Here is a 288,358-nt window from a genome sequence, read left to right as displayed (position 1 = left end):
AAAAAAAAGATGAGTCCTATAGCTGGGTTACACCTCTTTCCTTCAGGCCACAAAGACAAGTGGGAGCAAGTATATAAACGCTTTACTTCCCTAAGAAACGATCTGAGAGAACACTTATTTTTCCTTCATGGAAAAAATATTGAAGAATGGTCATGCAAAGATACCTCCAAACCTCAAAGACTTAGAGGAATGTTGGTACTTATCTATATTTGGAGTCTATCACCCAAAGAAGCCAGGGCAGATCGAAGTAGTGTTTGACTCTAGTCCCAAGCATGAGGGTGTCTCCCTAAGTGTTGTCCTTCTTACTGGCCCTGACCTCAAAGCGGTGTTCCACCCAAAAGTGGAACTTCTTCTGCTTAATCCACTCCTCGCCCCCTTACATGCCACATTTGGCATGTAATTTTTTTTTGGGGGGGGGGGTGGTGGCTTCAGGAGGAGTGGGACTTCCTGTCCCCCTTCTGCCGAGGGGCTGCTAAGGCGAATAGTCTAATCGCCTTTCTGCAGCCCCTCCCTGTAGGCGATCGCCTGGGACACGTGATAGGTCCCAGGCGATCGCCTGTCCAATTGGATAGCACGGTGCCGCTCGCGCATGCGCAACCTTCCTTCTAATATGCGTATCTCAAATGTATTCCATGTATTCCATGTCTCCTAAAACCTTTGGTCTGCAACCGTTTTACCACCTTGGTGCCACGTTCTCACCCAGTACAGTTTGAGAACCATAAGGAGTATGAAGTACAGTCCATTGTTGACTCCCGTAGGTTCCATGGGCGCTTACAGTACCTGGTGCATTGGAAAGGGTATGGTCTGGAGAAACGCTCTTGGGTCTCATCCTCGGACGTAGATGCCCCTGTCCTCCTCTGTGCTTCCCATACAGGTTTTCCCCTCAAACCTGGTGGTCCTCTGAGGGGGAGGGGTCATTAAGGAGGGGTACTGTCAGGGCTGGGCTCAGCCCTTCCTTCTCAGAGCAGGCCGCTCAGCTGTTGGTTAATTGCCAGCTCCAATCTTTTCCACAGTGACTCACCTAATGATGATATTAGTTAGTCAGTCCTGCTGATTACTTAAGCGTTTCTCTCTTGACAGCTGTTACCTGTTGAAGATTTGCTTGGCTGATGTCCCTTCTGGTTCCTGATCCTGCTTGCTGTTCCACTGTGCTGATTATCCAGTTTCCTGATTTCCTGGCCTGTCCTTAAGTACACTAATCTCTGGCTCCTTGACGTCTTGGCTTGTCTGACTATCCATTCCAGTTACCAAACTCTGGCTATGATTTGACTATATTGCTCTGTTTACCTCTTACTATTATTATTATTATTATTATTATTATTAAACAACTGTGATTTTTAACTGCAATCTCGGTCTGATTCATGGTTTCTGACACTCTTGGAGGGAATGATAAGGGACTTTATATACAATATTTTAGTAATGACAACGGTATCAGCAGTAATCAGCATGGATTCATGAAGAATCGTTCTTGCCAAACCAATCTATTAATCTTCTATGAGCTGGTGAGCTGCCACCTAAAAAGGAAGGCCCATAGACGTGGTATATCTGGATTTTGCAAAAGCATTTGATACAGTTCCCCATAAACTTTACATACACTATCCCCCCTTCAGTCCATAATGAATGCTGCTGCAAGACTCATCCACCTTGCCAACCGTTCAGTGTCCTCCAAGCCCAGACTGGCCATAGGGCATACCGGGCATATGTCCGGAGGGCCGCCGCAGGCCGCTGGACCACATGTCACATCTCCCCCCAGTGCACTCTCAGCTGCGGCAAACTCTGCGGCAAAAGCCGCATTTCTTTCTGCCAGCCAGGGTCCCTACTCTGAAGGCAGCGAGCTGAGCTGCTCCTTTTGCCGGCATCGCTCACCACAGCCGTGGCCAGCCCTCTGAATCTGTTAAGCTCAATAGAAAATGAAGAGGACAGGTCAGGTGACCGTGAAGGGGGAGGAGCTGGAGGAGACCTCCTCTGCCTGATGTCGTAAAAGGTGCTGGACTGCTGGAAAGGTAAGGGACACTTTGCTAGCCGGCCAATGTTTTTTTTTGTATCGCAATCGGTCCTGTTCGCTTTATTAGTTAGTCATAGAATACACTTTAACCACTTCCTTACTGGGCACTTAAACCCCCTTCCTGCCCAGAGGACTTTTTGCGATTCGGCACTGCGTCGCTTTAACTGACAATTGCGCGGTCGTGCGACGTGGCTCCCAAACAAAATTGACATCCTTTTTTTCCCACAAATAGAGCTTTCTTTTGGTGGTATTTGATCACCTCTGCGGTTATTATTTTTTGCGCTATAAACAAAAATAGAGCGACAATTTTGAAAAAAAATTAAAAAAATGTACTTGTTGCTATAATAAATAGCTAAAAAAAAATTTAATTGTTTTTTTATCCTCAGTCTAGGCCGATACGTATTCTACATATTTTTTGTAAAAAAATAAAAAAATCGCAATAAGCGACTGGTTTGCGCAAAAGTTATAGCGCCTACAAAATAAGGGACAGAATTATTTTTTTTATTATTTTTTTTTTACTAGTAATGGCGGCGATCTGCAATTTTTATTGCGACTGCGACATTATGGCGGACACATCTGACACTTTTGACACATTTTTGGCACCATTCACATTTATACTGCAATCAGTGCTATAAATATGCACTAATTACTGTATAAATGTGACTGGCAGGGAAGGGGTTAACACTAGGGGGTGAGGAAGGGGTTAAATGTATTCCCTATATAGTGTTCTAACTGTGGGCGAAGGGGGGTGACTGGGGGGGGGAGTGACCGATCTGTGTCTCTATGTACAAGAGACACAGATCCGTCTCCTCTCTCCCTGACAGCACCGCTGTCTGCGAGAGCCGGCAATGAGAAATGATCTCATATGTAAACATATGAGATCATCTCTCATTGGCCGCACAGATCGCCTAGGAAACGGCCACTCCGATTGGCCGTTCACGGCGATCTGTGATTGGCTGTGTCCAAGGGACACGGCCAGCACAGCAGTTCCCCGCTGCGCGCTCGGGAGCGCGTGCGGGGAACGAGCAAAGGGGCGGACGTCAATTGACGTCGCCTCAGAGAATTAGAACCACCCTGCGGCCGTCAATAGTCATACTTTTCATCGTTACCCTTGCGTAAATTTACTAAGCAAAAAAATAAATAAACAAAGATACTACTCAATTCTTTGGTGTGGTTGAGCTGCTTCTTGCAGTGGCTGGCGTGGTCCCATCCCTCAAGCTTATTTACAACGACCCAGTCACCTGGTTGGAAAGAATGAAAACTGATTACCGTGTCAGGGTCCAGGAGGGACTCCTGAAATCTATGAAGTTCATGTTACAGTAATCGCACCCATCAACTGAGAATATAAGTGACAGCTGATGAGGAAAGTACGACCCTGGTTTTGGTTGACCTCCAAACAAACCTCATATGAGAATAACTCAGACATCGGGACTGTGGTCACTGCATAACCTGTGCATGGTTTACCATCGCCTGTATTTGCTTACCATCACCTGTAATACCAGGAACACTTGAAAGGTTCTGGGATGGGAACCTACTTCACCAGACTGCTGCTTGCTGATTGAAATTCTATCAAAGAAAGACAGTCTTGGCACAAACTTGGTTATAATTTGAAAGAAAAGCCCGGAGCCAAAGAAAAAAGAATGCCATAGGCGGAGGGCGGGCATGACAGGGGTTAAACTGGGAAGGAAAGAGAGACGGCAGGGGACTGGCCGGGATAACAGGGGAGGGGCAGGGAGGGCGATATAAATAGAAAGAGCCCGCCCATTGCTGTAACACTTCCCCTAGTGATTTTGTCCCGCATCCAGGAGCTGCTAGAAGAGCTCAGGGCCGAAGCCTCTTCCAGGGGGCGAGACTGGGTTCAGGAGAACCTGGGGCCTATTATGGATCCACCTGCCGTGGGTCCGCAGACGAGGGGGAGAGAGTCAGCGCGAGCTAGGCGGTCCAAGCCGCCTGAGCGCTTTTCACCTGACCTCTCCCCAAGAGCCACGCGTCCAGGGAATCCCGCTACTCGGGCCCCCCCGCCAAGCGTCGCAACGCTCACGCTGGGGGGGTTACCGGACGGAATCCCCAGCATCCGCGTGGCTCCACGGGCGGCCGCTCCAGGAGCTCTGGGTCGGCCGATTCGCCCGTTCGCCGTTTGGATCCGGAGCGCGCGGGCCCCTCTCACCATGCGGCCTGTCGCGGGGAGGGGCCTCGGCAGGATGTATCCAGGGCCGCGGACCGCGGGCCTATCACCTCGGCGGCCGGGTCTCCCAGCCGGATGGAGGGGACTTCCAGAGGATCGACGTCCAGGAGTGAGGTCAGCAGGGCTGGAGGAAGCCCCCCCCGAGCGGGAAAGTCGGCGGTGAAATCGTTCGGCGGGTCTGCCGCGAGGAGGAGGGGCCAGGATGCGGCAGGACCTTACCCCTCCAGGGATCCTTCCCCTGGGGGGTTTTCATCTGTGGAGGTCGATCCGGGGGCTGACAGGTCGGAAGGGGAACTTTCCGGATCTGAGGAGGAAGGTTTCAACGCGGCGATCGCAGCGGCGGTGGAGTCTGGACGTTCGGCTGGGGCGCCACCCCCCAGGCAACCCGGTAAGTCTTCTTTCATTTCCCATGCTACTGCTGTGGTCAGGGAAGGGGGGGTCAGTGGTAGCCAGACAGCGACAGGACAGGGCAGCAGGGGGGAGGAGGCTGGATTTAAGGGCTTTCTGGAGGGGATCAAGGAGCTGGTGTCCCGGTTTGAACAGGGGGGGGGTGAAGTTAACCCCGTAGGTGCATGGGGGGCCCCGCAGACTGGTGGTAGTTCGGCTGGCACGGGGATGGCGGACACTGGGGGGGTTCAGCTCGCGGCGTCCGTAGTATCACCCCCCGCCCCCGCGGCCGCGGCGGCGGAGGGGGAAAAGAAGAAGGGGGAAGAGGCCGACAAGGCCCCGGTTGAAAGGCAGGACTTGGTCAGGCTGGACGACGCGGCCAAGTGCGAAATGTACATATGTTTTGAGGGGCCGCTGGGGACACATTTGAAGGCGGAGGTGCGCGAGAAAATAGGGAAGGGTGAGTATGTGGAGATTTTTTCTCTGTTGCCCCTGGAGAAGTTTAACCTGGACAGGGTGAAACCGGACGACTACAAGAAAGGGGACGAAGAGAAACGTAGGTATCGTCTCATTCCGCGTACTTTCTCAAATTGGCTGCAGGCTTTCGGCATTCTAGCTAGTGTGATTAGCACTAAGAAGCCGGAATGCGGGGCGGCGCTTTTTGGGTACCAGGACTCTATTGGGGAGGCCTACAGGGTTTATGGGGGCACAGCTTGGCTGCGCTATGATGAACAATTTAGGCAGAGGATGGCGATGCGGCCGGATTTAAGGTGGGACCACAAGGACATTAACTTGTGGGTCCGCCTTATGACGGCTGCGCGGGCGCCGAATCAGTTTTTTCGAGACGGGGCCGGCGGGTCGTCTTCCTCTGGACAGCCGGCCAGCAAAACGAAAGGGGTTTGTTGGCAATACAACGCCGGCAACTGCAAGTTTGGATCTTCCTGCAGGTTCAAACACGAATGTTCGGGCTGCGGTGGATCCCACACCCAGGCGAGATGCTTTAAACAAGGAAAAGGGCGATCAGGTGAGTTTGGCAGTAAGAGGGACGACGCCGGTGAAGGTGGAAAAGATGCGGCCGTTTCTAAGTAGGTATCCGGATAGACAGGCCGCCCGCTTGCTGGAGGAGGGTTTTGGGGAGGGATTTAGAATTCCATGCTCGTTGCGGGACATTCCGCCGGTTCCTCGGAACTTGAGGTCGGCTTTGCGCCATCCCGACGTGGTTTCGGAGAAACTCCGGAAGGAAGTGGCGCTAGGGCGCATGGCGGGCCCGTTCGCGGAGTCTCCCTTGCCCGAGTTGGTGGTGTCGCCGTTGGGGGTAGTTCCAAAAAAGGAGCCTAACAAATTTCGGTTGATTCACCACCTCTCTTTTCCCAAAGGGGGGTCGGTGAATGATGCCATAGACCCTGACACCTGTGCAGTTAAGTATACTTCTTTTGATGCGGCGGTGGCTTGGGTGCGGCATTACGGTCAGGGGGCACTGTTGGCTAAGGCCGACGTGGAGGCTGCCTTTCGGCTGCTACCAGTGCACCCAGACAGCTTCCGCCTGTTGGGGTGCACTTGGAAAGACGAGTTCTTCATTGACCGTTGCCTGCCCATGGGATGTTCGATATCCTGTGCTTTCTTCGAGCAGTTTAGTTCATTTCTGGAATGGGTGGTCAGGGAAGTTTCAGGGGTGAGTTCCATAATTCACTACCTAGATGACTTCCTGTGCGTCGGACCGACCGGAACCAGGACGTGTGCGGTACTGTTAGGGACATTGGAGCACATGGCGGATTGCTTTGGGGTCCCGTTGGCCCCGGACAAGACAGAGGGGCCGAGGACTGTGATTACCTTTTTGGGGATCACGATTGACTCGGTTGCCATAGAGTGCCGGCTGCCGGATGGCAAAGTGGAAGCGCTGCAGGACGAAGTCAGGGGTATGTTGGCGTCTCAGAAAGTGACATTGCGAGCTCTCCAATCATTGCTGGGCAAGCTCAATTTTGCCTGTCGCATTATACCCATGGGTAGGGCCTTTTGTCGACGGCTGTCGGCCAGCACGGCAGGGGTGCGTTCACCGCACCATTTTATACGTTTGGGCAGAACGCACAGGCAGGATTTACGGGTGTGGCTTAGCTTTCTGGAGTCTTTTAACGGTAGGGCCATGTGGATGGCGGGGCCGGTTAGCAATTATGACATGGAGTTATTTACCGATGCAGCGGGTTCCACGGGATTCGGATCCTTTTTCCAAGGACAATGGTGTGCGGGCGCTTGGCCACAGAGTTGGGTACAGGCAGGTTTCACGAAAAACCTGGTGCTACTGGAATTGTTTCCGGTGGTGCTGGCGGTGGAACTGTGGGGGGAGTCCTTTCGGGATCGAAAGGTTCATTTCCACGTAGACAACATGGGGGTGGTCCAGGTGCTTAATAAAATGTCTGCGTCATCCCCGCCGGTGGTGAGGATGCTCCAAAGGTTGACTTTACGTTGCATGCAATTGAATATATTCATTTATGCAGTGCACATCCCGGGGTTGAAAACGTCATCGCTGATGCGTTGTCTCGTTTTCAGTGGGACAGGTTTCGGGAGTTGGCGCCGGAAGCGGAGAAAGAAGGACTCACCTGTCCCGACGGTCTGTGGAAAATTGCCTTGGAGTAGCGCAGGGGTGGATTCGCAGGTCGGTGAGTGAGACGACGTGGGCCGCCTACAGCAAGGTTTGGCAGGAGTAGGAGGATGTTGTCCGCGATACTGGGGTCGAAGTTAAGGGTCCGGATGGTAGGTTACTGGTGTTGTACTTTGTGACAAGGTTAATGGAGGGAGGGGTCTCAGTTTCAGGGCTGAACAAGAAAGTGGCGGCATTGGCTTTTCTATTGAAATGGCAAGGCCTACCGGATCTCACAAAAGAATTTTGGGTGAGACAGGCATTAAAAGGCTATAGACGGGGAAAACCCAACAGAGATGCCAGACGGCCAGTGTCGTTTGGGGTGCTGAAGGGTTTATTCGAATGTTTGCCGGAGGTCTGCGCCTCGGCTTATGAAGTCGCATTATTCCGTGCGGCATTTGCGTTAGCCTTCTTTGGAGCTTTTCGGATAGGGGAATTGGTTAGCCCTTCCAAGAAGATACAAGGGGGGATTTGGAAGACCGAGGTAAGTTGCGAGACGGATAGAGTGACACTTTGGCTGAGAAAGTCCAAGACAGACCAAATGGGAAAAGGTAAAAGGGTCGTGGTCTTTGGTGTGCCTGGGTCGCCGGTTTGTCCGGTGGGGGTGATACGTAGTTTTATGGACAATCGCCCAGAGGTTGGGCAGTCCTTTCTGATACACGCGGATGGGTCCCCTTTATCCAAGTTTCAATTCACGGCGGTATTTCGCTCTGGTTTGAGGGTCTTGGGCCTGGCTGACAAAGAATATTCAGCCCACTCGTTCAGGATCGGAGCAGCTACAGAGGCAGCTAGGAACGGTTTAGATGACGAGTCAGTGAAAAAGATAGGGAGATGGGAGTCTAATAGGTTTCGTATCTATGTTCGCCCTCATTTGTTAGTCTAATTGGGAGAGGAAGGGTAACTATGGGGGAGGCGGGAATAGATAACTGTGTGGTTGCGAGGCCTATTAGTGGGGCGGCTAGGTTACGCTGGAGAATTTCTTTTGTTTTACAGGTTCGGAGCCGGCATTGATATGGATCATGGGTCACTCCTACGTCTATTGGGGGGCAAAGAGGGCGGAGGCCAGACCTGGTGGTAGACAGCTGGGTTTTCCTAGGGAGGAGGCTAGGATTCGTTGGATAGGGGTTCGGGGGATGCTTTAGAGCAGGCTCGTGCCCGAGGTGCATAAATATGCGCGGTTGGACAGACTGCCCGACGTCTTAGTTTTGCACGTGGGCGGGAACGACCTCGGCCTGAAGTCCATGTTAGACCTGACTAAGGACATAAAGTTTGATGTCCTCAGGCTGCGCATGGCTTTTCCAGAGATGGTAGTTGTATGGTCTGACATGGTGTCTCGCACGTCGTGGCGCCTTGCCAGATCATGGGGGGGCATCAACAGGGCCAGGAGAAAGGTGAATAGGGACATTGGGAGGTTCATGGAGAGGAATGGGGGGTTGGTCGTTCGTCATCTGGAGCTAGAGGAGGGGACGTGGCGGTACCTGCGCAGGGATGGGGTACATTTGACAGACGTAGGAATAGATATGTGGGTGCTAGGACTGCAGGATGGGATTCAGAGGGCCCTTAGGGTGTGGAGGGTCGCCCAACTGTAAAGGTGTTTACAGTGGGGCGCTGTGGCGGGTGTCGGTCGGGTTGAGGAGGAGGAAATACCAGGAAAACATGGTCAGGACTTGTCGTTGGTATGGGTCCTGAGGTTTGGGAATTACAGCAAGCGGAGGCTTAGCTGAAAGTAATGGAAATGGGGCACTGCGGTCAAGTTGTCTTTGAGTCAGGAAGTCGGCTTGAGGCCTGTTACCGGAAGAAGAAGGCCGTAGTGCAGGAATGGTACACAAGTTCTATTAAAGTTTTCCTCCATCATTGATCACACCCTGGGTTAGGAAATCCGGTTTTTTAAGTTATGTTAAAAGGTTTATATTTTTAATAAAGGAGGCTGCTACGGCCATGTTTACTCCACACCCTTGGTCTGGTCTAAGTTACTTGTTAAGGTATAGCAACGTGGGTAAGGGTATAGATCTGAGATGACATAGATTATACAACAGTCAAGAAAAGCCCGGAGCCAAAGAAAAAAGAATGCCATAGGCGGAGGGCGGGCATGACAGGGGTTAAACTGGGAAGGAAAGAGAGACGGCAGGGGACTGGCCGGGATAACAGGGGAGGGGCAGGGAGGGCGATATAAATAGAAAGAGCCCGCCCATTGCTGTAACACTTCCCCTAGTGATTTTCCCACCCACCCGTCCCTAAGTTGGATATAAGTTGGTCTTGTTGTTTTGGGGGTGTCTGTTTTTGTGTCTTCCCTTTCTATGTAGATTATGACGTTTGCCTGAGTCGTGGCAGTGGCGGGTGTCGGTCGGGTTGAGGAGGAGGAAATACCAGGAAAACATGGTCAGGACTTGTCGTTGGTATGGGTCCTGAGGTTTGGGAATTACAGCAAGCGGAGGCTTAGCTGAAAGTAATGGAAATGGGGCACTGCGGTCAAGTTGTCTTTGAGTCAGGAAGTCGGCTTGAGGCCTGTTACCGGAAGAAGAAGGCCGTAGTGCAGGAATGGTACACAAGTTCTATTAAAGTTTTCCTCCATCATTGATCACACCCTGGGTTAGGAAATCCGGTTTTTTAAGTTATGTTAAAAGGTTTATATTTTTAATAAAGGAGGCTGCTACGGCCATGTTTACTCCACACCCTTGGTCTGGTCTAAGTTACTTGTTAAGGTATAGCAACGTGGGTAAGGGTATAGATCTGAGATGACATAGATTATACAACAGTCAAGGTTAGTGTTATTAGTTTGAAAAACTGTCATTCTTACATTTATTTATCCCCCCATTTTCTTCCTCATTACAGACTGAAGGAAGAAATGCGTGGTGCAGGAAAAAAAGAAACAATTAAATAGCCTATGATACTTGTACCCCCTTAGACTTGTGTATTTATCCATGTGTACAGCTGTCTACATACACCTGCTCTCTATGCAAAAACACTTTCAGAAACTCCTTGGACATGAAAAATACTTCTAAGCAAAAATTATTACTCTATCCTTCATATTTAACCTGCAAAGAATGGCAAACAAAAATGACATTCCTGTACATTGGTAAATTGTCAATGACATTCTTTCAAAACCGATTCAAACAAAAACCTATGTAACCCTTACTTTTCCCGTTCCTACAAAAATACAACAGCCGCGATGCATCAGAGGATCGCCGCAGTAAGTTCGAACATATTCATGTTACTACATACAAACATTCATATACAAATGTGGGGGAGAGACTTCATAGTTTCCAAAACCAAAAATGAAAAAACAAAACAGACAGAATTCTACTTTCACTCTTTCAGCAATAGAAACAAATACAATGGGAAAAAGCCAATGGGATCAGCCATACAAAGTTCAAACAGACGGTCATGAGAATTTTAACCATAGTTCCTCCTCTGAGAATCACAAAAACGTGTATTACAACTCCATCAACACACATCCATACATCCACTCTAGAGGGATACCCAAATAGTATCCTTGGACCACTCATGTCAATCTTTTAAGGGGTCTAAAGGCCTTTGCCCCCAAAACTAGGCTTCGTGCACTGTGTAGCCGTCTGACTGTGGGAAGCCTCTATTCCTTCCCTTGAGTAGACCTCCTTGTGTCCATGGCGATTTGAATCGGCTTATTGTCTTAACCCTGCGTCCAGGGGAACCATTGCACCTATTTCGGAGAGCACATCAAGGTGCCTTCTTCTTTGGTGGATTGATGGACTACAACCACTATACCTGGTCCAGTGCCCAACTAGAAACCCTAACCGAGGTGTTATCACCCCCCGAATTAGGCCTCTACCCCTCACAGTGTATGCATACACAATCGTTTTCCGCTATACACCCATACAATGCGTCGCCAGACTAAATTACACAGAACACTTACGCCCGTTTACCACCTGCAGATGTGGCTTCTCTCTGCATCTAGATGTTACAACAATAATGGTGATGCCTTCCTGTACTAATCTCTAACCAAAACTGTATTTACAGTATAAAACTTCACAAAAACAACTGAAATTAAACTTTAAAACACTCTTTCAAACGCCAAAGTGTTTCCATTGTCCTTTCAAGCACAAATCTCATTGCTCACCTTTCAGAAGACCACAAGCTCCTCCCACCAACTTCCTGTTGATACATAAATGCGGAAAATAACTTCCTGTTTCATGCTCAGCTCTTAAATACCCCAAACTGGTTTATTTACATATCACTGTACAGGAAGAGGGAGGGGGGAATCCTAGCCCCATCACCTTGTCTATATACAAATCAAAAAAATCCATGGCTAAACTTCATATATATTTCAACAATTTCCCCTGGAAAGTCAAGCCACAAGTTTTGAGACCTAAATATTACACAGCAGTAAACAAAGAGCCAAAACTGAATGTCCTGCATTTGTTTCCTGTTAAAAAACAAACAAAACACCTTTAGTTCAGGAAAGGGAAAAATAACCCCCCCCCCCCCCCCACACTGCAAAATGGGAGTTGATCCCCCTGACCCAAACATCCCCTGGAAGTCCAACCACAAGTTTCAAAACCAATACAAAACTCCTGCAAAAAGATGGCTCAAGTAGTTCAACCAAACCCCCCCTCCCCTTTCGCAGGCCACACAACACAAGATCCAAAAACAATGAATTGCCCTCTGGGAGACTCCCAAACATTCAAACACAAAAACAACACACACTACTGTGCACAAAAACGCAGTCAAAGTTAGTCTTACAATCTATCAAAATTCAGTACAAAGCAGAGTCTTTCACCCAAAAACGTAATTCAATACAAAAATCTAGACTCTTACACTGCAAAATCAGCCAACCCACAACATCCCACACTCTCACAAATGAGAACAGAGACATCCTGACACCATCTGCCTGGAGCCGGCACGTTCTCCCTGAGCATGCGCCAGTTTCCTCTGGGTACACCGGTTTCCTCCCACACCCCAAAGACATACTGGTAGGTTAGCCAGATCCTTTCTATAAATTGGCCCTAGCATGTGCATGTGTCCGCAAGCATGTCTGGACCCTCCGGGGAAAGACCGCGCTATATCAAAATACCGCTCTACACAACTCAAAAGGCAATGCTTAGAAAAACAATTTAAACCAGCGAATTTAACATTAAATAAAACAGTTTCTCAGTATGTCATCCCGGTGTCTCACCACTCTGGGACGACAGGCCAAACAGTAAACATCAACCAAGAACTGCACCTCCAAATCACCTTTTTAAAACCGGACAGACCGTACCACACACGCACACAAAGGAAAACAAAAATAGCATCCACCAGATTCCAACACAGAAAAGACCGCACTATTTAATTTGCACCAAACATTGAAATCTGCCTCAAAGACTGCGAAATTCCACCAGCAAGATAGCCGACGAATACCACACCCAAAGAAAAGGTGGCTGCACCTTCCCCTATAGCAGTGGTCATCAACCCTGTCCTGCAGGGCCCACTAACAGGCCAGATTTGCAAGATAACTGGAATACAGCACAGCTGATATCATTTGCTCCTCAGTGATTGCAGTATTCTAGACTCCATCTCCCCAAGGTAATACATAAAACCTGGCCTGTCAGTGGGCCCTGCAGGACAGGGTTGATGACCACTGCCCTATAGGATGACCCACAGGCCAAACAGTATAAAGCAAAAATCCCTCAAAATGTGGGGTTCTCCCGGATAAAAATGTTAAGAACTGCGCCTCTCAAGATGGCCGACAAGCCAGGCCATAACAAAATGGTGGATGAAATCTGCATCATCGCAAGATGGCCGACAAGCCGCATGGACAACAACAAAAGGCAGGCCGCAGCAATATGGCGCCATTAACGCATGCAATTGTTCCCCCCAAAACCAGCACAAACTTCCCTACTAGCCAAAATACCTCCACAAAAACTGACAAACATGGGACATCACATGAATTGAACATTTAAAAACATTTTAAGAACAATCTTCACACACTTTAGGCTACTTCAACTCAGACCGTTTGGGCAACTAAACAGCACATTCAAAAAATTTTAGTTATATGAAACACAACTTAAAACATACACTCCTGTCCCTACCCAAGTTCATATGAGCTTTAAACAGTGATCCTAGAAACCTGAGACCATCCAATCTACAGTGATGCTTGCATGATCTTTCCATCTCCAAACAAAAAGAACTCCTCCATGCCACTGTTTACAGAAAGCAACGAACTTTCATCATTGCAAATAATGGGGCAGCAGTGCTGGCTGCCCATCCCCCACTAAAGTACATGGCACACCAAACAATACATTGAGAAATACAAACTGCTCAGCCAAACACACACATTTCAGGCTGAATTCATCCACAATATACAGTTTTCATATGCCTCATAGCTGGCTGCCCCTCTCCAATTCAAGCCACATGGGAGTGGCCATCTTACACAAAGGTAAAAAAAAATCCAAGCAGCTTCAATCTCACTCATGGGGACACGTGTCCTGCATCAGACAAACAATCCAAATCCAAATCCTGTACTGGTGACCGCACAATAGGGATAAAACTCGGCGAAAGGGAATTTAATAAGACATGCGGCCATTCACTAAAATTAGAAGAAAGGAGGTTTAACCTTAAACTACGTAGAGGGTTCTTTACTGCAGGAGCGGCGAGGATATGGAATTCCCTTCAACAGGTGGTGGTCTCAGCGGGAAGCATCAATAGAAAAATAAGCACCTGAACGACCACAACATACAGGGATCTACAATGTAATACTGACATAAAATCACACACATAGGTTGGACTTGTGTCTATTTCAGGGGCGGACTGACCATTCGGTCATTCGGTCATTGCCCGAGGGCCCGTGGTGGGGGGGGCCCGGGCTGGCTCAGTCCGTCCCTGGAGGTGCCCGCAGCAGCGTCAGCTTCTACACAATTAAAAAAACGAGTCTGCACTCTGTACCCCCGAGATGCCTTGTATAAGAGGCTCGCTCGGGAGTTATGAGCTTCCCAGGATGGATGGCTCATCAGAGCCGTGAGTCGTGCGTGCGGGGATGTACAGTGACACTGTGACAGGCGCTCCGGCCACCTCTCTCCCCTGTGGAATTCAGCTGAGGGGGCGGGGCCATAAGTCACTGCCTCGGAGGACTGCATGTGAAGGAGCTGCTGCTGCTGGACTGGAGAGGCAGAGCTGACTGAATTGCACAGACACAGGAACGAATGGCATTCACAATGACCTGTCTTGTGTTGTGTGCAGATTAGCAGGTCAGTGTCATAAATAATGAAAGCCCCGTGATTGCAGTTACCGTGACAGTGTCTAATCTGTGTTATAAGAGCCATGCCCATGCTGATTGTTTCTTTACCTTCTTGCCCTGTGCTGTGTCTGTGCTTATTTACCAGGTAGCAGGTCATGTCAGGGGCTATTCACTAGTGCAGTGTTTTTCAACTCCAGTCCTCAAGGCGCACCAACAGGTCATGTTTTCAGGCTTTCCACTATTTTGCACAGATGATTTGATCTGCCTTAGTAATCACCACAGCCGTTTCATCTAAAGGAAATCCTGAAAACATGACCTGTTGGGGCGCCTTGAGGACTGGAGTTGAGAAACACTGCACTAGTGCACACGATGAGCCATCCATCCCGTTTTCTTGTCAAGATGGTTCCCCTATCGGATAGGTTCCCACCTCGACTGCGCAGGCGCTGCACTTGCGCAGTCGGAGGCTACGAAAATCTCCAAGCCCGAAGAGCTGCTTGTTAGCTGTAAACAGAGCATATGCAATGAACACTGCGCTCGCTCCCGACTCAATGCTTGGTGCTGGTTACACACACCCCCAGTTTGTTGATATTCTCAATATGACATCCACCCCTTTGACAAAAGCACTGGCCATCGAGTGGAGGAGCCGTGTATAACCAGCCCCAAGCATCGGGTCGGGAGCGAGCGCATTGCGCATGCTCCATTTACAGCGGACAAACAGCTGTTCAGCCTCGGAGATTTCCGTAGACTCTGACTGAGCATGCACAGTTGAGGTCGAAAACTATCAGATAGAGGAACCATATCGTCAGGACACCGGCCAGCTCATACCTCCCGACCCCCTCATATACAACAGCCACATCAACCTAGCTAGTGGGATTTAATGGTTCAAGGCACTGCTTTCTCGGGGGTACAGACTCAGTTTTTTTTATTGTGTATGATAAGCTGCCACTGCTGCGGGCACCTCCAGTGGCGGACTGAGCCGGCCTGGGCCCTGCCACCACGGTGCCGACTGACTGGTCAATCCGCCCCTGCACACTGATATCTGGTACACTGAATGCCACTCAGTGTATAGATATCAGTGTTATATATAGGGAATAGCACTTAGACCTGGTTCACATTGAAGCAATTTACCATGCGATTTGACATGTCAAATCGCATGGCAATGGCACTAACCGAATCGGTGCGATGCCCCATTCGTGGCGCCGATTCCCAAAAGTAGTTTCTGTACAACTTTTGGCGACTTCTTGGTGCAATTTCCATAGACATCTGTGCAGCAACCCTCACAGATGTCTCTGAAATCACCCGCCAAATTCGCACTGATATGCGGGTATGAAATCATGCGAGTTTAGCTGAACTGTCTCGCACAATTTCATTCCCGCTGTCAGTGCGAACCTGGACTAAAGCGGATTCACACCTATGGCATTTTTTGTGCATTTTGCAGATTTGCACAACAATCCATTTAACATGGTTTCCTATGGAACACGTTCTGTAGTGCAAATCTGCAAAATGCAAAAAGCACTAAAAATGCATAGGTGTGAATCCAGCCTAAGTGAGTGTTATTCCCTATATATATTCCTTACATTGGTGATCAGTGAGAAGAATGCCCCTTACATTGGTGATCAGTGGGAAGAATGTCCCTTACATTGGTGATCAGTGGGAAGAATGTCCCTTACATTGGTGATCAGTGAGAAGAATGTTCCTTACATTGGTGATCAGTGAGAAGAATGTTCCTTACATTGGTGATCAGTGGGAAGAATGTTCCTTACATTGGTGATCAGTGGGAAGAATGTTCCTTACATTGGTGATCAGTGAGAAGAATGCTCCTTACATTGGTGATCAGTGGGAAGAATGTTCCTTACATTGGTGATCAGTGGGAAGAATGTCCCTTACATTGGTGATCAGTGAGAAGAATGTTCCTTACATTGGTGATCAGTGGGAAGAATGTCCCTTACATTGGTGATCAGTGGGAAGAATGTTCCTTACATTGGTGATCAGTGGGAAGAATGTCCCTTACATTGGTGATCAGTGAGAAGAATGTTCCTTACATTGGTGATCAGTGAGAAGAATGTCCCTTACATTGGTGATCAGTGGGAAGAATGTCCCTTACATTGGTGATCAGTGGGAAGAATGTTCCTTACATTGGTGATCAGTGGGAAGAATGCCCCTTACATTGGTGATCAGTGAGAAGAATGTTCCTTACATTGGTGATCAGTGGGAAGAATGTTCCTTACATTGGTGATCAGTGAGAAGAATGTTCCTTACATTGGTGATCATCAGTGGGAAGAATGTTCCTTACATTGGTGGTCAGTGGGAAGAATGTTCCTTACATTGGTGGTCAGTGAGAAGAATGTTCCTTACATTGGTGATCAGTGGGAAGAATGTTCCTTACATTGGTGATCAGTGGGAAGAATGTTCCTTACATTGGTGATCAGTGGGAAGAATGTCCCTTACATTGGTGATCAGTGGGAAATATGATCCTTACATTGGTGATCAGTGAGAAGAATGTCCCTTACATTGGTGATCAGTGGGAAGAATGTCCCTTACATTGGTGATCAGTGGGAAGAATGCCCCTTACATTGGTGATCAGTGAGAAGAATGCTTCTTACATTGGTGATCAGTGAGAAGAATGTCCCTTACATTGGTGATCAGTGGGAAATATGATCCTTACATTGGTGATCAGTGAGAAGAATGTTCCTTACATTGGTGATCAGTGGGAAGAATGCTCCTTACATTGGTGATCAGTGGGAAGAATGTCCCTTACATTGGTGATCAGTGAGAAGAATGTCCCTTACATTGGTGATCAGTGAGAAGAATGTTCCTTACATTGATGGTCAGTGAGAAGTATGTCCTTCCTTTATATTGGTGATCAGTGGGAAGAATGTTCCTTACATTGGTGATCAGTGGGAAGTATGTCCCTTACATTGGTGATCAGTGAGAAGAATGTCCCTTACATTGGTGATCAGTGGGAAGAATGTTCCTTACATTGGTGATCAGTGGGAAGAATGTCCCTTACATTGGTGATCAGTGAGAAGAATGTTCCTTACATTGGTGATCAGTGGGAAGAATGTCCCTTACATTGGTGATCAGTGGGAAGAATGTCCCTTACATTGGTGATCAGTGGGAAGAATGTTCCTTACATTGGTGGTCAGTGGGAAGAATGTTCCTTACATTGGTGATCAGTGAGAAGAATGTTCCTTACATTGGTGATCAGTGAGAAGAATGTCCCTTACATTGGTGATCAGTGGGAAGAATGTCCCTTACATTGGTGATCAGTGGGAAGAATGTCCCTTACATTGGTGATCAGTGAGAAGAATGTCCCTTACATTGGTGATCAGTGAGAAGAATGTTCCTTACATTGGTGATCAGTGGGAAATATGATCCTTACATTGGTGATCAGTGAGAAGAATGTCCCTTACATTGGTGATCAGTGGGAAATATGATCCTTACATTGGTGATCAGTGGGAAGAATGTTCCTTACATTGGTGATCAGTGGGAAGAATGTTCCTTACATTGGTGATCAGTGAGAAGAATGTCCCTTACATTGGTGATCAGTGGGAAGAATGTCCCTTACATTGGTGGTCAGTGGGAAGAATGCTCCTTACATTGGTGATCAGTGAGAAGAATGTTCCTTACATTGGTGATCAGTGGGAAGAATGTCCCTTACATTGGTGATCAGTGAAAAGAATGTTTTAATTCCTATAATAAACATTTATTTTGAACAGTGTGTAGAGAAATTCTTTGAACGCCTGCAATGTGGGCAGTGCAATATGTAGGTGGGACTTTGTGTGAATGTAGCTTTAACGTGGGCAGGGACACATGGGCGGAGACACAGGGGGCCCCATGATCTCCTTTTGCCCGGGGGCCCCATGAACTGTCAGTCCGCCCCTGGTCTATTTTCAACCTTGCCTACTATGTCACTGTAACTAAGAGTTCCCCCCACTCTGGATGAAGGAGCACGGGGTCACCTTTGGACAGTAGCATTGTCAGTCTTGAGGGAGGGTAGTGTTATGCCGCGTACACACGATCATTTTTCGGCTTGTAAAAAAACTAAGTTTTTCAGCCTCTAGAAAAAGTTTTTTTTTCAAACTTCATCATTAAAACGACGTTGCCCACACACGATCGTTAAAAAAAAATGCTCTAGCAAAGCGCGGTGACGTACAACACGTACGACTGCACTATAAAGGGGAAGTTCCGTCTAATAACTTGCTTCTGAGCATGCGCTGGTTTTTCACATCGTTTAAGCCCACACACGACCATTTTTTACAACCCGAAAAACGACATAGTTTAAAACGTCATTAAAAAATGGAGCATGTTGGAAATTTTTCTTTGACGTTTTTCAGAACCCGAAAAATTATGTGAAGCCCACACACGATCGTTTTAAATTACATTTTTTTAAAACGTCGTTTTTTTACAAGCTGAAAAATTATCGTGTGTATGCGGCATAAGAATTGGTAGGCAAAAGGAAAACAATGATGTCATGTGCATTTTTATTCTGCGCAGAAATATGCAATATGCAATAGAGAAAAAAAAATAACGACACCAACATTGTGGTGTGAACAGAGCACATAGAAAACAATTGCTTTCCTTTTGCCTTTGCAGTGACCTTTATGTTGCATATTTGGGCAAATTCACACTTCTGCAAAGAGCTGAATTTTTATGCAAATGAAAATGCAGCTCTCTAAAGGGCACTTTTTGTCCCTTTTTTTTTTAACAGAAAAAAAACCTCACATGACACCAGCACTGTGATGTGAATACGGCATGTAGAAAATAATTTGCTTTGTGGCCTTAAGCCCTGTACACACTCGGATATCTGATGGAATCTAATCCGATGGATTTTTTCAACGTGTCTTGCCTACACCCCATCAGTTAAAAATCCGATCGTGTCCAACGCATTGACGTAAAACACTACAACGTGCTGAGAAAAATGAAATTCAATGCTTCGACTTGATTCTGAGCATGCATGGATTTTTGACCAATGGATTTCCCCACAGATGATCGTTTTTTTTAACCATAAGAAACATTTAAAACAGGTTCTATTTTTTTTCACCGATGGGGCCCACACACGATCGGTTCGTCCGATGAAACCGGTCCATCGGTCCGTTTTCATCAGACGAAACGATCGTGTGTACAGGGCTTTACAGGGACCTTTGTGCTCCATCTTTTGGCAAATTGATACTTGTGCGCAGAGCTTAATTTTCATGTGAAAGAAAAACTCCGTTTTATCTGTGTGCTGTGCAGCAGAATGGTGAAAAAAACTGCAACATGTCTGCATTTTTCTGTACGGCTCCACAGTTCTCCATCACACCATTTTTTCCCCCTCCCCCCAAATATTTTATTGCACCCTCCATTTTCATGCAGTGCAGCTGAGCCAGAAATTAACTGAATGTCACTTTTATTTTTTTAAAGGGGGGAAACCGTGCCTTGCATTGTAAAAAAATAAATAAAAAATGCACCATCCCCCAAAAGCCTGTCAACCACGGGCACTACCCAGTGAAAAACAGATAATTTCCCTCTGCTGAGTGTGAGAACCCAGGCTTTCTCCATTAAAAAAAAAAACATGCGTTTTGGTGTGAACAGGGCACTGGTGTTGGATCATAGAGCATGCAGGGAAAGCACCAGAGAAGAGGTGAGTATTGCAGCCATGGCTATCTTTTTTTTTTATTGTACTTCCGAGGACGGTAGTTGTTGTTTTATTGTTGTTCTCGGCTATAGTTTTCTGCTCTGTTTTATTGTATTTGCTTAACTGTAATGTTTTATTGTTACTGTGTTTTATCGTGTTTGCTTATGTCCTACTGTTATACTGTAATGTTACTGTGTTTTATTGTTATCATTGTTTGCTTTGCAGGTACACCATTCAGCTGCAGCACTGATTTATTTTGACAGCAACAGAGTTTGCTCTCACGATACGTAAAATCAGCGACTCCAGCGATGTAGGACGTGATTTCACCACCACAGTTTTTAAAAAAAGAAAAAGAAGCGGCATATATATGCCAAAGCAAAAAGGGACAGGGGTGGACATTAGGGGCGGATTGCCCCTATGCTTCGGCATATATTTTTATTTACTTTTCTTGGCAGATGTGAATGGAGGAATCTGTTAGGTTCTTTTTTTTTTTCGTTCAGCCCAAGGGGGAAAAACAGTGCATGTATGCCCATTCTTGGCAGAGATTTCTTCATCCACATCGATCAATGTGAATGGAAGAATCTGGGAAACTGTTAGGCCCCATACACACGATAGAATCCATCCGCTGAAAAATCCCAGCGAATGGGTTTCAGCGGATAGATCCTATGGTGTGTACACTCCAGCGGATCTGTTTCCGCGGATATTTATCCCCTGGGATGGATTTCCAGCAGATAAATATTTGCTGACATGCTATCAAATCTATCCGCTGGAATCCATCCCAACGGATGGATCCGCTGGTCTGTACAGACTCACCGGATCCATCCGTCCGAAGGGATCCCCCGCATGCGTCGTAATGATTCGACGCATGCGTGGAATTCCTTATATGACAGCGTCGCGCACGTCGCCGCGCCATAATCGCGGCGACGGCGCGACACGTCATCGCCAGAGGATTTCGGCACGGATTTCAATGCGATGGTGAGTACACTCCATCGCATGGAAATCCGCGCAAATCCTCGAGAGGATTTATCCGCGGAAACGGTCCGCTGGACCGTATTCGCGGATAAATCCTCTCGTGTGTATGGGGCCTTAGGCTGAAGGAAAAAAGAGAGAGAGAGAAAGACCACTGCATGTATGTATGCCCATCATTAGAAGTGGGTGAATGTAGGGCGGTATTCTAATGGTGGGTATATCACCGATCGACGTGAACAGAGGAATCTCTTTTTTCACTAAACCCACAGGGTGCATGAAGGAGGTTTAGGTATCATCTTGGTATCGTTTTTTTAGCAGGCGGTCAGCTTTCATGTAAAAGCAATCCAAGCAGCTAATTAGCCACTAGACTTTTACAAGCAGTGGGCGGGAACATTTGGTATCTATGTACTCGGGCCAAGGATCATAATTTTACGAAACATTTGGCCAATATAGTGTGTTTTTGTGCATTCAAATAAAAAAAATGTTCCCCAATAATTGCATTTGAATTTTTTTTTGTGAAAAAACAAATTGCAACACCCACTATTTTAATCTGTAGGGCCTCTGCTTTAAAATATATATATATATATATATATATATATATATATATATATATATATATATATATATATATATATATATATATATATATTAAAAAATATATATATATATATATATAATATTTGGGGATTCAAAATAATTTTCTAGCCAAAAATCTTTTAAATGTTTTGTTCATGTAGACAAAGTGTCTGAACTGACTTGGTGGGTCGGGTGGTTAGAAGAGTGGGTGCTTCAAAGATACTGAGGCTCTGGAGAGCAAGGGAGCTTCTCCAGTTCACAGTGCAACAATTTTGCCCACTCAGTAAGAGTCTGTGACACCAGGACCAAGGCCAATACCGGTCGCAATGCTGACCCTAGCATGGTGAACATGGACCGGGCCAGCGCTTTGGACCTCCTGTCAGTAGGGTCTTTAAAAGCAGGGGTCCCTTCCACCGGAATTGTGGTGAACTTGTTCAACCTAGACACCAGGGGGTCCACAACCGGGGGGAATGACCATTTTTTCAAAAGGCATTCCTCAAAAGGGTAACGGACCACCATTCGGTTTGGGACCACAAAAGGTCCACTGCGGCTGTTCCCATTCTTTGTCTATAAATTTATCAAAAATAAGACAGATAAGGAAAAACCTTAGCAGTGCGGGTCGACTTGCGGGACCCAAAACAGACCTGCACCTCAGTAGATGCCCCAGACGCATCCTCCAATTTGAGGGTTTCTCCTCACTGTCCGAAAGATCACGGTCTGCATCCTCTGACACCCGAGTCTGAATCAGAGCTGTCCCCAGATGATGGTGGGGGGAGGGGCCGCTATTTACCCCTCTTACGCCCGCACACCGCTTCCACCCTGGCAACAAATTATTCCAGGACCGCTGACAAAGCATCTACCTGTACTTGCAGGTGCTGGGGAACCAGTTGCTATCACTGGCATTTCTGGGGAAGAAGCGACAGCCTCTGGCGCCATACCGCTCACCTGACAGCCACACAGGGATGGTTACACAGACCTGGTTACTGTTAGCGCTGTGGTCCGCCACTAACACTCAGCACAGTGTGTCCCTGAGGAGTCTCTGAGGTGATCTGTAGTTCATGCCGTACAGAAATAGCCATCTGAGCGCTGTTAAGACCACAACAAAATGGCCATCGCTCGCCTCATGAAAAAAAAGAGCGCAAGCTACAAGAAAATGGCCACCAGCTGCATTGAAATAAATACAGTGCGGCCCCAAGAAAATGGCGTTGTGCCAATCTGAGGTATAACAAGGCCACAAACACCGAGCAGAGGCCCCCCTTAATGGCAGATCACCCCACACAGGCAGCAGACCCCACACACAGCCCCCAGTACAGGACCCGGAGCCCCCCCAGGGACCCCGGAAAACAGCAGGCCCAGCAACGCATGGGAAGGAGGAAAGGATGGGGGGAGAGGAAAGGGAGGGCGAGAGACCCCCTTAACGACCACCCCAGGAATGCCCAGCTGCTCCATCCTGCCAGAGCAGGAGGAACCTACTTACCCGTCCCACGGGGACTGCTGGAAGCATTCCAGACAAACCCACCGCCGTACTAGTATGAGGTGGCTGTCGGCCACAGCCCACGTGACACCGACTGCAGTAGCCTGATCATAAGTGAGCCCCGTAGCATGTAGCTCACCGGCCACCCCTGGAGCAATGGGGTGTGTCGTGGCCGACCCCGCACGCAGCTAAAGGTCTGCTCATGCTCGATGGCCAGACTGGGGAGACTACAAGGAAACAAGGAAAAGTAGATCTCAGGATTAGGGATGAGCCAAACATACCCGCGTTCGGTTTGCACCAGAACTTATGAACGGACCGAACGTTCGCGCGAACATTTAGAACCCCATTGAAGTCTATGGGACTCGAACGTTCGAATTCAAAAGTGCTCATTTTAAAGCCCAATATGCAAGTTATTGTTGGAAAACGTCTTTGAGAACCCGGGTCTTGCCCCAGGGAACATGTATCAATGGAAAAAAAAGTTTTAAAAACTGTAGTTTTTTTCTGGAGCAGCAATTTTAATGATGCTTAAAATGAAATGGGTGTCTATAGTAGTGGCACGTGTTTAGAAATGTCACTGCACAACATGAGATTACTATAAGAAAAAAAAAATGTAATACTGCTTGCGGCTTTAATGTAATGTTTGGTCCCTGCAATATGGATAAAAATCATTGAAAAAAATAGCATTAGTTTCCCCGCCACCACTCCCCCCAGGTCATTACAAGACCCAGTGCCGATCCTGACCTCCCTAGGACCCTAAGCAAAATGACCTGGCACATTAAAAATGAGAAGCGGAGGGCGCTGACGACAGTGACATGTCACATTAAAGAAAGTTGAGAAGCGGGGGGAGGGGGTGTTCTGCTGTCGGAAATTACTCAGCCAGCGAGTTTAGAAGCTGGGTAAGGGGGCGAAAATTACTTCTCACCAGGCGGGGCCTCTAGTAATTTGGGGGGCCCTTCACAGCTTTGCGGGGCCCTAAGCGGTTTGCATAGTGAGCCTATAGGGAGGATCGGCCCTGACAAGACCCTTTGGCCCTATATACTTTGAACAGCAGTATACAGGCGGTGCAAACAAGATAAGGACTGTAGGTTTGTTAAGTAGAATCTGAACCATGTCAGACTTTGCTGCTGCATATTGCACAATTTTCTAAAGAGACCCTCAACAAACTACATGACACTTGTGCCTGATGAGGCCACTGATGTTCCAGTGGTGGTGGCCCGTGAGACTGTCCATGCAGGCTTGGCCCCCCAAAGCGCACTTGCTGTGTGGCAACAATATGTCGATTATTTTAGGGTTGGGGGGGCCATTACAATGCCAAATTCTAGAAAAAAGGGGGGTTGCCATCCGGGGCCCCCTTTGAACAAATTTGGTGAAGAACTCCTGTTCTCTGAAGGCCTCCATTATTTCTGCAAGTCAAAATTAAGAAAAAAAAGCTAATGTCAGTCAAGCCTTAGCTTTCTCCCCATATCTAACCCACAAACTCATCCACTGATCATAAAGTCCAAAATCAAGTTTTGTATCGTCGTACTGCACAATCGTTTTTCCGACATTTTCTACCGACTGTGAATGACGTTCTCACTCACGCAATATCGCTTTATACACTGCGCATGTGAGAAGCTCCGCACGTTTCCCCGCACACAGGCAATACAACACGTTAGAGCACTGCAGCTAGCACAATCTACTGCCTGCCAAATAGGAATAGCTGATCTAGCTAAGCTATACAGTGTATAAATATATGTAAAACTCCTAGGATGTATATATATCCTTTACACACTGTAAATTTAACTAAACTGACTAGCCTGCCTGCTCTATCTATCTATCTATCTGGTAGAAAAGACACTGTGTCTCTCTCTCTCTCTCTCTCTAACTGACTGACTGTCTGATCTGTTCTTTAACAACGCCGCAACACACTACACGCCGCCGACTTGCAGGCGGCCTTATATAGTGTGGGGCGTGTACTAAACCCCCTGAGCCATAATTAGCCAAAGCCACCCTGGCTTTGGCCAATTATTTCTCTCCGTTTTTTGCGCGCTGTGATTGGCCAAGCATGCAGGGTCATAGTGCATGCTTGACCAATCATCAGCGTGCAATGCCGCAGTGAATTATGGGCCGTTGCGCGTCACCCTCGAATTTGACGCGAACGACCCATTTTGTTTGAATTTCGTCGAACGTACGAACAGACGATGTTCGAGTCGAACATACGTTCGAGTCGAACACAAAGCTCATCCCTACTCAGGATCAAAAAAATAAAAATAAAAGTTCTCTTAGGACCAATGGGACCCCAGGAAGCCAGGTCCTTCTCCTTTGCTAGGCAGAAAAAAAACTGAGCTGGTGACTGAAGAGTGAGGGGTTATGACCAGACCCTTCAGGTCTGGTGTGGATTTTAAGGGGAACTCCACCCCAAATTTAAAAAAAAAATGGCGTGGAGTTCCCCCCAAAATCCACACCAGACAATTATCCGAGCACGTTAACCTGGCCGGCCGCAGAAAAGAGGGGGGGACAGAGTGAGGCCCCCCCTCTCCTGAACCGTACCAGGCCACATGCCCTCAACATGGGGAGGATGTCCACGTGTTGATGGGGACAAGGGCCTCATCCCCACAACCCTTGCCCGGTGGTTGTGGGGGTCTGCGGGCGGGGGGCTTATCAGAATCTGGAAGACCCCTTTAACAAAGGGGACCCCCAGATCCTGGCCCCCCCTATGTGAATTGGTAATGGGGTACACTGTACCCCTACCATTTCACGAAGGAAGTGTAAATTATTGTAAAAAAAACACAGACACCGTAGAAAAAAGTCCTTTATTAATAAAAAAATAAATAAAAAAATCCACTCTCGATCCGGCTCCCTTTCGAAATTTCGATTCTAAAATTTTTCAATTCTCGAAATTTCGAAATATGAAAATTCGGAAATGCTATCGTATTTCGAAAATTCGAAATTAAAAAATTAAAAAATTCGAAAACTGAAAAATTCGAAATTCGAAATTTCGAAAAATTCGAAATATCGAAAATTGAAAAATTCGAAATTCGAAATATCGAAAAATTCGAAATATCTAAAATTGAAAAATTCGAAATTCGAAAATTGGAAATTTCGTAAATTTCCGAATTTCTGAAAAAAAAAATATTTTTTTTTCGTTTCATTCGTTTTTTTCGAAATACGAAAATTCTGAAATACGAAAATATTCTGAAATACGAAAATTCGGAAATAAGAAAATTCCGAAAAAAATCGAAGTTCGAAATTCGAAAATTGAAATATTCGAAAATCGAAATTTCGAAAATTGAAAAATTCGAAAATCGAAATTTCGAGAATTGAAAAATTCGAAAATCGAAAAATTCGAATTTTAGAATTTTTCAAATTTCGAATTTTTCTATTTTCGAATTTTCTAATTTTCTAATTTTCGTATTGAAAAATTTAGAATTTTTCAATTTTCGAATTTCTCAATTCGAAAATAGAAAAATTCGAAAATGGAAAAATTCGAATTTTCGTATTTCCGAATATTTTCGTATTTCCGAATTTTCGTATTTCGAAATTTCGAAGATTGAAAAATTCGAAATTCGAAAATTTAAAAAATCAAAGTTCGATGTTCGAATTTCGAATTTTTCAACTTTCGAATTTTTCCATTTTGAATTTTCGAAATTCGTAAATTTGAAAATTCGAAATTTGAAAATTCGAAATTTTTTTCAATCTTCGACAATTATCCGAGCACGTTAACCTGGCCGGCCGCAGAAAAGAGGGGGGGACAGAGTGAGGCCCCCCCTCTCCTGAACCGTACCAGGCCACATGCCCTCAACATGGGGAGGATGTCCACATGTTGATGGGGACAAGGGCCTCATCCCCACAACCCTTGCCCGGTGGTTGTGGGGGTCTGCGGGTGGGGGGCTTATCAGAATCTGGAAGACCCCTTTAACAAAGGGGACCCCCAGATCCTGGCCCCCCCTATGTGAATTGGTAATGGGGTACACTGTACCCCTACCATTTCACGAAGGAAGTGTAAATTATTGTAAAAAAAACACAGACACCGTAGAAAAAAGTCCTTTATTAATAAAAAAATAAATAAAAAAATCCACTCTCGATCCGGCTCCCTTTCGAAATTTCGATTCTAAAATTTTTCAATTCTCGAAATTTCGAAATATGAAAATTCGGAAATGCTATCGTATTTCGAAAATTCGAAATTAAAAAATTAAAAAATTCGAAAACTGAAAAATTCGAAATTCGAAATTTCGAAAAATTCGAAATATCGAAAATTGAAAAATTCGAAATATCGAAAAATTCGAAATATCGAAAATTAAAAAATTCGAAATTCGAAAATTGGAAATTTCGTAAATTTCCGAATTTCTGAAAAAAAAAATATTTTTTTTTCGTTTCATTCGTTTTTTTCGAAATACGAAAATTCTGAAATACGAAAATATTCTGAAATACGAAAATTCGGAAATAAGAAAATTCCGAAAAAAATCGAAGTTCGAAATTCGAAAATTGAAATATTCGAAAATCGAAATTTCGAAAATTGAAAAATTCGAAAATCGAAATTTCGAGAATTGAAAAATTCGAAAATCGAAAAATTCGAATTTTAGAATTTTTCAAATTTCGAATTTTTCTATTTTCGAATTTTCTAATTTTCTAATTTTCGTATTGAAAAATTTAGAATTTTTCAATTTTCGAATTTTTCAATTCGAAAATAGAAAAATTCGAAAATGGAAAAATTCGAATTTTCGTATTTCCGAATATTTTCGTATTTCCGAATTTTCGTATTTCGAAATTTCGAAGATTGAAAAATTCGAAATTCGAAAATTTAAAAAATCAAAGTTCGATGTTCGAATTTCGAATTTTTCAACTTTCGAATTTTTCCATTTTGAATTTTCGAAATTCGTAAATTTGAAAATTCGAAATTTGAAAATTCGAAATTTGAAAATTCGAAATTTGAAAATTGAAATATTCGAAAATCGAAATTTCGAAAATTGAAAAATTCGAAAATCGAAATTTCGAGAATTGAAAAATTCGAAAATCGAAAAATTTGAATTTTAGAATTTTTCAAATTTCGAATTTTTCTATTTTCGAATTTTCTAATTTTCGTATTGAAAAATTTAGAATTTTTCAATTTTCGAATTTTTCAATTCGAAAATAGAAAAATTCGAAAATGGAAAAATTCGAATTTTCGTATTTCCGAATATTTTCGTATTTCCGAATTTTCGTATTTCGAAATTTCGAAGATTGAAAAATTCGAAATTCGAAAATTTAAAAAATCAAAGTTCGATGTTCGAATTTTGAATTTTTCAACTTTTGAATTTTTCCATTTTGAATTTTCGAAATTCGTAAATTTGAAAATTCGAAATTTGAAAATTCGAAATTTGAAAATTCGAAATTTGAAAATTCGAAATTTGAAAATTCGAAATTTGAAAATTCGAAATTTGAAAATTCGAAATTCGAAAAGTGAAAAATTCGAAAAATCAAAAATTCGAAATTTGAAAATTAAAAAATTCGAAATTCGAAAATTGAAAAATTCGAAAATTCGGGAAAAAAACGGAAATACGAAAATTCGGGAAAAAAAACGGAAATACGAAAATTCGGGGGAAAAAACGGAAATACGAAAATTCGGGGAAAAAAACGGAAATACGAAAATTCGGGGAAAAAAACGGAAATACGAAAATTCGTAAATTCGAATTTTCGGAAATACGAAAATTCGTAAATTCAAAATTTTCGGAAATACGAAAATTCGTAAATAAAAAATTCGCAAATACGAAAATTCTTAATTAACGAATTTCCGAATTTCCGTAAAAAAACAAATTAGAAACAAAACGAATTGCACATGTCTAACCCAGACTCTAACTGTCATTTTGGCAGCTTTGCATTGAATTATTTATTCAATTCTCCCCAACCAACTACAAAATTGTGGGTGTTCTTTGCAGGTGCCTGCTCCTCCACCGCCGAGAGGGCGTCCACGCTTTGGCTCCTTGCAAGCCCTTTTGGACGGACATTTTGCTCCGATTGTATTTTGGGGGGGTGGGGGCAGCCATAACCCCTCCCGGACTGTCCAGCGGCTCCCATTATCCCGGATTCCTTGTTTTAGCGGTAAATATATCACCACGCTATGTGATGTATGTTGACATGTTCTCTTTTTCTAATTTAAAATTTTCTAATTGATGTTTTAGAACCCTTGTCCCCCTGAAGAGACCGAACAAACGGTCGTCGGGGACCTACATTGGGGATCTACATTGTACAATAACCCATAGTACTTTGAGATGTACCGTATTTATCGCGGTTTAATGCGCTCCCGCTTATACCGCGCACCCCTAAAGTTGCGCCCCGAAATTCCTGTAAAAAAAAATGTTATATGATTTTATTACTTACAGTTTTGGTGTCTTCTCAGCGTCCATCGTCCGGTCCGGCGTCCATCTGCGGCCTGGATGGTGTCCTCCCGGCTTCTCCAGCACGCGCCTCAAGTCGAGTCCTCGCTTCCCGCGCTCAGTTTGAACGCCTCCGCCGACATATACCGAGTGCAGTACACTCGGGTACATTCGGCAAGGCTCGGCTTCGCTCGCGCTCACGCTCTGTGACGTTTATGCGTGAGCACGAGCGAAGCCGAGCCTAGCCGAATGTACCCGAGTGTACTGCACTCGGTATATGTTGGCGCAGGATTTCAAACTGAGCGCGGGAAGCGGCTATCGGCGTATATCGCGCACCCACGATTTTCCCCTTATTTTAAGGGGAAAATAGTGCGCGATATACGCCGATAAATACGGTATATGTATTCATGTCTACTGCAACCAGGATTGTGATATTTACTTTTGTACTCTTCTTGTTTATTTGTATATTTTCCACCATTATTCACTGTGACATCTGATATCATCGGCAAATAAATATCATTTTTTACTGAAACTATTTAATTTACTTTTTGATCCCTCTGCCTAAAAGCCCTACTGGGGAACCCCTTTCTCTCACGTTCCCCTCCCATCAGGGAAGTACCTTAGTTTTTTCACCAGTGTCTAAGGTGTTGGACTCGAGGAAAAAGATGTGCTGAAGATAGTTCTGCCTAAGAAGCCCTATGAGGGTAGAGAGCTACACTGTGGGTCCATCCAAGACGCTTAATTATATTACGCCAAAACTGGATGGTATCTAGGAGAATAAGGGGGGATATGATCCACATGTACAAATATATAAGGGGTCCATATAGTAAACTTGGTGTTGAGTTATTTACTTTACGGTCAACACTGAGGACAAGGGGGCACTCTGTATGTCTAGAGGAAAAGTGCTTTCATCTCCAAATACGGAAAGGTTTCTTCACAGTAAGAGCTGTGAAAATGTGGAACAGACTCCCTCCAGAGGTGGTTCTGGCCAGCTCAGGCCGCGTACACACGGTCGTTCCAAACCGATGACAATGGTCCGACGGGCCATTTCCATCGGTTCACCGCTGAAGTGGCCTGATGTGTGTACACACCATCGTTCCAAAAACCGATCGGGTCAGAACGCGGTGACGTCAAACACACAACGTGCTGAATAAAACGAAGTTCAATGCTTCCAAGCATGCGTCGACTTGATTCTGAGAATGCGCGGGTTTTGAACCAATGCTTTTCTGTACTAACCATCGGTTTGGGCCGATCGGGCAGCGGTCCATCGGTTCGGTTTTGAAGCATGTTTTAAAATTTTGGACCGAAGGAAAACAGACCGATGGCCTATACACACGGGTCGGTTTGGACCGATGAAACTGAACCTCGCTCCATTCTCATCGGTTTTGTCCGACCGTGTGTACGGGGCCTCAGTAGATTGCTTTAAGAAAGGCCTGGATATTTTCCTAAATGTACATAATATAACTGAGTACTAAGATTAAAGTTGTAAAGTTGTATCCAGGGTAAATTCGATTGCCTCTCGGTAGAATATTGGATCATGCTCTGCTGTTTTTTTTTGCCTTCCTCTGGATCAACTGTCGGTATGGAGTTGGGTGTATGGGATTGTGCTACGTTTTCTATTTTGTTTATTTTTTTGTGGTTGAACTGGATGGACTTGTGTCTTTTTTTTCAACCCGACTATGTATGCGGACCTCATGGACGAGGTGTCGCATGCTCAGAATCACGTCGCAAATACTACCTAAGATACATCGGCTCAATGCTTTCGACGTGAACGTAACCTACGCCCAGCCCCATTCACGTACGACTTACGCAAACGACGTAAAATACGACGCTTTTCCGACGTCCATACCTTAACATGACTTACCCCTGCTTTATGAGGGGGTAAACTTACGCTGGACGTACGCCTTACGTAAACGGCGTAGCTTAATGCGACGGGCGCAAGTACGTTCGTGAATTGGCGTATCTAGGTCATTTGCATATTCGACGCGTAAATCTACGGAAGCGCCCCTTGCGGCCAGCGTAAATATGCACCCAAGATACGACGGCGTAGGAGACTTACGTCGGTCATATCTTGGCAAATTTCAGGTGTATCTAGTTTCAAGAATACGCGTATAGATACAATGGCGCACATTTGGACTTACGACGGCGTATCTGGAGATACGTCGTAAGTCCTTTCTGAATCCCGGCCTAGGACTTTTCCTATTTAGAGTGGGTATAATTATTTAAGCCGCCACTGGAGGGAGTAAAGAGCTGAGTTTTCACTCACCGAGTTCCAAAGCAGTGTCAGTCCTAACGACAAGCACACTCCTTTCACTGCAAGCTCTGCAAGCCCCCGTCCTAGGATGCCCCTAGGATGGGGGCGCGCTTTATGACAATCTCAGTGGGGGGCGGGCCTAAATAGGCACGGGGACGGGCACGCTTTTATGACGGTCAGACAGGAAGGAACAAACCTCACATGTCTGGAGCTTCCCTGCAAGGGTCACAGCAGCGTTTAAGGGCACGTAAGATCTCAATGTGGTTGGCTGAGCACTCCCCAAGGATAAGACACCCACTCTGTCATGAAACTGTGTGTTATTAGTTGCATACGTATATGCTAAACTAGCACAGTAGTATATACATTTGTTGGTACCTTGGCTTTGCTTAGCATTATATCTTCCCAAAGAAGAGGCTCTGGGAGAAGCAAAAAAGCATTCCCGTCAGAGACAGGAGGTTCTAGCCGTGCCTGCGTGGTACCCTCATGTTCCTGTAATACCTGAAGTATTTATACAGGATGAGCCATTACCTCTATCAGGAGTTGCAGCCTCTCCTGTTGTGCCTGTGCCTGCATATGTCACTGAAGACACTTTGACAACAACCCTAAGCAATTTAGAAGGGAGAATCACTACGTTAATCACAAAGTTAACTGAATCACCGGTCTCCTCTCTGGGCTTGTTAAAATCCCCCACAGGCTGCCTGTGCTTTTCCGATTCTTCCTTTATTAGAGAATCTGATTTACGCAGACTGGAAAAACCCAGATAAGTGTTTTGCTCCTCCTAGGAAGTTTGAAGTGCTTTATCCTATGGAGGAGAAGTTTATCAATAAGTGGAGTCTGCCTTCTGTGGATGCAGCGATTTCTTCTGTAAACAAAAGCCTAACTTGTCCGGTGGACAATACCCAGGTATTTAAAGATCCTTCTAAAAAAAAGGTTGGAATCTTTACTAAAGTCATCCTTCCTCCTGGCAGGCGCAGTAACCCAACCTGCTGTGGCAGCGGTGGATATGTGTTGGGTCTTAAAGGACCAGGTAAAACAGGGGATAAAAGATCTGACTGCGGAACAGATGACATTTTGGGAGAATATGCCTAAGGCCTTATGTTTTACAGTGGATGCCATTGGAGATTCTATCCAACAGGCATCCCGCCTAACGCTGCAGCTGAATTATTGGCTTAAGCATTAGTCAGCAGACGTTCCATGCAAGAAGCTTTTGGCCAGCTTCCCCTTTCATGGCAAACACCTCTTTGGGGAAGATTTGGAGAAATATATCCAAAAGATATTGAGCGGTAAAACTATCCTTTTACCAGAGAAGAAGAAAAACAAGCGTCCTTGTTTTAAGCGTTCTCTCTCCCTGGCTACTGGTAGATCTATCTACAGCCAGTGGCAACGGCATTTTCAGCCAGCCACAAAAGCTAAGGAAGACCAAACCCAGAAAAACAAGAAGCAGTGGGGTTCAAAGGCTAACAAGCAAAACCCCAAAGCCTCTTCATGAAGAGGCGCCCCCGCTCGGCCGAGTGGGGGGGACGACTTTGGCAGTTTTCAGCGGCATGGCAGACAGAAATTCAGGACAAGCGAGTAGTATTCACAGTAGCCCTAGGATACAAACTGAACTTTTGAGTAATCCCATCTTCTCAATTCCGAAGCTCAAGACTCTACAAGGATTCACTAAAAAGAGTATCCTTTTTCAAAGGATTGGATCACTTGCTGTCCCAAGGGGTAATCACAGAAGTACCCCTGAAGGAGCAAGGTTCAGGTTTTTATTCAAACCTCTTTGTTATTCCAAAACCAAACAGAGACGTCAGACCCATCCTGGACCTAAGATCTCTAAATCAGTTTCTGAACATTTGCCATTTCCGAATGGAAACTATTCGATCAGCGGTCGCCTCCCTACAAGGCGGAGAATTCATGGCGTCGATAGACATCAAGGACGCATATTTACATGTGCCTATCCATCCCGCGCACCAAAGATTTTTAAAGGTTTGCGGTAGAACATCGCCACTTCCATTTGGGGGTGGCTGCCGCCCCCCGGGTATTTACAAAGGTACTAGCCCCTCTGTTGGCAAATCTGAGGGTACAGGGCATAGCAGTAATGGCCTATCTAGACGATCTACTTGTGATAGATCAGTCAGTGGCAGGATTAGATCACGCTGTGCTCACCACAATAAAATACCTGGTACAGTTGGGATGGATTGTAAATCTACAAAAATCCTCTCTACAAGCCCAAAAAAGGGTAGAGTATATGGGCATGATCATAGACACAGCCTAAGGCAGGGTATTCCTTCCAGAACCAAAGATCAAGTCGCTAAAGGACTTGATCCACAAGGTCAAGGCAAAGAAAAAGCCGTCTATTGGCCTCCTTCGAGGCTGTCCCTTACGCCCAGTTTCATTCGAGACTACTTCAAGGCAGTATCTTAGCCGCCTGGAACAGGAAGATCCAAGCTCTGGATCTACCCATGCGCCTGTCTCCAAAAGTGCGCCAAAGCTTCAGTTGGTGGTTAGAAACCAAGAACTTGCGGAAAGGAAGATCCTTTCTCCCAGTCACCTGGAAGGTGGTGTCTATGGATGCCAGCCTAAAGGGCTGGGGGAGCGGCGTTAGAAGAAGTTTCAGCCCAGGGCACCTGGGCCAAGACCGAAAGGAACCTGACCATCAACATACTGGAGTTGCGGGCAGTATACTTAGCCCTCAGAACCTGGACACACAGGTTACAGGGCCACCCGGTGCGGATTCAATCTGACAATGCTACTGCAGTAGCTTACATCAATCACCAGGGAGGCACCCACAGTCAGGGCGCCCAGAAAGAGGTGTATTGGATTTTGGCAGGGGCAGAAGAACATGTTCCTTGTCTCTCTGCAATTTTCATTCCAGGGGTAGAAAACTGGCAAGCGGACTATCTGAGTCGCCAGCAACTACTACCAGGAGAGTAGTCTCTCCATCCCGATACAAAATTAAATGTTACATTTCTCTAATAATTGTAGAGCTATAAATTATTCTGATAGGTCAAAACCATTAAGATGGATGAATGCTATCAGAATAATTTATAGCTCTACAATTATTAGAGAAATGTAACATTTAATTTTGTTTATAGATTTTATACAATCCTCCTCCAGTGTCCTGGGTGTATGCGATCCTGGTTTGTTCCATGGCCATCCGTGCGCTGACCTGCTCTATGCCTGCCCATGAGGCTTTGGTTTTTTTAACCCCTCTTTTCCGGATCATAATTTTTCTACACATGCCCGTTAAGTTTTGTTTTTTCGGACACTCTGCTGCAAGCTTTTATGCATGTTTGTCTATGTAAGTATACTGCCGCCATACTACTATATTTGCCCTGTATAAGATCCATCTGTTTGCCACTTGGATGTTTCAAATGTTTGACTAAGTGAATGCTGTAAGTTCATGAATTGTTTTTTGTATTTTAGATTACAATATTAAACATATAGTGGATTTTCCCTGAAGAAGGAGTTTTGTCTCTGTAACGTGTAGGATCCTTTCTATATGTATGATTTCCACACGAGTGTATTCTTTTTTTTTTAAATCAAAACAACGTTTATTGAGCATAAAGGTAAAGAATTACAGACATATGAATAATCGGTGCAACATGCACCACAAGCAAGGATACAATGCAATGTCAAGTACACAGACATAACAGACACATTGAGGGAAGAGCGGGTTACATATGTAGAGCAACATGTGGGGAAAAAGCAAAGTTGTGGACCTGTAGTCGGGAGCATCTGAAGGGCACCATGAGGGACCTTATTCATCAGGGTAGGGGAAGGGTAGGGTTGCATTGACAGCTCTGATCCATTGCTGCAGTGTAGGGGGGGTCCCCTCATCCAAGTTCTAGCTATCTGAAGCCTAGCAAGGAATAGTGTCTCTTGCAAAAAGGTATTAAGATATTTCTCGGGTTCAGACAGTGAGAGGAGCCCAAGCAAGCATTGGCGGGGGCTCAAGGACAGTGGTGATCCCATGCGGTCGTGAAGGAACCGGACCACCTGAGTCCAGAAACCTTGCACACAGGGGCATTCCCAGATGAGGTGGTAAAAGGAGGCATTAGAATGGTCACAGCCCGGGCAGTTGGGGTTGCTACCTGGCTTAAACTTTGAGATGCGGTGTGGTGTCAGGTATGACCGATGCAGGATATATAGTTGAGTAAGGCGGTCTGAAAGTTTGGGAGAGACTAATCTGCAATTAATAAGGGCCTCGTCCCAGTCCTCCGTCGACACCACCCCCAGATCAGGCTCCGACCGGGACTTTACCTGCTGGAGAGTGGTAGTCGCCGAAGGCGCCAGTAGGTAAGAATAAAATTGGGAAATCAGTCTCTTGGGGTCCGAGCCCTGAACGATGTCAACAGGCAGCGGAATCTCGAGCGTGGGGATGTTAGCACTAAACTGTGTGGTGAGTGCATGTCGGAGTTGGAGGTAACGGAAGAACATGTGGTTAGCCAAGGTGTGGGCTTCCTTGAGGGACTGGAAGGTCCTAACCGATCCGTGGGCAACGACCTGTGTTAGGTATATAACTCCACTCCTGATCCAAATACCGTGGTCGGGGACCGTAGCAAGTTCGGGTAAGCGAGGGTTGTCCCAGAGAGGTGTATGTGAGTGTGGAAATGGCGCCTCGCCGACAGACATGGCAATTTGCCATATTTTACGATGGTGAAAAAGAAATTGGTGTCTATCATCCGCCCGCCGGGAGACGCGAGGCTCGCAAAACAGAATCTGGAAGGGGTGCGAGACCAAGCCAGGGGCCTTAGAGCACACCATGGCCAGGTAGCGTTTCCTGTCTGAGTGATGAAAATAATAAAAGTGGGAGAGTTGGGATGCGACGTAATAAAGGAAAAGGTCCGGAACCGACGTGCCGCCCTGGCTGGTTGGGCATTTTAGCACCCGCCACAATAGTTTGTGCTGTGAGGGACCCCAGATGAATGAGTTAATGATAGACTCCATGGCTTTAAAAATGCGGGGGGGGGGGGGGGATGTACAGCGGGGCATGCCAAAAGGCGTAAAGCAGCTTCGGGAGGAGAATCATCTTAACAAGGCTTATGCGGCCCATAACTCCTAGGGGTAGACGGGACCATGTTTGCATCTTGGTCTTAAGGATATTAAACACGGGTTCAATGTTAAGGTGTATGTAGTCTAGGGGAGATCTAGTGACGTGAACACCCAGATATTTAATGACATCCGTTCTCACCAAGGGGAGAGCCGCCTGCGCGGCGGTGGGGGGGCCTAGATCTAAGGGAAGGATATGGGACTTGGTCCAATTTATCTGTAAGCCCGAGAATTTCCCAAATTGCATTATGACTTAAAGGGCTGCCTGAAGTGAGGGACCCGCATCCGAGAGATAGAGGAGCATGTCGTCGGCGTAAAGGCTGAGTAGCTCAGTAACCTGACCGCAGCGCAACCCGTTAATCCCGGGATGATGTCGCAGACCTATGCAGAGAGGTTCTACTGCAAGAGCATAGAGCATGGGCGAAACCAGGCAACCCTGGCGAGTGCCACGAGACAGGGAGAAGGGGGAGGAGGTCCTACCATTAACTCTAATACGCGCCGTGGGGGCATGGTAGAGGAGTTGGAGCCACTTAATGAAGTGGGGACCGAAACCAAACCTACCAAGGCACTCCCACAGATATTTCCATTCAACCGAGTCGAAGGCCTTGGCGGCGTCGAGGCTAACTACCACTCTGGAACCCACCTCCATATGTTGGGCCTGAAGGTTCATGTGTAATCTTAGGAGGTTAAAGGCTGTGTTTTTATTAGGCATGAACCCAGTCTGGTCGGGGTGTACTAGGCTAGTGATGACTTTATTAAGGCGCAGGGCGAGGATCTTAGCAAGGATTTTCACATCCAGTTGGAGAAGTGAGATGGGTCGGTAGGATTCAGGAAGCAAGGGATCCTTGCCAGGCTTCGGTATCAGGACAATAAGAAAAGGTGTATATATAATAATGCGCAAACCAAATGCTTAGTGTAGATCAGGCTGCCAACATACCATATGGATGTAAGGTGAAAAATGTGGAAAAGAAAATGTAGCGCCCAAAAGTATAAAAAAAAACCTAAAAAGGGTGAAATTGATGTGTACCCTGAAGGTAGATGACTTAATGTCTAAGCCTAGTACCTCTTAATACACAATGGTGAAATTGTGGAATTGTGAAGTGGGCATTGGGAGCTGTGATGTGAAAAATGCTCCTATATAGCAAAATTACATACAGATCCGTGCTATAAAAAAATCAACAAGCAAATATACATATGTGAAATAACTATGGTGTGATCACCATACATGTGTAGAAAAAATTATATACAACAAAGTGATATATAAAACTAAACTAGATGTTTAGTAATAAAAAGAAAAAGAGTCAGTGGTAAAGACAGTCCTCCAAGGCCAACATTCCACTGTTGATCAGGTGTGCCTCAATATTAAAGGCGTAAACCCAATCCTGCAAATATCAAAAAGTCTGCTGGGGAATGTGGAGTCTAAAATGCACATATAAACTTCCAATGTTGGGTGGAGCAGATATCTTCAATACCAAAAATCTTCAGTGCTGGACAAGTAAATAAATAAATGGGTGGGTACCCTTACCAGAACTGGTGGACCCTCTCAACCACCATACGGTGGGAGGGTCGTCAGGGCTTGTATAGACCGATTGTCTGGGTCCAGGGGTCCTCACTCCGCGTGTCCAATCCAGAAATGGTTACTGAAGCACTTGTTCTTCCAAGATAGATAACCAAGGTTGGTTGATCGATAGTAGCTCAAAACACCCAAAGTGGTAAAAAGAAAAAATATAGAGGTGCTCCTCATAGTGTAAAAACATTTAATAAAAAAGCATTGCAAATACACACACGTGGCAAAGAATGCAGTAAAAATATAAGAAACTTCAAATAGCCACACATGAAAAAGGTCACTCTGCTAGCAATCAAACGAAAAAATAGCAAAAGTAAAAGTAAAATTACAGCAGCAAACTCCCACCTTGGATAAAGGTGTGGGGAGTGTTCCAACAAAGTTGAGAGTGCAATGGGGATGCAGTGGAGTAATCACCCGACCGGTTTCGTCGCTAACGGACTTCAACTGGGGTATCTGGTCCTCCTCTGCTCCCCCCATTGCATTAAATACCTTACATCCAGGTCCCTGATTGCTGCCATCTGTTCATCCATGTCTAACCGGCGTGCGTTCCATAACAAGGAACTGGAAACATCGTCTGCGTTCCAAAGGCCGGAAGTAGTAGGGCGGGGCTTAGCGTCAGGACGCCCAGCGTCAAGACGTGCTTATCGTCAGGACATCCAGGATGACTCAGTCACTCCCCCTCTCCTCCTCCGTGATAGGCAGGAGGTGTGGTAGTCAGCCGACCAATGGGCATTAATCAGCAGCCCTTCCACAGCGTCATGACGTCAGCGCCGTCACGCCGCGTTCCACGATGCGCTTCAGGCATGTCACAGGCAGACGTCAGTATCAACACACAGACGCTCCAGGACACACAGCGTCATGTATCAGCCCAAAGGTGGCAAAGAACCCACCGGGGTTATCAGAGGTCACCCTAAGTCACCCCAATCCAGTTGGACTTTACAAAAGACAGATATAGTCAGTATATAAATACTCTATATGGATCAGATGGAAGCAAGCAATCATGGAGGTGGACTCAAGGACCCACTAGAAATGTATACAACAAGTAATAATTAAAGAGACATACACACATAAATCTCCATCTTCAGAACCTCAAAAAAACGTATTTAATTATTTCTTCTGGACCTCAAAAAAATTGACGAATCAGAAGAAACAATATTATGTGTGACAAAACAGGCAATCCTAAGAATCGATCAAAATATAAAATTAGGACTGATTAATGAACGCATTCACGTCCCATTCGACGTTGAGTCCAAATGGGGCGTAACTTTTAAGGGTGTAAATCCAATATACTTCTAACTTCGAGACCCCTCTGGTACTCGGTTCACCCCTCCAGTGTGGAACAAATTTGTCGATAATCAAAAAGGAGGTGCCTGTCAATGATTTATTGTGAACCTGTAAATAGTGTCTGGGCACTGTGTGTTTATCGTTGCCTTTCTTGATTTTTGCAACATGTTCACCTACCCTTGTGGAAAAACTGCGGATAGTACGACCCACGTATTGTTTCCCACAAGGGTAGGTGATCAAATAAACTATATATGTGGAAGCACAGGTGGAAAATTGCTTCATGGGATAGTCCATCTGAGTGACACTAGACCGGAAAGAAATGCTTTTCTTTCTCCCATGTATATTCTCAAGGCATACCTTGCATTTCCTGCATGGGTGAAAGCCTTTGGATAAGGGAAAAAAAGTTGTTTTTTTAGGCGGGTCAATAACATTGGGGGCAACTTGATTCTTTAAGGAAGAAGCACCCCTATAGATAACTGTGGCATTGCTTGGCAGGGAGGGTCCCAACACTTGATCTTCTTTGAGGATCCCCCAATGTTTACAAATGATATTCTTAATTTGCTTATGTTGACTCGAGAACGTAGTAAAAAATGCGTTCCTAAATTTGGGATCTGGTAACGCTCTAGTCCTTTCAAGTGTGAGTGTTGTACGGTCAACCCTTCCAATGTGTTGAATTTCTTCCTCAATTCCCTCTCTCGAATATCCCTTATCTAAGAACCTCTGTTTCAAGACCTCTGCTTGTAAGTAAAAGTCTTTAGTATCAGAACAATTGCGTCGTATACGCAACAGCTGACTCTTAGGGATGGACTTCAGCCAGGCAGGATGATGACAGCTATCCGTAGGGATATAGCTGTTACGGTCGGTGTTTTTAAAATATGTTCTAGTTACCAAACGATCATTCTTGGCTTCGATGACGAGGTCAAGGAAATGGATGTTGGAGAAACTTGCCTCGTATGTAAGAACAATCCCTACCTCATTATTGTTTAATGTGGCCATAAATGAAGCTAAAGAGTCCTGGTCACCTCTCCATAGGAGGAGGATGTCGTCAATGTACCGAGCCCAGAGGACAATTTCTGGTCGGTTTAAAGCATAGACGACATCCTCCTCCCATTTGGCCATAAAAATATTGGCGAGACTGGGGGCAAACTTAGCCCCCATTGCCACTCCTCTTTGTTGTAGGAAAAAGTCACCATTATACCAGAAATAGTTATTGGTAGTCGCAAACCTCAGCAAGTCCATAATAAAATATTTCTGTACAACAGGGATGTTATCATTTCGACGAAGGAAACATTCCACCGCCTGGAACCCCAAATGATGGGCGATGCTCGTGTAGAGAGAGGACACGTCTGCCGTTACCAGCATGATGTCCCCACTGTACACAACGTCATTAAGGCGAGCAATAGTATGTCTGGTATCCTTTAAATATGACGGAGCATCTTTGACCATAGGTTGCAAGTGAAAATCAATATATCTCCCTATTCGGGAGGTGATGGAATTGATCCCACTAATGATGGGTCTTCCAGGGGGGTTAGCAACATCCTTGTGTATTTTTGGCAAAAAATACATAGTGGGGATACGAGGAACTTTAGGCATGAGGTATGCTCGCTCCTTTTTGTCCAGTATCCCTTTTTGTGTTCCTGCAGTAAGTAATTTACACAATGAGGCTTTAATCTTAGAAGTGGGGTTTGAGGGCAATTTAACATAGGTGTTAGTGTCACCCAAAATCCGAAGCATTTCTGCATGGTAGGCGGATTTGTCCAACACAACAATGCCACCCCCTTTGTCCGCAGGGCGGATCACCAAATCCTTGTGTTCACAAAGACTTTTCAAACCAGTCCTAATACTAGGGTCTGTGAAAGTTTTCTTCAGAGGTAATTCCTCAAGGTCCTTAAGGACCATATCCCTGAACACCCTCACATTTGGAGCCATGGGGCAGGAGGGGTTAAAAAGGGAAGGATTAGAGAATCCTGTGTGAACAATTTGGGAGGAGGTATCTGGAAGGTTGGGTCTACAAGGATTACTAATAAAGTATCGTTGTATGTTTAATTTCCTTATATATTTTTGCACGTCAATAAACGTAGCAAATTTATTCAACGTTTTGGGTGGAACGTATTTGAGTCCCTTATCCAGTACTGCTTTCTCTGTATTTGACAATAGGACTTTACTGAGATTAAAAATCCCTGTCCCCTTTAAACTTTTCTTTTTTTGCGTCCGGGCTCGTCGCCCCCCTCTCGAGCCCCTTTTGGTTCTCTTCCCCTGGGATGGTCTTCCTGGTCCCGATGAAAATCCCCCTGGTATTCCAACCTGGGTTGATCTTGATTGTATGTATATGGGGACCTGACCTGACGGTAGTCCTCTCTTTCCATATAGCCATATGTGTGGTTAGACTGTTTATAGGGGTTGGGTGGAGGGGGTCTCCATCCTCCATATCCAGGGGTAGACTGTGGATATCTGGTGGAATGTTCATAATGGTTATGACCACCATAAGGGGATGAATCATAGGGACGGGGATCCTGGGGGGTATCCCTTCGGTTCTTGGATCTCCCTCTAGGTCCTTTGCCCTTGCCTCTGTTAGACTGTCCTCTTTGTTGAGGATTGGGGGTTCTTGGGCCTGTTCCTCTATTGGTAGAGCCATCATTTCTACCTAAGGGGCCTGATGATGGACCGGGTTGGGAAAAGGCCAAAACTTTACCCTCACTCAGATGGACTATCCCATGAAGCAATTTTCCACCTGTGCTTCCACATATATAGTTTATTTGATCACCTTCCCTTGTGGGAAACAATACGTGGGTCGTACTATCCGCAGTTTTTCCACAAGGGTAGGTGAACATGTTGCAAAAATCAAGAAAGGCAACGATAAACACACAGTGCCCAGACACTATTTACAGGTTCACAATAAATCATTGACAGGCACCTCCTTTTTGATTATCGACAAATTTGTTCCACACTGGAGGGGTGAACCGAGTACCAGAGGGGTCTCGAAGTTAGAAGTATATTGGATTTACACCCTTAAAAGTTACGCCCCATTTGGACTCAACGTCGAATGGGACGTGAATGCGTTCATTAATCAGTCCTAATTTTATATTTTGATCGATTCTTAGGATTGCCTGTTTTGTCACACATAATATTGTTTCTTCTGATTCGTCAATTTTTTTGAGGTCCAGAAGAAATAATTAAATACGTTTTTTTGAGGTTCTGAAGATGGAGATTTATGTGTGTATGTCTCTTTAATTATTACTTGTTGTATACATTTCTAGTGGGTCCTTGAGTCCACCTCCATGATTGCTTGCTTCCATCTGATCCATATAGAGTATTTATATACTGACTATATCTGTCTTTTGTAAAGTCCAACTGGATTGGGGTGACTTAGGGTGACCTCTGATAACCCCGGTGGGTTCTTTGCCACCTTTGGGCTGATACATGATGCTGTGTGTCCTGGAGCGTCTGTGTGTTGATACTGACGTCTGCCTGTGACATGCCTGAAGCGCATCGTGGAACGCGGCGTGACGGCGCTGACGTCATGACGCTGTGGAAGGGCTGCTGATTAATGCCCATTGGTCGGCTGACTACCACACCTCCTGCCTATCACGGAGGAGGAGAGGGGGAGTGACTGAGTCATCCTGGATGTCCTGACGATAAGCACGTCTTGACGCTGGGCGTCCTGACGCTAAGCCCCGCCCTACTACTTCCGGCCTTTGGAACGCAGACGATGTTTCCAGTTCCTTGTTATGGAACGCACGCCAGTTAGACATGGACGAACAGATGCCAGCAATCAGGGACCTGGATGTAAGGTATTTAATGCAATGGGGGGAGCAGAGGAGGACCAGATACCCCAGTTGAAGTCCGTTAGCGACGAAACCGGTCGGGTGATTACTCCACTGCATCCCCATTGCACTCTCAACTTTGTTGGAACACTCCCCACACCTTTATCCAAGGTGGGAGTTTGCTGCTGTAATTTTACTTTTACTTTTGCTATTTTTTCGTTTGATTGCTAGCAGAGTGACCTTTTTCATGTGTGGCTATTTGAAGTTTTTTATATTTTTACTGCATTCTTTGCCACGTGTGTGTATTTGCAATGCTTTTTTATTAAATGTTTTTACACTACGAGGAGCACCTCTATATTTTTTCTTTTTACCACTTTGGGTGTTTTGAGCTACTATCGATCAACCAACCTTGGTTATCTATCTTGGAAGAACAAGTGCTTCAGTAACCATTTCTGGATTGGACACGCGGAGTGAGGACCCCTGGACCCAGACAATCGGTCTATACAAGCCCTGACGACCCTCCCACCGTATGGTGGTTGAGAGGGTCCACCAGTTCTGGTAAGGGTACCCACCCATTTATTTATTTACTTGTCCAGCACTGAAGATTTTTGGTATTGAAGATATCTGCTCCACCCAACATTGGAAGTTTATATGTGCATTTTAGACTCCACATTCCCCAGCAGACTTTTTGATATTTGCAGGATTGGGTTTACGCCTTTAATATTGAGGCACACCTGATCAACAGTGGAATGTTGGCCTTGGAGGACTGTCTTTACCACTGACTCTTTTTCTTTTTATTACTAAACATCTAGTTTAGTTTTATATATCACTTTGTTGTATATAATTTTTTCTACACATGTATGGTGATCACACCATAGTTATTTCACATATGTATATTTGCTTGTTGATTTTTTTATAGCACGGATCTGTATGTAATTTTGCTATATAGGAGCATTTTTCACATCACAGCTCCCAATGCCCACTTCACAATTCCACAATTTCACCATTGTGTATTAAGAGGTACTAGGCTTAGACATTAAGTCATCTACCTTCAGGGTACACATCAATTTCACCCTTTTTAGGGTTTTTTTTATACTTTTGGGCGCTACATTTTCTTTTCCACTTCAGGACAATAAGAGCCTCGCTCATGGAGGAGGGAAGAGTGCCTGTATCAAAAACATGGTTGTAAAGTGCACAAAGCCTGGGAACAAGGGCCCCCTGAAACTGTTTGTAGAATTCGAGGGGAATCCCGTCAGAACCCGGGGTTTTAGAAGTGGGGAGGCTTGCTAGAGCCCCCTCCACACACACGGTGGTGATGGGGGCCTCCAACAGGGAAACCTGATCCGGGGATAGCGTGGGAAAAGTGACATCCCGTAGAAGAGCAGTAAGCTCCTCCGCGGAGTGTTGTGCAGTTGAAGCGTAAAGTTCCGAGTAAAAGGACCTGAACTCTTCTGCCACCCGGTCGGGGTCCGAGAGCAGGGCCCCGGACGCCGCCCAGAGGGCCACAATCACTGGGGGTTTATGATCAAGGTGAGCCATATAGGCAAGAAGTCGCCTGGCCCGCTCACCATGCTCATATGTGCGCTGCTTGCTGAAGAAGATACCCCGGCGCGCTTTTTCAAGGTGCAGTTGGTCCGTCAGCCTGGTCTGTAAACGCAGCTGAGAGGCATTGGTTTCTGACGGGTCAGCCTGGAAGGTTCGCTCAAGGGCATTGAGCTGCTCCTCCGCCTGGCGGATTAGCAGTTTAGATGAGGCCTTGTGCCTGTTGATACGGGAGGACAGAATCATACGAACGTGAAGCTTAAATGTCTCCCATACAGGACCCACCGAAGCGGAGCCGTCGTTTGTAATAAAGAAGCGGTCCCACTCAGACCCGATAGAGTCCAGGTCAGGGAGAACGCTCACCAGAATGGGTTCAGGCGCCAAGTCTGGACCGCAGGGGGTGACGGGAGCCTGAGCTTGACCCAGTACGGGGAGTGGTCAGAGAGTGTCCTAGTGTCAAAGCCTACATCGAGAATGTGTGGGAGAAGAGAGGGCGCTACCAAAATAAGATCTATGCGGGACATTACTGCACGGGAAGGGGTAAAGCAGGAGAATTTTAGCAGTGACGGATGCTTGTGCCGCCAGGTGTCAGTTAGGGCAAAGTCAGTTAGGAACCTACCAAACCTGGTAATCCCCGGTAGGGAGCCCACTGGGGTGCACAAGCCCAGTCTATCCAGGGATGGGGAGATAACCATATTGAAATCGCCCGCCCATATAGCGGGTACAGACGGGTGTAGAGCCATGAAGGCCACCCCCCGCTGCAGCACCTTGAATTGAAAGGGGGGGGGGACATAATAGGCAAGGAGAAGTACTTCGAGGCCTCCGATGGTGGCATGCAAAAATAAATAACGACCTTGGGGGTCAGATTGCAACGTATGGAGTTGAAATTGTTGTGACCTTGCCACAAGCACCACGACTCCGAGAGTTAGAAGTGTGAGGGGCCTGGTAAAACCAACCTACCCAGGCTTTTTTAAGGCACAGCTGTTTTTGACCCGCTAAGTGCGTCTCCACTAGAACAGAAACGTCGGCATGCTGGGACTAAGTGGGAAAGGACTGCCGACCGTTTAGCACGGTCGCCCAGTCCACGGACGTTCCAGGTTACAATCTTAAGGGTTGCCAAGGGTGGATGTAGTAATGGAAGGAGCAGATCCGCCCCCCCAAAGATGGAGGGTCGGCACCCAGTCCCGGGCACACCTGCGTGAAATGACCAGGGGGTGTAAGGTGGGAGTCACATGTCCTCGGGGGGCCCAATCGGAGCCCAACCCGAGGAGATGGGAGAACCACCCAGCACAGAGAGGCCCGCATACTTCCAACAGTAGCACAGTAGAACACTCAATAAATGTTGTACGGTACTTTGACATTAATATAGAAAAAAAAATAAAAATAAATAAAAAACTTCTGAAAAAAAACAACACTGTGGTTAACATAAAAAAACATGTCCTGCATGAACACTGGACCGACATAGCAGGCATAACACCCCACCTCCCACCAAATGTCTGAGGGTAGGGGCCGGCCAGGGAAACTTTAGCTTTGCGGTGGTTACCAGGGGCGATGGCATTGCCCAAAGTTCAGGGGGAACCAGCGCGGTTGGGGGGACGACCAAACTGCAGAGCACGCACCGGTGCAAGGAGGGTATCCGTTCAAGTGGGACACCGGTGTGGGCGAGTCGCCCGTGACACACAACAGGATAGCAATGTTTGGGGGGATTCAAAGAAAATGAAAAAAAAGGGGGGGGGCCCAGTCCAGACAGGGGGGATAGACAAGGACCAAAGAAGAAGGGAAGGCCCAAGGGCAGCGCATCCAACTCACAGTTAGATTCTTCACATCGTAGGCAGCGGTACCAAGTAGGGATGCGTGGGTTGTCGGCGAGTCAAGCCAGGGTCACAAAGTCAAGTACGAGACGGGCCGGCTCCATCGCGCCGCTCCAGCCAAGAGAGGACAGCCTGAGGATCTTCAAAGAATTTCGCTTTGCCGTCGCATACGACTCTGAGCCGTGCAGGAAAAAGCATTGCGTAGGGCAGATGGTGCACTCGGAGCTGCCGCTTGGCTTCCGTGAAGCGCGCCCGTTCTTTCTGCACCTCCGAGGAAAAGTCCGGGTACACTGCAACCGTCACGTTGCCGAGGGGTATGTTCCCTTTTTCGCGGGTGAGCCTGAGGACGGCGTCCCGGTAGTTGAGCAGCTTGGCTATGAAAGTCCTCGGGGGTGCACCTTCAGGAGGGGGTTTCGCAGCAAGACGATGGGCGCGCTCCACAACAAAGGTGGAGAAGGCCTCCCTACCGAAAGTCTTGACCAGCAGGTTCTCCAGGTAAGTGGGGGGGTCCACTCCTTCCGACCGTTCAGGGAGCCCCACGAAGCGCAGATTACACCTACGAAGGCGGTTCTCCATGTCGTCCTGCTTGGAGAGAACCGCTTGTAACTGGTGCTGTAGGTGCTCCACCGTGACTTGGAGCGGATGTAGGCCATCCTCCACGTGCTCGAGCCGGCGCTCCATCTCCGGCACACGCTCCCGCAATTTGTGCATATCATGTCGGATATGCGATATATCGACCTTCACCTCCTCAATCCTGGAGGTGAGGGATGTTTGGCAGGCAGCGATGGCTTCCAGGACCCGAGCAGTGTCTCCAGAGGGACGGTCCTCACCATCAGGGAGCGCGGCGACGCCATCTTCCTCCCCCAGGTCTCGATCACCATGGTGGCTTTTGTCGAGTTTAGCGAGGGCTCCGGACTTTTTTGGGGGCGACATCGCGTTCCCAGGTAGTTGAGGCAGGGGTAGGTGAGCCTGTGGCCAGGTTGCAGGGAGGATTCCAACAGGATTCAGCTAAAAGGATCGGTCACGAGCGGAGCTCTCACCCAGCACTTCTTACTCCATGCAGCTCCAGACCACGCCCCCACATGAGTGTATTCTTAATATATGTATGTTTCATCCATGCATTTTTGTACGCTCTATATGATGATCTATTTTCTTACATGAATTTTTATTTTTGTCCAATTTTGTACAATAAATATTTAATGAATTTTACCCTTTGTGGTTATACTATCTGTGCCTACAAAGTCTGGCCCTTGAGGGGAAAGTCTTGTTCCATACAAAGACAACTTTGGAGGATCAAGAAGGAAAGAATTCCTGTAATCATAGTGGCCCCAAATTGGCCCAGAAGATCCTGGCATGCCAAAATCATAAAGATGGCAGTAGGAAAACCTTGGAAGCTTCCGCGTCGTCACGACCTGCTGTTGAAGGGCAAGTGTTCCATCCTTCCTTACAAGAGCTAAATTTGACGGCTTGGCGACTGAGACCCACATTCTGAAGAAATGAGAGATCTCGGGTCCAGTGCTTCTACACTTATTAATGCCAGAAAGCCCGCTTCCAGGCTTATCTACTATGGACAATCAAAGCAACAATCAGCACACAAATAATACAGTTAAACTAAAAATATTGCAAGCTGAACACAAAAAAAGGTAATCATGACCTCAAATGTAGCAAATGAAAAAATATGCAAGTGCAGCGCAATGAAAGTCCATATAAAAGTAACTGAAGATGACACCCAGTGATACAGTGAAAACTCTTCAAACGAAAGTGATGTTATCTCCACCAACAAGAGAAATGCTTCCTTTCCAGATGGGATGGACCATTTGCGTTAACAACTGGTCAAAACAGCTTGGTCTCACCATAGGAGAGAAGATGCGGATGGATCCAGCAGAGTGGCAAGTAATCCGATCAGATATGGAAAAAAAACAACAGAAAACACGATCTCAGTGTAGACTGTTTGTATTTTATTCCAAGGGTAAAAAAGTTCACTATACAGCAAAAATCCTGGACTGGACAATAGGCACAGGGAAATCCACTGGAGGACTACTGTCTGGTATAGCGAATGAGATTAAAACCATAAAAAAGCATGTCATGTAGCCGTAGTGTACAGCCGCAAACGGCAATGGAAAGGACGCGGGTGACGTCACAAAACTCCTCCTCCTCTGCTGGATCCATCCGCATCTTTTCTCCTATGCTGAGACCAAGCTGTTTTGACCAGTTGGTAATGCTAATGGCCCATCCCATCTGATCGGATTACTTACCACTCCGCTGGATCCATCCGCATCTTCTCTCCTATGCTGAGACCAAGCTGTTTTGACCAGTTGTTAACGCAAATGGTCCATCCCATCTGGTAAGGAAGCATTTCTCTTGTTGGTGGAGGTTACATCAGTTTCGTTTGAAGAGTTTTCGCTGTATCACTGGGTGTCATCTTCAGTTACTTTTATATGGACTTCCATTGCGCTGCACTTACATATTTTTTTCATTATCTACTATAGAGTCTGGAAGGCATATGTTTCATGGTGTGAAACTAACAAATGGAATCCTCAAAGATATGGCATAACGTAGGATTCTCGCCTTTTGCCAGCTAAAGGTGGATATTAAATTAGCCCTTAGTACCATTAAGGGTCAAATATCGGCTCTATCAGTCTTTTTTCAAAGACCACTGGCATCTCATTCCCTAGTACGGGCTTTCATTCAGGGGGTACTGTGCATCAATCCGCCAGTCAAGTCTCCCTTGTGCCCATGGGATCTGAATTTGGTATCGTCAGTGTAGCAGAAGCAACCTTTTGAACCTATTCGCCATATTCCGCTGATTCTTTTAAGCGGGAAATTGGCCTTTTTGATTGCCATCTCTTCGGCTAGAAGAGGAGTATCTGAATTAGCAGCGTTCTTGTAAAAAGCCTAATTTAATTTGTCACAAGGACAAGATTGTTCTACGAACCCATCCAACCTTTTTACCAAAAGGTGTCGTCGTCATTTCATTTGAATGAAGATATTATCTTGCCTTCCCTTTTTCCGGATCCGCAGATAGCGGAGGAAAAGTTATTGCACTCTCTAGATGTAGTGAGAGCAGTAAAGGCGTATCTGTAGGCAACTGCTCAGATACGTAAAACTGATGTTTTGTTTATTTTTCCAGATGGTTCCAAAAGGGACAAGCGGCATCAAAATCAACCATTGCGCGGTGGATTCGACAAGTAATTATTCAAGCTTATGGTTTAAGGAACAGGATTCTTCCTTCCTCTGTTAAGGCGCACTAGACCAGAGGTATGAGTGCTTTATGGGCAGTGCATCACCAGGCTTCGATAGCTCAGCTCTGTAAAGCTGCAACTTGGTCTTCAGTCCATACATTCACCAAATTCTATCAACTGGATGTAAGAAGACATAAGGATTCTGCCTTTGGGCGTAGTGTACTGCAGGCAGCAGACTAGGGCTTCTTGTCCGTTTACGGCCGGCTCGGATCTGGGTCTCCCCCTTTATATTGAGCATTGCTCTGGGACATCCCACAATGTAATGATTTAAGGCTCTGTGTCCCGTGGTATGCGATAAAGAAAATAAGATTTGTATAACCGCTTACCTGTAAAATCCCTTTCTTGGATTACACCACGGGACACAGAGGTCCCCCCCTTCTTATGGGAACCTTATTGCTTGCTACAAAACTAAGGTACTTCCCTGATGGGTGGGGTTATATGGAGGGGGAACTGTCTTTGATTGGTTGTGCCAGTGTCCAATCACCTCTGGTGACAATTAAAACCCACTATGTAATGATTTAAGGCTCTGTGTCCCATGGTGTACTCCAAGAAAAGGATTTTACTGGTAAGCGGTTATAAAAAATCCTATTTTCTACCAATACACGCAAAACAGAGCAAGTGCAGAGTGCCTCCAAGGCTCAGTGCTATCAGCAGATGGATTGTGACAGTAAAAGAAGGGCAGGATCAAACCATCTTTTTATACAATTCACAGGATTAACCCTTTAGGTTCCACAGTGAGTATAACAAGCATGCTTTACTGTACATTCACACAGATTTTACTGTTGTGGGTTCAGTAACAACTTTAACTACAAACAAGGAATATCAGTCGTTTAACTTTTAAACACAAAAAATACCTGAAAACAGTAAAAAGATAAGTGAGTAATGAATGCTTTTTAACAACTTTTAACCTGATGTGTACTGTAAATGCACAGCATTGCACAATTCAAGTGGTATACCTCTGCTCCTTACTTTTTTTTATGTTTTTTTAAGTTATTTAGTTACATACACTGTATATATGTATGTATATTATACAGCTTTAGTTACATCCTGAAACATTTATTTTATTTCAAATACAGTTTAATGAGGGGTTAAGACTGGTCCCTGAAAAAGAGTGGGTGGTAAGTATAATAAAATGTTAATAAAAACACCCTAGCAGCAATTAATAAATGGTACATTTCACAATTTTTTGCATATTTCATATTCGTGGTGGATTGGTTGTACGTTGTACTACCTGTCATAAGGTTTTAAAGCAATTCATATAGTATTTTATTATGTAGAACACCACTATGGGTGGAAATCTTTACAGTCAACCTGGCTTAATCAAGACAAGACACATTCTACATAAAAAAAAGGCTTTAATTAGGGTTATCAGGTTCTGGGGACTGCAGAAATTCATAAGGGTCTGGAATGTCCTGTTGCTCTCCAACGCTCAGACGAGAGGGGCTACCTATAATTAAAAAAAATATATATAGTTATTTACGTTGAAATTATATGTTTACTTATTTAAAATTAAAAACGGATATATTTAAAAGGATTGTAAAGTCTTGTTTTTCTAAAAGTTAAAAATAACATACATGTTATACTTACCTGCCCTGTGCAGTGGATTTGCATAGAGCAGCCCAGATCCTGTTCTTGGGTCCCTCTTAGTTTCTCCTGGCCCTTCCCTCCTGTTAAGTGCCCCCACAGCAAGCAGCTTGCTATGGGGGTACCTGAGCCAAGCCGCAGCTCCGTGTTTATTCAGACACAGAGCTGCGGACCCGGCCCATCCCCTTTCTCACCTCACTGGAGGACAGCAGCAGGAGCCAATGGCGCTGTGTTGCTGTCTTAGCCAATGAGGAGGGGAACCCTGGGCAGCCGAGGCAATCCTACAACATCTCAGGCTAGAGATGGGGCTCAGTTAAGTATTAGGGGGGCTGCTGCACACAGAAGACTTTTTATCTTAAAGCATAGAATACATTAAGAAGAAAAACCTTCTGCCTTTACAATCACTTTAAGGCTAAAAGCGGTTGTAAACCCCCCCCCAAAAAAAAACCTGCACGACAAAGGCATAATGAGCTAGTATGACTAGCATACTAGCTCATTATGAATTACTTAGCTTAGATCAAAGCCCCCAAAGCCGTCCTCGTCTCCCCCTCTGGCCGCAGACATCTCTCCGGGTTACTTCCGGGTATTGCCGCTCCAGCGCTGTGATTGGCCGGAGCTGCGAAGACGTCACTCCGTGCATGTGCGAGGGAGCCGGCATTAGCCATTGAGAAAACCGGCAGTCTCAGTGCACCATAGACAACGGTGTATTCCTTTTGGGAAATATCTCCTAAACTGTGTAGGTTTAGGAGATATTGCAAACACCTACAGGTAAGCCTTAATCTAGGCTTACCTGTAGGTGTAACTTGCCACAGAGTGTTTACAACCACTTTAACATTAAAGTTAAAGTTAAATAACAAATGTATTTCTTTTGTTTACACCCATTATAAAGCTTTATCAGCAGCTCTTCTATTGACACACAAAAGACAGTAGTGTTTCTAAAGCAAGGCTAAAACGTGTAAACAGGATTGCATGGAGACATTTACATGTAAGTTTAATAAAGTAAAGTTATTGGAGCTCATTGGCATGTGCTGGTCTAGCTAGGTTTTAATTACTAAACAGAACCATGGTAGAATTATTATTTTTTTTAATGGAGGGACACAGGATTTAGAGACAATTGGGTTATACAGCTGCCTACAGAAGATTTGAACATTGGCAAACAAAAATAAAACTGTGGCCACATATAACCCCCGCCACCTCCCCCCCAGCATGTCTCAAATTTCTGCTATTGTTCCAAGATGGACATTTTTCCGCTACCGAGAAAAGTTTTTACCTTTTACTAAACATTTTTCTTCAAATTTTTGTCTTCAAAACAAAGCTTAATCCACAACTTGCTTGAGTTAATCTCTTTATACATCAATTCAGATCACCATATCATCAGCAATAGGCCTGGGGCCATACCCAGATCTTGGTGGATTAGACAATTGTGGAGTCTCCTGTCAGTGTGTTGCGTTTCAGATATATTATACATATATATTAAATTAATTATTTTTCTCAATCAGTTTTCACAGAAACAGAAATCAGGTTTTCCGTTTAAGGCCGTTTCTCAAACTAAATGATTGTTTTGGTAACGAATGCATAGGCTGTCCTAAACAATGGGAACTAAATGACAGTTTCAATAGTCCATTGTCTCTATAGCTACAGTAAACAGGTAGAGAAGGTCTCTCAAACTGAAAAGAATGACTGTTAATCAGTTCTTATGGAAACAAGTTGTCAACAAACTTGTACATAAACGGAGGGAGAGGGGGCTCATTAATGTTTTAAAGTGGAGGTTCACCCAAAGGTGAACCTCCGCTTTTCGGAACCCTCCCCCCCTCCGGTGTCAAATTTGGCACCTTTCAGGGAGGAGGGGGTGCAGATACCTGTATAATACAGGTATTTGCACCACTTCCAGGTATAGACTCCCACCCCTTCACGTCAACCCCCCCCCCCCCCCTGTTGTGTTCTGGGAAACACACAGCTCCCAGAACACAACGGGGACCAGTGAGGATGGCGCAGCGCGACTCGCGCATGCGCAATACCAATAAGGAAACGGGCAGTGAAGCCGCATCGCTTCACTTCCCGATTCCCTCACCGAGGATGGCGGTGGGGGAAGCAGAGAGCAGATCGGTAGCTCAGCTTCGTCTGCCGACGTCGCGGGCGACCTGGACAGGCAAGTGTTCATTTTTTAAAAGTCAGCAGCTGCAGTATTTGTAGCTGCTAGCTTTAAAAAAAAAAATAATAATAATTCTGGTGAACCTCCGCTTTAAGATCAGAAGCTACTCATCATACAAGGAGGTGCCTGTTCTCCAGGAGCAATGGAGATCATGAACATACAGTAACCAAAAGTTAAGTATAAGTAATTTTTAAGTGTATTTGTACTGTCAGACCATAGGCTGTTCATTTGCTAGGCATTTTGCATGTTATAGAGATCTGTCAGTCTTGTATTGTATTCCTAATATTGTAATCGTTTTGTATGTACAGCATCTTGCATAGTAAAAGCACATTTACACACTACAGAAGTCTCAGCTTCCTTGCTTATACCACAAAGTAACCTTGCTAGATAGATGCAAGCAAAACACTTAGGCACTGGACTCTTGTGGTGCTTTACAGACCTCTGTGTACTGTGTTAGCCACAGGTTCACAGCTAAGGCACAGCTTCTGGTGTAACCCAGACTTTGAAGACTCTGATGAGTAGGCTATGTTGGCTGAGCATCAGGAGCTACTTTGTTTATAAAATCAGCTTGTAGCCACAATTATCCCCTACAGGGTAAGGGATAAAACATAAATTAATTGAATGCTGTGTCACTAGGTGGTTAGTCATGCATGCACACACTGTTCTTTTGCTGCCATTTAGCATGAGGTAGCACATTCCCAACACTGCTTCCAATTGAAAGAGAAACATGGATCCACCTTGGTTAGTCCTTGCTGCCACCTACAGTGAACTGATCGACTAACCTTTTGAACCTCTCCCGTTTCCAGCACTTGGTTCAAAGTTTAGTCAAAGTTTTACTGTATATTACAGATACAATTGTTCTTGTTTGCAGTGCATTGGACTCCAAACACAAGAGGAGCAGCCCTGTTGTCGGGCTCTGGCAACAATCTGTGCAGATGATGTGCCGGTATTTAACGATCTCATAGTTTAGTGACTCGTTCTAAAGCCTTGTTTTCGCTAGCAAATACTGCACTGCAACCTGCCATTACATTAGGGGAATAGATGAAACCTTTGAAAAGGAATCCAGCTATACTCCATGTCAATCCTTTATTTGTAGAGTGATTAGAGTTCATGCTGACAGTTCTGCACTCTCAGCATGCATTCTACTGCACATATGGGTTATTGGATCTCTCTTATTTCCCATCAGTTAACATTTTCTATTCCAACAGAAGAAGCCTAGGCCACAGGCTGAAGAAAAAAAAAAAAAAAAATCACCCCATCCCCCACTATGAGACCAAGAAGAGCTCATTTCCTTATTCCCAGGCTTCAGTCTATAAGGCAAAACCCAAAGTCAAGAGTCCAGTTTCATTGCAAGCCTGGTCACCAAATCCCTTAAACCTGTGGGCAAGTCCTCCTGGACGTGAAAAGACACCCCACTCTCCAAAGTGGGAGCGAGGTCTGATCCTATGTGGACATTTGGATGGGCAGAATCTCAGATGCCTGGATTTTGGACGTAGTTTAAATTTGCTTCAAATTACAGCTCCACTCCCTACCCCTTCATCTAATGTCCTCCAAACTTCCTATCACTACTTAGATTAAAAGACTTCAATGTAGCCCTTGCAGATACTCTTGAGCAATGGACTTTCACCCCTGTTTCTGTATTATAAAAGGTTTCAGGGATTCTATTCCAAACTTTTCATAGTTCCAAGGATAAATAGTGGATCTCAAGGCTCTCAATGTCTTAATTTGGTTTCAAAAATTCCATATGGAATCTACCCACAGTCTCAATTCATCAGGGAGACTTTCTGGGTTCAGCAGGCATAAAACCTCAGTAGGCATTTTTCCCAGAGCATCAGCAATTTGCTTTGCTGTGGGTCCTTAGCAAATCCAGTTTGTGGCCCTGCCATTTGTTCCATCTTCTGCACCCTGCATAATTACTACGGTTCCAGTTGCTGTGCCCTGTCATTTGTTACCTGAATAGATTATCATTGTGCATCATCTTTGCAAAAAAGGAACGCCCAGTGTCTCCTTGAAGCACTTATCCAAAGAGATACCAGGGTAATCGTCCAAAGCGCCTGTTGCACTGTAGTTCAGCTGACAAACATTTAAACCTAAAGGATCTGCATGCAGATGGAGAGAAGACTCATCCTAGAGATCGGATAAACGTATGTTTGCCAAGACTTTCAGGCATTAGCATAAGGTTGTAGTAAAAGGTCAGATTGTGGACAAAGACATCAGTTAGGCACTAGGATCTTGGGCCCTAAGTTTTGTCCGGATGACAATGATCTGGCAGACTGCCATAGAAGCAACCACAGGTTGCATGGTGGTGTCTGCCAAATCAAATAAAAAGTTTTTATAGAATGCTTCTAACCTCTGGTCTACTGGGTCTTTGAACACAGGATCTTGTCAAAACAGGAAGTGGCAGGATCTAGCACAGGAACTGCCTACTTCTATAGGAAACTTTCCTTAATAGCATACAATATTAGGTACTACCAGCAAGTGGACCTGGAATTTTTTAGCTGGCTTAGGAATGATAAGGGAGCCCATGCTAGATAGGAGTCATCCTCAAGTACTACAGGTAATGTGTCTGGTTCAAGGAGCTTCAGGACGGGAGGTCAAAAGAGGAAGGTTGTGACACCGGTCATCTATGGCAGCGATAAGGCAGAAATTCTGCCCATGAAATTAACATTGTTGCAGAATATTCCTCACTGGCTAGGAATAGGGTAGCTGGTGTGAGAGATGGGCCAGCTTAACCGGCCGAGGAAGGCAGGGGGTCAGTTTGGGGGCAACTGTTGCAGTAAAGGGTAATAGGGCCCGAGGTGGATGAACTTCCACCCCTGTTGGAGATAATTACTTAACCTGCATTTAAGCAAGACCCTGTGGTTCTTTTCCCTTTGTGCTTGTGATCTACCATATCATCTGCCATGTTGCGGGTGGTGGCCCCACAACCCGTGAAAAAAAAAGGAAAGGGGGGGTGCTTGATTCTGAAAAAGCCCAAGCATCTCAAAACCTCCTGGAGGGAGGTCTTGGGCAGGAAAGGAGGAACTCTTTTCCCGAGGATGGCGGCAGTTCAGTTCTATAGAGAAGACATGGCATGTAGCCAGTGATGGCAGTCCTTACCCCACCCATAATGCGAAATAAAAAATTAAGAGCGACATACCTTTAAGACAGGACAAGAGGAGAAGGAATATCTCACAAAAGGAGATAAGAGCAGCACCAGGGGAGCAAGTTAACAAGTTTCCAGGATATGTTGTCCATATGTAGCAGAAGAGAAAGGGGGGAACCCAAGGCAGGCAATATATACATATATTGACATATACAAACGTGTCTGTTAATGAGGGCAGAATGTGAATAAGAACATCAGAATTGGATCCAGGTACCCCACGACAAAAGGCAGGGGGGGGGATGAGCCTGTGAATGATGCAGGATCAACCGAAAAGAAGAAGTGGGATCATCAGCATTCAGTCTAATGTTTCAAAAGTTAGCTCAGGAACCTGGTAGTAAAAGGCCTTTACACCCTGGGGTATGAAAATTCAGGGTGCAACAAGGGTCTAATAAAAAAAAGCACCACAGAGTGTAGTGATTTATGTAGCAAAGCAAAGACTACATTGATGTGTAACTAGAATGGGAGAATAATCCATCTCACTTTGCATTGCAAAAGCTAGACAAAATAAATAAATAATTATATATATATATATATCACATGAGAGATACAGTTACAGGTCTATAGGAGACCATGCAGAAGCTAACTATTGCAGTAATTAGGACATAGGTTTTTAAAGGGACTGATTGAACAAGAGGTCCTATGCAAGATTCAGAAAGCCCTTGTTAATTTTCTTAAAGGGGAAGGAGATGACCACCTTTTGTGACTGTAAAGTACCTTTCTAAAGCAGGGTGGGCTGACCAAGCTCTAAGACATAAAATTCTGTGCCTATGCACAGAAAGTAAGGAAATCCTGGAGCTTGGACATTACACATAAAACTATACAGAAGAGTAAGGCAAGAGTTGTAGTCTTGCAGAGAAAATGGAATTGTCTATATCAGGAAAATATTCACTTCAGCAGGTGGTAATGCATGAATAAAGTCCAGGGGAGGAGAGGAAAATGGCATTTACGGCTGTTGGCACCTGCAATTTCCAGAAGTAATGACAGCTTTTGGAACAGGTGAGACATAGCGGCAGAAAATTCGGCTTCGATTAGATTGCGTTTTAGGCATCTGTGAGAGCTTTATTCAGGGGGCTGCAGCCGTGTTGGTACAAGAGCCTGCTCCAGAACAAGGGAACAGCCATCAACTTGAGAGGAACTTTGAGCTTCCTCAGGGCCTGCAGCAGAATTTTCAAAATTTTTCCTATATGTTCCTGCTCCCAAGCGCCTGTAATCTGTCATAACGAAGTGAGGATCTTCCCCTGCGGGATACACCCAGGACAGAGGCGGACAGAGGGGTTGCAGCATGCCTGGTATGAAGGAATCACAGTAACCCAGGCTCTAACAGAGTTCCTGTGGCTGTCACTCTGGAGTTTTAGCTTTGTCAGTGGAAAATAGCAGTTGGAAAGTAGTAGTTGGCCTTATAAGCACTACATCACTAACTAGAGAGCAACACCTGGGTAGCAAGGTGAGTACCCAACACAGAATCCAGTGCCCAAAGCAAACATTCCAGGCCAGTCCCATTGCTGCGGGGGGCCAGGTACAGGAAACAATCTAGAAACTGCTAGTGAACCGTAAAGCAATAAGCTTCCTTTTTTTGACAGAATTGTCAGTCGAAAGAGGAAAGGTAATCTGGGGAAAACAGAAAAAAAATTCTAACAGAAGAAGGGGTCCATCATCTGAGGTAGTGGCATATAACCCATGGTCTAAAAATTAATTCCTGTGTCCGTCACTGTAGAATTAAGATAAGATTTTGGGTTTACAAACATTTTAATGTTGGTTGATGCATTTGGGTGGATACTTTAACTGTTACCTGAAATTACTATTTAACCCTTCTTTGCACTTTATTGTTCACCCCTATTAAAACACATGACTCACCAAGATGATGGTGATCTCTTTCTGAGTTGTTGGATAAAGAACTTATGTTTGAAGATGGACGAGATCCAACTCTGTCATTGTGTACATCATGAAATTCATGCAAAAGCTTAGCTGTATCATCCAAGTTAAGATGTCCATCCTCATGGTCTAGCTCTTTCTTCACTTTTCCTAGTGATTAAAATAAATCTTTTAGAATAAATGAATAGAATATTTTACCTTTATGTAAAGTAATTTTTTAATTGCGTAGGGAGTGGATAAAAACCCCCATCTGTTTTTTTTTTTTTTTGCTGTGTCCCACTGGGGAAATGTTCCTACATTCCTAACAGAAATACAAAAAAAGATTCAAGGGAAATCCCCTTTTAGACACTTGTCACTCAATCAGAAATCCTATTCCTGTGACAACCGTCAAATATTGGATTTAGCCCAGGTTCACACTGGGCTGCGGGAGTGAAGCCGTGCGAGTTCAGTTGAACTCGCACGATTTCACTCCCATCTGCCAGTGCAGATTTCAGCTGCGATTACAGAGACATCTGTGCAGTTTCTGCTGAAATCGCAAAAAGTAGCACAGAAACTACTTTTTTAAATCGGTGCAGCGCCGCAGAAGTGGCGTTGCACTGATTAGGAAGGTGCCATTGCTGGCAATTTCCAGAAAATGCAGCTGATTTGACATGTCAAATCGCACCAGTGCGAACCAGGGCTTAAGCTCACTTCTATCCCCATGACAATGGTCACCAGGACATACGAGGGGGGTGTATCTTCCAGCAAAGACACTGCTGGAAAACAGACAGCTATACAGCAAAAGTAAAGTGCATAATAAGCAGCAAAGTTGTATACTCTTACCAGCAGAATTCTCTAAACTCCCAAGTGCCAATGGAGTCCAGAGAAAATGCTAAGGAAATACTAGATTTTAACATTTTTTTTTTTACCCCATAGACCGCACTAGTGCATTGTAAGACTCGGACATAGCGTGATGCACTGTGAAACTGGTGAGAAGGCTGGTCTTTTCTCCCCAAATACCAGTTTAGAAATCCTGCAGTGCTTAAAGAAAAAAAAAATTGCTGCATGCAAGAACATCTGCCTTAGGCTGGGTTCACACTTGTCCGACAAACGGTCCTACATTGGGAGCTCATGTAGCATGACGTGTGAAAATCAATGTTTCCCTACGAGAGCTGTCTTAACTGGTCCTACACAAGTTGGTCCGACTTTGAAAATGCTCCCTGTACTACTTTGGTCCTACATTGATCCTACTTCAGCCCATTGAATATCATTGAAGTCGGACCAAAGTAGTATCCTGTTCATGAAAGTAGGATGGATGTAGGACCAATGTAGGATAAATGTAGGACCAATGTAGCAGAGCAAAGTAGGATGAAGGTAGTGTAGTAGTGTGAACCCAGCCAGAAGCTGCATACTATACAGCTTCACTTTTACATTTAATGCTTTATCAAAACATATGTATTAATGAATACAGAACTGCATCAATTTGTGTATTTTATATCTGCCCAGAGTTCAGCTATAACCTTCTATGCAAAGACACCTAAACATATCAGTTACCAACTCTGCATTTAAAACACACATAATGCTTAAACTGGTCAACCGTATCAAAGTGACCCCTTTCTGGACGGTCCTACTGGCAAATATAAAATGTCAAGTTATACTTTTAAATGGACATGTAATATATAAAAAAAGGGCAGGTTCAGCAAGTGTCTTGCTTCCTGCCATTACATATTTAAAAAGAAAAGTATGGGCATTTTATTTTTTAAGATTGATACTGACCTAGGTGTCCCTCACTGGCTCAAACACTGAGAATTGAGCGATCGAACACTGCAGATTGCTCAGTTCTCACAGCTCCATGAGCAGAGAGCCGCTGACTGTCAGTCAGCAGCTCTCTGCTCCCTCCTCACTCACTGGAGCACAGGGCTGTGGTGGGAACAGGAGCAGCCGGGCTCAGACTCTCAGCCATTCTTGGAGGCTGAGCCTGGTGCCGGTCCAGGGATCTGATCAGACTGGCGTCCGCAGAGAGTGGACTTTAGCCAACACTTTGCTGTAAGGGTCACAGGAGTGCACAACAAACTGCACTCCTGTGATCCACATGAGAAGTACAGCCAAAGAAGCTTTGGCTGTACTCCTTTAAAGTATACAAAATTTACAAAATGGTGACCATGTACTGAAATAAGTGTCAATAAAGAATCATTGTTTTTAATCCAGAGTTAATAATGTACAGAGGATTGTGAAAACTATGTAAAACCAAAGACTTCAAAGACTGAGTCACCAATCCAAAACAAGTTTGTAAATTAGAGGTTAGGATTTTCCTCTGACTTTACTTTGCTATGCTTGTTCAAGATAAATAGAGCATCGAGGTCAGAGAAAGCCAGGCACTAGCACTTTCATAAGCTTTTAAGTTTCTCACATAAAAGGATCTCTTAATATTTAAAAAAACTCTGGTAAAAAATGTTTTAAAAAAAAATTAAGACCTATTAGTAAACATACCTAAAGAATTAAGAATTGACATTTCGAGAGATACATCAGAATAGGATTTCATTGACAAAAAATCAAGAACAGAATTGCTCCCATCAGAGTCTCCAATCTGAAAAACAAAAAACAAACAGTGAATATAGAACTCCATAGGTCAGCAGCTTCACCATTCTACTGATAACATGTATGCATAGAAGAAATGGTTTGGAATCACTACCCAGGAGGTTTATGAACTACAGAAAAATAGGATTTATGACTTAAAATACATTTCTAGGATCACAATAAGGGATACAAGCTGTGACAGTATTAGAATGATATCCCCGTCAAACATTCCCTTCTTCCATAAAGGACATCACCCAATATTCCACGAGGAGGAACATTCCTGGAATCGCCCCAATAAGCCACACATGAGCCAAGCTTACTGCTGGAACAAGACAGTTTAATGGCAGCTTGCTGCTGGGTATATATGCAGTTACAAGCTAAATCCTCAATCAAGGAACAATGAAATCTCCACCCCCTTTCCACACTCAGTGGGGGCTCTCATACAGATTATAGGCAGACACTTCGGAGTCGACCCTGAAAACATTTCTTTAGATAATGACATCAGTGAAGGTAATTACTACAATGAAGCAATCAGAATAATTAACATGAGCCACTTCTAATCACAGTAAACAGTAAACACAGGTCTCCTTCACACAACACAATAGATCAATAAACCTTTCAACAGAGGAATGAGTCACACCTGAAATCACCTGTTACCTCTAACACACACACACACAATTACTAGCAGGGAGAATTACACTGAAGCATATGCTTCACACAAGCCCTTTAGTCTTTACCAGTGAAAGAACTTCTTTTGGCATTTCAGAAGCCACCCCTTAAAACCTTTTAGGAATATTTTCTTATATAACCTCACTTGTAAGGTGGCCTTTCTTGTTGCGATTACCCTGCAGAGGGTCTCCAAGTCAGCTGCATAATCCTTTATACAACATAAAATTTTGTTTAATCCTTTAGTGTTACACAAATACAATATTGTCCTAAAGCAGGGGTCCAAGGGGCCACATAAAAAGCTTGGACTCTTGCGGAAGGCCAAACCCATTGCAAACAGATTGTGTTGGATGCCTGCTGTAATGGGGAGGAGGATCAGGTAGATGACTGACACCTGTGGCAGACTTGGTCACTGCTTCCCTGGAGGAGAAACACACTATGACTGACATGTGGCAGACTTTCATCACATGCTGGTAAGTGGCAGACTTTAGTTGGGTACACATGGATTGAAAATTGGATGGTGCAGCAGAAACCGGCCACACTATACAGCTGCAGGCAGTAGATGTGTGATCCAAGCGCCGACAGGCTCAGTAGGATTACTAGAGAAGCTGCATGTTACCGCACTGGTTCCCCTGCCCTAGGGAGGAGAAACACTATGCAGCTGCAGGAAATTTCTTGGTGATCTGAGCGCTGCCAGTAGGATGGCCAAATAAGCAGATAAAGGCTGGATGTTCCCCCACACCGATTCCCCTGCCCTGGGGTCAAAAACATTCAGGTGCACTGGATGTAGATGTATGATCAAAGTGCTGACAGGAGCAGCACTTCCAGAGTGGCATGCTGACACTGGAGGTACCAAGGACCACACAGGCAGAGGCAAAGGGCTGGATGTGGCCCATGGTATTTGCCCAGGTCTGGCCTTTCCTTCATAAGATCTTTCTTCCAACATAACCAGGACATTGTTCTTGCTTCTTTACATCCTGATCCAAGAGAAAATGTCTACGTTAGGCCATCAGATTCCCTCTTAAGGCAATGCTGCTTCAGGTCTGTCCACATATACACCTAACAAACACTTAAAGCGGGTGGCGGCCCAGTTACCACACCTGTGCATGTAGTAGTCAAAGAAGATCCGGGGGGCTACACTTCCAACTTTGTAATCCATATTTACTGACGATTCACAAATATAGCACCATACACTATAGTGAGCACAGTGGGAGAGAAAAGGTGGCAGGGCTCCTGCAATTATTCTTTTAACCACTTCAATACCAGTCACTTTCAATCCCTTCCCAGGCCAAATTTTTAGCTTTCGGTGCTGTCACTTTCAATGCCAATTATGTGGTCAAGCAACACTGTATCCATATGAATTTTTATATAATTATTTTTTTTAGACCGATAGAGCTTTCTTTTGGTGGTATTTAAGCACCACTGGGCTTTTTAAAAAAAATGTATTTAGAAAAAAATAAAAACACATACGCACAAAAAAAAAAAAAAAAAAAGTTTTTCTTGGTTTTGGTTCTAAAAAGTTGCAAATACCTAATTTTTATCCTTCACTGATGATCAGTGCTCTGATTACGCGTAAATGTCTCACACTTGCCAGTGATGAGACTCCCCATGCAGTTACAGCGCATGAGGAAAGGAATGCCGATAACCGGCAAGTTTGTTTGCATCAGATCAGCGGTAAATGGACACAGCTGATCACATTGTAAAGAGCCGCTGTGATTGGCCTTTTACACTGATCTGTAGTCATCTGCATCTGAATGACACAGCAATCACAGACTATGCCAGATGCGCACCCCGGGGGGGCATGGTTCTGGGAACACGTGCATGGACACCCTCCCAGAACGAGTCAGACTTGCTGTAGCAGTTTTTTGGCTATAACGCGGGCATAAAGTGGTTAATCAATGTCTTATTTATAGACATAAATAATGAAAGAACCCTGTGTTAACCAAGCAGTAAGTGATTTTATACTATATGTTCCGTTTAATGAAAAAATATTGTAGGTTTCTAAGTTTTGAAGGCAAGATTCCTTCAGCCACCTCACCAGTGTGTGGGAATCTGCAACATTTTTCATTCATTCTCTGCCCGAGCAAAAAAAAAAAAAACAAACTTCACACACTTAACGATTTATGTCCAACTTAAAAAGGATAAGTTCACCTTTTTACAAAATATATGAACATGGGTGTAACATGTTATGAAATTTGAACTTATCCTTTAAGAGTCAGTTCATGTCATGAGGTAGACTTGATGGACCACTTGGTCTTTTTTCTGCTGTCACTCTTCTAGGTTAGATTATTATTTAAAGCGGAGGTTCACCCAAAAATCAACTTTCTGCCATTAGATCCAGCATACTGCTGACATCTGCAGTATGCTGTTTTTTTTTTTTGTACTTATCGTTTATCAGACGTTGTTATCCGGCTCCGAGCGGGAATTCCTGTGGAGAATAGGCGTTCCTAAGCCAAGCGGATTTGATTGACGGGCTGCTAAAGCGCGTCACGCCTTCCGAAAATACCTGAAGTCACACTCAGGTGTTTACGGCGCCTGCCGTGTAGAGCTGACTGCGCAGGCGCCATAAACATACGAGTGTCACTTTGAGTATTTTCGGAAGGCGTGACGCGCTTTAGCAGCCCGTTAATCAAATGCGCTTGGCTTAGGAACGCCTATACCCGGAAGGAATCCCCGCTCGGAGCCGGATAACAAAGGCTGATAAAACGATAAGTAAAAAAAAAAAATAGCATGCTGCAGATGTCAGCAGTAGGCTGGATCTAATGGCAGAAAGTTGATTTTTGGGCGAACCCCCGCTTTAAAAGCAGATGCAATCTCAGGCTCCTGCAGACTGTCAGTGTAGTGGTCTACCTGTACCTTGTATGGGCAGGCAGTTACTGAATGACAGGAAACATCAATGAACTACCTAGAGTGCTCATCAGCACCCTGGTAGTTCATTGAGAACTACATACTGTCAGCCGCAATAAATGACGGTAGTTGTAGTTCCCCCATTCACAGAACTCTGAATGAACAATGTGACTGGGTGGGCGGAGCCCTGCACAGCGGGGTTTTTTTTTTTTTATATGTGACAGCGGGTGTGGAGAGAATGTCCCTGGTCCACTGTCACAACGTGGGCTTCGGGGATGGGGTGCAGGGTTTTCTGCATCAGTAACATGTTCCACCCTGGATACAGGCGTAACATGTTATAGAAGGTGAACTTATCCTTTAACTTGTATTTGAATTCATGAGAAGGTTGAGATGCTTGAGGAAGGGTCAAGTAAGCAGGCCTGAAACTGATTAGCTTTGTAAAGTAAAGTCACTACTGAAAAAAAAAAATGAAGTGCTACAACACGGTCTCTGGTTAACTATAAACTTGGGTTTGTAGACTGATTACTGGACTGCACCCATGCTTAGATATTCAGGGAGGGAAAGAGGGAGTTTTTATTTTATCTCACAAGTGTATAGAAGACGCTCTCCATTTTTATTTTGAGGGAAAAAAAAAAAAAACTGTTGAGCCATGCTCTAAAATATTCACCTGTTTTATCTGATAGAGAATTTTGGAATGGTCCCCTTCAGTTATCTGGTCCAGGAGGTCATTAACAATTTTCTTTGCATATCCCCCACAGTCTTTTACAAACTCTTGCAGGCTGTAACAAGAATATAAATATCTATAAGCATATGCTGAAAATACACAGAATATAACTATGAACACTCAGGGCACATTACATCAGGGGTGCCCAACCTTTTGAAGAGCGAGGGCCACTTAAGAGAGACTTATTTACCAGTCATGGGCCACAATGAGCGGAGCGGGTGGATGGCATGTCCGGTTCTGCTCTGCATATGCAGAGCGGACACAGACACAGCCCTCTATACTCTTTTCTTTTTTTTTTGTGGATCAGTTTGGAGGTAGGACACAAGTCGGTTTATGTCTGCCACTACTTAGATGTGAATGGAGGGTCCAATTGGTCAGACTGACCATGTGAAAGGGGCCCATGGCTGTTTTCACACTTATGTGCTGTGGTTTACCCACACCGTGGGTACAACACAGTTACCTTTTGGCTTTCCTGCACTTTGCAATATTATTATATTAGGCAGATTTGGTGCACTTTCAGAAAGCTCACCAAACTTGCAGGTAATAACAGAAGTCTATGGCTCAGTGGAGGTAGCCCGCAGGTAAACTGCTCTGCACCTGCGTATCAGTTTGAAAGCAGCCCAGTAACCACTGCAGAACAGATATGCCCATATATACACTGTGATTTTACGGTCCTTTAAATAGTATTCTTTTTTATTCCATCCCAGAGCAGAAGGTCACGGGCCACATCAGAGGGCTCCGCGGGGCACATGTGGCCCCTAGGCCACTGGTTGGGCACCCCTGCATTACATGTTTTGGGCATGTTCTCAAAAACAAAAATGTACACAAACCTCATGCAGGGGACACGTGTCCACAACCTTTAATACACAGTTATATTATTTGCATAATTTAACGGTACTGGGAAAAAAGAAAATTGAGGTATGTGAAAAATGTAAGGCACTGCCAGGCACACTCATTGACAGAAATCACACCTTCTGAACAATTTCTGTGGCTAGTTAACATACTTTAAGTTTTGAACAACATTTCTCTACCCTTCTGCCACAATGTTTACCTCTGACCAGCAAAGTCCATGTCTTCCCACGGTCTGCATTTTTCCCAGTACAATGGAGGCATGGCTGAAGCTGCCAGTAGTGATCATTGTATTCTGACTGTGGGGAAACCTTCTGCTGTCAGAATACAATGGTGCACCTGCAAGGATTCCCCCATCAACACTGACTGTGCGGATGGGAGAATCAAGAGAGTTTCTTTCCTTCAACCCATGGTTGAAGGGGGGGGGGGGGAAATAAAAAATTATAATCTTTGGTCAGCCTTAGGCCCCATGCACATGGGGGACGTCAAGTCGCAGAGTTGCATTCCAGCATTTTAGTCTGCCTGGGAGGTACAGGTGAAGCATCCAACCATGTTGCCTGCAGCCAGTCGAAGTCTATGGCAGACTCTGGTTGGACGTTGCACCGAGTAATACCTGTGTTTAGGGCCTCTGCATTCTAGGCATTTGCCCATAAAGTAAACTTGAAGAATAATTGCCCTATGGGTTATTGTAGTTTTCACCTACTTTAAAGCAGTATTAAACTCCAAAGCAAACATTATATTAAAGGTTACCAAATCTCTGATCTGATGGCTGCATTTGTTTTATTTATTTTTTAGGCTTTTGGCGGCAAGCCTTTTTTTCAAAAGAACAAGCTCTCCTACAGATGTATTAGTTTACAGGGATGAAACAATTTAACACTGGCAGGGGTGCTTATGATGATCAGTTTTTATTTATTCATGTAAAACCTTTGACCCCAAAAAGGGGAGGGGGGAAACAAAAACAAAAAACTATTGCTGTATCGGATTAGAACGTGCAATCTTAAGTTTGGCTTCAATTTGTTAGTGTATTCAAATCTGCTAGTCCATCCAACACTCCCCTCCCCCCAGGCTCACAAGGCTGCTGTCCAAAGGTGCCCCTGTGCTCCTTCATCCAGAGTGGAGGCACGCCAATACAGGTGGTGTCTTACTGGCCAGATTACTAGGTAAATACAGAGGAGGGTATATAAAAAAAAAAAAAAAACACTGAATGCAGCCACGACATCTAAAATGATTGTTAAGCTGCATTTGGGTTTAATAGCGCTTTAAAGTAAATCTGAATCTTCATTTTATTCTCCCATTTTTTTATTATGTACATTTTTAGTTTATCTTATATTGAAAAATAAGAGACATTAACCTTAGTGCACATTGTATTCCTGTGTCATCACCATAACCAGCATACATTAAATCCATCTCATCAGGCTTAAGGTCAGTGAAGAGTGTGTTGTTTTGTAAGGAAAGAGCTGTGCTTGTACTGTTGAGAAATGTAACTAGAAGGAAAAAAAAAAAAAAAATTATTAAATGTATCCAATTACGTTAAAAATAAAATCACGTATGCAATCAAGGTACGAGCATAAATGAGCAAACACAAATAGCAGATTTATTGATTTTATTTACATACTGTTCTTATATTACACACTATCATTCACATCAGTGTAACTAATAGTAATTAGTCACACTCAACATGATTTTATTTTTATTAAAAAAAAATTAGTAACGTTGAAGCCATTTCACTACTCAATTCAAATGTGTGTCGGAAACAAACCAACTGCTATATAAAAACAAACTGGTGCAACTTACCTTTCCATCCTCACCATTACTGTAGATTAGAACCAGTAAGTAAATGTAATCAACACACAGTTGAACATGAAGATATTTTCTAAATATGTTGCTTTAAGCTAGTGCATTGTTGGTTCACTTACCCTTTCCTTCACTTTCCCTTCTAAAATTTATTTTTTTCTTTGTCTGAATTTCTCACTTCCTGTTCTTCCTCAGTAAACTGTTCTAAATGACTTTCCACCACTCGGATGATGGTGGAAAGCTTACTGCGGAGAAACAGGAAGTGAGAAATTCAAAGAAAAAAAACATTTAGAAGGGAAATCGAAGGAAAAGGTAAGTGAACCAACAATGCACTAGCTTAAAAGGAACCTATTTAGAAAATAAAAGACAAACCTTTAAAACCCCTTTAAAGAGCATCCTAAACCTCATGTACTCGAGCAAGCATGGAACAAACAATAAAATATTATGCTTAGTATGTTTATCAGTTATTTCCTTTTGCACCTTATAAATAGCCTCATGCGAATGGTAAGGCGTCGGTGAAACTGCCAAATTGCCACACAATTTTCACCTGCGCTGATGAGTAAGCTAGTTCTGGCCAAGTAATGCAGGCCAACAAGACCTATGCAGCAGCCTTGCCTGCCCACATGGCTATCCCTCTCACCATGCACAATGCCTAAATCACCTTTCTGGTGACACGCATGCCTATCCAGAGTGTGTTCCAAAAGGCAGACGTACACACCCTCAATAGGCAGACGTACACACCCTCAATAGGCAGACGTACACACCCTCAATAGGCAGACGTACACACCCTCAATAGGCAGACGTACACACCCTCAATAGGCAGACGTACACACCCTCAATAGGCTGGACCTTTAAAGCCCTCGTTTAGACTTACCCCATAACATGTCACGGTCTTATTGTAGAGGGGCTTGTGCCTGGCTTCAGAGAAGTTGCACCTCAGCTGGGTTTTCCCATCCTGGAGGGATAAGGGCCAGCCATGAAACAATAACTGCCACACAACATCCTCTCCCCAGGAAGTGGAAGGCAGCCCACAGCGATGTCACTGCCCGTGAATCTCCGAGGACCAATGGAAGTGACATCTGTCAATTCCCGCCAACAAACTGTAAAGGACCTTGGTAGGAATGCGTGCCGCCTTTACTGCCAGTGTTTGCCAAGGTGCCCCTGCGATAGTACCTCACCTGCCCACTGGAGCTCCCCAGATGCATCTTCTCACCACTGCGCAAGCGCTCATACAGGCAGCCTCAGTGGGAAAGGTATGGAGTAAGGAGAACTGAAGGTTGCAAATCAGGGAGGGAAGATGTAGCCTAAAGCGACCTGCAAACATCCTTCCTTACCCTTTCCCCCTCGCCTGTTAATGCCAGAGGGTCTGGAGCGGAATTCCCAGGTACTTCCTTGGAATGAAAGGGTAAAAACAACAAACAGAAGTTGCTGTGCACGTGCCTGCAGGAGTGCAAAAAACAAGAACTACAGGGCAACAGTGGGTGGGGAGCTTTTAACTTCTCTCTGTGCTTGTGTTTCCTGTAGGAGGAGCCTATCTCATGTGACCATCCTGAGGAATTACTTGAGAAAGTGGTTCTGGTTCTAGAATGTTTGAAAAGGATTATACTCTTGATGTAGAATACCACAAATGGTTTACTTTAGTCCAAAAACACAAATCCCCATAGGAGGTAAACATCAATTGTAAATCATACAGTAGATAGACTCATGAGTAGAATCATGAGTAGAAGAGCTTTTCAACTAGCATACACTGCAGAAAAACTATACATGCATTTATTCTCTTACCTTTATGCCTGCGGTCATCTTTAAATCCCAGTGAAGTAAAGCTAGGTAACAGTTTGCTTGAGAGAGAACTTAAATCCACTGGGTGCGTTTCTTCATCTAAAAAACAAAAATATAGATTACCCCAAAATGTTGTGTATACAAGAAAAGTTTATATCCACATTTCCTTAAAATGGTGTGGGTGTATTTAAAGCAAGATCACTTCTGTCTAAATGCGTTGAGAGATTAATTGTAAACTGGCAGTAACAAAACAAAAAAAAAAATCTAAAAGACTTAGATTACTGTGAAAAAGCTACAATATTCTGCTAGGTGAACACAGAGATTGGATTATGTGCTGCTGGAGTGGGTCAAGTTGACAGCATAGTGTAAAATGGAGCAAGAAAAAAAGAAAAAAGAAAAGACAAAATCATATAAAAAAAGAAAAACCTGTCTACTTTTTCTTTGGGAATCTTGTCAAGGTCTGAACATAGCTAATTACCTAAAAAAGCTCAATAGCCCTATAAAGGCACAATGCTACATGTGATTTTATATCAGCAATAGTCAGCAATAACAGTTTGGACAACAAAATAAAAAACAAAAAACACATAGGGGATTTCTGAAGTCTGCTTCATGATCCAGTAAAATCCTACTACCCAATTATGCTTCCAAAAATTGGTTATCAAACATTTTATAAGAAAACAATATGCTGCAAGGTATATTGTAACAAAAGATACAGAGTTCCATTGTGGTTTCAGTTATGAGGGTTTTAGTGTATTTTAAAATGTTGACTTTAAAGTGAAGAAGATGTGTTTTGTCCACATGGGGGCAAGCATTCGGGTTATTTAACCTAGCTGTATTTGTTCATCTACCCTTTGCTCTCATATACCTTGTCAACCAGGAATGAAAGGGAATACCCGGTACCTTTAGGTATGGAGACCAGAAGACTCACTCCCCTTCCTCCCACGTAACAGCATGGGTGTGTGGTGATTCGCCTCAAACAGGGAAAGGATCCAGAGCCCTTAGGAAGTTTAGGGAGGTTAAAGGGGCTTTCTCACTGAATTTCTGGCAGCAAAAAGGGAGTGGCGGGGAGTAAAAGGCAGGCAAGTATGCGCAGCTGAGGCGGGCTGCAAATAAATGAAACACTTGCTTAGCTCTGCATTGTCAATGCATAGGGTTTACTTTAAATTCCCAATCTCTATTGTGTTTGCTCACTACCACGATAGCTTTAAGAGCAAGGATGAGCTCCGGCGTGTTCGAACATCCCATGTGCAGAGCCCCCCAGGAAGTCGGCACTGCGCTGTGCTAATCACAGGCAGTGAGACATTTCCCGAGCTCTGCAGCCGCGCATCGGGCCAATTTCTCACTGCCTGTGATTAGTGCAGCGCCGACTTCCTGGTGGGCTCTGCACATGGGATGTTCGAACACGCCGGAGCTCATCCTTATCCAAAAGGTTAGGTTGTGGGATAAGTAAATGTGAATTAGGTTTGACCTCAAGCAGACTTTAAATATTTGGACTACATTCACACCTTTTTGTATTAGTAGGGTTGCTTTAAAGAAAACCCCTGCTTACAACATCTTTCGTATCATTTCCAACAAAATGCATTCTTTAAAAGTACACTAAAACTCACACTACTACAAGAATCTAATTCAACACATAGGGCCAGATCCACATAGAAATGGATAGGCGCAGCGTATCAGAGATACGCTACGCCGCCGTAACTTTTCCGGCTTTGGTTCGAATCCTGAAAGATTCCGCACCGAAAGTTACGGCGGCGTAGTGTATTTCTGGCGGCGGAATTCAAATCGGCGATTAGGGGGCGTGATTCATTTAAATTAAGCGCGTCCCCGCGCCGATTGAACTGCGCATGCTCCGTTTCGAAAATTCCCGGCGTGCTTTGCGCGAAATGACGTCGCAACGACGTCATTTTGGAAATTAGACGCGAGTTACGTCCATCCCTATTCACGGATGACTTACGCAAAAAAAAAAAAAAATTCAAATTTCGACGCGGGAACGACAGCCATACTTAACATGGCAAGTCTATGTATACGCCGCAAAATACCAGCTTTAACTATATGCCGGAAAAAGCCGACTACAGACGACGTTAGAAAATGCGGCGGCCGCGAGTACGTTCGTGGATCGTCGTAAATCGCTAATTAGCATACCCGACGCGGAAAACGACGCAAACTCCACCCAGCGGGTGCCGAAGTATTGCACCTACGATCCGAAGGTGTACGCCTGTCGGATCGAACCCCGAAGCCGTCGTATCTTGGTTTGAGGATTTAAACTAAAGACACGACGCGGGAAATTTGAAAGTACGCCGGCGTATCAGTAGATACACCGGCGTACTTGCTCTGTGAATCTGGCCCATACGCTATTGTCCCCTTTGTAACACTATTTACTGTTAGACAAGGTGCACCTTTATCACAGAGAAATGGATATATGGGTAGATGACAGAGAGAAACAGGCACCAACATCCCTGAGAAATAGAGACAAAAGATTTTGAGGGGAGTTTTTTGGGGATGCCGGCAAAGAGAAAATTAATAAATCTGTAATTTATTATGTTTTATAAAAGAGTAAATGCAATGCTTCTAATTATGTTTTGTTCTATGCAGTGCTACATCTTTGTGTCTTTTATTTTTTATTCCCTTAAGGAAGCCCTGGGCGGCGAAATGTCGGGATAGTCACTCTACTACCATGCCGAGTGACCACTTTTTCAATTAAAATTTGAAGACAAAATGAGTCCTTGCACCTGTATATCATAAGCACATTACCATTTTTTAATTCTGTATTGTGTGTACCAATAAAATGTGTCGCAGTGCAATTTTAATCGCATTTATACTACTTACCCTCTGCATCTGGATCAGAGTTGACTACAGTATAAATTAAAGTGCCATCTGTATTCTTCTTAAGGTAACCAATCTGGAAGTAAAAGTCACCATTTTAAAATTAAATGAATGCCCAATAAAAATCTCTGCCTGCTTCTGTGCCACGTTTTTTTGCATTAGGAAAAACATACCTTGCAGTTAGAGAAATCTCTGTTGACTTTGTCTCTTGCTTCATCTGCAGCATGCTCTACCAGAGCCAATACATGTTCTTCTGCTGTGCTGTCTGTTAAACTACATGCATTGCCCTCTGGTTCAAAAATGCAACTGAAAGAGAACACAAACTAAACTAAGGCCGGGTTCACACTGGTACGACATACGTTCCGCACATGTCGCATGACGTGTATAAATCAATGATTCCCTAGGAGAGACATCCTAACTGTTCCGACACAAGTCGGTCTGACTTTGAAAAAGGTTCCTGCACTACTCTGATCCGACTTTGGTCCTACATTAGCCCACTGTCCTAACCATCCAACTTGTGACATCTGACATGGCGATTACAGCAGTAGGAAAGGGAATTTATGTAACACTGGGACTGTTTTGATTGGTTAAAAGGACAAGTCAGACGATCTCAAAGTCAGAGAAAAATCTCATCTTGTTCATTCAAGTCAGATGGAAGTAGGACTGAAGGAGAACCTACGTGGCAGGTCAAAGTAGAACGACATTGGTACAACAGTTGTGTCATACCAGTGAGAACTCGCCCTAAAGGCATAAGGAAGCCTTTCAAATTTCTCTAAAAACAACAACTGCCTGAAAAACAAAAAAGCTAAAGTGTAAAATGAAAATGCTTCTGGTCAAGCTGTACAAAAATGCTCAGAATTTGTTAAACAAAATTTATACATAAACAAATATAGAAACAATAGGGTATAAATAAAACACTACTCATAAAAAATAATTGTTTTGTAGCTATTGATGCAGCCCTTGTTTCTGTTCACTTATTCTCTATGTGGAGTTATCTTCCAATGAGATCCTGGGAAAGCAGAGGACCCCCAGAGAAGACATTGTAGCAGCGTAAGAGCAACCTTTTGTGAGATTTAGGTTGCTAGGAATACCCAAGATCTTGATGGAAGGCTGGTGGCATTATCCTCTCACATAGGCACCATTGATGGAAGCTGGGGGGTAAATAAAGTATCTATTTAAAATTCTCCCTTAAAGTAGTTTTAAAGCCCAAAAGGTTTTTCACCTTAATGCAGTAAGGTGAAAAACGTTGTGCCGCAGTGCCCCTCCAGTACCCCCCCCCCCCCTTTTCCATCGATGTGCACAAGCGCAGTGGCTCCAGGCGCCGTTTCTCTCCTCACTGGACAGATTGATAGCATTGGGAGCCATTGACATGTTTGTTATCTTAATACAAAAAAATAAAAAGGCTTTTAAAAAAGGGTAAGTTCACCTTTAAAGAAAAATCTGTCCGAGCAACTTACAGACAATGGAGGGGCATTTCATTTTGTTAAACCGAAATTAAGAGGCAGAAGAAAGTTGTGCTGGTAAGGCAAGGTAAGTGCTTAGGCAAGAAGGAAGTCCTGGGTCTCAACACTGCCTTGTCTCTTTGCAAAACAAGAAAAAGGTATCTTGCAGGATAAGGCTGCCAATTGAGATACTCACCTGGTGGGTGAGAGTAGATAGAAGGTCCCTAATGGTTTCAAGCTGCAGTTTTTGAAGGACAGGAAGAGACAGATTCAGATGCTATGGGGTCACAGGAGTAGTAGAGATAGTCAGCGCGGAACATGTTCCAGAAGGTAGTAATGGGGGCATTAGTGGTAGGTTGACTAAAGCACATAAACCCAAGGGAAGTATGGTAACAAGTCCTTTTTGCAATCTCTGAACAAATAATGAGGATAGTATGCAACCGGTCTAACCTAGGTGGCATATTCACCAATGCCAGGAGCCTGGCGGACAAGATGGGAGAACTAGAGATACTGTTGTACGAGGAAGATTTAAAATTTTGTGGGAATTTCAGAGACTTGGTTCAACAGCTCTCATGATTGGCTGGCAACCATTCAAGGGTATTCACTTTATCACAAAGATCGAGAGGGTAAAAAAGGTTGAGGGGTATGCCTGATCATCAATAATAGGATACAAGTTAATGTAAGATGACATCACTAATGGAGGAGGTAGAATCCTTATGGGTAGAGCTCCAAAGGGATGAAACGAAGGGGAAAATAATACTGGGAGTATGCTATAGGCCCCCTAACCTGAGGGAGGAGGGGGAGACAGATCTCCTATCACAATTTGGATTAACAGCAAGGATGGGAAGTGTCATTATAATGGGGGGCTTTAATTATGCAGGAACCGTGCACTCGTCTAAGGCTCGCCAGTTCCTAAGTGACTTACAGGACAATTTCATGGGTCAGATGGTAGATGCACCAACTAGAAACAGTAACACGTGGCCACTCACTAAAATAAGAAAAAGAGATTTAACCTTAAAGAAGGGCAGCAGTTTGTCATGTTACCAGGATCACTGGAATAGCAGTGCCTACTAGAGTGATTTCCAACTTCTAAACAGGGTCAGGTCAGGTCACAATTTATTGTGCAAGAGATAGTCAAGGTCTTTAGTAAATCAGGCCTAAAGAGGTTGTAAACCTCAATCTTGTACCTATAGGTAAGCTTTATTATAGGCTTACCTATAGGTACTGTAAATTTCCCCTAAACGTGCACCGTTTAGGGGGTAATAAATATAATGAAATAGATAAGATAGATATTTTATATAGTTAAGCTCACCTCAGCAGGCCACAATCCAGCAATGGATCTTTTTACACAGCATGCTGCCGTGTCTCCCTCTCCAAACACACTGCTCCTGGGACATTTTCAGCTTAGCTGGCAATAAGCAGGTCTGAAGGGGAAGAAGCTGCCCTCTTCAATTAACCCCTTCTTAACCCTGCCCCAGACTGACTCTCCACATATACATCCGCCCGTTCCAGTCCCAGGGCTATACAATTTATACCACAATGGCCATAGGGCTGGGAAAGGGCATCTCCCCCCCCCCCCCCCCAATCCATGCGCCCAGGTCTTTGCCCCCACCCCCTTCCTGCTCTGAATCCACACAATTTCTTGACCAGATTGCTGCTGTAAACCTAGAGGAGTGATTGTACCAACTCAGCCCAGCGGTTTCTGGGCCACCTTTTAAACAATGCCATGTTTTCTAATTCTGCCAGGCATATACAGCCCCCCCAAATCAATATCAGACCCTTATTTTAGCATGCAGCCAAGTTGGGAAAGGGAGGTAACAAATGAGCGAGTGCCCCCCAGCCCAAAGCACCTTGCACCTATGTTGGGGATAAGGGCCTCTTCCTGACAACCCTTGGCTGTCGTCTGGGTCTGCGGGGGGCTTATTGGAATCTGGAAACATCCTTTAACCCCCTCCCCCATGTGATTGGGTATCAGGTACATCATACCCCTACCCATTCAACTGAAAAAGCATTGAAAAAACAAATAAGAGCCGATTTTTGACTTGCCAGGCTGCATGCTCAGATAAGGGTCTGGTATAGATTTTGGGGGAACCCCACGCCATAAAAAAAAGACCTGGGGAGGGACCAATGGTGGTTCCCCCCCGGCAATATTCTCTCTTTTTTTTTTTTACATTCAGCTGTCAGCGAGGTACCCTGCCTCAGGCAATACACAGATGAAACAAATCGTCCTGCACAAGTCGTACTCATTTGCAGACATCTCTTCTGTAGATCATTAAAAATAAAATAAAAAATAAAAAAAAACACAGATCAAAGGATTTTCTCAGCTCTAGTAGCAGGGATCTGACATCATATAAACACACACTAGAGCATGGAGTGCCTTGATATCTGATTGGAGAAAAGCGACACATCCCCTCTACACAGGGTTATAGAAAAATACAGAGCTAAGGTTAGGAGTCACCTGCTGTAGTCCTGGAGGGAGGGAAGGCCGTCTTGCAGGAGGCTGTTGTGTGAGGAAACACAGTCAGAAGTGATTCATGCAGCTACAGAGGAGAGATCAGAGGGAAGCCATGCTCTGTGCTTTGGATACAGGCTAGTACACACTATGGTAGGATATGCCTTTTTTCATGTCTAAAGTTTACTTGAAGGTGGCCATAGAAATTGATTCCTCCATCCACACAAGTGAGATAAATGAAGGAATCCCACCCCCCGCCCCCCCAATGACATTGTGTCCTGACAGCAGGAATCTCCAGTTGCTGATCGACAAAAGTCATAGGAAAACTGCAGTGAAAAGTTCAGTGTGCACAAGGTATTGGAAACAACTAAAGCTAAAGTGTGCTGGTTTATAGAGAAAGGAGTTTTGGTTGCTTAGGTAACATAGCCAGATATAAAACCATAACAAATTTGAAAGCAATAACCACAAACACCCAAAAATAAATAACATACCTCTGATCATCCTCAATCACCCTGCAAAAATTGAGAAAGAAAAGTTTAGATATCTCACACGAATAATGAAGACAATTACTTATGCGTCTTCTATACTACATAAAAAAAACTTTAGAAAAACAGTATAACAAAGGAAATGTATGCTGTAGGCTTGATTTACAAAATCTGGTACAGCTGTGCATGGTAGCCAATCAGCTTCTAAATTCTGCTTGTTCAATTAAAGTGGATGTAAACCCAATTCATGAAATTTGAGCTGGGCACATATCTACAGCGTTTTGTTATCTCTCTTCAAATAGCCAAGTCCCGTAGCTCTCTGCTGACCCATTCCTCTGCCATCAGCCTGATGTCTCCAGACAAATTCTCACACATCAGATAAAAGCAGCCTGACATTTCGGTCAGAGGAGGTTGCCATAAATAGATTATCAGGGAGCTTGTCCTGTTACAAAACACCTCTGAGAGTCAGTCTCTGCCTATGTGGAGAGGTGGGCGTGTGCCTTTCCTCCAATCAGCAGTTTTAGCTATCTTGGCTGTATGCCCAGATATCACACTCCTTTTAAAACAGGAACAGAACATTTCTTAACACCATCTGAGCTTCCTAAACAGTATATAAATGTGAAGACAGCAGCTATGGATGTAAAACTTATGTAGGGAGATTTGTTTCATCCCTGTGCATCATCTGAGACTGTTCACTCCACTGTAAATGTCATTGTTGCTGTAGCAGGTTTCATACATCATAAAATATACATCACTTCACAGGCAGGTTTAGAGCATCTCCAGGCTGGTTATTTAACCACTTCAATACAGGGCACTTTCCCCCCCTTCCAGCCCAGGACAATTTTCAGCTTTCACGCTTTGAATGACAATTGCGCATCATGCAACACTGTACACATGACATTTTTTATCATAATTTTCTTCTCGCAAATAAAAGCTTTCTTTTGGTGGTATTTGATTACCACATGTTTTTTTTTTGTTTAACTAAAAAAGACCAGAATTTTTTAGGAAAAAAAAAAAGAAAAAAGTTTTTTGTTTTGGTTATAAAATGTTGTTTTCTCCTTAATAGACAAGCACTGATGAGGCTGCACTAATGCGCACTGATGAGGAGGCACCGATATATAGCACTGAAAATGGGCAGCGATTGGGATTGTGGTGAGCACCTCTGATGGGTGCTGCGCTGATAATCAATGCGCCAATTATCAGCACACACCCCCTCCGATTACCGGCACTTCATGATTACAGCTGTGATCAGCTGATTACATGGTAAAGAGCCTACATCATAGGCTATTTACCACTATCAGAGATGCGGTGCGTCAGAGTGACACACAGCACCACCGATCGCCGCTCTGCGCACCCCCGGGGGCTTATCCAACTGGACGTCATATGATGTCCAGTCAGGATAACAGAGCCACATTGCGGAAGTCAATGGGGCAGGAGGTGGTTAAAGGAAACGGGGATTTGCCCAGTGCCAAAGCTCATTTCAGAGACATTTAAAAGAATAGGTTGCTGTGCCCATGCAAGCATGGCACGCAGATCAGCTTGGATGTAAACCTAGTCAGAACAAGGAGGAGCGGGCCACTGTGTAGATGCGCGTTTCTTCTTTATAATCTACATTTGAGCCATTAACCTTTTTAATGTTGTATTTCTTACTTCAGATTGAGATCCTTTATATATACATAAACATACGTCCCTGAGGAAGCCCGAATGGGCGAAACGTGTTGGACAGTCTACTGTATATAATATCTCAACAATCAACTATTGGTGAAATTTAATACAATATGTGATTTTATTCTATTTTTGTATGTATATAATATGTAAGATTAAAATATATTTTTTTATCTGTAAAACGGTTTCTGGTGTACGGTTCCTGTGGTCTCAGAACTACCCAAATGCATTCGTACAGTCCCATGCCCCATCCCATACCGGGATAATATATATATTCTTACCTATATATATATTCTTATAATGGCTACCCATTATAATATATTTTTTGTGCACACTCTATGCTTTATCAAAATTTTCTTGCTAGTTTCTTTTCTTTTTTTTTTTTTTTCTTTTTTTTAAAGTGTATTTTGTGCGTGTACTCGAGAGAGGAGCCGGACTGCAGGAGTTGGGAGTAAGCAAGCCTCCCCCAGAGGCAATCTGCCACCTTTCTCCATGCCCCGGGTGGCAATGGCAGGTGTGTGAGGGGGTCCTCCCACACAGCCCGCCCTACCTGCTCCGCTTTGAAGCCCAACGGGGCAGAGGGACTCCCTATAAGGGAGTGAGAGGATCTAGCCCGCTCAACCAGCCCCGTTAGTCCTTCGCCTCTCTTTTTAGAGACCGCGTGGTCAAAGTGCGTGATGTTAACCCAATTTCGAGTGCGTGTAAGTGTGGTGGTTTTTGTGGGAGGGGGGTGGGCGTACTAAGCGCAGGCTTACCTCGCATAGCACACCCACCGGGAGCCGGGCTGAGACCACCAAACTCAATTCACATGTAGCCGAGACCGGGATCCGAACCCCTAGCTGCAGAGGTGAATGGCTTGTCAGCGCAGTGCCAATCGCGTTGAGCCACCGCAGCTCCACAAAATTTTCTTGCTAGTGACAGGAGTTTCATATGAAAATACTGTATACAACCACAATTCCCCAAAAAATTGGGACGCTGTGTAAAATCTACATAAAAACAGAATGCAATGATCTGCAAATCTCATAACATATTTTATTCACAATAGAAAACATATCAAAAGTTTGGAGGATCCCTGGTGTAGGTTAAGGAGATATGTCTTGCACCTACAGGTAAGCCTTAATCTAGGCTTACCTGTAAGTGGAACTGATCAGAGAGGGTTTAACCACTTTAATGTTTTTTTTTTTTTTTATAATATTCTTCCTCAGTTTAGGCCGATATGTATTCTACATAATTTTTTCCCTCCAAAATCGCAATAAAGTGTATATTGATTGGTTTGCGCAAAAGTTATGGGGCCTACAAAACAGGGAATAGATTTATGCCATTTTTATTGCTTTTTTTTTTTTACTAGTAATAGCGACTATCTGAAAATGTTAGCATGACAGACATTGCGGCGGACATATCGGGCACTTTTGACACTTTTTTTTAGATCATTCACCTTTTTATAGAGATTGGTGCTATAAAAATGCACTGATTACTGTGTAAGTGTGACTGGCAAGGAAGGGGTTAACACTAGGGAGCGATCAAGGTGTTAATTGTGTTACCTAGGGAGTGATTCTAACTGTAGGGGGGAGGGGACTCACAAGGGGAGGAGACCGATCGGTGTTCCTCTGTACTGGGAAAACACCATTGGTCTTCTCTCACCTGACAGGACGTGGATCTGTGTGTTCTCTCTCACACACACATCCACGTCCCTGCTGTGTGACAGGCAATTGCGGGTGCCTGGCGGACATCAAAGCCGCCAGGCACACGCGCCGGCTCCAGAGAGGCTCAGGAAGCCAAAGACTTCATATGACGGCGGCCCGGAAGGTTCCTGCAGCCGCTATACCACTATACCTCGGTAGGGAAGTGGTTAAAACTGAGAAAAAGTACCATTTGAAACAGAAAAATAAGGCAATTTTGAAATTCATGGGAGTCACATGTCAGTTGGGACAGAGCCACTTTTACCACGGTGTAGCATTTCCTTTTAAGAGTACTCTGTAATATCGCTGCAACCAACGATTATTTTCATAATCGATTAGTTGGCCGATTATTGTTTCGATTAATCGCATAATATCCTTAAAAAAAAAAAAAGCAGCATTTTTTTATTTTTTTTCGGGCCAATTTGTTGGGCAGATTACAAAACACAAATTGCCGCAAAAACACATTACATGCTTTTCTGCAGCTTCTCCATTGAAGTATATTGAACCAAAAAAAAAATAAAAAAAAAAAATAGTACAGTTTTGCATTAAAAAGTCCTTGCCCTTTCCAAATATGCAGCAGCTGAAAAAAAATCATGGATGTGAACCTGTCCCATAGGAAAACATGTAAATGAACTGTAGTGTGTTTCTGAAAAAAGCACCAACAGAGGTGTGAACCCAGGCCTGAGATGTTTAGTAACATAATGGGGTTAAAAATCAAAGAGAAGTACAAAAAGAGCAGTGGGTGGGACAGTGAAAGTAATATTTACAGTAGCGATTTTTGTGTACTATAGGGCTCATTTTAGTTTTTTATAACCCCATTATGTTACTGGCCGATCGATTATGAAAATTGTAATCTATTCATTTCATAATCGATTAGTTGTTTCGGCCCTACTCTGTAAATTTCTGGGAATGGAGGAGACATGTTGCTGGAGTTTAGAGAGGAATGTTCCATTCTTGCCCAATATGCTTCTAACTGCTCAACAGTCCTGGGTCGTCCATTTTGTTTAAAGATTTGACAAATATATTTTCAGTTGGTGAAAGGTCTGCAGACAGGCCAGTTAAGCACCCAGAACCTTCTACTACCCAGCCATGCCATTATGCTAAAATATGCAAGGACTTAAACATGAAAACGACTGGAACTCCACTTTAACCTAATTTGTTGCAAAATGTTACTCCAGCTCTTCCTTAGTACCACTTACTTTGCTGCTTTTTGTTGCCCCGTTCAAACTTTGAGAATTGTTGCGGCCATCAATTTCAAAATTGTTATTGTTCCTTTCTTAAAATGGTAAATTTTCTCAGTTTAAACATTTGGTATGTTTTCTATTGTGAATAAAATATGGGTTTCATGAGATTTGCAAAACATTACATTCTGTTTTTAGCTAGATTTTACACAGTGTCCCAATTTCTTGGAAAAATTAGGTTGTCTACAGTATGAAACTCCTTCCACTAGCAACATTAAATAGATTAACGGCTCAATGTAAACTAAACTTAATAAAATACAGTTTAGTTTGGCATCCGCACTGCATAAACAAAAAGAGAAAAAATAAAAAAAAAAGGCAACAAAAGCACAATCACTCCTGGCCAGGAAACTGGCAGACCGGACCCACGCCTCTATCCCACACCAAATCAAGAACAGAGGGGGTGACCTGCTGACCCACCAGGATATATCGAACACCTTCGCTGACTTCTACACAGACCTATACAACAAAGCGGAGATACCACACAACCCTCCATAGCCCGACTTAGTCGATCGATTGACTCAGTATGTCGAGCAGGCCGGATTGCCCCGACTTCAACATTCTGACCTAAATGCCCCCATTTCCGCGGAAGAATTGGTGGCAACTATAAAAGCCCTACCAGCCCACAAATCCCCTGGCCCGGATGGGTTGTCATACGGAGTACTATAAAGCCTTCCTTCCCCTCCCGAGTCCACTTATGACCAAACTGTTCAATGCTTTTCTCCAACAGACCCCCATCCCAAGCGATATGCAAGGCTTTCTTATCCCCGATCCCGAATAACGATCCTGCCTCCTGCGCTAGTTATGGGCCCATAGCCCTGCTTAATTCGGACCTAAAAGATATTCACGAAAATTCTTTCGATCTGACTGAACGCAATCCTTCCCGCCTGGATACCTTAGGATCAAGTGGGCTTCGTCCCCCTGTGTCAAGCAGGAGAAAACACTAGAAGTCATAGACCTAATTGATGTAGCTAATAGAGACAACTCAGAATCTTTGATCCCGAGTTTATACACAGAAAAGGCCTTTGACCGTTTAAGCTGGCCTTTCATGATTGCTACGCTGCGCCACATGGGAATTAAGGGACCCTTCGTGCGTGCGGTACAACACCTTTACACCTGTCCCACTTCACAAGCTAAAACCCCCTTCACCACATCACCCACCTTCCCGATTGCTAATGGTACCCACCAGTGCTGCCCGCTCTCTCTCCCTTGACAATTGCCCTATGTGTAGAGACCCTGGCGGCGGCCATTAGCGGTAATCCGGACATTCGGGGTATTCGCAGACGACATCATCCTCACTCTGACCCAACCTAGGCTCTCCCTACCCAACCTCCATGCCGAATTAGATTGTTATGGGGCGCTCTCGGGGTATAAAACAAATGCGTCAAAGTCTATGGCACTTCCAATTAACATCCCGGAGGACGAGGTTAACCACCTGGAGTCACGCTTTTCCTACAAATGAGAACGTACCTCCTTTAAATACCTGGGGGTTCATCTTACCCCGTCTTTCGGCACCCTGTATCAAGCCAATTTCTCTCCTCTGTATCGGTCAATTAGGGAGCTCATTCAAAAATGGAAGACTCCTCATATCTCCCTTTTGGGGCAGATCACATCCATCAAAATGGTTATCCTCCCTAAGCTACTTTACCTATTTTAGACGTTGCCCAACCCAATCCCCTAAGCCCATCTATGCAGACTTCAGAGTGACACACTACGTTATGTCTGGAACTATAAAAAAAAAACATAGGATACCTTGCTCCGTCATGACGGCGTCATGCACGGATGGGGCCTGGCATTTAAGTACTACCAAGCGGCCCAGCTACGTGCGATAGTCTCGTGGTTCCCCCAGGAGGTCCTACAATAAATGGACAGAGATAGAAAAAATGTTGCTAGCTCCTGTACATTCAAACAGCCTCCTCTGAAACATTGATGTGGAGATGGACCCTGGTCGATCATTAGGATTAATGTCCCAGCTTCGTCCGCTCTGGCGCAAGTTGCCCCGTGAAAGCGATCTTAAGTCGGAATGCTCACTGATGAACTCCTTTCTTTGCAATCCCAAAATACCGGATAGCCTAACCTACCAGATGGGCCTGGGCCTCACAGAATTTGTTCCACTAGAGGGGCGCACTCGTAGAGAACTGATCTCAGACATATACCAGATTCTAAACGCATACACAATACCAGTACGAAGAAAACATGTATACATGATACGTTGGGAGAGGAACTCCCAGTGAAAGGCTTGGCAGGCAGTCTGGAGGCAGGATGCCAAGACTTCCCTATGTACCCTCTATAAAGAAAGTGCGTATAAAAGATTCTCTTTTTGGTACCAGACCCCAGCTGTACTCCATAAAATGTACTCCTCCACCTCTAACCGATGCTGGCGCTGCCAGCGAGACAGAGGCTCTCTCCCACAATTATTGGTCTTGTCCTCTCATAGCCCCGTTCTGGCAATCGACACAACTACTAACCCGCCTCTTTGAGGTGCCAATACCCCTGACACCTAAAATGTTTTTTTGTTGGGCCTCTCTCAGCCAAAAAAAGCCAAACCATATAAGAAATTGCTCAGACATATTCTAACAGCAGCTTGATGCCTAATTGCCCTTTACTGGAAGAAAACCTCACCCCCATCTCAAGAGGCCCTGTACTACATGGTCAAGGATGTGTAACTAATGGAGAAGATGACGGCCAGAATGCAGGACAGGCTGGAGAGGTGGCATCGATGGGAGGATTTGCCGTGAGTCTGTACAGGAGTCAACGCGGTAACCTAAAGCCCTTCTCTACTTTCTTCCTTCTTCCTTCTTCTTTCCCCCCCCTTTTCTTGTCTTTTTTTCCTACCTCTCTTTTTTTTTTCGTTTCTGGATATGCAGATTATCTCTGCAAAGTTATATGCGATATCAGTTCTAGGATACGGTCCACTATGTTTTGCTCTACTGGCAATATTGCTAAAGGAGTTGGATTATATTTTGCACTGTTTACGCCAACGGCTCACCCAGCCCTAACACTACTGCGTATATATTGCGCATTGTTATGTTTCTGCATTTGTCTTTTCCGACTCCTTTTTTTATCTGTGTACTGTTGACATCTGTGAGACAATCAAAAAAAAAAAAGCACACATTTTAACCACTTCCCATCCCGCCTATAATAATATAACCGCCACTAGATGGCTCTGCCATCCTGGGTGGCCGTCATATGATGTCCTCGGCCCTCCCGGCCGCTAGGGAGTACACGTGCCTGCCGCATCACTCGGGTGTCGATGCACGTTCCTGGCAGCCGTGATGTCCGCCAGGTAACCGCGATTGGCAGTTACAGAGCCAGGGATAAGGATCTGTGTGTAAACACAGAGATACACATCCTGTCAGGGAGAGAGGAGACCGATGGTGTGTCCCTTGTACATAGGGACACCGATCGGTCACCTCCCCCAGTCAGTCCCCTCCCCCCACAGTTGGAATCACTCCCTAGGGAACGCATTTAAACCCTTGATCTCCCCCTAGTGTTAACCCCTTCCCTGCCAGTCACATTTATACAGTAATCAGTGCATATTCATAGCACTGTTCGCTGTATAAACGTGAATGGTCCCAAAATAGTGTCAAAAGTGTCCGATCTGTCCGCCGCAATAGCGCAGTCGTGATAAAAAAAAAAAAAAACGCAGATAACCGCCAATACTAGTAAAAAAATAAAAAGTCACGAATCTATCCCCGATTTTGTAGGCGCCATAACTTTTGCGCAAACCAATCACTATACTCTTTTTGCGATTTTTTGACCAAAAATATGTAGAAAAATACATATCGGCTTAAACTGAGAAAAAAAAAAAATATATAGACATTTTTTTAAATTGGGATATTTATTATAGCAAAAAGTTAAAAATAGTGTTTTTTTCAAAATTGTCAGTCTTTTTTTGTTTATAGCGCAAAAAATAAAAACCGCAGAGATGATCATAAATTTTGTTTGGGAGCCACGTCGCACGACCGCGTAATTGTCATTTAAAGCATGAAAGTGCTGAAAGGCCTTGGCAGGAAGGGGCTGAAAATGCCCAGTATTGACGGGGTTAATAATTGCTCTATAAGGGCAATCAAGTTATTTTAATATTAACCAGGGAATATTGCAACTGTACTGGCATTTGCTTTCAACATACTAGTTTTACTTTTTGCCTGAAATTGATTTATAATACAATGGCAGCGGATAGCTTTTCAATTTCTCATTCATATGCATTTTATACATATCTCCATAGATCTTACATATCTAACCACCAAAAAGGCTTGCATTTTTACCTAATAACCTCCTTGCTTGGCTTTTTAGATTTCTTTGTCATCTCAACTGGAGCTGGGATTGGGACCTCTGGTGTAGGGTCTTCCACTGTAGTGTCCTCATCTCCCAATATAGCAGCCTGCTGAGAAAAATCCATGTCTTGCATAAACGACATACTGCGCTTCAAAGCTAAAAGCCGTTCCTAGAATCAAGAAGGACAGAGCAGCAGGAACTTTATATTTACTTTCATAGCAAAAAGGTGCTATGATGAATGAATGGGATGGGAACTATATTACCTCAGCCTTACAATTCTAGATTTTAATGCTTATGCAGTAGGGTTGGGCAATTCTTTCCAAAATATAGCCATGCAAAAACAGAAATAAAAAATGTTCAAAATCAGAAAGCAAAGGAAATAAAGTGCACAGCAAAATGATAACATTGAAGTCAAAATATATATACACAGTATATGAAAAATATTTTCAACGCAAAGTTAACGTGACTGGTAATTGTATACATTATAATAATCATACATACTTAGCAAATCATTTTTGCCTAAATTTGTATAACCTTTAGCAAATTATATAATAAGAAAAAAAATTAGAATATAAAAAAAAAAAAAAAAAAAACCCCCAACCACCCCACACGTCAATTATAATTATATTCGTCCCCACTGCTAAAAATATTCCTACAACCAAAGTATATGGCAGATGAAAACACAAAAATGGAGGCATGCACTAGTATTTCCATTTCGATCATACTTTACTCATCATCTTGAAGCCTGTATGAAGTAGCTTCTTTGCCAACTTGTAGTATACAGTCTCTGGTCGGTTGTATGTCATTGCGTTATCACACATAAGTTTGAAGTCTCCCTGTAGAATATACAAAATTTGGATGATTTACTAAGAACACCACATTACCCCAACAACACTCTAAAAGCCCATACACATGGTCAGAAAAGTAGGATTTTTAATAACAGCTTACCTGTAAAATCCTTTTGTTTGAGTACACCACGGGACACAGAGCCTTAATCATTACATAGTGGGTTGTATGGGTCACCAGAGGCGATTGGACACTGGCACAACCAATGAGAACAAGTTCCCCTTTATATAACCCCTCCCATACAGGAAGTACCTTAGTTTTTGTAGCAAAGGAGTAATGCTGCGTACACACGATCATTTCTCGTTTTTTTAAAAAAACATTTAATTTAAAAATGATAGTGTGTGGGCTTCACATAATTTTCCGGGTTCTGAAAAACAACATTTTTTTGAACATGCTGCATTTTTTAACAACGTTTTAAACGATGTCGTTTTTCGAGTTGTAAAAAATTATCTTGTGTGGGCTAAAACGACGTTAAAAACCCACGCATGCTCAGAAGCAAGTTATGAGATGGGAGCGCTCGTTCTGGAAAATCTACCGTTCATAATGGAGTAAGCACATTCATCACGCTGTAACAGACAGAAAAGCGTGAATCGTCTTTTACTAACACGGAATCAGCTAAAGCAGCCCCAAGGGTGGCGTCATTTGCATGGAATTTCCCCTTTATAGTGCCGTTGTACGTCACCGCGCTTTGGTGTGTGGGCAACGTCGTTTTAATGATGAAGTTGGAAAAACTTCGTTTTTTTTCTACAGGCTGAAAAACTGTTTCTTTCATGCCGAAAAATGATCGTGTGTACGAGGCATAAGGGTCCCATAGCAGGGGGGACCTCTGTGTCCCGTGGTGTACTGAAAGAAAAGGATTTTACAGGTAAGCCATTATTAAAAATCCTACTTTCTTTATCGTACACCACGGGACACAGAGCCTTAAATCATTACGTTGTGGATCATCCCAGAGCAATGCTCGATATAATGGGTGGGAGACAGATCAATCAGGCCGCCAACGGACAAGAAGCCCTAGACCGCTGCCTGCAGCACACTACGCCCGAAAGACAGAATTCTCATGTCCTCTTACATTTACTAAATTCTATCAAATAAATGTATGTGCTGAAGACCAAGTTGCAGCTTTACAGATCTGAGCCATCGAAGCCTAGTGATGCACGGCCCATGAAGCACTTATTGCCCTGGTCGAGTGCGCCTTAACAGGAAAAGGAGGAACCTTATTTTTCTTAAACCATAAGCTTGAACAATTACTTGTTAAATTCACCTAGCAATGGTGGATTTTGATGCTGGCTGGCCCTTCTTGGGACCATCTGGCACAACAAATAAAACATATTTTTACGTTGTTTTACATATCTGAGCAGTTGCCTGCAGATAAAATCTTTTACTGCTCTCACTACATCTAGAGTGCAATAACTTTTCCTCCGTTGTCCGCGGTTCAGGAAAAAAGGAAGGCAAAACAATGTCTTAATTTAAATGAAACGCTGACACCACCTTTGGAAGAAAGGTAGGATGAGGGCGTAGAACAATTTTGTCTTTGTGACAAATTAAATAAGGCTCTTTACAAGAAAGAGCAGCCAACTCAGATACTCTTCTAGCAAAAGAGATAGTGATCAAAAAGGCCAATTTCCTGCTCAAAGGAATATGGTGGATAGGTTCAAAAGGTTGCTTTTGCAAGACTGATAATACCAAGTTCAAATCCCAGGGACACAAGAGTGACTTGACTAGCGGATTTATCTACAGTACTCCCTGAATGAATGGCCAGACTAGGGAATGAGACGCCAGCGGTCTCCGAAAAAAGACCGACAGAGCAGATATTTGACCCTCGATGGTACTCAGGGCCAATTTCATATCCACTCCTAATTGGCAAAAGGCGAGAATCCTACTTATAGCATACTTTAGAGCAGGGATATGCAATTAGCGGACCTCCAGCTGTTGCAGAACTACAAATTCCATGAGGCATAGCAAGACTCTGACAGCCACAAGCATGACACTCAGAGCAAGAGGCGTGGTGGGACTTGTAGTTTTGCAACAGCTGGAGGTCCGCTAATTGCATATCCCTGCTTAAGAGAATTCCACCCTCTGGCTTCACACCAGGAAACATACACCTTCCAGACTTTGTAGTAGATTAGCCTGGAGGCTGGCTTTCTAGCATTAATGAGTGTAGAAAGCACTGGGCACGAGAGCCATCGTTTCTTCAAAATGTGTGTCTCAGTAGCAAAATCGTCAAAATTTTAGCTTCTGTAAGCAAGGGTGGAACACTGAACCCTGTGATAGCAGGTCGTGACATAGTGGAAGCACTCAAGGACCTCCTGGGCCAATTTGGGGCCACTAGGAGTACTGGTATTTCCTCCTTCTTGATCTTGTCCAGCAATCTCTGTAAGAGGGATCGGGGGGGAATGCATAAATCAGTGAAAACCGATTCCAAAGAATTCCCAGAGCATCCGTTCCTTAGGCCAGCGGATCTCTCGTCCTGGACACAAAGTTGTCTAACTTTCTGTTGAGCCTGGAAGCTAGCAGGTCTACAGCCGGGGTCCCCCATCTCTGGCATATTGCCTGAAAGACATCGGGGTGGAGAGACTACTCATCTGGTGACCGATAGTCGGCTTGCCAGTTTTCTACCCCTGGAATGAAGATTGCAGAAAGGAACATGTTTTTCTGCCCATGTCAAAATCCGATTCACCTCCTTCTGAGCATTCGGACTCCAGGTGCCTCCTTGGTGATTGATACAAGCTACTGCAGTAGCATTGTCGGATTGAATCCAAACCGGGTGGCCCTGTAACCTGTGTGCCCACGTTCTGAGGGCCAAGTATACTGCCCGAATCTCCAGTATGTTGATGGGCAGATAGGAGCGTGTATCCCGCTTCAGCAGGCCGCAACGCCGCGTTTATAGACGCCAAATACTCCCCGCCTTGTAGGGAGGCGACCACGAACCGATTGGTTTCCATTCAGAAATGGCGAATGTTCAGAAAATGGTTTAGAGCCTTTAGGTCCAGAATGGGTCTGACGTCTCCATTTGGTTTTGGAACCACAAAGAGGTTTGAATAAAACCCTGCACCTTGCTCTTTTAGAGGGGCCTCCTCGATTACCCACCGAGACAGCAAATGATCCAAACTGCGGAAGGATTCTCTCTTTACTGGATCTTTGGAGACCCTTGAACTTCGGAACCGATAAGATAGGGTCTCTCGAAATTCCAGATTGTACCCCAGGGATACAGCAGAAACCACCCACTTGTCCTGAATCTCTGTCTGCCAAGCTGCTGAAAACTGCCGAAGCCGTCTCCCCACTCGGCCGAGCGGGGGCACCCCTTCATGAGGAAGATTTGGGGCTTTGCTTGTTAGCTCTTTGCCCCCACTGCTTCCTGTTTTTGTGGGCTTGGTCTTTAGCCTTTGAGGCTGTCTGAGAATGCCGTCGCCACTGCCTGGGAGGCAGATGTTCCGGGAGCTGGAGAGAGAACGCCTAAAACAAGGACACTTGTTTTTCTTCTTCTCCGGCAATAGAGTAGTCTTGCCGCTTGATATCTTTTAGATATATACTTTTCCAAATCATCCCCAAGTAGGCGTTCGCCATGGAAGGGAAACCTGGTCAAAAGTTTTTTGCATGGGGCTTCCGCTGACCAGTGCTTTAGCCAGCTGGAGCGCAAGGTGAGATGCTTGTTGAATAGAATCTCTAATAGCATCCACTGTGAAACATAAGGCCTTAGGCATATTTTCCCAAAATTTGATCTGCTCCGGAGGCAGGTCTTTCAGCCCGTTTCACCTGATCCTTTAAGACCCGACACATACCCACTGCCGCCACGGCAGCTTGGGTCACTGCGCACGCCAGGAGACAGGAAGACTTTAGTAAAGATTCCAACTTTTTCTCAGAAGGATCTTTAAACACCTGGGCATTGTCCACCAGACAGGTTAAGCTTTTTTTTTTACACAAGAGATAGCCGCATCCACTGAAGGCAGACTCCACTTCTTGGTGAAACTTCTCCATGGGATAAAGAACTTCAACCTTCCTAGGAGGAGAGAAACGCTTAATCAGATTCTCCAACAAAGGATGAACCGGAAAGGAGCATGAAGCCTGTGGGGATTTTAATTAACTCGGGGAGGAGACAGGCGAGTCAGTAAACTCTGAAAAGGGTAACTTGAATGCAGAGTGTAACGTTTCAGTATAATATTGCACCTGCAATTTTAGAACCAGGGAAGCAGAAAAAGGTTCTTCTGAAATCCCAGATCCTTTCGACTCCTCATCCTTATCCTCTGATGGTGCCATGTCCTCCTCATCCTCAGACCTTTCTGAAGGGAGATCTGGAACAACAGAAGGAGCTCTGCTTCGCTTTTTGTCCTTTTGCGAGGACTTTGCGATTAACGTAGCGATTCTTCCTTCTAAATTGTTCAGGGCTACTGTCAAAGTTTCCTCAGTGACATAAGCAGGCCCAGGCACCATAGGAGAGTCTGTTACTCCTGATGGAGACAATGGCTCATCCTGTACAGGTGCATCATACATTACCGGAGAGGAAACTACCAAGTGGGCCCGGCTAGAGGCTCTCGTCTCAGGTGACAATGCTTTTTTGTCTGTTTTAGTCCCTGTATTTTGCCTCTGGAAAGACATATTACTAAGCAAAAAAAAGCCAAGGTACTAGCAACTGCATATACTCCTGTGCTAGTTAAGCAATTTACATACAGTATGCAACAAATCACACACAGTTTCATGCCAAGTGGGTGTCCTTTTTTAGGGGTGCTCAATAACCAACCACATAGAGACCTTACGTGCCCTGTAAGTCGCTGTGTCCCCAATCAGGGGAGAGCTGCATGTTTGAGAGGCTTTATGTGCACTTCTGCCTGCTTGAGTGCCATGGAATAACCGCCTCTTCCTCCTTGCTGTGCCCCATAAAGCGTGCCCCACCTAGGGGAGAATGGCGGCATCATGAGAGGAAGAAAGGTCTTCCTGCATCATGGTAGTGAGGAGGGACATGGTTGCTATCCATTAGAGAGCTCTGCAGCAGAGAGTGTGCTGTCTGTAAAGAACCGACACTGTACTGGAGCTTGGTAAGTAAAATGCAACTCTTTACTCCCTCTAGTGGCAATAATAGAGAAGACACCCACTCAAAAGGAAAAAGTCTTTAAGATATATGCTTAGTACTTTTTTCCTGCTTATCTTATCCCCGCCGCAGAATTGCTGAAAATCAGACAAAATCAATCTTCACCCACCACGCGGGCATGTGTGCCAACCTTCAGGGATATGGGTTCCTACTTAAAGGATGCCTCTTCCCTGGGCCTTGTAAAAGACTCTGCCAGGACTTTTAGCATTTTTAAAAAGTGAAAGTGCTGGACCCTATAGCCCTATAGACCATTCCTCCAAAGAGAGAGATTACAGGCAACACCTCCTGCGCGAGGCCTGGATACCATGCAGTTTTGGCGTAATAACTTAAGCATCTTGGATGGACCCGAAGTATAGCTCTTTTGGCCCAGGGGCCTCTATGGCAGAGCTTCCTTTAGCACATCCTAATCGCATCCAACCTCTTAGACACTGGCGAAAAAAAACCTAAAAAGGTACTTCCTGTATGGGAGGGGAACTTGCTCTCATTGGTTGTGCCAGTGTCCAATCACATCTGGTGACCCATACAATCCACTATGTAACGATTAAGGCTCTGTGTCCCATGGTGTACGATAAAGAAATCTGAAGTTAAATTTCGCACGGATGAACGATCTGCCAATTTTCTGATCGTTGGTATGCTGCTTTTGACAGCCGATTACAAATTTTCATCAGACAAAAACTGGATGTGCAGACGCCAACATTTGTGTCCAAATTTTCTTTTCATTAATATGGTTTTCTGCCCCCCAAAAAAATCTGAAGAGCAAGACTAGGCATGCTCAGAAATGAAAGAACACATACAAAACAATGCAACACATTACGTCACTTCTGATATAGTCAGAAAACATTTCTGATAGCGAGTACCCTCTTCACTTTCGATTTGAGACTTGTGTACAAGGCTTTAGGCTCGGTTCACATCTTCATTACATGCGACTCAGACCGGCTTTCAATGGAGTCTGTTCACATGCCCGGGGCACTGGCAGTCCCATTTGAAAAAGGGTCCTGTGCGATTTTGGGTGCGGTTTAGGTGCAAATTCAAGTAAACATTTGCACCTGAACCAGTGAACAAAAACGCACCAGACACCGGACTGCAAACCACAGCTGGGGCATGTGTGAACCCAGCCTAAAATGGAGGTAATGGATTGCACAAAATCTACCAGATGTAAAGCAGACAGCACCTTAAAATCACCAAATGAAATCACTAATATTTCAGTTATTCAGTTACAAATATATTGATGCAAAAAGAATACATGCTTTTCTAATGCTTTGAGTAATAAATGAATTGCTATACATAAAACATGCAACAAACAAGGTTTCTATGTACAAATTGGGGCTCCTTCACACAGGTTGACTGAACAGGTCAATTTTTTAGGCGAACCAGATTGGACCCTCCAGTCTCCGATTACACCTGTCGATAGCCGATCCTGTCTGCTAAAAACAGACAGATGGGGATCAGATGGCAATTGGGTGTAAAACGGACAAGCGGTCCATTTTAAATCTGACCACCCATAAAGGACAGCAGGCGGTTTCTTTGTCCGCTCTGCATCAGCAGAGAGGACACAGACCAGCCAACCGCCTGCTTAGTAGGGGAGAAAGGGGGGGGGGGGGGTCAGATCCCCCTGCTGAGCAAGCAGACTCCTAGCAGAGCCAACCCATGTGGAAGTGGCCTTATTCAAGTATTTTCCGTGAATATTGCCATTCAGAAACATTTTGCCACCTTTAAACTTCTATTTACTTGCAATTTTTTCATTTTGCATTTAAAAAAGGTGGCCAAATATTTTGAAAAAAAAAACAAAAAAAAAAATATATAAAAAGATCACTTACCCAAGGATAAGTATCATTTGAATATGATTAACTTAAAATAGATCACAGGAAAATTAAACAGACTAGAACACCTCTATAACATGCGACATACCTTAAATTCTGTGATTGATTTGTACTCATTTGCAGAAATTTTGTCCTTCATTGTACTAAAATCCATGGGATGCTTTATTATCACAAAATAACCTGGAGCAATCTGATCCGTCACTGGAAATGCAAAAAATCCATGGGGGTCTTTACTGTAAGGATAAACAAACTACTATTAAAAAATGTAAAATCTTGGTTAAAAGGAAAAAAAATAAAAAAAATACTGCTTTTGCGTTGCCCCTTCTATCCCCTGTAATGTTACTTGGTACCACTGGTACTTAACTCTGGTTCATGGCTCCTTTTTCCTGTATGTCTCCTCATGCTTGCCTTCTCTACCTTTTACGGTCCCTTTAGTGCCCCCCTACCACCATACTTTCATAGGTGAATTTTTACTATTCTCTCACAACAGTCAAAAATTCTGCTCTTTTCCAGTTTTCCATTCTGCCCCATGGCAATATTTTCCCTTCAAAAGGCAGAGCCTGATTACTTTATCAGAGCTAGATTCTTGAGCAGGAGTGATCCATTACCTATGTTATTGCACCTGGATGCTTGCTCGTGTACTTCAACATATGCTGGTACACTGATATGGAATACAGTGTTGCTGTATAATGCTACATTATAGTCAGCATTTACATTGCTGTATGTCCGGAAGAGAGAAGCGACTCAAAGACGTTGTATAATTGCCATTTTCCTATTGCCATTTAATTCCCATGGGACACTATAAAACAGGGATATGCAATTAGCGGACCTCCAGCTGTTGCAGAACTACAATTCCCATGAGGCATAGCAAGACTCTGACAGCCACAAGCATGACACCCAGAGGCAGAGGTATGATGGGAGTTGTAGTTTTGCAACAGCTGGAGGTCCGCTAATTGCATATCCCTGCTATAAAAGCTCATTTACACCAGCAGCATTAACGCAGTAGCAACACACAGGCAAGAAGAATGGATGTATTCCAATGAGCCTAGTTTACTGGTACCACTGCATTGCTTTCATCTACAGTGCACCCGGAAAGTATTCACAGCCGCTTCACTTTTTCCACATTGTGTTATGTTACAGCCTTTTTTCCCAAAATGGATTAAATTCATTATTTTCCTCAAAATTTTACAAACAATACCCCATAATGACAACTTGAAAGAAGTTTGAAATATTTGCAAATTTATAAATAAAAAATAATCACACGTACATAAGTATTGACAGCCTTTGGCATGACTCAAAATTGAGCTCAGGTGCATTCTGTTTCCACTGACCATCCTTGAGATGTTTCTAGAACTTGGAGTCCACCTGTGGTAAATTCCGTTGATTGGACACGATTTGACAAGGCACACACCTGTCTATATAAGGTCCCACAGTTAACAGTGCATGTCGGAGAACAAGCCAAGCCATGAAGTCCAAGGAATTGTCTGTAGACCTCCGAGACAGGATTGTATCGAGGCACAGATCTGGGAAAGGGTACAGAAAAAATGTCTGCAGCATTGAAGGTCCCAATGAGCACAGTGGCCACTATCATTAATAAAGAAGTTTGGCACCACCAGGATTCTTTCTGGAGCAGGCCGTCCAGCCAAACTGAGCAATCGGGGGTAAAGGGGCCTTACACAGAGAGGTGACCAAGAACCTGATGTTCACGCCGACAGAACCTTCCAGAAGAACAACCACCTCTGCAGCACTCCACCAATCAGGCCTGTATCATAGAGTGGTCAGACGGAAGGCACTCCTCAGTAAAAAGGCCCATAACAGCCCGTCTGGAGTTTGCCAAAAGGCACCTGAAGGACTGACAATGAGAAACATTCTCTGGTCTGATGAAACAAAGATTGAACTCTTTGGTCTAAATAGCAAGCTCCATGTCTGGGGGAAACCAGGCATCGCACATCCACTGGTCAATATCCTCCCTACAGTGAAGCATGGTGGTGGCAGCAGCTGTGGGGATGTTTTTGAGCGGCAGGAACTCGGAGACTAGTCAGGATCGAGAGAAAGATGAATGCAGCAATGTACAGAGACATCCTTGATGAAAACCTACTCTGGACCTCAGACTGAAGTGAAGGTTCATCTTCCACCAGGACAAGGACCCTAAGCAGACAGCCAAGATAACAAAAGAAGTGGCTACAGTACAACTCAGACTTGAACCCGATTGAACATCTCTGGAGAGATCTGAAAATGGCTGTGCGCAACGCTCTCCATCAAAGCTGACGGAGCTTGAGAGGTGTTGCAAAAAAAAAAAAAAAGGAGAAACTGCCCAAAAATAGGTGTGCCGAGCTTGCAGCATCATACTCAAAAAGACTTGAAGCTGTGATTGGTGCCAAAGGTGCTTCAACAAAGTATTGAGGCAGTGAATACTTATATACAGGTGATTTTTAATAAAATTTGGCAAAGATTTCAAAACAAACTTCTTTCACATTTTCATTAGTTGTCATCATTGGGAATTGTTTGTAGGATAATAATGAATTTAATCCAATTTTGAATAAGGCTGTAACATAACAAAAATTACAAAAAAGTGAAGCGCTGTTAATACCCTCGTGATGCACGGCACGTTTACAAAAAAAAAAAAAATTACAGTATGCTGCAGTATGGAATGAACTACAAATAAATATAAAACGTGCACAAAATAAAATGAACGTATGTATGTATGTATGTATGTATGTATGTATGTATGTATGTATGTATGTATGTATATATATATATATATATATATATATATATATATATATATATATATATATATATATATATATATTTATTCTGAGCAAATGCATGTAAATGCACTGAAAACACGCACACAAATGTGGATGCAGAAACACAATGAAAGCACAGATTGAGATGTAAACAAGCCCTAAGCATCATTCTAATCTTACCGTTGCAGTTGACGGAGGAAGTATTCCAGAAGTTGTTGTATCGGTGTGCTTTCATTTTCTGCTGCAAAGCCAAAAGCAACAATTAAATAAAATGCCCCACATTAGAAAAGAAAACCAATACAAATGCCACAATAACGGTTTCACCTGGATGTGTTCTACAAGCTCTAACAGGACGGTCTGTTGCAGTTTCAACCTCCACTTTTTTCATTGGCTCAAAAAACTCGGTTTCACCATCAGAGTCACACTGTTCCTTTTCTCGTTTTCGCTTTTTCTCTTCCTATAAAACAAATATCATCATCATCAGATTACATGCCAAAGTTTACAAAAAAAAGTCAACTAGGGCAAATTGTATATTAATGCTTTACAAAAATTACTAATGTTTTTTATTTAGAAGAACTCCAGTAAAGGGCTTGTTTGCACTTCGGCTACCTTCACACTGAGGCACTATAGCTAGCGCCTGTAAAGCGCCTGTCCTCTCACTCCAGTGTGAAAGCCCAAGTGCTTTCACACTGAAGCGGTTTGTTGGTAGGACACAAAAAAAAAAATCCTGCACGCAGCATCTTTGAGGCACTGCAGGTGTGGTGTGTATACACTGCTCTTACAGCTCCCTGCCCATTGAAATCAATGGGCAGTGCCAGCTTTTTTAAACCCTCCTCGGCCCGTTAGCAGTGGTTAAAAGCGCCCCGCTAGTGGCCGAAAAGCACTGCAAAAACTACGGTAAATCGTCCTTAAAAATAGCGGCGCTTTAACGCCAACGCCCGCCCCAGTGTCAAAAGGTCCATGTACACCAGGTGCAGTGGGATTGCGTTGGGAGACTATACCAGCGTAGTCCCAGTACAAAACAAGGCAAAAAATACATAGTCTTTGGTGTCGCTGCTTTGTGGTAGTGTGCAGGCAGTGTGTACTGAAAAATAAATAAATAAATAAAAAACTGCCTTTACAACCACTGTAACCTCCCTGTCGGTATTCCCGAGTGTGGCTTGGGGTTAAATTTCAGTACCATTAGCGGTAACCAAGAGCTACATTGCAGGATCCTGGTGCACCTTGTCCCCAGAATCCTGCAATGTCTCTCCGCCGTGACCTCCACTCGATGCCTCTGTGTGCCAGGCTCCATTCCCTGCAACAAATGGGGGGCAGAGCCCAGCGGCAAATTCAAAAATTACAAAATTCAAAATGCATACAGTACACTGTAATCTTATAGATTACATTACTGTATGAAATTATTTTACCTCCTTTTTGTCCCAAGTGTTTTGTCCAGTGCCCTGCATGCAGTTTTATATTATTTATATTGTTTTTTCTGCCTGGAAACTTGAGATTGTCCATGGCAACCAAAAAGTGTCCCTTTACGTCAAAAGTGGTTTAAAAACAGCTAGAAAACAGCGATAGTAAATAAGAACACTTGCAGAATTGAGCGATAGTAAATAGTGGGGAAATTAATATAATAATTAGAACATTTATGATTTTGTGTTTCAAACTTTATCATACCCGGGATGTCTACTAGACTCTTGTATTTGTTAGTGTGTTATTACTAAGAATTACAGACCTACAATATAAAATGCCAAATTTCTATACAAAACAATTGTTTAAGATGCAAAAATCTGACATAATCCAGGGTTGTTAAAGACCTCTTTCTGAAAATGGCAGATGTTATCTGTGTTATGACTTCAGTACTTTTCTGTTAGACACAAGAAACAGGAGAAGTGATAGGAAGTGTCAAAAAACGTTATCTCTATTTGTTCCTAGGCAGTAGGGATGAGCTTTATGTTTGAGTCAAACATGAGTTCGACTCGAACATTGGTTGTTTGCCCGTTTGGCAAACAGCGAACAATTCGGAGTGTTCGCGGCAAATTCGAAAAACCGTGGAACACCCGTTAAAAGTCTATGGGAGAAGTCAAAGTGCTAATTTTATAGGTTAATATGAAAGTTATTGTCATAAAAAGTGTTTGGGGACCTGGGTCCTGCCCCAGGGGACATGTATCAATGCAAAAAATAAAGTTTTAAAACTGATGTTTTTTTGGGAGCAGTAATTTTAATAATGCTTAAAATGAAACAATAAAAGTGAAATATTCCTTTAACCACTTCCTTACTGGGCACCTAAACCCCCTTCCTGCCCAGACCAATTTTCAGCTTTCAGCGCTGACGCAATTTGAATGACAATTGTGCGGTCATACAACACTGTACCCAAATTATATTTTTATAATTTTTTTCCCCCACAAATAGAGCTTTCTTTTGGTGGTATTTGATCAACTCTGCGGTTTTTATTTGTTGCGCTATAAACAAAAAAAAAAAAACACACAATTTGTTTTACTGTTTGTTATAATAATATCCCAATTTTTTTTTTTGTAACTTTTTTTTCTCAGTTTAGGCCGATACGTATTCTTCTACATATTTGTAAAAAAAAAAAATCGCAATAAGCGTATATTGATTGGTTTGCGCAAAAGTTATAGCGCCTACAAAATACGGGATAGATTTATAAAAAAATATATTTTGATCAGGCCTGCGATATTGCAGCGGACATATCGGACACTTGACACTATTTTGGAACCATTCACATTTATACAGCGAACAGTGCTATAAATATGCACGGATTACTGTATAAATGTGACTGGCAGGGAAGGGGTTAAATGTATTCCCTGGGAGTGATTTTTACTGTGGGGGGAGGGGACTGATCTGTGTCCCTATGTACAAGGGACACAGCATCGGTCTCCTCTCTCCCTGACAGGATGTGGAGCTCTCTTTTTACACACAGAGCGGCGCGCGGGGGGGAATGTAAACAGCAGGACGTCCACCCAGCAGTTGAGAGCCGCGCTGTGGACGTCTTTCGTCTATAGCGCAGTTCTCAAGTGGTTAAATTGCGTACATGGGGGTGTCTATAGTATGCCTGTAAAGTAGCGCATGTTTCCCATGTTTAGAACTGTTCCTGCACAAAATGTAATTTCTAAAAGGGGGAAAAAAAAGTAATTTAAAACTACTTGCGGCTATTCATGAACTGTCGGGTCTCGGCAATACAGATCAAAGTCATTGAAAAAAAACGGCAGGGGTTCCCCTCCATTCCATTACCAGGCCCTTCAGGTCTGGTATGAATATTAAGGGGAACCCAGCACCAAAATGATAAAAAAAAAAAAAAAAAAAAAAAAAAATTGTGTGGGGTTCCCCCCAAAAATCCATACCAGACCCTTATCCGAGCACGCAAACCTGGCAGGCCGCAGAAAAAGAGAGAGGGGGGGGGGGGGAGAGAGAGCACTAAATCCTGCCCAAAATATACTGGAATCGAGAGATCCGGGTCCCAATCGTCAGTACGGGGGGCCCCGAAAAATGTGATGTTGGGAACATGCCTAGCACAAAGGGAGACATGCATATATGCCAGGCCTCGACAAAATCCGGGCGCCCAGTCGCAATTGCGACAAGAAATTGTGACCTGGTGAAGCTTAAGCCTGCAGAATGCCGCAAAGCCACGGCCTCAATTACCGGGCGGCGCGATCGCGGCGGGCCCGCGCCTGCCGGTAATTGAGGCCGCGGCTTTGCGGCCTTCACAGAAGGAAGCCGAGGCCTGCAGAAGGCCGTGGCCTCAATTACCGGACGGAGCGGACCGGCCCGTAATTGAGGCCACGGCTTTGTGGCCTTCTGCTGGCCTCAGCTTCCTTCTGTGATCTGGTGCCATCTTGTGGTGGCCGTTGGCATTACAGGTTACATTACATTACAAGTAGCAAAACAGCAGTTCTAATGTGTTTTTCGCTGCCATCTCCTTCCCTCCAATTAAAACCCCCAAACATTATATACATTTTTTATTCTAACACCCTAGAGAATAAAATGGCGGTCGTTGCAATACTTTCTGTCACACCGTATTTGCGCAGCGGTCTTACAAGCGCACTTTTTTGAAAAAAAAAAAAAAATAAGACAACAGTAAAGTTAGCCCAATTTTTTTTTATATTGTGAAAGATAATGTTACGCCAAGTAAATTGATACCCAACATGTCACGCTTCCAAATTGCGTCTGCTCGTGGAATGGCGACAAACTTTTACCATTTAAAATCTCGGCGACGTTTAAAAAATTCTACAGGTTGCATGTTTTGAGTTACAGAGGAAGTCTAGGGCTAGAATTATTGCGTTCGCTCTACCAATCGTGGTTATACCTCACATGTGTGGTTTGAATACCATTTACATATGCGGGCGCTACTCACGTATGCGCTCGCTTCTGCGCGCAAGCTTGGCGGGACGGGGTGCGTTTTTTGGCTCCTAGATTCCAAGCAAATTTGTCAAACCCTGATATATGCGGTCCCCATGCAAAAAAAGCCCACTTCAATGAGGCCGCATGAAGGGGTTAAAATTGTGTTCACCAGTGAAACTGCGACAAACTTCAGTACCCTATATTTTCCATAGGCGACGCTTTAAGGCTGCTTTCAGACCTATGCAAACTGAGTGCGGCTTAAACCACATCCAATTTGCATAACATTATAAAATACATTGATTTTAATGAGGCTGGTTCACATATGTGCGATGCATTCGCACTGCCCAAAAAACGTGCGCTTTTTCTAGGCATTGCGGTGCGTTTCAGGTGCGAATTCAGGCCCATTATCTTCTTTGGGCACGCATCTGATTCGCAGATGTGTTAACTTCTCATCAGGATTTCTCCCATTCTCCTCAATACACTTCCCCCCTCCCCTCTCCCAGGTCTCCAAATTCGCAGCTACAACGGAGATGATCTGCTGAACAGCTCTCTTATCTCTTTGCAGAGATAACAGAGCTGAAATTTGCACCGCACAAGTGTGAATGCAGCCTCAAAGCCCTTGCAGATTATCAGTTTAGAGTTACCTGTGAATAATGGGTCTAGAATGATTGATCCTGCTTGCGTGGAGATGTGCAACATGTTTAGTGCAGTTGACATTTTTGTGTGCAGGTGCCCCAAATATGTGCATTTACATTTGTTCATGCATTTATGTGGGAGTGGGCTCCGAATTTTAAAAAAAATTTAAGTGCTTGGGTGTAACCCAATTTTTTACACTAAACTTCAAAACGTCCAAAAAAAAAAAAACAATGTCTCACTTGCCCTTCAAAGAATCGACTAGAGTACAGATCAAGCAAGCAAGAGGAATTGACAGGATCACCAGGTATGTAGCAAGGTACTGGTACCAGCAGACAGAGAGGGGAGGATGACACAGGAGACAGATAGAAGGGCTGCAGATGACGGAGGCATGTACTCTGACCATGGTGTCAGGGCTCAGCAGCCCTGATACACCGTGGTCAGTGTGCCGAGAGGAGAGCATAGCCAGGCAGGATCAGACAGGTATTTCAGGTGCTACAGGGGGCCAAATGAAAGGGCACAAGCACTGTGCTCTATAACACGCTTTGAGAGAACATGATCAGTTTTTTTGGGGGGTTAACAAACGCTTTAAAATATTTATAATCAAGGATCTTCTGTTTATACTACAGGTGACATACCTTCCTTCGTCTTCTTTCTTCTTCATCCACATGCTTTTCTTTCTCTTTCTCTGCCTTCTTTTTCTTCTTTTTCTTTTTTTCTTTGTGTCGCTCTCGCTGTTCATAATCTGACCGATCTTCATAATAACTAGAATCATGTCCAGATCCTGACAATTCAGTCACTTCACTACCTCCAACTTTAAGAACCAGTTTTAACGTTTTTTCAGATGGTTTATCTACATAATCTGAACAAAGAGAAATATATTTAATTGTGGTGAATTCAATAATTATCTTATATATTTATAGTTGTAACTACTAGCCGACAGCAAAGGTTTCAAGTATATGAATTGATAGGTATGTACAATAAGGCCCAACAATGAACTTCTCTTATTTGCTTCCTTTTGGTCTGTTAAATATACTATTGAAAAAGTGTTTTATCAGTTTTCATATGTGTAAAACATAGCATATTTTATACTCACCAAGTTCATTGAGGAAAACAGCATTGTAGATAGATCATTGGTTTGTCCCAAAAGAGGTCTAGGCAAGTATACCACACCACAGCCAAAGACTAAAGCCCTGTACACACTGGCCGAATGTCGGGTGGCATCGGCCAGTTCAAAAGAAACAGGCCGACATGTATTGCAGCCAGTCTGACAGAAGCCGGCTGCTATCGAAGACCAGAAAAGGTCTTCCAACTGGCTCCTGATCGGCCAATTGCTGAGAGCGCTGACCAGAGTTTTCTGGTGGAGGGGGGACCGTCCCCCTGTTAGAACACAACAGAAAAGAAGATAACTGTACTAACAGCAAATTGTTAGTACAACAGATCTGACCTGAGCAGTCAAAATGTACATCCCCCCCCTTCATGACCAGGCCATTTTTTGATGTGTGGCACTGCGTTACTTTAAAGCGGAGGTTCAAAAAAAAAAAGTGAACCTCCGCTTTTTGGAACCCTCCCCCCCTCCGGTGTCACATTAGGCACCTTTCAGGGGGAGGGGGGTGCAGATACCTGTATAAAACAGGCATTTGCACCACTTCAGGGTCCCGTCTCTTCACGTCACCCCCCCCCCCCATCTTCTAGGAAACACTGTTCCCAGGAGAGAGTGGGGACCAGTGACGGCGCGCCACGATACTCGCAAATGCACAGTAGGGAACCGGGCAGTGAAGCTGCAAGTTTGTCACTGTAATTTTTTATGAACTCCAATGTTTGGGACTGTATTGTCATTAATAAGGAACATTTTCACTGTTCACTCATGTTTTATGCAGCAGATTGACTATATATTTCAAGATGTATGCCAATTATTATAGATTGATAGATTTATAATCACTAGTATTGTGGCACATGAACAGCGTGCCGCCTATCAGTGTTGCCAACCTACCAGATTGAAATTTACTGACACAACACCCAAAATTTACTGGCAGTTGCAAAATTAGTTTTAAAAGGGGTTGCAAAGGTTCATGTTTTTTCACCTTAATGCATCCTATGCAAACGCGCTCTTTCTTTGCCCAGTCTTCTAGGCTCTTCATTGGATAGATTGATAGCAGAGCAGCCTTTGGCTCACGCTGCTGTCAATCAAATCCAATGATGTGGGCGCCGGGGATAAGTCCTGTACTCTGGGGCAATGGATGCCGACAACAGGAATCGGGAGCATGCCCGCAAGGTTACCCTCTTGGGAGAGCGATTCCCAGAGGGGGGTTATCTGAGGCGGGGAGGAGCCAAGACAGCCGCCGAGGGACCCCAGAAGATGATGTTCAGGGCTACTCTCTGCAAAACGAGCTGCACAGTGGAGGTAAGCAAGACATGTTTGTTATTTAAAAAAAATAATCTGCGAACCTTTAGTGTCACTTTAACTACAAATGTAAGAATTTAGGCTACAATTAGAAACATATTTCTTTTTTATCATAAGTATAGTAAGTAGCTCAGGGACAGGACTCAGGAAGTCAAGAGATTTGAACACACACATGAAATTGGCTCTCACAGTGACCCTGATAGCAGTGTGCAGCAGCACAGTGGATGAAGATGACACCTCACCGACACAACACGTCCCCTCCTGAGTCACAGTGGTAGTCTCTCTCCACACCAGGTGGTCCCTCCACTCCAAACAGCACTGACAGTCCTGCTCCTGGCTTGCCTTGCTCCCATCCCTCAGACGCGCACATGAGTCTGCGGCTGCTCCACTTGGCTCCCTTGTGCCATAGCTTCACACGAAACTCTCATGCACCACATCTACCAGCCCTGCCGGTGACTTGTCCTGAATGTTCCCCTATGGGGGAAGTTCCTCCACTGACTGCGCAGGCGCAAATTTCCCGACGGAAATCCCCGAACCTCGCCCGGCATCCAGGCTCATTCTTTAACATCCCCGTGGATTGGAGGATGTTAAAAAAAGAGCCAGGAGGCCGAGCGAGCGAAGCGAGCCGTCCGAGCGCAGCGAGGACGTGAGGCCGACTGGCCACTTACCTCACTATCCACGTCGCCCTGGATGCCGGCCGCCGTTCGGGGATTTCCGTCAGCAAGTTTGCACCTGCGCAGTGCTTGAAGGAACTTTCCCGATGGCTGGAACCATCTCAGCGCATCAGTTCGCGCATGCGCTGGAACTTCCACGATAGCTGGAACCAGCATGTCAGATCACCGGCACTGACTAGACACACTGTAGCAGGCACTCGGACGTTTCCGGCCACCTCCGGACCAGAACTGCGCATGCGCAGTTCCGAGCTGAGTGTCACAGCCATATTTTTTACTAGCAGGAGTAAAGTGACCATTTTTTACTAGCTGCCAGTAAAAATACTGACGGTTGGCAACACTGCCCCCTATCTCACTACACAGTGTGAACAGGATACATAGAAAACAATCAGTTTCTGGCAATCCTTACGGTGATCTGCGTGGTTCCAGCACGGTTAACGCTGCTCACCGCCGTACGTGAGAACGCAGCCTTATGGATTGGCAAGCTGCAATCCATTTGTATTTTGGTATTAGGTTTGATACAAATTATACACCAAGCATACTGGGTTTGATACAAAGCATACACCAAGAAGTAAACAAATAAAAACCTACAAACATTCCCAGATAAGTCATATAAGCAGAAAAGATTACAATACAAGAGACTTTGGATAAAAAGCAGAATAATAGTAAGCACTTCAATGCACCCCATCCCCCCATCGATACACACACTGAGACTGCTCTCCGGGAGATCCGAGCTCACCGGCGTCGTAGGACCTCCATTCCGACCTATGCTTCTTGTGTTTCTTTCCCATAGTTGTTTACACAACCACTAACAAATGAAAACAACTAAACCCCGGAAGAAATGAATGAGGACTCTTTACTTCCGGGGCACAAACCCCAAAATCCCGAGCGGCATCGTGAGACTTGCTGACTGGCCTAAGGCTGGTTGGCTCATGAAACACTTGTATACGGGTAATTGTGCAAATAATATGCATATAGTTTACAGGGAAAACTGAAAGCGGTCAAATGATGACAAAACAAGGTTTTGTTCCGAATCCTGTGTGGGCAAGAGTTAATAGATTGGTCTTCGGGAAAATGGCGAATGCCTTGGAGTCTCCATACGTGGTGGAGACATTTTTATCTACTCTAGGGGGAGCTGCTTTTCTGTCCCCTCCTCCCAGGGGCGGCTGCGCGGGACATTTGTTTCCTATTCAAAGCCTGGGAACGGTAAGACACTTAGCAGGAAGCTAAACTTCTGTCTGCCTCAGGTGAGGATGTGTGTATACACCGGTCAGCAGCAACTTAGTGACCATTGACGGGTTAAAGGATAAGTTTGTGCGGCTGCAGCATTGGGAACTTGTTCCACCCTAAAAAATTAGTGGAACATGTTCACAAAGGTGAACGTTATCCTTCAGGCTAGGTTCTTACTCATGCTGTGCGAGAACCACAGCAATTCCTGTGCGTGTTCCTGTTCGCAGGCAGTTCACGCTGTCAATATAAAGTTATAGACGTCCCCAAATCGGTTCGCAGGACGCAGTGCAAACTGTACATGGGTTTGAACACCGAAGCGAAACAATAAAAAAAAAAGAGGCCCTGCACCAATTTGGTGTGAATGCAATGCAATCTGGCTGAAAATCGCATTGAAACAGACATCGTATATGGTGTGCACAGGAATGTGGTGTGAATCACTTGCGATGCCTGCAATGGCATCAGTGTGAACCCAGCCTTAACGTGTTAGTAAACCCAGGACCCTGCATTCATTATATCTAGTCTCCCACAGTACACATTGAAATGCAATTATTGTAGTAAATATAAGCTGCTAAATACCTTTTCTCATTAGCAGTATATAGCAGTCTCGTGACTTCTATTAGTGTCTGGTTAAAGCTCGGAGGAGTTCTATCATTCTACCCTGATTGTCCTATGAGGCTGCAGGATCTCTAACCCTCTGTGTGGACAGTGCTGATTGGTCCTGTGCTGATCACATGCACTCTTCCAAGGGGAAAAAAAAAACACCTTTTCTCTTATCGTCCATGGACGGACACAGCTCCTTAAATCTTGACAAGTGGGTTATGTTCCCTGTTTACAGGAGAGGACTAGGCAGAAACATGTTAAATAGTTAAATACATGTTACATTAACAGAGTTGAACAGCCCCGCCCAGGGGGCGGTCCCTCCAGACATAACCCTCCTCACTGCAGCTTGCAGCCTCAGTTTCGTTCTGCCTAGCAAAGGAGAAGGACGTATGGCTCCCTTTGGGCCCAGCGCCCTGAGGAGAAATTTTATTTTATTTTACTTTACTTTTTCTTGAAGAATCTTCTTTCAACTGTTGGCTGAGAGACAGGCTGGATATTATAGATCCTTGTAGTCTACTCAGTCCGACCAGCAAGCGTGGGCACACCTTTGCAAAGAGGCTTGGTCTGCCACGCCATACCTCATGACTCCTGAGGTGGCCGGTGAGCTTTGCTCCGAGGTCCACATATGACTGGGCTGTGGTGTTGTCTCACTCACAGTGGACCGGGCCGACAGCTACCTCCATTTCGGTTGTAGTTCTGTCAGGAATGCATCAGCGAGTCCTCGCTTGGACGGGTAAGTACAGTCCCTCCTGCTTCGGTGGGTTGGTACAGCTGGGCATTCCTGGGGTTCGGGGGTCCCTTCCCCTTACTTCCCTGCTCCTTTCCCTTGCTGCATTGCTAACATTGCCGCTGTCAGGGGGGAGGGGGCCTTCCTGAGGGGACTGTGTTATCTGGCCTGTGTTTTTTCTTTTTTGTATTGGGCTTTCCTGTGAGGTAAAAAGCCCTATGATGAGCACAGATGTTTATGATTGTACTTCAGCAGACGCTGACTGATTGGTGACACCTGTAACGGTTTTGCTTTTTATGCTGTATCTGTGTCTTATCCTTAAATAAAACAGCCCTAGGAGGCTTTTCCTGTTTAAACACAGGTCCCTGCAAAAGTTACCTCACGGTTCTTTTCCTCTCACAGGCAGCGCTGGGCAGTCTCCTCCTGAGGGAGTCCCCTGGTTACCCCTGGTCAGCGCAGCAAGTGGGTGAGAGGCCCTGAATAGGGCTCTAGGAGCTTTTGTCTATTTGTATGGACAGGTGTGCATATTATAATACACACTATATGTAAATATTGGAGTCAGTATCTGGGTCCTTCCCCACATGCTGGTGGTGGCAGCAGGTGTTAGCACCTGTGATTCCCACAGAGTTTTTATTGTTAGTCCTGGACACAGTTTGTGCCAGGGTGGGGGTGGACTGCGGGCGGGCGGTAAAAGAGTGCCCCCTTCCCCCGTTATCCCCTGGGGAATGCTCTGTTATGGAGCCATGGACTAGGTACCTAGTTAAAAAAAAAAAAAAAAAAAGGCAGAATAAGGCATTTATGGGTGCGCTTTTTACTGCTGCAAGGGACTCTCCTAAGCTGCATAGTGCAGCTGGGTTTCCGCCGAGGGCTCGGTCTTTTTTGGATCACACAAATCAGACCGCTGTGTAGGTTTTTTCCTTCTGTGCCCTTCTTTGATAATTTCTGAGATGCGGAATGAGAAAAGCCACTGAGGGCTTTTGTAGTCCCTCACCGCCGGGCGGGAACCCCCGCTTGTATGGATCTGACTGATAGAAGATCCGAAGTACTGACCCGTTCCATGTTTACCATGCTGGGGTCTGGCTTGCGGCCTATTGTGGCCACTACACTGGGGTCTCAGTGGTCGCTGGCGCTATTTTTTGGGAGATTTTTCAATTACATTGAAAACTCCCATTGGCGCCCATTTTGTCGTAGCCACGCTATGGCGCAGCTTACATTGTGCTGGCCATTTTCCTGTGGCCGCGTTCTGAACGCTCGGCGGCCATCTTGGAGTAGTCCTGACCCCTAGTGCTGTATACAACTCACAGAGTGAGCATTTTGCACTAGACAGTGGAGGAGCACCGACTCTCTCCTGAGGGTATTAGCCTAGCGGACCAGCTGGTCCAGGGCCTCATATAGGTCTGTGATGCTTCATTGAATGCTGCGCCCTTGTTATCCAGGGCGTCTGTTTCAGAATGGTTTTATGCACACGGTGGTATAGTGCTTAACTCCATTACTTGGCAGCAAAAGAGTCATTGGTTCGAATCTGCACACTGACGCCAATCTTCACACTGACGCCAATCTGCCTGGAGCTTGCATTGTCGCTCCCTGTGTCTGCGTGGGTTTCCTCCGGGTACTCCGGTTTCCTCCAAAGACATGTGTGCATACACCTACATAATATACATACACACTATGTGTGTGTATTATTTAGGGGCAACCCTCCCAGGCCGTCAAAGGCCCAGCTGGGGGACTAATCTGTCCCTGGGTGCATAAGCCGATCACGCCGGCACCCAAATCCTGCCAATGTATATAGCCTTCCCTCCCTGTCTCTAGGTGGGAGGGGCGGCTTGCAGGTTCACAATTCAGTGAAACCTCCCTGCTCTCCGACTAGTGGGTCTGCGAGGTGGTCTCTTCGGAGTACTAGATAGGGTTTCCTCCTATCCACAGAACAAAGTTCTGTCCTTGTGTCTTCCCCTCCCGGCACGTCGGTCTGCCTTGGGCAGTGTGGGATTTGCTAAGCTGCAAGGTAATTTTACCTTTCCTGCAGGACGAGAGTTTTGGGGTTTTCTATGGGCCTCAGGCCCTAAATACCTTTGTGAACGTCGGGTAGTTCCGCATGGAATCCATTTGTTCGGTGGTAGCTGTGCTTCATCCGGGGGATGTCCTGACGTCCTCGGACATCAGGGACGCATACATGCATGTCCCGTTTTGCACATGTCACAGTGTTTTTTTCTGTGCTTCGTGATGAGAGAAGGGTCTCTGTCAGCCTGTGGCCCTCCCTTTTGATCTGGCATCAGCACCATGGGTTTTCAGCTAGGAGCTCGCACTTATTTGAATTTTGTTGGGACAGCGAGGCTTTGCCTCATTGGCTACTTTGACGACTTTCTTCTGAGAGCAGCTTCTGTCTCCGACCTAGTGGATGGGTTATTCCCATTCAGACCCTCCGAAGATTCGGGTGGATGTTAAACGTTTAGGCCAGAAAGTGTAGCTCAGTGGCAGCAAGCCTGCCCTATATGTGTGCGACCCAGGGTTCAAATTATGGGCATGCTAGGTTCCGACTCAGCGTTGGAGTATCTAGTGTTGATCCAGACTCCTCAGTGGCAAAGGTCCTTCTTCCCCTGGAGAAATTGCAGACTCTTCAGTCTGCGGAGAAGGTATTGGCATCACGCAATCGGTCTTCTCTCCGGGCGCCTGCTGGTTTGGGGTCTGTGGGTAGCCTCCTTCAAGGTGGTACTGTATGCCCAGTTCCACACCCTGGTTTTCCAGTGGAACTACTGTCCAGGTGGTAAAAATCTCTTGTCTCTGAAATCATTGGATTCCTGTGCGCCACCTAGTCAGTCTCTCTGAGTTGGTGACAGAGATTCCCGACTCTTCGGTCCGGGAAGTTGTTCCTTCCTTCCAGTGGTCGGTGTTTACGACGAATGCCAGCTCACGGGTTGTGAACCTGGAGGTTCACAAAACTGGGGGGTCCAGTCGGCCCTGAGTCGCTGGACTTGCGTGGACCTATGACCACACCTCCTTGAATGTGTCTGGTCTCGGTAGCTACCCAGGGTCGGGCCTGGCTAGTGCCTGGTGGAAGACCGCCTGGGAATACCAGGTGCTGTCTACTGTTCATTGTCCTACTATTTTAGGCGATCAGGCTATGCTTCTCCTTGTGGTCGACCGATCTGGTTTCAGCCGGACAACGCCACGGCCGTGGCTTCAGTCTACCATCAGGTATGCCGGCAGGCAGACTACTGGAGTCGCCAGATGCTGGACCAGGGCGACTGGTCTTTGTGCTTGTGGTGTTTCGGCTCCCTTGCAGGAGGTGAGCCTCACATGGCATGGATCTCCTGGCAGCTTGTCTCCGCCGCAAGGGTGTCAGTTAGTGGCCAGGTCTAGTGATCTTGTACAGACGCGTCAGTCGCGCTGGTGGCCCTGTGTTGTCTGTATCGGTGATTTTTTGCCATTCCTCCATGGTAGTTGCTTCCTCGGCCGCTCCACAGAGTGGATGCTGAGGAGATCCCGATGATTCTAATCGCTCCAGATTAATCTCGGCGTCCTTGGTACGCTGATATCGGGCGCCTGGTAGCGGAGGCACCCTGGCGATTGCCAGGGCAGGAGGTTCCTGTCTCAAGGTCCCATACTTCCTCCTGTTGTACAGTCACTGACTTGCTTAACATGGTTATTGGAAGCCAGACTTTAGGTGACCAGGGTCTGTCTGACTCGGTCATCTCAACAGGGCACCGTAGTCTTCTTCCGGAGGATCTACCGTCGCACCTCTCTTGGTGCGAAGGGATGGAGTGACGTCCACGGGCGTACTTTCGGTGTCCAGGGTCCTGCTGTTTTTAAAGCTTGGATTGGATCTAAAAATTGCTTAAAGCACCGTTTGGGGGCAGATTTCAGCCTTGGCTGTGTTCTTTTAGTGGCCTTTTTGCGGCCCGTTCCCTGGTGGGTCCCCTTTTTTTGTGTGCAAGGGGTTTGTCATATACTTTCCCCTCTTGGCCCATCTCTTCCCCCATGAGTTTTGACTCTGGTGCTCTCGGTTCTTCAGGAACCTTCCTTTTGGAAACATCAGAGATTTTCTCTTGACACTATCTCAGAAGGTGGCCCCTTTAGTGGCCTTTACCTCTGTTAGAGGGGTTTCTGAGTTGGCGGTCTTGTCTTGCAAGCCGCCATGCTTGATCCACCATAAGGATTAGGTGATGGTGCGCCCGCGACCTTCCCTTCTTCCGAAGGAGGTTTCGGCCTTTCATACTTTAGGCGTGGTACGCGCTTTGCGGGTATACCAGCCTACTACGGCTCCATTTCGGAGCTTCTGACTCTCTTTTGTGTCGGTGTCTGGTCCACAAAAGGGCCTGGCGGTCTCGTCGACCACCATTTCTCGGTGGATCGGGCAGGCCGTCATACAGGCCTATGCTCCTAAGGGCGGGCCCCCCTTTCCGGTCACAGCACTTTCGACCAGGGCAATTGGTGCTTCCTGGGTTTTTTTTTTTTTTTTTTTTTCCTGACATCATGCGTCGGTCTCACAGGTGTGCGAGGCGGCGATTTGCTCGTCCGTTCACGCTTTTTCCAGAATTTACATGGTTGCTGTGAGTGCATCTTATGATGTTTTTTTCAGCCGCTAGTTTTTGCCGGCGGCTGTTTAAAGTTGCACCTCCTCCGTTGAGGAGCTCTGCTTGTTTTGGGGTGAAGTTAAAATTGTTTTTACTGATATATTTCCCACCCCTCGTTTTTTGACACTGCTTGGGGACGTCCCACTTGTCAAGATTTAAGGAGCTGTGTCCGTCCATGGACGATAAGAGAAAATAGGATTTTTTGTACTCACCGTAAAATCCTTTTCTCTGAAGTCCATGGACGGACACAGCTCCCACCCCTCCTTTTTAGGTTTGTACTGCTTGTTACGAACTGAGGCTGCAAGCTGCAGTGAGGAGGGTTATGTCTGGAGGGACCGCCCCCTGGGCGGGGCTGTTCAACTCTGTTAATGTAACATGTATTTAACTATTTAACATGTTTCTGCCTAGTCCTCTCCTGTAAACAGGGAACATAACCCACTTGTCAAGATTTAAGGAGCTGTGTCCGTCCATGGACTTCAGAGAAAAGGATTTTACGGTGAGTACAAAAAATCCTATTTTTAGTAATACTCACTAAACTGAGCATGTGCAGGGTGCACTGCACATGCCAAGGCTCTGTTCTATGAGGAGATGGATTGGGGACAGTGAGTGGAAAAAGGGGAGGATCAGAGAAGACAGGTTAAAACAGCCTTTTTACACAATGCAGAGGATTAACACTTTCGATTCCACAGTGAGTATAACAAGTAGGGTTGTCCCGATACCGATACCGATTATTTGCGCTAGTACTTGTACTCGCGCAAATACTCCCGATGCCTGATAGAATACTTTTTTATTTTTTCCCGAGTGCGGGTGGAGAGGGGGTGGGGAGCAGAGCAGTCCTCGTATGGGGGAGAGGAGAGCTGCTGCCGCCTTAGACAAAGCAAAGTCAATCCCCCCCCTCCCCCCGCCGCTGCCGACATCTAGTTACTATGCGCTGGGGGAACACAACAGCTGTCATTTGCATTTGAATAGCTGTGTGTTTCCCCGCCGCGCCGTCATGTATAGCCCCTCCCCCTTGCCCGGGCACTTTGATACGACAGATGACCTGTCTATCAAACACACAGCTATTCAAATGCAAATGACAGCTGTTGTGTAACCCCAGCGCATAGTAACTAGATGTCGCCAGGGGGGGGGGGGGGGGGATTGACTTGGCTTTGTCTAAGGCATGGGTCTTCAAACTACAGCCCTCCAGTTGTTCAGGAACTACAATTCCCATCATGCCTAGTCGTGTCTGTGAATGTCCGTGTGGTACAATGCCTCATGGGATGTGTAGTTCTACAACAGCTGGAGGGCCGTAGTTTGAGGATCCCTGGTCTAAGGGGACACATGGCTGAATTTAGGGACACAAGGCTGCATTAGGGACATGGCTGAATTTAGGGACACAAGGCTGAATTGAGGGACATGGCTGAATCGAGGGACATGGCTGAATTGAGGGACACAAGGCTGAATTGAGGGACACAAGGCTGAATTGAGGGACACAAGGCTGAATTGAGGGACATGGCTGAATCGAGGGACATGGCTGAATCGAGGGACATGGCTGAATCGAGGGACATGGCTGAATCGAGGGACATGGCTGAATCGAGGGACATGGCTGAATCGAGGGACAAGGCTGCATTTGGGGACATGTGGCTGCATTTAAAAAAAAGTATCGGTATTCGGTATCGGAGAGTACACGAAAAAAAGTATCGGCACTTGTACTTGGTCCTAAAAAAGTGGTATCGGGACAACCCTAATAACAAGCATGCTTTACTGCATATACAGACTGATTTTTACTGTTGTTGGTTTAGTAATATTTTAAAGCAATATAAAAACCAACATTTTATAATTTTTTTTAGGCTTTATTTCCTTTATTTTCATTTGGTGATCTGGCCAGTAAATCTATTGTTTTTCAGAAGCATAAGCTCTAGAGCTGCACGATTCTGGCCAAAATGAGAATCACGATTTTTTTGCTTAGAATGAAGATCACGATTCTCATGGCGTAAAATCTTTTACATTTATACAAAAAAAAAATGGGCTAACTTTACTGGCTAGTTTTTTTTTAAATTCATTAAAGTAATTTTTTCCAAAAAAATTGCATTCAAAAAGACTGCTACGCAAATACAGTGCAACATAAAATATTGCAGCAACCACCATTTTATTCTCTAGGGTCTCTACTAAAAAATTATATAATGTTTGGGGGTAATTTTCTAGCAAAAAAATAATGATTTTAACTTGAAAAGAGCTGTCAGAAAAAGGTTTGGTGTTTAAGTGGTTAAACGTTTCTAATTTACATACAGAAGTTTATTCCTTTGATGTAAGTCAATGTGATTCAATGTTAGGACTTAACTTTCTACTGATAAAAAATGTTTTCAAAACTTGGCAGGCTGCCCAGACTTTGACTTTTGGCTGGGAGCAGACAGGAAATTCTTTGCATACCAAAGTGCAGAGAGAAAATTATTTTCATGTCAAAGATCGTGAAACCTTGTGTCAAGAATCGCAACGGGAAAAAGATTGCGATAACGATTCTTGACGATTAATTGTGCAGCTCTAATAAGCTCCCCTCCAGATGTACCAGTTTACAGGAATGTGTCAAACCATTTAACATTAGCAGGGGTGCTTCCAATGGTCAGCTTTTATTTATTCATGTAAAACCTTTATTCCAAAAGAGAAACAAAGCTACTGTAACTGCTTATAAAGCATAAGCTGGAGTTTTGGCTTCAATTTGTTGGTGTTTTTTAATCTGCTATTGCATCTGACACTTTACCCCCCCCCCCCCTTGACTGACAATGCTGCAGTCCAAGGGTGCCCCCTGTGCTTCTTCATCCAAAGTGGGGGCATTCTAATACAGGAGATGTGTTACTGCCAGGGGCGGACTGACAACTCATGGGGCCCCCGGGCAATAGAAGATTATGGGGCCCCTGAGCTTACAGATGTCTACCACGCCAGGAGGCAGTGCAGAGGCGGGGCAGCTAAATCTCAGGATTTTCACATCAAAAGCATGTCGGTTTCAGACATATCAGGGACAGATGTAAGAAAAACATAGATTTTTACATACTGTCCCTGGTTTTACTGAGCCTAGCAACCCTGATGGGGCCCCCTAGTGGCATGGGGCCCTCGGGGAGTGCCCGAGTGACTCAATGGTCAGTCCGCCCCTGCTTACTGCCCAGATTACCAGGTGAAAACAGAGGGAAAAAGAAAATAAATACAGTCACCATATCTCATGATTGGTGAGCTGCAATTTATGACATTTTTGGTTCTTGGGTTAAAGTGGAGGTTCACCCTAAAAACGTATTTTTAACATTAGACTAAGCATAGTAAGGGCATTTACTTTCGGCAGGTCTTTTTCTTTTTTTCTCTGTACTTACCTTTAGATTCTGATTTGGTCCAGGGCTTCCGCGTTCTGATGACTCGGGGACTGGGCGTTCCTATCCTTCGGTTCGATGATTGACGGCTTGTGAAACAGGTGACCTGTCGCACAACGCGCGTCACCAGATTTCCGGAAATAGCCGAGCTGCGAGTCGGCACTATACGCCGTGTAGAGCTGACTGCGCAGGCGCCGTATAGTGCCTACTCGCAGCTCGGCTATTTCCGGAAATCTGGTGACGCTCGTTGTGCGACAGGTCACCTGTTTCACAAGACGTCAATCATCGAACCGAAGGATAGGAACGCCCAGTCCCGCAGTCATCGGAACCCGGAAGCCCTGGACAAAATCAGAATATAAAGTACGGAGGAAAATAAAAATTACCTGCCGAAAGTAAATGTCCTTAGTATGCTGGCTCTGCTAGATGTAATGTTAAAAATTTTTTTTTGGGTGAACCCCCGCTTTAAATATCACTTTATGTGAATTACAATGATTATCTTGTTACAATGACACCTGATAGTTGGGATATATTAGGCAGAAAGTAAACATGTCGTCCCTGATGTTAATGTGTCGAAAGCAGAACATTTGGGCATCGCAGTCTGTTGTGTATAGGACTACATGTCCACAGACAGACCGCCCACGCTGACCTGAGCCTACAGTGGGCACATGCATATCTGAACTGGAGCAATAGAAGAAGATGGCTTGGTCTGATGAATCACATCATGTGGATGCCGAGGTATGTGCATCACTTACCCGGGTAGGATGTGGCACCAGGGTGCAGTAAGGGAAGAAGGCAAGCTAGTGGAGGTAGTGTGAAGCTTTGAGCAATGTTCTGCTGGAAATCTTTGGTCCTGCCATTCATGTGGATGTTACTTTGACACGTACCACCTACCTAAACATTGTTGCTGACCACCTTCATTGAAACGGTATACCCTGAAGGCAGTGATCCCTTTTAAGAAGAATAATGCAACCTGCCACACTACAAGAATGGTTTGAGGAACACAGTAAAGAATGTGAGGTGTTGCCTTGCCTCCTAATTCTTCAGATCTCAATCCAATCGATCATCTGTGGGATGTGCTAGAAAAACAAGTGCAATCCATGGATGCCCCACATTGCAGCTTACAGGACTTGAAGGATCTGCTACTGACAGCTTGGTGTCAGATACCACAGCATATGCTCAGAGGTCCCTCGGGGACAACATAAAGAATTTCAAGCCTACAAAGTATGTATTGCAGAAAAATATAGTCTCTTCTGCAATAAAACAAACATTTCTGCCCATTTACAATCTTCTTTAGGGCTCCTTTACACCAGATGCAGTCAGGTGCATTCAATTTTACCAGCTGTCCCGAGTTGGTTGTGAGACTGATCTCTCTGCTTTCAGTCTGCTCGGAGTGGAAAGCAATGACTGTCAGTCACTGCTCTCCGATCTGCCCTTGCAGCGCTCCCTGGAGTACCAGGCAGGAGAGAGGGTAGGTGCAGATGGCTTCAACTCTGTCATGCACTGATTGCTGAAGCCAGTTGTCAATCATGCAGCTGGGTGGATCCCGACAATATGGTCAGGATCCTTCCAGAGCCTGGAGCGGCTCCGACGGCTTTGTGAGAACTAAAGCCTGCTTTCTGTCTTTTTTTTTTTTTTTTTTTTTTTTACCAGTTAAAATTAAGTGGCTACCCTTTGAGGCTGGGTTCACCCCTATGCAAATTGGATGTGAGTTTCCCCAAGATGCACAAAATGATAGGTTTCCCTGCATCCAATTCGCATAGGAGAATGTGACCGGCTCTCTTTGTAGCCGGTTCACATTTCTCCCGGGTGTCTGCGGAGCGCCCTGCACAGAAATGCTGTGCGTCTTTAGCTCAGTTTCAGGGCCGAATTCAGGCAAAGATTCCTCCCTGAACCGGAGAATGGGGATGCACAGCGTTCCTGTGCGTACCGCAACCGGTTCCAGTGTGAACCGAGTCTTAAGCCTTATACACACGATCGGATTTTCATCGAACAAAGCGTAGGACTTTTGTCCTGAAGGGCGTTGGCCGTGAACTTGTATTGCATACAAACGGCAAAGAATTGCCGGCCAACAAACATGAAACTACGTGGTTTTTCAGCTCTTTAGCACCACCCTTTGTGCAACTTCTGCTAATGTTGTGTCATTGCTTCTAAGCATGCGTGTTTGTACTGTGGAGTTTTTTCCGAAAGGACTTGTGTGTGCACACGATCGGATAATCCGACAACACATATTTGTTGAAATAAAGACTGCCGCTCCAGGTGAGTGCAATAAGCAATCAATGTTCTCCTCAGAGACCGTGGGTGCTCATGGCAAAAATAAAAGGAAGAAGTATATGGACAGCCGCACACCAAAATCAACCTTGGAAGGTAGCCTTTATTGGTGCAAAAGGATAAAAGCACTACAAAGCACAGCAAGCAGTGGGATATAAAAACGGATGCGTTTCGCACAGAGGTCTAGTGCTTAGTCATAGCTAGACTATGACCAAGCACTAGACCTCTGTGCGAAACGCATCAGTTTTTATATCCCACTGCTTGCTGTGCTGTGCTTTGTAGTGCTTTTATCATTTTGCACCAATAAAGGCTACCTTCCAAGGTTGATTTTGGTGTGCGGCTGTCCATATACTTCTTCCTTTGATTTTTAACACAGCCTGCCGTCACACAATTCCCATTGGATAATCCTATCGTGTGCTTTGTGTGCTTTAGGGTGAACACTTGTGTGGACTATTCTTGGATGCCTTTATCCGAAAGGGGGGGGGGGGGGGGGGTTCTGTCTGAGCGGGTATTCCTTTCTTTTTTTGTGGTCAGTGCCCATTCACCTGAAGGTAGACGTATAAGCCAAGTAGCCATGAATATGAGCCCCTCTGTGATGTACTCAAAGAAAAGGATTTTCCTCCAAATTATTAGTTGCCTTTTAAATTGGTAGTTTTGCAAAAAAAGATTGTATTGCAATAGATTTATGCGGTTCATATGAGTATTGCTGGTTTTCTAAATGTCTTTTTTTTTTTTTTGTTCTGTTTATTTCACAGGCCATTGTTTATATTTTTCTCCATCTTTACATGCAGACTAAGCGATTGAGCAAAAGTAAGTTAGCCACTTCAGCCCCGGACCATTTTGGTGGTCAAAAACCAGGCCACTTTTTGCGATTCGGCTCCCAAACAAAATTGGCGTCCTCCCCCCCCCCCCCCCCCCCCCCCACAAATAGAGCTTTCTTTTGGTGGTATTTGATCACCTCTGCGGTTTTTATTTTGTGCGCTATAAACAAAAAAAAGAGCGACAATTTTGAAAAAAAATCAATATTTTTAAATTTTTGCTATAATAAATATCCCCCAAAAATGTTTTCTACAGTTTAGGCCGACACGAATTCTTCTACATATTTTGGTAAAAAAATTGCAATAAGCATTTGATTGGTTTGCGCAAAAGTTATAGCTTCTACAAAATAGGGGACTGCTTTATGACATTCTTATTAATAATTTTTTTTTTTACTAGTTATGGCAGTGATCAGCGATTTTTATGGCGGACACATCAGACACCATTTTGGGACCATTGTCATTTTTACAGTGATCAGTGCTATAAAAATGCACTGATTACTGTAAAAATGACACTGGCAATGAAGGGGTTAACCGCTAGGTGGCGCTGTAGGTGTTAAGTGTTCCCTAGGGAGTGATTCTTACTGTCAGGGGGTGTGGCTACATGTGACACGTCACTGATGACCATTCGCGATCACGGGGATCCTTAATCAGTGTCACTAGGCAGAATTGGGGAATGCCTTGTTTACAAAGGCATTCCCCTGTTCTGCTCTTGCCAACCGCAATCGTGGGCCTCCCAGGAACATCGAGTTCCCGGGACCCGCGGCCGCACTCGTGCCATGTTGTCGACATACATAGTCGTGCGGCAGTCGGAAAGTGGTTAGAGAGGTTGGGAAAAGCCATAATATAGTTAAGGATGTGTGAGCAGTAACTGTGGTTTTCTTTTTAGATGATATTTAACATTGCAAAATAAAGGTAACTGTTTTCCGCACCCCTGAGTCTTTGGCCCAGAGCCCAAAGTTTCTGACCTGTCGGTGGATGAGAAATTATTACAGGCAGAGGTGTTGATAAGAGAGTAAGATGCTTCTTGCTACAAAGCAGAACAGAGTTAAAGCCAAACTTCAACCAAAGCAGTCAGGTTTTTAGTGCTATCGATTTCCCAATAATGTGGTTGGAAACCCCTACATATACCCACTGAATATTCTCAGGTGATGCACAGAATTGAAACAAAACCTCCTACATAAGTTGTACCTGTTTATCTGAAGCCATCTTCTCTTCTCTGCAGCCTTCTAAAACACACAGATCAAAGGATCTGCTGCTCCAGCAGGGAAAAGACACACCCTCTCTACAGTCTCATAGGGAAAATGCACAGCTGAGACTGTCAATCACCTGCTTTGTGCTGGAGGGGCTGGGATCATCTACCAGGATTTTGTGATAGCAATGACAGATTGAAAGAGGTTATAACTCCACTCTACTGGACATTTTAGTTTTTTTACCTGTCTGTACCCCTGGTGGGGAGATTCAGTCACTTCCTGTTCTGTCTGGTGCCCATGAAATAGGAAGTGATGGGAAGTATCTCGAACAAAGTTGGCAGTGGTTGTAAACCTTCACTGTATTGAAAACAACAAAATTTGAACTGGACTTTGAATGTGTTGCGTCTGAATGTCACACATCCTCCACATATTGAGGCACTCAGTCTAATTTAATTAATTAAAAAACGACACAAATGATGAAGTCTGTCACTAGAATTGACAAAAGCCGTTTTTTTGAATGTCCCCATATCCCAGTTTTATTACGTTTCCTGCCTATAGATCCATTTTTTTCCACTTTCTTAAACATGATGATAATGTTGTTCATTTTGCAGTAAAATTGGCTGTGTTGTCACACTATGAACATGAGGTTGAAAGGACCTAGCTGAAACATATTTATTGCAGTGCGTGTCGACGTGCGTGTTCTTCTGCTCTGTGTTGTGGTCTTATTCCTTGTGAATGGCATCAACACATTATATAGTACAGGCGGTCTCCTAGTTGCAAACATCCGACTTACAAATGACTCCTACTTACAAGCGAAGGGAGAATACAGGAAGTGAGAGGAAATCTACCCCTAGGAAGGGAAATTCACTCCTGCAGGAGACATTATAGGAAAAAGGGTACCTCCACTGATGCTTTATTACACAGGCTTATTTCCACAACAACCCAAATTTTTCAAGATCCCAATTGTCATTGGGACAGAAAGTGAGGTGAAATGTTCTGAACAGGGGCACAGACAGCAAAACAAATGTTACAGGGGTGATAACCCTTCCCTTTGCTATCCAAAAAGCTTAAAAACATTTTTTTGGGCTGGAGCTACACCTAAAAATGTCCATGTTCCGACTTACTAACAGATTCAACTTAAGAACAAACCTACAGACCCTAACCTGTAATTTTTTTGCTGCAATTTTTATTTAAGAGAGCAGGATAAGGAGTGATTTAATGTGATGATCTAATAATGTTTATTGGCGAAAGTTGTCAAGTTGTCTCTTAATAAATTCCCCTCCCTGCCCTTAGTGCAGCCCACTTGCTAAAATGGCTCACCTTTCTGCCCAATCCAGCAAGGTTTCCTCTGACTTGGTCCCACTGGCACGTTGTACGTCTCCATGACCACGTTTATTCCTGTGGGTATCCATACTCGCAGAAGCTTTTTAAGTTAGGGACAGGGTCTACTTAACCATTTAAACTTTCAAAGTTATATATGGACCAGAGCAATTTTACATTTTCATCATGGGCCTGTTTAATTTGTGATCACTCATTCCATAAGCCCTGCTGCAATAAGAAATACTTACCTGCCTGCTTACAGTCTTCTATTGAATGCACATAGATAAAAGGGAGTGTAGCGCTTAAAGCGGAGCTCCACCCTAAAGTGGAACTTCTGCTCCTTGGAACCCTCCCCCCTCCGGTGTCACATTTGACACCTTTCAGGGGGGAGGGGGTGCAGATACCTGTCAAAGACAGGTATTTGCACTCACTTACAGGAGTCCTCACTGCGGGGATTCTGCGGGTAGTGCGTCACTTCCCGCCTGTTGTGTTTTGGGAAACATTCGGCTCCCAGAACACAGCGGGGACCAGTGAGGACGGCGTTGCGTGACTCGCGCATGCGTCGTAGGGAATCGGCAGTGAAGCTGGAGCGCTTCACTTCCTGATTCCCTCACCGAGGATGGCGGTGGGGGCAGCAGATAGACGAGCCATTGCTCGTCTTCTGCTGAAGACGGCGCTGGACTCCAGGACAGGTAAGTGTCCTAATATTAAAAGTCAGCAGCTGCAGTATTTGTAGCTGCTGGCTCTTAATATTTTTTTTACAGCGGAGCTCCGCTTTAAATATTTGATCAGAAATGTGAAAACCCAACTGTAAATATTAAAGCGAAGGTCCATCCTAAAAAAAAAAAAAAAAAAAAAATAGCCAAAAAGGCTACAATTTTTTTTTTTAATACTTACCATAAGTGTCTGTTACTTGGCAGTTCTCCTAATCTGTCTCTTCCTTGTCCGCGGTGGGTCTTCTTTTTTCTCCTTGTTGCACTGTCTCCTGTGAAATTTGGAGCGGTGTCTTCTGGGACCTTGTGTGTGTCCCAGGAGACATCCGCCCATTCACAAAGCGCCACGCAGCTCGCGCATGCGCAGTAGGGAATCGGCCAGTGAAGCCGCAACGCTTCATTTCCTAATTCCCTCAGAGGATGGCGGCGGGGCAGCTGAGACCCGAGCGATTGCTCGACTTCGGCTGCCGACATCCCGGGCACCCTGGACAGGTAAGTGTACTTATTAAAAGTCAGCAGCTACAGTGTTTTTTTTAAAGCCGGACCGCCGCTTTAATAAAGGGGTGTGAACCCCAAAAAGTGATCAACCTCAGTGTGATAGTAAAACGATATAAAAAAAATGCTGTGCAAACGTAAAATCTACACACAGCACATGTAAATGACTTGAATGTCCATATATGATGCAAAAATCAAATAAAACATGAAAAAGTCCACCGTGTATCAACGCGGAAAGTGTGAAGAAGGAACACCAACATCTTTAAAGTATTGTGCAGACTTCTGAATGGTGAACAGGAACTGTTATATATATATATAGTGCACTGACCCTCCACCAATAAAAGTGCAGGCTTGCCGGATGTTTTGAACTCAGGGGAACATGTGTTTCTATGAGTCAAATAAGGTGTGTGTTATCAAAACCGACAGGCTGGAGACTTGAAAATTCTCAGTGGTTAAACCTCATGGCATCCAGACATCCGCGGGGACACAATCCACGTAATCCAGAGATGGATAATCAACAATGGATGGTATCAAAACTCACGCCGTATGATGTGAAGATTGGTAGGGGAATAAGAGAAGAAGTTGGCCACATCGTGTGATTCCATGTAAAAGTGTACAGAATTTATTAACGCTGATAAACTTGCATTTAGCTGAGAATTTCAAGCGATTATATGAAAATATGGCGGCAGTGGAGTATGCACTGGGAGGACTGGAGCATTTTGCAAAACAAGCCTCTTCTCAAAAAACTATTCTGACTCTGTTTGCGAGTGTTGTCTTGCAAGATTCAAGCCTCTGCGTTGTGCAGTACCACATTTGGCCTGAGATGCGGGGTGCCAGTGACACTAGGAGCCGTTCGTAAATACTCCGTTCCTGAATGTTCCCGACTGCATCCGAACAGTCTCTTAGTATTTCCGAGTCTATGGTGCCCCCCACCCACCTCTGGCCACATGCTGTATTGCATGCAATAGAAGTCAATGCGGAACAAATTATCTTAGTTTCCATAGACTTCTATGGGGAAACTTGCTTTAATATGCAAGTGCTTTGGATTACAAGCATTCTGGAACGGAATATGCTTGTAATCCGAGGTTCCATTGTATATACATAAAACCTGGTGTGCCTCACATTTAAATGTATACCGTATGAGCCAACAAAATTGCAATAAACAACCAACATATAGTGCAGCTGTGCATGGTAGCCAATCTGCTTATAATGTCTGCTTGTTCAATTAGGTTTTTGACATAAAAAAACTGGAAGCTGATTGGTTTCTATGCAGAGCATATGCAAGTTTCTATGCACCAGATTTTGCACTCTCCAGTTTTAGTAAATGAACCCCCAACGTCTCAGTAAATATATACTCTCGAACCAATCGTCAAATAAAAATGCATTTATATAAAATAATGTCCCACATACACAAACAAATATATAAATGAAAAAACAGCACAATAGAACCAAAGTCTATCCACAAGTGAAGAAGTGCTGATTGGAAATCACATGTGAACACTCCTGTGCTCCAACACCAAACGTAACCTCGTACCAGAGATATTAGACCGCTTGCTTTTCTCTGCCTAACCATGGAGAAATGCCAGTCATGTGATTTTTGACTGGTCTTTTTTTTTCTGCTCTCATTTACTTTTATTTCTCTCAACTGACCTTGAACACCAAAAGCCAGTGGAGCGCATTGCTCATTTGTAAAGCATAAAAAATTGTGCTAGTTTTTTTTACCAGGAGTATGGCTATAATACAGTCACCTTTTGGTTAAATGGACCCCCTAGTTTAGTGATTCGTTATTTTCTTTTTAACCAGTTCCAGACTGCATCCTGTAGCTTTACTGCTATAGTTCGGCCCTGCCACACTGGATCAGGTGTATTATGTGATTCAGCATTACCTGGTAGGGGGGCGCGTGCGCACCCGTCACCCTGACTGTGCTGTCAATTGCTACAGCACAAGCAGATCAACGGATCCCAGCGAATGACAAACGAGTGCCCTGTATTTTTAAACAACACAGGGCTCTCTATGGAGGGCAGCGATGTGGCTGATTTATGTACTCTCCCTGCAAAAAAAGGGAGTAAAAACGGTCACATCGCTTAGTAAAAGCAGCACACACTTAACACATAAGTTAGACACAGAGTTAACCCTTTGATTGCTTTTTGATGTCAACTGCATCCCAGCCCGTGTCATAAGTACAGTGACAGTGTATAGTATTAGCATTGATCACTGTATTAGTGTCACTGGTGATGTTCGTGTCTTTTAGTCAGTTCCTACCCAATATCGATTAGTGTCAGATTGGCCACCGCTTTATTGCAGTCCCACTGTAGGTCGCTGATCACCGCCATTACTAGTATTAAAAAGAATACAAATTCCAGTATATATACCATAGTTTGTAGATGTTATAACTTTTACGCAAACCAATCAATATACACTTATTGAGATTTTTATTTTTGTTTTATACCAAAGACATGTAGCAAAATAAGTTTATGAAGAAATTAGATTTTCAAAAAAAAAAAAATATTTGGTATGTTTTATAGCGGAAGGTAAAAAAATTGTTTTTTTTTAATTTATTTTTTCAAAATTTACATTTTTTTCCCCCCCATTTATATAATACAACATTTAAAAAACAGTGGAGAACAAATACCACCAAAAGAAAGCTCTATTTGTGAAAAAAATGATATGAATTTTGTTTGGGTACAGCGTACGCGCAATTGGCGGTTTAAAGTAGTGCATTGCTAAGTAGCAAAAAATTGCCTGGTCACGAAGGGGGCAAAATCTTCCAGAGCTTAAGTGGTTAATCACCTGTTTGCATTGTGTATTGTCTAAGACTAATTATTAAAATAACACAACATTTTTGATGATGTAACTTACCGTATTCTTCTCATTTAACATCAAATATGTCTTACATTTTTAGCAAGAAACTTGTTAACATCATGGATGAAGCGGCAATGGAGTTAAAACAAGCTCTTCCTATTGATTTAGAATCTCTTCAAATTTATGTAGAAGTTCATCAAAAATCAAATAGGTAATATTTTCAAGAGGTAAACTCTGATCAATGAATTTAGTAACATACCTGTAGTTGTTTTGTCATTGTCTGATTAAAGCTGGTCTCCATGTTTCCTGTGTTTGTGCCAAGTTGGTCCAAACAAACTACCGTATTTGCTTCACTAAGCACTGCACTGGCTCGTAGCACTGTATGAACTTTATTTATCTTTAGCTACATAAAGTCGACAGTGGTGGGTTCTGGCTGTGAGCCAGAGACTTCACGTCTCGCACTCGGATTAAAAAAAAAGTTAGTCTGTGTGGCGCTCAGCCATTCGAAGGCAGGTTAGTATTTAGTGAATGAATACAAAGTTTCCTCTGATTGTCTGAAGCAGAGAGGCAGGATGATGACGTCGCAATCCCCACCTCAGCCAGTCAGAGGAAGCTTTGTATTCATCCACAAAATACCAAGCTGCCTATGAATGGTCAACTCTTATTTTGTTCCAGGTGTGTGGAAAGTTTTGTCTCACAGCCAGAACTCAGCACTGTGTACTTTTTTTTTTTTTTTTTTCCAATAACAGTTTTATTCAGAAAATTTTTCAATACACGTATACATGTAGGATCAATCTCGATAACAATATCTAGAGGAATGGTCATTAACATACTGGATAATGTCTAATAGTCTACTCAACCAGTTATGTGTCCACTCATGTAGTAGCGAACTTTTCGTACCGAGTTTCAGCTACAAAAGCTAGTTAAGTGCTATGAACTAGGCAAACCTTTCAGTGCAGTGTTATACTAGTGAACATTTTCGTATCACCAGTGGGTTCACAGGAGATGAAAAGAGGAAGAGGAAAAAAAAAACAAAAAGAAGGAAAGATAAGAAACTGTAAAAAGAAGAAGGGGGAGGGGGAGAGGGGAGTGGAGGGTATGGGAATGGGGAGGGAAATCATCCGTGCGGCTCAAGTACCTGATCAGGTTATCTCCTCTCGGCGGTGCCAAAGCTCCCAGACCTTGTCGTGGGCCTCCAGTCTGTCTAGCATTCTGGCCGTCATCTTCTCCATCATTTCCACATCTTTTATTCTGGCATATAGGGCCTCGGGGGGGAGGGGCAGAACGCTTCCAGTGCAAAGCCACCAGACAGCGCGCTGCCGTAAGTACATGCCTGGTCAATTTCTTGTAGGGTACTGGGATGTTTGGTGGGGGGAATCCTAGCAGATAAACCTTCGGAGTCAGGGGGATCGTCCTGTCTAGAAGTCGGTCCAATAATTGCTGGACCGAGTTCCAAAAGGGGACGATCAGTGGGCAACTCCAGTATACATGGATAAGCGTTCCTTTGTCCTGCTGACAGCGCCAGCAGCGATCTGAAGTGTTCGGGTAGATGGCATGGAGAACATCCGGTGTCATGTACCAGAAGTAGAGGATTTTGTATATGTTCTCCTTGTAGAGAGTGCAGATCGAGCTTTTTGCTGCCTGGGACCAAATCGTCCGCCAGTGTTCCATGGATATCTCCTCGCCTAGGGCCTTTTCCCACCGAAGCATATATGCATGTTTGCTCCCAGTGTCCGTCGGCCGAGAGTTCAATATTTTATATATATTTGAGATCAAGCCCCTCTGCGCTGTCCCCGCCAATATCAGCCTTTCAAAAGCCGTTGGGGGGGAGAACTGCAAGTTTGGAGCGAACGTCAGTGCATAGTGGCGTATCTGGAGATATCCATAGAACTCCTGGCGCGGCATGTCATGTTTGGCCTGTATGTCCTCGAATGTGCGTATTTTACGGGTCAGGGGGTCTACTAGGTTCCCATAATGAAAGAGGTTCCTCGTTGTCCATGGGGCTGACATTCTGTGGGTGAGACTATCCGGGATTTCGGGGTTGCCGGCGAAAGAGGTCAAGAGGGAGCTGTCTGAGGCTAGCTTGTGTTGGCGTTTCAATTTTCGCCACGTGCGTCTGAGTTGGGTCATAGGACCTAACATGCGGCCCGGGTCCACCTCCCCCTTCGCATTCCATAACAAGTTATTTGGATGTACCGGGGCTAGCCACAGCTTCTCTATTTGCGTCCATTTATTGTAGGAGCGTAATGTGAACCAGGAGGCTACTGCCTTCAGCTGGGCCGCTTGGTAGTACTTAACTAGGTCTGGATAAGCCAAACCCCCTTCCTACCTCGCCGCCAGCAACACCGACCGGGGGATTCTATGACGCCTATAATTCCAGGTAAACTGGAGCAGGTCCGTTTGGAGTTTTCTCAACTGGGCGTAGGGTACTGGGATGGGCAGGGTTTGGAACAGGTAGAGTATTTTTGGGAGAATCGCCATTTTTACTGCTGCTATTCTCCCCAAAAGGGAGATGTGGTGCTTTCTCCACCGTTGTATAAGGGCCCTAATGTTGCTGAAAAGGGGGGGGAAGTTCTGCTGATAGAGGGTGGTGTAGGAGGGGGTAATGTGGATTCCCAGGTACTTCAACGAGGAGGCTTTCCAGCTATAAGAAAAATTGGATCGTAGATGAGCCACCTCCCCGTCAGGGATGTTAATTGGGAGCGCTTCTGATTTGGACGTGTTTATTTTGTAGCCTGAGAGCGCTCCAAAGCGATCAAGCTCCACATGTAGATTCGGGAGGGAGATTCTAGGTTGGGTGAGCGTGAGGATGATATCGTCTGCAAATAGCGAGATTTTGAACTCTTGGTCTCTAACTAAAATCCCTCTAATATCTGGGTTTTGACGGATGGTTGCGGCCAGGGGTTCCACACAGAGCGGGAACAGCAGGGGGGACAGAGGGCACCCCTGCCTAGTGCCATTAGTTACCGGGAACGCGGATGAGAGGGCAAAGGGGGTCTTGACTTGGGAGGATGGGTCGGAGTAAAGGTGCTGGATGGCCCGCAGGAATGGCCCTCTAAAGCCCACATGGCGGAGCGTAGCGAAGAGAAAGGGCCACCCCAAGCGGTCAAAGGCCTTCTCGGCATCTAGGCCCAATAATATGGACCTTTGACCCTCCCTATTCGCCACCTCTACCAGGTCAATTATTTTCCTAGTATTGTCCCCTGCTTGACGAAGGGGGACAAAACCCACTTGGTCCTTGTGTATAAGGGCGGGTAGGACCGAGTTCAGTCGGATGGATAGCAATTTAGTGAAAATCTTTAAGTCCGAATTTAGGAGAGCGATGGGCCTGTAGTTAGCGCATAAGGAGGGGTCCTTATCCGGCTTTGGAATCACCGTGATGAAGGAGCGTTGCATGTCCCCGGGGACAGATGTGTCCCCAAGAAATGCATTGAACAGTTTACACATGCGAGGTAGTAGCAAGGGGAGGAATGTTTTGTAGTACTCATATGGGAAACCGTCAGGTCCCGGGGCTTTGTGTGAGGGTAATGATTTAATGGTCTGTTCTAGTTCCTCCACTGTGATCGGTTCGTTCAGTGGGGCTAGATCCGAGGGTTTGAGTCTGGAGACTCCACTCTGCTCCAGATAGCGCGCCATACGCTGAGCGAGTTCAGGGGATGGTGGATTACTGGGGATGTCCGGATTATTGTACAGGGTTGTGTAGAATTCCGCAAAAGAGTGGACTACGTCCTTGGGATGGGAAACCAGGTCTCCTGTCCTATTCTTGACCTGATGCGGGGTCGCGGCTTGTGCGCTGTCACGGAGCTTCCTGGCCAAGAGGGAGTGGGCCTTGTTACCCTTATCGTAAAACAATTGTCTAATCCTAAGCAGTGCCTTCTCCACCTTACCCAGCGCTATCTCACCTAGAGTTGCCCTCAGTGTGGAGATCTTTTTTAGAAGCGTTACCGTAGGAGACAGTTGCAACCGTCGCTCCAAGATCTCAAGTTCTGCCTCTGTACGCTGTTTCAGTGCCTGAGCGTTTTTTTTCATGGCTGAGGACAGGCCTATACACTTCCCCCTCAGCACCGCCTTGTGGGCCTCCCACAGTGTGGGTAGGGTTATATCGGGGGTATCGTTTTCCTCGAAGTAATTCCTCAAGGTGGATTCCAGTTCCATTTTAGAAGGGAGGTGCTGAAGGAGAAATGTGTTCAGGCGCCAGGTGCAGGGTCTGGGGGGCCTATTGCCAGAGTTAACAGGACTGGGGCATGGTCCGACCAGGAGATCGGTTGTATCTGCACTGCCTTGACCAGCCGTAGGGTAGAATTGTTTACAAAGAAATAATCGATTCGGGAGTGTGTGTGGTGGGGGGCCGAGTAGAACGTGTACTGACGATCGCCAGGATGGAGAGCTCGCCAGGCATCAAAAAGTGCATAGTGTCTGGAAAGTTGTCGGAACAGCCTCGAGTCCCTGAGTATTCGATCCGAAGGTGCCCTGGGGTTCACCACATGGCGATCTAAAGTGGCCGATTGGATAAGGTTAAAGTCCCCCCCGATCACTAGGATCCCATGCTCTGTGCGGAAGAGGCGCGCATACACCTTGGACAGGAACCCGAGCTGGCGTGCATTTGGGGCGTAGATGGCGCAGAAGGTCACCTCTTGACCCTGCCACGAGCCCTGGAGGATGATGTAATGACCTTGTGGATCACTATAGTGGTGGGAGCTGACAAAGGGTGACCCTTTCTTAATGAGTATGGCCACGCCGGCCTTTTTGTGGGGCCCTGAGGAAAGGTACACCTGTGAGTAGTACCGTGTTGCAAAAGCAAAGGAGCCCCCTTTATCTAGATGTGTTTCCTGGACCATAATTACATCCGCCCCCGACTGCCTAAACTCCCTCAGAGCCAGGTGCCGTTTTCTATTGGAATTCAATCCGTGTACATTTAGGGATAGTACCTTAGCCATGAGGATGTGTGGTGTCTAAGGGAGCTGTACTTATCTGATGTGGATGGAGAAGAATCAGGCGCCAAAGGTCGGGAGCCAGACACCGCAGGAGGAGATCCACGAGTATGCCAGAAGTGCTGAGCAGAGCCACACGGTGATGAGGGATGAGGGGGGGAGAGAGGAGTCTGGAAAAAGGAAGAGAGAGAAAGAGAAAGAAAAACATTAGTGTAAGGCAATGATTACAAACCAATAACTGTAAGTCGCGACCCGTTGGGGCCAACTGGCCCTGGTCTGAACGGCTTCCCGTGGGCCCCTCCAGCCCGGCCCCTAGGGACCGCGCCAGGGGAGCCCACGGGAACCCTGAAGCGGTCACGTCAAACAACAAGACCGCCAAAATTAAAGTCCAAAAAATCTGGAGGCTAACTAAGGACATGTGGGGGAGGAGGGGACATGAGGGGGCTCTCTCTGAAGTCTCGGCCGAGACTTGCCCTTTATGCTAAGCTAAACTAACTGCTAGGGCATGGGGAGTGGGTTTTGCTACTAGATGGGCTTCCAGGGCGGGGGCCTTGGCAGGCGAAACACAGCAGAGTGTCATTCGTGTAGGGGCCCGTGCCAGGAGGGTCGGGTCAGTTCTTCCTGTGCTGTCCGTGTGGGCTCCGCTTGGATCCCTCCGAGGCTCTGGGGCGTTTGGACGATGAGACCTTCTGCCACACTATGGGTGGTGGGGGTGGCGTGGCCACGAGATCCCAATCTGGCAACTGAGGTGTACGAATGTCCAGATCATCACAAAATGCTTGCAGGTCCTCTGGGTATCTCAGGACTGCTGACTTGCCCTTTGTAGTCGCTGTAAGGCTGAACGGGAAGCCCCATCGGTACGGTATATTTTTCTTTATCGTACATCACGGGACACAGAGCAGCATAGCCATTACATATGGGTTATATAGTGTACCTTCAGGTGATGGACACTGGCACTCTCCGACAGGAAGTTCCCTCCCTATATAACCCCCACCCATAGTGGGAGTACCTCAGTTTTTTCGCCAGTGTCTTAGGTGTTGGTGCACGTTGAAGGTTGTGCCTGCAGTTTGTCCTTGGGACCAGGGCCAGCCGACCGGATCCGTCCAAGGTGCTTCATAGCCAAAGTGGACGGTACCCGGGCCCCAATTCGTGGATGGGGTTTTGCCTATAATGCCTCTCCTTGGAGGGCTGGACTCTGGGTTCCAGGACTGGGTTTTTTAACCTATGGATACCTGCTGCCAGTAGTGCTGTATAGGTCCAGGTGTGTGGTGTTCCTGACTTGGACCCCGGTCCCTGAAGGTCTATGACCATACCCACGGTGAAGGGGGAAGATTGGGCCTCTTGCATGAGCAATACCCTGCGGCGTGGAAAGGTAAGCGGGGGGCCTACGGAACTTGGTTTGTCAGTGGGCTCCCCACAGGGGACTCTGGGGAAAAGCCTTTTTTATGCCTCTGTGCATGGGCTAAAGAGAAACCACAAAGTCTGCATGACTGGATGGCTCAAACACCCAGGTATACTGTTCCTCTGGCTGGGCTAATAGACTGCTGCTGCTGCTACAAGGTGTTTTTGCTCCATGAAATGTAAAGGGGAGCATGTCAGGTTTAAATTACTTACTTCCTGATGTCTGTGTGTCTCCAGCAGCTCCCGGGCTCCTCTCCCCACATGGGTCCTGCTTCCTGTAGAGCGGCGTCGGGAGCGCGCGCGCGCGTGCGCGCGCACTGTTATAGGCGCCGACGCTGCGTGGAGGGGGCGGGGGACGCCCAGGGAGTTCCCTCCCCTCTGTACATCAGAGGGAAAACTCTATTTAGCCTGTCAGTTTGCTGAAGGCTGTGAAGGGACACGGAGCAGCGATGCTGAGCTGAGCAGGATAGGTTTGCCTATGTTATGCTGACACAGTGACACCTAGTGGCCGTTTTTTTGTACACACCTTGCTAAAGAGCTGTTTAAGCTCAGATTTTCTCTGAAAAGCCGGTGTACTAAGTAGCAGTCAGAGTACTTAGTATTTGGTACTCTCTTAGCCCAGCATTAAGGGAAGCAATATTAGGATATGATTAAGCCCTTGGGGCTCAATATTGCTATCTCTTGTTAGGTTTTGGGAAGTTTAGTTTTTGTCTAACATTACCCTAGCCTAATTTTCTTCCTCATTTATTTAAATGTGTGTTTTTCTCCAGCTATTACAGTTAGTTGTATATTAGCGGAGTATCTCAGATTTGTTTATTATGGCTCCAAAGGGTGCAGGGAACGCTAAAAATGCTAAAGGTGTTAAAAAGCCAAAGGGTTCCCCATCGGGCTCGGAGGATATTTCCCAGAATCCACCTGCCCCTACCTCCCCGGAGGATCCGGAGGTTGCTGCCCTGGGTGAGCCATCAGGGTTGCTAGGTGCTATGGCGGGCCCTATTCAACCAACTCCTTCCTATGTCACGGAAGAGATGTTAGCCTCCACCTTGGGTGGATTTGAAAAAAGGATGGCCGCTCTTATTACGGCCTCTTTATCCGGGAAGAAGCGGGCTAGGTCCCCGTCTCCCAGGTTTGAATCTCCTGAGGAAGATGTCCTTTCCACTGAGGAATTGGAAGATACAGGAGACCAGGCTGAGGATCACCTGGACCATTTAGGTTCTGAAGATTCTACTATAGAATAACCTTTTTCAGCTTCTCACGCAGAAAAATTGTGGGTTCAGTCCTTAACGGATATGGTGCTGTCAGCTTTTAAAATGCCTTTGCCTCAGCCTCTGGCCTCCGCTGTGTCCTCATTGGGCTCCCTAAAAGCGCCCCAAGCCAACCTGGTGTTCCCGGTCCATCCTTTGTTAAAGGACCTGATATTTCAGGACTGGGTTAAGCCAGACAGGATTTTTTTGCCTCCTAAAAGGTTCGCAATTATGTACCCTTTAGAGGAGGAGTTTTCGAAAAAATGGGCTGTCCCCACTGTTGACGCAGCCATATCATGTGTCAATAAAGCTTTAACGTGTCCAGTGGACAATATTCACATGTTCAAAGATCCTGTGGATAAAAGGCTTGAGACCTTACTGAAGGCATCCTTTGCCACAGCGGGGGCAGTGGTCCAGCCAGCTGTAGCTGCCATTGGCGTCTGCCAGGCTTTAAAGGACCAGGCCAAGCAGGCCCTAAAGGACCTCCCGGCTCAACAGGCTCAGGACTTAGCCGATCTACCTAGAGCTTTATGTTTCGCGGTAGACGCTATCAAGGATTCAATCCAACAGGCGTCCCGCCTATCCCTGTATTTGGTTCACATGAGAAGATTACTTTGGTTAAAGAACTGGTCTGCAGAAACCCCCTGCAAAAAACTCCTTACAGGATTCTCCTTTCAAGGAGAGAGATTGTTTGGAGAAGATCTTGACAAATATATTCAAAAGATCTCTAGTGGTAAGAGCACCCTTTTGGGGTTCCGAGGTCCCTCTTTTAAGCGCCCAACCTCTCCAGTTCCAGGGCACTCATTCTCTAGGCAGTATCGACGGCCTCCTGGACGCGCATCTGCAAACAGGCCACAAGGGCAAGCTGCAGGGAACAAGAGACCGTGGAACCGTAAGCCGGTTAAGGCTGCCCCTAAGGCAGCCTTGTGAAGGGGCGCCCCCACTCTCTCGAGTGGGGGGAAGACTCCGGTTATTCTCGGAGTTGTGGGGGGCCCAAGTTACCGACCAATGGGTTCTGTCCTCAGTGACTCAGGGGTACAAGCTGGAGTTTCGGGAGTTCCCCCCTCCTCACTTTCAAACGTCAAGACTTCCAGGCGACCCTCAAAGACAGGCATCACTTCTGTCCGCCCTAGAGCGACTCCTATCTCAAGGAGTGATTATGGAAGTACCAGCAGGGGAGCAAGGACAAGGGTTTTACTCAAACCTCTTCGTTGTCCCGAAGCCAAACGGCGACGTCAGGCCTATACTGGACCTAAAGTCATTAAACCGCTTTTTAAGAGTCCGGTCCTTTCGAATGGAGTCCATTCGTTCGGTGGTGGCCGCCCTCCAAGGAAAGGAGTTCTTGGCCTCCATCGATATAAAGGACGCATACCTGCACGTTCCGATTTTCCCAGGCCATTACAGGTATCTGCGTTTTGCCCTAAACTATCGGCATTATCAGTTCGTGGCTCTTCCGTTCGGACTAGCCACGGCCCCTCGGGTTTTTACGAAGATCCTGGCCCCCGTATTAGCCATCCTAAGGGAACAGGGCATTCTGATCATGGCCTACCTAGACGATCTTCTGGTAGTCGACCACTCAGCGGCCGGCTTAAATCGGGCAGTGTTGCTAGCAGTAAACTGCCTAGAGTCCCTGGGTTGGGTTCTAAACCGGGACAAATCGGCTTTACAGCCCACAAGAAGGTTGGAGTATCTAGGTCTGATTTTAGATACAAGACAACAACAGATCTTCCTGCCCCAGTCCAGAGTGGACTCGATAAGGGAGTTAATCCACATAGTCCTAAGCAGCACAAGGCCATCTATACGCCTCTGCATGCGCCTGTTGGGAAAGCTAGTGGCCACCTTCGAGGCAGTGCCCTATGCCCAGATCCATTCTCGGAGGCTACAGAGAGCAATTCTCACAGCCTGGGACAAAAGACTCCAGGCCTTGGATCTTCCCATTTCCCTTCCCTATGCGGTAAGGCAGAGTCTGTGTTGGTGGCTAGTCACAAAAAATCTTCTGAAAGGAAGATCGTTCAGTCCCCCCTCATGGAGGATAGTAACCACGGATGCCAGCCTATCAGGCTGGGGTGCAGTCCTAGACGATTTAACCCTACAGGGGAAATGGTCAAGGGCAGAATCAGCCCTACCCATAAATGTCTTAGAGATCCGAGCAGCTCGGTTGGCTCTTTTGGGCTGGACGGAGGTTCTGCAGGGCTCCCCAGTAAGGGTACAATCCGACAATGCCACTGCCGTAGCTTATATAAACCACCAGGGTGGCACCAGGAGTCAGGCAGCCCAAAGGGAGGTAGATCGGATCTTTTCATGGGCAGAAGCCCATGTCCCCTGCATCTCAGCTATCTTTATCCCCGGGGTGGACAATTGGCAAGCGGACTTCCTCAGCCGCCAACAGATGTCCCCAGGGGAGTGGTCCCTCCATCCCGAAGTGTTCCAGGTCATTTGCCGGAAGTGGGGTACTCCGGAGGTGGACGTTATGGCGTCCAGATTCAATGCCAAAGTAGCAAAGTTTGTCTCTCGAACGAGGGATCCATTGGCCTGCGGGACAGATGCCTTGGTGTGCCCTTGGCATCAGTTTGCGCTAATCTATGCCTTCCCTCCAATACGGATGCTACCCCGTCTTCTTCACAGAATTCAAAGGGAACGCAAGCCAGCGATTCTAGTGGCCCCAGCGTGGCCCCGAAGACCTTGGTACTCCTTGATAAAAAGGATGACCGTAGAGGAGCCTTGGGTCCTCCCTCTACGTCCGGACCTCCTCTCACAAGGGCCATTCTACCACCCTGCCTTACAGGCCCTAAATTTAACGGCCTGGCGGCTGAGTCCCTGATTCTCAGAAACAGAGGCCTTTCAGGGCAGGTCGTTTCCACCCTTATAAACGCAAGAAAACCAGTTTCCAGGTTAATATACTATAGGGTGTGGAAGGCCTATATTACCTGGTGTGAAACCAGGAAATGGGATCCCCGCAAATATACCATTGGGAGAATCCTGGAGTTTTTACAGTTGGGAGTGGAAAAAGGTTTGGCGGTCGGCACAATCAAGGGGCAGGTGTCTGCCTTGTCGGTCTTCTTCCAGAGATCTTTGGCTGCCCATTCCTTAATGAAATCCTTTTTACAAGGTGTTATTCGGGTGAATCCCCCGATTAAAGCTCCCCTGTATCCTTGGGATCTAAATTTGGTTCTATCGGCCTTGCAAAGGCAGCCCTTTGAGCCCTTGTCCGCGATCCCTTTGGTCCTTTTGACTAGGAAACTAGTGTTTCTGGTGGCCATGGCATCCGCCAGAAGAGTGTCGGAGTTGGCAGCCTTGTCATGTAAGGCACCTTATTTATTATTGCATAAGGACAGGGTCGTTTTGCGGCCGCTTCCGTCCTTCCTGCCTAAGGTGGTATCAAATTTTCACCTTAATCAAGATGTGATTCTTCCATCATTTTTTCCAAAGCCTTCTTCTAAGGAAGAGAGGTTACTACATTCCTTGGATGTAGTTAGAGCTGTAAAGATTTACTTGGAAGCTACAGCCCAGATTCGTAAGACGGACGTCTTATTCATTCTGCCGGAAGGGCCCAAAAAGGGCCAGGCAGCGTCTAAGGCCACTATTGCTAAGTGGATTAGGCAGACGATTATTCAGGCCTATGGCCTGAAGGGGAAGAGTCCACCCTTATCGGTTAAGGCTCATTCCACTAGAGCTATAAGTGCCTCTTGGGCAGCGTATCACCAGGTCTCTATGGCTCAGGTCTGCAGGGCAGCAACCTGGTCATCTGTCCACACATTTGCAAAATTTTATCAAATGGACGTTAGGAGGAACGCTGATTCAGCCTTTGGGCAGGCGGTACTACGGGCCGCAGTTTAATCTCCTCTTGTCCGGTGGCACCTCCTGTTTGGTTTTTTCTGGTTGTCTCCCTCCCCTCATGGAGCATTGCTTGGGGACATCCCATATGTAATGGCTATGCTGCTCTGTGTCCCGTGATGTACGATAAAGAAAAAGGGATTTTTATTAACAGCTTACCTGTAAAATCCTTTTCTTGTAGTACATCACGGGACACAGAGCTCCCACCCCTCTTATGGGGAATTTTGGGATGCATATTGCTTGCTACAAAACTGAGGTACTCCCACTATGGGTGGGGGTTATATAGGGAGGGAACTTCCTGTCGGAGAGTGGCAGTGTCCATCACCTGAAGGTACACTATATAACCCATATGTAATGGCTATGCTGCTCTGTGTCCCGTGATGTACTACAAGAAAAGGATTTTACAGGTAAGCTGTTAATAAAAATCCCTTTTCTTCCTGCAGGGTGCGTAGTAGTGGCTGTAGTAGTCTGCGCTTCTGTAATGTGATCCACGAAAGGTCGGGGAAAAGCTGTACGGGGACCTCATCCAGGGTCACCCTCCGGGCCAGGCGGGCCTGGCGCATTATTTCCTCCTTCAAGGGATAAGAGCTTAGCCTGCAAATTATGTCTCTTGGTTTGGAGTTGGCCCCCTTGGGGCGTAACGCCCGGTGAGCTCGGTCCATGTCTATGGGCTTGGTCGGGGGCTCCCTGATTAGGTTATTGAATAGGGTGTGTAAGGTGGAGTGGACATCTTCCGGGCCCTCCGTTTCTGGTATCCCCCGAACGCGAATATTGTTCCTGCGCCCCCTGTTGTCCAGGTCTTCTAAATGGCGCTGCATGTCTCTGAGGAGGGTACGATGCTCCGTACTTTGCGTTAGTGTTCTGTGAATTGCCAATTTGGTTTCCTGAATTTCCTCCTCCGCCATTTCCACTCGGTCAGCCAGATGTTTAAGGCCCGATTGGAGGTTTTGGATCTCGGTTCTGCAAGTGGATTTCACATCAAGTATAAGCTGTCGAAAGTCCTCCTTAGTAGGCATTGCTTGCAGGTATACAAGCCATTGTGGTTGGATGGGTTGGTTCGGAGCAGTATCCAGCGGTAGTGGAAGCAGGTGGGGGTGCGGGGGAGGGTGTGCCTGAGCCCGCTGTGATGGCCCCCAGATGGAGCCCTCGGATCTCCAGGCCTCCTGTGTACCCCTGGCCTGGGCTTGCGGGGGCTGGGAGGCCTCCCCCTCCCTGTCCCGAACTGAGGAGGGGACAGGGGGGCATGTCATATGGGCATAAGAGGCAGGTGGCCCTGGATGGGGTGCAGCCTGGATGAGGGGCCCAGGGAGCTGCGTGTGCAGCGGCTCGGTTATCTGGGCAGAGGATGCAGGTGGCCCTGGGTGGGGTGCAGCCTGGATGAGGGGTCCAGGGTGCTGTGGCTCAGTGGTCTGGGCATAGGATGCAGGTGGCCCTGGGTGGGGTGCAGCCCGGATGAGGGGCCCAGGGAACTGCGTGTGCTGCGGCTCAGTTATCTGGGCATAGGATGCAGGTGGCCCTGGGTGGGATGCAGCCCGGATGAGGGGTCCTGGGTGCTGTGTGTGCTGCTGCTCAGGGATGGATGGTGTCCCTGCTGGCTGTTCCCTGGGGCTGTTGTTTCGGCCTGCTCCGGGTGGAGCACATGGATGGGAGCCAGGGTGGATCGGGCTGGGCAGTGCAGGGAAATCCTCCGCTCCCCCTGTAGACTCCGGGGAGCTGTATCCCAGCCCACTGATGGCTGGGTCTGAGGCAGTCCTGAGCAGCTGGGGATAGGCCTCGGAGCACTGTGTGTAATGCTCCGGGTGTCCCAAGATGGCGGCGGCCCTCGAGGCAGGCTGTGAGGCCTCCGTAGTGCGTGGGGGCCAGGCAGGGGGTGTTTGCTCACCCGACCAGCGGCGCCCGCTCCCGATCGTCTGCGGGGTGTCCCTCCGATCTTCGGGTGTCCGGAGCAGCGCCGGGATGGAGTGAGAGAGCCGCTGGGGGGAACGCATGGCGGCCGCGTCTGTGTCCGGCGCCATCTTGGAGTCCCTGGTCTGCTGGGGCCCGGGCTGTGTGAAAAACGCACTGAGATCCGTGGAGGTTCCCGGAGGGGGCTGGGATGATCCCCTGGACGTGGAGGATCTAGTCGCCCTGGAGCGGCCCATATTTGAAGGGTGGAAAGTCCCCAAAAGTGCCTAGATGCTGAGGGCTGGGAGAGAGCTGCAAGGCTAGGCTGGCATCCGAGTCGGCTTCCCAGCACTGTGTACTTTTATGTATTTGAAGCTACATGCAGTACATACACTGCTAGGAGCCAATGCAGCACTTGAAGAAAATAGTTTGCTCGGAACAGCTTGGTTCAAATTATCTATTTAAAGTGACAGAAGACATGTGTATCGGCTTTAATGTATGTTTGAATACATTTCTTTGAATTTTTGGCATTGTGCAATGTTTGATTTTCCAAATCACTTGCCTTTACACACATGCAGACACCGTAAACACAAGTTCTTGTAGCCATACAGGACTACATACTATATGTAATACAGTGCAAAGTGATGCAACGCGGTGTTGTGCCAAGTATAGTAACCCATAGCAGCCAATTGGATTTCAGTTTAGTAGTGTAGTTTCAATAAAATATGCATTAAACACTCAGGGCCAGATCCACAGATAATTAGATGGACGCCGCCGTACCTTACCTGGCGGATCTTCGAATCCTCAAAGAATTTGCGCCTTAAGTTACGGCGGCATAGTGTATTTCTGGCAGGGGAATTCAAATCGACGGGTAGGGGGGCGTGATTCATTTAAATGAAGCGCGTCCCCGCGCCGAATGAACTGCGCATGCGTCGTTCCGAAATTTCCTGCCGTGCATTGCGCTAAATGACGTCGCTAGGACGTCATTTTTTTAACTTCGACGTGAGTTACGTCCATCCCTATTCATGGACGACTTGCGCAAAAAAAAATTCAAATTTCGACGCAGGAACGACGGCCATACTTTAACATGGCAAGTCTATCTATACGTCGCAAAATACCAGCTTTAACTATACGCCGGAAAAAGCAGACTACAGACGACGTTAGAAAATGCGACGGCCGCGCGTACGTTCGTGGATCGTCGTAAATCGCTAATTTGCATACCCGACACGGAAAACGACGCGAACTCCACCCAGCGCGCTCCGAAGTATTGCATCTAAGATCCGAAGGTGCCGTCGTATCTTGGTTTGAGGATTCAAACTAAAGATACGACGCGGGAAATTTGAAAGTACGCCGGCGTATCAGTAGATACGCCAGCGTACTTTCTCTGTGGATCTGCCCCTTAGTGTTACAAAGTACTACACATTGTTTGTTTGGAGGTACGTGAGTGTCCTTGCTAAAGGAAAGAGGACCTAGCTTACTAAGCGCAAAGGGCAAAAAAGTAAAACCTGGGTTCCAAAGGCATCTGGTAACTAGATTTATAGACTTTGTGGCTATTGAGGAATATATTTTTGTTTGCCCAGAGTTCCGCTTTAAATACCCATTACTCCGAGTACCCTTTATTACCAGAAAAATAAACAATTGGTGAGATCTGAATATTAAAGGATCGTTCTAAAGGTAATCATTTGCTTAATAATCAGGATCTGTCCCTCAAAATCTCATACAGTATACAGCAGTACAATGTGAATTAGAATGCTCTCCTAATGTGCTAGAGCCTTAGTGTGAAATAAAACATTTTCACAAGTAAAAAATATTTATTGAGAAATTCAAAGGTACAGTAATTGGTGTAGTACACAGAGTCCAACAAGCACCAACACTTTACAGCGTCAATTACAATCCAGGAGAGTCTGACTTTTCTTTTAAAAGTAGCACTGACTGGCTCAACAGGGTTAGAAACGGGGCCTTGGAGCACCTGGTATCAATGGCACAAGACAGAAAAGAGCATTATAACAACACTTGGGCAACTTGGAATGTATTTGTCCAGTCAGAAGAAGGGAAAAGATTAATGGGAAACATAGTTGTGGAGTAGAGCCGCCGGGGAAAGAGAACTATATGGGAGACCAATACTTGTGGACCTCCATGATGGCAGGGGAGGGGGAGGGAGGTGAGTGTGGGGCGGGGGGAAGATTAAAATATTATATATTCATTTTTTTTTTTGAGGGGGGGTTTAATTGGGGGGGGGGGGGGTTGGGGGACTATAAAAGAGGAAAAAGTAGAAGGCTGTAAGAAATTAAAGATAAGGATATTTAGGAGAAATAGGGGCATAATATTGTGATTTTTTATGTAGGTAGTACATAGAAAAGAACACATGGACAGTAAAGTAACGATAATAGAGAAAGAAGAGGAGGAGATTAAAAAATAGGTCTAAAGAATGTAATGAGACGACAATTGTACCAGGTTTTGAAATATAACTGAATATTTACATATATAAATAAAGAATATAAAAAAATAAAATAAAAGTAGCACTGACATCACTTCACTGTGCTGTACAGAGAGAATCGATGAAGAAAGGACCCAGCAGGCCCCACCCATTACAGGCTTCCTGCAGAGAACTGCAGGAGGGGGTGGAGACAAGACCAGTCATCTAGCAAAAGGAGAGCAACAGTGTCTTTATTACAGGAAGTTCCTTCATAAAGCAAAACTTTCATATTGAATTACTGCACAGATCCGAAAGAAATACACAAACATAAAACAAAAAATGAAAGCGCCACAAAAGTGTTCTTTTTTTTTTTTTTTTTAGTAAAATATCTATATAACAAACACATAATATCAAAAACACCCTTAAAGATACTTCATGTTCACAGAATTATGATCCTCATATAAACGCACATATGCTTAATTGTAAATTATAGCTAAATGTATTTTATTGGGATTTTATTTTATAGACCAACACAAAGTGCCACAATTGTAAAGTGAAAGAAAATATATTTATAAATAAATATCTGAAAAGTGTGGCATGCATTTGTATTTAGCCCCCTTTACTTTGAGACCCCTAACTAAAATCTGGTGTAACCAATAATTAAGAAAAATCATAGCATACAAAAAATGCATATGTGGTATACATGTGCAATAAACTAAGCACAAAGTTCAAATAAAAATGAAAAAAGTCCACATCAATAAAAAAAATGTCCTCCGTTAATGTTGCATACAAGCGCTAAATAACAAACCTGGCCAAATTTAATGTGCTCAGCAATGGAATATTATGCAGGAATGCTCCACCTCTGTGTATCCACCACTTATTACTGCTGCCGATTTTACCTCCACGGCCGACCTACACAATGATGAGGTAAACCAGAGCTGTCCCAGACACCTGGGTGTATATTATTGCAGCAATCCTTCAAAGAGCAGGTGAGAATAAATCCCCAAATAATGCCTTAGGATATGTATAGCCTCGTAAACACGATCAGACTTCCATCGGACTTTTCTGTGGATTTTTGTTTGAAGGCCGTGAACTTATTCTGCATACAGACGGCAGAACAGTTTCAGCCAACATACACCAAACTTTGTGTTTTTTCAGATCTTTACCGCCACCTTTTGGGCAACTTCTGCTATTGTCTGCATTGGTTCGGAGCATGCGTGTTTGTACTTTTAGTCAGATGTGTACAAACGATTGGATGATCCGACGTAACACATTTGAGAGCATGCACAGTCAAAATTTGTTGTCGGAAATTCCAACAACAATTGTCCGATGGAGCATACAGACGGCCAGGTTATCCGAAAAAAACACGTCCGTCGGACAATTGTTGTCGGAATATCCGATTGTGTGTACGGGCCTTATCACTCAGTTACATAACTGAAACAAAAAACATTCCATAGTGTAATACCTTTAGATAAAAAAACATTTATTCAGTAAAAATATGAAATAATACTCAAACAAAGTGCACTATGAGTTCGGTGCACAAGGTTAAAAGCAAAATAGTATTGCATATACATTGCTCCCTTAAACATTGACATCTGGAGAGGATGTGTCAAAATGGTCACTACACAGTTTTTGGGCGTAATGACTTCATGTAGCCCCGCCCTGATGCGTTTCATCACACGATCTGTGACTTCCTTATAGGGAAGGAATGAGGGCATGTGCAATTTTAAAGCTTGACATGTTTGGTATCTATTTACTTGCAAAACTCACCAATGTATACTGTAAAGTTTCTGTTTTTAAAAAATATATAATGTTTGGTCTTTAAGTGTTTAAAGAATGTTTGCTGATCCCAGAGTTTAGCTTAAGGCTGCATTTACACCTGAGCGTTTTCAGCTCATAAAACACCTGAAAAAATGCCTAACAAGCAAAATCCCATTCATTTTAATAGGTGCCATTCAAATGAATGGGATTTTGCTTGTTGGGCATTTTTTCAGTTGTCACCTGAAGCAAAATGCCTTAAGTTCAAAAAATAACATGAGCTTCTTTGGGGCAGATTACAGGCGTTTTTCTGCTTTTTACATTGGTGACCTGTACAAAATCACGGCAAAAACGCCCGACTTTGAAACGTCAGGTGTGAATGCAGCCTTAGAAGTGTACAGTATGTTATCCTCTTCCCGACCAGCCGCCGCAGTTATACTGCGGCAAGGCTGGCACCCCTGTGTGAGCCATTGTAGCTGTACGTCGGCTCTTTATGATGCTGTAGCAGGCGTGCGTGTGCCGCTGCGGTGTGTCCCTGAAGCTGAAGCGCGTGCCTGTCAGACGCGATGACGGCCTGGCACCCCCGATAGCTCGTGACAGACCGAGAACCGGGATCTGTGTGTGCAAACACACAAATCCCGGCTCTGTCAGGGGAGAGAAGAGAGATCATGTGTTCCTACCAAGTAGGAACAGCGATCTCTCTCCTCCTTTAGTCAGCCACATTCCCCCCCACAGTTACAACACACATAGGGAACACTTTTAACACCTTGATCGCCACCTAGTGTTAACCCCTTTCCTGCAAGTGACGTTTATACAGTAATCAGTGGCTATTGGCACTGATTACTGTATAAATGTCACTGGTCCCAAATAAGTGTCAAAAGTGTCCGATTTGTCCGCCGCAATATCTCGGTCCTGAAAAAAACCGCAGATCACCGCCATTAATAGTAAAAAAAAAAAAAAGGGGGGGGTAGGGGTTCCTCTTGAAGACTTAGGCTAGGACACGGGAATTGGAATAGGTACCTCCCCCCAGAGGTCAAAGGTCAGAAGACAAGTTCCCAGGGGTCAACGGTCAGAAGGTGCGGCTGACCCACCCCAACTGAAGTGTACAGCCTACCCCAAGTCGGGGGAAATCGCTCATCACAAAAATATGTAGAAGAATATATTTCGGCAGGGGGGGGGGGGGGTATATTAATTATAGCAAAAAGTACAGAATGTTGTGTTTTTTTTTTTTTTTCAAAATTGTCACTCTTTGTTTAAAGCACAACATATAAAAATCTCAGAGGTGATCAAATACCACCAAAAGAAAACTCTATTTGTGGGGAAAAAAGGATATATATTTTGTTTGGGTACAACGTCGCACAAAGAGCTTCAGTCACTTTCTGTTTGGTAAATCCCTATCAGCAGGACAGAAAGTGAGGATACATTTCTCTTAACAGAGCCCCAGTTATCACTAAAATCTTTTATCGTGCATATATATATATATATATATATATATATATATATATATTTTGTATAATCAGTATTTTAGTATTTTATTTTATAAAGGAACACATAACAGGACGTGTTCAACAGTCAGTGTTGAAAGAAAAAAACACTGACCTCGCAGGGTCGTGTAAATAGAAATGGCACAAATAAACAGGTTGGACAGAGATATACATACAACAAAAAAACGATGTTCACGGGCATTATATGAAAAGGCCAAATGTTTCTACCGGGTAGGGGGATATTAATGGAGCCGGGGGGGTGCAATGTCAAAAATGGCTGTGGGGGTGCGGAGGGCTTGTGTAGCAATTTGGCATGCCCTGGGACAACCCAGTCCCTGGAGATGAGCCAGGGGGGTTGTCCCCGCCTCTATATATTTTAAGGTTTAAATCATGAATAAATACCCTTACATTGTGCACTTTTTTTTATGAGTAGAGTTTTTTGTTGCCTGTTTGGGGATTACGTTTTATAAGTGACTATTACAACGATTTTAAAATCCAAGTATTATCACTTGTTAAAACGTACAAGTACTAAGCCTATGAGACTAGCTGAACGGCTGCTGGGACTAATGACAAAGGTGGAGAATTATTTATGGTTCTGGAGCTGTTGGGTTGGGGACCACGCACCTATCCAAGTAAATATCTTATTTGTTATAATTCTAATGGTTAAACCACATTTTTCTGTTTAATCCTCAGCACTGCAAAGACTGAAGAAATAAGAACTTGTGTTCTACAGCTGTTAAATAGGCACTGCGTTGTGTTTGGTGATTATTCTTGGACAGAGTTTGATGATGTGTTTTTAACAAAGAATGTCAATTCGGTGGCCATTGTAGATACGGAGTTAAAAGTTAAAGACCGACAGGTAAGGCATGTAGATTACATTTGCATTAATGTGTTTTGAAATTTATTACAGATTGCTGTAGTTTAACTTTAAAGTCCAGCTCCGAGTTCCCCTCTTGAGAGCCCCCATTTGTTTTTTAATTTTTACTCTTCCCTATATCCAGATGTCTTCAGACCAGTCACATGACACACTGGGTCCCCTTCCTCCTAGGATCTTTTCCCACTGGTGGACTGTCATCAATGATGCTGAGTGTGGCCTGACATGACCTCAGTCTGACACCCTGCATTCCCAGTATGTCCTTAGTCTTCCAGGTTAAATGAGTCCCAAACTGAGGATTTCTTGTGGTGATAAAAGAAGTACTGTGGGGAAGGGGTGCTTAGGCTGGGCACGCCATGATAAATGGGGAGTATTGCAGAAAAGGCTGCATTACTTTTTTAAAGGTCCTTCAGAACGTTAAAAACAGAAACACAAAGTTGGGCCCTAAATTATGTGATACTGATTTTTGCCATTTGTAGTATCGATGTTTTGGGCAAAGGCACTATCTGTAGCATTTCTGTTTTGGACAAATGCACTTTTCGAAGACTTCTGTTTGTGCAACACAGATATTCAAACATATCGATCATTGCTATTGCCTTTGGAATACCTTTTGGGTACCTCCTTATTTGAATATGACAAATATTTTTTCCAATGTGTAAATGAACTAAGGGATGTTGGCTTAGTAATATTTTGGGAAAGGCTAGTGTCAGTCGTAAAAGTCACTTTTTCTCTCATGATTATTGCCTTAGTCATGTCTGTAGGTGTGGGAGCAGTTTGAAGATTAGATAGCTTTGTCCTGGAATTCCATTTTAGGTTTAGGGTAGAGGAATAAGCTATAATACTTACCTTATTCCTCGATCCAGGCAAGCGTCCAAAATTCACTTCTTCTCCCTGATGCTTGGGGTTGTGGATGGGTCTTTGCTGACCTCACTGCATTGTATGTGATGTTGTTAGAGTGCCTTCATAAAAGAGACCTTGGGGGGGGGGGGGGGGGGACCAGTTACACAGTGCATAGAAAGCCTGTGGGATCAAGGAATAAGGTAAGTGTTACAACTAATTCCTCTACACCAGGGATAAGCAATTAGCGGACCTCCAGATGTTGCAAAACTACAAGTCCCATCATGCCTCTGTCTCTGGGTATCATGCTTGTAGCTGTCAGAGTCTTGCAATGGCTCATGGGATTTGTAGTTCTGCAACAGCTGGAGGTCTGCTAATTGCATAACCCTGCTCTACACCTACACGTAATGAGCTTTTAACCTTTGCAGTGCAGGTAGGCTTTGCATTATCTAGGTACATGCAGAGTTAAAGTGGTTGTAAAGGTAAAAGCTTTTTTACCTTAAAGCAGAGTTCCACCCAATTGTGGAAGCTATCCTTATCTGCATGCACATTTGGCACCTTTCAGGGGAGTGGATACCTGTTAAACAGGTATCCACTCCCACTTCCTTGTAAGGGTGACCTTTTCCTTCCCCCACGCTGCCTTCTGGGAGACACACCCGGGTCCCAGAAGACAGCGGGACCATTCAGAAAGTGATGCACGACTCACACATGCGCAGTAGGAAACAGGCTGTGAAGCTGCAAGGCTTCACTTCCTGTTTGCCTTTGTAAGGATGACGGCGCCTGCAACCAGAGCCGATAGACGGGTCGGCTTCAGATGCCGACATTGTGGGCTACCTGGACAGGTAGGTGTCCCTATATTAAAACTCAGGAGCTACAGTATTTGTAGCTGCTGACTTACAACCCCCCCCCCCCCCAGGCTTTTTTTATTTTTTAATCCGATAAAAAAAAAAAAAAAAAGATTTAATTTTTTATTTTACTTTTTTATCAAATTTATTTTAGTACAATACTTTTGGAGTAAAAATCTATCTAAATTTTTATTTTTTTAATATACATTATAAATTTAGTTTATTCAGCATGAAATGGAGCTTAGGTATGTAGCATGAGGCTGTATATTCTGCAATATCTACATTTTTGGTAAACTCATTCAATGAATCCAAGCTCTGCAAGCTGAGATAACATGCATCCATACAATTTCATACCAACCGTGAGATAAAACAAAGTTCAGGAATATTCCTTTATCCCTTTGTTTTGCAAATCTGTGTCCACTACAAACTAAATGATTGAATCGCTTCTGATGTCGCTGTTTTACTAATCTGACAGCTTATTATTCTAAATAGGAAACCTTAAATTTGTTTGCAAATATTTAAGATTCTAACTACCAGCAAGAAAGAGCTCCTGTCATTTCACATGCATCGTGGCAGCGCCTGTTAGCGGCATCCACTCACCTGCTGCCGCCACGTCCCTCACCTTGTTGTTTCCTTCCTGCAGCATCATTAAAGTGAATGGGACTGTCGGTGAGTAAACAGCGGGTCAGAGGAGGAGCCGCTGCGGGACAAAGATAACAGTTGCTCTTTAAAAATTATGATTTAAATTGAGTTGATTTAAATGAAGCCTTTTTACTAGTGATTTAAATCAAATACTCCCTGTTCCACACTGTCACATTTTGACAATATGTCAGTCATGCAAAATTGTAACCATATGAACTGTATATCATTTTTTTTTTTAAAGACAGAGCTTTCTTCTGGTGATATTTAATCACTACTGACATTTAAATTTTTTTTGCATGCAGAGCATTTCTGGCAAGATCATAGGTATTCTCTGTACTTGCTTAAAATATTTACAAAAAAGTAAAGCAACCACAGGCAGGCTAGGCTGTAGACAAGTATTGGGAGAAAGAAGCCATATGACATCAGTAGCATTAAAATGCAAAAAAAAAAAAAAAAAGAATGAACAAAAATTTGAAAATGTTATTTTATTTAATTTTGAATATCCTCTTTTCTTTTTTGAAGCCTATTGATCTTGGCAAGTGCAGTATATTTGTAAATGTTTTTCATTTAAATGAAGAAGGTCCCAGTTCAGAAAATCTGGAAGAAGATAGTGAGAGCCTTGTGGCAGCTGACAACTGGATTTTGCCTGCTGGTGAGAGAGATGTGTATGAACAATGTACTGTAACTGTAGTTTCTGATGTCCTGGTGCAAGAAAGATTGGTGACCCGAGTACTTATCACAGATGCAATAAGCCGTTTTTAACCACTTTAGCCCCGGACCATATTGCTGGTCAATGACCGGGCCACTTTTTGAGATTCGGCACTGCGTCGCTTTAACTGACAATTGCGCGGTCGTGCAACGTGGTTCCCAATCAAAATTGGCGTCCTTTTTTCCGCACAAATAGAGCTTTCTTTTGGTGGTATTTGATCATCTCTGCGGTTTTTATTTTTTGCGCTATAAACAAAAATAGAGCAACAATTTTGAAAAAAATTAATATTTTTTGCTTTTTTGTACTAAATATCCCCCAAAAATATATATAAAAAACAATTTTTTTCCTCAGTTTAGGCCGATACGTATTATTCTTCTACATATTTTTCGTAAAAAAAAAAATAACAATAAGCGTCTATTGATTGGTTTGCGCAAAAGTTATAGCGTCTACAAAATAGGGCATAGTTTTATGGCATTTTTATTAATATTTTTTTTTTTACTAGTAATGGCGGCGATCAGCGTTTTTTTTTTTTTTTTTTTTATCGGTACTGCGACCTTATGGCTGACACTTCGGACACGTTTGACACATTTTTGGGACCATTGGCATTTTTATAGCGATCGGTGCTATAAAAATGCATTGATTACTATAAAAATGCCACTGGCAGGGAAGGGGTTGACACTAGGGGGCGAGGAAGGGGTTAATTATGTTCCCTGTGTGTGCTAACTGAAGGGGGGGTGGGACTGACTTGGGGAAATTACAGATCGTTGTTCATACATGTGGGGGAAGCGCGGATTGCCCACGCTTCATATATACCGTATTTTCCGGCGTATAAGACGAATTTTTGGATGCAAAAAAATCCATCCAAAGTCGGGGGTCGTCTTATACGCCGGTGACGGTCTCCGTCTGCTGCGGGCGTCCATGATTTGAAAGCTGCGCCGCCTTCTCAGATTGTCCTGTGATAGGCGGAACACAAATTTTCCCAGCAGCGCCTCTGTTCTGTGTTCCTATCACGGATGCCTGTCAGCGGTTGTTCTGGCTACCCCTCAGCTTCCAGAAAGACTAAAAGGAAGGGGGTAGTCTTATATGGCGAGTATATCCCAAAACCAATTTTTTTCCTGGAAAATTAGGGGGTCGTCTTATACGCCGGCAAATACGGTATAAATATTATAGTAGAAGGTTGAATTTTTAGGTGTCTATTCTGAAATGTTTCTTCTTGCATTTTATCCAAAATGTTTTTTTTTGGTGGTAATGTATTATTAATGTTGTTCCAATAGTAGAATGATTCTTTATATTATTATTATTTGAAATCCACTGTTTTAAAATTTCAGCTGAATTTCATGGACTATGGGAGAGTTTAATATATGACAGTGAAATAAAGTCAAATGTAAGTAAATTCAGTTTGACAGTGCCTGTGTGTTTTGTACACAATCAGTGATATGTGGTAGCCTTTTATTTACATTTTGTTTGGCTTGTGAAACGGAAGACTTAATCTGCAGTGTAATTCTGTTATTGCTGACGTGTAGGGGTGGAACACATGAATAATAATTGCCAGATGAAACCGAATACCCACACTTTGCCTATTATACTTCCATGATTGCAACACAGATGCAGAGATGGCCTTTTTACTAAACAAGACAATAAACCGCTTTCCTATAGATCAGTTTTGACATTTTTCACATACATTTTAATATCAGCATTTTTCCCCCAGACGTCTTTCAGGGTAGCCCTTGAGAGATGGATCTCCTCCTCCTCCTCAGGAAGCACATTGTCATTTAATCCTTTTTAAGGTGGACATGTTGCCTTAGGACTGGAGAGGCTGCATCTTCCAAGGGCTGACCCTGGGACAGGTGTCTAGCGTGTGCAGCAGCAGGTGGAGGAATGGGAGTCTCTGAGTGGTGCGGGTCAGTGAGCCTTACCAGAGCCTTGGTGAGGAGGTCGGATTTGCAGCCACGGGCAAGCCTCCTTAGCAGCGGGCAGGAAGTGTCCCGGATTCCGGCTCCTTCTGAGCCCAGGCATGGAGATATGCGGTGTCCTCTCAGCTGGCTCCACAGCCGGAGGCTGTTTGACCGCCGCAACATTTCCAGGGCAGAACAACGACATCCACACGCTGGGGGAGTTAGTCCAGCCAGGTTTCAGCAGGATGATGACCTTTCATCTGCCCAGGCTCCAAGGGACGTGGGACACAGTTAGACACCAGTCCAGTTTGGAAACGGTAAGCTAGATAGTGGTGGTCTCTAGCGGCTCATCGCCATGGGCCCCTGTGTTTTTTGTGTTTTGGCAGGCCAAGCCTCCTACAGAGCCAAAGCCCACTCACAGGAAGCGGTGTGCAAAATGTGCTACCAAGATGCCCTTGGAATTCACAGAATCGTTGTGTCAAGTGTGTATAGAAAAGCTAGTTTAAGTAACAGTCAGATGCAATCTACACAAATTATTTTCGGAGGTAAAACCTCCTATAGCTCCCTCTTTAAGTTCCTCTCCCATAGCCTCACCAAGATCAGTCGCCTCTGGGTCGCAGGAGACATTGAGGGAACGAGCGAATAGGGGCACGGTTATCGAAATGGCCATCGAAAGCTCATATTCGGAGCAGAAAGCTGGGGGAGAAGAAAAAAAGGGCCCCAAGTACAAATTGTCCCTTGAAGATGTAGAGGACTTACTGGGGGCTATATATGAGACTTTGGAAATAGAGGAAGAAAAATAGCTTCCATCAAAACATGACTTAATGTACCAGGGTCTAAGAGAAAAAGTTAAAAGTATTCCTGGTTCACCAGGTGATGTCAGACGTTGTGAGGAATAATGGGCAGACCCAGAAAATAAGCCATTTTTTGCAGCTAGTCATAAGAAGTGGTTCCCTTTCAGTGACGATTCACAGGCGGTGTGGAACAAGAATCCTAAATTGTTTGCCCACTGTCTAAAGTCTCCAAAAATCCTCATTGGCCTCTGAAGACATGGGACATCTAAAGGATTGTATAGACAAGAGGTGTGACATTGTCCTGAAGAGAGTCTGGGAAACGAGTATCGCCAGCCTGAAGCCTGTGCTCGCCACCACTTGCGTGCCGAGAAACCTCGACTTCTGGCTCTCCCAGCTGCAAGACCATATTAAGAATGGTACACCTAGGGAAGAAATTCTGAAAACCCTACCAGTTCTCTCCAAGGCGGTCGGTTACATAGGGGATGCGTCAGTAGAATTTGTGAAACTGGGAGCGAGATCAGGGGGTCTAGCCATGGCAGCCAGGTGGGCTATTTAGATGAAGACTTGGTTAGGGTATTCATTCAAGACTATGTAACCTCCCAATTTTCCGAGATCTTTTATTTGGAACAATCTTGGACGAAGCCCTAGAAAGAACGGCTGACAGAAACCCTTCTCGACTGAGAAGAGCACTTCCTCAAGAAGAAAAAGGTTATCCCAAGAAGCACTGGAGGGGGTTACAAGGGGAAGCCGAAGAGCAACGTCCTCTTTGGCTCTTCTTACCAAACCCCAAAACAGTGACTACGGAACGCCAGTAGGGGGAAGGCTGGCTACCTTTCTACTGTCTACTATTGTCATCCTCCCAGAGAGATTTCTATTAATGAAACTTCCCAAGGATCCTGAAAAGGCAAGGGCTCTCCCACTTTTGCTGGGGAAGATGGAAGACCAGAAGAGAAGGTCCTTACTCCAGTCCCAGAGGAAGAAAATAAAATGGTTTCTACATGCAGGTTTTTGTGATCAATAAACCCTCCAGGAAGTTTCGACTAATAAATCTAAAACCCCTGAATCAAGCGATACATTACAAGAAATTCCACATGGAATCGATACTCATTAATTAACATTCTTCAACTGGGAACCTTCATGGCTACCATGGATCTCAGGGATGCTGATCTCCACATTCCCATACGAGAAAATTCCCAGAGGTACCTGAGGTTGGCAGTGGAGATAGAGGAAAAGGAGTATAATTTCCAAAGCAGGACTCTTCTTTTCTAGCTGTCCTCGTCACTGAGGAAGTCCTAGCAGAAGCCCTGGCTCTTCTGAGGTTGAAGAAAAATTAGCGTAGTGCCTTACCTAGATCACCTGCTCTTTGCGCCATCGTCAGAAAAAGCTGGTAAAAGACCTGGCAGAAGCCCAACTATGGCTGAAGTCATTAGGATGGATTTTAAACATCGAAAAATCAAACCTGTGTCCTACTCAGGACATACGGTTTCTGGGATATCTGCTCAGTTCCATAGAGCAGAAAACGTCCCTACTAAAGGAGAAAATTCAAGGCCTTGCTAAGAGTGAGTTCTATGCAGAACAACCTCCCGATATCTATCAGAGAGCTGATGTCGGTTCTGGGTCTGATGACCTCAACGATACCTGCAGTACAATGGGTCAAGTATCATCTAAGGCCTCTACAAACCTTTCTCCTAAAAGAACAGCAAGAGGATCTGAACAAAACACTCTTCCAACCTCGGTGAAAAGGTCGCTCTGAACCTGAACCAGGGTCTGGCATGGTCTTTCCCAACCTCATGGAAGTTGACCACGGATGCAAGCAGTTGGGGGTGGGAGCCCACCTAGCAGGTCAATCTGCTATGAGGAATTGGTCCCTGGAAGTCCAGACGTCTTCGAACTGGACAATAGCCAAAGCCATAGAACACTTCCAAAACCAGCTAAGAAGTCAACACACTTAAATCTTGTCGGACAACGCCATGGCAGTAGGCCTATATGAACAAGCAGGGGGGCCCTGCTTAAGCCAAATCTACAACTAGATCTGTCGATGGGCAAAAGGAATCTACTGTCACTGGGAGCGGGGGGAAAAAAATCAAGTAGCAGACTTCCTCAGTCGCCAAGAGATCTCCCAAGAGGAATGAGAATTGCACCCAGAGGTGTTCAGGAAAATTACAGCCTGCTGGGGAATGCCAAAAATAGATCTATTTACATCCCGGAAAAACCCCAAGGTGAAACGTTTTCTACTCGCTAAACCTTCGAGACTGGCCTCTGGTGATAGACACACTCTAAAACCCATGGAATTTCAAGATGTGCTATGCCTTCCCCCAGGACACCTGATTCCTGGAGTGATGAAAAAATTCCTACAGGAACAGACAAAACTGATACTGAGAAGCACCATATTAGCCCAAGAGAGTTTGGTTCTCTCAGCTCCTCAGTCTCCCAGCAGACGAGCCTTGGCTACTTCCACGCAGGGATGACCCGATGTGTTGGGGATCCCTAACAGGCCTAAAACAAGCTTCAAATGGGTGGACTGGTTACTGAGGAAGACATCCTGAGATCAAAAGCACTCTCAGATAAAGTGGTGGAGATGCTTCTGAGCGCCAGGAAGTTGAACACCAGGGCCATCTACAGAAAGACCTGGAAAAAAATCTAAGTGCTGGTGCACTGAGAATAACAGCCAAAAGTTGGATATACGACTATCTTAGAATCCCTACAGCAGGGATGCTGATAAAGGTCTAGCGCTCAGTATGCTGAAGGTTCAAATGCTTTTGGTGTATCTAGAACGGAAAAAAAAGTGTAAGATGATGAAACTCTCTAAAGAGTGTCAACAAATTAAAACAGCGCTATCAAATAACTGTGCATATTTGACCATATAAAATACATTACTACAACCCATATGTAATGATATACAGTGATAATAAACAAAATATATCCAGTTTAAGAAATAAACACTAAACTGTGACTGTAATAATGAACACCCGTGATTGACTTAAACGTGAAGTGAACGCACTAAAAGTGCAAGAGACAGTCTTTAAAATAATTTAGAACGTGGCCAAACAAAGCAAAGTTCATGTGTATAAGGATCCTGCGATCTTCAAATATTTCCAAAAACTTCCACCACACCCGACAGTGCTCAGTGACTCCTCCCCCATCAAATGGAAACTCACCGGATAGGTTTGCCTCACACTCTCGTGTTTTGGCACAAAAAACCTTATCAGATGTAGTTGTTCCCGTCAGTATAGATGTAATCCAAATATGACATCCAATCAGTTCCACATATATGTCAGAGAGAGACAAAAGAAGTGCAAATAGTGTGATACCATCAAAGGTTTAATAGCACACCAAAATAAAACTTCAAACAGTGCACTCACAAACAAAATCTTGTAAAACAGCAGAATATCACATCAAGAAACTCCTTCAAACGTCAAAATGGTGAGAAGCGGTCACGGCGGACCCCCGATCAGCGAGAAAAAGTGAAACCAATTCTCCTACTCACGGTGCCATGGACTTCTGTCAGATGCAGCTGCACATCCACTTAAATAAAAAACTTCACACACACTCTGCATCCAAAAACGCAGCATTCACTGGTAAAATTAGACTGTATGGCAATACCCCGACATGTTTCGTTATAAAAACTTATTCATGGGACTAACCACACAGTCACAAATGGTTACCTTATATCTGATGTAGAACGGACACTAAAAGAAGACCCGTTGGTCTTTTTATTTTTGCAGAGCGATGGCTCAAGTACAGACCACCCAAGACACAAAAATGTCCCGCCTGAGATCTGTCGGTGGTACTGAGGGGGATCATGAAAAGCACCCTTGCAGCCCCTACAAGAAACCTCTTTACGCCCATTTACACTCAAAACTGTCTTCCTCGTGGCTATCACTACAGCACGTATGATATGAGAACTTCAGGCTCTGTCTGTCTGAGAGCTTTTTCTCAAAATGCACAATGACAGAATCATTCTTCAAACAGATCCAGTATTTACACCGAAAGTGATGTAAACTTTTCACAAATCACAGGATACAATACTACCTTCATTTTGTAGTTCACTTGGCTAATAGTAAAGAGAAAGAACTAAGCCTTATAGGTGTCAGAATATGCCTACTTTAGTACCTTGAAGTCACAATTTTTTTTTTTAGTAATTTTTTTGCTATAAAATTATTTGCAAGCCCTATTCTGAGCACATGCATCTATCTTTTATCCCAGTTTTCTGAGCACATGCATCCATCCTTGATCCCAGTATTCTGAGCACATGCATCCATCCCTGATCCCAGCATTCTGAGAACATGCAACTAACTCTGATCCCAGTATTCTGATCACATGCATCGATCCCTGATCCCAGTATTCTGAGCACATGCATCGATCCCTGATCCCAGTATTCTGAGCACATGCATCGATCCCTGATCCCAGTATTCTGAGCACATGCATCGATCCCTGATCCCAGTATTCTGATCACATGCATCCATCCCTGATCCCAGTATTCTGAGAGTAACGCACTCCTTTGAAAAAGCACAAAAGTTTTTTTTCTGGGCAGAATTGTACATTTTTGGTCCCTTCTTCTGTACAGAGCGGCTGGTAGGTTTTAATTCCATGTTGGCACTTTGAAATAAATAAGTTTGTTTTGTGTCACTGTTTGGGCACTCGTTCAAAAAGGTTCCCCATCACTGCCATAATGTATGGCAAAATCTAAAACGTGATATTGTGTCAAGTAAAAAGATACCAAACATCAAGATTTAAAATTGCACACACTTGTCAAATGACGACAAATTATGTTACCTAAAATTGTCCTCAGGCAACAGTTTATCAGTTTAAATATGAGCTATGGTGCTAGAATTATTTCTCTCACAGAGAAATTTGCAGGGATAATTTGCATGTGTGGCGCAATCACTGCTTACATATGCGTGCCGGACCGATGTGTGCATTTTTTTTTCTTTTTTATTGCTTTTATTTATTCCCTACTTTTTACATTTTTCTTCATTTAACTAAACAAGACCAATTGTGATAGCTTTAAACAGTGACAGGTTTTCTCTATGGAGAAATCAATGGTTTATTACATCCTTAATGCCTCCATTGCCCTCCAATGCAGCTGATCAAACACAGATGTGTTTGGTCAGCTGCTTCTCTGGCTGTAGGCCAATAAACTGTATTGGAAGTGCCAAAATCCTCCTTACTTCTGTCTTCATCACAGAGGAGATTAGGGAATCTTTATTTCCTCCTGTGGGCAGCCGACCCGACCACTTACAGTGGTCCTGGTTGGAACGGTAGAGCCCAGTTACAACGGTTGAAGGAGAGGGCTCCACAGCTCTGAAAAAGTGGTTAGGTGGCTTTATAGCTGCCCCGATCGCTTTTAGAAGAAAAGCTGATTGCCAGCACTTGCCTTTTTTTTTTTTTTTTTTTTATAGACCATTTAGTGATGACATACTGTCTGGTTGTATTGTACAGTTAAAGACTAACACAACTATTACTATTTGCAATATGCTACATGTTCCACCTGTATTTAGGATGTACTGTAACATGGTGACACTTTCTAATGTCACTCTGTTGATGGAAAGCTTACCAACAATGCAGAGGCGGTAAATGTCACTCGACAAGGACCCTAATTATTAAAGGGTCACTAAAGGAAACATTTTTTTTAGCTAAATAGCTTCCTTTACCTTACTGCAGTACTGGTTTCATGTCCTCATTGCTCGTTTTTGCTTTGAAGTAGCTGTAATTCTGCTGTGATCTCCACACTTCCTGGTTGTCTGGCTCCTTATGACCACAGTACTGGGAGCAAAAAAGGGGGGGGGAGGGGGAATAACATATAAGCACTCACATTGGCCCACATCCGAAATAGTAGTTCAAGAAGAAGGGGGTTGTACTACACTAGGTAGTGACATGGCGGACTTTCAAGGGCAATCACAGGGACATTTAGAGTTCATAAAAAATAAATTTAATTACAAAAATACAAATATACAAATAAATTTCAATATATATTAAGAAAAATACATAAATACATTTAAAGCAATATATTTATCTCGCCGACGCGTTTCGCCTTTCGGCTTCTTCGGGACGAGCTTTGAGATTTTATGACAAGAAGATATTGCTACTTGTATGTCTGAAAAGAAATATACATTTTTAACATACAGACAACATAGAAACATAATCCAATACAAATATTGAGAGCCAACATGCAACGAAAAGATTCAAAAAATACCAAAAGGTTGGTGGCCATCCAGTTCATCACGAGTCATTGGAATCACAGGTAAAAAAAGGGTACCAGGTGATGCGTTGGCAAGCTGTTAAGACAAATATAAATAACCAAAAACATAATCATAAAGTATATATATGTACACAAGTATTATGTGTACATATAGATGCATGCTAATGTGCTGGCTTGGACAGGAAACCTACCCCGATGAGAGGAGAAGAATCTCCTGGTGATGTAAAGGGGTCACAGCGAGGGTAAATAGCTGATTCTAAAATGAGAAGGTAAATATATGGAACCATGGATGATTTAGCAGAGATGGAATATAAGAAAAACCAAATAGATACTAGATATCAAAATTGCAAACTTGCAGAGGCAAATCATTTACCTGGAAATTAAAGCAGAAGAACAAAAACCGGGACCAGCAAGGCAGAGGGCAGGTGTAGAAAGCCTAGGGGGAAAGTAAATTCCTGATATAGGACAACCACGTTGCACTGTCCAAACAAAGGACAAACCGGAAAGTTAGGAGCCTGTGTAAGATATATAATACATAACCATGGTAGCCATTGAGATAGAGTAATGCAATGATAGATAGAGCATAGAATGCTATAAGTAAAGAACGATTATTACCTTGGAATCTAAAAGATGTAGTATGTCCCGGGGGGGTAGCAGCCTGTGCTCCGCGCCGGGTTAAACAGATGAGACTGGCTTTATATAGGCCAGCATTCATAGATGACGCGTCTCACGTCGAGAAGACGCGATGACGTCATCATCAAGGCGCCTGAATCGACGGCGCATAAACAAAAGGAAAGGAAAGTCAGCTGCTGCAGGCCATATTAGCTCAATCCAATGAGCGCCGCAGTGTGGCCAATGACAGCGCGGGCAGTCTGAGGGGGCGGTGTCGATGTGATACAAGTGCCCACCCCGTCCCATCATACATAATGGAATGGGTGTGGCTGTGGGCGTGGCGGCAACGATCGTAACATCGAATCCCGCCAGCCCCCACACTTGAGTATCGGAAAGAAGCCGAAAGCAGTGTCAACAGACATCCGAAAGCAGACACTGTCATGACAGCGGTGCTGGCCCTTTTTAGACCTGTCTGCTTTCGGATGTCTGTTGACACTGCTTTCGGCTTCTTTCCGATACTCAAGTGTGGGGGCTGGCGGGATTCGATGTTACGATCGTTGCTGCCACGCCCACAGCCACACCCATTCCATTATGTATGATGGGACGGGGTGGGCACTTGTATCACATCGACACCGCCCCCTCAGACTGCCCGCGCTGTCATTGGCCACACTGCGGCGCTCATTGGATTGAGCTAATATGGCCTGCAGCAGCTGACTTTCCTTTCCTTTTGTTTATGCGCCGTCGATTCAGGCGCCTTGATGATGACGTCATCGCGTCTTCTCGACGTGAGACGCGTCATCTATGAATGCTGGCCTATATAAAGCCAGTCTCATCTGTTTAACCCGGCGCGGAGCACAGGCTGCTACCCCCCCGGGACATACTACATCTTTTAGATTCCAAGGTAATAATCTTTCTTTACTTATAGCATTCTATGCTCTATCTATCATTGCATTACTCTATCTCAATGGCTACCATGGTTATGTATTATATATCTTACACAGGCTCCTAACTTTCCGGTTTGTCCTTTGTTTGGACAGTGCAACGTGGTTGTCCTATATCAGGAATTTACTTTCCCCCTAGGCTTTCTCCACCTGCCCTCTGCCTTGCTGGTCCCGGTTTTTGTTCTTCTGCTTTAATTTCCAGGTAAATGATTTGCCTCTGCAAGTTTGCAATTTTGATATCTAGTATCTATTTGGTTTTTCTTATATTCCATCTCTGCTAAATCATCCATGGTTCCATATATTTACCTTCTCATTTTAGAATCAGCTATTTACCCTCGCTGTGACCCCTTTACATCACCAGGAGATTCTTCTCCTCTCATCGGGGTAGGTTTCCTGTCCAAGCCAGCACATTAGCATGCATCTATATGTACACATAATACTTGTGTACATATATATACTTTATGATTATGTTTTTGGTTATTTATATTTGTCTTAACAGCTTGCCAACGCATCACCTGGTACCCTTTTTTTACCTGTGATTCCAATGACTCGTGATGAACTGGATGGCCACCAACCTTTTGGTATTTTTTGAATCTTTTCGTTGCATGTTGGCTCTCAATATTTGTATTGGATTATGTTTCTATGTTGTCTGTATGTTAAAAATGTATATTTCTTTTCAGACATACAAGTAGCAATATCTTCTTGTCATAAAATCTCAAAGCTCGTCCCGAAGAAGCCGAAAGGCGAAACGCGTCGGCGAGATAAATATATTGCTTTAAATGTATTTATGTATTTTTCTTAATATATATTGAAATTTATTTGTATATTTGTATTTTTGTAATTAAATTTATTTTTTATGAACTCTAAATGTCCCTGTGATTGCCCTTGAAAGTCCGCCATGTCACTACCTAGTGTAGTACAACCCCCTTCTTCACAGTACTGGGAGCTTTTCACGATGGTCTAAGCTGTCATTACTGTGTGTCTAAAACTTAACAGAATTCATTTTAAAAACAAAACCCTGCCCTGGATTTGTTTTGTTTTTGTTCTGTGGGTCTCTTTACTTCACAGAAACATGAAACCAGTTTAAAAACGAAAGTGAAACTACAGGCACATTATATGATTGAATGTAATCTATTTGTAATCATTTTTAAAAGGAATCGGTTAACTTTTATGTCTCTATACCCTGTAAACAGTCATTTCAGCAAAAAAATGTTTTTCCTTTAGTGATCCTTTAACTAATAAAATTGTGGGCTCTTTATAAAATGTCCTATACTTTTATACACAGGGTTATATGTTGAGGCTGGCTTCACACCTGTGTTTTTTGTCACTACATGCTTTAACACTAACACCTGGTAGCGAACCATAAATGTGTGTGTGTGCGTGTGTGATAAGATATAGCTCACAATCTAATTTATTCTTTTTTTTTTTTTTTTTTTTTTTACTATATCACAAATGATCAAATGATTCGGACCACATTTGGTGCTGTGACCTATCATGATTTCAGCAAAGCATTTGATACAGTTCCACATAATGTCATAAAAAGTTGTACAAGCTAGGACTAGAGAATAGATATGCGACTCCGAGTATGGTTGTAAAGTATTGTCAGATGCTGTATGTAGCCTTTTATATTTTGCTGTTTATGTAAAGTTGTCCTTTTTATTGTTAAGTTTTGTGTGTTTTGGATATATATTTGCATTTTGATTGGGTAAGGTTATGAGTGTATGCTGTCTAAGCAGTCTGCAGTTTTTTATTGTTAAAATTATAACGGATGTATTTTCATAGAATTTTTAACAACATTTTTGTGTATTTTTTAGCTTTTAGATTATGTTACAACCACGCTGCTGTTTTCCGACAAAAATGTTGATAGCAACTTGATTGCCTGGAACAGAGTTGTCCTTTTACATGGTAATTATTTTTGTTTTAACGCACAACAAATATTTAAATATACTTGTTAAAGGCCTAGATTCAGTCATTTGGATAGAATGAGCAAGATACTGTATTTGGCTGTATTGGCTTTTAGGTTTTTGTTGCTGTTTCTCACGTTGGAGACTCCTTTCACGGTTTAGGAGCTATCCACTGGATCAGCATGTGCCGACGTCATCGGCACATGCGCACTGAAGAAACGGCTCATTAATGTCATTGCTTCAGCTGATGTGCCGTGACCAGGAGTGACGTCATTGTGGCTCCGGCCATTTGCAGCACCAGAGCCTGCGAACCCGGAGGTAACATTTCGGAGACATGTCACTGGTCACAGCAGTGTGCGGGGACTGCTGCACCAGCTTCGATCGATGGTACTCCTTTCATAATGAGTTAGTATGTGATTTGCCTGGTCTTCATTGTGCAGCCCCAGTGGTGCATTTTCCAGCCAACAGCAGCTCTTTAGCCCTAATCTCTTCCTACTAGTGTAAAACTCTTGTATTCTCCTGCAAACCTCTCAAATAAAAATACAGTGGAACCTCGGATTACGAGCATAATCCGTTAGAGGAGAATGCTCTTAATCCAAAGTACTTGCATATCAAAGCGAGTTTCCCCAGTGTGGTGCACGTGCCCGGCGGCCGCGATGTCCGCCAGGCGCCCGCAATCATGGCAGGAGTGTGGATCTGTGTGTGTAAAACACACAAATCTACCTCCTGTCAGAGGTGAGAAGACCGATGTGTGTTCCCAGTACAGAGGAACACAGATTGGTCTCCTCCCCTTGTGAGTCCCCCTCCCCCTACAGTTAGAATAACTCAATAGGGAACATATTAACCCCTTCAGCGCCCCCTAGTGTTAACCACTTCCCTGCCAGTCAATGTACACAGTAATCAATGCAGTTTTATAGCACTAATCGCTGTATAAATGTGAATGGTCCCAAAAACATGTCCGCCGCAATGTCAGTCACAATAAAAATCGCAGATCGCTGCCATTACTAGTTAAGAAATAAAAATGCCATAAATCTATCCCCTATTTTGTAGACGCTATAACTTTTGCGCAAACCAATCAATATACGCTTATTGTGTTTTTTTTTTTTTAACCAAAAATATGTAGAAGAATACGTATTGGTCTAAACTGAGGAAATATAATAATTTTCTTTTAAAATTGTGATATTTATTAAATCAAAAAGTAAAAAATATTGTGTTTTTTTTTTTTTTTCAAAATAGTCGCTCTTCTTTTGTTTATAGCACAAAAAATAAAAAACGCAGAGATGATCAAATGCCACCAAATGAAAGCTCCAATTGTGGGGGGGAAAAAACATAAAGATTTCATTTGGGTACAGTGTTGCATGACCGCACAATTGTTATTCAAATTGCAACAGCGCTGAAAAATAAAAATTGGTCTGGGCAGGAAAGGGGGTGAAAATGCCCGGTATGGCATTTTCCATGATCCATCACTCCCAAACAAAATTGACGTCCTTTTTTTCCCACAAATAGAGCTTTCTTTTGGTGGTATTTGATCACCTCTGCGGTTTTTTATTTTTTGCGCTATAAACAAAAATAGAGCGTCAATTTTTTAAAAAAAATATTTTTTACTTGTTGCTAAAAAATAAATAGCTCAATTTTTTTCCCCTCAGTCTAGGCCGATACGTATTTTACATATTTTTGGTAAAAAAAAAAAAAATAAATAATCGCAATAAGCTAATGGTTTGCGCAAAAGTTATAGCGCCTACAAAATAGGGGACAGAATTATTATTATTATTATTATTATTTTTTTTTTACTAGTAATGGCGGCGATCTGCGATTTTTATCGGTACTGCGACATTATGGCGGACACATCGGACACTTTTGACACATTTTTGGCACCATTCACATTTATACTGCGATCAGTGCTATAAATATGCACCAATTACTGTATAAATGTGACTGGCATTGAAGGGGTTAACACTAGGGGGTGAGGGAGGGGTTAAATGTGTACCCTGCATAGTGTTACTAACTGTGGGGGAAGGGGACTGACTGGGGGAGGTGACCGATCTGTGTCCCTATGTACAAGGGACACAGATTGGTCTCCTCTCTCCCTGACAGGACGTGGATCTGTGTGTTTACACACACAGATCCACATCCTTGTCTCTGTAACCGCCGATCGCGGGAGCCTGGCGGACATCGCGGCCGCAAGGCACGCGCATCGGTGGCCAGGAGGAGTGGAGGCCGTATAAAGACGGCCACTCAGAGAAGTAGAACCACCCTGCGGCCGTACAAAGTCGTACGGCCGTCGGGAAGTGGTTAAAAGGAAACATGTTTTGCTTTGTAACATTTGGTAATTTATGTGTTAATACATTTTTTTGTTTAATGTTAGGCCCACCTGGAACAGGAAAAACATCATTGTGTAAAGCACTGGCGCAAAAGCTGACTATCAGACTGTCCTATAGGTAGTAGCTTACTTTGTATATAAAGATTTGCCATTTTGTCATGTTTAAATTTTTATTTTTTTTATTAATATTATTATTCTTCTCTTGCATATTACTCCCTTTTTTTTGATCTAGTGGTGTAATGTTTTGTTTTTTTGAGAAGTGGTTGCAATTTGGGAGCTCTATACTAGCATATACATTCCTGTGTCTTACATTACACATCAAATTGTGTATTTTATTTGAGATTATTTAACTGAACTATCGCATGAATAATTTTTCTTGCCATGACTGACCAAACGGCAGTTTGTAAAATTATGGTGCACAAACATTTTATTCAAATTTCCATTTGGAACAACCTATGATTGATTTATTTTTTATTTTTTTAGGTACAGATATGGTCAACTCGTAGAGATTAACAGTCACAGCCTTTTCTCAAAGTGGTTTTCAGAGGTATTCATTATAAATATCTATGTAAACATGTTCCCTTTGCTAACTTCATGGCGCAAGAATTTTACAGGAGAGGGCTGATCACACATCTTTCTCTCCAATATGTCATTCAGTGCACTTTGAACTATAAACCAATAAATCTGCCTGAATATACAGAACTAAGGGGCAGATTCACGTAGAAATCTGTTACGCTGCTGCGGCGTAACGTATCCCATTTACGTTACACCGTCGCAAGTTTACAGCGTAAGTGCCTGATTCACAAAGCACTTACCTGTAAACTTGCGGCGGCGTAGTGTAAATCCGCTTGGCGCAAGCCTGCCTAATTCAAATGGGGCGGGCACCACGCCGAACGTACTGCGCATGCTCCGTCCTTAAAATTACCCGACGTGCATTGCGCTAAATGACGTCGCAAGGACGTCATTGGTTTTGACGTTAACGTAAATGGCGTCCAGCGCCATTCACGGATGACTTGCGCAAACAACGTGAAATTTAAAATTTAGACGCGGGAACGACGGCCATACTTAACATTGGCTAGGCCACCTAGAGGGCACCCATAGTTTTACGCCGCGTATCTCTAAGGAAACAACGTAAATTTAGAGCGACGGGCAAAGCGGACGTTCGTGAATCGGTGTAACTAGTCATTTGCATATTCTACGCCGACCGCAATGGAATCGCCACCTAGCGGCCGGCCTAGAATTGCAGCCTAAGATCCGACGGTGTAAGTCAATTACACCTGTTGGATCTTAGGGCTATCTATGCGTAACCTGATTCTATGAATCAGGCGCATAGATACGACAATCGTATCTCAGAGATACGACGGCGTATCTCGGAGATACGCCGTCGTATCTCTTTTGTGAATCTGGCCATAAATGTATTACAGACCACCTTGTGCGCAATCACAACTGATAAATCAATGTGAGGGCTATGTGTCAATCTCTCTATGCACAGAACCCTACTAAGCCTTAAAACATAACTTTTATTCATGCGTAGCTAAAAATAATGTATGTTGTCAAAAATGTCTAAATTACGAACCTACTGTTGGCTGCAGGGAATAAATAAAATTTGGTAGGAGTATTCAAATTCAGTTTTCCATGAGGGGAGACATTCCCTTACTTGCGTCCAAGAACCAGTCATAATAATGAGTGCCTTACACACCAGACTATTTTTCAAATTTACCCTGCATCCTCTGATATTATAGAGCACATCAAAAAGTGAGCATCCCAACCCTAAAGCTTAACATGTTTCACCCATAATCACGCTCTATCAGGAGTGAAAAAAACAGCAATTTTATATAAAAAGTGTGCTCAAACACAAAACAACATGTGCAACGATAGCATCTATAAGTCTTATTTATATATTTTATTTATCACTAGGGGGAAAACAGAAAGCCTGTTCAGACAGGAGCGCCATCATCCTAAGACAGCTCCCCCAGTGGTCAAATGGCAAACTACTGTTGATTCGTATGAGCTGTATCATACATATTTAGATTCATACTGCCAATTTTCTTTGATGTTTCTTTCTGTATGCATCCATTTTGGTTATTCCCTAATAATGTGCAGACTACAGCAAGCATAATCAGTTTATTCATATATAAATTGCAAAAATGTAAAACCTTCAGAAAGGCTTTCAATGCACTTTGCCTTGTTTTGCAGGAGCAGGCTATTTTTTGGTTGAGGGGGAATGCATTAAAATCCCCAGTAACTTGCTTTCCTTTCCTTGTTATTAGCAGTGCGGTAAACTTTTAAAATAATATGAAATGAAAGTTATTGTAAAAAATCGCCTTGTAAAACGACCCATTAAGACTCGGTTCACACTGGGTTGACTCGTCAGGCGACACAGCCGCCTGACAAGTCGCATCCCAATGTAGTGAATGGAACCGTTCTAATAGGAGCGACGCAAGTCGCTCCGACTTAGAAAAAGGTTCCTGTACTACTTTGGGGGCGATTCAGGGCGACTTGCATTGACTTCAATACTGAAGTAATTTTGCAAGTTGCCTCTCAAGACGCCTTGAGATCGCCTTGCCGAGTCGCCCCCAAAATCGGGTCGCCTGTGTGTGAACCGGCTCTCAGTTTAAAACTGAAATGAAAGGAAAAACATTTGTGTAGAGAAATAATAATAAAAAATAAAACATTTTAAAAAAGGGATTTTTTTTTTTTTTATATAAGTCATTACATCTTCTCTGTTCTCAGCTGCATATGAGGTGCGGGGAGGAGGAGCAACGGCAACTGAACTCTCCAGTGAATGGCTGTGCAAGGGGTGGGGCATGGCAGTGCAAGATTTTTGGCGCAGAGCAGGCTGAGTTTCTCCTGCTTAGTGTGGTCAGTTTCTAAACGGGAAAGCACAGGTACTAGCAGGAATACAAAGGAATAAAAAATAAGACAACAGTAAAGCTAGCCCAATTTTTTTATATATTGTGAAAGATAATGTTACGCAGAGTAAAATTATACCCAACATGTCATGCTTCAAAATTGCGCCCGCTCGTGGAATGGCGTCAAACTTTTACCCTTAAAAATCTCCATAGGTGACGTTTAAAAAAATTCTATAGGTTGCATCTTTTGAGCTACAGAGAAGGTCTAGGGCTAGAATTATTGCTCTCACTCTAACGATCGCGGTGATTCCTCACTTGTGTGGTTTGAACACCGTTTTCATATGCGGGCGCTACTCACGTATGTGTTCGCTTCTGCGCGCGAGCTCGTCGGGACGGGGCGCTTTTAAAAATGTTTTTTGTTTTTCTTATTTATTTTATAAATGTTTACACTGAAAAAAAATGCATCACTTTAATTCCTATTACAAGGAATGTAAACATCCCTTGTAATAGAAAAAAAGCATGACAGGTCCTCTTAAATATGAGATTTGGGGTCAAAAAGACCTCGGATCTCATAATTTGACTTAAATGCAAAAAAAATAAAACATTTTGTCATTTGAAAAAAATGACAACAAGAAAATATGGCTTTAAGAAGCATGGGCGGAAGTGACGTTTTGACGTTGCTTCCGCCCTGCTATGCTATGGGGACGGGTGGGGGCCATCTTGCCCTCACTTGTATCCCAGCCGAGCAGGGGACAGGACCCGATCGCCTCCGCCGCTACAGACAGGTCCGGTAAGCGGCGAAGGGTGCGGGAGAGCGGCAAGAGGGGGGCCCCCTCTCCCACCGCCCCCGATAACGGTGATCATGTGGAGAATCCGCTGCGGAGGCCACCATTATCGTTTACAGGACCGCTCAAGGAAAAGATGGATATCTTGGTTGTGGCAGCAGCTGCTGCCGTTACCGAGATATCCATCTTTAAAAACAGGCCGTATATAGTCGTGAGCGGGTCCTTAAGTGGTTAAAGACATTATGTCCCAGTATAGCTACCTGAAGAAGTCAATACATTTGATATACAGCAGAACACGGTCACATAGAATGTTGTATATTTCTGTTAGGTCAATGTTTCGCTGATTCAAGGCTTCTTCAGGACCCACAATTCTAATAGTAGGGCGGCAATCACTGTGGTGGATCAAGAGGCGCCCATCAACAATGCCTGAGAGCGGGCACGGGGAGACCAAAAGCCAACCACCGTGAGGAGGGGCCCCACCCAGGACAGTAGGGTAGTGCTGAGACTAGGACTCTAGGACAGCCTTTTTCAACCGGGTGCCTTGGCAAAATGCCTACATTTTCCAAAAATTGTATACAAGCCAGCATGTGGATGTAAAAGATAGAAAATAAATGGAATACCCGCGCTTGGGATAAGAGGTGGGAAATGTAAATAATGTAAATTATAAGACTGCGGCCCCCCCTCTTTTGTATCCCCAAGGGGATACAAATAAAAAAGGAATAAAATTTGGGTGTGGGGGTAATGGCGCTGTCTGTTCAGTAGCCACTGGCTAAAGAAAAAAAAAAGAGGATACACACGGCAATATATATGCAGTAATGCACACTAGTTCCACCAGAGATGGCGTCCACCAGCCTGGAATTATGATATAATGCTAGGCACAGCTGAGTATATCTAAACCAAAATATGAAGCAGCCTCTAAACCAAAGTAATGTAACTATATAGTGAGTCACTAGAGTGGAAAACTATTGCTAGTTAGACCAAACATACTATGTGGATAAAAATAGGCGCATATGTGTGAAATAGATGCAAATAAAAATAAATTGAACTAGAACTCCGCTAGCAAAATATAAATATATGTAAACCTAAAGTGAGATAAAGTCCTGTGATTCCCGTAGCATAATAGTTGAATATAAATATAGTATGTGCACAATTGTGCAAAAAACATCAGCATATATCACCAAAAAGTATTAAATCCTGTGATAACCAGAGTTGGATATATGTACCCAACTGTGTTGGATAATGAAAAGTGTAACACAAAAAGTGAAACCAAAAAGTCATAAGGTCAATCCAAAAGTATGTGTAAAAAATGTCACAAAAATCAGCAGTAAAGTGATGAATCCTCAAACAGTTAATTGAAATTCAAATTCAACTTGAGTGCAGTAATCAACTTGAAACAGTGCTTCTTGCTGTGCTGGGTGATAACACTATGCAGTTTGTGTAAGCGCGGTGGTCCCGGTGCTACCCCACTTGGGTCCCCACTCACCAGAAGCCCTCACCCCTGCAGGGGTAGGGTGCAAAACACACTGCAATGTCTCTCGATCCCAATCCTTCCTTCCCTGAGCTCTCTGGGAACGACTTCCACCAGGTGGCAAAGATCTTCCTAATCGTCCAGACTCCTCCAGAAAAAAAGACAGGCTCCCATAGAGTGATATGTAAAAACCAGGGTAAGCTATATTGCACTGCCAATAAGAGCTTGGCGTGCTAAATAAAATATGAGCGTGTACAAACAGTGTATAGTATTGCCCATAAACTAATCAGGACAAGGATAATTAAAAATAAAATTGAATAAAAAAGTTGAAAAAATAATAAATAAAAGATAAGCTGTCTGCGATAATCGCAGATGTGCAGACACGGCACTATCAGTCCGGTATGTATGTGGTAGCAGCTGCCGGACGCCGTGCGTTCCACTGAGCTAGTTAGCTGTTCCACCCGGAAGTGCGTGTAACCGCTTTACGCGTGTTTCGTAAGGTAACTTCTTCTGAAGCAGGCTTTTTTTTTTTTTCTTTTTCTTTAGCCAGTGGCTACTGAACAGACAGCGCCATTACCCCCACACCCCAATTTTATTCCAGCATGTGGATGTAGGCTGCCTTTTACTTACACAAAGTCACAGGTTTTTATTGTGCACCATTACATCCTTCTAGCTCAGGGGTCTTCAAACTACGGCCCTCCAGTTGTTCAGGAACTACAATTCCCATCATGCCTAGTCATGCGTGTGAATGTCAGATTTTTACAATCCCTCATGGGAAGTGTAGTTCCACCACAGCTGGAGGGCCGTAGTTTGAAGATCCCTGTTCTAGCTGCTGGCGAACTAACGGCCAATAACATCATCATAGCATCCTTGTTTGACCCTTTCCATCAGTGGTGGGGTCGCACTAGCTAAGTGATGGAGAAACATTGGCATACTGGTCAGTACCAGTTAACAAATGTGCATTTGCTTTGGAAGAATAAATCACCTCTAACGTTGTGTGTCCTACTTGGACTTGTGGCTGTTGCTACATTATGTAAAACTATTAGAATAATTTTTACATTTTAAAATAGGGTGTTTCGAGACTGTCCATAATTTTTAAAGGGCCTTGACTGAAATAAGGTTGAGAAACACTTCTTGAGGATATGGGTAGATATTAGGTTGATATCAAAAAGCCAAAACTTAGATTGTAAAAGGTGACTAATTCATGTAGAAGTCCCAGTAATCAGATATTTTTTATCTCTCCTGCTGTTCACCAGGCCACGTTTTCTCAGATATACTTACGGAAGTGAAGGCTGTTTTTTCATTGTATGTACCAAAATATTTGCATATATGCATACGGTAGGCAGGAAGGAGTTAAGCAAACCCCTTTTCCACAAACCGGTTTGTGATTTTTTTTTATTTATTTTTTTTACACCTTTTGTAAAAGAGAAATAAAACATTTGATATTTATCTGTTTTAGCATTCTTTGTCAAAGTTTGTCTTTCACTTTAAAGTTACTGAGAAATTGCATCAGACAATTATATTTTTCAGAGTGGCAAGCTGGTAACGAAGATGTTTCAGAAGATTCAAGAACTGATAAATGAAAAAGATGTTTTAGTTTTCGTATTGATTGATGAGGTATGTCATTGCAACTTATAATTAGTTCTGTAGATGTCTGTTTTGTATGTGAATACAACATAATAATACCCGTTATGTGTCAGGCCCCGTACACACGATAGAATCCATCCGCTGAAAAATCTCAGCGGATCGGTTTCAGCGGATAGATTATATGGTGTGTACATTCCTGCGGATATTTATCCGCGGAAATTTCCCAATTCCAGCAGATAAAAATTTGTAGACATGTCTACAAATCTATCTGCTTGAATTGGCTCCCGCGGATCGATCTGGTGGTCTGTACAGACTCACCGGATCGATCCGTCCGAAGGGATCCCCCGCATGCGTCGTAATGATTCGACGCATGCGTGGAATTCCTTTTATGAAAGCGTCGCGCACGTCGCCGCGTCATCATCGCGGCGACGGCGCGACACGTCATCACGAGGGGATTTCGGCGCGGATTTCGATCCGATGGTGAGTACACTCCATCGGATCCAAATCCGTGGAAATCCTCGAAAGGATTTATCCGCGGATACGGTCCGGTGGACCGTATCCACGGATAAATCCTCTCGTGTGTACTAGGCCTCAGATTTTGAATTTATTATTATTTTATTAAAGTTTCTGAGAATCAATATTTAAACATGGTAGTTTTGAGGTTTGTTGAGGAAAAACGAAGTTCAGTTGCAGCACCACACTACATCTATTCTTGAAGTTCTACGTCAAGACAGTGGGTGGAGATATGTTACCTAAATATACTCAAGTGGGTGTTGCGTTTGTGACAGTAGCTCACCACCATTCTTTGAGCTATTCTAAAAGTAAATATGCTTAGCTTGGCTTTTAGAACAGTATAAGAATCCCATGTGGTTTGAGTAGCTAGCTAGGACACACTGGGGTCACCCGACCCTACAGGGAGATGGGGGTAGGAAGCCCACCCTGCGGGAAGCCTTCACAATGGAAGTATCGGGGGGAAGGGACCCTATCCAGCAGATGATGTACCATCATATCATATCATTCCGTCTAAAACCTTCTAATATACCATCCTGCCATGTGTTATCAGCTGCCAATATGTAAGCATTGACTGTTTGCTTGTCCTGTCTTGAAGAATACATTTCGTACTTTTGAAGGAGATCCGAGTCTTGAATATTGGGAACGAAGCGCCTGGGAAGGAGACACTACTTGACATAACATATGACGCGTGTCAAAAATGTCCCCTCTTTCCCCATTCAACATTATGTTTTGAAAATATCCTTCTGTACAATATAGTAGCCCTTCTCAACCTTTTTTGCTCCCATAAGGATCCTTGAAATACTTTTCAGATCTTGGGTAATGCTGCTTAAAATGTATCTACAACTCATAGTACATTAGTAAGTTGTAGATCTAATAATAAATGCAAGAATAAAGTATGTGGTGTACCTAGAGTAATTCACTCCCAAACATATACAGTGTCTTGAAAAAGTATTCACACCCCTTGAAAGTTTTCACATTTTGTCATGTTACAACCAAAAACGTAAATGTATTTTATTGGGATTTTATGTGATAGACCAACACAAAGTGGCACAATTGTGAATTGGAAGGAAAATTTATAAATGGTTTTCCATTTTTTTTTTTTTACAAATAAATATTTGAAAAGTGTGGAATGCAGTTGTATTCAGCCCCCCTGAATCAATACTTTATAGAACCACGTTTTGCTACAAGTCTTTTTGGGGGTGTCAATACCAGCTTTGCACATCTAGAGAGTGACATTTTTGCCCATTCTTTTTTTTCAAAATTGCTCAAGCTCTGTCAGATTGGATAAAGAGCATCTTTGAACAGTAATTTTCAAGTCTTGCCACAGATTCTCAATTGGATTTAGGTCTGGACTTTGACTGGGCCATTCTGATGCCACGTACACACGACTATTTTTAACGTCATGGAAAAACCAGACGTTTTTCTCGACGTGATTCTTGTCAAGCCTGCCTTGCATACACACGATCGTGAAAAAAAAAAACACTCGAGCAAAGCGCGGTGACGTACAACACGTATGACGGCACTATAAAGGGGAAGTTCCATTTGGATGACGCCACCCTTTGGGCTGCTTTTGCTGATTTCGTGTTAGTAAAAGTTTGGTGAGAGACGATTCGCGCTTTTCAGGCCCCTTTCAGACGTCCGCTCCGCCTGTCCGTTTTTACAAGTCCGTTAACGGACTTGTAATACATCCCTATGGGATCGCGTCCGTTAGCGGATGGAGCATCCGCTAGCGTCCGCGTCTGTCGGGATCCGGTTTTCGGACGGAAGAAAACCCTATTTTTCCCTTCCCGTCTTTCAGGACAGCCCACAATTGAGAGATACTCCTCCTCTTCCTCTAGGAAACACTGCGCCAGCCCATAAATTTCTCACTCCCCCTGCCAGACCTCAGTATTAGTGTTTCCTCCGGTGGGGAGACACTGTGCATGGAACCTATGCCAATTCAGGCAGAGGACTGAGGCCATTCTTTTTACCTTAAAGGAAGCAGAGGCTTTTCAGGTGAATCCTGGTGCGGTGCAGGCCCACCATTAGCCACCCCATCCACGCCGAGCGCGGCTGCTGGTTGCGGGGGACCCCTATCCTGTCCAGTGGGGCGCAGCGAGGGAGACATCAAGGCTCACCCTGTACTACAGGCCGCAAAATTTTTTGAACCGAGCGGGCTGGACGGCGGGTGACGTCATTTCCGGCGTAGAGCGGATGTCTCCCCTTTGAACCGCGACTTCCGGTTCCGGGTCGCGGTGCTGATAGGAGGTCCGGGCGGACGCTGGAGGGAGTCGGATCTCGCACAGGCGAAGAGAAGCTCTCAGCAAGCAGCCACCTGCGGTCATGTCGGCAGCATCTCCAGAGCCAGCCCTGACAACTGACGCTACCTCCAGCGAGCCTAAGGTAAGAGTACCCTGGGGAGGGGCGCTCTCTAGCTTAGGTTTGCCTCTCCATGTAGGGTTCAATGCATGGGGAGGCAAGCCCCCTGGGTGGCCAGGGGAGGGGGAGTCCTTAGTCCCAGGGTTTATAGGGGGCTAGGTGCACTCCCAGGGTTGTAACCAAATTTATGATTTTTTAAAACTGTTGTTTTCTGCCCTTTTCTGTGTTTCAGAAGGCCATTGAAAAAACGGGTGGTGGAAGGCATAGCTCAAAGAGGAAGTGTGCCTCCTGTAGGGATGTCCTTCCAGAATCATGGACTAAGGTCCTGTGTAGGGATTGCATTCAATCCTTAGTCAGGGAAAATGAATTAGAACAGGAGTCAGGACTTGCAGCCTCTGTTAAAGAGCTGTCATCCACTTTCTCCTCATTTAAATCTCTGTTTGAGAGGTTACAGCCTTTGGCTGTCCCCACCCAGGTTACAACCCAGCCACAGGCTCAGGGTCCTGCTCCTGTCATACCCATTGCAGCAGTTATGGCAGACGTTTCCGCAGGCCCTTCCCAAGAGGAACCGGTTCTTCCGGATAGTGCCACCTCTGATTCTCAAGAGGGGTCAGATGGAGAGGACCAGGATGGGGAGTCCAGGAAGCCCTCTAGGTACAAATTGTCGCTGGATGAGGTAGAGGACCTCTTAGGGGCAGTTTACACAACCCTTGGTATCCAAACCGACAAGAAACCTCTTACCCTCCATGATCGAATGTACAGAGGTCTGGAGGAGCAAGAGAAAAGGGTCTTCCCAGTACATGAAATACTGGTAGAGACCATTAAGAAGGAGTGGCAGGATCCTGAAAGGAAACCCTTTTTTTCCAGATCCCTAAAGAGGAGATTCCCCTTCTCAGAGGATCCTTCGTCTGTTTGGAACAAAAGCCCCAAATTAGACGCCGCCTTCTCCCAAGTGTCCAGGAACACGGATTTAGCGTTTGAGGACATGGGGGTTTTGTCCGATGTTATGGACAAAAGAATGGATTCCCTATTAAAGAAATGTTGGGACTCTATTATCGGGAATCTTAAACCAGAACTTGCCGTCACGGTAATGGCCCGCAATCTGGAACATTGGCTCTCTAAGATTCAGGAGCACATTGAAGCCGGTACGGATAAGGAAACTATTTTAGCTTCTTTCCCTACTATCCTGCAAGGAGTCGCTTATATAGCGGATGCCTCAGCGCAGTCAGTCCGCATGTCAGCCAGATCGGCTGCTCTGGCTAACTCGGCCAGAAGGGCCCTCTGGCTCAAGACTTGGACTGGCGACAGCGCCTCTAAGTCCAAGTTGTGTGGTATTCCCTTCACAGGTGACCTGCTTTTTGGCCCAGGCCTTGAAGCAGTACTAGACCGCACGGCGGACAAAAAGAAGGCCTTTCCTCCTAAAAGAAAAGTCGCAGTACAGGCAGGAAGGGGGTTTCGTCCGCAAAAACAGAAAGGGGCCAAACCGGCAGGCCAAAAGAGGGTTTGGACCCCCAAGGGCAGAGGCAGAGGTGGAGCGATTTTTCACCCTCCTGTCCAGCCCCCTAAGAACCCATGACTCACTAGTCAGGGTGGGAGGAAGACTGGGGACCTTTCTCCCACAATGGGAATCAATTTCCCCAAACCAGTTTGTCCTGGCGGTCATAAGAGGGGGATACCGACTGGAATTTTCATCGCCTCCCCCCCAGAGATACCTAGTCACCCATCTACCCAGGGACAAGGAGAAATCCGAAGCCTTGTTGGGAGCTCTAAGGGAGCTAGAGGATCAGAGTGTCATCCTCAGAGTTCCAAGGGCAGAGGAAGGAAGGGGATTTTATTCACATATCTTTGTGGTAAAAAAGCCCTCAGGGAAATACAGGTTAATCCTAAACCTAAAACCTCTGAACAGATCCATTTCATACAGGAAGTTCCGCATGGAATCGATTTACACAGTCAGAGCCCTCCTTCCCCTCAATTATTTCATGGTATCTCTGGACCTCAGAGACGCATACTTGCACGTTCCGATCGCAGAGAGTTCTCAGAAATATCTGCGATTGGCCGTGGACCTAGAGGGAACGATTGTACACCTCCAGTTCCAGGCTCTGCCATTCGGGCTATCCTCCTCGCCCCGGATTTTTACCAAGATCCTGGCAGAACCCATAGCGTTTCTGCGGCTTCAGGGAGTATCCATCATAGCTTATCTGGACGACCTGCTTCTTTTCGCAGCCTCACCAGAACAGCTATCCAGGGACCTGGAAGTGACCAAGAAGGTTCTAACGGACCTAGGGTGGTTGCTGAACCTAGAAAAGTCCAGTTTAAATCCATCACAACGGATCACTTACCTGGGGTACCTGCTGGATTCTACTCTCTCAAGAGTGTTCCTCCCGGTAGAGAAAGTCAAGAAGTTGGACAGAGCAGTGGCTTCCCTCCAAAACAATCAACAGGTGTCACTAAGGTCCCTGATGTCAACGCTAGGTCTGTTGACATCTGCCCTCCCAGCCGTGCAGTGGGCAGGTCTTCACTTTCGCCCACTGCAGGCCTTCCTACTAAGGGTCTGGGATCACAGCCTAGAAGCCCTAGACTCCTTGGTTCAGGTACCACTTCAGGTAAAAAGATCCCTCTGGTGGTGGAGGAAGGCCACCAACGTAACCCAAGGACGTTTGTGGATTATCCCGGTGTCTCGGGTGGTAACCACAGACGCAAGCGGCAAGGGCTGGGGAGCACACCTGGGATCCCTTCCAGCGCAGGGTACCTGGGGTCTCCAGGATCTGAAAAGATCTTCCAATTGGAAGGAGCTGAGGGCAGTGGGCCTAGCCCTCAGGTTCTTTCAGGAAGAACTCCAGGGGCACCACATTCAGGTGAGGTCGGACAATTCATCGGCCATAGCCTACTTAAACAAGCAGGGCAGCACGAGAAGCGAAAGTTTGTCGGCCCTGGCAGCAGAGATTCTGGGCTGGGCCGAGATCCACACCCTCTGCCTATCAGCGGTCTTTCTGAGGGGGGAAAGAAACGTGACAGCAGACTTCCTCAGTCGAAGGCAGCTGAGGGAGGGCGAGTGGACCCTCAACCAGGAGGTCTTTCATCTCCTGAACAAGAGATGGGGAACTCTGGAGGTGGACCTCTTCGCCTCAAGAGAAAATGCGAAGACCCCCTGTTTCTTCTCCCTGAACAGAGGAGAAGGAGCAAGGGGGGTGGATGCCCTGTCCCAAAGCTGGAAGTTCGGAAGATGCTATGCATTCCCACCTCCGGTACTTCTGCCAGCAGTTCTGAGAAAATTCCAATCAGAGCACACCTCTGTAGTCCTGGTAGCTCCTTACTGGCCCAAGAGGGCATGGTTCTCAGTCCTCAAACAGTTAGCGGCAGAACCACCCTTATTTCTACCTCAACGAGAGGATCTTCTATCACAGGGCCCAGTCCTATGCCCACAAGTTCACAGGTGGAGGCTAGCGGCGTGGCTACTGAAGAAGCCATACTAAGATCCAAGGGATTTTCTGAAGGTTTAATTGCCACCCTCCTTAATAGTAGAAAGGAGACCCGCAAAATTTACAAGAAGGTTTGGCTTCGTTTCAACGAATGGTGTGTAAATTGCCCCTGTTCTGTACAGAGCCCCACGGCTGTCTTAGAATTTCTTCAGTGTGGGGCAGATAAGGGTCTTTCAGTTAGCACCCTTAAAGGGCAGGTTTCGGCACTTACGGTGTATTTAGAAAAACCTCTGGCCACCAGTCCCTGGGTAGTCTGGTTCTTTAGAGCACTAACCAGACAGAGACCAGCTCGAGGTCCACCCTTCCCCAGTTGGGACCTGTCTCTGGTGTTGCGTACCCTATCGGGTACTCCCTTTGAGCCCTTAGATAATTGTTCTCTAAGGGATTTAACCTTAAAAACAGCATTTTTGGTTGCAGTGACCACTGCTAGGAGGGTCAGCGAGCTAGAAGCTCTATCGATCAGACCCCCTTTTTGTGTTATTTTCCCGGATAGGGTCGTTTTCAAGACCGATCCAGCCTTTCTTCCTAAAGTGACTTCAAAGTTTCACAGGAGTCAAGATATAGTTTTACCCTCTTTTTGTTCCAACCCTTCGGGGGAAAGGGAACGTCGTTTCAGTACGTTAGATGTTAGGAGAAGTATCCTACATTACTTAGAGGTGACTAAACCGTTTAGAAGGTCAGACTCACTATTTGTTTTATTTTCTGGAACCAGGAAGGGATGCAAAGCATCTAGGCGCACTATTGCCAGGTGGCTAAGACTAAGCATTGGGCAAGCATACACTTTGGCTGGTAGGGAAATCCCTACAGGAATAAAAGCACACTCCACTCGAGCGTTGGCAACCTCTCAGGCAGAAAGAGCTGGAGCAACGCCGGAACAGATTTGCAAAGCAGCAACATGGTCCAGCTACACCACCTTTGTTAAACACTGCAGGATGGACCTGGTTTCGGCAGGTGAGCAAGCCTTTGGGCGAAAGGTTTTGCAAGCCATAGTCCCACCCTAGTTGGTAAGTTCTCGATTATCCTCTCAATTGTGGGCTGTCCTGAAAGACGGGAAGGGAAAAATAGAGTTACGCTTACCGGTAACGTCTTTTCCAGTAGTCTTTCAGGACAGCCCTGGGTACCCACCCGAATAGAGGAAGTCTGATTTCAAGACCAGGACATGATGTTGATATATAATAGTATGTTATTAACATGTTCTTGTGTCTCCCCAGCTGACCGGAGGTGCTCGTATAAAAACTGAGGTCTGGCAGGGGGAGTGAGAAATTTATGGGCTGGCGCAGTGTTTCCTAGAGGAAGAGGAGGAGTATCTCTCAATTGTGGGCTGTCCTGAAAGACGTTACCGGTAAGCGTAACTCTATTTTTTTCTTCCGTCCGGCGGAACGGAACTGATGCAGACGGTCCATCTGCATCCGGTTCCCCATAGGGCAGAGCGGAGCGGAGACAGGGCGGTCCCTGCACTGTGTGCGGGGACCGCCCTATCCGCCGACAGCTCAGCGGGGATCCCCGCTGAGCCGACGGAGACACACGGAGCGGACCCAGAAACGGTCCGCTCCGTGTGAAAGAGCCCTCAGTCTTCTCCTTGCTTTTCAGTCTGTTATAGCTTGACAAATGTGCCATCTTCATTACAAACGCTAGTTTTACCAGAACGAGTGCTCCCGTCTCATAACTTGCTTCTGAGCATGCGTGTTTTTTTCCCATCGTTAAAGTCTACACACGATCGTTTTTCACAACGTGAGAAACGACGAGAAAAATTAGAGTATGTTCTAAATTTTGAATGGCCATTTTTCACGTCGAGAAAAATTCTCTGGAGCCTACACAGGGTCGTTTTTAATGACCAATTAAAATGTTTTAATTTTTCTCGTCATGAAAAACGGTCGTGTGTACATGGCATAACACAAAAAAATGCTTTGATCTAAACCATTTCATTGAAGCTCCTGGCTGTATATTTATGGTCGTTGTCGTGATGGAAGGCGAACCTCCGCCCCAGTCTTTTGCAGACTCTAACAGGTTTTCATCTAAGATTGCCCTGTATTTGGCTCCAATCGTCAACGCTGACCGGCTTCCCTGTCACTGCTGAAGAAAAGCATCCCCCACAACATGATGCTACCACCACCATGTTTCACAGTGGGGACGGCGTGTTCAGGGTGATGTGCAGTGTTCATTTTTCCACCACACGTAGCGTTTTGCTTTCAGGCCAAAAGTAAAATACTCTTCCCATTTTCCGATTGAAGTGCTCCGAGAGATCTTCAAAGCTTGGGATATTTTTGTATAACTTAACCCTGCTTTAAACTTCTTCACAACTTTATCTGTGACCTGTCTGGTGTGTTCCTCTGTGTTTTATGATGCTTTTTGTTCACTAAGGTTATCTAACACACCACTGAGGGCTTCACAGAACAGCTGTATTTATACTGAGATTAAATTACACACAATTTGATGACTTCTGAGGGCAATTGGTTCAACTAGATTTTAGTTATGGGTATCGGAGTAAAGGGGGCTGAATACAAATGCACACCACACTTTTCACATATTTATTTGTAAAAAATGTTGAAAACCATTTATTATTTTCCTTCCAATTCACAATTATGTGCCACTTTGTGCTGGGCTATCACATAAAATCCCAATAAAATACATTTACGGTTTTGGTAACGTGACAAAATGTGAAAAATGTCAAGAGGTATGAATACTTTTTCAAGGCGCTGTGTGTGTGTGTTTGTGTATATATGTAACTTTACACACACACGTATGTATATGTGTGTGTGTGTGTGTGTGTGTGTGTGTGTGTGTAAAATTCTGTGGTCAGGGATCAATGCTATAGACCCACAAAACCACCTCAAAAGGCAACACAATGCTTTCCAGTAGCAAACACAATGAGCCGTTCTTCAGCTCAGTAACATTAATTACAGTGTGCTATTCTAATATTTCTAATAACCCAAAGGATCCCCCCTATCAACAACAGGCTTGTAGGTGTCACTGTCCCAGAGCTGTTAGGAGTGTTTTTCCAAACCCTGAAATACTTTAGCTCTCGCAACTTTTTTTCGTGTTACTTTTCACAGGCACCTTTCACAAACTCCTACAAGTCCATCATATGCTGTTTGTCATTTCCTGCACTGTAAACTCCGCCTGTGGGTTCATTAACCCTCTGAGGGAAGACATACATATCTTGTTCCTGGCATCCTGTTATACTATATATACATGACATGTAGGGTTGTCCAGATACCGATACCAGTTTCGGTATCGGGACCGATACCGAGTATTTGCGGGAGTACTCGTACTCGCGCAAATACCCCCGATACCTAAATAGAATACTTCCCCCCCTTTCCGCCGCTGCATCGAGGGACATGGCTAGAGGGACATTGCTGCATATGTGAGGGACATGGCTAGAGGGACATTGCTGCATATGTGAGGGACATGGCTGCATATGTGAGGGACATGGCTAGAGGGACATTGCTGCATATGTGAGGGACATGGCTAGAGGGACATGGCTGCATATGTGAGGGACATGGCTGCATATGTGAGGGACATGGCTGCATATGTGAGGGACATGGCTAGAGGGACATGGCTGCATATGTGGGGGACATGGCTGCATGTGTGGGGGGACATGGCTGCATTTGGGGACACATTTAAAAAAAGTATCGGTATTCGGTATCGGCGACTACTTGAAAAAAAGTATCGGTACTTGTACTCGGTCCTAAAAAAGTGGTATCGGGACAACCCTAATGACATGTATCGCTTTTTAAAATGTGGTAATCCACACCATTCGGGATTGCTGTCAAGTGGAAGAGAAAAGCAGATGGACTGTCACCAAGGTTTATGTTGGTTAATTTAAAAATTATTGATTTTACTTTGTCCCAGAACCTTTTGTGGGTGTGGACAGTCCCAAAACATATGCAGCAAAGTTGTTTTGTTAATTTCATCTCCAGCATAGATGGGAGCAGTTGGGAAGGATTCATGGGACACCATAGTGTCGGCAATCTGAATCCTGATTCCTGCATTTTGCTGGAATTGGAGAGTTTGTGGGGAAAAAAGGATATTCTCTCCCTCTCCCTCTTCCATAGACTGCAGTGAAACATCAGAGGGTCAAGAAAAAGCTTTTCTACAAAGGCTTCAACAAAATGGTGGATCTTGGACTTTCATTTAACATTCTCATGGTCCAGAAAGCAGTATTTAGCTTCTTTTTTTGAATGTTATACAGAAATGACAGAAGATATGAACCTAGCCTAAGAGATTACATATTTCATTTGTTTCGGAATAACCACTGCTCTTATTTTTGCTAATATTTTCTTGCAAAACCTATTTTCCCAGGGCGTCTTTCAGGACAGCACCTCGAGAGATAGTGGCTCCTCCCTCTCCAACAGGAAACACCTTCTTCACAAACTTTAAAGGGAGGCTCCTCCCAGCACACTTCAGTTTTTGTGTTTCCTCCGACCCGGAGGGAACATCTTCCAGAGGGGAGCTTTTTTTGTAACATCCAGGGGACTGGATTGCTTCCCTCTTACCTTTTTTCAGGCATCCGCCTGTTAGACATCCGCTCCCCGTGCTACCCGTTCGGCGGCGGTAGTAGCCGGGCTCCCCTTCCGTGACTAGCATGCTCAGTGGGGCCACGAATAGCTGGGACGGCGGCCGCGCGCGATTCGCGCCATTTTTTCTTCAGCACGGTCGCTTGTTTTGCGCGTCATTTCCGGCGCTTTCGACTAGAGAAAGGGGCGGGGCGGGAGCTGGTGCCGATTTCCGCTTCCGGTCCGGCGCAGCGGCGCTATAGATCTCCGGGAGCAGGTGTAGGAAGCCAGGAGGTGAAGCGCTGGCGTTCTGCGATGGAGACGGCAGAGAATCCAGCGGTGGGGACAGGCACAGGCACCAGCAAGACCTCGGCGGGAAGCAGCGCAGTGAGTGTCCTTCCTTATGAGTTTCTGCCTCTTTCTTTCAGGTGGAGGGTCGGTCTCAAAACTCTTCCCCCCCCCCCCCAGTGGCTTGGGGGCCTGTCTGGTCACTGGTTGATTTGCTGTCTTTCCTAGTGCACCTTTTTTTAGGGTCCACAAATGGGAACTGGGTTCTCACTAGGGTCCCCCTGCTTTCTTCTGTGTTTTTTTGCAGGCTAAATCTGACACTAAAAGAAAATGCCCATCATGTAGATCAAAGATGAGCGAGAGCTGAAAGAAAGCACTTTGTAAAGCATGTACTGATGCTTTGATTCAGGAGGAATCAGCCGCCATGCGGGATGATCTGATCTCCTCAGCAAAGAAAGAACTGCTGACCACGTTTCAATCTCTGCGTGATTCATTAGTTTCGCCTTCCACCCCTGAAGCCTCCACTTCCCAATCCTCTCAGGATTCAGTGATTATACCAGAACTAGTTATGGTGGATGATTCGGGACCCAGGGCCCAGCAAGGTAGTGAGGACTCAGAGGAGTCAGAGGGGGAAGCGATAGGGCACCCCTCAAAGTTTAAACTATCTCTAGAGGAGGTGGATGGCTTAATCAAGGCCATACATGCAACTTTAGGCCTGAGCGAGGAAAAAAGGGATCTAACCTTGCATGACCGCATGTATGCGGGTCTGGGTGAACCAAAAGGGCGGGTCATTCCGGTCCATTCAGTAATTTCTGAGACCATAGTTAGAGAATGGCAGGATCTAGAGAAGAAGCCTTTTTTCCCTAAGGCACATAAGAGGCGCTTTCCTTTTGAGGAAGATCCAGCAGCAGTTTGTAACAAGGTTCCTAGACTTGATGCGGCTTTTTCTCAGGTGTCCAGGTCGACAGACTTGGCCTTTGAGGACATGGGTGTTCTCAAGGACCCTATGGACAAGCGAATGGATCTTCTCCTAAAGAGGTCATGGCAGTCTATCATGAATGGTTTAAAGCCCGCCATGGCTACAACTTGTGTGGCCCGGAATCTAGAATTCTGGACAAATCAGTTGAAAGCTCATATTGCGGCTGATTCATCGAAAGAAGAGATTCTGGACTCCTTCTCTACTTTAACCACAGCAGTAGCCTACATTGCGGATGCTTCAGTGGAGGCTATTAAAATGTCAGCAAGGTCCGCGGCCCTGGCTTATTCTGCCAGGAGGGCGCTGTGGCTGAAAACCTGGCCAGGGGATGCGGCCTCAAAGAACAAGCTGTGCGGCATCCCTTTTTCAGGAGACCTCCTGTTTGGTCCAGAGTTGGATAGTATCCTAGATAGGACCGCAGATAAGAAAAGGTCTTTCCCAGTTAAGAGAAAGAGGCAACCCCCCAGACGTTTTTTTCGTCAGCAAAGGGTGCAGGACAAAGGCAACAAACCCCAAGGGGATAGGAGAGGTTGAGCAGCACAGAAAGCCAAGGATAAAAGGGGAATCCTTTTCAATCCTCCTGCGCAGCCCCAGAAATCTCAATGACTCGGCGACCCGGGTCGGCGGAAGATTACAGCAGTTTCTTCCGCTGTGGTCCGAGGTAACCACCAATCGTTACATTCTGACCACCCTGTCCCTGGGTTACGAGATAGAATTCTCAGAGACCCCGCCACAAAGATTTCTGGTAACAAATTTCCCAAAGGATCCAGTAAAATCCCTGGCCATGAAATCCTCTTTAAAAGAGCTGATTCAGCAAAGGGTAATAGTACAAGTGCCTCAGGCAGAGCAGGGGCTGGGTTTCTAATCCCATGTGTTTTTGGTGAGAAAACCCACAGGAAAATTCAGGATGATCCTAAACCTGAAACCCTTGAACAAATCAGTCAAATACAGGAGGTTCAAAATGGACTCTATCTTTTCGGTCAGGAATCTATTGACGCCAGGTTGCTTCATGGCGTCAATAGATTTGAGGGATGCCTATCTGCACATCCCGATCTCTCCACAGTCCCAGAGGTATCTCAGACTAGCGGTAAGGAGAGGAGGGGTGGTTCAACACCTACAGTACAGGGCTCTTCCTTTCGGGCTCTCATCCTCACCTCGGATTTTTACCAAGGTGATGGCAGAGGCCTTGGCCCCGCTTCGTCTGCAGGGGGTGGCTGTGATCCCCTATTTAGACGACCTGTTGTTTTTTTCCCCTTCAAGGGAAAGGCTGCTGATAGACTTGTCCAAGGCTCAGGCTCACCTGGAATACCTAGGGTGGATTCTGAATCTTCAGAAATCATCACTAGTACCTACTCAGGAGATTATTTTTCTAGGTTATCAGGTGAACTCTTTGAGCCAGAGAATGTTTCTGCCCCTAGAAAAGAAAACCAAAGTCCAGGAGACCATCTCTCGGCTGCAGTCCAACCAGCCCATAACTATAAGACAAGTGATGTCGGCGTTAGGGGTGTTATCCAGTGGGCGAGACTGCATTTCCGGTGCCTGCAGAGTTTTCTTTTAAGGTCTTGGGATCACAGTCTCAACTCCCTGGACAAGCTAGTAAAAATTCCATCTAGGGTAAAAAGATCCCTATATTGGTGGAAAGGCCAGCAGGTCCTCTCAAAGGGTCTGGAGTGGTCTTTTCCAGTGGGGAAAAGATTAACAACAGAAGCCAGTGCGTGGGGATGGGGAGCCCACTTGGGGAAGGACTTCATTCAGGGCTGCTGGACAAAGGAGGAGTCAGTTCGGTCCTCGAATTGGAGAGAGTTAAGAGCAATCACATTAGCTCTAGAGAGGTTTGCTCCAGATCTTCTAGACCACCACGTCCAGGTGTTGACGGACAATTTTACGGCTGTAGCATATGTAAACAGACAGGGGGGCACCAGAAGCAAACCTCTGCTGATGTTGGCCGAAAGCACCCTGATGTGGGCAGAAAAGAACTTGCGATCCCTTTCAGCAGTGCACCTGAAGGGATCCCTGAACGGAGTGGCAGATTTTTTGAGCAGACATCAGGTGCGGGAATCGGAGTGGTCACTAAATCCCGAGGTCTTTTTGGAGATCTCCAGCAGGTGGGGTCAACCAGAGGTGGACCTGTTTGCCTCGAGAGAAAATTCCCAGGTGCCTCTATTTTTCTCCCTAGACAGACTGGACGGGTCCCTGGGGATAGACGCTCTGGCGCATCCCTGGAGATTTCACCTCTGCTTTGCTTTCCCCCCATTCCAACTGATCCCGTTAGTCCTGAGAAAGATTCAGAAAGAAAGAGTCCCAGTAATTCTGATCGCTCCATACTGGCCCAAGAGACCATGGTTCTCAACAATCCTAGGGATGGCTACAAAACCATGTTGGCATCTTCCTCCCAGGTTAGACCTTCTGAGACAGGGTCCAGTATTTCATCCGGACGTATCCATGCTCTCCCTTTCAGCTTGGTTTCTGAAAGGATAAAGGTTTTTCAGATCGTTTGGTCTCTACCCTGTTAAATAGCAGGAAGAAGGTTGCAAGAGCCATCTACGCTAAGGTTTGGAGAGTGTATACGTCCTGGTGTAATTCTTCAGCTATGGAGCCAAGCAGTCTTAATGCCATTCTAGAGTTTTTACAGGATGGAGCAGATAAGGGGTTAGCGGTCAGCACTCTAAAAGTGCAGATTTCCGCCTTGGCAGTCTTTTTGGAAAGATCTATAGCCTCAGAACCATTGGTATCCAGTTTTTTTTAGAGCCCTCTCAAGGGCTAGGCCGCCACAGGTTAAGGGTTTCCCGAAGTGGGACCTATCAGTGGTGTTGAAGGCTTTAGCTGGAAAGCCTTTTGAACCTTTGAATGACGCTTCTCTTAGAGATGCTACCTTGAAGGTTCTTTTCCTTGTCGCTATAACCTCAGCTCGTAGGGTTAGCGAACTACAGGCCCTGTCAGTAAGGGAACCGTATTTTTCGTTATTTTCAGATAGGGTTGTGCTTAGAACAGACCCAAAATTCTTACCTAAGGTAGCCTCAGCGGTCAATCGCTCTCAGGAGATTGTGCTACCCACCTTTTGTTAAAACCCCGTGGGGGAAAAATAATATTTTTTTCACATGTTGGATGTGAGAAGGGCTTTGCTATGCTACCTCAAAATAACAGAGTCCTTCAGATGCACAGACTCATTATTTGTTTTATTTGGGGGCAAAAGAAAAGGCCACCCGGCCTCAAGGGGTACCATAGCCAGATGGTTAAAATTGGCTATCAGGGAGGCCTATTTACATGCAGAATTAGTTCCGCCAGAAGGGATTTGTGCTCATTCTACACGAGCGCTTGCAACCTCATGGGCAGAGAGAGCTGGTGCCACCCCGGAACAAATATGCAAGGTGGCGACGTGGTCAAGTTTTAACACGTTTGTACGGCATTATAGGTTGGATCTTATTTCTGCCAGGGACCAAGCATTTGGCAGAAAGGTCCTACAAGCTGTTGTCCCGCCCTAAGGTGGTAAGTCTCTGGTATCCTCTCGAGGTGCTGTCCTGAAAGACGCCCTGGGAAAAAGCAAGTTAGGCTTACCGGTAACTTGTTTTCCAGAAGTCTTTCAGGACAGCAGCAACCCGCCCGTTTTGATGTACTTGTTAATGTGCCATGCTGTGACTAACCTATGTGTTTATATGTTCCAGCCGGGGCCAGAGGTTTCTCGGTAACAACTGAAGTGTGCTGGGAGGAGCCTCCCTTTAAAGTTTGTGAAGAAGGTGTTTCCTGTTGGAGAGGGAGGAGCCACTATCTCTCGAGGCGCTGTCCTAAAAGACTTCTGGAAAACAAGTTTTTTTTTTTTTTTTTATTTCAATGTTTTTTTTATTGTTGTTTGCATATAAAAAGATACAAAAAGTGTTACATCCTCGTACGTATTATAACAATACACAACCAAACGTTTTTCCCTATTTTCCCCTTATCTTTTCCTACCCTCGTTCTTTATAATATTGTGAATAAATGAAAGACCACTTGTTTCTGAACTATAGCTCACCTCCCACCCCGCAAACCCTCACCCGCCCTCCCACCCTCCCATCACACCCTGTGCAGGTTTCTGAAGTTAATCTACTTCGTTAAATACGTCTTCCCCATAAAGGAATGCCCGATAGCGGGTTAAGATATTTATTGAATTTGAATGGCGATTTTTATATAGAACATCCTGTTTCGTCTAGCCAGGGTTTCCACATCCTCACGAACTTACTATAATTCCCCTGTCGGGTAAGTGTCACTCTCTCACTCCAAATCATTGTGTTAATAGTTTCAACCCAAGATTTGACAGTGGGTGGCATCTGGGCCTGCCACCTCAACGCAATTAACTTCTTCGCCTGGAAGAGGCATCTCAGTACCACTTCAAGGGAACTGGCTGGCAATCTATTTTCCTCTATGCTGCCTAACAAGCATGTCTTAGACTCCGCTTCTAGCTTAGTTTTAAAAGTTGTATTTATTGTGTCCACCACCTCCTCCCAGTATCTAAATAGCTTAGGACATTTCCACATCATGTGGATAAGATTGCCTGTCGCTCTGCACCTTGGGCATTCGTCAGTACTTCTCCACCCGAGATTAAACATTCTCCTGGGGGTATAGTATACTCTATGTAAGAGGAACAAGTGTGATACCTTCTGAGATGGGGAAATCGAAACCAATACCCCCCTCTTCAAGATCGCACTCCACTGTTCCGTGGTCATTTGACCTAAGTCTTTCTCCCATCCTGTCCTGCTCTTAATGGGGCCTGCCCTACTTATGGTTTTAGCTCCTATTCTAGAGTACAACTCAGATATCAGGCCTTTAGTTGTTTTTGAAGAGGTTATTTTCAGGAGGGTGGGGGCCGAGGACCATATAATGGGTTGTAACCCAAATTGGGCTTGGATAGCATGTCGTATCTGTAGATATCTGTAAAATGTTTTATTTGTTATATTGAATTCCTGTCGCAAGTCTGCGAAGGATTTCATCTGTTCTCCATTGTACAGTTGGTTTAAACGGCTTATCCCTTGTCTCTCCCATTCTTTACATCTCTCAATGTCTTTTAACTCTCTTAAGTTTTGGTTGCACCAGAGGGGGGCGAATATTGTTATTCCCTTGTAGCCCATCAATGCTTTTGTTGTTTGCCACACTTTAAGGCTAAGTTTTATAGTTGGACATTTATGGACGAACGAACCCGCCTCAAGTGCCTCCACTATTGTCCTATGTGGTGCCCCAGTTAGCATCAATCTAGCGGAATTCCCCCCTCCCTCCAATCCGCAGTTCGCAAGCTGTTGTAGCTGTGAGGCTAGAAAATATGTTTTCGGGTGAGGTACTGCCATTCCCCCCTCTTTAGCAGGTAACTGCATGGTCTGGAGACAAATCCTAGCTTGTCCCTTCTTCCAAATTAACTCTCTGAAGAGGGATTCTATCTTTTTGAACCATTTTTGAGCTATCCAGACTAGGGAGTTATGGAGGATATAGAGTAACTGGGGCAGCCATATCATCTTTATCAGATTGCATCGTCCCGCTATGGATAATGGTAGTCTACACCAGACATCTCTTTTATGTTCCCATTTAGACAAAAGAGGAATTAAGTTATTTTGGACAAAGCTGTTAATGTCGCTCGTGATCCATATCCCGAGATATTTCATCATAACTACAACTTTTAACTGGGGGATTCCCTGAGGTATCTGGGCACCAAGGGGGTCAATTGGCAGTAGTGCTGACTTTTCCCAATTAATAACCAACCCGGAAAATAGCCCAAACTCGCCCACTACTTTGATCACATTTTTTAATGAGGTTTCAACGTCTCCCAAAAAGAAGAGAACATCGTCCGCAAACAGTGCGATCTTATCCTCTATAGTCTGTCTGTGGAACCCCTGTATATCTTTAGTTTTCCTAATTTTAATAGCCAATGGTTCCATCGCCAAAGCGAACAGAAGGGGAGAAAGGGGACAGCCCTGTCGCGTTCCTCTCTCTAGTTGAAAAATTTCTGAAAATTCATTGTTGATTTTGATTTTTGCTCTTGGCTGATTGTATAACAACTTCACCCAACTCATGAACCTGGGGCCAAACCCGAATTTCTCTAGGACCTTCCATAGGTAGTCCCATTCCAGACTGTCAAAAGCCTTGGCAGCATCCAGGGCTAAGATGGCTCTAGAGCCCTCTCCTTCTGTTGGAATTTGCATATTCAGGAACACTCTCCTGATGTTGGTACTGGTTGACCTATTGGGGATAAAGCCGGATTGGTCAAACCCGATAAAGCCTAACTTGCTTTTTTTTTATGCAATATATAGACATAAACAATATAAAAGTAAAAAAATGTGCTTCCATTTCTATTTTGACCATTGTTGCATTTAAAACTACTAGTGTTACAAAAGCTGTATACATTTTATTATTATAAATTGGAAGGCCATTATGGGATACGGCTGATCACGTGGTAAAGAGTCTCCATCAGAGGCTTTTTACCGAGATTGCCGCGCTGCGCGTCCTATCCTGCTGGATGTCATACGATGCCCAGCCGGGAAAACTGAACCACTGCCCGGCTGTCATTTTGCTATAGGCTTGGCGGGAAGTGTTTAAAGAGCAACTGTCATCTCTGATCCAAAGCAGCTCCTACTCTGACCTGCTGTTGACTCACCGACAGTCTTATTCAATTTAATGGGATGACACAAGGTGAGGGACATGGCAGCAGGTGAGTGGATGCCTGCTAACAGGCTCTCCAATGATGGATATGAAATGACAGGTGCTCTTTAAATTTAAAGACTTATTCTTGCTGATAGAATCTTTAATATTTGCAGACAAAATCAATGTTTCCTATTTAGAATAATAAGCTGTCAGGTTAGTAAAACAGCGATATCGGAACCGATTCAATCATACAGTTTGTAGTGTACATAGATTTGCAAAACAATGGGATAAATGAGGTGGAGTCCTTATGGGTAGAGCTCCAAATGGATGAAGCTAAGGGGAAAATAATACTGGGAGTATGCTATAGGCCCCCTAACCTGAGGGAGGAGGGGAGACAGATCTCCTATCACAATTTGGATTAGCAGCAAGGATGGGAAGTGTTATCATAATGGGGGATTCTAATTATCCTGACATAGACTGGGTGGAGGGAGCCACACATTCATCCAAGGCTCCGCCACTTCCTAAATGTCTTACAGGACAATTTTATGGGTCAGATGGTAGACGCACCAACTAGAAATAAAGCGTTACTGGATCTACTGATTACTAACAATACAGACCTGATCACGTATGTGGAAATACGGGGCAATTTATGTAACAGCGATCACAGGTCAATTGGCTTCAGTATAAATCGCACAAATAGGAAACACAAGGGGAATACAAAGACACTGAATTTCAAAAGAGCCAACTTCCCTTAACTACAAACATTGCTAGAAGGCATAAATTGGGATAAAATCTTAGGAACAAAGAACACGGAGGAGAAATGGGTTTGCTTTAAGAGCATATTAAATAAGGGCATTAGCCAATGCATCCCATTGGGTAATACATTTTAAAAGAGCGAGCAAAAGTCCTGGATGGCTTAACTCCAATGTAAAAATGCAAGAAAAAGCAAAAGAGAAGGCCTTCAAAAAATACAGGGTTGAGGGATCATCATCGGCATTCAGACTTTTTATAAAGTATGCAACAAGAAATGTAAGTGTGCAATTAGGGTGGCTAAGATAGAACATAAAAGACACATAGTGGAGGAGAGCAAAATAATTCCCAAGAAATTCTTTAAGCATGTAAAAAGTAAAAAAGGGAGGACAGACCATATTGGCACCATAAAAAATGAGAAAGGACATCTGGTTACAAAGAATGGGGAGATGGCGAAGGTATTGAATTTATTTTTCTCCTCAGTCTTCACGAGGGAATTGGGGGGGGGGGGGCTTCAGTAACTAAAACTGCAGTGTCTATCCTCATGACACATTACAGGAAGCACCTCCATGGTTAAGAGGACAGAATTAAAATTAGACTTGGGAAACTTAACATTAATAAATCACCGGCACCAGATAGCTTGCACTCGAGGGTACTTAGGGAAGTAGTCAAGTAATTGCCAGACCATTGTTCCTAATTTTTACTGACTGGAATGGTACCAGCTGATTGGAGAAAAGCCAATGTAGCACCAATATTTTAAAAGGGCCCAAAATACATCCCTGGGAATTAGACCAGTTAGCCCAACATCAATAGTATTTAAGCTCTTGGAGGGGGTAAGGCACTATATACCAGATTTTAGTAATGAGAACGGTATCATTAGCAGTAATCAGCATGGATTCATGAAGAATCGTTCTTGCCAAACCAATCTATTAACCTTCTATGAGGAGGTGAGTTGCCATCTAGATATAGGAAGGACCGTTGATGTGGTGTACCTGGATTTTGCAAAAGAATTTCACACAGTTCCCCATAAACGTTTACTGTATAAAATACGGTCCATTGGCATGGACCATAGGGTGAGTACATGGATTGAAAACTCTCTACAAGGCTGAGTTCAGTGGGTGGTGATAAATGGGGAGTACTCGGAATGATCAGGGGTGGGTAGTGGGGTCCCCCAGGGTTCTGTGCTGGGACCAATTCTGTTTAATTTGTTTATAAACGTCCTGAAGGATGGGGTAAGCAGTGCAATCTCTGTATTTGCAGACAATACCAAGTTAAAGTGGAGGTTCACCCTAAAAACAAATTTTTAACATTAGACTAAGCAAACTAAGGACATTTACTTTCGGCAGGTCTTTTTTTTTCTACGTACATACCTTTATATTCTGATTTGGTCCAGGGCTTCCGCGTTCTGATGACTCCGGGACTGGGCGTTCCTATCCCTGCCTCAGGGTTTCCGATGACTGCAGGACTGGGCGTTCCTATCCTTCGGTTCGATGATTGACGGCTTGTGAAACAGGTCCCCTGACGCACAACGCGCGTCACCAGATTTCCGGAAATAGCCGAGCTGCGAGTCGGCACTATACGGCGCCTGCGCAGTCAGCTCTACACGGCGGGTGCAGGCGCCGTATAGTGCCGACTCGCAGCTCGGCTATTTCCGGAAATCTGGTGACGCGCGTTGTGCGACAGGGGACCTGTTTCACAAGCCGTCAATCATCGAACCGAAGGATAGGAACGCCCAGTCCCGCAGTCATCGGAACCCGGAAGCCCTGGACCAAATCATAATATAAAGGTATGTACGGAGAAAAAAAAAAAAGACCTGCCGAAAGTAAATGCCCTTACTATGCTTAGTAGGATAAATGCAATATTAAATTTATTTTTTTGGGTGAATCCCCGCTTTAAGCAGGGCAATAACTCCGCAGGATGTGGAAACCTTGCAAAAAGATCCGAACAAATTAATGGTGGGCAACTACATAGCAAATGAGGTTCAATGTAGAAAAATTTAAAATAATGCATTTGGGTGGAAAAAATACGAATGCAATCTATACACTATGGGCTAGATTCATAAAGACTTACGACAGCGTTTCAGTAAATAAGCCGTCGTAAGTCCGAATCCGCGCCGTCGTATCTTTAAGGGGTATCCTCAAATTGAGATACGCTTCTCTGTTGCTAAGATACGACCGGCGTAAGTCTCCTACGCCGTCTTATCTTAGTTGCATATTTACGCTGGCCGCTAGGGGCGTGTACGTCGATTTACGCAGAGAATATGTAAATGACGTAGATACGCCTATTCATGAACGTACGCTCGCCTGTCGCATGTAAGATACGCCGTTTACGTAAGTCGTTTTCAGGCGTAAAGATAAACCACCAAAAAGATGGCGCAGCCAATGTTAAGTATGGACGTCGGAACCGCCGTCGAATTTCACGTCGTTTGCGTAAGTCGATTCAAAATAGGGCTGGGCGTAGGTTACGTTCACGTCGAAAGCATTGACTATTTGCGACGTGATTTGGAGCATGCGCACTGGGATACGTCCACAGACGGCGCATGCGCCGTTCGTTCGAAACGTCATTTACGTGGGGTCACGATTAATTTCCATAAAACACGCCCACCTCTTCCACATTTGAATTAGGCGGGCTTACGCCGGCCAATTTACGCTACGCCGCCGCAACTTACGGAGCAAGTGCTTTGTGAATACTGCACTTGCCTCTCTAAATTGCGGCGGCGTAGCGTAAATAACATACGCTACGCCCACACAAAGTTACGTCGCCCTACCTGAATCTTGCATCCTAGAATCCCCCAGAGGTTCTCCCCATATAGGTAAAGGACCTAGTACATGATGGGCTCAGCAATGGCATGCAATGCCAAGCTGCTGCTAACAAAGCAAACAGAATATTGGCATGCATTAAAAAGGGAATTAACTCCAGAGATAAAACAATAATTCTCCCACTCTACAAGACTGTGGTCCGGCTGCACCTGGAGTATGCTGTCCAGTTCTGGGCACCAGTCCTCAACAAGGATGTACTGGAAACTGAGAGAGTACAAAGAAGGGCAACAAAGCTAATAAAGGGTCTGGAGGATATTGGTTACGAAGAAAGGTTGCAAGCACTGAACTTATTCCCTCTGGAGAAGAGACGCTTGAGAGGGGATATGATTTCAATTTACAAATATCATTCTGGTGACCCCACAATAGGGATAAAAGTTTTTTGCCGAAGGGAGTTTAACAAGACACGCGGCAACTCATTAAAATTAGAAGAAAAGAGGTTTAACCATAAACTACGTAGAGGGTTCTTTACTGTAAGAGAGGCAAGGATGTGGAATTCCCTTCCACAGGTGGTGGTCTCAGCAGGGGGCATCGAAGAAACTATTAGATAAGCACCTAAACTACCACAACATACAGGAATATACAAGGTAATACTGACATATAATCACACACATAGGTTGGACTTGATGGACTTGTCTTGTTTTCAACATCACCTACTCTGTAACTCCCCTCTGATATTAGAGTTTTGACATTAACCACTTCCGGACCGCCGCATGTACATATACGCCGGCAGAATGGCACGTACAGGCACATTGGCTTACCTGTACGTCCCTGCCTAGATGTGGGTCGGGGGTCCCCCCCCCCGTACATGCGGCGGTTCCGTAGGCTAGGGGAGCGATCCAGGATGAGGGGGCGGCTATTAGTTTCCAGCCACCCCCTCACGATCGCTCTCAGCCAATCCGCGCACTCCACAGGAAGAGGGAAGTGATGTGATCTCTCCTCGTGGCGGTCTTTTCAACCGCCGCTGAGGAGAGAAGACATCACACAGTAAGTTGCACCTAACAGTACACTGACACAGGTACACATAGGCACACTTAACCCCCCCCCCAGTCACCGCCGATCACGCCCCCAGTCCCCTGTCACAGTGTCACTGAATGCAGTGATCATTTATTTTCTGATTCCTGCATTTAGTGTCAGTGTGACAGAAAAAAGTGTTAGGGCAGTTAGTCTTGGGCCCCTTTAGGTCCAGGGTAGCCCCCTCCCCCCCCCCCCCCCCTAATAAAGGTTTAACCCCTTGATCACCGCCCTAGTTAACCCTTTCACCCCCTATTGCCAGTGTCACTAAGCGATCGGTTTTCTGATCGCTGTATTAGTGTCACTGTTGCCGCTAGGTAGCTAGTTTTTTTTGAGGTTCACCGCCAGGTTCTATAGCGTTGGGTACCCCGATAAATAAAGTTTTTAACCCCTGATTGCCCCTAGAGTTAACCCTTTCACCAGTGATCACCGTATAAGTGTCACTGGTGACGCAGGTTAGCCAGTTAGTTATTTAGGTTTTTAGAAAGCGTCAGGTACCCCCATATATTACCTAATAAAGGTTTTAACCCCCTGATTTCCCCCTAGTTAACCCTTTCACCAGTGATCACCGTGTAAGTGTTACGGTTGACGCTGGTTAGTTAGTTTGCTGTTTATAGCATCAGGGCACCCGCCGTATATAACCCAATAAAGGTTTAACCCCCTGATCGCCCGGCGGGTGATATCAATTAAATTTTAGCGTCAGTCAGGGTCTGCCTCGCCCCAGGCAGCGTTAGGTTAGTGCCAGTAACACTTACACCCACTCGCAAAGCATACACCCCCCTTAGTGGTATAGTATCTGAACGGATCGATACCTGATCTGATCAGATCTATACTAGCGTACCCAGCAGTTTAGGGTACCCAAAAACGCATTGTTAGCGGAATCAGCCCAGATACCCGCTAGCACCTGCGTTTTGCCCCTCCACCCAGCCCAACCCACCCAAGTGCAGTATCGATCGATCACTGTCACTTCAAAAACACAACACACATAACTGCAGCGTTCGCAGAGACAGGCCTGATCCCTGCGATCGCTAACAGTTTTTTTCGAAGCGTTTTCTACATTTTCCTTTCTATAGTCAGGTGCTTTTTTTACCTGTGAATCATCACCACTGTACCACTAAATTTAGAGCCCAAAATGGCAAAGCGAATGTACAGTGGTGTAGAGGCTTTTAGGATCCTGAGCATGTCAGATAGTGAAGAGGAGGTCACGCATCTGTCAGATTTGGGCTCAGAATACGATCCTATTTACGACGGCGGCTCCATGTCAGATAGATCTGACGACAAAGTTGTGGTCCCTGCTAAGGCCAGGCGTACCCGGCCCCATTCTGATGTTGTTGAGCAGCAAGAACCTTGTATGGAGCAGAGAGCCAGTACTAGCGCCGCTATTCCTTCTGGTGGATTGGCAAGCACCAGCGGCCTAGTACACCCTGGTCGTTCATCCAGCACTGCAGTATCACGTGGTGATGTGGCGAGTCCCATAAGTGCAGTTCAAGCTGGCGAGGTGGCAAGCACAAGTAGTGTCCCGCTGCCACCAAGAAGAAGACAAAGACAGGCCCGTCATGGCCATAGTGCCCTTCCTGCAGAATTCGCCTATCCTGATTGGGTCCCCACCACTTCTGCAGCACCCGTACTTCCCCCATTCACTGGCCAACCCGGTATCCAGGTGGATACAGCGAATTTTTTGCCACTTGATTTTTATTCGCTGTATTTCACGGAAGATCTCTATAGATCTATTGTGGACCAGACTAATTTATATGCTGGTACCTACATCGCCGCTAATCCCCAGACCCTCCTTGCCGAAGAATGGAAACCTCTTGAGGTTTCCAAATTTAAGACCTTTCTGGGCCTTACCCTCAATATGGGCATACACAAATTTCCTCAATTGCGCATGTATTGGTCCACAGAGCCAATTGACCAGATGCCCATATTCTCTGCTTGCATGGCCAGGAAACGATACGAGACGATCCTGTAGTGTGTCTACATTTATTTCAATTGACTTTACTGAATGCTTATGTCTTATACAAAGCTTCAGGACGGAATGGATCCTTCCTTCAATTCCAGAAGGATATCATCACAGAACTCCTGTATCCAGGCGGTTCTGCACCTCACCATCCCCTACCAAATGCAGTAAGCCGACTGCATGAGAGGCATTTTTCATATGCCCTCCAGAGTACCCCTACCCAACAAGCCCCCCAAAGAAAATGTCGTGTCTGTAGCAAGCGCGGATTTAGGCGTGACACCTGTTATTTTTGTCCCCGCTGTCCTGCCGATCCTGGTCTTTGTATTGGTGAATGTTTTGAACGCTTCCACACACTAGTGAAGTATTGGCGTAGGGTAAAACATTTCACAGTCTAGGCACACTTACACAGGGTCTCCCAAGATGCCATCGCATTTTGAGAGACCCAAACCTGGAACCGAAAAGTTGAACAGTTACAAAAAAAAAGGGTTATAAAAAAAAGGTAAAAAATAAAAAAACACAAAAAAAATATAAAATAAAAAAAACAAAAATAGTTGTTTTTTTATTGTTCTCTCCCTCTCTATTCTCTCTCTATTGTTCTGCTCTTTTTTTACTGTATTCTATTCTGCAAAGTTTTATTGTTATGTTTTTTCATGCTTGCTTTTCAGGTATGTAATTTAGTTTACTGTTTTCAGGTACGCCATTCAGCTGTTGCGCGGACTTATTTATCTTGACAGCAACAGTGTTTTCTCCCACAATATATAAAGCCGTGACTCCAGTGCTGTAGGAGGTGATTTCACCACCACAGTTAAAAAAAGAGCATATATGCCGAAGCATGGGGGCATTAGGGGCGGAGGAGCGATTTTGCTCCTAATGCCGCGTACATACGGTTGGCATTCCTAAGGTGGCTTTCCCGTGGAAAAGTCCGACCATGTGTACACGTCATAGAAAAGTCCGACCATGTGTACACGGCATAGAAAAGTCTGACCGTGTGAACGCGGCATAACTTTTTTGCGGGAGGATGCCCCCATGCTTCGGTATATATATATATATATATATATATATATATATATATATATATATATATATATATATATATAGGCACAGGTTGCGTTAATTTTTTTTTTTTTTTACTATGTTTTTTTTATTGGTATTTGCTTTGCAGGTATGGTATGATCTTACTGTTATACTGTAATGTTACTTTGTTTTAATGTTAACCATCATTTTTACTTTTTGTTATAAGAAAAATATTTTTTTTTAAAAATTTACGGTCTTTTTCTGTTTATATCGCCAAAAAATAAATCGCAGAGGTAATCAAATACCATCAAAAGAAAGCTCTATTTGTGGGAACAAAAGGACGCAAATTTTGTTTCGGTACAACATTGCATGACCGCGTAATTACCAGTTAAAGCAGCGCAGTGCCAAATTGTAAAAACACCTTGGGTCTTTTAGCAGCATATTGGTCCGGTCTTGAAGTGGTTAAAACCTTACATTTATTAAGGCACAAGATTATTGTAAATGTTTAACAATATTTGTTTAGAACCTGCTTACATTACTGACATAACTAATCCATGTTTTTGCACTTCAGGTTGAAAGCCTTACAGCTGCACGTAATGCTTCTAGGGCAGGTACCGAACCTTCTGATGCCATTCGTGTAGTAAATGCCGTTCTGACTCAAATAGATCATATCAAAAGGTATTTGTAAATATATTTACTTTAAATTTTATTTTCTGTGTTAGTTTTACGCTGTACACTACACACTAGATGTGCTACATGTGCCCAAAAAACATCATTAAAGTACACAGGATATGTGTAGCACGTGTCCATAACTCAGGTTCTCCAGCCCCCTTACTAGCTATGTTGCCCTTTTCTGGACTTCAGTTCAAGCACATTCCTTAGAATCGGTGTCCAACACTGGACAGCACACTCAATATGTGGTCGAACCAGCGTATTGTAAAGAGGTAGAATTATAGTTTTATTTGTTGAGTAAATTCCCTAAGGATTTTAGGATATTGGTCTGCTAGCCTTGCTTGTTGCAGTTTGACATTGCATGCTATTGCAGAGTCTATGATCTTTTAGTACCCCCAGATCCTTTTCCATGCTCAAATCCCCCAGAGGTTCTTCACCAGCGAGTAATATATAAATATATATATATATATATATATATATATATATATATATATATATATATATAATTTTTTTTTTTTGTTATGTTATCTGGTTTTATGACAAACAAAAATGAAAAAAGAAATGAGGATACACATAATGAACTTCATTTTCAACATACTGTATAGCAGGTATCCATTACACAGATTAATTAATCATGGTGTGCGTAACCATTCTAGGTTTCCGGGTCTAGTAGAAGCCCAATCCTACATGTCCCCAGTGGCAGGGCCGGACTGGGAATAAAAACCAACCCTGGAAAAAAATTCATACCAGCCCCATAGCATTTTTATACCAGCCCAACAGCAAACGTCTTTATTTTCTTTTTCATGAAAGGGAAAACCATGCATTTTAATGCACATTTGAAGAGTGTATAGAGAAGACAGATAGGACACGTAGGGCTATATATCTCTATCGATAGCTGGCTGGGTCTGTGTTCGGCTGTGCTGTAGGAAGATCCCGTCCCCTTAGACCTGCTTGTGTGATAGGCGAAACACTGATTCAATCAGTGTTCCATCTACTATCACACAAGCAGATTTAGAGGGGTGGGACCTTCCTACAGCACAGTCGAACACGGACCCAGCCAGCTCTCACACACACCGTGGGAGATGCACGGTGTGTGTGACACATAAGAGAGAGAGCGAGGGAGGGCAGTGCTTCAGTTATCCGCAGCTCAAAGCGCCCCCAAGGCAGGCGGCCTACCGTAAAATTTCCCGGTATCCCAGAAGGCCAGTCCGGCCCTGCTCAGTGGAGAGGGGGGGTTCGAAGAACCTCCATCTGACCCTCTTTGGCTAGTATCTAGCCCCACGGACAAGCAGGAGAAAGACGTCACTCCATTATGGGCACCGTCCCCATTACGGAGAGGAGAGGGTGCATCAACCATTATAAAAAGTGAACCTAGTAAAAGTGAAGTGACTAATTTCACCAGGTAGCATGGTCTAGGTAAACATGTGCGAATCCAAAAACCCAAAAATAAAGGACATGAAAAATGAGTGAAAGAGGGAAAGGAAGCAAAGGAAAGGAGGAGCCCTCCCCCCGGCACTTACCCATATTCCTGTTGAAGAAATGCATGTAATTGCTCACAACCAACGATCAGCTTTGCAAAAAAAAAGATTAAAGTGTATTTAGAATGGTGGTCCTGCAAGCTCTGGGATCTCTATCCTTTGAACTATAGTGACCAAGATGTCCCTTAAGAGAGGACATCTAAGCAGGAAGAAGTAAACACCATGTCAGAGGTGTGTTTCAACCAAGGGGCCCCAAGTAGTGTTGAAACGTTCCCTAGTGCCATTGCAAGTTGCTACCCATTCCTCCACTTCCATAATCTCCTTCGCCTTTCGGCTCTATTACCCTTGGCTAGACACATGGGTCTGCTTCCAATAGACAGGGAGCAGGCGTTTAGCTGCATTCAGGAAGTGTGGCAAGGTGCTCTTTCTATATTGGCTAACAGGTATAGGAGGAATTATGGAAGAGGAAGTGCAAAGGAGAGACAGGGATGTCAATGCCCAGTATGTCCTTTTATCCGAGTTTTAATTTCCTTTCAGAAGGGTCTGACTCTCGGGCATTCCCACAATGTACCACGGTGGCCACAGCCTCTCCAACAGCGGTCGGCTATAGAGGGGTAGATTAGGAACATGACAGCCGGCATCCTGTACCAGTGTGTCAGTATCTTGTAATTGGTTTCTTGCATTCTGCACTCAATGGAGCTGGAATGTGTTCTCTGATACAGGTGAGCCAGCTGCGCCCCAGAAAACTCCTTCCCTAGGTCCCGTTCCCATTCCCTAATATAAACCAGCTTAGTACTTGAAGCTGCTGAGCCCAGTAGTTGATTTAACTTGGCGATCATGCAAGGGATGGGTTTATCCGTGACAAAGAGAAGCTCAAAGGGTGTAAGCTTAGAGGTAGCTCTAATGGGTTGACCTTGCGTAGCAAAAAAAGTCACGTAGTTGTTTAAGTCGCCAGAAAAAAGGGAAGCTGCCATGGTGAACCCTAAGGGTCCCAAGAGTGGGGAGTCCACCGTTGTCCAGGAATTTACCACAGCAAGCATTAGAATCATCTGTCCACTTCTTAATGAATGCTATTTGTTCTCCTGGGGGAAAAACCAACATAAGCCCCCAAGCGGGGACACAGGGGGGGCGAGTGATATATACAATTGATCCTGTCCCCCAGACCTTAAGAGCCTGGGTCGTTAAATGAGAAGTAGCGTCTGGCAACCCCCTGTGTTCCCTAGGCAGCCAAGGAGCATAAGCTAGGTCTCTACCTGCCAGGCATTTTTCAGGGATACCCAGAGCCTGGATCGGGTGTGTAAATGCCAGTTCAATATCCGCTGGAGAACGATGGCCCTATAGTACCTCCGTAAACCTTATATACCCAAGCCCCGGCCCTTGTTTTGATTTATAAAAAAAAAAAAAAAAGAAACTTTTTATTCTACAATTGCTCAAATAGTACATACAAACGGTGCATTTGATCTTACAAATTAGTGCAAGAAGAAAACATAGTAGAACATAAATCCATATAATATTAACAATATACAATGCAACTATAGCATTTTTAGCAACCCCAAAACTACTGTCCCCACACACGAGACCCTTTTATATCTAAACGGCATGAATCATTTATTCAACCCCCAGACTCTCCCGGTTTGGTGCGTGACCGTTGACACATTCAAACTGTAGTTTCCCACTCCTTCCCCCCCCCCCAGCCACCCTAAAGGGTCTCTACATATGAAGTCTATCCATTACCAGTTGTGGTGGTGCAAGGCTAGGATTCCCCAACCAAGGTTGCCATATAAGGTTGAATTTGCCCACTACCTTCCTGCGACTATAGGCCAGCTGTTCTGTAAAAAGTAAGGAGTTAACATAGGTAATCCATTGCTTCCCCGTGGGGACCGCAGATGCTATCCAATATCGTGCGATAAGCTTTCTAGCTAAGTACATCAATCTAGTTATCATATAGTACATTCCTTTTGGAAACTTTTCAACATCAATGGACCCAAGCAAGTACACCAGGGGGTCCAAGGGAACAGGTACCTGGGCTAATCTAGTGATGCACTGAGAAACCTCCTCCCAGTACCGATGGAGCTTTTGGGCATCTCCAAATTAAATGTATAAAGTCCCCCTGATGTACTTTGCACTTTGGGCACATGGGGGAGTCCCTTCCTCCCCACCTGTGAATCTGCACTGGTGTTCTATAGGCCCTATGCAGAATATCTTTGAATGTTTTTAACACCTCCCCCTCGTAAAACTGTGAGAAAAACCAAATCCCCCTTTCTTTTCAGAGAGTAAAACCCTGTAAATCTTGTAACTCTGGGTATCTAGGGTTATGCCGGGGTAAAGGGCAGTGGGCCCATTAACCTCAGGGCCTTCCATATCTCTCCCCAAACCTTTTTTTAGGAGGACACGTATAAGTGCGGAATGTGGTATGCTGGGCAGGCCCATCTCCAAGTGGGAGGCCGCCTTTAATGAAGGAACAGACATAGTCACCAGATTGCATATAGGTTCCTCTCTTTCTTCCCGCCCCCATCCCGCCAGCTGCTGAAACTGCAAGACCAAAAAATAAATTTTAGGGGCTCTTTGAGCGTTTCAGTACTTGCATAGCATGTGGGGTCTCTTTGCATTCCACACAAATTCAGAGAACATGCTAGTGATTGATGAGAAGAAGCTGCTTGACAAAGGCACCATCACTATCTGCAAATAGATGAGCACTCACGGGAGAATGTTAATTTTAATGATGATAATGAATTTTAATGATATTGTCAGAACCATTGACTTATCTCGACATAGAGCCTACATATACCGTCAGAATGTTTATACTGAAATATAAAATATTATTGTATTTATGGAAATATGGAAATCTGTGCTTTGGGAGAGATACAATTTTCCCACAATACAAGATATCCAAAATTATTTTATCCGTGCTATTTTGAGGACAAGTAACACAAATTAATATTTAAAATATATATATTTATTAACTAAAGATATAGTGCACAATTAAAATCAGGTACGATTCGTGATAAAACAAATAATTGATATACTTCTACAATCAGAGATACATGATGTTTGAATGTTCAGATAATATTTACATTATATGACAAGGTATATTCACAGTACCATACTTAAATCATACTTGTATATTTAAAACCTTGTTGACTCTTATTGAAATAACCTTCCCGTGATTTCCACGGACTCTAGGTGTTTGTTTACTTTGACACTATGTTATCTCTTCTCAAATCAAACAGATCTCCCCTTCTACTTCTTATATGGTACAGATCAAAGAACACTCTACACAAGCTCTGCAATGCAGACAAGCTTATTTTAAATTTAAAGAGAATTTATTTTCACAGACATCACTCTAAAACCAAACGTGTGTATGTCTCCTAATATTTGGAATATAATTCTCTCATACTGCAGTTAGAAATAATCAACTCCCAAATTATTTCTGCCAAGTATATTTAAATGGTATTAGTTATGTGTATGTAAAAACCTTCATTACCAAAAGGTAAATAAACAAAATTATACATTACCAGTATTTAGGAGTTCTTTCTGTTTGAGAAGCAAGATCCCCCATGAGGGACCTCTTTCACCCCTTACATCTTTGCATTCAATCTCTCCTTCCAAAGATAGTGAGATAGCCTTCAGAGATAGTCAGAGCTCTCCCATCAGCAACCCTCAAAGATCCATCCAAGCTCTCTGCAATCACTTTCACTATCTCCCCCAAAAAGTGGGTGTGTATCATCTGAGTGGTCAGGGAAGAATGGCTGTGCTGAATAGCCTCCATGATTTGTGCCAGATTTGCTTCTGCTTGTAGAGGGATAGGGGCGGCTGGAAACCCGGTGCCTCCTCCATATGCAGTTTAGTTTTGGGCTCCAGTTCTCAAAAAGGATATCGTGGAACTGGAGAAAGTGCAGAGAAGGGCAACCAAACTGATAAGAGGCATGGAGGAGCTCAGCTATGAGGAAAGATTAGAAGAACTGAATTCATTCACTCTGGAGAAGAGGAGAATAAGGGGGGATATGATCCACATGTACAAATATATAAGGGGTCCATATAGTGAACTTGGTGTTAAGTTATTCACTTTAAGGTCAACACTGAGGACAAGGGGGCATTCTTTGTGTAGAGGAAAAGAGATTTAATCTCCAAATACGGAAAGGTTTCTTCACAGTAAGGCCTCGTACACACGACCGGACATGTCCGATGAAAACGGTCCGCGGACCGTTTTCATCGGACATGTCTGCTGGCAGATTTTGGTCTGATGTGTGTACACACCATCGGACCAAAATCCCCGCGGACAGCAAACGCAGTGACGTGGCGACGTGCGCGACCCTGGAAGTTCAATGCTTCCTCGCATGTGGGGGATTTCGGCCCAGCGCACATGTCCGATGAGTCGTACTAACCATCGGACATGTCCGACGGACAGGCTTCCAGCGGACATGTTTCTTAGCATGCTAAGAAACTTTTGTCCGCTGGAAACCTGTCCGCTAGGCCGGAAAACTGTCCGGTCGGACCTACACACGGTCAGACATGTCCGCGGAAACTGGTCCGCCGGATCAGTTTCAGCGGACATGTTCGGTCGTGTGTACGAGGCCTAAGAGCTGTGAAAATGTGGAACAGACGCCCTACAGAGGTGGTTCTGGCCAGCTCAGTAGATTGCTTTAAGAAAGGCCTGGATACTTTCCTAAATGTACAGAATATAACTGAGTACTAAGATTTGTAGGTAAAGTTGATCCAGGGTAAATCCGATTGCCTCTCGGGAAGGAATTTTTTCCCCTGCTGTAGCAAATTGGATCATGCTCTGCTGGGGTTTTTTGCCTTCCTCTGGATCAACTGTGGGTATGGAATTGGGTGTATGGGATTGTACTATGTTTTTTACTTTGTTTATTTTTTGTGGTTGAACTGGATGGACTTGTGTCTTTTTTCAACCTAACTATGACAGAGCTGTATTTGACCATCCCCAGGCGTTCCAGGGAGTCCCAGGAGAACGAGGAGGCTAATGAGTCCCTAGATGAGTGGCGGGTCAGCAGGATTAGGTTAGGATTTGTGCGGGAAAGAGAGCGATGTGTGTCCTCGCATACCGGCAGTTGGCCACGTCCCCCATTTTACATTTTCAGTATTAAACCTCATCTGCCATATTAGCTGCCCACCCTTCTATTTTAACTCGATTTTTTTGTAAAGTTGCTTTATCCTATTGTGAAGATATTGCCCTACTTGGCTTTGTATCAGCAAACCCTGTGATTGAACTATTTATTCCCATCTCTATATCATTTATGACAAAGTTAAAGAGGAAGTAATCTTCCTCTGCTAACATTTACATATAGGTAAACCTATAATAGGGCTTACCTATAGGTAGTGTATATATCTCCTAAACATTAAATGCAGCCAGTGACATCACCGGCACATGTGCTCTGACCGGCTACTGGTGCTGTGCCTTCCGAGCCCTGTGCCACGAACGGTGGCTCCTGCGTGCATGCGCGGGAGTGACGTCATTGCATCTTTGGCCAATTGTTGCTAGCAAACTCGGAAGCAAAACCGGTAAAAATGGAAGCGGCTACAGCGCTGACATTGCGGCCTTTCACTATCCAAATTACTACTCGTAGAATGTTAAAGTGATACTATAGGTTCACGTTTTAGAAAAAAAAAATAACAAACATGTCATACTTACCTCCACTGTGCAGTTTTGCACGGAGTGGCCCTGATCGTCCTCTTCTGGGGTCCCACGACGGCTCTCGCGGCTCCCCCCCACAATAGATAACCCCCTCTGGGAAGCTCTCTCCCAAGGGGGTTACCTTGCGGGCATGCTCCTATGTTATACACTCGGCGTACATAGCCGCCGAGTGTATGACTCGGCTACGGCGGTCGCGTCATTGGATTTAATTGACAGCAGCGGGAGCCAATGGCTGCGCTGCTATCAATCTATCCAATGAAGAGCCGAGAAGCCTTGGGGAGAACGACACGGGATCGTGCCCATGGAATTATGGGGCTCAGGTAAGTAAAACGGGGGCTGGGCGGACAGTGCAAGGTGTTTTTAGAGGGTATTATGCAAGATAAAAAAAACATGAGGCTTTACAACTCCTTTAAAGTGTGTGTTACCCTAAAAAAAAAATGGATGCTGTTCCCTTAAAGCATGTATGTATGCATGTGCATCACATGCCTGATGAAGGGGTCCTGTGTGGCTCTGAAATTTTGCAATGTGATGTAACGATGTGATCGCTGATTAAAACTCTGGACCCACTCTGGAGATCCTTGGTGTGCTGGTGACATTCTTTTGCTCTATTTTTAGTACTGATCACCGTTTGTGTCACTGGTTCCCACAAAGTGTCAGGATGTCTGCCGCAATATCGCAGTCCCGCTATAAGTCGCTTATCGCTGCCATTACTAGTATAAAATAAAAAATCCAGTATATATCCCATAGTTTCTAGACGCTATAACTTTTGCACAAACCAATCAATATACGCTTATTGAGATTTTTTTAACCAAAAATATGTCATCTACGAGGGGAATTCTCACTTTGTATAGATTTTCTCCCACTTTGTTGGTCAGGGTAATGAGAAACAGACTGCAAAAAACAGAATGTTTTTTTTGCTACTTTAATTTATCCAAATTGAAAAGTACAGTGTTGCCTATACAGTCATTTTAACAGATTGAAATTTATGGTTTTGTTTTTTCTTCAACTTTTTTATGCTAGTGTTACTATATGACTGGTATTTAGCTAACAGATATTTATTTTATTTTGAAGGTACCCCAATGTAGTCATCTTGACAACTTCAAACATAACTGAAAAAATTGACATGGCTTTTGTTGACAGAGCAGATATAAAGCAGTACATTGGGCCACCATCCAAAGCAGGCATTTTCAATATTTATGTGTCCTGTATAGAGGAACTCATGAAGGTTAGTACCTCAGATTATTTTCTGTATTTAGACTTACTAAAATGTAAACAAATCTTGTAAATCAAATTCACAGTAATAAAATATTACTTTTTATGTTTCAATTAGTGTCAGATAATTTATCCCAGACAGCAGCTACTTACTCTGAGAGATCTGGAAATGATTGGCTATGTGGAAAACAACGTATCCAAACTTAGTTTGTTATTAAATGATATTTCCAGGTAAGTCTTACTGCCTTACTATTGGTTTACATCAGTGATGTATTAATTGTACAGGTGTTTGTGCATGTTATGTATTAAAGGCTCAATTCACTATATTGTTTATTTACCATAAAGACCATTACCAGTATATTCAGCAGTGAGAGCCAGAGACCTTAATATAACAAGCACATGGCTAAAAGTAAAGATTTTTTTACATGCATTATAGCTGTGAATTAAGCTTATCGTATGTTGTTTTTTTTTACATTTACATGTAATTACCTGCAATTATTATTACCCCACCCTCCGCAGCCGCCCTCTTGTGCTTCTACTGACTCACCACTGCGATCGGGGAGTCTGAGAACGGATCTGCCGGCCCCAGATCACCATAGAGATTTGCGGCGAACCGGATGGTCGCCAGAGTCTCTATGATCGTTGGAGGCTGGCCTCTGCATTCAAACAAACAGCGCCACCTCGGCTGGACAGACCCTTTTTAGTTTTATTTTTATTTCAGGCTTCCCAGCCTAGAGGTGAGATTTGGGGTCTTATTGACCCCATATCTCACTGTAAAGAGGTCTGATCATGTCATATTTCTATTAAAAGGGATGTTTACATTCCTTGTAATAGGAATAGAAGTGATCAAAATTGTATATATTTTTTTTAAAGTGTCAAACTAACATTTTTTAAAGTAGAATTAACAATAACAAAAATATATATTTTTAATTAAAGTGCCCCTGTCCCATGTGCTTGCACGCAGTAGCGAACGCATCTGTAAGTCCCGCCCACATATGAAAACAATGTTAAAACCACACATGTGAGGTGTCGCTGCTAACGTTGGAGCAAGAGCAATAATTTTAGCCTCCTCTGTTACTCAAAACATGTAACCAGTAAAAAAAATTAAAACGACGCCTGTAGGGATTTTTAAGTACCAACGTTTTTTAAAGCATGGTGACTGCCATTGTATTCTCTAGGGTCTCTGGTAAAAAAAACATATATATAATCTTTGGGGGTTCTATGTAATTTTTTAGCAAACATTTTTACATGTAGGAGAGAAATGTCAGAATTGGCCTGGTTGGCAAGTGGGTATTTAGGATGTTGAGTGTTTTGAAGCTTCGAACTATAAAACACTCGGGTGTGACTGAGACTTAAGACTTTAAACAAATTTTGCGTTGTAATGTATTTAGCATATTTATAATAAAGGTTTAATCGGGCTTTAAGGATAATGATGCTTGGAAAGATATTTATCTATCATACTCATACAGTACAGGACACAGGCTAAATATTCATAGACTGAGTTATAGATTAATACCTTAAAATGCTTGCACTGGTAAGCTTTTAAGGACATTTCCCTTGGGAGTGTCACCCCTATAACCCTACTCCGCTTTGTAAGCCCTATGTTTTTTGCTAGTACCCAAAGGTGATGAACCTCTTCTCCCTTATGGAGAAATTGCCTAAATAATGATTTTTGGATTCTTCAATCAACTTTTCTTTTTCGTTCCACCTTCAGGTGATTGGACACTGGCACACCCAAGGCAGGAAGTTCCCCTCTATATAACCCCTCCCATAAAGGGAGTACCTCCGTTTTTCGCCAGTGTCTAAGGTGTTGGTCACAGTTAAAGATGTGCTAAGAGCTTCACTGAGAAGATCCCTGTGGGGTCAAGGAGCTTTAAAACCGGATTCATCTAAAGCAGCGAACAAAGGCCAAACTGGATGATACCTGGGCCTTGTAGAAGAATGAGGTTTTTCCTGTAAGGTCTCTTTGTAATACCAGCAGTTTGGGCACATATCTAAATTCCCAAAGGTTTTCTGACAGGGTGCTATACAGGTCCAGGTGGGAGGTCCCCTTTAATGGGTACCCAAGTCTCTTGAAGGTCTAGCACGACACAGCCCACCATGATGGGTGAAGATTGGGTCTGTCTGGTCTTCAGCAGTATCCTGCGGCAGGATAAGCTAAGTGAAGATAATCCTAAGAAACATCATATGGTCTCTTATGGATTTCTTCATTGATTAGTTGCGTGTCTTGCCTGTCTTCCGCTACTAGAGGTGTCAAAGAACATAACTGGTGTTGCTTACCATGATTTCCAGTGTAAAGGTTCAGTGTCAGCAGATCTATAGATCAGTTCACTCCCTCCGCTTGAGGGTCTGCCACAATTCAGGAAGGGGGGGTCCCTCGCCATCTGAAATCTTGCACGGCGGTCCTTGGTTCACTTCTTCTTCCTTCCCCCCCGCCGTCTATCGCGCGTGCGCAGAAGACACCATTTTTATGCCTACAGGGGAGGGGGGGACGTGTTTGCCACCCGACGTGCACGTCGGCATACAGTGCAGGCGCGAGGCTAGCTGACAAAAGCCTCAGACGCTAGTAGGCTCTGTTTGCGGAGGGACACGGCAACATAGGGGGCAGATAAAGCTTGTGTGTTAGATTCAGGCATCTCTTGTAAGACACCTACTCAGCATCAATTTGTGCAGCAATGGCAGCATTTAGTTGCTGGACTAGAAGCTCAGCAGTGGATGCAATTGTTTTTTTAGTACCTCTGCTTTTGTGCTTAGTACTATGCCTTCCCGAAAAGGGGGTTCAGGGGCAGAAAAAAGGGGTACAAAAACGTTGCCATCGGGATCTGAGGATCTTGGTCATGCCTCCACTGTACCATCCTCCCCTGAAAGACCTGAGGCGGCCGGCCAGGATGAGCCATTAGCCCTGTCAGGCATTGCAGCTTCTCCCAACATTGCAGCCCCTGCTTTTGTCACTGAGGACGTTTTTGCATCAGCATTAGTGGGTTTAGAAGAGAGGTTAGCTGCTTTAATGGCAGCATCTTCACAGAGCGGTAGAAAGCGGGGTAGGTCCCCTTCCCCCACTCTGGACCCTCAATCAGAGGATCAGCAATCTGATAATGAAGAATCACCATCACGGGACAGGGAACAGGAGCAATCGGATCAATCAGAGGAGTCATAAGAGCTTTTTTCAGCCACTGACAGCCACTGAAGTTGCGGGTGCAATCTTTTACAGATGCCATTCGTGCCATGTACAAGTTGCCCTCAGCCAAGATGGTTGAAACCCCTACCTCCTCTTTGGGGTCTTTAAGGTCTCTGCAGGCTTTATTTACTTTCCCAGTCCACCCATTGCTGGAAAAACGTATTTATTGGGATCACTCAGATAAGGTTTTTTTCCTCCTAAGAAATCTTCCTTACTTTACCCCATGGAGGAAAAATTCACCAAGAGATGGAGTGTACCAATGGTAGACGCTGCCATCTTTAACGTGAATAAGACTCTAATCTGTCCAGTAGACAATGTTCAGGTGTTTAGAGATCCAGCATAAAAAAAGCTGGAATCCTTACTTAAAACGTATTTTGCTATGGCTGGCGCTGTAGCTCAGCCTGCAGTAACAGCAACTGGCATGTGTCGGTCCCTAAAGGATCAAATGAAGCAGGTTATCAAAATTGTTCCTGCTCAGCAGGCCAAGGTTTTAGCAGGCTGACCCAAGGCCTTATGTTTTGCAGTAGATGCTTTTAAAGATTCTATTCGGCAAGCATCTCATCTTGCTCTCCTGCTAGTTCATCTGCACAGTATTCTGTGGCTGAAGAATTGGCCAGCTGAAGCACCATACAAGAAGCTTTTGGCTGGTTTTTCTTTTCATGGAGACCGCCTATTTGGGGATGATTTGGACAAATACATCCAAAAGATTACCTTTTTACCAGTTAAAAGAAAGGGTAAACGTCCTTCTTTTAAACGTTCGCTTTCCCTAGTCCCGGGGGCAACAGCCTCCAGGCAGTGGCGATGGCCTCCTCAATCAGGTTAAAGAGGTAAATCCCAAGGCCAAGTTTAGGGTCAGAAGAAACCCTGGCTGCAGAAGTCTGCAAAACAGAGCCCCAAGGCCTCCTTATGAAGGGGCGCCCCCGTTCGATCGAGTGGGAGGAAAGGCTTCTGCAATTCTCAGGGGCTTGGCAGGAAGAGATTCAGGACAGATGGATCATCTCCACCGTATCTCTGGGCTTTAAGCTGGAATTTTGGGAACTTCCACCATCTGGCTTTCTAAGATCGATAGTTTCCAAGGACCCGGTAAAAAGAAGGCCTTTGTTTCTAGCATTAGACCGCTTGCTGTTCCAAGGGGTAATAAGAGATTCCCTCAGAGGAACAGGGCCTGGGGTTTTATTCAAACCTCTTTATGGTTTCAAAACCAAACGGAGATGTCAGACCCATTCTAGACCTCAAGGATCTAAATCAATTCCTAAACATCTGCTCCTTTCGCATGGAGTCAATACGCTCAGTAGTTTCCATCCTACAAGGGAGGGAACTTCTAGCTTCAATAGACATCAAAGATGCGTATCTGCACGGTTTGCAGTAGAACAGCGCCATTTTCAATTTGTAGCTCTACCCTTCGGTCTACCTACCGCACCCCGGGTATTTACAAAGCTTCGGCCCCCCTCCTGGCAAGGCTAAGGGCCCTGGCATAGCGGTAACGACATATCTGGACGACTTGCTACCGGTAGATCAGTCAGTGGCACACTTGAACCAGAGTGTGCTTAGCACAGTCAAGTATCTAGAACACCTGGGCTGGGCTTCTCAACCTAGGGAAGTCATCCTTGCAGCCAGTAAGAAGGCTGGAGTACCTGGGGGTTTTCACAGACACAGCCCAAAAAAGGGTATTTCTCCCCCAGTCAAAAGTCCACTCTATAAGGGATCTGGTCCAGGTGCCTCTGCATGTGGTTATTGGGTTAGATGGTAGCCTCATTCGAGGCTGTTCCTTATGCCTAGTTTCATTCAAGGCCGTTGCACAACGCCATCCTGTCTGCTTGGAACAAAAGGATCCAAGCCTTGGACTTCCTAATGTATTTGGCACCAGAGGTACGCCAGAGCCTCAATTGGTTTGTAACCAGAAATTTGCAGAAAGGAAAATCCTTCATCCCAGTTGCCTGGAAGATTGTGACAACAGTCCTAAAAGAGGCTACGGTCCAGGGGAAGTGGTCCGAAACCGAAAGAACCTTGCCCATCAATATCCTAGAGATCCGGCTAGTACATTTGGCCCTGAGGGCCTGGACACACAGGTTACAAGATTATCCTGTCAGAATACAATCCGACAATGACACAGCAGTGGCTTATATAAATCCAATCCAAGGGTGCACCAGAAGTCTTGCTACCCAGAGGGAGGTGAACCATTTTTTGTTTTGGGCAGAGAGGCATGTCCCTCCCTATCGGCGGTCTTCTCTCTAGGAGTGGAGAATTGTCAGGCAGATCATTTAAGCTGCCAGCAGTTGTTCCCAGGGGAATATTCCCTCCATCCCGACATCTTTCTGGCCATATGCTAAAAGTGGGGTACCCCGGACGTAGATCTATTGGCCTCCAGGTTCAACAAGAAATTAGACAGCTTTGTGTCAAGGACAAGGGACCCTCTCGCATTCGGGACGGATGCATTTGGTAATCCCTTGGGACCAGTTTTCACTGATCTATGCATTCCCTCCAGATCAGCTTCTCCCGCGACTTCTTCGCAGGATCAAGGAGGAAAGGAAGCCAGTAGTCCTCATAGCCCCAGCATGGCCCAGAAGACCCTGGTATACAGAGATCATGAGAATGGCAGTAGGAGACCCATAGGTTCTTCTGCTGCGTCCAGACCTGCTCTCGCAGGGTCTGGTATTCCATCCTTCCTTACAAAGCCTAAATTTGACGGATTGGCGGTTGAGGCCTACATCTTAAAGAGCCGGGGGCTCTCAGGTTCAGTCCTCTCCACTCTGGTTAATGCTAGGAAGCCGGCCTCCAGGCTCATTAAGGAATCTGGAAGGCATATGTTTTCTGGTGTGAATCCAAGGGTTGGAACCCTCGGAAATACATAATTAGTAGAATCCTTGCCTTTCTACAGCTGGGGGTTGAAAGTAAGCTGGCCTTGAGTACCATCAAGGGTCAGGTCTTGGCCTTATCAGTGTTTTTTCAAAGGTCGCTTGCCTCACATTCCTGGGTTCGGGCCTTTATTCAAGGGGTGATGCACTTGAATCCACCAGTTAAATCTCCCTTGTGCCTGTGGTATTTGAATTGTGTTTTGTCTGTTTTACAAAGGCAGCCTTTTGAACCAATACGTCACATTCCCTTGGTTCTTTTGACAAGGAAATTTGTTTTTTTTTCTGGTTGCTATATCCTGTGCTAGAAGGGCATCAGAATTGGCAGCTTTTTCTTGTAAAGAGCCATATTTAATTATCCAGAGTAGTGTTGCATCCTCACCCAACCTTTCTGCCTAAAGTAGTGTCAGGGTTCCATCTAAACCAGGATGTTTCCCTGCTTGCCCTTTTTCCGGAACCGTGTTCTGCAGAAGAAAAATTATTGCACTCTCTTGATGTAGTGAGAGCAATGAAGGTCTATCTGAAAGCAACGGCTGAGATACGGAAAACTGATGTTTTGTTTGTGCTGCCAGAAGGTCCCAGGAAGGGCCAGGCAGCGTCAAAATCTACTATTTCTAAATGTATTCGACAAGTTATTGTTCAGGCTTATGGTTTGAAGAGGAAGATTCCTCCCTTTCATGTGAGAGCGCACTTTAACAGAGGAGTAAGTGCTTCGTGGGCAATGGATGCTTCACCAGGCCTCCATGGCTCAGATCTGCAAGGCCGCAACTTGGTTTTCGGTCCATACATTCACTAGATTCTATCAGGTGGATGTGAGAGGGCATGAGGATGCTGCTTTTGGGCGCAGTATACTGCAGGCAGCAGTATAGGTCCTCACGTATGATGGCGGTCTGCCTTGATCTGTGTCTCCCTCTTCTCAAATTGGCATTGCTCTGGGACATCCCATTTAGTTGTTGTTATGGCTCTGTGTCCCGAGATGTACGAAAAAGAAAATAGGATTTTTATAACAGCTTACCTGTAAAATTATTTTCTTGGAGTACATCACGGGACACAGAGGTCCCTCCCCTCTTGTTGGGATACTTATTGCTTTTCTACAAAAACTGAGGTATGGGAGGGGTTATATAGAGAACTACCTGTCTTGGGCGTGCCAGTGTCCAATCACTTGTAGGTGGAACATAACCCATTTAGTTATTATGGCTCTGTGTCCCGTGATGTACTCCAAGAAAAGGATTTTACAGGTAAGCTGTTATAAAAATCCTATTTTTCCTGTCTTTTAATTCAACAATAGAAGCAGTGCAGCCTTGGCAAAGACCTTGGGAATTGTACACTGAATCCATGCTGTGGGGATGTCCTGTAATGTTGCTTTGGTCACTGGATATTGCATAGAAACTCGCCTTAGCACTGTGGCGCAACACATGCAGTTAATTGAAGGGTGCTATACAGTTCCAGAGCCATGGTCCATTGCTATGGAACCGAGACCCTGAAGACCTCTTGGGGTAATGTCCACCATGATGGGCGAAGCCTGAACCCTACACAGTGACCAGTGACATGGCAAGGTAAGACAGGGTCACGTGGTTTCTTTTTTTTTGTCCGTTTTTTAAGCATACCTACAACAGCAGGTCACAAGTTGTGGCAAACAACCACCAGCTATAACACAGTTACCGGTGGACAGTTACAAAAAAAATAAAACTGAAAATAAATCCTCCCCCTCAAAACAGAACCTTTTCCTAGATAAATACAGTCAATGCTGGACCTCCAAACTGAGGTAGGCACCTGATGACACAGTACCTTAACTTTCTGACACCCTGGGCCATGATACAGGATAAAGTCCGAAATATGGCCCAGCACTTTCCCCCACCAGCCACAGTAACGTGAATTTCGTAGGAAGAAAACAAGTCTCCCTCCCAGAGTGGACAGCTACCCTTTTGTAGGATTACTGATGGTCCTCCCGGACCTCAATCATATTCACCTCCCTTTATAGTATACCATACCAAAGAGCATATAACTGGCTATAACTTACCTGGCATTAGTCTGATACCGTATTCACAGATTGCATCCATCCCCCCAAACCAAATTTGGTCAGCGCCCCCCTACTCAAATAAGTTCTATTTTAACCTAATCGGTCCACAGAACTTGTTTCCAAAATGCATCAGGCTTGTCTATATGTTCATTTGCAAAGTTCAAAAGCTGATTTTTGTGGTGAGGACGTAGAAGAGGTTTTCTTCTGATGACTCTTCCATGAAGACCATATTTGTACAAGTATCTCTTTATAGTGGAATAGTGTACCACAACTCCAGTGTCTGCCAGATCTTTCTGGAGGGATTGTGCAGTCAAACGTGGGTTTTGACTTGCTTTTCTCACAATCCTGCGAGCTGTTCTGTCTGATATTTTTCTTGGTCTTCCAGATCTTGCTTTAACTTCCACTGTTCCTGATGACTGACAATTCTTAATTACATTCCTAACAGAGGATATTGACATCTGACAATGCTTTGCTATTTTATTATAGCCTTCTCCAGCTTTGTGAGCGTCAACTATTTTCAGTTTCAGTTTTCTAGATAACTGCTCAGAATAACCCATGGTGCTGATTGTTGGAGCAAGGTCAGATGAGTCTGGGCATTTAAAACCTTTGAGATTGACATCACCTGGTCTTCCCAGACGATGATTGAGAACAATCCATGACACTGGCAGGTCGCAGCTTTGCAAAGGGGGCAGTGCATGCTATCAATTCTGCCGGGTGCCCAAACTTTTGCAGATGCCATTTTTTTGTTTTCTGTAGTTTTGAAAGTGTAAATGATGGAAATAAAATCTAACTTTTATTTGACATATAAGAATGTCTAATCTGTAATTTGATGCCTTTTGGAGATTTTTCCATCTTTCCTTCGCTTCGTTATGCACATTAATACAAATTTTTACCTGGGGTGGCCAAACTTTCGATCCCCACTGTATTTAATATCAGTAGATTTTTTGGGCATAACCCCCGTCTGGTAAAATTTAAGTGATCTAGGATTTTCATCAACCGGTTGGCCACCATTTTGGTAAGGATTTTGAGGTCCATGTTTAACAATGCTATGGGCCTGTAGGAGGAGCAGTAGAGAGGGTCTTTATCTGGTTTGGGAAGTAACACCACATGGGCCTCATACAACGAGGGGGGCAAGCTCCCTGCTTCTAAACATTCCCTATAAAGTTGTAAAAGTCTGGGAGACAACATGTCCAAATAAGCTTTGTACCACAAGGGCCCAGCGATTTACCATTAGGGAAGAAGGCAATGGCCAAGGCCAATTCTTTGGGAGTAAAAGGGGCCTCCAGGTCCGCCGCCACCTCCCCAGGCAGCGCCGGTATCTGAAGAGAGTCCATCAGGTCCATCAGCATCTGGCTGTCATACCTTGGGATAGCAGCATATAATTCTGAGTAAGACACAAAAGCCTGCATAATACTTTCTCCATCTCTCATTAGAAATACCCCAGATGAATAGATGCAGGGGATGGCTGTATGCGTTTAAGCATCCGCCACCAAGTAGGCCAACAATTTGCCATTCTTGTCACCCTTTTCAAATAGTTCCTCTGCTCTATGCTTAAATGTACAATGTGTAAGGGTTTGAAAATGAACCAATAAGGTCCTTCTGGCCATCTGTAACTCTGCGAGTGTGCAGGGAGAGGAGCATCGGAGTGGGTCTTTGCACATTGCAGTTCATGAGCCTGAAGCACCTCCGATTCTGAGTTTTTCTCAACCCTTGTGGCTTTGATGGCCGCTATATACACCCCACGAGTAGATGCCTTAAACGCATCCCAGACCATGGACCCATCTGCCGAGCCCTCTTTGATGTCCCAGTATTCTTTCATATGCGGGGAGACCAATGCCTCAACTGAGGGCTCAGTCACCCACCCCAAATGCAGCCTCCAGACCCCCGACTGCCGCCCACAGCGTGACTCGGCATCACCTGTAGAGGGGTATGATAAGAAAGCCCTCAGCCAGGTAACCGGCCTCTGTTATCTGTGACAACAAAGCTGGGTTAGCAAAGGCCAGATTAATATGGGAGGAGGAGACACTGACATGGGAAAGATAAGATTAACCTTGCTTGCCAGGATGTTTCCACCACCACACCTCCTCCAAGGCCGCCGTGTCTGACGAATGCCCATGCTCGAGATTCTGCACCCGGTTCCGGTTAGAGGTATCCAGCCCATAGTCCAGGATGTTGTTAAAATCCCTGGCCACAAGCACTTTCAGTGGGCCAATGTAATGCTTTACGTCTATCTATTAAGTTCTTGTGGTAAAACCAAGGAAGCTTAGACTTCTGTAGTGTATCAATGCTTTACTAAACAGGGAAAAGTCTGCACATGCAACTGTAGGATATACAACACAATTCATAGCTTACAAAATATATATCTACAAATATAAGCATGTACAATATGTACACATTAAGTAAACTAAACATGTACTCAAACTTAGGGGTCAAGATGTAATGTCCATGGTTATATAAGTGAAGTGAACTCCTGCGCTGTCTAGAGTGAGGGGACAAGTGAAAAGTGGGGATACTGCTGCAAATAAAAAAGAGGTCTACCTCGATAGACAAAAAGTGATAATTGTAACAAGTGAAATATTTGCGCTGTAAAGTGTTATACAAATTAATGTGTGTGTGCATATAACCACATACATATACAAGTACAAAAAATGGGTGGGGAAAGTCCAAAAAAGGGGAGTGACACTAATATACCAGTAAACAATATTGTTGAATAGTCCTTAATCGAGGGCACAGTGCTGAAGAGGTCCAGGTACAACAAAATCCAACCATGTAGGGGTGCAGTTCATCAATACTTAATCCAATCAATAACGTTGTGAAGTGAAAAATGTTGAAAAACACAACAATAAAATATAAAAATAGAAATAAAAATAAAAATAAGGGTCAAAGTATTTCAGAAGAAGGAGGCCTTGTATCCAAAAAGGGTGAAAGATAGAGAGTGAGCCGTAACCAAGATCTCATATATGCACCTCAAGTGATCCCAGCAGCTCACCTCTAATCTGGCAAGCTGGATTAAATCAGCCTGATCCTGATGGGTGTGGTCCGTTGTTGGATATCACATACGGGTCTCCATAAAGTGTATTACATGAAAAAGTAAAAAGGGGTAGAAACCAAATGGTGTGATAACGTCACAGAGAGGGGTAGCAATGTCTTCTGATTTAAACCAGTGGAGATGCACTCACATGTAGGTGAAAAAACTGGGGCTCTTATCCACGAACGCCGAGCTCGTCAGTCCCTCCTTCCTCTCCCTTACTGATTCTCCAGGGTTAGGAGTCCCGTGTCCCCAATGGTTCACGATTCGTGAACCATTGGGGACACTTCTTTAAAACTTCTTTAAGCCTTTTGTCCAGGAAAGGGCAAAATAACCCCCCCCCCCCAAATGGGAGGAAAAAATTCCCTTTCGACCCCCATCTGGGCCGTCAGGCTTTTTTGTTTTGTCCCTGGAAGGCTGCAACATTACTTTTGAGCAGGGTTAATGTCTTTGGCAGTTTGTGTAAAGAAAAGTCCCAGATGAAAGTCTTAGTCATAAGGAAATGCTCAGATGAAAGTCCACTCCAATTCAGCCACCTTTAGAAAATCACCCGCATCTTCATCAGGCTCTCTTCTGGTCTGCCTCCTCCCATCCAAGCATGGTCATCTGTTCTGCCTGCTCCACCTCTCAATGCTCAGTACCTGAAAAGTTTAGGAGACAAAGCAGATTATATTTTCCTTCCAACTGTGCCAAAAACATAGCTCACTGCTCACATTTCTCTATCTGCCCATTTCTAACTGCAAAACTATTGTAGGGTGCCCACTGCTTTTCTGCAACTTCTCCGTTAAAGTATATTGAACCAAAAAAAAAAAAAAATGGCACAGTTTTGCGTTTAAAAAGTCCTTGCCCTTTCCAAATACGCAGCAGCTGAAAAAAATCATGGGTGTAAACGTGTCTCATAGGAAAACATGTAAATGAACTGTAGTGTGTTTCTGCAAAAAACAGAGGTGTGAACCCAGGCCTGAGATGTTTAGTAACATAATGGGGTTAAAAAAAACAAAAATAAGTACAAAAAGAGCAAATAATCGCTACTGTAAGGGGTTCATTTTTTTACTGTGGGACAGTCAAAGTAATATTTACAGTAGCGATTTGCTTTTTTTGTAAAGGGCTAATTTTAGTTTTTTTAACCCCACCATGTTACTGGCCGATTAATCGATTATGAAAATTGTAATCGATTAATTGTCGATTAATCGATTAGTTGTTTCGTTCCTAGATTATAAAGTCTAGTTGTTTGTTGTTGTTGTTTTTATATATATATATATATATATATATATATATATATATATATATATATATATATATATATATATATATATATATATAAAAATATGTCCTACTTATCTGGGGAGAGAAGGGTTACAAGGGAAAGATTTACACTGTGAAGAGACACAGGCGGACCATGCTGCTTAACTGGTTGCCGACCAGCCGCCGTAGTTTTAGGAGGGTCAAAATGTGTCCGAAGTGTCCGCCATAATGTCACAGTACCGAAAAAAAAACGCTTATCGCTGCTATTACTAGTAAAAAAAAATATTAATAAAAAAGCCATAAAAATACCCCCTATTTTGTAAACGCTATAACTTTTTTGCGCAAACCAATCAATAAATGCTTATTGCGATTATTATTTTTTACGAACAATATGTAGAATACATATCGGCCTAAACTGAGGAAAAAAAATGTTTTTTTTTATATATTTTTGGGGGATATTTATTATAGCAAAAAGTAAAAAATATTCATTTTTTTTTCAAAATTGTCGCTCTATTTTTGTTAATAGTGCAAAAACTAAAAACCGCAGAGGTGATCAAATGCCACCAAAAGAAAGCTCTATTTGTGGGGAAAAAAGAACGCCAATTTTGTTTGGGAGCCACGTCGCACGACCGCGCAATTGTCAGTTAAAGCGACGCAGTGCCGAATCGAAAAAAGTGCTCTGGTCTTTGACCAGCCATATGGTCCGAGGGTTAAGTGGTTAATAGGGGATACATTTTATTGGAGTTCCTGGTAAAACATGTCGGATTTGGCATCACGACAGAGACGCTCTATGCGTCTTGTATGATGTATCTCATGCGCAGTTGATTGTTTGAAGCTATTGTCGACAATCTTGGCTGAGACAAGCGGACAGTGGCCCAGAGGACCTGACACTTGTATAGTGCTGACAGCACACTGCCCACTGGAGCCCCACGGACCCTGCTCAACAAATGGAACAGACGGCATGGCACATACAGCCCCCGGACCGGAGAAAGATAGTACAGGACTGTGAATATATCGTTCCACGTATGGTCGGGTGAGCGGACCATAGGTCCTTTAACTGCCTCCTTCTACTTTGTTTCCTGCCGCATGTTACCTCTCAGCCAGCACTAGCCAGCTTCACAACAGCGTCATTGAGCTATTGTTGTTTCAACAGTTAGACAACATTAATAAATGCAATTCCACTCTGGGAAAACTATATCTGTGCCTTTTGTACTGGATACTAACTGTGACGGTATCGGTATGATATCCCCGTCAACGTTCCCTTCTTCCCATAACGAAAATCACCCCAATATTCCACGAGGAGGGATATCCCTGGAATCGCCCAGAAAGCCACACATGCCAAGCTTACTGCTAGAACAAGACACTTTAATGACACAAAAACTCAGCTTATATGTGGTTACAACCTGTTAGGAACGCCCCCCCTCACACAGTGGGGTTTCCCATACAGATTATAGGAGACAAGTCGGAGCCGACCATGCAGACACATTTCTTTAGATAAAGACATCAGTGGAGTTAATTAATACACTGAATCAATCAGAATAATTAACATACTACTTCTCTAATCATTTAGCCTGATGATACAATACACATCTTTTAAGGGTAAACACAGATCTTCTTCACACAACACAATAGATCAATTAACGTTTAGAATAGTGAGGGGACATTAGCACGTCAATAACCTGTCAGAGGAATGAATCACACATGAAATTCCTTTCTACCTCTACCCATATGGCTAGCAGGGAGCAGTAAACTGAGACATATAGGCAAATGTATCACAATGGCCCCCCTTTTGCTCCCTGCTCCGGCAAACCCGGTTGGACCTTCCCTGGTCCAGTAGGGTTGACGGGTTCAGAGCTTTTAATCCGAGGTTAACTCCGTTTGGCATGACTGACCTCCCTTGACAACTGCTTCAGACTCAGGTATGTCACCGGGTCGTCAGATCACACGCCGGTCAGTCCCCAAGTCTTTGTGCGATCTGCAAAGTCACCAGAAGTCAGTGTGAAGACAGCGAATGGGTCTGTGCGCCGCCGTCTAGGTGTCCCGCTATGGGAGGGGGCAGGTTATGGCTCTGAAGTGACAATCACAGGAGATTCATAAAAAGAAAAAGTTATATTTGTTGAAATGCTGTAGCACTGGTGCTCAGAGTCCGGGGGGGGGGAGAGGGGACTCAGAGCCCCATAAGGTCAGCCACCCCCTGCTCCCTCCGCAGCCGCCGGTTCTCCTCTTTTTTTTTTTTTTAATTCTTTATTTTACATCTTTTTTTTCAGAAATATCCATTGTAAGTTGTTACATTTACAAACATACATGGCTTCTATATGTTGCTACATGCATTATTACAGTCTTCTTAGCCACTTCCAAATTCTGTATATTGCTGTTTAAATTAACAACCACACCTTGTCAATAACCTAAACTTATAACTCATCCACCAGTATCCAACTCATCGACTAGTAACCCCTTTCCTCCCCTCCCTCCCTTCTCCTAAACACAAAAAAAAAAAAAAGGGGAGAACCCTATCTTTCCCGATCGTCTCCTCCTCGCCCCACCTCCCCCCTCCCTCAAAGATCTCCCTCTCTGTATCTTATGTACGGTGACCATGTCAATCTATACTTCTCCTCTTGTTCTCTTATACCCATGGTAAGCTTCTCCATTTGTTGGATTTCGGATATTCTACCTAACCATTGTTGCTTATTTGGGATATTGGTACTTTTCCATAGGATTGGAATACATGCCCTTGCTGCCACCAGAAAATGTCTTATCAGGGACCTCTTGAACCTTGCCGTGGACAATGGTATATCTAATAAAAGATAAGTGGCCGGATTACTTCCCAAGTCCACCTCTGTGATGTCTCTAACTGTGTCCATGACCATTTTCCAAAAGTCCCTTAACTTTACACATGACCAAAAAACATGTAGCATAGTACCCTTCTCCTTGCCACATCGCCAGCACCTATCTGAAACTTCCGGGAATATCCGGTTTAGTACTACAGGGGTTTTATACCATCTGGTTAAGATTTTATACCCCCCCTCTTGGTATCTGGTAGCCAATGATGCTTTATGCGTAAATTTAAAAAATTTTGTTCTCTGATTTTCGGAGAACACCACTTCCAGCTCTCTTTCCCAGGTTTGTATAAATGGTAAGTCGTTTGGTGCTCCCATTTCTACCCAGAGACTGTACATCAGAGAGAGACCATGTCTCATCTCATCTCCCTTCAGGCACATTTCCTCAAATCCTGAAAGGTCTCTTAGCGGTCCCCTTTTTGGATTTATTGCTCTGGTGGCAGTTTTTAGTTGATTTTGTCTAAGTGAGTCGAGTTCTTTTTTAATAACCTCTTCTCTTTCCTCTCTTCTTGCCCCTAGACTCTCCCCCTCAAAGTGTATTACTCTACTCCAACCTAAACGTTTTAACCTCTTGAAATGTGGATCTAGGAGCCCTATTTGAAATTTCGGGTTTCCCAGGACCGGAGTAAGTGGGCTTGGATGAGGCGAGAGTTTCGTTTTCCTGGTTAATTTTTTCATGACGCGCAGGGTAGGCCCTATTGTTGGGTGTTTCTTAACCTCACCTGGTATGTCTACTTCTTGTATCCACGCCATTCCTTCTAGGGGGATGTTTTTAATTTTTTGCTCTAAGAGTATCCACGGTTTGTGCTTCTCCTGAATGCACCATTCGACCACCCTTGACATGTGAGCTGCGTCATAGTAACCTATTGGGTCCGGGAAGCCCACTCCACCCCTCTCCTTGGGCAAGGTTAAAATTTCTCTCCTTAATCTCGCCGTTTTACCTGCCCATATAAACTTTGCGAACCTGGCTCTTAATTCCCGAAGAAAGCTCACAGGGATCTTTACCGGTAGTGTTTGAAATAAATAAAGTAGTCTTGGTAACACGTTCATTTTTAGGATGTTGATTCTCCCAAACCATGAGTAAGTCTCCTTTTCCCATCTAGTGAAGTCTGATTTAATTTTCCTGGCCATCGGAACAAAATTCAACTCGAATATTCTATTTAAATTTTTTGAAATTTTTGTCCCAAGATAGGTTATATGGGAATCCGTCCATTTAAAGGTGAAGTTAACTGTTAGTTGGTCTTGTGTTTGTTTGTTCATTTCTATCCCCATCGCCTCTGACTTGCTGTAATTTACTTTAAAGTTAGAGAGAATTCCAAATTCCCTAATCTCTTTCATCAAAGGTGGAAGTGATAGTTCTGGGGCCACTACTGAGAACAACAGATCATCTGCAAAAGCCGCTACTTTATATTCAGTTCCTTTAATCTGAAAACCTCTTATATCGGCATTTGATCGTATTATCCTCAGCAGTGGCTCCAGTGTTAGAATAAAAATGATTGGCGAGAGCGGGCAACCTTGCCTGGTCCCGTTCCGGATTGGGAATGGGTCCGATAATGCCTCATTCACCTTCACTCTAGCCGATGGGAAGGAGTAGAGACTTGCGATCCAATTCTGCATACCAACTCCTAGCCCAATGTACTTTAATGTAGCATTTAAAAAGCCCCAGTCCACCCTGTTGAAGGCTTTCTCTGCATCAGTTGAAATGAGTGCTAATGGTTTATGATGGAATTGGGCCAAGTAGATGGTACTTAGAACTCTTTGCGTGTTCTCCCTCCCTTCTCTTCCGGGGACAAAGCCTACCTGATCCGAGTGTATGAGCGGTGGAATATGTATTGCTAGTCTATTGGCGATTATCTTTGAGAATATTTTTAAGTCAACATTCAACAAAGATATCGGTCGATAGCTCGCACACACCATGGGGTCTTTCCCTTCCTTTGGAATAACAGCTATATGGGCCCCTAATGTTTCTCTTCTCATCTGATGTCTATCTTTCAATGAGTTAAAGGCCTCAAGAAATTTAGATATTAATTTCTCTTGAAAGGTTTTATAGTATAGAAGCGTATATCCGTCAGGTCCAGGTGATTTTCCTGGTTTCATTTCCTTTATTACCTCCTGACATTCTTTTACTGTAATTGGGCTCTCCAGACTTCCTATACTTTCATTTGGGATTTTAGGCATTGCTGACTTCATTAAGTATTCTCTTACTCTCTCCTCTCTATTCTGTATTTTCTCTACTGCGGGTTGGTTGTCAAGTTGGTACAAGCCCATATAATATTCTCTGAACGCTTTCGCTATTAATTGTGAAGAGCTCACTATGTTGTCGCCCTGTGTTTTTATTTTCTCAATATGTTTACTGGCCCTAGACTCTCTCAATGCATTCGCTAGCATCTTACTGGGTTTATTGCCAAATTCATAATAAGCCCTTCTACATCTGCTCAACTTAGCTTTCGCCTTATCCATCAGTAGTAAATTTAAATTCTCTCTTAGGGACATCAATCTCTCCTCATTTCTTGTTTTCTGCGCTTTCTTATGTACATTTTCCGCTATTTTAATCTCTCTCAGTATGGTATCTAACTTAACCCCGAGTTTCCTCTTCCTGTGGGCTCCCATAGAAATAAGCACTCCCCTCAGGTAGCATTTGTGTGCTTCCCATTTACAAAGAGGAGAAGTTTCATCATCCCTATTTCTTTCAAAAAATAAGTCTAATTCCTGACTTATCTTCTCCTCGTACTCTGGGTCTTTAATTAGAGACTCATTGACCCTCCAATTCCATTCTCTGGGTCCTGAAACTCCCCAGTCAATGAGACAACTAACTGGGGCATGGTCCGAAATTGTAATAGAACCAATCGAAGTTTCCCTTAGGTTCAGCAAAACCGCTCGATCTAGAAAAATGTCATCGATCCGTGTGTAGGTTTTATGTTTATGGGAGTAAAAGCTATAGTCTCTTTCATGGGCGTGTTGGGACCTCCAGCTATCCACTAGCTGCAAGTCATACAGCATATTTCTTACTTGTCTCAGTTTGGAATTGGATATGCCGTATGCCCCCCTGGAAGAATCCAGGCTGGGGTCCAATAGCAAATTCATATCTCCTCCTAATATCAAAACCCCTTCTTTGTTTTCTTTTATCTTTTCCGCGAATTTACCCAAAGTAGTGACCGGGTCATCATTAGGAAGATAATTATTTACAAGTGTGACCTTTTGTTCGTTAATTGTCCCTTTTATCAAAAGGAACCTTCCTTCTTCATCTGTCACCACTTTAGATTCATTCCAGATTAAGTCTTTAGCTAGTAGAATTGCTACCCCATTTGCTTTTGAAGATTGTGAGGCCCCTATGTAAGCCACTGGGAATCTCTGGTTCTTCAATTTTGGAGTCTTATCTTTTCTGAAATGTGTTTCCTGTAGGAAAACGATTTGTGTTTTTAATCTCCCCAGTTCCAGCATCAGTTTCGTTCTTTTTTCCGGGATATTTAGCCCTTTAACATTATAAGAGGTTATGTTTATTTTATACATTTCTGATCTCATTGTTTAATTCCGTTTATGTACCGACACCCCTCCTACGGGGGTCTCGGACCTTATCTCCAAGGAAGGAGGTATGAAAGAGAAGAGGAGGAAGACGACGATCGGGGAAATAAAAATAAAAAAATTTCCCCACCCCTTTTGTAGCTCGAACTCAAGACCTCTGTCCAGATATCCGAGTAATTTTTCAGAGAAAAAAAAAGAAAGGAAAAACAGGAAAAAAAAAAAAACACCCCCACGCGTCTCCGACTTCCCTCCAAAAGGAGGAGAGACGCTTGTTGGGGAAAGTGTGAAAGCACAGCGGAGAGTCTCTTCCGGCTCCCCGTCCGGCGCCCATCTTCTTTATTTTCTAAGGCTGTTCCCCCCCCCCCTACCCCACGTTTATTTCATCCGTCCTAGATCATCTTACTGGTGGCCCATTGGATCTCTTATATACAGTTTACTCGTCTTATTCTAATCATTCCTCCTGACTAGTACATGAATTTATGCATCTTTTGTATATATATATATATATATACATATTACACATGATTAAAAGGAAAATCGTAAGGATAGAAGTAAGAGAAAGCATAAAATCATAAATTCATAGACATTTGGTCCCCTTTGTATTGAACCTCACCTCTTCCTTCCCCGTTGAGAACCCATAACCTCTTCTATGTAGCCTTATGGCGACACTTCCAACCCCATGTAGGTGAGTCTAGGCTAATTAAATCCTAATTATATTCCCCCTCTCTCCCCCCACTTTCCCCTCCACCCCCCTCACCCCCCCCAATCAGTCCCCCCCTCTAGCATCCATTCTCACTCCCATTTGCTCCACCTCCCTTCATATCCGCCTTGAGTTCGTGTTGCCCCTCCTTCCCCACCCTGTTACTTCCTATCCCCTCCCCCCCTCCCCCTTCCTCCCCCCCCTGAACCGGCCCCTGTTCCTCCTATCTTTTAATCTTATACACACTAAAGCACTTAGTGAGTCACCACAAAAAACTAAAAAAAAAAAAAAAATTCAAAAAAAAAAAAAAAAAAAAAAAAAAAAGAAGCTTAACCACATCTATAATGTACCTTATATCTCCCCCCCCTATAACCCCCCCCAAAAAAACGCTATGTGGATCTAATAGTGACCTCAAAGTGAAACACTGTGTCTGAGTTTAATGCCCTCCCTTCTCACCCCAAAAAAGGGAGAAAAAAAAAAATATATATAAAAAAAAGGAGGAGGAAAGGGGAGAGACTACCCCCCCCCATCCCCCAACGTCTATGACTACGTGTTCATTACATATTAATATTTATGTTCGTGTCGAGTGATCTATCTACCCTCCCTCCATACCCCACCCTCACTACCCCCTTCAATTTCAGGGCAACTACCGAAAAAAAAAAAAAAAAAAACCTCAGGGAGTTTAAATAGTTTCAGGATTAACTAATAGTCTTTACGTGTCACTTCTCTAAGTTTAAACACTCTGTTATCCTTTGTACACCCTTTGTACACATACTTGTTACCTAGTATCTGATATGTCTCTGAAAGCCTGTGAGCTTGTAAAGTGTTTTCACTGCGTATTTATAAGAGGGGAAATGAGGGGGAAAAAAAAGGGGGGGGGCGGGGGAGGAAAAACCCCATCGGGGGACCCCATCGGGCGACAGGAGTGAACTGCAGTTTGCTCCCCCGAACCTAGAAAGCCTACATAGTGCCTCCCAAGACTACTTTAATGTGTTTCATATGGACACTTTTCAATGATTGGCTAATTATTAATATACCCAATATTAATATACCCAATATTATTAATATACCCAATCCTTCTTCCCACTTATAATTAGCGCTACACTTTATGTTTTATTTTGTTTGTTTTTCGGAATTGATCTATTCCGTGGTGTTGGCTGCATTTTATAAGTTTTCTATAGTAGCGCCGTGTTTATCTATACTTCCAGTATAGTTATTTTCCACTAGAAAGCCTACATAGTGCCTCCCAAGCTCCTATTCTCAGGGTCATCTCCCAGTTCCTTTGCTGCTGTAGATGGGGAAGGAAGGAAAAAATAAAAATACAAATAAAAATAGTAAACGACTTTGTCCACTAGGAAGCGAGGTTCGGGGACCTGTTCTTCCCCTCCTCCTCCTCTCTGCTCCTTCTTCATATTGTACTCGTATTGTACTTATATAATAGTCTACTCGCTCTTCATCCTCTTCCCAAAAAAACAAACAAAGGAGGACCAGAATAAGATAAGCGGAAAAAAAAGAAAAACCAAGGGGAATATGTCTATGTAGTTTCCTCCGTAGGTCCACCTCTGGCGATTTCAATTACATATTTTTCTCTTTCTCGCCATCTCTGGGTAGATCCAGCCAATTGGGTACATTTATTGCTTCTACACCCAGGAATTGAAAAAGCATTGGGAGTTGTGAGGGTTCGCTCAAATAATAGCTCAAACCCTCCTTCTTCACTATTAATGCTAGTGGAAACCCCCCATCGATATGTGGCCCCATTATTTCGTATATGCTCTAATAGGGGTTTTAATAGTCTTCTTCTGTTCTTAGTTTGTAGGCATAGGTCCGAGAATATCTGAATATCAGCATTTTCCAGGACCCCCCGTGTTCCCTCCTTCCATGCCACCCTGAGAATTTCCTCTTTTACTCTGTAGAAGTGGATTCTACAAAGAACATCGCGAGGGGTGGCTTGATCTTGATACCTCCCTCCAGGAATTCTATGTACCCGGTCTAGTTCCAATGGTGCATCAGGGTTTTTTTCAGGATTTTGTTCAGTATGGAGGTTACTACGTCCCTTAATTCCAGACCTTCAAACTTATCAGGTACCCCCTTTATGCGCAGATTGTTTCTTCTGCTTCTATTGTCTGTCTCTTCTGCTTGTAACTGCAGTCTGATCAATTGATGTTGTTGGGTCTGGACTCTTTTCTCTAGTTCAACCAGTCTAACCTCCATAGAGCCTTGTTGCTCCCCACACTTCTCAATTTTTTGATCCACCTCCACCACCTTTGTGCGAACTTTTTCAATCTCACCCATCATTGCAGCAGTGATGTTTGCTACAATATGTTGAATGTCTTCCTTGGTAGGCAGTGCCTGTATGAGCCTGCTAATTTGTCTGTTGTCAGGAGGGGGTTCCATCGCTTCCCCCATCACTTCCCCCCTTATCTCCTGAGAGCCTTGAGTTGAGACTGAAATAAATGGGTCGGCAAGGGGATTAATCTTCTTGTGGTTAGACATTTCTACCCCCTGAGTTTGGCTGCTTAGATCCCTATCAAACCTCAAAGGCAACGTCAGTGTCCCAATTGTAGGCTCTGCTAGCCTGTCTGGCTGCAGTAATGCTCCTGATGGGGAGAGCAGGGTTATCTGCGCCTGTGTGTTAGGTTGAACCCACTGTCCGTCTGAAGGTAATTGTTTTTGTGGTGGAATGTCTGTCAGCACCGCTGAGACTGTTGTGTGTGTGTGTGTGTGTGTGGTATCTCTCACCTGACCTTTCGTCGCCTCAAGTGCTTCCCCGGGGGATGTGCCCTCACGCTCTGCCGCTTGTGAGTCAGCTGGGCATCCACTGCGAATATCAGCTGTTATGTCAATAGCTCCGGGTGAAGCAGCTGCTGGCGGTGCTGGCGATGTACACTCTGTAAGCGAGTTCCTTCTGCTCACCCCGTGATCCTCATATTGTGTCTGCAAGTCTCCTCTCACGGTCATGTAACGGGTAATGTAGGAGTGCCCAGACTGGACGGGGGGAGCTTTGCTACTCTTCACGCTGCTCCGAGTCCGCCGCGACATCAGCTACGGTAAAAGGACTTTTTTTGTCTCCTTATGCAGCCCAGTTTTTCTCCGCTCCTAGAGAGGGACCAGATGGGGGGGGGGTGCTGTAGCCGCTCTCCTGATTGTGAGCGCCCGGGGAACCGCTAGACTCGCCTCACGGAGGTGCCTAGTCCGCCATGCTTCCGACTCCTCCCCCAGAAACAGAAGAAAAGTGACGGTTCTCCTCTTTGAGCTTCTCCAGCTCCATCTCCAGTTCATGGAGCCTGGGGGGGTCAGCCCGCTGTGACCTCAGGTGGTTGTTCTCCTCCTCCATGCGGCTTATGCACTCCTCCAGCTCTATGTACTCACGGATCAGATCCTGCTTGCTCATGTCCTGCAGGCTTTCCACGTGGTCCTTCATCATCAGGAACTGGGTGGTGGTGTAAGGGGCCACCGGTGGGCCCTTGGCGAACATCTCGGCCCGCATCTGGGGCGCCCGCTGCGATTCCATCTCCTCCAGTCGCTTCTTCTCCTCCCAGGTCCGCTGGTTATATGACTTCCAGGACCTCTTCTTCTTGGAGGGTAGCTGGCGGTGCCTCTTTCTGCCCAGCTCCCTCCAAGGCCCCTCCGGCTTATGGCTGTCGCCCATGACCAGCTGACAATGGTGTTCCCTGTTGTCCGTAATAACAGATTGTACCATGAGGGCTTCGTAAGGGGTGCCCAATGGTTCTTCCTGACCCAGCTCCTGGGGATCCCAAGCCGAGTCTACACAATGGGCTGCTGCTGGTGGGCGGTACCCAGGTTGAGACCAATTTGACCTGGTGTTGTCATTCATGGGGCAATTCTGCTTGAAGTGACCCAACTGTTTGCACCGGAAGCAGCGTTGTTCGTTGTCCTCCTGGCGTGGGTAGCGAGGGCTATATGTCATCGGTCTGTTAGGCGGTTGGTATCTAGCGGCTGGTGGGTGTGAGGACGCCGTTGGTTGTGGGGGTTGTACCCGTGGTGTGACCTGGTTTGTCTTGCGAGTATCCGCATATTCATCCGCCAACTTCGCGGCCTCTGGTAGAGTCCTGGGCCTGCGATCTCTCACCCAATCCTTGACGTCCGTCTGGATGTGATTGTAAAATTGCTCCAGGAGCATTAGTTGCAAAATGTCCTCTGCGGTGGTGGCCTGGCTGCTGTTAACCCAGTTAGAGGCCGACAGGGACAACTGGCATGCCCATTCCGCGTAAGAGTCTTTCGTGGTTTTGCGTGAGTCCCTGAAATTCTGTCGGTGGGACTCTGGGGTTACCGCATAACGAGCCAGGAGCGCTTCTTTAACCCGGGCGTAGCTATAGATATCCTGATCTGGCACGGTCCGGAAAGCATCAGAAGCTTTGCCTGACAGTTTGCCTGACAATATTGCAACCCACTCTCTTCTAGCTATTCGGTGCAGGTTACATTGTCGCTCAAAATCCGCCAGGTAGTTATCAATTTCACAGTCCTTTTCATCAAAAGGTTTAAAAGCGCTAAACGGAATCTTCCTTGCGTCTGCTGTGCTGTACTCACTGTTCGGAGAAGGTGCGGCTGCTTGTTGGACTGCTGCCAGTTTTAACTGTAGTTCTGCGTCCCTTATTTGTTTATCCTTCTGTAGCTCTGCGTCTCTTATTTCTTTAGCCTCCTTCGCTAACAGGTCCATCACTCTCAGCACCACATCTGCCGTTGGGTTCGGGCCGAACCACGCTAGCTTCTCTCTCATTAGCTTGTTGGCTGGCGATTCCTCCTCCTGAATCACTGGTGTCTCCATCTCTTGTACTGCTGGCGTTGCTGCAATCCCGTCCTCCTGGTCTATCTCCATTGATTCTGCTATGATGACCCGCTTGGTTTTGTTGCTAGCAATCCTTCCACGAACTTCCAGTAGTTCTTCCAGTGTCTGCTTGGAATCCGGGTGTGAAGGGGAATAGAAGGGAAAATCCCACTGCTACCAACCAATTGTGACGGTATCGGTATGATATCCCCGTCAACGTTCCCTTCTTCCCATAACGAAAATCACCCCAATATTCCACGGGGAGGGATATCCCTGGAATCGCCCAGAAAGCCACACATGCCAAGCTTACTGCTAGAACAAGACACTTTAATGACACAAAAACTCAGCTTATATGTGGTTACAACCTGTTAGGAACGCCCCCCCTCACACAGTGGGGTTTCCCATACAGATTATAGGAGACAAGTCGGAGCCGACCATGCAGACACATTTCTTTAGATAAAGACATCAGTGGAGTTAATTAATACACTGAATCAATCAGAATAATTAACATACTACTTCTCTAATCATTTAGCCTGATGATACAATACACATCTTTTAAGGGTAAACACAGATCTTCTTCACACAACACAATAGATCAATTAACGTTTAGAATAGTGAGGGGACATTAGCACGTCAATAACCTGTCAGAGGAATGAATCACACATGAAATTCCTTTCTACCTCTACCCATATGGCTAGCAGGGAGCAGTAAACTGAGACATATAGGCAAATGTATCACACTAACTATAATCACGTCTCCACACTGACAGCCATGCTCTACTATAATTTGAATTTCAATGAAAGCTGTCTCTGTGGGATAAGCAATTTGACTCAATCAACCACCCCTAACAGCGACCTTCTTTTGCAAAAAAGAGGTTTCCAATTAAACCTAGTGACAGGATGGACTTTGTTATGTATGGTATATGCCACTGAGATCAGAGGTCTGATCCACAAATATTACCTATGTTTATTAACAATAGCCTTGTTGTAGGTGTGTGTGCATGCATGGTTTGAGCGTGATGCGGCTGCTCTTAAACAGACAATGTTGTCTAATTTTACCATAATCTTAGTGTTGGTGGTGGGTACTTTGTCTTGGCCCCCTTTTTTGTATTCGTATATTTTTCTAATAAAATATATCCCTTATTAAGCAGCATGATCCGCCTGTGTCTCTTCACAGGGGGAATCTTTCCCCTGTAACCCTTCTCTCTCTATAGTATTTAGGCACAGAGACCGCACCCATTACTGGTGAGTCTGCAAATTTTGGGACACCACATGGGTATACTGCACACCCAGTATGGTGATAATTAATAGTGAGTATTGATCTCCAACCAATTTTTCTAACGTCATACTTGTATGCCCTGTGCGGTGGATTTGCACAGAGCAGCCCGGATTCTCCTCTTCTCAGGTCCCTCTTCTGTGCTCCTGGCTCCTGACTTTACAACTTACTGACTTTACAGGATTTCTGGAAGAGTATTTTACAGTTTAAAATTAAACGCAATGTTTACAGTGTTCTGACAGGTTAGATAAATCCTGCAACCAGCAGAACTCAAATTGTGGCTGGATCTTTACTTTAGTGAGTCTGTTCATAAATAAAAATGACTGTTAGCTTTTAAAATAGTGTATGACTTATTTTTCCCCCATGTCCGCCGGCCACCCGCGATCGCTCCACAGAGAGGCAGAACGGAGATCTGCCTATGTAAACAAGGCAGATCCAGCTTCTGACAGGGAAGTACACGTAGTTACATAGTCAGGTTGAAACAAGACACAAGTCCATCGAGTTCAACCATAAGAAAAGCAGGAACAGGCATCTCTGTGTTCTTCCTGTCAGTCCATCCCCCACACTGTTGGAAAACGCACCCCGAGAACACAGTTAACCCTTTGATTGCCCCTGATGTTAACCCCTTCCCTGCCAGTGTCATTTATACAGTGTCAGTGCATGTTTTTTTCCGCACTGATCACTGTGTTGGTGTCACTGGTCCCCAAAAAGTTTCACTTGGTGTCAGATTACCAGTAAAAACAATGAAAAAATAAAATAAAAGTCCATAAATCTAGCCCATAGATTGTAGACACAATAACTTTTGCGCAAATCAATCAATATATGCTTATTGGGATTTTTTCCCCACAAATATGTGGAAGACTACATATTGGCCTACATTGATGAAGACATTAGATTTTAATTATTTTTTCCTTTTGGGGGGGGGGGGGGATATGTATTATAGCAGAAAGTAAAAAATATATTTTTTTTCAAAATACCCCCAAAAGAAAGCTTTATTTGTGGGGAAAAGAAAGACATCAATTTTATTTGGGTACAGCATTGTACGACCGTGCAATTGTTAGTTGAAGTATCTCAAAAATGGCCTGGTCATTAAGGGGGTAAAATCTTCCGGGGCTGAAGTGGTTAAGTAAACCTGACACTTGCTTGAATAATTCTAATTAAAGGCCAAGCTTGATCCCACCTCATCAACTACATTTTTGGTTCTCGATACCAGCAAGCAGACTGTGGTGGGGTGGAACCAAGCATGCCTTTCACAGGAAAATTTGATAATTGCATTCATTTTCAGGTGTTTATATCCTCTGATAATTTTCACATATTGATTTTTCTAAAGGTAATCTTTGTGTATGTATAGTCTGATTACATGGTAAATATTATACGTTAATTGTCAATTAAACTATGTCACAAAATATTTTTACTGCAATTTTTATATTGTTTCAGAAAAAGTGAAGGTCTAAGTGGCAGGGTTCTGAGAAAAATTCCCTTTCTGGCACATGCACTTTTCATGCAAGTAAGTAATAAGCACAATAAAGAGAATTTATCAAGCAACTTATCAGTACCATCTGGTGCCCATTTGGTGCAAATGTGTCTCTCTCGTTTAGCAGAGGATTTTAAATATTTTATCTTAATCATACATTACTGGACACATTAGAAGTAGACTGAGACATGGGACTATGCAGCTGCCTTTAGGGGACTGGACAAAGGCAAACAAGTATAACTCCTCCTACATCCAGCATGCTATTTTTTTGCAATTGTCCATAATAGCATGGATGTCTTCTCTCTGCTGTGAGAGAAGCAAACCATGACTTATTTGTTCCGCCTCTTTTTTGTCAGGATTTTTTTTTCACTAGCAAGATTTTCGAGTTCCTGCAAAGCCTCTGGGGGCTCTGCTTCTGGGGGTTCTGCTTCTGGATCAACTGATCTTCAGCTTTTCCCCAGAAATTGTAATCCACTGGGAATAAGTTGTGGGGCTGACCTATATTGTGTTCCTTTGTGCACTGGAATCTAGCCATCCTTGGTGCAACGTGATGAATGCTTTACAGGCCTAGAGATGTGGTCCACCCATCTGAGGAGACCATTTCCCTGAAGTTTTCTTGGGGTGTATACCCACCAGAAGGATCCAACTTATCTACCTGGTGAGAACCACAGGAGTCTAATGCCTCGTACACACGACTGTTTTTCCTGACATGATTCCTCTCCAGCCTGCCTTGCATACAGACGACGTTCATGCTAAATCCCGCCCGACCAAAGCGCGGTGAAGTACAACAGGACTATAAAGGGGAAGTTCAATTCAAATGGCGCCACCCTTTGGGCTGCTTTTGCTAATTCTCGTGTTAGTAAAAGTTTGAGAGACGATTCGCGCTTTTCAGCCTTATGCTTTTCAGTCCTACCAGCGTGAAGAATGTCTTGCAGGTCCCGCTCGCTCACACAGCGCGGATGCATCGCTGGATCCAGGGACAAGGTAAGTAAAAAGTGCCTGTGGATTCAGCGAGGCGAGCCGAGACTGACTCGGGGTTACCGATCGTAGCAGGAAAATCTAACCCCGAGTCAGTCTCGGGAACACCGCCAGGGAGGTTAATGTTATAACACACAGCTTATATGTAATTTCCAAAACTGTTACAATGACAAATCTCCGCCCCCTCACACTGGGGCTTCCATACAGATGATTAGGCAGACACGACGGAGCCGATGCTGAAAACACATTTTCTTTAGACAATGACGCTGATTACTAGTTGTACTGAATACATTAACTAGACGGCTCGACCCCGGATATAGAGAGATAATTACCACAATGGAGCAATCAGAATAATTAACACAAGCCACTTAAACACAGATCTCCTTCACACAACACAATAGATCAATTAACCTTTAGAAATAGTGAGGGGACATTAGCACGTCAATAACCTGTTAGCCGAGGACTGAATCACGCAGGGAGAATTAAACTGAGACATATAGGCAAATGCATCACAATAGCCCCCCTTTTTCTCCCTGCTCCGGCAAACCCGGTTGGACCTTCCCTGGTCCAGTAGGGTTGACGGGTTCAGAGCTTTTAGTCCGAGGTTAACTCCGTTTGGCGTGACTGACCTCCCTTGGCAACTGCTTCAGACTCAGGTATGCCACCGGGTCGTCAGATCACACGCCGTTCAGTCCCCAAGTCTTTGTGCGATCTGCAGAGTCACCAGAAGTCAGTGTGAAGACGGCGAATGGGTCTGTGCGCCGCCATCTAGGTGTCCCGCTATGGGAGGGGCAGGTTATGGCTCTGAAGTGACAATCACAGGAGATTCATAAAAAAATAAGAAAAAGTTATATTTGTTGAAATGCTGTAGCACCGATGCTCAGAGTTCGTGGGGGGGGCGGAATCAGGGCCCAATAGGGTCAGCCACCCTCTGCTCCCTCCGCAGCCGCCAGTTCTCCTCTTTGAGCTTCTCCAGCTCCATCTCCAGTTCATGGAGCCTGGGGGGGTCAGCCTGCTGTGACCTCAGGTGGTTGTTCTCCTCCTCCATGCGGCTTATGCACTCCTCCAGCTCTATGTACTCACGGATCAGCTCCTGCTTGCTCATGTCCTGCAGGCTCTCCACGTGGTCCTTCATCATCAGGAACTGGGTGGTGGTGTAAGGGGCCACCGGTGGGCCCTTGGCCAACATCTCGGCCCGCATCTGGGACGCCCGCTGCGACTCCCTCTCCTCCAGTCGCTTCTTCTCCTCCCAGGTCAGCTTGTTATACGGCTTCCAGGACCTCTTCTTCTTGGGGGGTAGCCGGCGGTGCCTCTTTCTGCCCAGCTCCCTCCAGGGCCCCTCCGGCTCATGGCTGTCGCCCATGACCAGCTGACAATGGTGTTCCCTGTTGTCCGTAATACCAGATTGTACCGTGAGGACTTCGTAAATGGTGTCCAATGGTTCTTCCGGACCCAGCTCCTGGAGATCCCAAGCCGAGTCTACACAATGGGCTGCTGCTGGTGGGCGGTACCCAGGTTGAGACCAATTTGACCTGGTGTTGTCATTCAGGGGGCAATTCTGCTTGAAGTGACCCAGCTGTTTGCACCGGAAGCAGCGTTGTTCGTTGTCCTCCTGGCGTGGATAGCGAGGGCTAGATGTCACCGGTCTGTTAGGAGGTTGGTATCTAGCGGCTGGTGGGTGTGAGGGCACCGTTGGTCGTGGAGGTTGTACCTGTGGTGTGACCTGGTTTGTCTTGCGAGTATCCGCATATTCATCCGCCAACTTCGCGGCCTCTGGTAGAGTCATGGGCCTGCGATCTCTCACCCAGTCTTTGACATCCGTCTGGATGTGATTGTAAAATTGCTCCAGGAGCATTAGTTGCAAAATGTCCTCTGCGGTGGTGGCCTGGCTGCTGTTAACCCAGTTAGAGGCCGACAGGGATAACTGGCATGCCCATTCCGCGTAAGAGTCTTTCGTGGTTTTGCGTGAGTCCCTGAACTTCTGTCGGTGGGACTCTGGGGTTACTGCATAACGAGCCAGGAGCGCTTCTTTAACCCTGGCGTAGCTATGGATATCCTGATCTGGCACGGTCCGGAAAGCATCAGAAGCTTTGCCTGACAGTTTGCCTGACAATATTGCAACCCACTCTCCTCTAGCTATTCGGTGCAGGTTACATTGTCGCTCAAAATCTGCCAGGTAGTTATCAATCTCACAGTCCTTTTCATCAAAAGCTTTAAAAGCGCTAAACGGAATCTTCCTTGCGTCTGCTGTGCTGTACTCACTGTTTGGAGAATGTGCGGCTGCTTGTTGGACTGCTGCCAGTTTTAAATGTAGTTCTGCGTCTCTTATTTGTTTATCCTTCTGTAGCTCTGCGTCTCATATTTGTTTAGCCTCCTCCGCTAACAGGTCCATCACTTTCAGCACCACATCCGTCGTTGGGTTCGGGCCGAACCATGCTAGCTTCTCTCTCATTAGCTTGTTGGCTGGCGATTCCTCCTCCTGAATCACTGGTGTCTCCATCTCTTGTACTGCTGGCGTTGCTGCAATCCCGTCCACCTGGTCTATCTCCATTAATTCTGCTATGATGACTTGGTTTTGTTGCTAGCAATCCTTCCACGAACTTCCAGTAGTTCTTCCAGTGTCTGCTTGGAATCCGGGTGTAGAGGAGAGTAGAAGGGAAAATCCCTCTGCTGCCAACCAATTGTGACGGTATCGGTATGATATCCCCGTCAAAGATTCCCTTCTTCCATAAGAACATCACCCAATATTCCACTAGGAGGAATATTCCTGAGATCGCCCATTAAGCCACACATTAGTCCAGGCTTACTGCTAGAACAAGACAGACTTTTTAATGTTATAACACACAGCTTATATGTAATTTCCAAAACTGTTACAATGACAAATCTCCGCCCCCTCACACTGGGGCTTCCATACAGATGATTAGGCAGACACGACGGAGCCGATGCTGAAAACACATTTTCTTTAGACAATGACATCAATGACGCTGATTACTAGTTGTACTGAATACATTAACTAGACGGCTCGACCCCGCATATAGAGAGATAATTACCACAATGGAGCAATCAGAATAATTAACACAAGCCACTTAAACACAGATCTCCTTCACACAACACAATAGATCAATTAACCTTTAGAAATAGTGAGGGGACATTAGCACGTCAATAACCTGTTAGCCGAGGACTGAATCACACAGGGCAAGCAGGGAGAATTAAACTGAGACATATAGGCAAATGCATCACAGGAACCATCTCATTGCTTTCAGTATCTCAGCCTAATCCAGCCCTATGCAATGTTTTTGACTCCCTTAGGACAAACTCCTGGCCTTCCACTTCCATGTTTAGACTTTGCAGCCCAGGAGCTGACCAACACACTGCTTTGGTATGAGGATTCCAGGCTTAATGGTGGTCTCCTTTTAAGTTGGTTCTTTTATTGCCCTATTCCACTTCAGGCAGTTTCAGCTCAACATTCTTCCAAGAAAGCTAAGACTGTCATCTTGACCAATGAAACCAGGATTGCTCTACCACGGTGGGTCATAAGTCCATAGTTTGAGTTGGGAGGTGTCGATCTTCCCACTGGTCAGTAAGGTTCTCATGATGGATGCCAACCTATTGGGCTGGGGAGGAGTCTTAGATACCCTCTTGGTACAGGGGACTTGGTTGTCAGAGGAAAATTGCCTCAATCATGCAGCGCAGAGCGACTTGGTTGCCCCTGCAACGGTGAACTTTGCCGGAGTTACGCAACGCCATTCACGCGCATGCGTGCGGTAGCCATCAGCCACGGCACTTGCTAGTGAAGAAATGGCACGAAGGGACATCATCGGCGCACTACAAGGTAAATATCTCTTTAACAGCTCACATTTAGGAGATATTTACAGTACCTATAGGTAAGCCTTAATTTAGGGCCAGCTCCCTGCTACTCTATTTTAGCAACCTCCCCGGACAGAAGATTCAGGCTGTTTTTGTCTAAAAAGTCTGAGAATTTGTCTTCTCAGGCTGATAACAGAGGAACCGTTCAGAAGAGAGCTATAAGACTTGGCTCATTGAAAAGAGATAACAAAATACTGCAGATATATGTGCTCAGCTCAAATTTCATGAATTGGGTTTACATCCACCTTAAAGGAACACTAAAGGTTTGTTTTTTATTAGATCAATTGATTGCTGTAAGCAAGAGCATTTAAATATCACTTACCTCGTTTTTCCTTTTGACCTCCAAAATACAGTAATCCAGGTTTGAAAATTCCATTTCCTGTCACTCCTCTTCTTGCTTTCCACCAGCATCTGAGCCGTTTTGCATGGTGGAAAGCAGAATGTGCTCACCCCCTCCCTATGACTACAGCCCTGCGTGAAGATGCTCTCTTATCCCACACAGGCATGGAGGCTAAGCCTAATGGGAACTGTAGTTCCAATTAGGCCGTGATGTAGCAAGAATGAATGCGCACCGCAAACCAGGAAGTCAGTGAGAATAACGATTCAGGAGTGCTGGAGGTGAATAAAACAGCTCGATTTCAACAGGTATCAAACTAGTTATAATGCAAAACATTACTTTTTACTTTATCAGCTACTGTCAGACTTTAATTTAAGAGGAAAATATTTTTGTCTTTACAACCCCTTTAAGGTTAAAAAAAGACACAGGTTCATCCAGTTCATCTAACAATTTCCATAGCCACATATATTCTACTTAAAGCGGAGGTCCGGACAAAAAAAAAAAAAATTACCGTATTTATCGGCGTATACCGCACACTTTTTTGGGTATTTTTTGGGTATTGGGGGTATTGCAGAGTATGGGGGGGGGGGTTATTGCAGAGTATTGCTGGTATTGCAGCGTATTGCACAGGGAGGGATGGATGGCTGGATCTGTGACTGCATTTGTCACAGATCCAGCCACAGCAGCTGCTGCTGCCACCCACTCTCCCCCCTCTCCTCTCACACTGTACCAATCGGTACAGAGAGCAGAGGGAGGAACCGGCGTCATCACATGACGCCGGTTTGTTTACAAGTGATCGCTCCGTCATTTGACGGAGCGATCGCGTGGTAAACGGCCGCTATCGGCGGCAATTTACCGCGATCTGTGATGTGCCGGGTCTAGAAGATGATTCTTCTAGACCCGGCGATTCCGGGAGCGTGCCCCAGGGGGCGCGCGAGAGGAGGATTCTGGGAGGACGTCCCAGGGATGTCCTCCCAGAATAACTCCACCGCACTGTAGACGTGTTTTGTCTATAGCGCGGTGGTAAAGAGGTTAAAAACTACATTACAATATATATATTTGTAACAATAAAAACACTAATAAGAAAAATGTAAAATGAAAATGCTACTTTTAATAAGTATTAGATCTAAATAAAAAAAAATAACAGAATCTTAGAATCCACTCTTACCAGGGAAATTAATTATTAAAGTACCATCTGATTCATCAATCATAGACAGGATACCTGCCCCATGTAGCAAAAACCTGTATAGCAAAAAATGTTAAGAGAACAAGGGAGTCCTCAGAATGAATAAAAGGGGGGGGGGTGTCAACAACGGCTTATGGTACAAAAAATATATATGAAAGGCTTTATTGACATGTGGGGGGGGTGAATACATACTACAAGTTAAAGTATATACATGGAAAACAATGTAATCCTAACTGGCACAGTTCATCTCAACCAAAAAACAATCTAAAATCATGCTGCAGCAATAAGAAAGAATGCAGAGCGCTCCTGCAAGCAAACAAACACCCCAAACGTCATTATTCCAGCAGAGGATGACACCGTGATGCTGCCAATAGTATAGCTCCTTGGTGTATATACAGTCAGAGTAATGTTACGTGGGTATCACAAGATGGCAATGCAGTGAGTGGCACATTATGTCTGCAATTGGGACAGTCTTTTAATGATTGATTCAGTCAGTATGCCCGCAGACATGTGTAAATAGCCTCCATAAGCCATAAAGGAACATACTATGTATATACCCACCTCCAGAGTGAAGGAGGGTAAACAGCAGTTCATGGAGTCTCTATTCTCAGTCTCCTTGAACTGCTGTTTACCCTCCTTCACTCCGGAGGTTTGACTGCCATGCGTGGTACTGCTGAACTGTGATATTGACACACCTGTCCTGGTTTGTCTAACTGGCCAAGTCCACTTTTAGAAACCACTAAGTAAAACATTACAAACTGTAATACCTGGTGCTTTAAGTCTATGACCCGGGTGGACTAGATCTTTGGAACATTGCATTCCTAACTCTAGTTAGTTGTCTACAAGTGTGTGTACTTGGTTTGCGCAAACCGATTTTTTTTTTTTTAACAAAAATATGTAGAAGAATAAATACAATCGGCCTAAACTGAGGGGGAAAAAAAATTGTGGTATTTATTAAATCAAAACGTAAAAAATATTGTGTTTTTTTCAAAGTTGTCGCTCTTCTTTTGTTTATAGCGCAAAAAATAAAAACCGCAGAGGTGATCAAATACCACCAAACGAAAGCTCTATTTGTGGGGAAAAAAATTCATAAAGATTTTATTTGGGTACAGTGAATGACAATTTGAATGACAAGTGCGTGGTCATGCAGACCACGCAATTGTCATTCAAAATGCAACTGTGCTGAAAACTAAAAATTGGTCTGGTCAGGAAGGGGGTGAAAATGCCCTGTATTGAAGTGGTTAAAAAAGCAGTAAAAAACAATGCCGAATAGCTGCTTACATGGGTAGTGTCTTAGCTCGGCAATTAGGCTGTTTGTTTGTCAGGTAGTCGAATGGTGCCCTGTGGCTCACACTCGTAGCTGGCGTGCGTTCCACCATCCAGCACGAACAACCAAATGGACCGGAAGTAACGTGATCAAGACTCTCAAATAGTTTTGTGTTTTATTTCTACTCCAAACAGGTTTTTATTGGTACAAAAAGAAACACCGTTTACAAATAATGCATTGGTACAGGCAATAGATGATATATAGACAATCTTCACAGTATAAAAAAGGTGACAAGACATTTTGCAATAGCTAATGCATTTAGTAACAGCTAGAAAAGTGGACAACAATGTTGTTGGGTAGGACAAGCAATGAATATGGTAAATTACATGAAATTTGATAAAATTAAATAAAATGTGGCACCTAACAGCCACAGCCCGTGCAGGGTGGCAGACAGTGGGGTGAATGCGTGCCACCCTGGACAAGCGTGAAGGGAGGGATTAGCCCATAGTCTCCGGAGCCCGCATCCACCTATCCTATATCTTACCATATTTCGCAGGACAACCTCTGTGGGAATAAATACGTTTTTTATATTTCAGACTACTATTCACATCCACCAGCCACATGCCGAACTCAGGTGCTGTAGGCCTCATCCATAGTTTCGCTATGGTTTTCCTAGCAGAGAACAACGTTTAGGTTAGGAATATTTTAGTAATTTATCTATATCATCAGGCTCTGGGTATATGCCAAGTAGGCATGGTTTGGGGTGTAAGGTAATAGGGGAGCCCATGGTGTTGTGAAGAAATTGCACGACTTGCGTCCAGAAGCCCTGGACCCTGGGACAACTCCAGATAGAACATACCAGGTGCCCAGCCACACATGGCACAATTTGCAGTTTGGTCATGTTTATATCGCGACACTCTTAGCGGAGTAAGGTATGCCCGGTGAGTGATGTATATCTGTGTGAGGCGATCCGAAAGCTTAGAGGACACCTTTTTAAAATGGTCCAAGGCCTTACCCCATTCCTCATCCCCTATTACCCCAACGCCCTCCTCCCACCTATTTTTCAGCGCATATGCAAGCTTAGTCGCCGAGGGCATGAGCAGCATACATACAGCATAAAATGCAGATTTTATTTTTAGGGTCCTGACTATGTATTATGACCATGAGGGGATTCACTTCCAGTGGAAGAGGGCCTGTCGGGAATTGCACCCCAAAAGCATGGTAAAGTTGAAGGTACCTAAAGAACATTCGAGCAGACAGGGCATACTCTGCTCTTAGCACGTCAAACTCCTTCAGACTGCCATTGGACACCAAGTGGGACAAATAGAAGACCCCCATAGCTCTCCATAGCTCCTATCCAGGCATGGAGCAGAACTCCAGGAGCTCCTTGTTGTGCTACAGTGGGGTATGGTCGTGTAGAGGCGGAAATAGCAGCTTGACTGTCGCTATATTCCATACACAGCGGTATTGGTGGAGCAGTGAGGCCCTATCTTTCGTCAGGTGTATCTCCTGTAGTTGTCCTGTTATGACCGCAAGGATTTCGCCAGTTGAATGTGACCATTTGAGGCATAAAATAGTCAGGGACCTAGCCCTATCTGTTTTCTCTATGTAAAACAGTTGTGATAGCTGTGCTGCTATATAATAGAAGTTGAGATCCGGCAGTGCCATCCCCCCTAGATCCGTGGGGTTTTTCAGTTTGTTCCAAGGCAGTTTATGTTTATGCACAAGATATACCGGGGAGTGCCACAGTACATAAAGGATCTTCGGAAGGAGCACCATCTTAACAAGATTGATGCGACCCATGACCCCCCAACGGCAATCTGGCCCAAATCTGGGTCTTGTGCTTGAGTATATCAAAGAGGGGTTGCACATTAAGTCGTATATAGTCCAAAGATGATCGGGTGATATGGATACCCAGATATTTAATGCAGTTCACTCTTTGTAGGGGGAGGCGGGCCTGTTCCTGCGTCTCCGGGAAGCTATCTAAGGAGAGTATTTGTGACTTGTCCCAATTAATCTTGAGACCTGAGAAGGAGCCAAAGAGCTCTATCTTGGCCAAAGCCTTCTGGAGAGCATCTGTTGAGCCATCAACATACAATAGGGTGTCATCAGTATAGGTACAAACTGTCCCCATGATGGACCCCACGCACAGCCCCACTATGTCTGGGTTGGATCGCAATGACATCGAGAGAGGTTTCCGCTGCCAATGCGTATAGCAAGGGGGTGAAGGGGCACCCCTGACGTGTGCCTCTGTTAAGGGGAAATTGTTCAGATGACCAACCATTAGCAACAACTCTAGCCACCGGGTCCTGATATAGTAGCCAAACCCACTTTATGAACCTAGGCCCAATGCCAAACTGCTCCAGACAGGTCCACAAGTAGGTCCATTCCACAAAGTCCAACGCTTTAGCGGTGTCCAATGTAACGACCATTCTAGCCCCTGTGTTATCATTGCGTGTTTGAAGATTAATAAATAGCCTTCTTAAATTAAAGGATGTGTTCCGTCCTGGCAATAAGCCTGCTTGGTCAGTATGTATGAGGAAAAGGATGACTGTGTTGAGCCGAGTGGCAAGGATCTTAGCCAAGATCTTGACATCGACTTGCAGTAGGGTAATAGGGCGATAGGAATGAGGGAGGTGCGGATCTTTACCTGGTTTGGGTATTAACACTATCGTGGCTTCGCGCATGGAGGCCGGCATGGAGTAGGCAGAGTACAGTTCCACCAGGAGTCCATCGGATCCTGGGGACTTGGAGCGGGGGAAGGCTGCTATGGCTTCAGTAATCTCCTCCATGGACAGGGGCCTATCCAGGTCCAACGCCTGCTGCTCTGTAAGTTGAGGGAGCTGCAGACCACCCAAATAGGAGTCAATGGCCACCCCCCCCCCACTGTTGAGGTATAAAGAGAGGCATAGAAGTCCCTAAAGATCAGTGATTCGCCTAGGCTCCAGAATCATTGTACCCTCACTAGAGCTCAGTGTAATTACCACCGATGGGCGGTCATCAAAGTGTACAAGATAAGCCAACAGTTTACCAGCGCGTTTGCCATGCTCAAACAGGTTTTGCCTACTGAAAAACAATTTACGCTTGGATTGTTCATACTGCATTTGCGTGACCACTCTGGAGTGCATCCTTAGTGTGGTGGCCTTCTCCACCGAGGGGTCATTGAGGAAGTTCTGCTCAGCTGTTGCTAGATCGGCCATTACCTTTTCAAGGTCAGCACCCGAGATCTGTTTCAGACTATGCTTGTGGCAAGGGTAGATTTAATACGTAGTTTAAAGGCGTCCCAGACCACATGAGGTGGGGTAGAGTCATCATTGTCAGCAAGGTATAGCCCCCAAGCTGTTAAAATATCACCATCCTCCAGCAGCAAAGTAAGCCAAAAGGGTTCTGTCGCCAAGCAGCTGGCAGACGATTGTAGGGCAGTGCCAATAAGGCCCAGCACGGGCTGTGATCCGAGAGCGATCTCGGCGAGATTCCCGCATCCCGTAGCCTGGGAAGTAGGGAATGCAAAATTAAGTATTAGGTCTATTCTAGAAACAGAGTGATGTGATGAGGGGAAGCACGAGTATTCCCACGCATCTGAGTGCACGGATCTTCATGTGTCCAGAAGGTTAAAACTACTTATGAGTTTTGCGAATCTAGTGGACGTGGGTAAGTCTATTAAGGGCGCCATAACCTGTAATCTATAGAGACTGGGCTTGAGAGTCATGTTGAAGTCCCCTAGCCATAAGGCCGGGACAGCAGGGAGTGAAGCCATGTACCCCAAGCCCTCTAATATGAGTGAAGAACAAAAGGGGGAGGTACATAAATTGCTAGTATGGGCATTGGTTCCCCATATACCATAGCATGTAGGAAGACAACCCTACCCAATGGATCAATCCTAGTACCCCGGAGCTCAAAGTGAACCGATTCAGCAATAAGCACGCTGACACCCCTAGAGTGAGAAGTGAAGGTTGAGTGATATGCCCAACCAATCCAAGGGCGTCTGAGCGCCATCTGCAGCCTGCCCTCAATGTGAGTTTGTCAGGACAATCACACCAGCTCAGTGCTTTTTAAGAGCAGAGAAAACGGCTGATCTCTTAATTTTGTCATTCAGGCCCCTAATATTCCAGGTAAGCATCTTTAAGGCCCCGTACACACGGGCGGATAATCCGCTGAAAACGGTCCGCCAGACCGTTTTCAGCGGACATGTCCGCCCGGAGATTTCTGTCTGATGGTTGTACACACCATCAGACAGAAATCCGCGCGTAAACAATACGCGGGGTGTGGCGCGTCATCGTCGCGGCGACGTGGGCGGCCCTGGAAGTTCAAAGCTTCCACGCATGCGTCGAATCAGTACGACGCATGCGAGGGATGGTGGACGGTCGGACGTGTCCGGTGAGTCTGTACAGACGACCGAACACGTCCGACGGACAGGTTTCCAGCGGATAGATTTCTTAGCATGCTAAGAAATTTTTATCTGCTTGAAAACCGGTCGGCTGGACAAATGTCCGCCAAAAAATGTCCGCTAGGCCGTACACACGACCGGATTTGTCTGCTGGAACTGATCCGTGGATAAATCCCAGCGGACAGATCCGGTCGTGTGTACGAGGCCTTAGGAGGCCATATGTCATACCAAGTGTTCTGTAACGTACCAGGATATCTAATATCACCGTTAGTGTCTATTCCCACACATAACATGCATACAGAGATTACATATAAATGTGTCCCACATCGCTTGCTGCACCATTTGTCATGTACCCAAAGAAAATATAAACAAAAACTGTTTCAACCAACATCATAGTACACATCCCCCTCCCCGCCCTACACTGTCCCCAACTTGTGTGGTCATAGTACCCTAACTGCCAACAAAGTAACAGCTCAGTGCAACCCATGAGAGGAATGCAAAAAGGCCAACAGTGGCATGTCACCAAATTTGGTGTCTGCAGGCATTCCTCAGTTGTAAACACAGGAGAGTTATAACACACAGGAGAGAGATCAATACATTCCAGCATAGGTCATTAGAAAAAACAGTTGCATGGGGGGGCGAAACTTCGCTGCATAACGAGACATATCATAGGACTCTGCTGAGTCTGCTCCCACCTTTAGGTGAGCATTTTGATGAATTAATCATCTGCTGCCGCCAAACAATAGAAAACATTTAATTGTACAAAAGGATAACGTTAGTGGATCCATCATTAAGGGTGGTCAAGTCCATGTGCTGAACAGGAAAAATGAAATGGAACGTTTCCAGCCAGCCTGAGTATAGGGAATCATGAGGTAACAGTGGCTCCCAGTGGAGAATATACAGAAAAACAGGAGAAAGATTTCCAACATATGCTAACGTTTGTGTAGAGAGCAGTCTCATAGTCTAACCAAATAGCAGGGGGGAAAGGGGAACAAAAAAAAGTTCAGACTGCTCAACTTGGCCATATATCCTTTGATCAAGAACAATATATGAGGCCAGGCATCCGCCACTGGTCTCAAATAGAGGGGCACAATGCAATGGGGAGATACAAAATTGAAGAAAGGTACTTAGGCTGGTTTCAAAGGGTAGTGCAAGTGGAAGTTACTTAGTCAGTGAAGCAAGTGAGAACATTAGAAAAGTGGAGAGTATACTTAGCTGCGGGCGTCCCCTCGTTCAAGCCAGGCAATGGCTGCCTCTGGATCATCGAAAAAATTAACGTGGTCTTCCCCCTCCACCCTCAGGCGAGCAGGGAAAAGCATGGCGTACTTTAGCCTCAATGAAGGTTTTCCTGCGACGCTTTACCTCAGGTGGAAAAATCGGGAAACACTGCAACCATCTTGTTACCAAACGGGATATTCCCCTTCTCTCTGCTGAGTCGCAGTATGGTGTCACGATCCCTGTAGTTGAGGAACTTTGCAATAAACGTGCGGGGGGTGCTCCAGCCAGGGGGGTCTGCCTGACATGCGGTGGGCCCTCTCCACAAAGGTGGGCGAAAATGCTTCCTTGCCATACGTGGTGCAAAGGAGTTGTTCCAGGAATGAGGATGGGTCTGCTCCCTCCACTCCTTCAGGTAATCCAATGAATCTTGGATCATTCCTCCTGAGTCTGTTCTGCATTTCATCCTGCTTCTGCAGGAGCTGATTCACCTGCAGTTGCATGTTGTCAGTGGAGTTCCGAAGGAGGGGGAGGGAGTCCTCCACTGTGCTCAGTCTGTCCTCCATTTCCGTAACCCTGCCTGGAGTTTCTGAAAGTCCTGTCTCACTCTCTATCTGTGCAGTGAGAGTGGTTTGGCAGGCTGTAACGGCTTCCTGACAAACGGTGATGGCCTCAAACACACGTGTTATGCTAGTGCCAGCATCTGATTCCTCTCCCAGCGTGGCGCCGCCATCTTGCTCTGGGGGGTCCTGTTCTCGGCGGGGCTTGCCCATTTTAGCGACGGAACCCGTGATCTTCTTCTGTTTGGAAATAATCCCCCAATGCTCCAAAGTCGCAGGTAGCCACTGGTGTGCAGATTGCGGGTGATGGGGTCCCAGGATTGTGGTATAAGGATGTTGGATCGGCGGAGCTATGCTCACCAGCGTCCTACTTAATGCCGCTCCAGGCCACGCCTACATGCTAATCCCCCTATATAACTTCCTTGTGGAACCTCCCATGTATCGTACACAATATGTTATGACAGTTGGAATTCTTTTAATTGCTTTAGCCTGTATGAATATTTAATCGCGTAGATTATCGGTATATCACATATTTGTTGGATCTGGGTTTAAGCAGCGCTGCGCTATGTGGATATTCATTGGACTGGGATGTGGTAATGCATGACAGTGCTGGCTTGCTGCTTAATAAGGGAGACAAGTTTTTCCTTGTAGTAGTATTTTAGGATCAGTTGTGGCACATTTTTGTTTCTTTACAAAAAAATTTATATTTTCACTTCATTTTTTTTTTAAGTCTCCTACAGTTACACTTGAAAAATTCCTTCAAGCTCTGTCACTTGCAGTGGAGCGACAATTTGAAGAAAGAAAAACACTCAAGGAAAGCACTTAAAACATTTCTGATGTAATGATCGCCTTGTTTTCTGTTTTATATTGTAAAAATGTGGTTTGAATGTTTTTGAAATATATGGTGATTTACCAACTTTCTGTGAATTTGTGTACTAATATAAACGTTATCTCTATGATGTTGCTGCCTTTGTAAAGCCAAAAAGCACTTATTCTTCATGTAAACTGCATTAGTAGACTAAAATTCTACGACATGTCTTCTGGAATTATTTCCTTTGGCTTTGGTGCTGTGATTGGCCCGGAGCCACGATGATATCACTCCCGCGCATGTGCGTGGGAGCCTACAAGGATGAGGAGACAAAGACCATTTTCAATTGGTGATAATTGTGAAGCAAGTTGTCTTCTTATTGGAAGTTAAGACTTATTTTTATATTCTTGTCTGTGCCCCAACTGGGATGATTAAACCCCCCCCCCTTTTTGTCCTGGTATTGTTTGGAAATAAAGGCAAAAAGTGAGGAATAATCCAAAATGTTGTCACTATTACAGGAGATGAGGGGAAATCTTCAACTGGCCACACATGTTAAATTGTTACAACAGCCATCCATCAGTGTTTTTGTTCCTTTAAAGTGGTTGTAAACCTAGTTACACCACTTGTATCTACAAGTAAGCCTAAAATAAGGCATACCTGTAGATACTGAAATTATCTCCTAAACCTGCATGTTTAGGAGATATTTACCACAACGTCATTGGTGCATGCCCACTTAGGAAACGGCTCGCTCGTGCCATTTCTTTTAGCAGCCGTGACGTGACTGGCGGATCCCACACGCATGCGCGACAGTGACGTCATCGCAGCTCCGGGCCAATCACTGCGCCGGAGCCTGGAAATAAGTCCAGGAGACATGTCCCCAGTCACAGTGGTGTATTGAGACTGCTGCACCAGCGTAGATCTGAGGTAAGTTTTCAGTCATTATGTTTTTGTCTTACAGGTTTTTTTTGGGGGGGTTTCTTTGTGTTTACAACCGCTTTAAAAGCCAAACAAAGTGGCTATAGCCAATATTTCGATTTTTCCGCGCTAAGGACTAGGTTTTAAACGCTGCTGCCTCCCCGTGGGTACCCTCAGATGAGAGTCAATAATTATAGATGTTGACGTTTAGGGGAAATGGCGCTGCTAGCCTGGTACTGGGCTATGTATCTTTAAGTTGTGTGCAAGTGTATAGACAAATAAATAATGTTGGGTTCCTTCCTGTGGTGTTAGCTTGTATATGCAGCCACCATTAGGATATGAGGTCCCCCTTTTTATTGATTTGTAGTGTGTGACCGCTTGGTCCTCAGTTAATGAGTTGTTCCTATGTGTCCTCCAAACCCAAAAATATGTTTGTGGTAAAAAAGAAAAAATTATATATATGAAAAAAGTTGCAATAGAGAAGGGATAGTGGGTTGGCGGTACCCTAAAACCAGTGTATTAATTGGTATGCAATAATGAATTATAATTGGACCTCACAATGTCCACTAAAAATCTAGTAAAAAAAACATATAAATTAATCAAATGTGTGAACTTTAAGTGGTAGTCAGTTCAAGCAGAAATATGTATATATATTGGCCATGAAAAAGATAACTATGGCACAGTTGAAGTGAAAACTCGTTATCCGTGATATGTGCGTCTTGTCTAAATCATGCGTGAGGCATATAAGCAGTATTTAGTGTTCAAACCATAAAATATGAAAAATGACAATATAATCTGTGATATCATCAAGCAATAATCGATTAAAGTGCAATGTGCTACTAAAATAAATAACAATCTGTGTATCCTCAAGTTAGGTAATGCAGGTTGGAGAAAAAGAATAATTCATTAAATTTCACATTGATTGTGAACCCAGCGGTTAGTGATTAAATTCAAGTTAGTTGTTAGTAGGTTAGTGTTCAAAGTTTCTGCTGCAAACAGATATGTAGATATTGGAAGTTATTCTTCACAATTTCATTCAAAAGATTCCAAAACAAAAACGAAAAACAAAAGCCAAAAAAACAGGTGCTCCTTAATTGAGGTTAATTGACCAATGCGATCCCCAACTGGATCATACAGATAATCCTTATTCTGCTATCATCAGTTATCCTGTATTCACTCTCTGGTTTGGCTGACGATCCCCCCTGTTGTCTCCCCACTCACCGGACAGATGTCCCCTCAAGGGGGTGTAGAGCTTGTCTGAATAAGCTTCAGTGAGCTGTCAGATTGATTACCTCTCCTCTTTACTTCAGTCTGGTGCGGGACAGCGTCCTCTCCGTGTGCCGTGTCTTGTCTCATGAGATAGTAGTAGTATAAAAAATAAATAAAGGAAATCCACATAGAGTAGTAGATTCTAAACTTGATGATCAATTTTAATAAAAAGAGATCACATCAAGTACACAAGAGGTTTAAAATTGCTAAGAGCCAAGCAAAAACGAATAGAAAAAATAAAATGAAATAAAGTAAAATAAAAAACCGTTTGTACTAACGGTAAGTGTAAAAACAAATTCCAGTCCTCCGCCTAGTTATACACTTGCCGGGTGCGTTTAGAATAGTCCAGCGGTAACCCGCAGCTCGTGTGGCCGTTTGCGCTCCACGGCTCTGAAGTCCGTACCCGGAAGTGGCTGGTGGCGGTGCGTGCGTGTGGCGTAACAGACGCTAAGTCACCTGACTAGTTTCGTCAATAGGACTTTTTCAAAGGCGATAGCTAAAGTGGCTATACATTGCATGTTTTTAAATGATCCTTATATTCATGAATCTGCTGTGAAACTCCATGCTTGGAAGAGGTCATTGCCAGGTGACGAGGCTGCTTTCTTGTAGGCCCTTTATGGTGTTCTAGGCAACAGAATCTGGCAGAAAGTGTTGACAAAGAAGTAGCTCCAAGGAATTCACTATCTGTATAGGGTCACTGGAGTTAGTTGTAAGAGCATTTAGTCAGGGATTTACATTCTTTATGCTATGTAAATATGGGCTTTTGTTCACTTCATAACTGCAAAAGAGCTGTGTAAAAGTATTTGCCCCCTTCCTGATTTTTTATTTGTTTGCATATTTCTGATGATTCAGATCATCAACATTTTTTATCATTACACAAAGATAACCCGAGTAAACTCAAGATGCAGTTTTTTAATTAATATTTTATTTATTAGGGGGAAAAAAGCTGTTCATGAATGAACTGTGATTAGCCACAATTTTTTTGGAAAGCCAAGTTAAATTTCACTTGCCATACCCAGGCCTGATTACTGCCAGACCTGTTGAATCAAAAATTCACTTAAATAGAAGCTGTCTAACAAAGTGAAGCATACTAAAAGATCTCAAAAAGCAACATAACATATGCCGTGATCTAAAAAAAAAAGATGAGAAACAAAGTCATTGACATGTATCAGTCTGGAAAGGATTACAGAGCCATTTCTAAGGCTTTGGGATGCCAGCGAACCACGGTGAGAGCCATTATCCACAAATAGAGAAAACTTGGAACAGTGGTGAACCTTACCTTAAGAGTGGCCAGCCAATCAAATGACTCCAAGAGCAACACCGATGACTCATCCAGGAGGTCATAAACATCTAAAGAACTGCAGGCCTCACTTGCCTCAGGGAAGATCAGTGTTCATGATTCAACAATAAGAGACTGGGCAAACATTTCATCCATGGGAGAGTTCCAAGGCCAAAGCCACTGCTGACCAAAAAGAAAACAAATCCTTATCTCACATTTACCAAAAAACCTCTTGATTATCCCCAAGTCTTTTAGGCAAATATTCAGTGGACTGATGAGACAAAAATTTAAACTTTTAGGAAGGTGTGTGTCCCATTACATCTGGCATAAAACAAATACAGCATTTCATAACAAGAACATCATACCAACAGTCAGACAGTCAGGCAGTGGTAGCATGAAGGTCTGGGGCTGCTTTGCAGCTTCAGGACCTGGACGACTTCCCATAATTGATGGAACCATGAATTCTGAGCTCTACCAGAACATCCTAAAGGAGAATGTCTGGTCATAATTTCGTGACATCAAGCTAAAGTGCACTTGGGTTATGCAGCAGGACAATGATCCGAAACACAACAGCAAGTCCACCTCCAAATGGTTTAAACAAAGCAAAATTTAGGTTTAGGAGTGGCCTAGTCAAAGGACGGACTTAAATCCAATTGGGATGCTGTATCATAATTTTATACAGGCCATTCATGCTGGAAAACCCTCCAATGTGGCTGAATTGAAACAATTCTGCAAAGAAGAGTGGGCCAAAATTGCTCCACAGCAATGTGAAAGACTCATTGCCAGTTATCGCAAACGCTTGTTTGCCGTTGTTGCCACCAAGGACGGCACAACCAGTTAAGTTTAGGGGGCAATTACTTTTTTACATAAAGCTAGGCAGGTTTGGACAGCTTTTTTGCCTTTTAATAAATGAAACCATTCTATACTTCTTATGGTTCTATTTTTGTGTTTAAAGTATACAAATGTTTTAAGGAGACTAAATCACCACAAAATCCACCTTCTAAAAATGAAAGTTCTCAAAAATTAACCAATCCACAGCTTGTTAAAATAAACACTTTGCCAGGATTCTATAGATAAATTGCTGTAGATAAATACATTTATATATAAATATATTTTTTTTAATCCTTAAAGTAGAGGTTCAGCCTAAAATTAACGCTAAATCTTCTCTCAGCCACATTCTAAAAGAAATCCATCTAACCCTCTAAAATATCGTTATACATACCTTTTCTGCAGCCAATCCGGCCCAGTCTCCAGCGGCATATGCTGTGTGGAAGAGGCAGCTGACAACGGCTGGGAATTGGTGTCACCCATGGAGTTATTACAGGGCTTCCATTCTCGGCTGCCTCTCCTGCACGTGCCTACACAGATAAGCCACCAATGACAGCTCAGCTTGGGACAGGACTGGATCAGCTGCAGAAAAGGTATGTACAGTAAAACTTTGGTTTGAGAGTTTTGCAAGACAAGCTAATTTTTTTTTATAAATTTTGACTTGATATACAAGCGATGTCTTGATATACATATAGCAACATGTCACAACTGAGTATAAAAGAGAAGAGAGGCGCCTATAAGTGTAGCAATATGGTTACATTTAATGAAGTTACAACATTTAAAACATATTGCTACACTTAGAGCCGCCTCTCTTCTCTTTTATAGCTTTTGTAGCTCCTGCTGGATTTTGCTTCTAATCCCCTTGTGGAGGCTTTCATTTGTGGTTACATAACCTGGTCACATTGCTATAATCTTTTTATATGGACTATAAACTGATGGATCTATGAATAAATGGTTGTGGAACAAATCATTTGAGTTTCCATTATTTTTTATGGGGAAATTTGCTTTGATATACAAGTGCTTTGGATTACAAGCATGTTTCTGGAACGAATTATGCTCGCAGTCCAAGGTTTTACTGTATAGCAATTCTTGTCAGATTTTATTGCTGTCTGCACCCCGGTTAAGGAGATTCACCCTCTCTATTTATTTGTCCTGTTTACCATTATGATTGAAAATGAAAGTACAAGAAAATCCCAAATTTTGGGTTGTATATGGTAAATATCTCCTAAACCATGTAGGTTTAGGAGATATTTTCAGTACCTACAAGAAATCTTCCCATGGGGACACTAGTTCTGGTGACCTGGGGGTCCCCAAGGGATTCCCCTAATTTTCAGGGATTTTCTCTCACTTCCTGTTTGGCTATGGGACAGGAAGTGAGCTGAAATCTTCGAAATGGAGCACTAATGGTGTAATTAAATCTGACTGGTTATAACCCTCCCTTGCTCTATGCAAAATGAAAAAAAGTTTTGCCTATAGTTCTTCTTTAAAAGAGCAAAACAACTAGAGACAATGTGGCCCTATACAGGGCCTTGAAAAAGTATTCATACCCCTTTAAATTTTTTGTCATTTTACAACCAATATCTTAAATTTAGGGGGGCGTGTCCGGATGTAAGCCGAGGTAGACGTGCCGGCACAGAGCTCCGCAAATCCTGAAGGAATCCGCTGCCATCCTCTTCACAGAACGCTGTGGTGAGCCCTGAAAATCACCCTGCGTTTCCCCGGACATCCCCTGCCTCAGCCCGGGCCCGAATCTTGGAGCCCGGCCGGACGATTGTGACACCATCCAGTCCGTGGCCGGCCCTGCACAATTGAGCCCCGCCGCCATCTTGCGGCCTACGGAGCACCCTGCATCCTCCACATGCCAGAGCCGCGATCCGCAGAGAAAGCGGTCACCCCTGCCTCATCCAACCGTGGTGTCATCTCCGGAGGGGGTAGCCAGAAGGTCCCGGACAGCCGGCTCCGCATTCGCAGGCCGCCGCCATCTTGCGGCCTACGGAGCCTCCTGCATCCTCCGCACTAGTGCCTCGGAACGAGGGGTCACCCCTGCCTCACTCACCTGTGGATTCATCTCCAGAGGGGGTACACAACATCGGGGGGGCAGCCAGAGGGTCCCAGACTGCTGGATCCACACACTGGCGGGCTGCCGCCATCTTACGGCCTACGGACCTTGCTGCATCCTCCCTGCTCGGGTGCCTTGGACTGGGGGGGACCAACCGATCCACATTCCTATCCTTGTGCCAGTCACTCTGGGAGGGGCAGACAGGCGTCACAGCAGTTAGAGACTGTCAGCCAGACCCACCTGACCTGTGAGGGAGATCAGCATTGCAGCAGCCTCAGGTGTCTGCCTTCCCTGCATGATAGTGTTTCCCTCTGCACATCCCAGGCTCTTAAAGGGGCAAACCCACCTTTCTGCAGCCTGAGAATTACAGGAGCACCTACTCATGCCATTTAAGAGCAAGTCAGCGACCAAAAAGGCGCAAACACAGCCTGCCCAGTGCCATTTTTGATCAACTCAGAGTGCTAGTAGCGGACATGGAACAGGCGTGGAACCCGACAGCCTCTCCACCCCCTCAGGCACGACACAAGCAAGCGACACCACTGTTATCCTAGCGGCAATAGAACAGAGTAGAACCTCCTTGGTCCGCATTGATCACCTGGCTGAGGAATGTAACTTCATCAGGGTGGACTTGGATAAAATCAGGGGCAGACTTTCTGACACTGAGTCACGGATCTCTACCACAGAGGACCTTACTGCCCATCATGATGCCCTCCTCACGTTACAGCGCACCGTCCAATCCTTGGTGGCTAAATCTGATGATGCGGAAAACCGTCTTCGAAGGAATAATGCCAGGGTCCTGGCTCTCCCGGAGGGGGATGGCCCAGCTGAGTTTGCGGAGGCCTTCTTTAAGACACTTCTTAACCTGACCGAGGTCCCCCCGACGTACGTGGTGGAAAGGGCCCACAGAGTCCCAGCTGGCCTGGGCACCCCGGAGGCCCCACCAAGACCCTTCCTGGTGAGGTTTCTCAATTACAGAGACCGTGACCGCATCCTCCGCAAGGCCCGCACTCACCACACCCTTCCCTTTGAGCATACGGTAGTGCATCTTTATCCTGACTTCTCCGCGGATCTACAAATACGTTGCAAAACCTTCACTGAGGTCAGAAGACGGCTTCGGGAATGAGACATCAAATACTCCATGATCTACTCTAGTTGCCTGCGAGTTCAGCATGGCAGCTCGGTGAAGTGGATCGCCTGCAGAGGCTGATACCTGGCTATTATCTTTGCAGTAATCTTTATGCTTGCTTTAACGTACAATCCTGGCTGTTGTTTTTTGTTCCACGGATTGGTTGTTCATGTTTCATAGCTGCTTGATTGATTATGCAAGTTAAGACAGGTGGGGCGTCACGGCTTTCCCACGGAGGGGACACGCAGGAGGACTCCACTACCCAGTCGTGAGACACCCTTCTTCATCCTGGTGAATATTTACCGAGATGGATCGAATGTCATGTGTGCGGGCCCCCGATTCGGGGGATGGGCTGACCTCCCATTAGCTGAGTCATGTTGTTTCCAGTAGGTCCCTTCTATGGCGGGCGATTGGTGCAGCTCACCCCTCTACTTGGGGCAATGTTCTCTCCTGATTCTGCTCGATCCTAGCTTATCGGAGCTACAGCAAGACAATTCAACGCACCCTCTTGAGGACACTGTGCATCTATGGATACTCCGGCCCCCCGCCGGATGTATTGGGATACACGTCCCCTCACCCTCGCCTGCTGTTACAGGCCAGAAACCATCAGGGTTCTTCCCTGGAACTTTGAGCCTCACGTAGACAATTTTTGCAGTTTTGGGTATAGACCGGCCCCGGCTCATCCACAGTGTTTTTGGGGGATGACGGATAACGGTAGGAAAAGCACTCAGTGCTTGGGAAGTTATGTTGTTTTCTATGTGTTGTTGGCTCTGGCTCCAAGTACACCCATCATGTGGGACTCATTTACCCTTAAGTTAGCTATTCTCCCCTGGGATCATAGCGTCACGTGATAAGGGAACAATGTCGGTGATATCCTGGAATGTCAGGGGCCTCAACTTCAAATTTAAAAGGGCACTGATGTTCCAGTATGTCAAGGCGCACAACCCACAGATACTGATCCTACAGGGGACCCACTTGATGGGTGGCAAACTAATGGCCTTGAAAAAGCCTTGGGTTCAGAGAACTTTTCATGCCACGTATTCCTCATGCCAGGGGGGTCTCAATACTGATTAACAAATCCTACTTGTGTAAAATTGAGGCGGTCCATACAGACCCCCTTGGCAGATTTGTGATTGTGGTAGTGACGGCCTGGCAGCAAAGGTATATTATTGTAGGAGTTTATATCCCACCACCTTTCAAACCGGAAGTGCTGTACACCATTTTGGAGAGGATTGCCCCATATTATCCAGCCAAATTGTTAATCCTAGGTGACTTCAATAACACCCTCTCCCCTGATCTTGACAGGCCCACGCCGTCTCGGTCCTCCACTAGGGACCTGCTGGGGTGGACACACTTGGCAGGGGTTACTGATGTGTGGAGGTGGTTGCATCCCCAGACTAAAGCGTACTCATGTTTTTCTACCTCATATAAAACCTCCTCCAGAATTGATTACGCGTTTGCAAATCAACTTATGTTAACGGACATAGTGGAGGCAACATACCTACCTAGCGGGCTTTCTGATCACTTCCCCCTCATGATCACTATGCGGACTCGAGAAAAACGCAGTGGCTCCATGTGGCGCCTTGGGGCCCATTGGATCTCCCATGATGAGATATCAGGGCAGACCCCACAGACACTGCGTGAATTTTGGGAACATAATGCGGGGGTCATCCTCTTTTACCATAGTTTGGGACGCCTTTAAGGCGTTCACTAGAGGACACTATATGTCAGCAATTAAGGCAGTGAAGGTTAATCAACGAGCCAGCACCACGCAGTTGGAGGGGAAGATTGAGAAGGCGTTGGCCACTTATGGGTTTGACCCCTCGGGTCTCCAACTTCGAACGGCTGCAGTCCACAACACGTGAACTCCATCTCACTGAGGTCACTCGTCTAGAGTTATTTCACACCAAGCAAAGATTCTTTGAGCAGGGTGATGGAAATGGTAGACTGCTGGCAATGATGTCCCAGAACAACACCCCTATGACTCTAATCCCCGAACTGGTTTCTCCTACAGGTGAGTCTATTACATCCCTGGAGGGTATCCTAAGAGAGTTCCAGACCTTTTATCAGATGCTATACAGTACCACGCTCCCTCTGGATGTGACTCCTGGCGAAATGGCACCTCTCCTGGACCCCCTTGCTCTGGGGTGGCTATCAGATGAGGAGAGGTCCCATCTGGTCAGGCCTATCACTGCAGAGGAAGTACATGCTATTATAAACACATTGGCCACTGGGAGGGCCCTGGCCCTGATGGTCTGCCTGTTTGAATTTTACCGGTTCCATGCGGATCTCCGGGCCCCCCTGCTGGCAGACCTGTATACAGAATGTCTGGAGGGAGGGGCGCTCCCACCCTCCATGACAGACGCACACATTATTCTAATCCTTAAGCCCAATAAGGATCCCAAACAGTGTGCCTCATATAGGCCCATAGCACTTCTCAACATTGATTTCAAAATGTTATCTAAACTAATCACCGTTAGACTCAACCCACTTCTGCCCTCCATTATAGACCCAGACCAGACTGGGTTCATGGCCAATAAATCAACGGATATTAACCTCCGCAGACTATTCACCAACTTGCATGCCATACATGACAATGTGGGCACTAGAACGATTGCCTCTTTCGACATCGAAAAGGCGTTCGATTCGATTGAATGGCCATTTCTCTGGGAAACTCTGCAGAGCATGGGTCTTTATTACCTGGCTGCAAACTATATACATATCCCAGAGGGCAGCTATCAGACTAGGGGGTGACGTCTCTCCCCCCTTTATGCTATCCAGGGGTACCAGGCAGGGCTACCCTCTCTCTCAAGCATTGTTCGCAATCGCTATGGAACCGGTGGCAGAGGCATTGAGGGTCTCGCCCCAGATAAAAGGACTAAAAATAGCGTGGCTGGAAGAGAGGGTAGCTCTGTACGCAGACGACCTTCTGCTCTTTCTGAACAACGCAGGCTCCTCCACACGCATGCGCGACAGTGACGTCATCGCAGCTCCGGGCCAATCACTGCGCCGGAGCCTGCAAACCTGAAAATAAGTCCAGGAGACATGTCCCCAGTCACAGCGGTGTATTGAGACTGCTGAACCAGCGTAGATCTAAGGTAAGTATTCAGTCATTATGTCTTTGTTCACCACTGTTTCAAGTTTTCTCCATTTGTGGAGAATGGCTCTCACCGTGGTTCGCTGGCATCCCAAAGCCTTAGAAATGGTCATCTCGTGCAGACCCTTTTTGGAGGGTTTTGCATTTGGGGGATCAGAATGGGACCCCAATGATGCAAATCCGCTTCACTCATTTTAAAAACTCCACCTAGGGTTCATATTGCCCTTAAGAAAAATATGGACACATACATCGGTCTAAGATATAAACATAAAGACATCATGAGTGTTTTTGTTATAATTTCCCCTTTTTAATCAAACTCTGTAATCCTCCAATCTTTTTAGGTATATTGGTATATGTGCCATAAGCCTTTTCTCTTTTTCTATGCAACATCATACACATATTGTTTGCTAAGGCATATGCTCTGATTTTCTGGTTTTGGAATTTCCAACCTCTTTAGAAGTACATTCGAACAACCCAACGATAAAATTTTTATACTAATGTTGTTTTTCTTTTTTTCCTTATGTCTGTATGTCTTTTTACAGGGTCCTTCATTTGCTGCCGTGGATCATGGCCTTAACTATGCAGCTGGGGAGATGTGCTTCTCGGAACGAGGTCTCTCACTTGGCGCACTGAGGCCACTGCATCATTCTTTTTAAATTGATGCAACTGGCCTCATGTGATCTGGGTGTACATGGCCGAGTCACAATGCGGTTTTCTCTCGACAGACAGCTGAAAGGGGGTTTGCCTGTTTAGCAGCACAATATAAGATGGACGTTTGTGCGTCCAAGTCTTATGCTACTGCAAGCACTGTGCTGATCAATTTAAAACATTCTTCAGACCACAGGTAAAAAAACAGCCTTCTGTTATGACTTTATTATTGTTGGATTATAATTGACAATACCTACTCCATTTTGATCATGCAGCATTCATTTTAGAAATTATAGAGAAAATCTGTTTAGAGGTAAAAATATGGGACTTTCATACCGATGACATACTTGTCTATTTACTTTTTGATAAGGACTTTCAGGGGTAGCGTGACATTTTTAAACAGCCCACTTTGAATAAATAAGCAGAATCAACAAACAGCAATCTAGGTAAAGTCACGGATAATCAATCATTATAGTTTAAGAAGTGTCTTGTTCATTTGTATGCTGATTGGCCTAAAGACATGGCACCATTATCCGCCTCATATGATGTATTTTATTATATATGCTGTACCAAGAAATAATACAAGCAGAATTCTAGCATCATACTTGTCTCCAGTGGTGTTTTGAATTCTCAATGCGCATGTCAAGGACAGATAACAGATACTCAGAGAAGCCCACTGAAGGAACTGCAGGCAGCCAATTGAACCCTAAAGACAGTCTGTGTCTTACAGTTTGGTGTCAGAAGTGTTGGGGTATCTTACAGCGGTGGGAGTTCGGACTATGGTAACGTATGACCTTATTTTCCTTAGATCCGTCTCTCCCTGCTGTAGGATATAGGCTTGGTTGCTTGTAAGTAGGTGTGGCAGGTGGTCTTGCTGCGGGAGCAAGAGGTGATGTGGAAGCAGGTTGGCTAATGGTTAGCAGGTTGGTGATTCTAAAGAGGCCTCAGGCTTTCCAAGAGAAAGCGCTAAGACAGTTGCAAAAATTCTATATAAAGAATGGATTCCGAAATATGGTTTTCCACAGAGTTCAGGGATTGTTAAAAGAATGAACAGAACCATTAAAGACAAACTAAGAAAGGGAACAGGAGGAAGTTTAAAAAATTGGATCGGGCATCTGCCTGCTGTGCTTGCGGAGATCAGAATGACCCCAAACAAAACCACAAGGTTATCCCCTTTTGAGATCCTCATGGGTAGGCCATTTCCCACTACTTGGGTTAGAGGGACACCTCAGGTACAGGCAGGAGATTTAGAGGTTATGCAACCAGAGCATGTGGTCAAGTTAAGTGAAAAATTGAACTCTGTATATGGTGATGTGTCTCTGTCTTTACCACTTCCAGCCAACACACCATTTCCTAACAGGTGACAGAGTTCTTGTCAAACAACTACAGAAGCACGGCTCGCTGGATCAATGCTTCAAGAGTCAAGAATGCACCAACAGGATCAAGAAGAGATGAAGCATCCCCCAGAACCACAAAAGAAAGTACTCAAGGAGACACCCTTGGCAGTGCTAATCAGAAATAGGGGAGTAACTGTCTGCACTATTGCTATGATCATTGCATTAGTAATTTACTTAATTGCTTGTGCCATATATGATGAGTGTCCCTGGTCAAAGAAGTCACATTGTAAACAGGTCATACACACCCCATATCTTGGCAAGCAAAATATAGAAAATAATGAATACACTAGTCTGTTGTGGAAAACTCACTTAAAAATTCCAAAGACAGTCAACAAGTCTAATTGTTGGGTATGTTCAAGACCCCTTTAGGTCTTACTAATCCAGCCATGATAGCTGTATTCATTCCCTATAAACTCACTGCTAATTACTCCGCCCCATCAATGAAAGTTTAAATGTTAAACTTGCTCATCCAGATGATGCTTTTGGGGAGTTTTGATGGAAAGATTAAACAATTTCTCAAATATTATGGATGAGATTTTAAATGAGACAAGTGTTATTGATCTGTTAAATGAAGAACTAAGGGAATTGGGTAGACTGGCCTTACAAGAAAGAATGGCTTTAGATTATCTATTAGCTTCAGAAGGAGGGTTTTGTCAATTTATTGGAAACAAATGTTGTACATTGATTTCACAGTATGGAGATAGAGTAAGTGAGCACTTGGGGAAAATAAAGGAACTGCAACAGAAAGTGAGAAGTGTAGCAGAAGAAGGATGGAATCCATTTAAGGGAATGGGAGGTGCAGGAGGATGGTTTAGTGGATTGTGTTTATGGGTAAAGATAGTTGGTGTTGTGATACTGATGGGTACTGGTGCATATTTCATCTACAAGTGCCTTCTCTGCATGATCAAAGGATCCAGAATGAATCAAGCAGCCGGACATGAATATGAACTGCAACCGATAACCGAATAATCATTACTGGGGGAATGGTGATGTTGCCCTCAAGATGCATCATCCCTCTACAGGACAAAGATGTCTAAAATTTTGTTCTTGTGGACAGTACCTTGGACTTATGATTGTATCTTAGAATTTATCCCTTTCAGGGATAAAAGGAGGAAATTGTTGGATTATAATTGACAATACCTATTCCATTTTGATCATGCAGCATTCATTTTAGAAATTATAGAGAAAATCTGTTTAGAGGTAAAAAATATTTAGAAGGGACTTTCATACCGATGACATACTTGTCTATTTACTTTTTGATAAGGACTTAGAATTTTCAGGGGTAGCGTGACATTTTTAAACAGCCCACTTTGAATAAAGAAGCAGAATCAACAAACAGGAATCTAGGTAAAGTCACGGATAATCAATCATTATAGTTTTAGGAGTGTCTTGTTCATTTGTATGCTGATTGGCCTAAAGACATGGCACCATTATCCGCCTCATATGATGTATTTTATTATATATGCTGTACCAAGAAATAATACAAGCAGAATTCTAGCATCTTACTTGTCTCCAGTGGTGTTTTGAATTCTCCATGTGCATGTCAAGGACAGATAACAGCGGTGACTTTGACAGAATTTAACAACAGATACTCAGAGAAGCCCACTGAAGGAACTGCAGGCAGCCAATTGAACCCTAAAGACAGTCTGTGTCTTACATGTGTCTTATATAATTCATTGACATTGATCTTGGGGAACTTATGCTATCCTACATCTATGGATATGCATTTGAACCTGCTGCTTGCTGGACATAGAATATAGTCCCACACTGCACTTTAAGGCACCATCGGTTATATGACTGATTTAATCATATACTATCCTTTTTAAGAATATTCTGGTGTTTTTCATCTGTGGCTTGATATAGCCATCTGGGTAGTCTACTTTTTGTCTGCATGTTACATTGCAAGGTCTCCTTTCTCCTCCCACATAAAAAAGGTATGTGTGGATAGATAAATATAATTAAAGCTTTCCCACACTAATATAGATATATAACTACCCCAAACACACCTCCAAGATGACCACTGCCTTGCTAAAGAATCTGAGGGTAAAGATGGACTGGCCAAGCATGTCTTCAGACCTAAACCCAGATTGGGCATCTGTGGGGCATCCTCAAATGGAAGGTGGAGGAGCGTATGGTCTCCAACATCCACCAGCTCTGTGATGTCATCATGGAGGAGTGGAAGAGGACTCCAGAGGCAACCTGTGAAGCTCTGGTGAACGCCATGCCCAAGAGGGCTAAGGCAGTGCTGGAAAATAATGGTGGCCAGACAAAAGATTGATACTTTGAGCCCAATTTGGCCATTTTCACATAGGGGTGTACTCACTTTTGTTGCAAGCGATTTATACATTAATGGCTGTGTCTGAAGTTATTTTGAGGGGACAACAAATTTAAAGTTATAGAAGCTGTACACTCACTACTTTACATTGTAGCAAAGTGTCATTTCCTTAGTGTTGTCACATGAAAAGATATAATAAAATATTAAAAAAATGCGAGAGGTGTACTCAATTTTCCCCACTGTGTGTGTGTGTATATATAAAAGTATTATTTGATCCCCTGCAGATTTTGTAAGTCTGCCCACTTACAAAGAAATTATACAAATGTTATAAATTGAATTGCAGTTCAGTAAGTAAAATACGTTTTTGATCCCCAAGCAAAACATGACTTCGTACTTGGTTGAGAAACCCTTGTTAGCAAGCACAAAGGTAAGAGGTTTCATGTAGTTAGTGACCAGGTTTGCACACTGCTCGGGAGGAATTTTGGTCCACTCTTTTTACGGATCTTCTTCAGGGACTTAAGGAATAGATTGAAGAGAAGGACCTCTGAGATGGATGGTCTAAGAAATACTACCTGTGCCTCAAGCACACCAGAGAGGCAGAAGGAGCTTAAGGAACTGAACAAGTAGCTTAGGAACTGGTAAAGTGAGAAGTGGTTCAGGTTCCTGGAGCACTGGGCTGACTTCTCAGTTGGTTACTGGCGCTTTCATAGGGACGGGCTGCACCTCAATGGGGAGGGTGCAGCTCTATTGGGAAAAATAATGGCCACGAAGTTGGAGGGGCTTTAAAAGTAGGTGTTATTCAGCGGAAGCGACAGCCTGCAGTGAGCAAAGGACAGAGGGAAGTAGCATCAGTAGCGATAATATAGCTGTAACATCTAATCTCAGGGCGAATGAGTGGACAAATCAAGAACAAAGCCTGAGAAAACATGAGGAGAAATTAATATGCACTCGTACAACACTGAGAGGCGTATACACAAATGCCAGGAGCCTAGCTAACAAAATGGATGAACTGGAGCTGCCAATACACGAGGAGGACTTAAAGTGATTGTAAAGTCAAATTTTTTTCTATAAAAATAAAATTTTATATTTACCTGCTCTGATCCTCCTCTTCTCAGGTGCCTCTTCTGCGCTCTGGCCCCTCCCTCCAGTTGTGTGCCCCCACAGCAAGCAACCTGCCATTCCTGTCCCTCTGCTCACAAAATGTCTATTTGGTTTTATAAAGATGGTTAGGTTAAGGTGTAAATTACGCTTGGAGCTTGTAAAGGGTCAAGGTTGGAGACCATATTGTTCAGAGTTCAGAGAACATCCTAATCTCGCTTTTAAATTCAGTGATAGCAGTCTGTTGTACTTTGACCACCTTAATGGTGGAAATATAATGACCCCTTGTGAATGCCTTAAAGGCATCCCAAAACATTTCAGGAGAGGATGACCCTGTATTGGACTCCCAGTAATTATGTAAGACCTGTGGGGGGTGTTCCGAGACATTAGCGTGGAAAATCTAGTGGCAACCAAGATGCCACATGGATCTCACTACGGAGGACAGGAATGTATAGTGTAATAGCCAGGGGGCTATGGTCTAAAAGGCCTAAAAAGTAAGCTGCATCAACAATATCTGCCAGCATGGAGGGGGTTAGCAAAGGCATAGTCAATCTTGGAGATGGTTTTATAGGAGGTAGAGACACAGGAAGTTTTCATGGAAGGTCACTTCTATCTCAACCTCCAGTGAGGCCAGCAGAAAGGGCATAGCTGGATAAGTCCCTGGCAAAGGACTTAGGCCTGTCCAGATCCAGTGAGAGTATGGCATTAAAATCCCCCATTAGTAACATTTTAGCGGGACAATAGGGGGTGATTCTCTCCAGAATGGTATACAGTCTTCTGGAGTGGGAATAAGGGGAGAAAGGGGGGGGACAGATCTGTAGGTAATGATCAAGGGGTGGGGAACACACTTAGGGAAAGGGTGACTAGTATCCTGAGGGGGTGGGACCACTGTCAGTAAATCAAGGAAAAGAGGCAAATAATACAGTGTAGTAGGGCAACTTGACAGCAGGGCTCCTTCATTATCAGTTACTGACTCAAACCCAACATAAAGGGGGGGGCTCACGGCTACAAGTTCAGAGAAAATTTGGGCATGGGGCTAGCTGGAACTGGTAGTCAAAAGGCATGGTAAACATACAAAAACGGTCAGGTTTTTGTTTTTAATCCAATGGGCCAAGGCCGCATACTTGCTGTGTACCGGGAACAAAGGCACTCCTCATCCAAGGAACTTCTAGGTGCAAACTTCAGCGACCATCCAGCCAGGATACTGCGGCCCCTGGGGTTTCAAAGAGCCTGGTGTGGTCACCATCCGAAGCTTACTGGGATAAAGCAGGCTGAACTTGAGGCCTTGACCCCGCAGCCGCTTATGGACCTTTTGTGAAGGGGTGGTGTCAATGCTGAATCTCGTTTCGCCCGAGCTGCTGCCAGGATATGGTCCCGGTAATTAAGGAGCTTGAGGCGAAAAGGCTGTGATGGTGCCCTGGGCACTGGAGGAGTTGGGGGGACCCTGTGGGCCTTTTCTTTGTTTACGAACGATTTTTATTTTGTGGCAAAGAAAAGGACATACATTCAGATACGGAACATAACTCGCATATCATCTGCAATTAATATTCAAGCTGATAATAGTCACATAACAAGTGGCAGTTGGTTACAAGCAGCATTAATGTTTTCCATAACCTGTGACTGTCATATCCGGATCTATTATTTATGCATAAAAGAAAATTAAAAAGGTATAACAGATATAAAATTATAGGGAGGGGGGCACTTTGGCTGTGATGTAAATTGTATATGTATGCCACATCAAACCTGAACCGTAATAGCCATTTGATGACCAGGAGGCCCACTTTATTTCGAATACCGGCATAGTGTCCATCAAAGTGTGGTGGACTCTTTCCATAAGATGGATCGCTTCCATGCATCTTAACACTTGCGATCGCCAGTGTATCGCTATTGCCCAGTGTACTGCATTGAAGAGCGTGTGGGCAAATTTCTGAGCTAGGGGGTGGCCTCTGATAGGTCAGGGTATGGTGAATCTCAATGATCTGAACTTTGGTAGCTATCTTTTGCCATAGGGGCTGAAGAATGAAAATATGTGAAGATGCGTGCCTCGATTGGGGCAACCTCGGAAGCAGTTCCCCAGAACCAAGGGGCTAAATCTATTCAATCTTGAGGGAGTATAATACCATCTGGTGTGGAGTTTTACCACCGTTTTCCTTACTGCTTTAGATTTCGTACATTTGTGCATATTTGACACCATATCTACCCAATTCTCAGGGGCCATCTCTAGACCTCTGCTGAGGGTGTGTCTAACAATTAGTAGCACACATTGTAGTTTCTTGTTAATTCTTGGTCTTGCCTGGAGCAAAAAAGTGGTTTTGCCCGTGACTGAAGATTGAGAATTGGTGCATTTGCGTTGCTGAGCTCCATTCTGAACATCATACGGATTGGTTGCAGGGAGACCTGACTTCCCTATGTTCCATGAGACTGATGCAAAGCAGTCTTTCCTTCTGGTAAGCAGGCAGTCTTATTTCACGGGTGCAGTGTGGAGACCTAGTCCATTAGCAGCAACTTGGAGTTCACTTCATCACCTTTCTTGGCAGCTGTTTTCATCACAAGATTTAATGCTGGACTTTTTCACTTAACCCTTATCACTGAGTGGTTTTTGAAGTTTTGTTTTCCTATCACACTAAACCCTTACTTAATTTTTCTTTCTGGCTTTCTTTTCAACCTAGGATGAGCTTTTATTTATATATATTTTCATGATTTTTATAATATATCATTTATCAGCGCTGCACTTCCTTCTGTTTTTTTCCATCTCTAGACCTGTTTCTGCTTCCCAACTGAGCATTGCTTGTGATTTTATGGGAAGGTTGCGTTCAGATATCGATACATGGTTGAGATAGTGCCCATATCTTTGAAGGAAAAACCTACACAGGTGTTCAAATGTATTGGTTGAATTAGTTGCCTCTCTTTGGTAGTGAGTGGAATAGAAATGTCTAACCTGTAAATATTTGTAGAACACTGATCTAGGTAGGGCATGTTTTTCTTGCAGAAAGGTATAAGAGCTAAAGGGGGGTTCTTGGGTCAATAACTCAAATGGTTAAACCAGTTGTGTTCAGTGGAAAAAGTCTTGGGTAGTGTGGAATGCAACAGGGAATCTGGGGTCGCGTAAAAAATGAGGCTGTGGGGAGCCAGTGCATATCATGTTTTATATTAAGAACACAGCTGTGACAATTGGCCTACTACTCCATTCCATGGTGTCAGATCTTTGGGCCTAATTTGATCTAACCAAAGGAGACCTGGGAGGTAATATGGGTCAACGAGGCTCATTCAAATTGGAGCCATGGGACGCACCCAGGGGGTGTGTGGCACTTACACCAATCTGGCGGAGGCATAGTAAAGCCACAGGTGTGGTAGACCCAGACCTCCCAGGGTCCTTGGTTGGTAGAGTAGTTTCTTATTCAACCGGGGCTTTTTAGCTTGCCAGATAAAAGCATTCACCTCCTTCTGAATTAGCTCAATGGTCTGGCGGGAAACATATAGAGGCAATGATCTAAAATAGAATAGCAGCTTAGGGAGTATTGACATCTTGATGGCCTGAATCCTACCTAAAAATGAGATGTGGTAGGCAGACCACAGGCATAATAATTGCTTGATGCAAGCAAATACCGCGGGGTAATTTGCAATGTAAATAGTGCAGCAACAGTGTAATACTCTTATGCAGTCATGGTTCATGTATAATCAAATGAGACATATATAGTGCTCTCCATTTTACCTAAAACCCACCTTTTATTAAATAAAAAAAATGCTACTTGCAAACATAGCACTGAAACCCCAGTGCTAAGATACGAGCACGTAACATAACATGTGTAAAACCAGGAAGGTGGCTGTACGGACGTCACGGAGCCCTCGAGTGGGCTAGAGGCTCAATTGCCAATGTGAATAGCAAAAGGGATAGGGGACATCCCTGCCTGGTCCCGCGGCCCAGTGTGAAATACTCAGAGGTAGAGCCTTAAAACCGTGGCCAAATGCTCCCTGAAACCAAAATTTGGAAAGGATAAATTTTAAGTAAGTCCAAGACACGCTATCAAATGCCTTATGTACGTCAAGGCTTAGCAAAAGGACTTTGTCTGTGTCTTGTATTATATTAGTGGCCAAACGAATATTATCTGTGATTTGCCTAGTGGGGATAAAGCCTGTCTGGTCTGGGGAGATCAACGTGGGAATAATAACCAAAAGTCTATCCGCTAGGAGACGACCAAAAAGTTTCCAGGTCGTTGTTTATGACCGAAATAGTGTGGTAATTTTGGGGAAGAGAGTCCTGTGGGACTTTTCAATGACAAAGATGGGTGGCATAGCAGTAAGATCAAGCAGCGTAGTAAGGAAGGACTCTGCAAATTCTGCCAACCTAGGGCCTTCAGCACGCTCAGGTAGGCCAATGATTCGGATGTTATTTCACCTAATGCGATTCTCAGTGTCAATTGCTTTTTCTCGGAGGGCCTTTACCTGCATAGCGTGTAATTTGCGTGAATCAGATCTAGTGGTAGCTTGGATCTATCTGAATTTGTCAATCCAGGCGAATAAGGCTAATATCTGTAGTCAGGTAGGTATTTTCACAGTGAGAGTGTCCTTACAAGCTTTTATGGCTTCTAGAATGTCAGTAGAGGTAGGGCCTGTCGCCTCTCCAGACAGTCTGCATGCCAATCAACATCTTACGAGCTGTATGCCTCGTGTCCAAGATGGCCGCTTGAGAAGAGAGGCGAGGAGTGCTTGTGGGAAAATGGGAGCAGTGTACCCGCCTGGACCCCAGGATGTCAACTGAGAGGTTCTGAGGAAGAGGAGAAGGAGCTCAGATGATCGTCAGGATGATAGTAGGAATGGAGCCCAGGTGCTGCACGTCCACTCGTTCTCACATCAGTGCCATGCCCCCCCTTTATTGTGTAGTACACTCAGTGTCCACAGAAACATTATCAAATGGTGTTAGTTTCTACACGTGTATATTTTTAGAAAGATGAAAACCTGAGGGCATAGGAGCTACACGACTTTTTGGAACTCAAGTAGCCTTCTCTATTTTTATCAGTGAAATTAAATCCATACATGCAGATAATATGCATCTTAAAAAAAAAAAAAAAATTGAATATTTAATTTAATTATTTGGCTATATTATCACTACCACTAACAAATCAAGTTTTACTGTATCACAATGTTTAAACTTGTCTTTACTTATATTTAAAATTTAAAAATGTAAAGCATAACAGACTAGCAAATGCAGAATACATTTATGACAAATTAAAGGTATTATTTCAGAATTCAAAAACCACAAAGTCACATTTTAAAGATGTTCACTAAAAAGATAAACAGTTAAACATTTTTTTGTTTTTAAAGACGAGCACAAAAATTCCAAACGCACTTTAAGATTACAAATGTCAACTATTTTATTGCCAGAACTAATATTATAAAAAGGATCAGCCAAAATATTTATGATCTATAAGAATTTACAACATAATGTGCACAATTTATTAACAGAATATAAATATTTATATAAACACATTGGTACAATGTTCAAAAAAATAGAATACACTTTAAACTTATTTAATTTTTATTTAAATTTACATTACAGCTAAAGCTTAAATGAAAGGGTTAAAAACAAACATCCATTAGTTATTCTGTATTTCACAATTATGATTAAATAATAGACTTGATGAATACAAATAGCACTGGCATTAAATGCTAACTTCAAATAGCAGACTGGGTGAATATTTAACAAATCTCATCTAAATGGAACTGAGGAAATACCCTTTTAACGGTAAAGCTACTGTTGGTATTTTCAGTTAGTTGTGAATTTCCAATGCAATTACATATAAAATCAAACGTTTTTGCATTATGAAGGCACACAACTTTTTTGGCTTAATGAACTGTATATTATCAAAAGTCATACTCAAAACAATGAAATATTTAAAGAATTTCGCTCCTTGGCATGTTCAAATATATATGTTTTTATTACATTTAAGAGAAGCAACTTAATATTTAAAAAGGTTCGGATTAAAGGGTTTGTAAAGGTTTGTTTTTTATTTTCTAAATACGTTCCTTTAAGCTAGTGCATTGTTGGTTCACTTAACTTTTCCTTTGATTTCCCTTCTAAATGTTTTTTTTTCTTTGTCTGAATTTCTCACTTCCTGTTTCTCCTCAGTAAGCTGTTCTGGCTGTGAGTTAGTCAGCCAGAACAGCTCGGATGATGGGGGCAAGCTTACTGAGGAGAAACAGGAAGTGAGAAATTCAGACAAAGAAAAAACATTTTAGAAGGGAAATCAAAGGAAAAGGTCAGTGAACCAATAATGCACTAGCTTAAAGAAACCTATTTAGAAAATAAAAAAAAAACCTTTACAACCCCTTTAATATATCTTTGGTGTTAAGAATGTTGGTAAAACTGCATGCATGAAGGGAAAGTGCAAACTGTATTTCTGGGTTCAGGATAGACTTCAAACCAAGTTGTTGTTTTTTTATTACTACATAGAGTAAATTATAGGTATTACTTTAAACAATCTTTTAAGTGTATCGGCCTACAATGGCCACTGCAAACTTAACCTTATCATACACCAAGTTCGGCCATAAATGTATTAAAATTTGGTTTGTTCATCAGGGACCAGCTGGCTTTTGATCCATGTATGGGTAAGATGGTTGTGAAGAATTCCAAAAAGTGGAAGTTCCATTTTTAGGTGGAACTCCACTTTAAGTTAGTTAGTTAAGTTAGGCTAAGATATTCCACTATAACATCACAAATAAGTAAGACCTGGAGGGGTTCTTTAGTGTTAGTTCCAACTTTAATTGTTTTAAGGTGTGTGTGTGTGGGGGGGGGGGGGCAAGACCTGAAAGCACAATGCATAAATTCTCAAAGCGCTCTCCAATTCTGGTCATAGAACACGCTGCCTAAAAAGTAAGATTATTCACAGGAGATAGTGCCGACACCTGCCATGTTTCTCATCTTCTGGTTAAAATGACAAAGATAAAAGGTGAAGTGATTTGAGATTTCCTTCAAGAAAGCTTTTGACTTCAGGTGAGAATTACAGCAGTTAATGCAGGTTTGCCTCCATAGCAGAGGGAAAAATCATGCCCTTTACCAACAAAACAAATGCCTCTCATTTTGACATGTTTTCACCCTCAAGAAAGTAAAACAACTGATTCTTGTAAGCAATACTCAAAAATGGGAGCATCACTTGCTGTTGGAAAAAAATTATAATGTCACATTATATTGTTTAGATATAATAGGATTAGAGATGCTGTCTGCATTGTTTTCATTTAACAAATATGACTTGGTCAAGATTATCTCTCAACATGCAAACTGCAGGAGTAGTGATAGAAGCACAAACTAGCCACAGTGTATTGAGATACATTTGCAAAGTAGGAAGATCATGTTATAGAATATAAGGTTTATATAGCCCCCAAAGGACAGTGTGCTTATCAAGTATATGGAAGGTATGTTTTACAGCCAAAATGCAGCGATAGGAAGTGTCCTAATGCATCAAGTGCAGTATGATTACAAGCTGAGCATCAATGTACACAGCAGGTGTTAAACGTACCCTATATATCAAGCATGAATGCAGTACTTGAAAGAAGCACTCAATCAGTTACTAACGTTGCCTAGTTTGCACAGGCTTCAGCTTGTATAAGGGCAGTGTGTATGGCAAGTTTTCCTGAAGTCCCTAAAGCATCCTTTAGCAATTGTTTGGTAATGTTAAACATAGATCTTAAAAAGAATGTTGACCATCCAGCACCAGCTTGGGACTGTTAAATACATATCCTAATGAAAAGATTGCTAACAGCTACTTTAAACATGGAATTAAATAAGGAAGGGGGGGGTGAAAGGGGGAAGGAATAAACCAAAACATGGGGAAAGAAACAGAAGGGAAGGGAAGAGGAGGGATAAGGGGAAGGAAAAAACAAAAGGGAAGGGTAAGACAAGATACACAAGGGAAGCACCCACATTAGCCACATCCGTAAATGGTAAGAATATAGAAAAAAAAAACAATCCAAGGAATGAGCAAAGGTCGGACTTTGAGGCAAGCGGTAGTATATAAAAAATATATTATTTATTACAAAAATGAAAAAAATATTTGTACACAATAACCATGGTATAATAGAGAGTGAATAAACACAATCACAATAAAGCCATATAGATATTCATGAGTAGTGAGTAAATCCTTTGAAGTCGCCTACGCATTTCGCCGTGGGGATTCTTCAGAACGAGACAAACAGGATTTTTTGCTAATATGTAGATATTGTTTCATAATCTGGAACAATACATATCACATTAATACAGCACAAAGACAATGATAATGATTTTACAAAAATGCTTATTGAATTATTTAAAAACAAAAGAAATAAACAGACAAAGGTTACATCACATGGTTACGTCACCTAATGCATCACGGTAGGTGCATCCATCCAAAAGACTCCGAACATATAGGGAGAATGCACAAATATTGTGAGATTATTTAACTTTTGATGGCACCACAAAATGGTCATCTGTTAAGGATATGCAATAAAATAATATAAGGAAATATATATATGCATCAAAAAGGATACATATGTCAAGGTTGTATAAATATATGATAGGCATACTACATGTATGAAGTGGAAAGGATTTACTGTAAAAAAAAAAAAAAAAAAAGGGGGAGAAGTAGAAAACAAAAAGAAGGAGCAAGGTGAGTAAGCACACCAGGAGTAAATAAGTTTGGCCCAAAGCCCATATAGACGATATAAGTGATACACCAGGTGTGTGGATTAACAAATGATATTAATAAAACATCATACCAATGATCCAAACTTAATGCATCTATGATGGTACTTTCATGATGTCAGAAATTAGACAATCACATCCAGATATTGGAAAGATATATGGAAAGAATATATATAATTTTATTATATTTTTCGATTCCCTGATATATATTCTTTTTTTGTTTTCTACTTTCCCCCTTTTTTTTTTACAGTAAATCCTTTCCACTCTCTATGTAGTATGCCTATCATATATTTATACAACCTTGACATATGTATCCTTTTTGATGTGTATATATATATATATATATATATATATATATATATATATATATATATATATATATATCCTTATATTATTTTATTGCATATCCTTAACAGATGACCATTTTGTGGTGCCATCAAAAGTTAAATAATCTCACAATATTTGTGCATTTTCCCTATATGTTCGGAGTCTTTTGGATGGATGCACCTACCGTGATGCATTAGGTGACGTAACCATGTGATGTAACCTTTGTCTGTTTATTTCTTTCATTTTTAAATAATTCAATAAGCATTTTTGTAAAATCATTATCATTGTCTTTGTGCTGTATTAATGTGATATGTATGGTTCCAGATTATGAAACAATATCTACATATTAGCAAAAAATCCTGTTTGTCTCGTCCTGAAGAAGCCCCACGGCGAAACGCGTAGGCGACTTCAAAGGATTTACTCACTACTCATGAATATCTATATGGCTTTATTGTGATTGTATTTATTCACTCTCTATTATACCATGGTTATTGTGTAAATTTTTTTTTTCATTTTTGTAATAAATAATATATTTTATATACTTCCATTTGCCTCAAAGTCCGACCTTTGCTCATTCCTTGGATTGTTTTTTTTTCTATATTCCTACTTTAAACATGATTTAAGCTGCACTGAAGCCTGCTAGCAATTTGTTTAAAGTAACCTTTACCACTAGGATCTGTATTTAACAGTGTGATTTTGGTGCGATTGTCACACAGCAAATCACAATGCAAACTGGTGCTGCTTGGTACTTTATAATCTCAAAACGCACTACAATCGCAGAACGCAGGATCAGGTGCCATTATTTTAAATGGAACCTAAAATGGTTTGATTTTGGTGCGATTGTCACACAGCAAATCACATTGCATCTAGCTTGTCACCCAAAATGGAGCAGGAGCTTCTTTTGTGTGACTAGCTTTATGCGATTTTCTGCACGATAAATCAGGCAATGATTCTGCACCACATTTCGGGTGCCATTAAAGTTAATGGTACCTGAACCTGCGTTTTGAGATTGTAGTGTGTTTTGAGACCACAGGCAGAATCGCACGGACACCAGTTCTCTTGGCAGAAAAAAAACCAAAAACGCTAATTAAGGCTTCATGCACACTGGCCTAAAAATAGTTGTTTCTATAGAAGTTTTTGTGTTTTGCCTATAGAAACAGCTCAATCTTATCCTAATGTGGCCATGCACATTAGGACATTTAGAGGCATATTTTAAGCTCAGTGTTTAGAGAAAGGAAACAAAAACCCTTCTGATTTGCATTTGTGATTGGAGCTTTCTGGCAGAAAAAAAACACTAAACTGCACAAAAATGCTCTGGATGAGAATTTTTTTTCTGAAAAACGGAGCTGCCCTTTTTTAAAGCCCAGTGTACATGAAGCCATAGAGTATTTTTTGTAAAGGAGTTTAAAAGCTTTTAAGAGAGCTTAGAAGCATTCAGTGTTTTATTCTGTCAAAAAACACAAAACAGAAGTTTTTTTCTCCTTCTCTAAACTCTGAGCTAAAACTATCCCTCTAAACGTCCTAATGTGCATGGACACATAGTAAAACATTGAGCTGCTTCTATAGGCAAAACACAAAACTCTTCTACAAGCAGCATTTTTTTTAAGATCCAAGAAAGTTTGCTGAAAGTTCTGAAAATGCTTTGTAAATGCATGCTGTTCACGCTGCCCTTTACAAGTTGAAGTTCATGTGAACTAAGCTTTAAGCAGAAGTAAACCCAATTTAACAGTTTCGAAAAACAGTTACAATCCCTGCATGAGCCAGGAATGTAACTGTCACATTGGTTGTGCTTTCAATCAAACTGTCAAACCATCCAATTTGCTGGAATCAGAACTGATCACACATGCAGCATCATGGCAGTTTCCTTGGCTGAAAACAATAAGAGGATTTACGTCCACTTTAAGTAGATTCACACACCTGCTAGAACCCATGTATGGAAGACTAACCATACATACAAAGTACTGAAATGTTTACATTTTAGGGCTATTTAATGCAACATAATTCAGTTTAAATCATATTGTTTCTATAGTGCAGGAGTTTTCAAATGCAACTTGGTATTTACAATGTTTATTTAATTGCATTTTCTAAAACGTAATCATTTTGTTCTATTCACATGCTGTAAAATGTATTGCATATTTATAAGAAATTATTTGATTTATAATAAAATCGAGAAATGCAGAAAAATACTATTTTAGAAAGTTTAAACCAAAAATATACCAAACGTGGTATACAATTTCAAGTATTTAGAAACAAATAAAGTTAGCAGTCTTTGTTTTTCCTATTCAGTGTGCTTTTCATATGTAAATTTCTTCTTGGATTCTTAAGAGTAAATGGTGATTACTTCTCTACCACCGCCACGTACAAGAAGCACTCTGTTTAAACCTTCTGTCAAAACCTCTAAGAACTCCATATCTGACAATATGTTAAGGTAAACCATTCAAAAGAGAAAGAAATTAAAGTCAATTGGTCTTTGAAAGCAAAAATTGAACACTTTTGAAAAACAGGCAAAATTCTGAAATGTAGAAAGTATACACAGAAAAATAGGCTTGTATTACAAATAATTGTGTTTTAAATTTCTTTGGCACTTTAAAAATATTATACTGATCTATAGAACAATAGACCGACTTAAACCAGCTTTCCAGAACTTCCAAAAAGTGTAATTCCTGTATTTTTAACACTTTCTCTTTACGCATGTAACTATACTAAACAGTCCTCCTGACCTTGCTGCCAGGTTGTGCCGTTAGTGTCAAGCATGAGGCTCTTGAATTTTTTTTTTTGTTACCTGCTAGAGCCAATCTATTAGCTACTTACTTTCTCTATCAATATCTAATATGGGTATTCACATACTAGTAAAATATCTTCTGAAGCAACACAAAAGGGGTTTGTATAGTATATTTTTCTGGTTTTAGCCATAATGTTTATCGCAGAATCCATTTTTTATGCTTTATAATTTGTAATGCTGTATATCCTTCAGTGCATGACATTTACTTGGACTAAAGTATACCTGTACCCAGACTGGATACATTCAAGTTATTAAAATATTATTTTACTGGCAGTACATGAGTTTTAAAACAAGTCCTTAAGGATCTGAAGGCACTGTGTGGCAATTCATCTTCAAACTTCATACCAATGGCACACTGGTAAGGATGTAGTTGGATTCTTGGCAACTTTATTACAGAAAGTCGCTCTCTCAGCAAAGACCTGTCCAGCCCTCTAACGATGGCAGTAGTACCCCAATCTTAGGAGATTGGAAATTGTGTTGAACTGGATAAAGGGATATTAGCGCGAGTAGCTTTCCTGCCTTCTAATATAAAAACAGTGCATCTGCTCTGTGCAAGCTTCCAATCACCCAAATGCTCTGAGGGATGGGATATGGGGGATGTTAGATGTTTGAGGTTAAAACCCTCAAACTTGTGTACACCACATTGCATCTGCACCAAAGTAGGAGACAGTTACAAAGCCCAGTAAAGCTTTACTGCAACACGACAAAGTTCTACCCACTTAGCTAGATTCAGGTAGGGCGGCGCATCTTTCAGGCGGCGTAGCGTATCGTATTTACGTTACGCCGCCGTAAGTCAGAGAGGCATGTGCTGTATTCACAAAGCACTTGCCTCCTAAGTTACGGCGGCGTTGCGTAAATGGGGCCGGCATAAGCGCGCCTAATTCAAAGGAGGATGAGGGGGCGTGTTTTATGTAAAGGATTGGTGACCCGACCTGATTGACGTTTTTTACGAACGGCGCATGCGCCGTCCGTGTACATATTCCAGTGTACATTGCTCCAAAGTACGCCGCAAGGACGTATTGGTTTCGACGTGAACATAAATTACGTCCAGCCCCATTCACGGACGACTTACGCAAACAACGTAAAATTTTCAAATTCCGACGCGGGAACGACGGCCATACTTAACATTGGCTAGGCCAGCTATTTGTTGGAATAACTTTATGCCGGAAAAAGCCTTACGTAAATGGCGTATCTTTACTGCGACAGGCGCACGTACGTTCGTGAATCGGCGTATCTAGTCATTTGCATATTCTATGCCGAACTCAGTGGAAGCGCTACCTAGCGGCCAGCGTAAATATGCACCCTAAGATACGACGGCGTAGGAGACTTACGCCGCTCGTATCTTAGCCGAATTTAAGCATATCTGGTTTCCAGAATACGCTTAAATTTACGACGGCGTAGATTCTGCGTTACGAGGGCGTATCTACTGATACGCCGGTGTAACTGTTTCTGAATCTGGCCAACCGTCTATAAATGTGCATCAGAATTTTTGCCCACCAGGAAGCAGCATGGGGAAGAAGGTACCTACAGTATAAAATGTGGCCAGCCCCTTACCAAAATGATGGCAGAAAGTGGAGAAATGCCACAAGAATAAAGTAAAACAAGTAGGACAAAATATGAATGAATGAGTGACTTGTATAGCACTACACATGCGACCTGAATCGCCTCTAGACGCTTTTTGCAGCCAGTGTCTTCCTGGCTGGTGCAGTCACTTACCCTGTAGGATCTCGACACGCTTGGGACAAACAGTTGTACACACATATATACTGGGCCAATTTGGACAAGATCCAATTAACCTACAAGCATGTCTTTGGAGGATGGGAGGAAACCGGAGTACCCGGGGGAAACCCACGCAGACACAGGGAGAACATGCAAACTCCAGGCATATGGTGTTGTGGTCGGGATTCGAACCAGCGACCCTTTTGCTGCTAGGTGAAAGTGCTAACCACTACACCACTGTGTAGAATGATCACCTATTTTTGTGCTTACTGTGAATCCCTTTAGCCAGTTATTATCCCTTCCACTCCCAGCATGCTTTAGTTTTGTTGAAAAACAGCACTGGCTGTAAGTCATAAATCCTGATAGAAACTTAAAAAGCTTATTTTATAGTAAAACAATAGCATTTTAGGCTTACCTGTAAAATACCTAAAATGAATCGGGTACAGTTTGGGTATCTTGACAGCCAGAGGGGATGGTTGTCACAATAAAACAGCCGAAACTTGAGATTTCTCCATTTGCGCTGTTTTGCGTGGGTGGAAAAATCTGTTGGAGAAGTCTATGTGTGTATGGCTAGCTTAACGGCACTTTCACCCCCTTCCTTCCCAGACCAATTTTCAGCTCTCTCGCATTCTTAAAGTGGAGTTCCACCCATAAATATAACATTACATCAGTAGTTTTAAAAAAATGTCATTAGTCCTTTAAGAATTTTTTTTTTTTTAGATGCCTTCAAAGTGTTGTTGCTAGGCAGAATAGTTAATCTTCCCTCTTCCTGCACCTAGGTGCTTAAGCTTCCTAACCTACACCGCACAGACTCCTGGGAATGTATTGGGTGTAACTTTCCAGGAGTCTGTGCACTCCCCAGTCTCGAAGAATCATGTGACTTGGACAGTACAGGTGCTGAAACCTGATCTGAAACCTATTACACTGCTTGTGCAGCACTGAGCATGTGCGAGATCTGCAAGGCTGAAATCCAGGAAGTCATACAGTCTGGCTTCATGATGCCCACACTTAAGATGGCCCCAGTCAATTTCTATTTTATAAAGTGTCTAAATGCTGTAACAACCTAACAAAACGGACCTTAGTTTACAGACTAACTTTACTAGAAAACATTAAGCTTGTGTATTACAGGGGTATTTATATTTAAAAAGTGAAATTGTGGCCGGAACTCCGCTTTAATGACATTTGCGCAGTCATGCAACACCGTACCCAAATGAAATTTTTATCATTTTGTTCACACAAATAGAGCTTTATTTTGGTGGTATTTATTCACGACTCCATTTTTTTTTTTTGCGATATAAGCAAAAAAGAAGAGCGGAAATTTGAAAAAAAAAATTGGATTTTTTGTACTCACCGTAAAATACTTTTCGCTGTCGTCCATGGACGGACACAGCTCCTTAAATCTTGACATGTGGGTTATGTTCCTGTTCACAGGAGAGGACTAGGCAGAAACATGTTAGATAATTAAATACATGTACCTTTAACAGAGTTGAACAGCCCCGCCAAGGGGGCGGTCCCTCCGGACATAACCCTGCAGCAAGCAGCCTCAGTTCATAACAAGCAGTACAAACCGAAAAAGGAGGGGTGGGTGCTGTGTGCATCCATGGACGACAGAGAAAAGGATTTTACGGTGAGTACAAAAAATCCTATTTTCTCTTATCGTCCATGGACGGACACAGCTCCTTAAATCTTGACAAGTGGGACGTCCCCAAGCAGTGTCAAAAACGAGGGGTGGGAACAGTATCAGTAAAAACTATTAAACTTCACTCCAAAACAAGCAAAGCTCCGCAACGGAGGAGGTGCAACCATAAACAGCTGCCTGCAAAACCTTGCGGCCGAAGGAAGCATCATAAGATGCACTGACATCAACCTTGTAAAATTTGGAAAAAGTGTGAACGGGCGACCAAGTCGCCGGCTTGCACACCTGTGAGAGACACTTGATGTCGGAAAACCCAGGAAGCACCAATTGCCCGGTTGAATGTGCTGTGACCGGAAAGGGGGTGCCCGCCCCCTAAGAGCATAGGCCTGTATGATGGTCTGCCAGATCCACCGAGAAATGGTGGCTGACGAGACCGCCAGGCCCTTCTGTGGACCAGACACGGACACAAAACGTGAGTCATACCTCCGAAACGGAGCCGTAGCAGACAGGTACACCCGCAAAGAGCATACCCATCTAAAGTATGAAGCGCAACCTTCCTAGGATGCGTTGGCCAAGGACATATGGATGAAAGTCCAAAACCACCTTCGAAAGAAAGAAAGGTTGTGGGCGCAACACCGCCTTATCCTTATGGAGGATCAAGTATGGCGACTTGCAAGACAAGGCCCTCAACTCAGAAACCCTTCTGACAGAAGTAATAGCCGCCAAAAAGGCCACCTTCAGATGATGGAGTCAAGAGAGGAATCCCTCTGATGTTTTCAGGGAGGTTCCTGAAGAACCGAGAGCACCAGATTCAAATCCCATGGTGGAAGAGGTGGTTTATCTGTCCTAAAATCTGTCCCTTAATGGTGCTTAAGGCAAGATTCTGATCCACTCCACGCTGTAAAAACAGCAGGACTCTGGACACTGAGTATGTCCGTGGACGCCACCCCATCTCTTCGCACAAAGAGATGTAGGCCTTTCAGGTGCGATAGTAGATCTTCCTGGAAGAAGACTTCCGTGCCCTCAGCAAGGTTGAGATGACCGAGCCGGAAAGACCCCGGTCCCTTAATACCTGGCTTTCATTGGCAATGCCGTTAAAACCAGTGACTGCAAAGCAGGATGAAGTATGGGACCTTGAGATAGAAGGTCCTCCCACATTGGCAGCCGCCAGGGTACATCCGCCACCAGGCGCACGAGATTGGCGTGCCAAGGACGCCGAGGCCAATCTGGAGTGATTAGAATCATCTGGATCCCCTCGGCCTCCACTCTGCAGAGCAGCCGAGGAAGCAACTTTAATGGGGGAAAGGCATAAAGTAGCCGATACTCACCCCACGGGGCCATCAACACGTCTGCCCAGGGTTCTCTGGACCTGGCCACGAACCTCGACACCTTGCGGTTGAGGCGAGAGGCCAGGAGATCCACGTCCGGTGTGCCCCATCGCCTGCAAAGGAGTTGAAACACCTCCAGATGTAATGACCATTCTCCCTGGTCCAGCATCTGGCGACTCAGGTAGTCTGCCTGCCAGTTTTATACGCCTGGAATGTAGACGTCCCACAGAGCCGGCACGCTTTTTTCCTCCCACCTTAGGATGTGAGCGACCCCGGACGCTGCAGCCGAGCTCTGTGTTCACCCCTGATGGTTGACATAAGCCACCGACTGAATCCTGATCGGGAGACCTTGCAACCTCCTTGACCACGATGAGAGGCACAGCCTGATTGCCCGGAGTTCTAGAACATTGATAGGCAGACGGGATTCTTCTAGAGTCCAGCGACCCTGGGCCGACTGGACCCCACAGCCGCCCCCCCAACACGTGAGGCTGGCGTCTGCCGTCCACTGGAAGGGAATAAACGACTACCCAGACCGAAAAGCCAGGGATCTCAGCCACCAATTCAGAGAGACTCAGACAAGGTGGCTTACCTGAATCTGCGATCCAGAGACAAAGGAGATTTGTTCCACTTGGACAGTATCTCCTTCTGCAAAACACGAGTGTGGAACTGGGCATACGGTACCGCCCCAAAGGAGGCAACCATCAGGCCCAGGACTTGCATGCAAAAACTGAGAGACGACCATTTGCGAGATGCCAACACCTTCACTGCAGACTGAAGAGTCAGCAACTTCCCCAGGGGAAGAAAGACCTTCACTTCCAAGGAGTCCAGAATCAACCCTAGGTACTCCAAACGCTGAGTCGGCACCAGGGCCGACTTCTGAAAGTTTAACACCCACCCGAATTCTTGGAGGGTCTGGCTGGCTATAGACACATTTTCCCCCAATTCTGAGCCAGAAGCTGCTCTCAGAAGAAGGTCGTCTAAGTAGCCCACGATGGCAATGCCTCGCTGTCTCAGCAAAGATAGGATCGGTGCAAGCACCTTGGTGAAAACTCCTGGTGCAGACGCTAGACCAAAAGGCTTACCCGCGGGCCCCGACTGACGAAAATACCGCTTCTGAGTGGGGAAAGAAGGACCAGGCTTATGGCGGGGCTCCTTCCCCCTGGTGGACTGAGGGAGGAGATTACTCTTACCCCCAGTGACATCCTTGATAATGTCATTGCGCCGCTGCGCGCGATCTCCCTCCTTCTGAGGGACGCTCACTATGCTCTCGTGGCCACTGTTGCAACCTCAGTGGCCCGTGAACTGGGGCTGTACAAGAGGCCTTCCTCTGTTTGTCAGGCTCTACCTGAAGGTACATGCCAATGTGTATTTGTCTGCATTAATATGGTAAGTGAATCCAATGGGAGTGGTTTCATAATTAATAATCAGCTGGTGCACCTGCAGGGTTCCAATGAGGAAAATTGCAGCGTCTGCATCCCTTTAGATGTGATTTCCTATTGGGAGCTTCTCAACAAAAACCGGAGTTAGACTTAAACCGGTTATTCTTTTTCTAGGAGTCCAGGACAGCCTCTGAGACGTATGGCTCCTCCCTCCGGGACAGGAAACACGTATACCAAATAAAAGGCGGTCCTCCAGGCCTCCTCTTCAGATTAACCAAGAACTACCGGAAGGCTCTGAAAAGACATAACATACTAACACATCGTCAGTACACACATCAAACTCCAGTTAATGATATAAACACCGGGTGGGAAACCAGGCTGTTCTGGAAGACTCCTAGAAAAAGAGTTACCGGTAAGTCTAACTCCGGTTTTCTCCTTTCGTCTTCCAGGACAGCCTCTGAAATAAGCAAGGAACTTACTTTGTTAGGGCGGGACCACTGCCTGGAGGACCTTTCGTCCGAATGTCTGTTCCTTATCAGACAGACAGTAGATCCAGACGATAGTGTTTGTCAAACGTAGAGTAACTGGACCATGTTGCTGCCTTGCAGATGTCCTCTGGAGAGGCGCCAGCCCTCTCTGCCCCTAAACTAGAGACTGCTCTGGTCAAATATGCCTTGACTAATGAAGCTTGAGCCCCTACCAACTCATAAGCTTCTATAATTTCCATTCTTATCCATCTAGCGATTGAAGATTTGGATGCCTTATAACCTTTGCGGGCCACATCTGACTTCCTGAAACTACTGGTGACCAAGGAGTCCTTGATAGAGTCTGATAATCCTAACCTGAATTGGCTTCAGGTGACGTCGAGGCGAGCCTGCTGATTCATATTACTACTAAGCCTTATTGACCACATTTTAATTAATCTGGTCAACATCATGTGGTAAGGAGCCATCCATTATTACTTTGGTGACCTATAGGTGAAGGCGGACCACTCCCTTCTCGCACTTTGTTTGAAGATCTACAAGCACTTTGCATTTGCACTTTATCTCTGCAATCTGGGATTGCACTATTTGTATTTGTATTTGCACTTGGACTTGATCCAATCTTGGAACGTTGCACTCATCGTGCTTTTTTTTTTTTTTGGACTTTTTATTTCTTTTTTTTTTTCAAATATATGTTTTATTGAGAAAGCACATGTGGAGAAATTCCAACATTACAACAGAAACGTACATGAACTCAAAAAAAAAAAAAAAACAAGTACAGAGAAGTCGTTATACATTTCAGCCATTACCGTAATATGTCACTGTACAGGATCTCACGTGAAAAGGGGACACAACGACATGTACATTGCATTCTATTCAGATATGGATAGCATCAGTGAGCAGGAACCTCCCCGTGCTTAAATTTTATCTTAAATAGGAGTTAAAGTGAAATAAGGTGAAGCAGAGAGAGAACGAAGAGGAGGGAGAGGGGGGGGGAAGAAGAAGGGGGGAAAGAGGAGGGGAGAATAGGGGGGAGCACAGACAGGGCGAGGGTGGGGAGCGGACAACTCCAAACCCGACCAGAGCGACATCAATGTCCAAGTAGGGAAGCACCCTCATCTGAAAAAAATAAAAACATTCCAGATACCCCAGACCTCCGTGAAGGCTTCATGTTTATGAGAATCAAATCCTCCATTTGTTTTGTTTCCTCCACCCTCCGCAGCCAGCACCCAACCGTCGGTGGGCTCTGCTGCTTCCAGCGGAGGGGGATGATGCCTTAGCGGCATTCACTAGGTGGCATACCAACGATTTTTTGTAGGACTTAACCGACATCGTTGACAGGTGTAGCAGAAAAAACGACGCGTCGTCCGGGATCTCATATTCCGTAAACGTTTGTGTGATGCGGCGAACCTCCGCCCAGAAACTCGTCAGTCCTGGGCAGGACCAGAAAATGTGTAGTAAGGAGCCAGCGTCCACCCCACACCGCCAACAGCGGTCCGAGGTAGAAGGGAAACATTTGTGCAACCTGGTGGGCGTGAGGTACCACCTGGAGAAGAGTTTAAAATTGGTTTCCTGTAGTCTGGTGCAGGATGAGGACTTTATTGCTAAGGTGATGATACGTTGTTTCTGTACTACTGAGAAAGTCCGGTTAAGGTCAGACTCCCATCTCTCTAAGCAGCGTAAGCTAGGCTGTGTGGGGGGTGAGTTTAAAAGAGAATACATTTGTGAAAGAGTCTGACGCCGGCCCGGCCTCCGAGCAGCACTCCTCAAAGGTCGTCAGTGGACGTGAGAACTTCTGTGGGTCAGGGATAGAGTGAAGGAAGTGGTGCAATTGCACCACCTTCCAAAAGGGAAGGCTGTAGTCACCTGCGGAATCTGTCAATTCAGTCAATGAAGCCCAGTGTCCCAATGTCACGAACCCGGACGCCTGCTCCCGACCCTCTCCCTCAGGCCTGAAAATTCCGCCGGATGAAGTCCCGGCGAGAAGTCCGGGTGTCCAATGATCGGATAAAGCGGTGAGGACATGGTCGTCAGGTGAGTCCCCACAGCCACCCGGGAACCCAGTCTCAGCGTGGTCCCAATCAGTGGGTGAGACTTCAGCCTCGGGGGAATAGCGTCAAAGCACCACAGTGCACTTTTTAAAGGGATCGCTATTTGAGACTGTTTAATTTGAGTCCACAATTTATGTGCTACGTTGCGTCTCCAATCCATAATTCTACATAAATGGGCGGCTTGGTGATAACGTCTGATGTCGGGTACGGCCAGGCCTCCACTCTGCTTGGGCAGGGACATTTGAATTTTGTTCAATCTGGGCTTTTTCTGCGCCCATATGAAGCGTGAAAAGAGGCCCTGTACTTGTTTAAGGAAGGGGACAGGAATCTGGATGGGGAGAGCCTGGAACAGGTATAGGAATTTGGGGAGTATGCATATCTTTATAAGATTGCATCTGCCGAACCAGGAGTGCAGTCCTCTATGCCATCTGTCGAGCAGGGAGCGGGCCGTCACTAATAACGGAGGGAAGTTAAGAGTAAACACCCTGGATAAGTCCGCCGGAATCAGTGTCCCCAAGTATTTAAGGGCCGTGTTCGTCCATTGGAAGGGGAAATTCGCTTGGATGGCTGAAATACACTGTGGGGAGATAGCCAACCCCATTGCCTCTGACTTGGAATAGTTTATTTTAAGGTTCGAGATGGCTCCATATGTATGGAATTCTTATAGTAGGTTCGGCAGAGAAATCGTTGGGTTCGTCAGGGAGAAAAGGAGATCATCTGCATACGCAGAGACCTTACATTGTAGGGTCCCCGCCGTGAGTCCCCGTATGTCGTGGTTCAGTCTGATTCTACATAGAAAGGGTTCTAAGGAAAGGGCAAAGAGGAGCGGGGACAACGGGCAGCCCTGTCTCGTACCGTTTGTGATAGGAAATGGGTCCGACAGAAGTCCGTTTACCTTTACTTGGGCTGTTGGGTTGGAATAAATCCCCCCTATCCATGACAACATCCTCCCCCCTACTCCGATGTGGCGGAGGACAGAGAACATAAAGTTCCAGTTGACTCTGTCGAACGCCTTTTCGGCGTCGGTACTAACAAAGACGCAAGGGGTACGGCTCGTGTTTGCCAGGTGGACTAGGTTGAGTACCTTGATGGTGTTGTCCCTGGCCTCCCTTGTGGGGATGAAACCTACCTGATCTAGGTGGGACAGAGATTGGAGGTGCTTCGCCAACCGGGTGGACAGTATTTTGGTGAATAATTTTAAATCGGTATTTAAAAGGGAAATTGGCCTATAGCTCCCGCAAGATCCCGCGTCCTTACCCTCCTTATGGATCAGTGTGATATGAGCTTTTAAAGTGTCTCTAGGAAACTGCGAACCCGCACCTATTGCATTAAAGAAGGAAACCATACGCGGGCCTAGGATCGGGAAAAGGGATTTGTAATACTGGACGGTGAAGCCGTCCGGGCCCGGGGCTTTATTCGGCTTCATGGATCCTAGAGCAAGCTGGAGTTCCTCCACCGTGATTGGGGCCTCTAGATCTTCTAAGGCTTCCGCGGGGAGGGAGGGCATTTGTGAGGTCGATACGTATTCGTCGATGTTCGCCTGCGGTGGGTCTCTACTCGGCAAGTTATAGAGTGAATGGTAGAAGTCCTTGAACTCCCGTGAAATATGTTGCGGCATTGTAACCTTACCCCCCTCCTGACCGATAATGTGAGGGATATACGCTGCTGATTTTTGTTCCCTAACCGCTCTGGCCAATGCCCTACCACACTTGTTGCCCGACTCATAGCCTATTTTCCGACATATCTGTACCGCCGCTTTCGCTCTATAGTGGAGTAGGTCCGTGATTTGTTTGCGCAAGATTCCCAATTCTGTCCCCAGGTCAGGTGTGGGCCTATGTTTGTGTCGGGATTCCGCTACGTGGAGTTTAGACAGCAGTGTATCAAGTTGAGCGTTACGTTCTCTCTTGATACGCGCTCCATGTCTGATGAGAACACCCCTCATGACAGCCTTATGGGCCTCCCAAAGGGACCCAGGGTCACAGTCTTGGGTGTCGTTTTCTTGGAAGTACAGGGGGAGCTCTCTCAAGACATCCGCCAGGACCTCCGGGGTCTGGAGAATGCTCTCATTAAGATGCCAAAACCTGGGTCTAGTCGAGGCGCCTCCATCTAAGGTGTACGTCAGGTAAATGGGTGCGTGGTCCGACCAGGTGATGTGACCAATCGACGAGTCGGATACCGCGTGCAGCTGATTGTGTGGAATCAGAAAAAAGTCGATCCTGGAGTATAATTTGTGGGGTGCGGAGTAGAACGTGTAATCCCGTTCTGCGGGGTGATGCAGGCACCAAACATCTATCAGACGTGCTTTGTGTAGGGCAGTGGCTATTCTTTTTCTTTGCGTCGGGGGTATTGCCGAACTCCCAGATGAGGTGTCAGAGGGTGGAATCAAGGGGGCGTTAAAGTCTCCGCCGAGGATCAGCTGGCCCTCCACGAAGTCCGACAGCCTATCCAAGGTGTGAGAGATGAATTTGGCCTGTTGGTCGTTCGGGGCATATATCGTCGCTAGAGTGAGTAACGTGGTTCCCACCAGGCCTTTCAGGAAGACAAATCGTCCCCCGGGATCTATTAACTCCGCCTGGCATTTCCATGGCACTTTGTTGGAGATTAAAATAGTCACACCCTTGGATTTGGCCGTGGGGTTGGTGGAGTGATAAGTCAGTGGGAATAGCCTACTTTTTAAAATGGGTAATTTGTCATGCTTGAAGTGAGTCTCCTGGATAAAGGCGACATCTGTGCGGGACCCTTTCAAATCATTTAGAAGCATTTGCCTCTTTTCAGGCGTGTTCAAGCCTCTGGCATTCAGAGACAGTACTCGTATGGAGTCCATCGCCCTGTCTGCGAGGAGGGGGGGAAAAAGGGGAGAGTAGAGGGATGGAGAGGTAAGGGAGTTGGGGCTAGAGGGTAGGGAGAGAAAACGAGGAGGTGGCTAAGAACCCAGTCACCTCTCTCAGAGGGAAGCTAGGACAGCCAAAGAACCTACAAAGTGGGTAGGTGTGAAGTACTAAAAGAAGGGCACAACCGTGCCTAAACACTCACCAGGACAAAAGCTGGTATTAGAGTGTCGTCCTAAGTGGGGGATTGGAAAGAGATAGCCAGCAAGAGGTCCACCGGCCACCCCCAGCCACCCTGGCTTTTTGTTTTTTAAGAAAGGAAAAATTGTAACAGCATATATCAGATAGGTACACTTTAGTATGCATGCATAGAACATTTTGACCGCAGTCCAGCACTACTATATAAACATTTAAGCGGTAATAATGCACAGATTCAAACTAAATAGCCAAATCTTAAACCTTCAGATTCGACCGAACCTTCCCCTCCCTCCTTCCGCATGGGGCTGCTAGTTAAGCATCCCTCTAGGCTTGTAAACATGTTACCCTCAATCTCATGGGGGGCAGAATAGGGTTGCTGTCAAGGCAGTAAGGGTCTCATAAAAAGGTACCCCACATCCCCCCGCCACCCCCTCCCAGTGTCCCCCACATATCGCCCCATCCTGGTAGATGGCCTGAACCAGGGGGCCAGAGTGAAAACGTAGCTAAGTCTGCGACCAAGTCAGGGTACGGCAGGAAAGGGGGTCACCAACAATGGCCGCCGCCGAGCGGGGGCCTCCGGTATCGGAGTGACGGCAGTTCCATAGGCAGGCGCACAAATGTGGGATCAAAGTTAGGGCCCCCGTCTAACGACTGCACACATCAGGGTCCCGTAGGGCGGGTAATGCAGGGCCCAGGCAACATACCCGGGAGCCTCACCGCAAGTGCAGCCACGAACAGGGGGTGGGGGGGGAACGGCATACGCGGGGGGGGGCACTCCCCAACATCAATGCAGTGAGGGACAAAGGTGCCAACTGGCAGCAAAACAGTTATCCAGTGAGGGGGGGCTCATAACATAGATCTGTGCAGTGTAGAACATCATGGCAAGATAGCGCCCGGTCGCTTATGACTCACGTGACCCCTCAATGGAGGACAAATCTCGCGCCCTCCTGGTGGATCTCTGCTGGCGAGGGGGGAAGCCTCCCCGATGCGGCCCAGAAGGCTGTCGGTTCGGCTGGCGGGGTAAGATGATGAGCCAGTTCGGGACATCTACTGGGTCCGTTGCCAGAAAAGCGAAGAGGCCTGGTAGATCTGCCTGGGTACATAGGGTGTAAGACGATGTCATCTTGCGGAAGGTGACCGCCAAGGGATATCCCCAGCGGTAGGTACAGCCCGCTCTCCTGGCAAGATCGAGGACTGGCCTCAGCATGGCCCTCCGCTGTAGTGTAGCTTTAGATAAATCCGGGAGAATCTTTAATGTAGCTCCATCAAAATTCACCTCCCCATGCTCCCAGGCCTTACGGAGGATTAACTCCTTGTGGGTGTAACGGTGGAGCCTGCAAAGGACATCACGGGGGCGGTCTGGGTCCGAGGACCTGGGGCCTAGTGTCCTGTGAACACGATCTAGCTCAAGGGCAGGGGGTGAGTCACCTAGCAGTCCCTGGAATATTGAATCTACAGACACCGCCAGATCCTCCGATCCCGTAGCCTCCGGAAGGCCCCGCAGCCGCAAATTATTGCGGCGGCCGCGGTCCTCTAAATCTTCTAAATGTAATTGTAAATCTATGGCGGTGGCTGCCTGCACTGCATGAGAGCCCTCCAGTGCCATTACCCTCTGCTCCAAGGAAGAGATCGAAGCTTCCACGGTATCTACCCGCATTGAGATAGTCTGCAGCTCCTCTCTTACCTCATGGATGGCGCGCCCGTGGGCCTCCTCTACTCGGCGGACAAGGTCTTCAATATCGGCTTTAGTGGGGAGGGCCTGTAGCATGGAGCGGAGGTCGTCCGACATCTCGCCCTGCTGTTGAGAGGATCTCTGTATGGATGGGCGGAGGGCTGACGGGATTCCCTGGGATAAGTCTGTGTCCATTGCAGGCGGAGGAAGGGGGGCCAGGGTGTGAACAGTGCAGAACGCCGGAGGAGACGCACGTGGAGCCTCCGTAATGGCGGCGGCTGATGGGTGCCCGAGCTCGCAGAGGAATCTCCTGATACCGCTCCTCAGAGTGATCGGTCTATTCCTGCGGGGTGATGGTCCGTGTCTGGGTCTTTTGTTATGTAGCATGCCGTGTACGGTGAGTTACAAAGTCCGCTGTATGTCGGGGTAAGCCGGGGGGAAGCCAGGAGCTCACAGGCAGAACGTCCTCACTCGGCCATTGCTAAGCCACGCCCCCCTGGACTTTTTATTTCACATCATCTGGGCACTATTGCATTTAAAGATATATTACCATCATCTGTATTTTATTCACTTATATTTGAGTACACGGTCTGATTATTTTTGAATATATGGTCTGATATAGATCACTTGAATAGTATTGTGACACATTATCCATTATATTAATTTTAGCGCCCCTCACTTCTATTGCACAATTACATAAGTCAGTGATCTGATTTCTTTTGGGAGCAGCTTCACTCAGTTAGTCACTTGGTATATCAAGTTTACAATTAGTGTATATTAATTTGGCGCGAGTTTTCTATTTCTTTCATTAAAATATAGCATACAACCATTTTTAAAGTTGGAAAACATATGGGGGTCACCAGAAAAACGATCAGGTGGGTTAACTTTGGGCTCAGGCTCCTGCGTTACTGCTGGAGGTGCGTTTACATGCAAATACAGTTTCTGGACTTGGCGTGTCAGTTTGCAAATTTCCTCACCAATTAAAGGGGCCTTAGTAGAGTCCATTTTCACAGATTTTTTTTGTTGAACGCTTGTGATAATTTCATGTCAACCCCAACACAGGTGGTCAGACACAATAGCTGGCTACTGTGTGCTTCCCCTATAGCAGCTCCCTTTCCAATAAGGCAAGCAGGCCTAACGGTACTCGGTTGCCACCAGGACTTATACAAAATGCTATAGTGCCTGGCTACCACACCAGGGCAGGTGCGAATTGAGCAAAGCAAACAGGTACTTGTGTTTGGCAGACAGGCAGAGTGGTATTATGGCTGTCCAGGTAAAAAGGCAGGCTGAGTTCAGGGAATAATCCAATAATCTGATCCAAGGTCATACACAGGGAAATTCAGAGCAATCTGCATCTAGCAAAGGCAGACAGACAGGGAGCTTGATCAGGAACAACACACGTATCCCTCTCTATCACAAGCATGAGACTGAACACTTGGCTTGCTTATAACAGGTGACTGACCACATCAATCACCCTGCAGGTAGACAGACAAAGACAGGGAGAAGGAAATAGCCAAAACCCAGATGCTGGAATGAGGAGTAGGAGCACTAGCTGCTCCTGACAGATGACTTGTCTAATGCACCTAGCAATGGTAGAGAGAACCAGGAAGCCCCCTGAGGGAGCCTTTGGGAAGGAAAAACAGCTAATTCAATTGTCAAAAAGTTGTTGAAAGGAAGATTCTTCCCACAGAGCGTAAGGCCCTGTACACACGATCAGTCCAACACGATGAGAACGGTCCGAA

General features: G+C 44.6%; 3 protein-coding genes across 17 annotated transcripts in view; 1 reads left to right on the top strand and 2 right to left on the bottom strand.

Annotated features, from left to right (window-relative positions):
* Nucleotides 1-51,214: 51,214 nt before the first annotated feature.
* On the bottom strand, nt 51,215-105,326 carry BRD9 (bromodomain containing 9). Of its 12 annotated transcripts, none has more exons than XM_040353355.1 (17): nt 105,167-105,324; nt 102,024-102,247; nt 96,730-96,862; nt 96,586-96,646; nt 93,744-93,888; nt 86,632-86,742; nt 85,897-86,075; nt 77,053-77,073; nt 76,568-76,609; nt 72,841-72,973; nt 72,671-72,743; nt 69,848-69,943; nt 67,623-67,755; nt 65,366-65,477; nt 61,099-61,195; nt 58,612-58,779; nt 51,215-51,323 (listed from the first exon to the last, which is right to left on the bottom strand). In XM_040353355.1, the coding sequence occupies exons 1-17, from the start codon at nt 105,249-105,251 to the stop codon at nt 51,232-51,234; spliced, it is 1,905 nt and encodes a 634-aa protein (XP_040209289.1). In that variant the 5' UTR covers nt 105,252-105,324; the 3' UTR covers nt 51,215-51,231. The 12 variants fall into 12 exon arrangements, with proteins under 12 accessions (XP_040209289.1, XP_040209290.1, XP_040209291.1 ...); XM_040353356.1 differs by having other exon boundaries at nt 96,586-96,643; XM_040353357.1 differs by having other exon boundaries at nt 105,200-105,324.
* Nucleotides 105,327-105,507: 181 nt separating this feature from the next.
* On the top strand, nt 105,508-245,668 carry TRIP13 (thyroid hormone receptor interactor 13). Of its 3 annotated transcripts, XM_040353369.1 has the most exons (15): nt 105,508-105,707; nt 117,950-118,004; nt 124,633-124,743; nt 144,178-144,343; nt 147,205-147,334; nt 148,720-148,775; nt 159,650-159,740; nt 162,105-162,177; nt 162,543-162,606; nt 168,695-168,781; nt 195,584-195,690; nt 203,887-204,040; nt 204,146-204,258; nt 230,908-230,977; nt 245,472-245,668. In XM_040353369.1, the coding sequence occupies exons 3-15, from the start codon at nt 124,652-124,654 to the stop codon at nt 245,565-245,567; spliced, it is 1,299 nt and encodes a 432-aa protein (XP_040209303.1). In that variant the 5' UTR covers nt 105,508-105,707; nt 117,950-118,004; nt 124,633-124,651; the 3' UTR covers nt 245,568-245,668. The 3 variants fall into 3 exon arrangements, with proteins under 3 accessions (XP_040209303.1, XP_040209305.1, XP_040209302.1); XM_040353371.1 differs by lacking the exon at nt 117,950-118,004 and having other exon boundaries at nt 105,508-105,666; XM_040353368.1 differs by lacking the exon at nt 117,950-118,004 and having other exon boundaries at nt 105,509-105,707.
* A 25,447-nt stretch (nt 245,669-271,115) lies between these two features.
* Nucleotides 271,116-288,358, bottom strand: part of SLC12A7 (solute carrier family 12 member 7) — a 574,243-nt gene continuing 557,000 nt past the window's right edge. For both annotated transcript variants that reach the window (XM_040353352.1, XM_040353353.1), the window contains exon 24: nt 271,116-272,953. In XM_040353352.1, the coding sequence (XP_040209286.1) occupies nt 272,862-272,953 (92 nt within the window). In that variant the 3' untranslated portion in view covers nt 271,116-272,861. The remainder of the gene's footprint in view (nt 272,954-288,358) is intronic.

This window comes from Rana temporaria, chromosome 5, assembly GCF_905171775.1.
Source record: "Rana temporaria chromosome 5, aRanTem1.1, whole genome shotgun sequence".
In the NCBI taxonomy this organism is placed as follows: domain Eukaryota; kingdom Metazoa; phylum Chordata; class Amphibia; order Anura; family Ranidae; genus Rana; species Rana temporaria.
This window is presented reverse-complemented; position numbering and strand designations above follow the sequence as displayed.

Excerpts from the sequence above, each read along its gene's own strand:
- TRIP13 (XM_040353371.1), top strand. The coding sequence starts at position 124,652 with ATGGATGAAGCGGCAATGGAGTTAAAACAAGCTCTTCCTATTGATTTA. Across the intron at positions 144,344-147,204 it reads TAAAAGTTAAAGACCGACAG|CCTATTGATCTTGGCAAGTG; the intron begins GTAAGGCATGTA and ends TCTTTTTTGAAG. Across the intron at positions 147,335-148,719 it reads CAACTGGATTTTGCCTGCTG|CTGAATTTCATGGACTATGG; the intron begins GTGAGAGAGATG and ends TTAAAATTTCAG.
- BRD9 (XM_040353355.1), bottom strand. The coding sequence starts at position 105,251 with ATGGGAAAGAAACACAAGAAGCATAGGTCGGAATGGAGGTCCTACGAC. Across the intron at positions 93,889-96,585 it reads TTCCTCCGTCAACTGCAACG|TAAAGACCCCCATGGATTTT; the intron begins GTAAGATTAGAA and ends TTATCCTTACAG. Across the intron at positions 69,944-72,670 it reads CTCTGATCCAGATGCAGAGG|ATGAAGAAACGCACCCAGTG; the intron begins GTAAGTAGTATA and ends TTTGTTTTTTAG.